Source organism: Heteronotia binoei, chromosome 20 (genome assembly GCF_032191835.1).
Source record: "Heteronotia binoei isolate CCM8104 ecotype False Entrance Well chromosome 20, APGP_CSIRO_Hbin_v1, whole genome shotgun sequence".
Lineage (NCBI taxonomy): Eukaryota > Metazoa > Chordata > Lepidosauria > Squamata > Gekkonidae > Heteronotia > Heteronotia binoei.
Genome location: NC_083242.1, coordinates 13438147 through 13655204, shown reverse-complemented (window position 1 = coordinate 13655204; position 217058 = coordinate 13438147). Strand labels below are relative to the sequence as shown.

General features: G+C 48.2%; 2 protein-coding genes across 6 annotated transcripts; both read right to left on the bottom strand.

The window, feature by feature from the left end:
• Positions 1-13295: 13295 nt before the first annotated feature.
• RAB11FIP3 (RAB11 family interacting protein 3) lies at positions 13296-161483 on the bottom strand. Of its 4 annotated transcripts, none has more exons than XM_060260825.1 (15): positions 160872-161483; positions 101871-101964; positions 83051-83151; positions 58370-58557; positions 48384-48560; positions 41733-41768; positions 38462-38555; positions 32715-32818; positions 29201-29341; positions 25613-25694; positions 23096-23233; positions 20959-21114; positions 19474-19614; positions 16094-16203; positions 13296-14939 (listed from the first exon to the last, which is right to left on the bottom strand). In XM_060260825.1, exons 1-15 carry the CDS (start codon positions 161214-161216, stop codon positions 14936-14938), a joined length of 1911 nt encoding a protein of 636 aa, XP_060116808.1. In that variant the 5' UTR covers positions 161217-161483; the 3' UTR covers positions 13296-14935. The 4 variants fall into 4 exon arrangements, with proteins under 4 accessions (XP_060116808.1, XP_060116807.1, XP_060116806.1 ...); XM_060260823.1 differs by lacking the exon at positions 13296-14939 and adding an exon at positions 43913-44047 and having other exon boundaries at positions 15960-16203; XM_060260824.1 differs by having other exon boundaries at positions 13296-16203.
• Positions 161484-196244: 34761 nt separating this feature from the next.
• On the bottom strand, positions 196245-210357 carry DECR2 (2,4-dienoyl-CoA reductase 2). Of its 2 annotated transcripts, none has more exons than XM_060260571.1 (9): positions 210233-210357; positions 209312-209380; positions 207337-207388; positions 206542-206677; positions 204466-204590; positions 203212-203305; positions 202092-202196; positions 200066-200283; positions 196245-196925 (listed from the first exon to the last, which is right to left on the bottom strand). In XM_060260571.1, exons 1-8 carry the CDS (start codon positions 210340-210342, stop codon positions 200066-200068), a joined length of 909 nt encoding a protein of 302 aa, XP_060116554.1. In that variant the 5' UTR covers positions 210343-210357; the 3' UTR covers positions 196245-196925. The 2 variants fall into 2 exon arrangements, with proteins under 2 accessions (XP_060116554.1, XP_060116555.1); XM_060260572.1 differs by having other exon boundaries at positions 196844-196925; positions 210189-210357.
• Between the last annotated feature and the right edge of the window lie 6701 nt (positions 210358-217058).

The window sequence follows — 217058 nt, the reverse complement described above, 5'->3', positions numbered from 1 at the left end:
GGGAAGAAGGGTGTAACTTCTGGGGTCTCCCCATGCTAAGCAGCACTCTGTTCAAACCCACTCACTTTTGCCAATGAGGTGATTTTGGAGTATTTGGCATTATGCCGCATCTATTTTTTGATCCTGGCCCAAGGCTGTGCTTTGGTGTTTTTGGCCCAGAGGTAATTAAGTCCTTAAAATTAATGAATGCTTCTGGTGGCAGGGGGAGGAATAAAGCAGCCAAAAAAAAAATCAGTAAAAAAAAAAGAAAACCCTGTTTAGCTACTTCTTGAATCTGAAGCACCCTGCATCTCTACCAGGTCCGTTCTGCTACTGCGGACGGCCCTCTGGACTCAGCCACCCACAGTTGTGATCTTGGAACTCAAGGCTATCTCGCAGAAAACAATGGCCACCCCTGCTTCAGATCAACAGGCAAATTGTGAGCCCTTTGCAATCTTCCAAGCAAGTTCTACTCAGCCCTCAGCAGCTCTTCCAAAATTTTAATCACGAAGTGTTCAACATTCTCGCTTACCACCAAATTAAGGAAATAAACCGACAACTCTGTGTGGTTTTCATAAACCTTTTATACGACAGTGTCACCTCGTGCTCTTCTGAGAAAGCAAAGCGCCGCTACCAATTGGCCTCTCAAGGGGCTCCTACAGGAAGCACTTTCAATCCTCGGCTCCCCCCCCCCCCCCGAGCGTCCCTTAATGTAACAGATCAGCTGGCGATGTCTGATCTAATTGCGTCATCCCAGCATGGTCCAGCAGACTCATCTGCAACTCGTCAAGCTCCAGAGATAGCTTGCAGAAGGATCTGAGGTTGTTTTGTAGTTTTACAGCGGTGGATGCCACTCTGTCCCCTGCCTGGAAAGAAACCCCACAGGGTTAGAGCCAGTTTGGTGTATTGGTTAAGTGCATGGACTCTTATCTGGGAGAAACAGGTTTGACTCCCCACTCCTCCACTTGCAGCTGCTGGAATGGCCTTGGGTCAGCCATAGCTCTCACAGAGGTTGTCCTTGAAAGGGCAGCTGCTGCAAGAGCTCTCTCAGCCTCACCTAGCTCACAGGGTATCTGTTGGGGGGGGGGGGGAGATAAAGGAGAATGTGAGCCGCTCTGACACTCTGAGATTCAGAGTATAGGGTGGTATATAAATCTTCTTCAGATAGCAGTGGACCAAAAATCACATTTTGAAGAACAAGCTTCCACTGGGGCCAGGGAGCCGCTGAACCAGACCCGGAGTGGATGTACTTCAGGCCAGAGTCACTGTGGAAAAGCTTCCAAGGAAAAGCTGAACACCAGCAGTGGTTCTGTTGGAAGATGGTGCATAGTGTATACGCATGCACACTGTTTACCACTTCCTCTACATACAATCCCTCATAATAGCAGCAAAATGACTGACAAAGTTCAAGAATTCATAGAATTTCCCACTAAAGTCTTTATATGAAAACAATCCAGTCAGTCTTCTGAAAACCACTCTCTAAAACCAGGCATTGAAAGCTGCTTCCTGAAGATCAAATGTGGAGGGCTTCAGATTAAGACAGTTCCAAGGGGCCTGTATTGAAAAGGCCCCGCTCTATCACCACCCTACAAATGTAATGCCCTTCAACAGAATTTGTCCAAAAGAGGATTAATACACACACTCCGTCAAGGTTTGCAATGTTGCATGGCAGCCATAACTTTTATTCTTTAAACCATTCTCATTTGTCTGCTTGTAATGGAAAGAGGAAGGCTACAGAGGAAAATGCATGCCACACACACTTTGGGCAGCTGGAGGAATATCAAGCAGCTGGGCTGCATGGGAGGGAGAGTCAGAGATGAAAGGGGGAAAATGTGAGCACATTCCACAGCGAAAGCTTTGGTTAAAGGCTATCCTGGATCTGAGAGCTTGGAGGCCACTGACGAAATACCCAGGTGGCTTGCAATTCACAGGAAAAACAAGGTTGGAAAGCTGCCTGTCTAAGTTTCCCTTCATGAAAGGAGTCCCGAGGCTGATAGAAGGTGGCTTTGCAGATCCTGAACGGAAACACGGGGAGTCACTCTCAAAACATCTGTGATGTGGAATGATATGGCCTAGATCCTGCCACCCAGGGCCGGCTCTAGACTGTCTGGCACCCTAGGAAAGGTTAACTTCTGCTGACCCCCCTGCCCTGATAACATCACCGCGTCACATTGGGTGGCCTCCAATTTGGCGCCCCCAGAAGGCCAGCGCCCGAGGCAATCACCTAGTTTGCCTAGTGGCAGGGCCAGCCCTGCTGTCATCCCATACCACCTGATGCACCTTCCTAGCTTCAGCCAAAATATCCCCTGCATCCAGGGAAGCAGAAGAGGCACCACGTCCCAGCATTTCCACAATCCTAGAGATCTGTCTGTTCCTCAGGATAAGCCCGCCTCTTCATACATGAGCTTCATTTCATCACCTTCAGCTCATTTTCCAGATGCACTGGCAAGGCGACCTATGGCCCGGATCCCTCCCACATGGCACGCTCCTCCTAGGCAATGTGAGCGCATCCCTCATTTGCAATCTCTCTCCTTGCCCCACACAAATGCCATTTTCCAGCTCCATACTGACAAAGCCAGCTCATACCGAAGGCAGAATACCAGCGAGGCAGGCTATACAACAAACTTTTACTTTGCTTCCACCACGGAACTGGCATTTCCTCGGCACGCTGCACCAGCCAGCCTCAGAGCACATCATTCCACCCTCACAAGCTCATCTGCGGTTGCCCTTCCTTACTCACCCACATCCGTTGCTTCCTACGGTGGAACAAGAACGTGCAGCAATAAAGCAGATGAGAAGAATAGCAGCGTTTGCCCTCCGCCTTCACTGGCTCTCACCCAGCTGGAACGGTATATTGCCCTTTTGCCACCATTTCCCAGCTGTGTGCTTTCCCATTTGCTGTGTTTTTGTGCTCTTCTGCTTCCGAAGATGGATGTTTGAAGGACCGGCATTTACAGGTCAGGCTGAACAACCGAAAAAATGGCAGCTATAGTTTTGTTGCTCCAGCTGTGGGCAGCATTCAGCACTAGACTCTTAAAGTGGGGCCAGGGGAATAAGGAGACGCTATGTAAGAGGGGGAGGCACTCTCAGTGGGTCTAGCAGATTGCGATAGGGCAGGGGTGGCCAAACTGTGGCTCTTTCACACATATTGTGTGGCTCTCGAAGCCCCCACTGCTCTGCTGGCTGGCTTGGAGAAGACATTTCTCTCTTTAAATCAGTTCACCAAGCCAGCCGACTGCTTGGAGAGTGCATTTAAAGTTAAAGTTGCTTTCTTTCCACTCCTCCCTTCCCCGTCTATTTTCCTCCCTCCCTCCCTGTTTTGCGGCTCTCAAACAATTGGCGTTCATGTCTTGTGGCTCTCAAATCCCTGACGCTTATTCTATGTGGCTCTTACATTAAGCAAGTTTGGCCACCTCCGCAATACGGCATTTGGGAGGAGTAGGGGGTGTCTTGGCACTTAAAGCATTTGAGGCCCAAGCTGTTTGGGGCTTTTAAGCCAAAGCACTTCAAGTGCATGCGTTTCAGAGGAAATCACACTCCCATCCACTCCTTTGGAGTTTCTCGATTTCCATTTGGCAGTCATAATGAATTTTTAAAAGCTTGGCCATTTTGAATCACAAGGGGATTTCCAGATTTGGAGGGAGGGGAGAAAAGAAAGAGCCCTACTCTTTGGGCTGTCAAACTCTGGGGAGAAAAACAGGAGGGCTGCTGGCAGGAGAAGGGGGAGAAAACAAAACCTAGGTGGCAGTGGGAAACCCAGCAGCGTTTGGCAGGCTTATTAAACCTTAAACACACACAGAAACAAAAGTAAATTTTGCAAGATTTCAACACAAATATTTTTTTAAGCGTCACATTCTGACTTCAACATTTGAGTTTGGGACCGCTCATTTGACAGCAACCAGCATGACTGGCTAAACAGATCAATGAGGAAGCTGATCGAACGTCAAGTGCTATTGCATGCTGTCAGATACTACCAAATGCTGATTTCTAAAAAACCTTGCATGTCCAGTAGCCCATGAAGGAGAACTCAATCTTGGGCGGGGGCAGGGGTTTTTTGAGCAGGAATGCACCAGAACACAGTTCCGGCTGGCTTGGTATCAGGGGGTGTGGCCTAATATGGAAATGTGTTCCTGCTGGACATTTTCTTTTTAAAAGCCCTGTGTGAAACAGTGGTGGCATCAGGGGTGTGGCCTGATATGCAAATGAGTTCCTGGTGGGCTTTTTCTACAAAAAAAGCCCTGGGGTGGGGGGTGTATTTCAGCTGTAATCAGAGCAGCTTTTGGGGTCATTTTGTGGCTTTGACCAGCACTCAAAATCAGCATTTTCAGTTTTGCTTAAGTGCTATGCCTTTTAACTAACAGTTAAATTTTAATCCAAGTATTGCCATACTCTCGATATCAGCACCTTTCTTTGCTGATATGCAGAAAAATTGAACAACTTAAAATAGAACAAAGGTACATTTTGTTGGCTGGGAAGTTTGTCTTCCAAGTTGTCTTTTCACTCCCCAGACCCAAAATAGGCTTTAACAAATAAAACCCACAACCAATGCTACCTTAAGTTCTCTGTCCCACTCAATAAAATGGAACCATTAAAATTGATCAGCTGGAACTTCCCCTGATAAATCTCCCGATCCGATGGGTTAAGATTTGTAGCTGTAAAAGCCAATGTGAATAGCCCAGACCTTGCAGAAAATGAGATCTGGCTTCATTTACGATACCTACAGAAAATGCCTCCACCTTTGGCAAGCCCTCTGAAATGCTTGCTTTGTATCCCAAACATTCCACTGCTTTATTCCTCGGGCGCTTTGAGGAGGATGGTAATCATTTTTTGCAGTTAGCATTCTGTGAGAAGTGCTCTGGTCCTGGCCCTTAGCCTGAACCTCTGTTTTGGTGCCAAAATATACGTTCTTTAAAAACAGGTGTATGCAACATTAGCACTGTATTTCTGCTGGTTTCCTAATTGAGTCTCAATGCCAGTGGTACACTGGCTGTCCATGAGCTGCAGATTCTCTCGCAATGGCCATCAACCAAAAGAGCCACATTTACTTCCGTCTCTGGCATGGGGCCTACGGTTTACCCATTCTTCTGGCAGCGGCTATTTCAAGATGAGAACCATCTCCCAGTAGGGTTGCCGATCCCCCAGTATGGAGGCCTTCCTCCCACTTCAGGGTCATCAGAAAATGTGGGGGGGGGGAGGGAAATGTCTGCTTGGCACTCCATTATTCCCTGTGGAGACTGATTCCCATAGGATATAATGGAGAATTGATCTGCAGGTATCTGGGGCTCTGTGGAGTCTGGTTTTTGAAGTAGATTCTATGAGCCCCAAAAGAAGGCACCCCTATACATTATTTCCAATGAAGAGGAGGCATTTAAAATGTGTGTGGTCCCTTTAAATGTGATGGCCAGAACTCCCTTTGGAGTTCAATCGTGCTTCTCACACCCTTGCTCTTGGCTCCACCCCCAAAGTCCCCAGATATTTCTTGAATTGGACCTGACGACCCCATCGGCCAGTCACAAGCCCCTCAGGACAAGGGTCTTGCCCAGTTTCCTGAAACATGGGATGGATGCCCCATTGGGGAATGGTGTTCAGAAGAGCCACTGGGGAATGTCAAAGAACCACACATGGCTCCCAAAACACTGAGTATCACTACTCTGACCCATATACTCACTTTGTAACAAAATATTTCCTCTTTTGCTGAACCAAGCAATTACAGGCAGAGGAGAAGTGTCTGTACACACCACATCGCCTCCGGTGTGGTTGTCCATCTGTCCTGAACATTGATCTGCTGTGGCTATAAGGTATCGATGTGACGTCCTGCAGCAATAATTTTTATGTATAAACTAGGGGAGCAACCTAAGAGCCCAGGCTAGCCTGATCACATCAGAGCTTTGAAATTAAGTAGGGTCAGCCCTGGTTAGTACTTGAATGGGAGATCGCCACAGAAGTTCAGGTTGCTGTGCAGAGGAATGCCTCTTGGCTTGAAAATCCCGTATCCTGGAGTTGCCATGACTTGGTAACACACAATTCTTATTATTAGACATCGTGCGAAAGACAGAGCTAGCAGAGTCTTACCTTATCACAAATCCAGCATGGCGTGGTCTCATTCTAAAAATGCTGCTGCTTTTGACCCACATCCCAAAATTCAAATCGCAGCTTTTTAAAAACAGCCCATTCCAACTGTTAGAATTTGGACCTACGTGAACATTTAACACACTGCATGTTTGGGGGCATAACCGATCTCAAACACTTTAAAGACTGTACACCAACATGGTGTAGAGGTTAAAAGCAGCGAGCTCTAATCTGGAGTCCTTCACATGCTGCCAACTGAGTGACAATGAGCTAGTCACGGTTGTCTCAGAGCTCTCTCAGCTCCACCTACCCCACAAGGTGCCTGTTGTGGGGAGAGGTGATTGAAAGCTGCTTTGAAAGTCCTTAAGGCAGAGAAAAACAGGGTATAAAAACTTGCTCTTTTCTACTCCTCACGTTTCTCATTCTTTACGTTTTCCTGTATTTTCTGTTTTCACACACATTCCTGTGCTGTTTCACACACACACACACAGTGGTTGTTTTGTAGAAAAACAAGTGGTGGAGCTCATCCAGGGATCGTTATGCAGCTGCATCTACTATTCAATAGACAAGTTAGGTAGGTGGGGAACAGGAGGAGAGAGAACCCTAAGAAAGGTTCAGGAGCTGTGTTCCTGTGAGCTCCTGCTGAATTCAAGGCCTGCACAAACACCACTTACAGTTTTTTTTTAATTTTATGGTTCAGTAGAAGCCTATTTGGGTCAGTCAGATCCCTATTAAAGTGAACAGGGAAAATGCTGCCTATCCAATGTACTGGGAATCTACAAAGCATGGTAAAAACTAACACAGTAGTACTTAATACCGATGCAGCAGTAAAGCAAGGAAGTATTAACTATTCACTAATCTCCGAGTCTAAGAAAAGACATTAGGGAGCCAAAGAAGCCCCAGAGGGATCATTAATAACATCCGTGTTTTAAGTATACCCCTTTAATAAGCACAATAATCCTTAATGCATTTCATATTTTATAACTGGAGAAAATGAAACATGACATAATTGGGATCGGTTTGACCCTACTGCCAGATCAGTAGAGAGCTTTTTACAAACAAAGGGAGGTTAAAGCAAGACTTTCAAATTTGGAACCGTATTTACATTGCTACCAAGGCACTGCAGGGCAAATGTTTCAGTGCTGAAACACAAGACCTCCACCTGCATCCTTGGGTTCTTGGTCCAAATGAATTGATGGCGGCAGAAAAGTGGATTCCCAGCATCTAAAGTTCACACAATGAGAAGATACTGCCACACAGCCATGACAAAGAATGAACAGGGAAGTCCCGCCCCCCCTCCCAGATTTCTCCTTGTATTCCACAGATCTATCCAGTCAAGTTATTTCGGAAAATCATCTATGCAACAATTGTTTATTTCTCTGGCAAGGTAATATGTAAATTGCTGACTTTGTACAAGGTAAAGGTAGTCCCCTGTGCAAGCACCGAGTCGTTACCGATCCATGGGGTACCATCACATCACGTTGTTTTTACAGACTTTTTCTTACAGGGTGGTTTGCCATTGCATTCCTCAAGTCGTCTACGCTTTTACCTCCAGCAGGGGGGATGGAAATGTCTGCTGGTTACTCAGTTATTCCCTATGGAGACTGGTTCCCAAAGCATAATGGAGAATTGATCCATAGGTATCTGAGGCTTGAGGGGGGGGGGCCTCTTTTGTCAGATAGAGGCAACAAATTATCAGCATAGCGTTCGGTGCTCCTCCTCAAAACATCCCCCAAGTTTCAAGAAGATTGGACCAGGGGGTCGAATTCTATGAGCCCCCAAAGAAGGTGCCCCTATCCTTCATTATTTCCAATGGAGGGAAGGCATTTAAAAGGTGTGCAGTCCCTTTAAATGTGATGGCCAGAACTCCCTTTGGAGTTCAATCGTGCTTTTCACAGCATTGCTCCTGGCTCCACCCCCAAAGTCCCCAGATATTTCTTGAGTCGGATCTGGCAACCCTAGTTATTTGGCGTCATCATGAGATGCGTCTGTGTGCGCCACAGTTGTGGGGCAGGAGCCAAGCTGCCTCCAGCAGGTAAACAAGGAAGAGGATCTAGCAGAGATACCTTAGAGAGGGTGCCTTGGGCCTGCCTGATGCAGATTCACTGCCAGAAGGGGGACCAAAGCCCAAACTCTCGGAGAGAGGCCTCACCATGACTTGGATGGAGATAGTTCTGCACCCTCCCTGGGCTCAACATTAAGAGGCCTCAGCAAGCAAGGAAAGTCACACACAGCAGGTCTTCTGGGTCAGCAGCTTTTCTCATTCTGCTTCTTCTAGCTGGGGAGAGCCATGTCGGGTACAGCGTGAGCCTCATGAGCTGAGAGCCCTTGTGTTCTCTATGCTTATTCAGACATTAAAATGTTTGGGGCCAAGATTGGCATGTTTCCACATTTAGAAAAAAAGAAATGTAAGTAAAGCGTCGAACATTATTTAGCTCACCTTGTTCTGCGTTCAAGTCGACATGTCCTCATATTCAAAGCGGACCCTGCCTGGTACACAATAGCCTCTTCAAGCTTTACTTCAATTTTCTCTGTAGCATTCCTTAACAACCAGACACCCTTCACCCACGCCGTCTGCAGAGAACTCACCATTGAAGAAGAGGCTTCTCTGAACCAGCAAACAGAGCGGGAAATGACTCTTCAGAAGGTGACGACAATCAGATCCCAAAAGTCAACCATTTTAAGGTCAAAATTTGGGAGAGGCCATCCATTGCATTGGCCTTTTACTGGTTCCAAGATATGGTGGAGCAGCTCAACACAACAGGATGGAAAGGGTGAGCCCATTTTAAAGAAAGGAGCTGGGGTTCGTGTCCATTCAGAATGGATCATGTGGACTCCATGTACTTTGTGACTCTGCCTTGGCACAAGCTAGAAAGAGCCAGGATGGGGCTTTGTAGATCTGTAGAAGAGTGACCCTCAGCAGCTGGACCCACTAGGCCAGGGGTGGCCAAACTTGCTTAAAGCAAGAGGCACACAGAATAAACATCAGATATCTGAGAGCCGCAAGACAGGGAGGGAGGGAAATAGATGGGGAGGAAGAGGTAGAAAGAAAGCAACTTTAACATTAAATGCATTTTCCAAGCTGCCGGCCAGCTGCCTTGGAGAAGTGATATAGAGACAAATGTCTTTTCCAAGCCAGCCTGTGAGGTGATGAGGGATTTGAGAGCCACACAATACATGTGAAAGAGCCACATGTGGCTGCAAAGTCGCAAATTTGGCCACACTTGCACTAGGAGCTGAGGAACAGGCTGGGGCCCCTTCCCTGGCTGGTGGCATCCTTAGATGTACCCCTTTCCTTTTCCCCAAGCCAGGGAGTGGTTGCCATATGGACAGTGGAGTGGCAAGGGCAAAAGCCCCTCAACTCCAAACGCTCACTGGCCCAGCTTTTCCCAAAGCAGTCCTAGCCAAGAATGCAAGGCATACCCCCACCCCCAGCACAGTCAATCAGGACAGGCATTGGGGTAATGTGAGCCAGGAGCCAAATTCCAGCGATCCTTGGCTGCCCCCTAGTGTTGGAACAGGGGAACAGGAACATAAGCCTTACACATTCAGAAGGAGCGACAGCACTCTGGATCAAATCCCCCTGGCCGTCACGGCCTATTTGCAGTCCCTCCCCTCCACCCCGCTGGAGGACTCTTCTGAGACAGGCAGCAGCTCGCCTCCGATCCCTCGCTGATCCTCCTGGAGCAGAGGCCCAGCTGGTATGCCCACGCACTGTGCTTTTGTGACATCTGTTTGTCCATCAAGACAAGCAAGAACGATGGGAGCCCCAAAACCCTCGCTCTTCAGTCAGCTCCCACAGGAGCAGTCTGTGACTCACAGAAGTGCACGCTGAAACAAACAATGTTAAGTCCTTATGGTGCCCCCCTGGATTTGTGTTTTGTTTTGCAAAAACAGACAAGGGCAGCAACCCCTCTGCAATTGTGTGAAGTGGCGGCAGAGCATGCTTAAAAAATCCTCCACTGTCGACGACTTACCACGCCAGCTCACACAAGAAAAAACAGGGAGGTGCGGGTGTGCAGTCACAGCAACCCACAAAGAACTTCTCTCCTTCCTGCTGTCCACGACTGCAGAGCTGGAGAAAAGCGAGTCCTCCGGCAAAGGTTCTCCAGATCCCCAGTTGCTGCTGCCCCTTACTCTCACTTCCTTGTCTCCTGCCTCAGGGCAGGAGTTTCAATAGACATATATGGGACATCAGTTCTCAGTGCCTGTTCTCCCAGGCCTCCCCACCCAAGTGCATCACCTGTACTGCACTGCAGTGCTTAAGGAAAAGAGAACTGAAGAACTGCAGAAACTGACTCCGTTCCATGGGTTGGCCAAAGATGCCTGCAGGGCCGGCCCTGCCCCAAGGCAATTGCCAACCTTCTGGAGGCACCAAATGGGGCGCCCCCCAAATGACTCAGTGGCATTATCAGTGCAGGGGGGGGGGGGGGGTGCCAGACAGTCTAAGGCTAGATGAAGAGGCTGGGGGAGAGGGAAATATATTACACAGCCATGCTCAAAAACCCTTTAAACCTGGGATCTCAGTCACATGGATGCCAATCGTCCTATACAGGCAGCATACCTTTCAACTACCCAGCTGGGAAGAGGAGGGACTGTTACCCTATGCAACCAGCAGCTCGTGGACAAATGCTCCCTCCCTCCCATGCAATTGGCCATTTAAACCTTGCCTGGCCGGTGTCTACTTGCAGCCACCCATTATTATGCAAGCTTGCTTTTTGAAGTGGTCCTAAATTAACACCAAGTGCTTCAGGCTACTGACTGGCAGAGAAAAACCAAACCTGAAGAATAACTGACTTGCCTTCCCTTCCACCCCCACCCCCACCCCGCTTTTGAAGTATTTTTTTAAGTATGAGCTCAGGTTTGCCAGATGCTGACTTCTGTTTCCCATTCTCACCTCAAGTGGCAAGTTAAATGCAAATCACTCGAAGGGCCAGAATGCAAAAAGCCTTTTCGACTCAAGCAAGGGCCTTGTCATTGGAGCCAGCAGAACCTTTTTGAGTAGTCTGCCACAACAGTGTTCACAAAACTGCCCTCATCCTTTAGAAAACACCTCTCCTTGCTCTGACCTGGATAGCCCAGGCAAGCCCAATCTTGGAAGCTAAGCAGGGATGACTCTGGCAAACACTTCGGTGGAAGACCTCCTTGGAATACCAGCAGTTGGGAGGGCAGGGGCAGGCTCTATTCAGCCACCTTTCCTCCAGGAACCCAGAAGGGATCAGTCACCAGAGGTTGCCAAGACTTTCAGGTATATACACACGCATACATATAAAATACAAAAAAAATGGCTGGTGGGGACGGTCAGGGGTCAGGACTGATGCTACGAAGACCCCGAGAGGGAATAGAGCACAACACTTTGGCACAGCTTTTATTTTTCCTGCCAAGAGGACTTTAAGGGCCATGAAAGACTTGGATTCTGACCCTGACCTGGAGAGTCCAGGCAAGCCTGATCTCATCAGCTAAGCAAGGCTGACTCTGGCAAGTACTTGAATGGGAGACCTCCTTGGAATACTAGCAGTCAGGAGGGCAGGGGCAGGCTTTATTCAGCCACCTCTCAGACTATCCTCAGGCCCCCAAGTAGGGGTCTATCACCAGAGGTTGCCAGGACTTCCAGGCACACACATCCTCACACATGCATGCACTCATACATATAAAAATACCAAAATAAAAAAGCAAGTCACCTTACAGCCACCAGGGAGCAGGGATATCATTCAAGGAAAAAACCACAAAGCTAAAGTTCTCTTCAGCATACAGGACCAGCGTCTTTGGATGTTTTGTTCAAGGTTTTATATATGCCTACTAAATGCTTTTCAGGCATCCCAGTTCCTTAACATTCATTGGCTAGAGCCCTTCTGGAAGGCAGAGGCCGATGAGTCAGTCAAAAAACACACCCTGCACAGACAGAGATCAACAGACAGATGTGCATGAGCAGAGACAAGCAGAAGCTCAAGGATTAGGACCACACTGGAGAAGGCGGCTGGAAATCTCTGGCTAGGTCTGCTGGACCGTTTCAGAAGGTCAAAAAAGTGCCCTCTCGTAAGATTAGTAAGTAGCACTGGCAAGCGAGGCTTAACCTTTCCCAGAAGCTGTTTTCAGCTCTCCTTGTGAGCGTTCTGTGACCCAAAAAAGCAGCTTTGGGGAGATGAGCCATTTAAATCAGGAGAACAATATAAGGAGGTGGTGGAAGTATTACATATCTGCATCCACCACTCCCCTCCTAAGCCAGGTGACTGGACCACTTGAAACCAAACCAAACCATGGGTCTCTGGCACCCTAGGAGATCTTTTCGACGAGGCAGAATACCCCCTGGAAGAGCTGTCCTGTTCTTAGCTCAGTTGTAACCCAGTCCTACTCCCAGATGATCCCAGATTTTCTGTCCACTGTGGATACAGTTCCTAACTGCTTTCATCTCTGCCTCAGTCCTCCATCGCTTTCATTCCAGAGTCAATACTAGGGATGGGCACAGAACAAGAAAATGGCAGTTCGTTTTGTGGTTCGTTGGGGTATCCAATTTGGTGGTTCGATTCATTTTTTACAATTTCCCAAACAATTCACGGCTCATTGGTTCATTCAGTTCAAGAAGGCGTGAAACAGTCCCCAAGAGGGCTAGAAAGCACAGGTGTGCTGCGACATGCTCAGTGTGATGACGTTACCCAGAAGAGACGTTATCACGCTGGGCATGTCACTGCAGGGGGTGGAGTTCTGTCTCTTGGGGGGAAACTGATAACCATAGAGTTTTTTCCCAAGTGATAGAGCATCCCCTTAGTGATGCGCCTGGTACTTCTGGTGACGTCATCATACCAGGCACGTTGCAGCGCACAAGGAGGATCCCCCACCGATAAAGACGTAGACAAACTGCCAAAAAAACCATACGGTTTCATTTTTGATTCATGCGCAGCACCATTTGTCGAACTGATTCATAATGAACCATGAAGCGGCCATTTTTAGAACAAGTCACAGTTCATGCTTCGATTCGTGCCCATGCCTAGTCAAGACGCCTGCAGCAGCTGAGGAGTAGAACTCCACATCCGATAGGTGGGACAATTCCCGTTCGCAATGGCTCTGGCAACTGCCCTTCTTCTGCGGTTTCTCCATCAACTGCCGTTCAGGGATACACTGCTTCTGAACATGAAGGTTCCACATACCCATCATCATTCATCACTGCAACTCAACTGCGTTTCCTTGCAATATTTCCTGAGTACAACAAAAAAACTGAAAGCCACGAAAACAAATGAAGCCCAGCCGAGTCTCCTGCAAAGAGACGGTAACAGCTTTTAATCAGACAAGAGTCAGTACACCCGTTAAGACAGACACCGTTTGCCTCTTTTTTTGGGAAATTCCTTCACATACCAGCAGGGAAGAACAGTTTTTCCTCAGGAAATTAAAGCCATGTGCAAGCCAGTGCTTCAGTTTGTTTTTTGTCGTTGTAGATTTTCTCCTGTGATTTATTTACATTACAGTACCTCTTTGTGATCAGCCGGAAGGCGGCGAGGGGAGTGCGTGTGTGTGTGTGTCTTTGTCATGGACAGAACGTGTGCCCAAGTCGAGAAAGGCAGATCTCCTATTTATAGATTTGTACATTATACATACATATATATATATTGTGTGTATACACAGATACATTGCTCTCTTCTTTGAAGTTTTTAAAAAATTGATCAGCCGTCATTCTATAAAAAAATACCTAACTCTACAAGATAGAAAAAGGAAAACAAAATCTTTCCCTCTCCAAGTATACATTGATTTACACCCAAATGGTCCTCCAGAGCTGTGCAGTACGCGGGCCCTTCCTGCAGACTCAAAAAGGGAGCGAGGAGAGAACAGCATGATCAATTCGGGCTTTGAGAACTGTTTGGCGGATGGGAGTGGGGGAGCAGAGAAGCAGCTCTTCACTTCCGTGCCCCTCTTTTCCTCGTCCCCCTCCTCCCCCAAGTGCACACTCACATTTGATCTCCCTGAAACTGCGGCAGCATTCGTTCATTCCCACTTTCTCATTGTTTCAAGCTAGCTATTTTCATGCAAGCCGGCCGACGCGTCGGAAAACCCTCCTGGCGACCTGTCCGGCGCAACGTGACTCCGTGGTGCAAAAGCCAGCGATGCTGGATGGGGTGCGTCCGTGCTCCCTTTGGTGCATTTTCCATTTAATAACAGGGCTGTGCAGCTCCATCACACCCTAAGGCTAAAGGACTCGAACGCCAACCGGTTCTCGAGGAAGTGGGCAGCCACCGCTTGCTCCTGTCTCATGAGGACTAGAAACACAGGGGACTCAGCTCGCCTGGAGCGACCACGCCACACTCTTTGCAATTGGATGCAGTGTGAGTGTTGTATCTGTGCTTTAGAGACAGATGAGGGGAGAGAGGGAGTCTAAGGAGAAGGTGAGACTCACCGTTTCCAGCCTTCACGGTAGAGCCACGTGCTTGGCTGCTGGGCTCTCCTGCCCTGGGGATAGGAGGGGTGATGTTTGCACTAAGCTTCCATGCAAACCTGCCCTCAGAGGATCTGTCATCCACTACGGGCTTCTTTTCCCTACCTGTGCCATTAAAAGGAGGAAGGGCGGGGGAAACAGAAGAGGATTTAAAACCAGCTGCTGAGGCCAGATATAAAAACACCCCCCATTCACCACCAGTCCGTTCAGTGGAAGCAGAGCCCACGCTTTTTTTTTTTTTGCTTCCAAGTGCATCTCTTCCCTGGAGAACGGAGAAGGAAGACTTACAAAACTCTTCCTCATCACTTCCCGGAATATTCAGGCGCCAGCATTTTTTTTTCCTTCTTCTTTAAAAATGGAGCGAAGGGGGGGGAAGCGGTGCGGCAACTTTGGGGGCGAGCTTCTATCATTCTTTCCGAGCGGGGAACAAAACCGATCCGAGGTCAGCGGAACCGGCTCTCGGGTTCAGCTGGAAGGGAAAAGGGGGGGGACATGTCGGCACAAGCCCCCTTCCGAGGCAACCATCCATTGCTCTCCCATGGGGTTTATCCCGGCAGGGGAGCTGCCTTTCAAGCAACCGAATGGGAGGCAGCAGAACTGAGCCGTGCCGGAAGAGAAGGCATGCAGCCAAGGGGGCAAGGAAAGACTGCCGCAGAACCAGGGTGGGGGCACAGCTCTGCCTCCAGTGCTGCAGTATCATCAGCAGAGCATCCCCACCCACGGCCCGTCTTCCAGCAGACCAACAGCTTCACATGCCACGGAGAGCAGCTGCTACCAGGGGCTCTAACTAGGTACTATCAGTCTTCCGTGGCCCCCCACCAGCAGAAGAGCCCCCTTCCTGAGTTCTCTGCCCACCAGCCTTGGTAGGAGAACACCTATGATGGATTTTAAGGCAGCTGGCTAACGGAAAAGGAGCCCAGGAAGAGACTCAGCCATACACCGACAGATGCCAAAGAACTTTTTTGGGGCTGGGTGCAAATAGTCCCTGAAAGCCAGGAAGCGCCAAATGGTTCTTCCCCTTCCAGTGATCAAAGAGGAGAAGGAAGTCAACCGTGTTTCACATCACGCCCCTGAGGCAGAGCTCAGCTCCAAAAAGGGACGAGCTTCCGAGCACCTCGGTGAGCGTTCAGGTGGTGGATGGCAAAAGGCAGAGATGCGCAGGCAAGGAGTCGTGGCGTTTTGAGTTCTGCTTCCCTTCATCTCCCTACCTAAACTCCCCCCTCCCACACACACACAATTATTCCTTACAGTTGCAGAGAGACCCCCAGCTTTGCAAGCTCAAGACAGCAAAAAAGTTTCCGATTGCAGCCTCATGTGCATCCCCCTTACATCCTGCAGCAGGGTGCTGGGAGTGTGTGTGTTCACACCTGCCCCCCCCCCCCCCACTCATGCTGCTTGCGTCCGTGACTTGCCTCCTTTCCGGAAGATTCCCTTTCCGCCTCCCACCCTAAAAACCACCAGAGTCAGCCGTGCTGCCAGGCACGTCCATGGGGTTCCATCACCCAACCGTCCGCCGTGAGGCTTCCTGCGGTTTCTTCGCAAAGCAAAGACCTCCTCCTCCTCCAGAGCAGCCACTCCACTGCACCCAGGGGCCAGCAGGACCAAGACGCCGAGGCCTCTTACTTGACTTCCAAGATGGACGGGTTGGTTTCCATTATGGCCACAATGATCCGGTCGATGTAGTCCTGGAGTCGGAGGTTGATCTCTTTCTGCTTTTGAGTAGCCTCCATTAGCTGCAAGGGAGGGAAGGAAGGCTCAGCACTGGAAGGTTCCTCTGCGACAGCTGATGGGCTGGGACCACCCACCCAAATGCCAGAAACAGCCACTTAGAACCCACACAGCTTATGCTGAAAATCTCCCTCCCATCTATTGTTGAATCCCCTAGTTTTTCCACAGTTTCTCACATCTCCCCAATCCAAAGGATTGATTCCAGTGACTCCCTTCAACTAAAAGAGGAAGATTTCCTTCACCAAAGACAGACTTTTCAAATGCCTTTCTTTGGTGGAGGAATGGTAAGCAGAAGAGAGTTACAGGAATCCAACCCAATAACTGCGTTTTAAGATAGATTCAGGTGGGCAGCCATGTCAGTCTGAAGCAATAGAACGAAATTTGAGCCCAGTGGCATTTTTGAAGACGAACACAATTTTATTCAGGGTATAAGCTTTCATGTGCATGCAAACTTCTTCAGATAGATTCAGATGGGCAGCTGTGCTCACAGGAAGCAAGCAACAGAACAAAGTTTGAGTTCAGCGGCACCTTTAAGACCAACGAAGTTTTATCCAGGGTATAAGCTTTTGTGTGCAAGCTGTGTAATATACAGGCCCTTCCTGTATCTGAGGTAGTGTGCTTATACACAGAAGCCCATACCTTGAATAAAACTATGTGGGCCTTAAAGGTGCCACTGGACTCAAATTTTGTTGTTTTTTAACATGCTTCTCATCAGGGTTTTTTTTTTTTGTAGCAGGAACCCCTTTGCACATTAGGCCATGCCCCTCTTATGTAGACAATCCTTCAAGAATTTACAGGGCTCTTTGTGCAGGGCCTACTTAAACTCCAGGAGGATTGGTTACATCATAGGTGTGTGACCTAATATGTAAAGGAGTTCCTGCTACAAAAAATCGGGCTGGCAGAAGAACTGCAGGGATTGAAATGCCTGCAGGCCATACAAATGCAGTGAAGCACACTCATCCTCCCCTCATCCTCCTGCGAGTGAGGGTCAAGAGATGTAGTTTAGAGTTCTTGGCTGTGTAGAAAGCTAGGTTGGAAAAAGAGGCAAGCATCCAACAGGCATGAACAATTCCATTTTATGTCAGGAAGGAACGAAGGAAGGAAAAATCATGCCATCTTGGATTCTAGGGAGAGAAACTGAAATAGGAAGGAAGGAAGGAAGGAAGGAAGGAAGGAAGGAAGGAAGGAAGGAAGGAAGGAAGGAAGGAAGGAAGGAAGGAAGGAAGGAAGGAAGGAAGGAAGGAAGGAAGGAAGGAAGGAAGGAAGGAATTTGTCCCAGTTATGCTTTTAGTGACAGGCTGATTTGACTGTTTTTTTTAGGCAAAATAACAAACAGCAAGTTAACAGATTAAATATTTCATATATCAAAAAGAAGTCCCATTTCTGTGAGGGCAGGACAGCATCTGTGGATGATGCATAGTTTTTAATGGCCCCAGCCTGGCCACATATTTGACATATGAAGTTGCACCAGATCAAGCTTTACAGGGCTGGGCTGATCAGAAAAGAGATGATCCAAATAATCCTTCCATTCCCATCTTTACCCTCCAAGCAGCTCAAAGCGATGCTGCTACATCCCTCCTCCCACTGTGGCTCTTCCACAGAGAAAACAACATTATTCAAGAGCCTCGTCTTCCTACGCTGCCCCAAATCCACTCCCATCCCCCAACAAAATCCCAACAGTTCTGGTTTTCCTCCTCCATGCATAGCCCCCATCACATCCCTTTCTGGACCCCCCCCCCTTTGGATTTTTTACAACACATAGTAGTAATTAAATATACAGTTGCAGTCAATAAAACCCTGCAATTAACAAGAGGAATAATAAAATTACAGCTGCTATAAAAATCTCCCATAAACACAATAAAAATGCTCAATAATGGTTTCTAATCTTCAAAAACCACCGGAATAAAAAGAGTCTTTGGCGGCTGTCGTCAGCTGGGGGTTTTAGTTATCATTGCTAGTTACCAAGGAGCCGGTTTCTGCAGTGTCCCTCAGTACCAAAATTAAACCCAAACTAGGAAGCTTTGAATGCTGAGACTGCGCTGTCAAAGCAAAATGTCACAACACTTCCTTCTGACTTCTACTCTGGCTGAATGTAACTGGATCTATGGTGCTGAGACAGAAAACTGTAAAAGATGGGTACCAGTCCTAATGGGATCCAATAGCTTGAACACCCAAAGCTGCCTTATAGTGAACCGGACTACTGGTCTATCAAGGTCAGTATTGTCTACTCTGACTGGCAAATTAGCTGAAGTAGACCAGGAGACCGGGATCTTACGCTGATTAACGTAAGAGAGCCAGTTTGGTGTAGTGGTTAAGTGTGCGGACTCTTATCTGAGAGAACCGGGTTTGATTCCCCACTCCTCCACTTGCACCTGCTAGAATGGCCTTGGGTCAGCCATAGCCCTGGCAGAGGTTGTCCGTGAAAGGGCAGCTGCTGTGAGTGCCCTCTCAGCCCCACCCACCTCACAGGGTGTCTGTTGTGGGGAGAGAAGATATAGGAGATTGTGAGCTGCTCTGATTCTCTGATTCAGAGAGAAGGGTGGGGTATAAATCTACAGGCTTCTTCTTAAACGTTTTAGAGTTCCATTTGTAAACTCTGCCATTATTATAGTCATCCATATCTCTGTCAGATTTTCATCTCTTTCTCTTAAGTCTTTTTATATTCATTTAAATCTCTTTCATTTTCTTATCAAATATTTCTGTACTTTTCTTTAACTGTTCCTCTATAGTTTCTCTATTTCTGGATTAAGTGTTGTACAACCTCCAATGATTTCTCAATTAACAACAAGATAAGATCAAGTGAGCACTTGTTTTAGTGTTGCAACTTGCAACACACTTTCTCCTGAAGTCACCTGATTCTAAAAAAACAATGCTGGCGGTTTTTGAAGCCTTAAGCCTCTTAGAATTCTGGCTGCCTTCACATATTAATTTAATGCATATTGAGTCTCATTTTCTTCTGTTGCAATCCCCCCAATAACTTCTTCTGTAGATTTTCTGAATCTCTGTTATCCTTAAACATAACTGGCAGCAGCTCTCCAGGGATTCAGGGTCTTTCACATCACTTACTACCCGGTCCTTTCCACTGGAGATGCTGAGGACTGCAACTTCCGCCTGCCAGGCAGACGGCTCTGTCACCAAACTACAGCCCCTATCCTAGGCAGCTGGATTCTGGGGTAAAGGCAAGCCAATCTGCTTCATCTTCCCGGCTCCCCTTTTTGATTCAGGGAAACACAAGATGACCCCCCCCCAAATCCAAGAGGAGCTTCCGACCTTACCTCATCTCTGGAGACCGAGCTGATTTCTGCCGCCAAAGACTCGGAAAAGGAGGCAGAGAAGAGGTTCTTGGCGCCTTGAATGCTGAGGTTTATGATCTGCCCGTTGAGTTCATCATTCTGTTCCTTCAGGTTTCGGTTATCCTGTTTGCAAAAGGAAGCCCCGGAATGTCAAAGCAGCTGCCTCTCAGTGCATACATAACCATTTATTTAGATTCTTATATCCTGCTTTATACCTTTGGTGCAGTGGTTAAGAGCAGCGGACTCTAGTCTGGCAAACCAGGTTGGATTCTCAAATCCTCCTCCACATGCCACCATTAGGTGACCTTGGGCCAGTCACAGTTCTCCCACTTACCTCCCAGAGTATCTGTTGTGGGAAGAGGAAGGGAAGGAGACCATTAGCTGCTCTGAGACGCCGAGTGACGGGTGGGGTATAAATCCAATCTCTTCTTTTCTTTTCTCCTTAATGGGGGACCCAAAGCAGCTTACAACCAATGTTCCCTCTAAGCTGCAGAGTCTTGTGAGCAAAAATTCTACTTTGTGAGCTACTGGCATTAAAAGTTGTGAGCTACTGCATCAATTATTGTGCTCTGGAGTCATGCTTCCTGAGCTAAGACAAAAATCTGTGAGCTAGCTCACACTAACTCAGTTTAGAGGGAACGCAGCTTACAGCACTGTTTCCCCCCCTTCCTCATTTTCATCTTCGCAACAACCCTGCTGCGTAGATTAGTGTGAGAAAGAGCAACTGATTCAGAGTCATCCACAGCAGAGCAGAGATTCAAACCCAGGTCTCCTGCCCACTATACCACGCTGGCTTTCCAGATATCAGGATCTGAATCTAGAGCCTCCTGTGTGCGTACACAGGTTCTACTGCAGCGCTACAAATCCCTGCATGGCAAAAAGGTCTCCTCTGTCTCTGCTCAGAAGCTTCTGTCGAGATACAAGCAGCAAACTCTGAAGTCACCCCTCAGATATATCTACAGATGTCCAGCACACCAAAAGTGCTCCATGAGTGCAGGCTCTCTATTTCGGCAAAGTCACCTGTAGTTAGGCAGGGTGGAACCACCTGGAGAGTATTAGAGTGAACTGATGCACCTACTGCAAGCCTGGCCAGGAATGAACTGCAGGCCAGGGGTGGCCAAACTTGCTAACGTAAGAGCCACACAGAACAAACATCAGATGTTTGAGGGGAGGGAGGGAAGGAAGGAAAGTGGAGAGGAAGGGAGGGGAGATGGAAAGAAAGCAACTTTAACTTTAAATGCATTCTCCAAGCTGCCAGCTGACTTGGCTTGGCAAAGTGATTTAAAGAAACAAAGGCCTTCTCTAAGCCAGCCGATGGGGCCTCGAGAGCCACAAAGTTTGTGTGAAAGAGCCAGTGTAGGCTCAGACTCAAAGCCAGGAGTGGCCCTCCAAAGCTTTGCTATTGGTACCTTTCCGGCTACCAGCCAGTCCTCGGTCATCTCAGGGACGTGCCCCAGCCCCTGGTACCTGCTTGAGCCGCCTGATCTCTTGCTCCAGCTCCGTCTCCCGCGTCCGACTGTTGTACTCCTGGAGGCCGATGCTGCTGCTCCTGCCCCGTCGCTGCTCCGCCTCAAGCTTGAAGAGCTGCAGGTGTTCCAGTTGCTTCCTGAGGTCTTCGATCAGCTGCAAGGCCACAAGCAGAAAGGTCAGTGAGTGAGGTTTCTTCAAGTCTCTGGCCTGTAGGCCAATTCTGTTTGCCCAGTGACTATTACCATACGCCCAGTTAAATGGGCCCATGTACTAACCAAGTCGGTCAAAGGCACAAAGCCCTTCCACAGCTTGGCAATCCATGCTCCCTTAAAGCTGTGGAGCTTTTTGTGAGCAAAAATTCTACTTCATGAGCTACTGGCATTAAAGTGGTGAATGAGCGATTTGGCAATTGCATAAATTAGTCTGCTCTGGGGCCATCCTTCCTGAGCTAAGGCAAAAATGTGTGAGCCGGAGGCTAAAAAACTGTGAGCTAGCTCACAATACCTCAGCTTAGAGGGAACACTGCTGACAATGCTATTACTAACTAAAGGAGGTACTCTTACTATGTACAATTGTCTTCCCATTCATCATTAAATATATTCAGAAACAGATCTTGAAACACTGCCAAGATGTATTTTTTGAATATACTGATCAAAATTAGGTTAGAAAGCTTTAAAAATTAAAATAAAAATAAAATGATAAAGTCCAGAAGGATTACGTGACAGAACTGAGCAACATACGTTTAAAATGTTTATACTTACAATGACCCAAGATCAGAAATGTTAGAATTGTTAGGAATGAAAATGTAACTGTATATAGACCAGCCCCAAACAAAAGTATAGAAATAATTTATACATAATAAAGTAAGATCTGTTCAGCAACTTTATAGATAGAATATATTAGACCATATGGATGATTATAAATGATGGTTTTTCTCTCATTTTTCTGCTTTTGTCGACCAAAATATGACTGTTTATATATAAATGAAACTCTGGTATTTCTATCTTATCTTACCTTTATCTATGCTTGTATTGTTTATATAGTTATATATATATATTTAAAATAAATAAATACTATTCTGAAACACTGCTAGGAATTTTGTCCCTGCCCATACCTATGAAATCAGATTCAGGTCTCCTCCACATTTCCTCACCATCTACCTGAACCGGAGAAGCGAACAGCACCCCTCGGAAACCCAAAGGCATCCAAGTATAACCCCCCCACTGCCCATCTCTTGAGAGCAAGAGACATTATAACCATTTGACCTAGCTGCCCAGAAGTTTCTAAGGCCGATTCAAGATGCTGATTATTACCTACAATGTATGCAAGGGAATTCTCCTCCAGCCCCAGACACCAACCAAGGAGGCATTGTTCCTGGGCTCTGCCTATATGATCTGCAGCTACTGGCCTTTTCAGTGGTGGTGCAGGCATTCTGGAATACTAGTCCCAAACATCCCAAAATGGCTTTTAAGCGCTAGCTGAAGAGAAATATATATGGTTTGCTAGGGATATATATCTTGCGCTAGGCTTTCTTTTTATAGCTACTGCAGTTCCCCATCCATTGCTTTATTTGCTTTGGAGTTGTTCATCATCAGTGGCCGTTATGAAATGGAAAGACAGGCTTATAAGGTTTTAGATACTGCAGCACTGCCCATGTGTAATCCCCCCGCCCTGTAACTGCAATTTTCAATTGTTGGTCCAAACCAGGGGTGGCCAAATTGCAGCTTGGGAGCCACATGTGGCTCTTCCACACATGTTGTGTGGCTCTTGAAGCCCCCACCACCCAATTGGCTGGCTTGGAAAATACATTTTTTTCTCCCTAAATCACTTCTCCAAGCCAAGCCAATCGGTGGCTTGGCGAGTGCATTTAAAGTAAAAGTTGCTTTATTTCCACCTCTCCCTCCCCACTCTCCCATCTATTTTTCTTTTTTCCTTCCTTCCCCCCCTCCCTCCCTCCCAGCTCTTAAACATCTGACGTTAATGTCCTATGGGTCTCAAACATCTGATATTTATTCTATTTGGCTCTTTGTTAAGCAAGGTTGGCCACACCTGGCTCAAACTCTGGATGATTTCAAGTAGACCCGAATCCCGTTCAGGCCAATATCTTCCTCTTCCTCCTCATCCGCCTACCCACCTCCTGCGTACATTCCTTGTCCTTCTGGAACTGGTGTCTCTCGTGGTTCAGTTTGTCTCCCAGCTTCCGCTTACTTTCCAGCTCCTCATTCAGCTGCACCGTAAGGTCTTCTATCTCATCCAACAGTTTCTGTTTCTCCTGAAAAAGAGCCAAGTGAAATGAAAGCCTCTCTTCTGAGAGGTAAACACACATGTGTTGATTGTAGAAGACCTGTAATGGGAGCTAAGAACATCAGAGAAGCCATGTTGGATCAGGACAATAGCCCAGGGGTGGCCAACGGTAGCTCTCCAGATGCTTTTTGCCTACAAATCCCATCAGCCCCAGCCATTGGCCATGCTGGCTGGGGCTGATGGGAGTTTTAGGCAAAAAAAAACATCTGGAGAGCTACTGCTGGCCACCCCTGCAATAGCCCATCCAGTCCAACACTCTATCTCACAAGGTGGCCAAAACCCAGGGGCCATCAAGAGGTCCACCAGTGTGGCCAGAACTCCAAAAGCCCTCCCAAGCACCAAGAAGATAGAGCATCACTGCACCAAACGGAGTGTGCCATCTATGCCTTCGGCTAATAGCCACTCAGGGGTCTCTGCTCCATATAAGAAAAGAAAGAAGCCATTTGAATCAGGCCAGTGGCCCATCCAGTCCAACTCTTTGTGTCACACAGTGGCCAAAACCCAGGTGCCTTCAGGAGGTTCCTTAAGAGCACTCACAGGAGGAGGAGGAGGAGGAGAAATAAAAGAAGAAGAGATTGGATTTATAGCCCACCCTTCACTTGGAGTCTCAGAGCGACTTACAATCTCCTTTCCCTTCCCCTCCCCCACAATAGACACCCTGTGAGGTCGATGGGGCTGAGAGAGCTCTTTTATTTGCTTTGCTTCAGCAAGTAAAAACTTCCACACATCCTGCCACTAGAGGGCAGAATGGGCATATAGTCAACCTGTAATACCTAGAGAAAAAGCATAACCACTTGATTCAGGTGGGCAGCTGTGTCCATCTGAAGTGACAGAAGAAAGTTTGAATCTCAGTGGCACCTTTAGGACCAGCAAAGTTTAATTCTGGATATAAGCTTTCATGTGCGTGCATCCTTCTTCACAGGGCTTTTTTTGTAGCAGGAACTCCTTTGCATATTAGGCCAATCCTCCAAGAGCTGACAGGGCCTACTGGGAACTCTTGGAGGATTGGCTACACATGTTCCAGATACAGGGACATACCAAGATCAAGGTAAGACTGGTCGACTGCCCTTGTTAACTTCAGCTGCTGCTTGCCGAGAGACCAGAGGTCACCTTGGACTCCCTCCTCTTGGCCTCTCCCGCCATCTCAAACATGAGGCTAACAATCCTGGCCTGCCCCGCAGGGCTGCTGTCTGATAAATGTATGCAAAGCATGTCAAGAACTTGGGAAACGCAGCAGCCCAGCCTGAGGAAAGGTGCTGCGTGAACTGAAAGCTTGCAATCCTGTCTGTAACACAAGAGGGCTGTGCTGCAGACCAGAGCTTAGAAATCAATTTCCAGGACTGAGTCAAACCCTCCTAGCTGTCATCCTTTCCACCCCTGCTCAGTGTTGCCCCCTGACTCGTGTACATGAATGAGACAAGCTGCTGGGTTATTATAACAGCCCAGTGGATCATGCAGGGCACGCCTCAGGAGATTTAAACATACATATTTATACTCACAAGACAGCCCTGGCATGTGCAGAGAAAAACCTGGTATTTGGTTTGGCTGGGGCTGGGGTAGGGCTGCCAAGCCCAATTCTAGAAATATCTGGGGACTTTGGGGGTGGAGCCAGGAGACCTTGGGGGTGGAGCCAGAAGCAAGGTTGTGACAAGCATAACTGAACTCCAAAGGGAGCACTGGCCACCACGTTCAAAGGAACTGTGTGCCTTCTCTCCATTGGAAATAGTGAAGGATAGGGACACCTTCTTTGGGAGCTCATAGACCCCCCTGGTCCAACCTTTTTGAAACTTGGAGGGTCTTCTGAGGAGAGGCAACAGATGCTATGCTGCAGATTTGGTGCCTCTACCTCAAAAACAGATCCCCCACCAAGCCCCAGATACCCACAGATACCCACAGATCAATTTTCCATTATACTCTATGGGAATCGGTCTCCATAGGAAATAATGGAGTGCCCAGCAGACATTCCCCCCCCCGCTTTCTGATGACCTTGAAGCAGGGGAAGGGCCTCCAACCTGGAGGATCCCCTGCCCCCACCTGGAGATTGGCAACCCTAGGGTGGGCGATAGGGAATATCCCAGGCGGTGACTAACACACCCATATGTGAATCCAAAGAAAGCGGGATGGCTTCAGCAAGAGCAGGTCCTGTGCAGCAACCTCTCAAGGGCACTCCTCTAGAGAGAAGGCGCTGAGTCATGGGGGATAACTAACGCCATGTTACCGTGGAGCCACTCAGGGACGTGCACTTGCCACAGTCACAGAGGGAACGCAGAGCTCCTGCTTGACTTTTTACACACAAAGCGAGCACCGCTGAGAAGCACACACACCCCGCACAGAAAAGGTGCCTCACCTCCTCCAGCCGCTCGATATTGGCTCGCAGACACGGGACGCAGGACCGGAGTTCACCATTCTCCTCGTCCAGTTGTTGTAACCTGCAGTTTGCACACAGACACACATGTGGATCAGTCAGGGATGTATTCCTGCACACTTGCAACAGGGGGCACTGCAAGGGATACATCTACTCTGGGCTAAACAAGAAGTCCAGTGGCGCCTTAAAGGCTATCATCGTTTAGTCCAGCTGCAGTCTATTGTGAATCACGCTGAAAGAAAATGTTTAGTCTTTAAGGTGTCACAGGACTTCTGCTTTATTTTGCCGAAACAGACTAACAGGGCTCTCCCTCTGGAATTAAAGGGTACTGGAAGTCTGTTATGAGAAACCTCAATATGGTTAACTTCTATGAAAAACACAGCTTGGGATCACAGTTCATAGTCGAGATACAAACAAACAGTGATATACTGGCCAACATATTTAGTAAAACTTTTGTCAAGAACCTTACAAATCTTTTGTCACATTATAAAGTACAACATTACAATATTACAAAGAAAAGTCCATCCAATGAGCACCCAAATAAGTGTTCAAATTTATATGGAGCAAGCCGGTCCTGAACCTCTTTTCTTAACCAAATGCAAAAACCTTCTGAATTTAGGTGGCAAAATGCTCTCCTTTTTTATCACTTAAGTCAGGGGTGTCAAACATGCAGCCCGTGGGCCAAATCAGGCCCCTGGAGGGCTCCTATCAGGCCCCCAAGCAACTGGCTGTCATCTGTTTCCTTCTCCCTCTCTCCTGCTTCCTTCTGTGTAACAGCTTGCTTTGCCAGGCTCTCTCAATCACACAGCAGAGCTACTGAGCCAAGCCTCCCTTCTATTGGCTGAGGCTCCTCCCCCTCCTGATTCCCTGGGGAAGGAAGGAAAAAGCCAGAGCTTCCTTTGCTCAGTTCCCTGGATCCCATGGGAGAAATACAAAGAAAGCACCTTTAAGACGAAGTGCTTCTTTAAGTATGTTTTAATTGTGTTTCTCTTTGTCCTTTATAAAGTTTATATCTCTGCTACCTAATCTTAAATAGGTACACACATGATCTGGCCTGACCAGACATGGCCCAGCCTGACAAGGTCTCATTTATCTGGCCTCGTAACAAATGAATGTGACACCCCTGACTTAAGTGTTTAATTTAGGAGTAAGCCAGTTCTGAAACTCTTCTTTAACAGATGCAAAAGCCTTCTGAATTTTTCTGGCACTGCTCTCTACAAAAAGCTTGCAAACTAACTCTACTTTTTAAAAAACCCATTCCAGGTAACTCCATGCCGTTTAAAAAAAACAAACATTCCAGGTAACTCTATGCCTGCTTCCTTGTTTACTGGTAGTGGATAGTTCACTACAGTGGCCCAACAACACGGTGACATGCCTGCTACTGGTTTCTTGAAACAAACAGGCAAAAGGCCCATGGGAAGGCAGGGCACAGGGTGCCGACAGCAGGCATGATGGGAAAACACAAAGAACATTTCCATGGGGAGGATCTCTTGCTGCTGCACCCGCTTTTGCATTCACAGCAGCCATGAGAGCGGAACAGGGGACTGTCTCTCTGTGGAAGCGACCAGCCTCAACCCATGGTTAAAAATGCCAGACACAATCCTGACATCTCAACCGCTGAGACTTTGATGTAAAACCCCAGTCCTGGCTCTGGGCCAACCACAGAGGGGGAACAGGGCCCAGACCGACCGCGGCCACCACGCTGAGCAGCTTCATAGGTCAGGAGAATGGAATTTCCCATCGAGTCAATAATTTTGATGGCTTGGCACACAACAGCCACAGTCACCCCCGCCCCTTGTCTGGCCGTCGGGCATGCTGCTTCCGAATGTGGAAGCTCCGTTTTTAGGAGAGCCTCTGCAAAGCGATCTACTCAACCGCTTCCTTAGCCTCAAAGCAGAACATGACTCAAGGCACAGAGCTAACCCAGTTGCGACTCCTCCGCCCATCATTTGAAGAGCCACAGTTTGGCCACGCCTGTACTAGCAGCCTTGCAGTGTAGTTACCAGCTCAAGAGGAGAGAGGAGAGAGGACAGTCCTTTAAAATCATGTGAATCAAGTGTTAACTGCCTTGGGCTGAAGCGCTGGTACACCCCTCCCCAATACAGCATCTATTTATTCTTCTCCAGGGGTCATTTTGTAGGAAAAATAGGTGGTGGAGCTCATTAGCATAACACATTAGCATATGCTGTCCTCCCACCAGCCAACAGCAACCTGATGCAAGAAAGGAGAGCCCCAGGCGAGCGAAGCCTGATTGGACTGGCTAGAGATCCTTGGCCACCCCTCCACGCCACAGTCAAAAGGCTAGCAAGACACCCACCACCTCAAATCACATAAGAAGTGGAGAAAGGGTGGTGTGGACTTCTCCAGGGGTTAATGAGGGCTGCTGGGGGCATGGCAAAGCCCCTGGTGGCTGGCTGACTGCCCGCTCTCCTAATCCAGGGATTGTTATGTAGCTGCACCTACTATTCAATGGACAACGGAGGAGGAGGGGGAACCCTCAGAAAGGTTCAAGAACTGTGCTCCTGTGAGCTCCTGCTGAATCTGAGGCCTGTTCTTCTCAAAACCAGAAGAGACAAAACCTCAGTTCATCCATTCCCAGGTCTTCACTCAGCTCTTCCCTTCAAGGTGTACAGTGAAAAAAAGAAAACACTGCTGTAGACCAGGGGTGGCCAAACTGCGGCTTGGAAGACACATGTGGCTCTTTCACATAAACTGTGCGGCTCTCGAAGCCCCCACCACCCTGTCAGCCACCTTTAAATCTTTCTCTTTAAATCACTGTCCCATGTGAGCCCCTCCTCCCCCCACCCCCCGGGTTCTGAGATCTGCTACTAAAGATCTTCTTGCGGTCCCTGGTCCTAAGGACACTCGGCTGGCTTCAACCAGGGCTAGAGCCTTCTCGGTCTGAGCCCCTACCTGGTGAAATGAGATCCAGGCCCTGAGGGACTTATCAAAGTTTCACAGGGCCTGTAAGATGAAGCTCTTCTGCCAGGCTTTTAATTTATCCGGTGGGTGTTCCCTTGTTACCAGCTGCCTCTCCAGTATTTTTACCATTACTGTGACTGCGCTATGTTGCCAAACATTGGCCTATACATTGTTGTGTAGATATGCCTTCTTGCACTTGTTGGTTAATATGTTGTACTGCCCTCAGATTTTTATTCTGTATGCTTTTATGATGTTTTATATTTTAATATGTAAGTATGTTAAACTTTTACTATAAGCCACCTTGAGCCCACTTGCGGGAAAGGGCGAGATATAAATCTAAAATTTTAAATTAAATTAAATTCTCGAAGACAAGCCTGCTGGCAGCTTGGAGAATGCATTTAAAGTTAAAGTTGCTTTCTTTTCACCTCTCCCTCCCCATCTCTTTTCCTCCCTCCCTGTCTTGCAGCTCTCAAACATCTGACGTTCATTCTATGTGGCTCTTACATTAAGCAAGTTTGGCCATCCCTGCTGTAGACTCTGTCCAACCAATTGGAAGGGGAACCTTTTTTGCTCACTGTATAGTACAGTAGTGCATGGTGCATACAGTCAGAGCAATTATTCTGATCAGGCATGAACAGAAGTGAATACCGGGCCTGCAGGTTCTCAATCGCAATGCTCTTCTCCCGCTCCATCTTGGTCAAGAGCTCCCGCTGCTTCCGGATTTCTTCCATCAGGATCTCATCGGCTCTCAGCTCTTGTTCTTTCAGCTGCTCCTCCAGGGCATTAGCTCTGCAAGCGATGAGAGAGAGAGAGAGATTAGCTCTGATTGGCATTAACTCAAGACATCCTCACTGGAGTTCAGCTATTTTGAGGGCTGGGGTGCTAAAAGCTGGCTTCTCGGGAGTGCACCGTCCATGGACAGGCGTTGTAAAGCCTTGCTTTCCACCTTCTCCCCGTGCACCCTTCTGGCACAGAAGCCTCCACTCAACACGACGGGGACCACGTTTCATTGGGGGAAATGGCCCTCTGCATGGTCCAAGCTTGTCAGACAGGAAGCTAAGCAGGATTGGCCTTGGTCAGTACTTGGATGGGAGACCACCAAGGAGATTCAGGGTGGCTATGCAAAGGCAGGCAACGGCAAACCACCACTGAACATCAGGTGCCTTGAAAACCCTGCAGATGAGGGGTCGAGTTCACAGAATCACAGACCGCCGTCTGTTTGAATTGTATTGCCATTATGAATTTTACTGGGATGTTTATCTTTTAAAATTGTTGTCTAGTGTTTGTGATTTTAGTTTGCTGTGCACCACCTTGAACCCTACTTAGAGAATGGGTGGAAATAAATGGAATATAATAAATAAATGGAACCATAGAGTTGGAAGGGACCTCCAGGGTCATCTAGTCCAACCCCCTGTACAATGCAGGAAATTCACAAATACTTAAGAACATAAGAAAAGCCATGTTGGATCAGGCCAATGGCCCATCCAGTCCAACACTCTGTGTCACACAGTGGCCAAAAAAAATTATACACACACACACACACACACATATATATATACACACTGGTTAATAGCCACTAATGGACCTCTGCTCCATATTTTTACCTAAACCCCTCTTGAAGCTGTCTATGCTTGTAGCCACAACCACCTCCTGTGGCAGTGAATTCCACATGTTAATCACCCTTTGGGTGAAGAAGGACTTCCTTTTATCAGTTCTAACCTGACTGCTCAGCAATCTTATTGAATGCCCACGAGTTCTTGTATTGTGAGAAAGGGAGAAAAGTACTTCTTTCTCTACTTTCTCCATCCCATGCATTATCTTGTAAACCTCTATCAAACCTCTTACAGGCATATACCACATACACCCAGTGACCCCAGCTCTGTGCCTGTAAAGGTAAAGGTAGTCCCCTGTGCAAGCACCAGTCGCTTCCGACTCTGGGGTGATGTCACATCACGATGTTTTCAGGGCAGACTTTTTATAGGGTGGTTTGCCATTGCCTTCCCCAGTCATCAACACTTTACCCCCAGCAAGCTGGGGACTCATTTTACCAGGATAGAAGGCTGAGTCAACCTTGAGCCAGCTACCTGAACCCAGCCTTCTGCCGGGATCGAACTAAAAAAAAAAAATTTGTAATCTTTCATTGAAATCTGCCTCCGTTCCTGGGGACTGGAAGGTAGCAAATGTCACCCCCATCTTTAAAAAGGGTTCCAGAGGAGATCCGGGAAATTACAGGCCAGTCAGTCTGACTTCAATACCGGGAAAGTTGGTAGAAACCATTATCAAGGACAGAATGAGTAGGCACATTGATGAACACGGGTTATTGAGGAAGACTCAGCATGCGTTCTGCAAGGGAAGATCTTGCCTCACTAACCTGTTACATTTCTTTGAGGGGGTGAACAAACATGTGGACAAAGGCGACCCGATAGATGTTGTTTACCTTGACTTTCAGAAAGCTTTTGATAAAGTTCCTCATCAAAGGCTCCTTAGAAAACTTGAGAGTCATGGAGTAAAAGGACAGGTCCTCTTGTGGATCAAAAACTGGCTTAGTAATAGGAAGCAGAGAGTCAGTATAAATGGGCAGTCTTCGCAGTGGGGAACGGTAAGCAGTGGGGTGCCGCAGGGCTCGGTACTGCGTCCCATGCTCTTTAACTTGTTCATAAATGATTTAGAGTTGGGAGTGAGCAGTGAAGTGGCCAAGTTTGCGGATGACACTAAATTGTTCAGGGTGGTGAGAACCAGAGAGGATTGTGAGGAACTCCAAAGGGATCTGTTGAGGCTGGGTGAGTGGGCATCAACGTGGCAGATGCGGTTCAATGTGGCCAAGTGCAAAGTAATGCACATTGGGGCCAAGAATCCCAGCTACAAATACAAGTTGATGGGGTGTGAACTGGCAGAGACTGACCAAGAGAGAGATCTTGGGGTCGTGGTAGATAACTCACTGAAAATGTCAAGACAGTGTGCGTCTGCAATAAAAAAGGCCAACGCCATGCTGGGAATTATTAGGAAGGGAATTGAAAACAAATCAGCCAGTATCATAATGCCCCTGTATAAATCGATGGTGCGGTCTCATTTGGAGTACTGTGTGCAGTTCTGGTCGCCGCACCTCAAAAAGGATATTATAGCATTGGAGAAAGTCCAGAGAAGGGCAACTAGAATGATTAAAGGGCTGGAGCACTTTCCCTATGAAGAAAGGTTGAAACGCTTGGGACTCTTTAGCTTGGAGAAACGTCGACTGCGGGGTGACATGATAGAGGTTTACAAGATAATGCATGGGATGGAGAAAGTAGAGAAAGAAGTACTTTTCTCCCCTTCTCACAATACAAGAACTCGTGGGCATTCGATGAAATTGCTGAGCAGAAAGGTTATAACGGATAAAAGGAAGTACTTCTTCACCCAAAGGGTGATTAACATGTGGAATTCACTGCCACAGGAGGTGGTGGCGGCCACAAGTATAGCCACCTTCAAGAAGGGTTTAGATAAATATATGGAGCACAGGTCCATCAGTGGCTATTAGCCACAGTGTATGTGTGTATATAAAATTTTTTGCCACTGTGTGACACAGAGTGCTGGACTTGATGGGCCGTTGGCCTGATCCAACATGGCTTCTCTTATGTTCTTATGTTCAGGTCATGAGCAGAGAGCTTCGACTGCAGTACTGCAGTTTTACCACTCTGCACCATGGGGCTCCAGGATCCCTGGCCAAACTGGCCTGGAGAGTTGGTTACCACTCAATGGCATGTTATTATTTATTCATTTTGCAGGAGGATATTCCAGAATTTCCAGGCTTGCTATCTAGACGGAGGAAGCAGTCATTGCACTGAGCAGCTCCCCTCTTTCTGGTATGATATGCTAACAGTATGGGAAATAAAGCAACATTGAGAGAGATCTCTTGGATCACTCCCCTCTCTGCTTTTTATGAGCAGATGGACTCTAATGCTCTCCCCACTTTGGTAATTAAGAAGGCACAATCCGGTGGGCAGCTCTCCTACGTGATCCAGTCTGAAAACACATGCAAGTCAGACATGGAAAAATGATTCCCTTCCTGAAGAAATCATGCAACTCAACCACTCGGCCTGCTTGCTGGAATGGCAGAATGGAACTGCTTACTTTTTCTGAACATAGATGGGCTCCTACAGGCCCCCTGCTGTCCCCTCCCCTTTACCTGTGAACCAGTTGGAGGTTTTCCTGCTTCAGTCGACTGTGTTGCTCTCCATTCGCGACCGTATCTTTTTCCAGCTCCGTCACCCTTTTTTCTAGGAAGATCACCTTAAGAGAAAAAAGGAGACAAAAGAAGAGCGATTTAAGCACCACAAGGCCTTTCCTTCCACCATCTGTGAAGAACACAGCCACTCTGCAGCCAAAATTAAGTATTAACTCACACCCTCTTTGTATGAAGCAGAAACAAAAGCTCTAAGTAAGTAAATAACTGCACCTCTCATGCCCTCCAAATTCCATGGCTTTTCATGCGATGTTCTATACCAGGGGTGGCCAAACTGTGGCTCAGGAGCCACATGTGGCCCTTTCACACATATTGTGTGGCTCTCAAAGTCCCCATCGCCCTGTCAGCCAGCTTGGAGAAGGCATTTCTCTCTTTAAATCACTTCTCCATGCCAAGCCAGCTGGCAGCTTGGAGAATGTATCTAAAGTTAAAGTTGCTCTCTTTCCACCTCTCTCTCCCTCCTCCCATCTATTTTCCTTTCTTCGTTAAACATCTGACATTCATTCTAAGAATGTGGCTCTTACGTTCAGCAAGTCTGACCATCCCTATTCTACCCCCTTTGTCACTCTCCAGTCTATGGCACCTAAGCTCCAAACTGGATAGTGGAAAGCTGCAAGCCAATTTATGATGGACCCTGGAGGGTTTCCAAAGCAGAAGTTGAAGTGTCTTGCCTCTGTGTAGCAACTCTGCCCTTCGCTGGCAGACTCCTATCCCAGTGCTTACTGGGGCCAACCCCGCTTAGCTTCTGAGGTTAGGCCAGCCTGGCCTATCCATGTCAGGGTCTCCAGCTCCCACAGATATTGAAGAACAAGCCTTGGCAGCAGTAGTCAGTGTTTATGGGTGGGGGGAGCTTGCCTTTCAATCTCTCCTTTAGCTGTCAGCAAGGGTAGAACAAAATAAGAGTCAAGTTGCACCTTTAGGACCAACAAAGTTTTACTCCGAATGTAAGCTTTCGTATGCATGCATACTTGTGAAGTCCTGCTATGCCCATACATCTTCATAAAGAGAATCTCTCTTACAGCGTGAAGGCTGCTCGCCCCACCCCCCCTCAATCTGAAAGAAAGTAACCAGAAGTTTCCTTTTCCCTTTCAGGTATTCCATTCGGATTCATCAATAGAAGGAAGTGGTCACACCCAGCCTGGATTGCACATTCTACCTTTGCCATGACTTTTGCAACTTTGCATTTACATGGCACTCACTTCCCGCATCCCCTCCTCCCTCCCCTTACCACCTATATATCTCTGGCCAGCTTCTACATACCACCCGCCAGAGCTTTTTTTGTAGCAGGAATTCCTTTGCATATTAGGCCACACCCCCTTGATGTAGCCAATCCTCCTGGAGCTTATAGTTGGCCTTGTAAGCCCTGTAAGATCTTGGAGGATTGGCTACATCAGGGGTGTGTGGCCTAATATGCAAAGGAATTCCTGCTACAAAAAAACAAATCTTGTGGCCTCCGTGCATCTGATGCTACAATAAAATGTGTTAGTCTTAAAGGTGCCAATGGAATCTTTAATATTCTGAAGAAAAGAGGTGACTAAGGGGCGGGGGGAGCATGACAGATGTTTATAAAAATATGCATTGGGTGGAGAGAGAAGACGACTGCAGATTTATACCCGTCCTTCTCTCTGAATCAGAGACTCAGAGCGGCTCACAATCTCCTATATCTTCTCCCCCCACAACAGACACTCTGAGAGGTTGGTGGGGCCGAGAGAGCTCTCCAAGAAAGCTGCCCTTTCAAGGACAACTCCTGTGAGAGCTATAGCTAAACCAAGGCCATTCCAGCAGCTGCAAGTGGAGGAGTGGGGGATCAAACCCGGTTCTCCCAGATAAGAATCCATGCACTTAGTTGACAAAGAGAACTTTTCCCCCCTCTTCCAAAATACTAGAAATTGAGGGCATCCGATGAAACTGATGGGCAGTAGATTCAGGATGGACAAAAGGAAATACTTCTTTACAGAGTGATTAAAATGTGGAATTCACATCACTATATCCTGCCAGAGGATATAGTGATGGCCACGGGCACAGACGTCTTTAAAAGGGAATTAGCTTCATGGAGGATAGGTCTATGTATGGCTATTAGCCACAATGGCTAAAGGGAACCTCCATTTTTAGGGCAGTCAGCCTCTGAATCCCAGTGTCAGGAGGCAGCACCAGAGGAAGGCCTCGGCCTCTATGGCCCCTGTTGCCGCCTCTCCAGAAGAAGAAGAGATGAAGAGACTGGATTTATACTCTGTCCTTCACATGGGTGTCTCAGAGCAGCTTACAATCACCCCACAACAGACACCCTGTGAGGTAGGTGGGGCTGAGAGAGCTCTCCAAGAATTGCTCTTGAGAGAACAGCTCTGAGAGAACTGTGGCTGACCTAAGGTCACCCAGCCAGCTGAATGTGGAGGAGGGGGGAATCAAACCCGGTTCTCCCAGATTAGAGTCTGCTACTCTTAACCACTACACCGAACTGGCTCTCCTGGAAACTGGATGGCCACTATAGGAGACAGGATGCTGGACTAGGTGGACCACTGGGGCGATCCAGCAGGGCTCTTCTGATGTTCTTAAAGCTGCTTTTGAAACTCAAGAAAAAAGGGTCCCCATGTCTGAATGTGGCAAGTCATCCTGCAACACTGAATTCAGCATGCCCATGTTCTGTTTCCATGACGTTATGATACAAGTTTCTCTACTCCTGCCTTATCACTGGCTCCCAGTGGCAGGGGGCAGAGGAACAAATTTTAAGATGTCCCAAAGGCACAGGAGCAACCGGTAGCAATGCTCCCTCTAAGCTGCAGAGTCTTGTGAGCAAAAAATTCTTACTTTGTGAGCTACTGGCATTAAAGTGGTGAGTGAGCCAGTTGGCTGCTGCATAAATTAGTTTGCTCTGGGGCCAAGGCAAAATTGGGTGATCTGGAGGCTAAAAAACCATGAGCTAGCTCTCACTAACTCAACTCAGGGGGAACGCTGGTTATGAGAGGCAGTCCAGACTCCCAGAGAGTCAGTTTGGTGTAGTGGTGAAGTGCGTGGACCCTTATCTGGGAGAACCGGGCTTGATTCCCCACTCCTCCACTTGCAGCTGCTGGAATGGCCTTGGGTCAGCCATTGCTCTTGAAGGAGTTGTCCTTGAAAGGGCAGTTTCTGTGAGAGCTCTCTCAGCTCCACCTACCTCACAGGGTGTTTGTTGTGGGGGAGGAAAGTAAAGGAGATTGTAAGCCACTCTGAGATTCAGAGTGAAGGGTAGGGTATAAAATCCAATATCATCATCTTTTTCTTCCTGATTTCCTCGTAACTGTACTGCAGCACATAAAACACAGTTGGAGAGTACTGTGCATGTAGTTCTTCCCGCCTGGTTCTTTGAAAGGTGCAGCTTTAAAGGTACAGAAGGACACAAGCCCAGCTCCTTTGAAGAAGAGGCAGCGTGCGCCCAAACTCAGAAGCACCAGTCTCTTTATTTGTACTTCAGCTGTTCCAGAGCTGAGCTCTGGCTGTCACAGCTGATTATGAAGATGTGCCCCAGCTTACTTTAAGACCTACAACAATGTCCTACTTGGATCCCTTCCATTCAGGAATCCCAACACACCCCGTACGATGGACGACATGGAACAAGAAGTGGACACGGAACACACAAAGCTACGTTGTACCAAGTAATTCCGATGGGCAGCAGGTCTCCGGGGTCTCAGGCAGAGAAAGTCTCCTGTTACCCAAAATCAGGAGTGGCCAAACTTGCATAACGTAAGAGCCACATAGAATAAATGCCAGATGTTTCGGAGCCAGAAGGAAGGAAGGAAGATGGAGGGGTGGGGGAGTGGTGGAAAGAAAGCAACTTTAACTTTAAATGGGGTAGTGAGGACTTCAAGAGCCACACTATATGTGTGAAAGACCCACAAGTGGCTCCCAGGCCGCAGTTTGTCCATCCCTGCCCCAAATCCTCCCACTGGAGCTGCCAAGGATAGTACCTGGGCCCTTCTTAATGCACTGAGGCACTGCAAGTTTTTGTCGCTCAAGCTGGTGGACTTGATCAAGTGGAACTTGAGACAAGAATCCAGGAGGAGACAGTTTAAACTGGGGCTGAACATTAAGGAGGCATTTGTGCGTCAAGGCCTTTGTGGCTCTCATACGAAACTAACAGGAAGTAACTAAGCAAAAATTCAAGATGTCCTTTTCTTCCAACAATGCTTATGTCTTTAAAATATTTATATCCTGTCTTATCTCCTCAGACTCCAGGCAGCTAACAAAGTGACAAGTTGCAAGCAGTCCATCAAGAAGATAAGCGTGCCGCACTGAAGAAGATGTGCCCCTAACTGGGAGCTTCAGGGTTTGTTCAATTGTTCTCTTTATGCTTTCAACAATGCACAGGGAGGCTGGGGACTATCCGGTATTCAAATTTACTCCCGTTCAATCACAAATGACCAATTAAGTCACCCAACATAATGGGATGGCCCAACCCTGCACAGTCCACCAGAGAAACGTCTTCTCAGGCGGCATCTCCGAAGTTCAGAGGCCTTCTTCGTGAGACCAGCTTACAACAGTCACCCTCCCAAACCGCAGTTCATGCAACAACAGCACCCCCCCCCCCAATGCCACAAGAGAAGAAAACGCTCTCATGAACCTATGAAGCTGCTATGCACAGAGACAAACACTCGCTCTGTCACTATCAGTCTTGCCTCTTAGAGCTGGTAGTGGCTCTCTGGCATAGCTCTTTCCAGGGGTGGAATTCTAGCAGGAGCTCCTTTGCATTTTAGGCCACCCCACCCTGCTGCAGCCAATCCTACAAGAGCTTACAAAAGACGGGAGCACATTCAGCCAGGGCTCCGGGGACTGCACTGGCTGCCGATAACATACCGAGCTCGGTACAAGGTGCTGGTTATGACCTTTAAAGCCCTTTATGGCCTGGGACCTACCTACCTTAGGGACCGTCTCTCCCCACATGTTCCCCAGAGAGTGCTGAGATCGGGGTCTCAGAACCTCCTTATAATCCCTGGGCCAAAGGAGGCCCGTCTGAAAGCGACCAGAGACAGGGCCTTTTCGATTGCAGCCCCCTGTTGGTGGAACCAGCTCCCGGAGGAGGTGAGGGCCCTGCGGAACCTTGAACAGTTCCGCAGGGCATATAAAACAGCCCTCTTCCGGTTGGCATACAATTAATTGATATCGGGATGCCTGAATATTTAAACTTGAACATCAGAATATTGAAAACTGGAATACTTGAAGAATTGATTTAAGGAAAAGGTAGCATAGTGCATATTGATGTGAGTTTTATGTATTTTTATGTATTTTATTGTATAATTATTAATGTATTTTAAACTGATCTTTGTTAGCTTTTTGTATTGTAAGCTGCCCTGAGCCCGCCTTGGTGGGGTAGGGCGGGATATAAATTGAACAAATAAATAAATAAAAGAGCCTTGTAAGCTCTTTGAGGATTGGCTACATCGGGGGGTGTGGGGTGTGGCAGCCTAATATGCAAAGGAGCTGCTGCTAGAATTCCACCCCTGGCTCTTTCACATCACCTCCTTTAACTGGAGATGCTGAGGACAGAACCTGGGACCATCTGCGTGTCCAGAGGATGTTCTGCCGCTGAGCCACAGCGCCTCCCCAGTGACAGCAATTCATTCCTCCAGCCTGCCCTCCATCCCATCAGCCTCTAGTGGGGGCAGGGAAACCCCAACATCTCTCTCTGCATCCCCGCCCTAGCTCAGAGGGGCACGCACCTTGTCGGCGATGTCTTCCTCCAGGCACTCCACGTTGTTCTGGAACGACTCCTCCATCACGTCCACAGTGAGGGTGCCCGTCTGATGCAGGTGCCTGCAAAAGACACACACCAAGGTGGCCCAAAGGAAGAAGGCCATTAGAGAGATCATTGTGTCGGAAGGGAGAAAAACAGGAGAAAATACTAGCAATACGGGGTCGAGCCTCCTGGAATTGTTCATCCCCTTCCCTGCAGGGGGTGCTACCCTCACGCAAAAGGGGGAAGGGCAATTCAAAAAGCTCAGCTTGACCCCAAAGCAAAAAAATCCCCCAAGAGTGGGCGCCTGAATGCAAACCACTGAACGGGGCACGCACTTGGCACTTTTGTGGGGCAGCGACTGGCAGTGGGAAGTCACAGTACAAGCCTCTTCCTTTGCTCTTTGGAATCGAGAATGATAAGATATACTTTCTCTTGCTTGATTTTATTTATTTATTTTTAAATATCGGTGGCAGAAAGACAAAAGTGGCATTTCAGGGCAATAAATGGCCCAGAGGTGGAGACCGCGCTCACGGAACGAGCTGGCTTAATTGCAGCGTTGGCACCTAATGCTTCTGTCGTGGTCCAAAGGACGCCGTTTTTACGACACGGTGTTCCAGGCCAGACGTTTTGATCAGCTGTTGGCAATACATTTTATCAGAGGAGAGGTGTTCAGGGTTCCACGGAAGGACGCAAGAAGGATTCAAGCCATTAAAAGGAAGAGGGGTGACTCATCTGTATGCTGGAAAAGGACACCTTTTCTATATTAACAGATGCCAGCGGTTTCGGGGCAGAGAGGAAAATCAACGGAGGGCACTAGAGAGCCTCACGTCGCTGGCCTCCTAAGGGAAGGGCAAACAGAGTGCCAACTGTACCCAAAGGAGGATGACCAGGGGCCTGGAGACCAAGCCCTAGGAGGAAAGACTGAGGGTCTTGGGAACGCTCAGTCTGGAGAAGAGTAGGTGGAAGAAGAACATGGTTGCTTTCTAGAAGTATCTGAAGGGCTGTCGTGTAAGAGGAGGGCAGGGAGTTGTTCCTGTTGGCAGTGGAAGAGAGGACTCGCAATCGTGGGTCTAAATTAAGGGCAGGAAGTTACCAGCTGGATATTAGGATTTTTTTTGCACAATCAGAGTTCTTCAACAGTGGAAGCAGCTCCCGAGGGAGGTGGTGAGCTCCTCCTCAGTGGCAGTCTTCAAGCAGCAGCTGGACAAACGTCTGACATGAATGCCCTAGGCTGGTCCTGCACTGAGCAGGGGGTTGGACTAGATGCCCTCTATGGCCTCTTCCATTCTATGAAGCAACTGCTTGGGAATCCCCAGTAGCGAGACCAGTGGCAAATGCTGGCTCAGGACTACTGCTGCAGGAAAAAGAAGTCAAGGCCCCTGTCATCAGGTTGCGGGGGGGGACCTTGGCCAGGAAGCCCTTCTCCACCACTGAAGCTACCCACTTGCTCTGTGGGCCAGCAGCCACCAGAATTACCAGCCCCGCCACTGAAGAAAGAAAAGGCAGGCAAGCAAGGAACACTGGCTGATCCTGCCTGCCGCCCTGAGTCTCTCCTCTGCAGAGATCAGAGCTCCAAATGGTGGTGAGGAATCACCCCAAAGGACAGTGGGGCACCCTACCATAACTGCAAGAGGATACCGAGGCCCAACAACAGCCCTGTGGAAGGAAACAATGCACACGTGGCTTGCCTGGTTGGACAGAGTCATCCTGTGCTACACCAGGGTCGCCAACCTCCAGTTAGTGACTGGAGATCACAACAGATCTCCGGGCATCAGTTCACTTGGAGAAAACGGCTGCTTTGGCAGCTAGATGGACTAGATCAGGGGTGTCAAACGTGCAGCCCATGGGCCGGATCGGGCCTCCAGAGGGCTCCTGTCAGGCTCCCAAGCAATTCTGCTTCCTTCTGTCTCTCGCTTCCTTCTGCGTCACAGCCTGCTTTGCTAGGATTTTTCAATCGCACAGGAGCTACAGAGCAAAGCCTCTATTCTCTCCATTGGCTGAGGCTCCTCTCTTGGGGAGGAAGAAGGGGGGATGGAGAGCTTGCTCTGATACTGACCACAATATTGCAAGAGTGCTAATACTTTAAAGCGTGTTTTATCTTACTGTCTTTTTTTTTCAATCTTTACTTGTGTCTGTCTGTGTCCTTTATAAAGTTGATATCTCCACTACCCAGCATTACATTGTATGACACACGTGGCCCAGCAAGGTCTCATTTATGTCAGATTCGGCCAACATAACAAATGAGTTTGACACCCCTGGACTAGATGGCCTGTATGGCCCTTTCCGTCTCTGTTCCATGAAGCAACTGCTTGGGAAGCCCCAGCAGTAAATGCTGGCTCAGGGGTGCTGCTGCAGGCAGTGAAGACAGGGCCCATTGTCATTTTGGGGAAGAGTCCTTCTTATAGCCTCGTACTCCTCTAAAGTTCCTCCCCTCCCCAAACCCCATCCTTCTCAGGCTACACCCCAAAATTCTCCAGCTCCGAGATGGCAGCCCCACCTGCCTCCTATCACAGACCATAAGGGCATCGGTTTAAGATGTAAGGCTCTGCCAGATGCAGGGGGGGGGGGGTGTGTCTCGCAGGAGAACGAATCAGTGGACATTTGAAGGAAAGTGTGATCACCCCAGCAAGGGAGGACTCCTTCTCACCAGGAAATCACGTTTGCCCACATGCTAGCAAACCGCTCTTCTTGCCTCTGTCGTTCCACACCCTTCTGTGCGGGGCAACGCAATCGCACAAACGGCAGAGCGGCAATCTGGGACAATCTGCAGCGGAAGGGGAATCCAACCCAAAAGGCCTGTCTCTGCCGGTGTTTGGATCCCACCCAAGTGTGGTTATTGCTGCACATAGGGAGGGAGTCCTGGGGCACGGGGGGATCTCTGAGATTGTAACCAAATATGCAAGAACAGCCAGTCTCCAAGGCTGATTGGGCATCACCACTTCACGACAGTGTCATTAACGGGTCCAAACCTCCGAATGCAAGGGGAGATTGGAGTCTGAACGAAACGAAATGGAACCCCGGAGATCCCGGTGGAAGAATCCTCCCCATTCCCACGAGGACAAGAGCAAAAGGCGCCAAAAGGAAGCCCCCCCCCCCCCGCCCACAGGTGGTAACCAGCAAGAAAGAGGGTTTTAGTGCTCAGCTTTTTGAAGATGCCATTCCCGAGGCGGAGAAGACATTGCATGGGGGGAGCACCTTTGCAAAGAGGACAGTCAGAGGAAAGGAAAGCGGAGAAAGAAGCCGCACCAGCGTACCTTGCGACCTTCTTGCTCGAGAGTCTCTTATTGGGACTGTGGAATGAACAACAGGAAAAAGAAGTCAGGAAAATTGACACCAGAGAGCTGTGGGGAAACAGGAAGCCGGCGAAGACAGAGCAGCAGGGGCATATCCTTTACAATTCACAGCACAGCACAAAACAGCAGCACATCCACGGGGCATGCACCCGGCGCCTCCCCGGTCCAGACTCGGAGCCTACATTTTGCGCCCATCGGGAAAACATCTGCACCTTGACCCCGCTGAAGTCACCCTCGGAAGTTACTCGGCTCCACCCAAAGGTGCTCTCCTCTCCCCCGCCCCCATCTACCGGCCAGCTCCAGACCTGAAAACGGATCCTCGAGCTAAATAATAGAACCAAGCTTGGAGGGACCTCGGCCCACTTACTAGCGGAAGGCAGCCCACACCAGGTTCAAACCCACCAGGCAGCTTGTGACTTGTGATGAGTGATGGCTTGAAGCCCAGGTTAGCTCTGGGAGCCCACGGGACACAAATCAAAACATACCGCAGATATTTATTTTATTTGTTCCATTCATTAGTGTCCTGCTCCCCCCGCCCCTCAGCGTGGACTCAAAGCAGCTCCCATCGTTCCCCTCTCCTCCATGTTATCCTTACAAAAACCATGGGTGTGCGACTGGCCCAAGGTCACCCCTTGTCCGTGTAGGCCTTGGGGAGATCTGTCAAGCTACCATTACAGCGTCAAGCAGCAAAAGCTGCTACTTGAAAGGGAGGAGCTGGACGATGGTGATGGGAATGGGGAAAACTGGGGCAGCCTGAAGCCCCCCACCCAGGAGAGCTGAAGAAGCCCCTGAAGGCAACCCAAAGGTTTATTTCTTCTGCTGATACCCGATCTCTCTCCCCAATAAGATTACGCCATTCTCCGCTACGTTATCTTCACAACAACCCTGTGAGCTCAGTCAGGCTGGAAGGGGTGACTGGCTCAAAGCCACTCAATGTGGCGGAGCAGGGATTCGAACCTGGGTCTCTCCCGGATCCTGTTCCCACGCTCTAACCACTATACCACAATGCTTCCTCACCGCTGAGCTTCATCCTCTCTCCCTCCAGAGAAGCTCATCTGCTTTCCCCCTCTCTCTGCCATGATACCGTCTTTGGGTATGATGGTGAGGAACAGTCAGTCCTTTTGCTGTCTGCCAAGCCTGGGACCCACTGCTTCTCCTGAATGATATCCCCCGTCCTTCCCTAAGTCTTTAAACTTCCTAGAGAGTCTTGGCTCTTCGGCTTGTCCTTCAGGGAGGTGAGATCTACCAGGAGCAGGGCCTTATCAGTGATAGCCCCAGAGTAGGATAATGGACTTCTCTGAAGGGGGAAAAAAAAACATTCTCTGGTCTCCTTTTGCAAATAGATGGAAGGCTTTTTAAAAAACCCTATCAGGCAACTGGGATTCTTCCAGTGCAGTAATTTTTAAGTTAGTGTAGTGTTTTGTTCTTCAAGTTTTTAAATCAGCATTCTTCTGTTGAAAGGACAGTCAGTAAGTATTATCACTAAGCACACTACGAGCCACTTCCCCCATCTCAAGACTCAGTTTCTGAACGTCCCCACTCCAAGATTGCCTCCTGCCATCACCTGACACTCCCCAACCACCCTCCCCTTCCTCACCCCCCATCCCATTAACCCCGCACGGATCACCCCAGTGAGCCAGAGATCAAGGGGGCTGCAGTCACATCACACCAACAGCAGTTCATGCAGAAAGGGGGGTAGTCGGACAGCAAGCAAGGGAGGACACGAGAAAAGACTCCCACCGGAGACAGTCGGTGCTTCGCCACTGGGGCAATGCCATCATGGGTCTCTCTTGCAAGAACAGCTGAGTTCACCAGATTCTCAAAGGGTTTTCAGCGCGAATTCACTGAGCGCACAGAGACAGCATCAGAGCAACTGGTTCAGAGCCACCTAGTGACTTTCACAATAGACATGAGCCTTGAATCAGTTGCCTGATCAGCAAGCTCAGTTCCTTTGGCTTTTAGGCACAGACGCCTTCCTTTTATACACAAGCCAGGTCCATTTCCACTTGAGCCCAATCAATCACGCAAGCAAAAACGGTGAGAGTCCTTCCTTCCCACGAACGCAGCACCCATCATGCACTTCAGTGTTACTTTTTTGTGTGTGAATAAAGTGAGAAACGGCCATGCACAAACGCGGTTACCTATTCATTTCGAGATCGTTTAGGCGGGCGGAAAGGTCCTCGAGGCGATTGATTTGTTTGTGGCACTGGCTACAGTAAAACTCAAATGCCTCGTCAGTGATAAGGCTGTGCAGTTTGGTGGTGAGGGGGTTGGCGCTGGGAAAGAGCAGAAGTGGCATTCGTTTAGTGCTAACAGGACGCACAGGGGGTGGGGGGGGAGGCAACTCCGGCTGACATGTGGCTTCCAGAAGTTATGTCTCTCAAACAAGCCGGTTTTTATTGGGATGGTTTGGCCCAAAGCAAGGAGTTTTTGACAATAAAAAGGCAGGGACAAGATCGGTACCATGCCAAGAGGCATCAGGCGCACTAAGGAAACAAGATTCCGGTGGGGTAGCCCTGTTGGTCTGAAGCAACAAGGCAAAGTTTGAGTCCAGTGGCACCTTTAAGAAGAAGAAGATTTATACCCCGCCCTTCTCTCTGAATCAGGCTCAGAGCGGCTTACAATCTCCTTTTAACTTCTTCCCCCACAAGAGACACCCTGTGAGGTGGGTGGGGCCGAGAGCTCTCCCAGAAGCTGCCCTTTCAAGGACAACTCTGAACAACACAGAGTTGGCGTTTCCACTTCAGAAACTTGTACAGGATGCTCCCTTTCGTCGAAGGTGAAGCTTCGTCAAGCGGCTCCCTTTCCAAGTCTCCTGACATTCCGACGAGTCACAGAAACTACAGTAAATTTTGTTTTCCCCGGATGACTCAGGGGCAGGCTGTGCTATTCAAAAATCCTCCCTAAGGCAGGGCGGGGTGGGAGAACCTCAAGGGGGCGGAGACAGACGGGTTGGGCAGGTGGAGTCATGAGCCCTGCCACTTTCAGGCAGTTCCATCCAGAAGCTTTCCCACTCTGAACACGCGCTCCTCCTTCAAGATGGATGCAATCAGGCCATGCCTTTTCTTTTCAAGCAGCCTGCTTTCCCCTCCCCTCCAGTATCTTTGCTCCAGGTGGGGCAGGGAACTTACCAACCCTGGGCAGGATCTTCCGCCAGCTTCCAAACTTGGCCCTAAAAAAGCCCTGACCTTCATTCTTCCTGCACTGCCAGCCATTGCTTCAACAACAACAGAGAGGCAAGCGACCGTTTCCAAGAGGGAAAACAAAGTCAAAAGTCAGTCAAGCGGGCCGTGCTGGAAACCCTCCCAGAATTGCTGGAAGCCGGGCAGAGAACAGCCCTGGGCTGACCCTCCCATCAATCACGTCTTTTTTTGGGGGGGGAGAGGCACACCTGGTTTTTCTGTCTTAAATTGTGGCTCAAACTACCACCCTTGCAAGGCAGGCAAGGCCGTGAGAGAGGAACTGGCCCAAAGCCACCCGGCAATGTTCAGGGCGGCATCGGAATTCGAGCTCAGCTCTCCCAAGCCCTAGCCCAACATTCTCACTCACTACGCCATGTAGCACTCAGGACGCAATTCTCTTTGCGGAGCTAAGGCCCTGCCCCATTGAGCAGGAGCAGCACAGAAGGCTAGCTCTACTGAGCCTGCGACAGCAGGAAGGGCGGGATGCGGTGGCGGTTGGTGGTTGATTGTGGTGGTTGTTAATAATAATTCCCCCCTCAGGGCATGCCCTGGACTGTCTGGCACCCTAGGCAAGGCTAACTTCTGGTGCCCCCCACCACTGATAACATCACTGGATCACATGGGGGGTGCCCAATCTGGCACCCCTAGAAGGCTGGCGCCCTAGGCAATTGCCTAGTTTGTTAGTGGCAGGGCCGGCCCTGTCCTCCAGAAGCCTGAAGAAGGGTCTCCACCCCAGCGGCCCCTTTTCTGGCACGCAGATACCGGCAGTGAGATCCTCCCAAGGAAGGTGCGCTTGGCCCCTTCCCTTCCAATCATTAGGAACCAGCTGAAGGCCATTTCACTAAGGATTGTGTTTGGTTATGTTTGCTCACAGTCCTGAACGGCGATTTTACACGTCAGCTTTTATGTTCTTAATGCATTTTATCTTATGTCCGTAAGCCACCCTGAGTTCCCTGAGGACGAAAGGTAAAGGAGCACTTGGTTGAGGGCGGCAGGTGTTATGCAGGCCCTTGAATGGAAGAAACTTCTGGAAGCCACAAGGCTGCATCGGAGAGAGGTTAACAAGTGATAACCGTGACAGGGAGGTTAACACACAACACACACGCACAGGCGCGAGCCAAAAGAAACAAGGTTAAACCTTCCAATGCACCTGGAAAGGAAGCAGTCAGCCAGTTAAATGGCAAAGGCGACACTGTTTGCGGAGCACCCACAGAGAACCACAGATGGGGGGTGACAAACCAGTTTCAAGCTACAGGACGCTGGAATCTTTGGTCTGGCATAGCGCCAACAGAAATTCTGTAACTAACTCCTGGCTCCACGCGAAGCTGCTCGAAAACTGCAAGCTCAGCTCCAATAAAAGTTGGGGGAGGGGGGAGGGCGCAGGAGAGGATTTCCTTTGGCGATTAACTTTTTCAGAGCAGTTTTCCTTCCACCACCAGGGTCCACCGCCAGCCACGGCTGTTGCCGGCACTTCCCAAATGCGAGCGCCGGAGCGAGAAGCGGAGGAGAAGAAACAGAAATTGTCCTTCGGAAGCTGAGATGTTTACAGAACGAGTAACGCTTGAGACATTCTCCGTACTAAAAACAACACACGGAGGGTCAGAAAGGTCAGACTGCCAGTTCTGGGCAAACCTTAAAGAGGACCATGGCTTCCTGAGCTGTAACTACCACTCCACTCCACTTTTGCAACATCTGTTCTAGGGTGCAAGACTGATTCCATGATGCAGTAGCTTGGCGGGGAGAGGAAGGAGGAAGAGAGACCCGGATTCCAACCACCCCTTCCCCCGCACAGAGCATGGAATGAACTTTGCTTTACGAAAGGTGGTGGGATTGCAGGCTACGTGGCAGTCCTGTGCCCAAGGGCCCCTTCCCTTTGACAAAAAGACCAGGAGGGGCTGGGGAGATCTGCATTGGTCTAGAGACCCTTTTCCCTGCCAGAGGCTGTTCCCTTCACCCTTCCCTTATCCATCAACTCTCTTCCATGTTCTGCATGAACAGTTGCAGGAAGCGGGCAGGCTGTCTACCAGGGATGGCCAAACTGTGGCTCGGGAGCCACATGTGGCTCTTTTACACGTACTGTGTGGCTCTCAAAACCCCACTGGCTGGCTTGGAGAAGAAATGTCTCTCTTTAAGTCACTTCTCCAAGCCAAGACAGCCAGCAGCTTGGAGACTGCATTTAAAGTTAAAGTTGCTTTCTTTCCACCTCACACTCCCCCACCTTTTGTGGCTCTCAAGCATCTGACATTCATGCCTTGTGGCTCTCAAACACTTATTCTATGTGGCTCTTACATTAAGTATGTTTGGCCACCCCTGCTGTATACTTCAGCAGTTTGAGGAATCGGTGTGACCAGCAAAGCCAACTGGAGACCCTATAGCAACCTTTGTTGGTATAGAACAGGTATACTTCACCAGGGCCTGGAGGCTCAAGCCCGGGCTGCAAATACAAGAGAACCTTTCTGTCTTTCTCAGCTCATGAGATGGGAGCAGGACGGGGGAGGGGGGGTATGGCGAACACATCAGGCTGCAACAGCTTCGGTGAAAAGAAGGCTCAGGCCCCGCACTTTGTAGCCAACAGCCAAGTCGATTCCCCAAACCATACGGAGGCAAGGCAATGATGTGGGTCCAGCAGAACAGGGCTGTATTTCAAGCTCGTGCCCAAGGGCTGCACGATCCAGCCCACACTTTTAATGGGCCGTTAGAAAGCTGTCAAGAGGGTGTTGGGAAGCATCTCCATGCCAAGAACACTGCAAGTCCCAATCTGGAGCAATCTCGTGACTCCTTGTAGATCCTATTCTCAAGCCTCTCTTGGGGAAGAAGACTGTAGATGTATACCCCACCCTTCTCTCTGAATCAGAATCTCAGAGCGGCTTACAATTTCCTTTATCGTCTTCCCCCACAACAGACACCCTGTGAGGGGGATGGGGCTGATAGAGCTCTCCCAGAAGCTGTCCTTTCAAGGACAACCTCTGCCAGAGCTATGGCTGACCCAAGGCCATTCCAGCAGGTGCAAGTGGAGGAGTGGGGAATCACACCCGGTTCTCCAAGATAAGAGCCCACACACTTAACCACTACACCAAACTGGCTCTCAGTTGGCCTTGAGACTCCTTAGGGGTGATCCGGGTGCAGCCGCTCAATTTGGGGAAACCACGAAGAAATCTCACCCGCACAGAGCTTCTGTGCAGAACTTGTGCTGTCTCTCTCTGGCCCCACTGACCCACCAGCTGCCCTCCCCTTTATGCTATAGACCAGTTTCTCTCTCTCTAGAAGAGGCGGCTTTGAGAACTTATTGTAAGCCTGCACTGAACAGGAAACGCTGTCCCCTTCCCTGGTTCCTGGGCTGCCAGGGCAGCATAAGCAACAAGCCCTGCGTGGGTACGACCCCTACTCAAAGCCCTAGATGCGAAACGAGCCATTGCAGACTCGCCGTTACCTGGGAGAGAGGAAGGATGAACTGGTGTAGCTGCTCTCTCCGTTGCACAAGCTGTCCGAGAAGAGATCCGCCTCGTTCCCTTCCCCGTAATCCTCGAACTGCTCCTCCCCGCTAATGACGGTGACGATGGAGTGACTGTTGATATCCGAGCTCAAGGGGAGGTCGCGGGGATGAGATCTGCCCAAGGAAAAGAAGAGTCAGGGCAAGAAGAGACCAAGGCAAATGGCTGTCCCCCCCCCCCCCACCCCTGGTAGGCGTGCCGCATCCAATGGTGACCTCCGCTTCCTTGTGGAGAATACAGTCCCTCTCAGGCTGCGGCCAGGACTTGTGGGGAACACAAGAAAGTGGGAGGAAGGAGTCCAAAATTGGTAGTGCATACTAGGCTTCTTTTCCTTCAGATGTCTGTACGCTGCGTGTGCGGTACAACCAGAAGCGGGTCTGCCTCATAGGCTGCAGGCTCTGGGTATTCTACCAGCATCTCCTCCTTCTAATTCAGTGATAGCCCCTGCCATCCTGAAGCACCTGCAATTCAGCTTCACGGTGACATGCCACAGGTGCCCAACCGACCCCAGGTAGCATACAAGCGGCACACACTGAGATTGGGGCTATGTCAACAGCCTGGCCACTCACGTAGACATTGCCTAGCAGAAGGTGCTACCACATAGCAACTCCTGAATGATGCAAAACCGCATGTCCATAAAAGCATGGACCAAACCAGGGGTGGCTCTTTCACACATCTTGTGTGGCTCTTGAAGCCCCACTGCCCGCTGACTGGCTTGGAGAAGGCATTTGTCTCTTTAAATCACTTCTCCGAGTCAAGCCAACCAGCAGCTTGGCAAATGCATTTAAAGTTAAAGTTGTTTTCTTTCCACCTCTCGCTCCCTGCCATCTACATACCTACCTTCCTTCCTCCCCTCCCTCCAACATCTGATGTTCATGTCTTGCAGCTCTCAAACATCTCACGTTTATTCTATGTGGCTCTTCCGTTGAGCAAGTTTGGCCACCCCGTTTCAAACTAATTTTGTTGAGCGCAATCTGTGGCATGCCCAAAAGCAAAAGTCTTCTGTTAACCAGCTGGACTGGCAAAGAACAGGGCACAGAGGTGCATCATAAGCGACGGAGCCATGCAGCCCCAGGACCAAGAGCGAGGCCTTCCAAAGTTCAACTGTGACTGCACTCCAGGAATGCTTCATCCTGTTAAGGGTCCCAAAGCAGGCGAAAGTCCTGTAACCCATCAACAACACACATTCCTGGGCAGCTCTTTCTCTTACCCACGTGCACCTCTCTGCCCGTTTCATCGTGTCATATACAAAACAAGGAATCCATGGTTGTAAAGAGCCAATACAATGAAGAAGAAGATGATATTGGATTTATATCCCGCCCTATACTCTGAATCTTAAGAGTGGTTACAATCTCCTTTACCTCCCCCACCCCCCACACAACAGACACCCTGTGAGGTGGGTGGGGCTGAGAGAGCTCTCACAGCAGCTGCCCATTCAAGGACAACTCCTACAAGAGCTATGGCTGACCCCAAGGCCATTCCAGCAGCTGCAAGTGGAGTGGGGATTCAAACCTGGTTTGATAAGAGTCCGCACATTTAATCACTACACCAAACTGGCTCTCAATGAAGACATTCCAACTGTGACACAATGTATTAAAATGTTTTCATCACCTTAATGTACAAGAAGACTGCAGATTTATACCCTGCCCTTCTCTCTGAATCAGAGACTCAGAGCAGTTTACAATCTCCTGTATCTTCTGCCCCCAGAAACCCTGTGAGGTAGGTGGGGCTGAGAGAGCTCTCAGAGCAGCTGCCCTTTCAACGACAACTCCTACAAGAGCTATGGCTAACCCAAGGCCATTCCAGCAGGTGCAAGTGGAGGAGTGGGGAATCAAATCCGGCTCTCCCAGATAAGAGTCCGCACTCTTAACCACTACAACAAACTAGCACAACATTTCTGTGCCACTGGAAAAAATTGACCAGATCTGGGAGCACCATCATACCCTCACATTCAAATTCGGGGAGTGGCTTCACTGCAACTTTTGGTACTATTGGAACTTCTTCCACAAGCAGGGCACTGGAATTTGGCCATTTGGATGTACAAGCTCAACAGATATTCTCTCCTTGTTGATTATTATGCTGTTGTTCCCGGGAGTTATTACGATGTGAATAATGACACAGACCATAAAGTACATGAAGGTGATAGAAACATTTTACTGCAGTGCTACACAGTTGGAATTTCTTCATTGTACTGACATTTCATCGTGTGAAGTGTGATTTCGGCATAAGTAAAGCCGGGAATGCCAGGTTTGGGTGTCCGTTCACATCCTGCCGCAAAGCATCTGCCAACTTTCTACCTGGGCGAAGCCACACAGGCTTCACTGGGAAAAAGGGACACACACACACACACCCAGTCTCACAAACTCATTCTGTGGGCCAGCAAGATAATGCAGGGACACGAAGGGCTGTACTTTCTGAGCTGAGATGGGAACCCTTAGCAGAGAGCCAGTTTGGTGTAGTGGTGAAGTGTGCAGACTCTTATCTGGGAGAACCGGGTTTGATTCCCCACTCCTCCACTTGCACCTGCTGGAACGGCCTTAGGTCAGCCATAGCTCTGGCAGAGGTTGTCCTTGAAAGGGCAGCTGCTGTGAGAGCCCTCTCAGCCCCACCCACCTCACTTGGTGACTGTTGTAGGGGGAGAAGACATAGGAGATTGTAAGCTACTCTGAGTCTCTGACTCAGAGAGAAGGACGGGGTATAAATCTGCAGTCGTCTTCTTCAGAGGCACTGGCTTCATGAGTTTCTCTAGAAGCTGAGAATCCAAATGTGGAACAAAATGGAGGGCTCAAACAGCACCCCGTTTGCCTTGATTCAAAAAGGAATATGCCGAATTATAAATTATAAATATAAATGTGTTATCATTTTTGTGCCTGAAGACAGAATAGCCCCAGTCTACTCCCGGAAACAGGAGTGAGGCTGCATTACCAGCCCCTACCTGATTACCAAGAGGAGGCACTGAAAAGGGCCAAACAGAAAAGAACGTGCGAATCCAGGTCCAAAAGCCAACCAAAGACAGGGAAAGTTGTAACAATTTCCCGAATACAATGTAGAATTCATTGTGCGACTCTGATTTGTGTCTCTGAGCAGGTCCTTCGCACAGCTGCTCTGCAAGGATTTGGTCTTTCATGGCAAAAAAATACGTATTTTTGTTAGGGGTTCTGATTCACAACAACCATGGAACAGCGGGGAGAAAGGTACAAAAGAGAACGACCGGAGGACAAGAGCAGAAATCACAGCAATGTATAATTCAAAGAGGGCCTGACATACTGTGCTCTGAACTGTTTACAATGCACACAGATGACCAGGTTCCAGCCTGTCCACAGGTCTGTAAAAATCATGGCTTTCAACTCCCACTTCTTGGAGTGTATCATCCAGTATATTGTAAAGTGTACAATACGGTGTGGAAAGTTTAGACCAGCAGTGGCCAAACTTGCTTAATGTAAGAGCCATGTAGAATAAACATCAGATGTTTGAAAGCTGCAAGAGGGAGGGAGGGAGGAAGGAAGGAAGATGGGGAGGGAGAACAACTTTAAATGCATTTTCCAAGCCACCAGCTGGCTTGGCTTGGAGAAGCAATCTAAAGAGACAAATGCCTCCTTCCAATGGGGTGATGGGGGCTTCAAGAGCCACACAATGTGTGAAAGAGCCACATGTGTCTCCCAAGCCGCAGTTTGGCCCCCTCTGGTTTAGACAGTTGTTTGTGATCTGGAAAGGCTTTAACTGAGTGAGCAGACAAGCCAGGAGAAAAAGACACCCCCCCCATGAACCCTCGCTCATTCCACAGATGGAGATCAGCAGACGGTATCAAGAGATGGCCTTTCAGCTTCAAGAGGCAGACCTTCTGGCGTGCTACAAAGAAGGAAGGTGAGGTGGTGGACAGGGCTTTTTTTGTAGCATATGACGTAGCCAATCCTCCAAGAGCTTACAAGGCTCTTCTTACAGGGCCTACTGTAAGCTCCATGAAGATTGGCTACGTCAGAGGTGTGCGGCCTAATATGCAAAGTAGCTCCTGCTACAAAAAAAAGCCTTGCTGGTGGGTGGGATAGAGGAAACACCCGAGGAAAGAAAATGCACCACAGGGATGTGCATTCAGGCCCTTCCCAAGCTGCAAATTCCCACCAAGCTAAGAGCCACCGTTGTTGCGAAGGCAGCAGCTGCTGGATCCTTCCAAGTCCGCCCTGTCTGCTGGGAGGGAAATGATAGGTTTCCAGCAGCACAGAGAGGTTTCCTAAACATGCCTCTCAATTAAGGCACAAGTGGGAGAGGGTGACACATTTGCAGGGGACAATGAGTTAAGTCTGTATGATTGTGGTGGTGATGGGGGGGGGGGATACTTAACCCTTACTGTACCATCCCTATTCTCTTCTGCAATTTTCCGCCCTCTTTCTCCTGGTCATTTCTCTCTGCAGATTACAGGTTCTGGCCTCTGGGACCAAGCAGGGAAATGTTTTAAAGGGAGGGGGAGAGAGATGACAACTCCAGCGGAGGGGCATGGGAGAGAATCTGCAAAGCTGAGAAGTAGCAAGTTCCACTCAGAGTCATCCCCATTCAGGGCACCCCATGGTCTCACCAGGCAGCTTATACCCCCATCTTGAGTGAGACAGTCCAAACCAGGGGTGGCCAAACTTGCTTAATGTAAGAGCCACAAGACAGAATAGACATCAGATGTTTGAGAGAGGAAGGAAGGAAGGAAGGAAGGAAGGAAGGAAGGAAGGAAGGAAGGAAGGAAGGAAGGAAGGAAGGAAGGAAGGAAGGAAGGAAGGAAGGAAACTTTAAATGTATTATCCAAGCTGCCAGCTGGCTTGGCGAAGTGGTTTAAAGATAGAAATGCCTTCTCCAAGCTGGCTGATGGGGCAGTGACAGCTTCAAGAGCCAGACAATATGCGTGAAAGAGCCACACATGGCTCCCGAACCACAGTTTGGCCACACCTGGTTCAAACCAACTTGCTGACTTGCTAAAATTCAATCCTCCCATGACCCACAAAACTTCCACTTTTGGGATGGCATCAGGAAACCACAAACCAAAATTCGTCACCAATTTTGCCCTGTTTGTGGTTCGTTGGTTGCGAAACCAAGTTGTTATAAATTGATGAGGGGCCCGCTGACTCCCCCCAACCCCCGGCCACAACCTGCAAACCATTGCCTAGTTACCACATTCGTGGCACGTGCAGGATTATACCGCGGTGTCCTTGGCATCTGCATCCAGGAGAGGTCCTCCTGGCCACAGCAAGCCTGAGACGCAGCCCGAGGCGGCCGTGTCTTCTGCTTGCGCAGAGAAGTGAACCGAAGGTGCTGGAGAACGTGAGCCCATCCACGGCCACCAAGCCCAGCCGCTGCTGCAATAAGCCTCTGCTTATCACTTATTAAGAGCCAGACCCTCTCCTCAGGTAGGGTTTCCAATCCCCAGGTGGGGGCAGGGGACCCCCCAGTTTGGAGGCCCTCCCCTCACTTCAGGGTCATCAGAAAGCAGGGGAGGGAGGGAAATGTCTGCTGGGCACTCCATTCTTCCCTAGGAAGACCAATTTCCATAGGGTATAATGGAGAATTGATCTGTGTGTATCTGCGGCTCTGGGGAGGCCCTGTTTTTTGAGGTAGAGGTGCCAAATTTGCCATATAGCATCCAGTGCCTCACCTCAAAACACCCTCCAAGTTTCAAAAAGATCGGACCAGGGGATCCAATTCTATGAGCCCCAAAAGAAGGTGACCCCATCCTTCATTATTTCCAATGGAGGGAAGGCAATGAAAAGGTATGCAGTCCCTTTCAATGTGATGGCCAGAACTCCCTTTAAAGTTCAATTATGCTTGTCACACCCTTGCTCCTGGCCCCACCCCCAAAGTCTCCTGACTCCACCCCCAAAAGTCCCCAAATATTTCTTGAACTGGACTCGGAAACTCTATAAGGAAGCCTTCTTCCACATGAACCACACACAAGAGAATCTGTTCCCTTTGGGCCTGGGTCTGTGCAGCCAAGAACAGGCAAACCAGCCAAACGGGAAGATCCAGCACTCCTTTGGACACAGGAGCAGAAAATCAACAGGCCAGGCTTTATCCGTCACTGGGTCTGTTGTGAAAAACATCCCTAATCCATCACATTACTCAAATCTTGATGACCGACAGTCATTTCCAAAGCAGCAGTCTACCGTACCAGTGTTCCCTCTAAGCTGAGTTAGTGTGAGCTAGCTCATAGTTTTTTTAGCCTTGGGCTCACACATTTTTGCCTTTGCTCAGGAAGGATAGCCCCTGAGCACACTAATTTATGCTGCAGCTCACAACTTTAATACCAGCAGCTCACAAAGCAGAATTTTTGCTCACAACAGCTTAGAGGGAACACTGATAACTCTCCCTGGCCTTGCACTAAGGGACTCCCAGACCTGTGAGGACAAGCAGCGTGGACTAGTTCCTGCCTTCTCCTACTGAATCTATACGGGGATTCTTGCCAACCTATCTCACTGCCTTAGAACCACGGAGCTGGAAAGGACCTCCAGGGCCATCTGGCCCAGTCCTCTGCACAAGACAGGAAATTCACAACTACCTCCCTCCCACAGTCCCCAGTGACCCCTGCTCCGTGCCCAAAAGATAGGGGGAAAAAAACCCCTCCAGGATCCTTGGCCAAGCTGGTTTGGAGGAAAATTGCTGCCTAGCCCCAAAAGTGGTGATAGGCATTTCCCTGTGAATGTAAGAACGGGCCGCGAGAACTAAGCACTGATACAACCAGTGTTCCCTCTAAGTTGAGTTAGCGTGAGCTAGCTCACAGATTTTTAGCCTCCGGCTCATGCATTTTTGTCTCAGCTCAGGAAGGATGACCCCAAAGCACACTTATTTATGCAGCAGCTCACAACTTTAATGCCAGGAGCTCCCAAAGTAGAATTTTTGACTCTGCAGCTTAGAGGGAACACTGGATACAACCCTTCCTGCCTTCCCTCTCGTGATCTGCCAAAGTTCATGGAATCCGCTTAAAAGCCTTCAAAGAAGGAGAGTCCAACATCTCCTGAGGAAGCCTTCTTCCACATCAACCACACAAGAGAATCTGTCTTCTCTTAGGCAGGGGACCGAGCAGCCAAGAACAAGCAAACCGGCTGAACAGGAAGATCCAGCACTCTTCGGTCACAGTTAAATTCCCCTCTTTATCCCAATGCACGTCTATCGATCCTATTTGGCTCTTAAGAGTCACAAGCCTGGAGTTTCCCTCCCGGTGTTGCCAGAACAATAATGCCACCGGGACTCTCCACTCGCAGCAGCCTCTCCAGGTTCCCGGTCCTTGCTCAGAAGTTACCCAAAGGCCACCTCACCCTCCCTCCCGCCCAGTCGCAGTGGCGACCCCCATCCCCAGAGACACCCCCCATGCAAAAGGCACCTGTACCTACAGGCGGGTGAGCCCCAGGCTTTTCGCCATGTTCCCAGGAGGCCGAGCAGGATGGAGGCGGGCTGGCATGCCTGCCGGTTCTCCCCCTGGAGCAAAAGGTCCTTCTGGCCTCGGAGCTCGGAAGCCGATTAGCAACTGCCAAAGCCTGACGCTTCTTGTCGGCAAAAGAACGCCCCGGCTGGCAGGTTAATCCCATTCCCCGTCTTAAGCCGTGGGGCCTCCAGTGGCAAGCCACCCTTTCAGCCCCAGCTCCGAGCAAGCAAACAAGGGGTGGGGAGGAAGGACCACCAACCAAAGCCAGCTCTGCAGCCTGGTTGCCGTTCTTGCTCTACAACAGGGGTGGCCAAACTTGCTTAACGCTAAGAGCCACATAGAATAAATGTCAGGTGTTTGAGAGCTGCAAGACATGAATGTCAGTATTCCACAGGAGTCCACAGTATTCCAATGTATTTCTCTTTTTTTAATAGTGTATCAGAATAATGTTTTATGTTGACATATTCAAATAAGGGATATTGGCTATTTCTCTCATTACATATACTTAACCCATTTTCATTTTATGTATTCTTGTATGTTTTCTAATGGCAGACTAGAATGATGTTTATAATGTATAGACTGATGTTGATAAGTAAATTAGGTGGACTACAACTAGGAAATACACGTCCTTTTGTGATTCACCTAGATTTACAGAAACACCAATTAGGCAAGGACTTTATTATCTTTTATGGCTATCCAGACCAAATGGCCAAGCTACACTGGTTTGCCATGTGATCAGTCTGCATACTGCAACAAACTGCTTGTATTTCAACCCACAATACCTGATCCCCTTGTCTCATGAAGTGTGCTTAGAGAGCACACAAAAGCTTACATTCTGAATAAAACCTGGTTGGTCTTAAAGGTACAACTTAACTCCTGCTTTGTTGAATGTCAGAGGTTTGAGAGCCACAGGGAGGAAGGGAGGGAGGAAAATATAGGGAGGAGGGAGAGGTGGAAAGAAAGCAACTTTACATGCATTCTCCAAGCTGCTGGCTGGCTTGGTGAAGAGATTTGAAGAGGGAAATGCCTTCTCCAAGCTGGCTAATGAGGCAGTGGGGGTTTCAAGAGCCACACAATATGTATGAAAGAGCCGCATGTGGTTCCCAAGCCACGGTTTGGCCACCGCTGCACTACAATATTATGATCTTAGCTGGTTCTGCATCCAAGACAATGCAAGGAGTCCAAACAGCATTGCCTGCTGGTTCGTTAACACAGGCCGGGGTGGTTTTGTTGTCTTGGCTTGGATATTTATACCAAGGGCGGCCAAACTTGATGAATGTAAGAGCCACACAGAATAAATGTCAAATGCTTGAGTGTCGCAAGACATGACTGTCAGATGTTTGAGAGCTGCAAGGAAGGAAGGCAGGAAAGCAAATACGTGGGGGGAAGGGAGGGAGGGAAATATATGGAGGGAGAGGTGGAAAGAAAGCAACTTTAAATGCATTCTCCAAGCCACCGACTGGCTTTGCTTGGAGAAGTGACAAAGAGAGAAATGCCTTCTCCAAGCCAGCCGACGGAGTGGTGGGGGCCTCAAGAGCCACACTGTGTGTGTGAAAGAGCCACATGTACTCCTGAGCTGCAGTTTGGCCACCCCTGATTTATACCCTACTGCTCTGCCCAGCATGGACACAAAGTGGCTTACAACATCATTCATCCCCCTCCTCTCCGTTTTATCCTGACAACATGCCTCCGAGGTAGGAGGAGCTGAGAGAATGACTAGCCCCAAAGGTTACTCAGGAAGCTTTGATGGCAGAGGGGATCCTGGAGGATATTCAGGGAGGTGGGCTGGACAAAGCCTGCTCCTGCCTCCCGGTTCTGGTATTCCAAGGAGGTCTCCCATCCAAGTAGTTGCCAGAGTTGACCCTGCTTAGCCTCTGAGATCTGACAAGATCAGGTTTTGCCTGGGCTATCCAGGTCAAGGCTATCATTATAATTCTTTATGTTGTTAATGTTTTGATATGCTGCTGTTAATGTTTCGATGTGTTGTTTATAATTAAAAAAATTATAAATTAAAAGAAAATCGGCACATGTAACAGGTCACTTTAGAAACTTCCAATGTGACCAGCGTCCTCACCTTTTAAGCAACTATCCCAAATTTTCCTGCCGGTTAACTTTATAGTTTACTAATCAGTTCACCTCCTGACCTTTTTCCAAGGAGCTCAGGGCTGTCTACACCATTCCTCCCCCACCCCTGCTGATCGCCATAGCCAGTGTTCCCTCTAAGCTGAATTCGTGTGAACCAGCTCACAGTTTTTTAGCCTCTGGCTCACACAATTTTGTCTTAGCTCAGGGAAAATGGCCCCAGAGGGAAACTGATTTGTGCAACAGCTCATGAATTTAATGCCGGCAGCTCACAAAGTAGAATTTTTGCTCATGGCACTCCACAGCTTAGAGGGAACACTGCCCATAACTACCCCGCAAGGTTGGGTGGGAAGGAGACAGACCCCGCCCCCGGCTCTCTGACCAACATCCAGCCCCCTCTGCATTTTGCTCGGCCCGAGTCTGGCTTCGCCAGGGAGAGCCACCTACTCGCTCTCTGGTTCCTCGGTGGGATCCGTGTACTCCGAGTGCACCGTGGAATCGATGGCGCTGTCCGTTTCTACTTCATCATGCATCTCGTGGTGCACCAGGGTGCTGGTGTCCTCGTCCGTGAACGTCTCGCACTCGCTGTAGGTGCTCTCCGAGCCCATGTACGCGCTGTCCGTCACCTCATTTGCCTGATGAAAGAGCAAAAAAAAAAAAGATTACAGGTTTGTTCAAATCTCTTGTGTTTTGTTGAATGCCTTGGGCTCTGAAACACGATTCAGTTTGAAAGATGCGGGCCTAGGAATTGCCTGCCCCGCTAAGTCACAAACTGGAGAGGCAGTTTGGTGTAGTGGTGAAGTGTGTGGACTCTTATCTGGGAGAACCGGGTTTGATTCCCCACGCCTCCACTTGCAGCTGCTGGAATGGCCTTGGGGGTCAGCCATTGCTCTGGCAGAGGTTGTCCTTGAACGGGCAGCTGCTGTGAGAACCCTCTCAGCCCCACCCACCTCACAGGGTGTCTGCTGTGGGGGAGGAAGGTAAAGAAGATTATAAGCTGCTCTGAGACTCTTCGGAGTGGAGGGCGGGATATAAATCCAATATCTTCTTCTTCTTCACATGAGACTCCCCCTACCTCGAGGCAGACCATTGGCCCAAGCTCAGTATCCTCCTGCCTGGCTACAGTGACTCTCCAGGGTCTCAGGAGAAGAAAAAGGCTTTCCTCAGTACTGACTATTGTGGACTCTTTTAACTGTAGATGCTGGAGATTGAACCTGGGACCTTCTGCATACGAGGCAGGTGCCCTGCCCCTGAGCCAGCACCATTCCTTGGCAAATGAGCAGGGGCGGCCAAATTTGCTTAACATAAGAGCCACAAAGAATAAACATCAGATGCTTGAGAGCCACCAAGACATGAATGTTAGATGCTGGAGGGAGGGAGATGATTAGACAGACAGACAGACGGGATAGACAGGCAGGCAGGCGGGATAGACAGATGGGATAGACAGACAGGCAAATGATAGACTCAAACAGATGACAGGGGGGGTGGAAAGAAAGCAACTTTAATTTCAAATACATTCTCCGAGCTGCAGGCTGGCTTGGCTTGGAGAAGTGATTTAAAGAGATAAGTGCCTTCTCCAAGCTACCCGACGGAGCAGTGGGGGCTTTGAGAGCCACACAATATGTGTGAAAGAGCAACATCTGGCTCCCGAGTCACAGTTTGGCCACCCAGGCCAATGAGCACGTGAAACTGCCACACTGTGGATCGGGCTGTTGGTTCATCTGGCTCAGCGCGGCCTCCTCTGACAGGCCACTGCTCTCCAGGGTCTCAGGAAGAGGAAGATCTTTCCTCACATTTGCTACTCAGGATAACCAGAGACGTCCAGAATTGAACCTTGACCCTGCTGATGATCTACGGCCCCTGCTCAAGTCACGCTATATACAAGGAGGAGACCAAATGTTGACCCACACCCCCAACCCTGCAACCCCAAAGTTTTCTGTCCCCTGACCTCTGCACCCTGCCCTCTAGTTTGCAACACATGGATCCATTGCCACGAGCCACACTTGGACACCACGCCTTGACCCACTTCGGAAGGGCAGTGGTCACGTGTCAACAGCGAGGCTTCCTGCTGGGGGGGGGGGAGGCTCGTCCGCTGCCCCGGGACACGTGAAGAATTTGTAGGCGCGGAAGTCGGGCCAGTGCAAGGCTGTTCCCTCCTGCTTGAGGGACTGCAAGTTAATTATTATTCCCATCAAGTCAACCAAGACTTGGCACTCGACACACAACAGAACTCAGGTACAGGCCCTGCCCTTGGGCTTGCCGGCTAAAGACAGACACGAGGCAGCCAAGGGAAAGGGAGCGGAGAGAAAAAGGAGGCGGGCGAGATCCAGTGGAAAACACCGGTGAGACTGGGCGAGGCTTTGCAAGCTATTTAAATGCCCCGTGGAAAAGAGACAGCTGTCGGGAGGCAAATGACTCTGATGCAAGCAGAAAAGGTAAACAAGTCAAGAAACGGAAAGAATACATCAAGAAACGGAAGGAAGAGCCCTGAATTGGATAGCCCTGGCAAGTCCTTGGATGGGAGACCTCCTTGGAATACCAGAGCCAGGAGACAGGGGCAGGATCTATTTAGCCACCTCCCTGAATATATTCTAGGTATCCAGTAGGGGTCAGTCACCAGAACTTGCCATGACTTCCAGGTTCTTCTCTGGCAAGTCCTTGGATGGGAGACCTCTTTGGAATACCAGCAGTCGGGAGGGCAGGGCAGGCTTTATTCAGCCACCTCCCTGAATCTCCTCCAGGTCCCCAGTAGGGGTCAGTCACCAGAGGTTGCCATGGCTTCCGGGTGTGCACACACTCACACGCATGCACACACATACACACAGGGCTTTTCTGTAGAAAAAAGCCCAGCCGGAACTCATTTGCCTATTAGGCCACACCCCCTGATGCCAAACCAGCCGGAGCTGCGTTCCTGCTCAGAAAAGGCCCTGCATACACATAAAATAATAACAATAAAGAACTGGAAGGAAGGACACAGAAGAGTGTGAAAGGGCACGGGTAGAAGGAAGAGCGGATTAAAAAGCGGGAGCAAGAGAAATCAGAAGCAAGAATCAAGAGGGAGGCTAAAGGGACAGCAGGAAAGAGAAGTCCCTCGCGATGCCAGGGATGAGCATAACTGGTTAAACCAACAAAGTTACCAAAGGTCGGCTAAGACAGAAAACGATGGCTGAGCAGATGAGCTGGTGGTGGAAAAGTGCCTTCAAGTTACAGCTGACCTATGGTAACCCCTAGGGTTTTCAAGCTGAGAGACATTCAGAGTCGGTTTGCCCAGGGGTGGAATTCCAGCAGGAACTCCTTTGCATATTAGGCCACACACTCCTGATGTAGTCAGTTCTCCAAGAGCTTACAAAAAAGAGCCTTGTGAGCTCTTGGAGGATTGGCTACATCAGTCGTGTGTGGCCAAATATGCAAAGGAGTTCCTGCTGGAATTCCACCCCTGGGTTTGCCATTGCCTGCCTCTGTGTCCCAGTCTTGGTATTCCTTGGTGGTCTCCCATCCAAATACTCGCCAGGGTTGACCCTGCTTAGCTTCCAAGATCAGGGCAAGAAGAGACACAAAACCGTTACGGCAAGAGGGAACCAAACAAAGATTTAAGCTATAGAAGAAACAAGAAAAACCTGCATCATGCTGTCTGGATTAAGAAAAGTCACTGGCTCTGACTGCATCCAGAACCATAGGTGTCAAGCCCTTCAGTTTCCTTAAGGAGCATAACCCACCCCGGCCCGTAGCCACGGGGCCCCTGGGGGCCCCGGCCCCTCCATTAAACCTCCCTCTCCCTCTGTAGGGCCCCCCCATCCAGTGCAAAGGGAAGGGGTGGGTGGCAGCGGAGGAGGCACAGGCTGCAGTAGCAGGCCAGCGGGTGGCACGATGGGAGGGAGGGCAGGGAAGGGAAGGGAAAGGAGGGTTTGGCAGCAGCCGGCGGGTGGGCAGAGGAGGCAGGGAAACTCATGGAGTTTGCATGGAGGGCTCCTCAAGAGAAGCCCTCCATGCAAACGGGGCCATCTGGCCCTGCAGCCCCCCCACCAGAATTCCTCCCTCGGGGGGCCCTCCACCCAAAATTTTCTGGCTACGGGCCTGAACCCCCCCCCCAATGACATTTGCCTAAATTGCATGTTTCTTCATAATCCACATGTAAGAACAGCCCACGGGAGACAAAATCCTTGTTCTATTCCACACTAAAGTCAGGGAGGGCTGAAAGCGTTCAAAAGACAACTGAAGGGCACCTTGGACAAAAACGTGCACTCCTGAGAAAACCAAACACAGAGTCTTATCAAGTTCTAAGAAAAGAATATTTCAAAACAGTACAAGGAGACTGGCTTTGTAAAGAGGTGGGTGAAAAGAGGCTAGGCCATACACTGACTCCTTAAGCAGCAAATTTTGATTAATTTCTTCGCATGTGTGAAAGAAAAAGGCACCTAGGTGACAGACAGAACTGAAGACCACCTTCTCTTTATTTAAACTTCCAGTCCCCGTTTCTGAAATTTCAACGTGGGTAGCAGAGAGATAAAAATCTCATCAATGCGAGAGAAATTCAAGCCCTGACCTGGATTCCCAGTCTCGTCAGATCTCAGAAGCTAAGCAGAGTTGACTCTGGCAGGTACTTGGATGGGAGACCTCCTTGGAATACCAGCAGTCGGGAGGTGAGGGCAAGCTTTATTCTGAATATTGGCAAGACTTCCAGGCGCAGACACACACACTTTTTTAAATACAAAAAAAAAGCCAAAAAAGAAGAGAGGGGGAAGTTCACAAGCGGTTTGCAATGCTTCAAATAAGCTATGCTGCTCTGCTCACTTGACCATCGATTGAACCCTACAGAACAGGGGTGGTCAAACTTCCTTAAAGTATGAGCCACATAGAATAAATGTCAGATGTTTGAGAGCTGCAGGAGGGAGGGAGGCAGGAAGGAAGGCAAACAGATGGGGAGAGAGGGGTGGAAAGAAAGCAGCTTTAACTTTAAACACATTCTCCAAGTCACTGGCTGGCTTGGCGTGGAGGTGTGGTTTTAAAAGACAAATGCCTTCTCCAAGCTGGCCAATGGGGCAGTGGGAGCTTTGAGAGCCACACAGTATGTGTGAAAGAGGCACATGTGGCTCCCAAGCTGTAGTTCGGCCACCCCTGCTCTAGAAAGATGCTGTGATCTTGGGGAGCCCCCAGGAGACAAAAAGGACGCTGAAGAATGGCCGCCTCAACCAGCTCTTTGCACTTCCTTCCAAACAGATGTTATTGTTAAGCCGGACCCCTGCAGTTGATCTCAAACGCTGCACAGACGCTGAACTCTGAAGCATCTGCAGCTACTCGCACAGGTGGATGTGTTTAAATGGAGTTTGAGGGATAATTCTTGTTGTCGTTGTTCTTCCTTGAATTCTTCTTGCTTTGTGATCCAGAACATGGGCACTCAAAACAGGTATTACAGCTCCTGCATTATTGGCCTCTTGTACCGTATAGTTTTGCAAGAAGAAAAGAAAGGCCCGGGTCCATCGCCTGGGACCTCTCTCGCACACAGAACGCGTCCCTAGCCACCCAGCTACAGTCTCCTATCAAAAGGTTTTTTAAAAGGCAAGGAATACTGTTTGAATCCACAGAACCTGTTTGAGGTTGCCGGCCTCCAGGTGGGGCCTGGAGATCTCCTGCTTTAACAACTGATCCCCAGCTGGCAGAGATCAGCTCCCCTGGAGGAAACGGCTGCTTCGAAGGGTGGGCTCTAGGGCATCATCCTATGCTGAGGCCCCTCCCCTCCCCAAACCCCGCCCTCTCCCGGATCCACCCCTGAAATCCCCAGGTATTTTCCAACACAGACCTGGTGACCCTATTCAGAGGCAAGACGCTCCGGTTTCGACAGCACACCGAGCTCCCCAGAAGTTTTTCCGTTCCATTGTCCAGATTAAATGTTAGACCCCCCCAAAGACTAGACCAGCTAGGGAGACGGGCTCCTGTTCCTAACCTAGAGACCCGTTTACCAAAAAGCAGAGCCCCCCCTCCCCTCCAACTTGTTACATACAATCACACACACACACCAGCAAAACCACCTCCTTCCATCTTGGCATCATCCCAATCAGCTTGCATCGAGGAGGACAGCTTGTCGCCATTTAAAGCCCTTTGCAGGATTCCTCCACTAAGGAAGTTTGCTTTTGTACGGCCAACAGACCTGACCTCAGCACATTCCCACCCGTCCATCCTTCCCCACCGATAAATCCTTTCTTTGACCTGCCATGTGACGCTGGACAATAACTGGTTTCTTTTTGCAGGGGGAGGGGGAGAATCCAGAGGGACTGCCAAATCTACTACTCCCATACAGGAAGAGACATCTTGTAAAACATGCACAAAATCTTTCTGTCGCCTTTTTTTTTTTTTAAACATTTTGCCTTGTGAGATAATGCCAAACAGTGACTCCTGCACTCTCAGGGGTGTTGAACTCATTCATTATGAGGGCCAGATCTGACATAAATGTGACCTTGTCGGCCAGGCTGTTTGTGTCATAAAAATGTAATGCCAGGTAAGGGAGATATAAACGTTATAAAGGACACAGACAAACACACAGTCAGCCTAATCCACCTCACTGACTTGTTGAGCCTCAGTCAACAGAAGGAAAAGAGGCTTGTTTCAGTAGCTCTGCTGTGTGATTGAGAGAGCCTGGCAAAGCTAACTCTCCTTCCCCCACTTCCTCCCCAAGGGTTTTTTAAAAAGACAAGAAACTCTGTTTGAACACACCTAGAGTTGCCAGCCTCCAGGCAGGGCCTGGGAATCTCCCTCTTTTACCATTGATCTCCAGCTGGAAGATCAGCTCCCTTGAAGAATATGGCTGTTTTGAGGGGTGGACTCCAGGTGTTAAATAATGGGTTCGATGCATGAGGAGACTTAGTTGCAGTTGATCACAGCTCTTTATTAGTGATTTACAGCACTAATTTATTACAGTGATTTACTAAACTGGGCCTTTGCTCTGTTGCTCCTGTGTGATTGAGCAAGCCTGGCAAAGCAAGTTGTGATGCAGAAGGAAGCAGGAGAGGGAGAAGGAAGCAGACAACAGTGAGTTGCTCACAGGCCTGATAGGAGCCCTCCGGGGCCTGATTTGGCCCCTGGCTGCATGTTTGACACCCCTGCTCTAGGAAATACTTCCTGAAGCTGGTCTAGAATCCTAGCATCCAAAGAACAAGAAGAGGTGGTTTTATACCCCAACTCTTCACTACCTAAAGGAGTCTTGGAGTGGCTTACAATCTGTCCTCGCCCCACCACAGACACCCAGTCAAGCAGGTGAGGCTGAGAGAGCTCTGGGAGAACTGTGACTGACCCAGCTGGTTGCATGTGGAGAAGGAGCGGGGAATCAAACCCGGCCCTACAGATTAGAGTCCACCACTCTTAGCCACTACACCATGCTGGCTCTCTACGCAACCAAGGCACCACTGCACCCAACTCTCATCCACCCAAAGTCACCCAGTTTGTTCTGAGATGTCCCAAAAATAACCTTAGGAAATCCAGACGAGCTACGCCCCATGGAGCAAGGGTGCATCAACACTATTTAAAGCATTCAGCTAAGAAGATAAGCTACAAGTGTTTTAAAAATTTAGACGTGGAACATGCAATAGCAATCAAAGACAATAAAAATTCAACCTTCCTCCCACTACAAACGCTCACCTGCTTGTTGACTTCACCCAATGCCTGAAAGTTAAGTACCATCTTTACTAATCCTGTACAGATAGCCTTCCCTCCCCCCCCCCTTTTTTTTTTTGAGAACTGTAGTTTCAAGGGCATCTCTGCGAGGAAACAAGAGGGTCACATCCAGGTGATTTCCCATCAGTTCCTATTTTGAAAGATCCTAGCAATGATGTCATGGCATGGTCTTCCTGGTGCGGGGTTTTTATAGAAAAAAAGGCGGTGGAGCTCATTAGCATTAGCATTTGACACCACCACCACAGCCAAAAGCAACTCGACACAAGAAAGGAGAGCTCTGGGTGAGCGAGGCCTGCTTGGGCTGGCTAGAGATCCAGCCAGCCCAAACATGGCTCGCTTACCTGGGGTCTCCTGGGCCTAGGGTTGCCAAGTCTAATTCATGAAATATCTGGGGACTTTGGGGGTGGAGCCAGGAGACTTTGGGGGTGGAGCCAGGAGACATTGGGGTGGAGCCAGGAGCAAGAGTGTGACAAGCATAAATTGAACTCCAAAGAGAGTTCTGGCCATCACATTTCAAAGGACAGCACACCTTTTAAATGCCTTCCTTCCATAGGAAATAATGAAGGATAGGGGCACCTTCTTTGGGGGCTCATAGAATTGGACCCCCTGGTCCAATCTTTTTGAAACTTAGGGAGTACATTGGGGAGAGTCACTGGATGCTATACTGAAAATCTGGTGCCTCTACCTCAAAAAACAGGGCCCCAGAGCCCCAGATACCCGCAGATCAATTCTCCATTATTTTCTATGGGAATAAGCTTCCTTAGGGAATCATGAGTTCCCAGCAGACATTTCCCTCCCCTTCCCCCTGCTTTCTGATTACCCTGAAGCGGGGGAAGGGTCTCCAAACTGGGGGATCCCCTGCCCCCACCTGGGGATTGGCAACCCTACCTGGGCCACACCCCTCCCCCAGTCAAAAGGCCAGCAAGCCACCCAAAATCACATAAGAAGTGGAGAAAGGGTGGTGTGGGCTTCTCCAGGGGTTAATGAGGGCTGCTGGTGGTGTGGCAAAGCCCCTGGTGGCTGGCTGGCTGCCTGCTCTAATCCAGGGATTGTTATGCAGCTGCACCTACTATTCAATGGACAAGTTTGGTGGGGAGGAGGAGGGGAAACCCTCAGAAAGGTTCTGGAGCTGAGCTCCTGCTGAATTCAAGGCCTGGTTACAGCTAAAGATTTGCCATCAGGACGACTGCGGGCAATCCCTAACTGGGAAGCCAAGCTGAACCCTGTGCTTTCTTGGCCACCCTGGCTCAGAGAGCAGAACTGGAAGACTCCGATGGAGCATCCGGAATGCATTCCATACTCCCCATGAACCAAAATCGGTGAGATAAAGGCTAGCATTGGGGTAGAAAGGCCACAGCTTTCATTGGGCAGGATTTCTCCATAAGGACCTGGGCGACACTGGTGCTACATACACATTGGGGTAGATTAGGGGTGATCACACTTGCTTAATGTAAGAGCCACATAGAATAAACGTCAGATGTTTGAGAGCCGGGAGGCAGGCAGGCAGGCAAATAGAAGGCAAAGAGCACCACCGACACTCTTTGATTGGCCAGAGTAGTCCAAGAGCCAGCTGTTGTGTGAAAGGCACACTGCCTACCATTTGCATGCTCAAAAGAATCTATACACAATCAATAGTATGTACACCAGGGATCGACATTCTGCAATGGGATCTTGTAGATCAGGGGTAGCCAAACTGTGGCACCACCCCATCAGCAAGCTTGGAGAAGGCATTTGTCTCTTTAAATCACTTCTCCAAGCCAAACAGCAGCTTAGGGAATGCATTTACGGTTAAAGTTGCTTTCTTACCACCACTTCCTCCCTCCTTCTATTTGCCTGCCTGCCTCCCTCCCTCCCTCCTGGCTCTCAAACATCTGACGTTTATTCTATGTGGCTCTTACGTTAAGCAAGTTTGGTCACCCCTAATCTACATCAATGTGTGTGTAGCGCCAGTGTCGCCCAGGTCCTTATGGAGAAATAATCAGTCCCTGCCCCAAGATGCCAAGACCATGCATTGTCTACAGAGGTACAAATTACTTTAACACACAGGTGGCTTGTACAGCCAAGTATGAGCATTTCAACAGCAGGCTGGTCTGTTCCATTACTGCTCTAGAACAGGAGTGGCCAACGGTAGCTCTTCAGATGTTTTTTGCCTACAACTCCCATTAGCCTCAGCCAGCATGGCCAATGGCTGGGGCTGATGGGAGTTGTAGAGCTACCGTTGGCCACCCCTGCTCTATAACCATAGCTGCTCTCCATCCAGATGTGTTTTTCCCACTTCCCCCCCACACACCTTCAACTCGAGAAACTCCGAAGCTCTGCCTTTCAAGCATGCTGGCTCTCCTCCAGCCTATCACCTGGGACGTTCCCCTGGAAAAAGCTGGAGAGCTACCAGTTTGGTGCAGACATTAAGAGCCATGGACTATGATCTGGAGAAACGGGTTTGATTCCCCACTCCTCCTCCCCACTCCCATGCAGCCAGCAGGGTAACCTTGGGTCAATCACAGTTCTCACAGAGCTGTTCTCTAAATAGCAGTTCTCTCAGAGCTCTCTCAGCCGCAGTTTCCTCACAGGGTGTCTGTTGTGGGGAGGGGAAGAGAAGGGAAGGCGATTGTCAGTCGCTCTGAGATGCCAAGTGAAGGATGGGGTATAAATTCAATCTCTTCTTCTTCCTTTCCAAATGACCCTGGGGGAGTCCCAGTTCTCTCAGAGCTCTCTCAGGCCCATCTACCTCACAGGGTGTCTGTTGTGGGGAGGGGAACGGCAGGAGATTGTAAGCCACTCTGAGACTCAGAGTGAAGGGCGGGGCATACATCCAAATCTCCCCTTCTCTTCTTCTTGATCACAGCAGCAGCAACTGTTAAGGGATTTAGTGGTAGGGGAAACAACAAAATCCAAGGGGTTCCTGAGCGCAAAATGAAAAATCCCAGTGCAGCCATCCAGTGCCACCTACAGTAAACATGTCTTGGCAAAGAGGAAGGGATACAAGCAGTGTTCCCTCTAAGCTGAGTTAGTGTGAGCTAGCCCACTATTTTTTTAGTCTCCAGCTCACACATTTTTGTCTCAGCTCAGGAAGGATGACCCCAGAGCACAATAATTTATGCAGTAACTCACAACTTCAATTGCCAGTAGCTCACAATGTAGAATTTTTGACCCCACAGCTTAGAGTGAGTATTGGACACAAGCGTCAAGCCAAACAGGTCACCTATTGCATGTGCCAGGGACAGGATCTTGAATTTTCTGAAAGTACAAGCGGCAACGCTGGCTCAAACGAAGACACTCCGCAATACAACATTGTGTTTCACACAGCGGACCGCCAGATAAACCTGGGAACTCGCCCAAGTCAGGCACTACAGTCAAAGGCTCCCCCAGCTGCTGCCCCTGGTCCTAAGAGAGTCACTGGCTCTGAACATGGAGATCCCCTTTCACCCTTAACAGACTGGTCCTGCGTGACCATGCCTATGTGAGCAAAACCATCCCCTTGGACAACATCACAGTCAAGTGATTTATTCCACTGAGTCCGCTGTAGGGAAAGTCTGCTGTCAAGAAGGTTCCCTGCTTTACCTGTCAGCGGAGGAGTTCAACCGGCAATATTTTTTTTAAAGCCCGCTTTACTTCCGTGAATTGCAATCAGGTGTATATCAGCCGCCAAGCTGAATTTTTCTTCAACAACTGCACAAAAGTAGAGAGCGGCGGGATTACCGAACCTGGCCAAATCCACAGTGCAGTGAATCACCAGCTAGCTGAACTTTCGGTAACTGCTTGCACCGAAGCCCGTTTGCTACAGGAATCGTTTCACCGTCACGCAGCCCGACCCGGCTTCTTCCTGGAATAGTTCCGCACACTCCAAACTATCATCAAGATACACTCTTCTGACCCAAGGGGGTGGAGAACCCTTTGGGGACGAACCGCTTCCAGAAAACGCTTCCCAAAGCTAGCCTCCTACCTCTACCGGCGGCGCAAGGTGGGATGGGCACCCTGCCCCTGCCAACTCGGGACTGAACTTCCTTGAGGTGGGGTTTCCAGCACTCTCCCTTGCCGGGCTGGAGTATTCCAGACCGAATCACAATCTGGATCGCAGTGACCAACCTGTCTGGCTGTGGTCTGAGGCTGTGTCGTAGCTGAAGGCGCCCGAAGCGCTTGCTCGGAAAGGGAAAAGTCCACCTCCAGCTACGCTCCGTTTAGAAGAGGAGAAAGAAAGGGGGGGGGGGGACACTCCCAGATTACTGCCCAGGGCGAGGAGGAGGAGGAGGAAAAGTAGAATCAGGAAGTGTACCGGGCTAGTAACCTCAGGTCTCTTAACAGAGTTCCTTTTGTTCCCAAACTCCCCAGATAACCTATGTGAGCTAATCCAACTCTTCCCCCCCACCACCACCCCAAATTTTTTTTCAGCAGGATGGCTCGACTCACACTGAATGCAAAGCTCTCTTTGCTTTTGAGAGAGGAGGGAGAGAGCTGGCAAAACACGGTTTAAACCCCAGCTTGGCTCACGGGCTCCCCCACCCTGCCCTTTCATGTAGAACACTGGAGGGGGGAAAAACACACAAAAGTTTGGCAGGAGGCTGAGGACTGACAGACAGAAAGGTCTCTTCAATGACGAAACACGGGCAGGGAATTTGCTATCCTGAGATACAGGTTGCAAGCTTAAAGAGCTTTACAGAGAAGAGACAAATTCATGCCTAGACATACTCAAAAAGCCACGCCAGCTCAATGGAGCCTCCAGGATCAAGGGTAGTATACCTCTTAACAGTCGCTGCTGCAAGGTGAAGAAGGAAGGGGGCTGCTAGCTTCAAATCTGGTACATTTTTGTCCCGCTCTTCGGAAAAAAAAAAGTTTCCAAATGATGCTTGTGAAGAATTAGTAGACCCCCTGAAAGTACTGGCTCACTGCAGGGCAGGAAGAGCTGACCCAGCCCTCAGCCCCTGAGGCCGTTTCTTACACGCCCCCAGGGTAATGCCGATCACTGCTTTGGGGTCGGGAAGGAATTTTCCTTTAGGCCAGATTGGCTCCAGGATCCTGGAGGGTTTTTTTGCCTTCCTCTGGATGGAAGGGGAGGGGGGGGGTCATCATTCACAGTCCTAACCAATGCAAACCAGGTAAATTACCTGGGTAATGTAAAAAAGCCAACAACACTGGACGCTGGGGAAAGAGATCGGTGGCTACAGATTTCTCTCTTGTGGCAGAAGGCACTCAGCTGTTGCAATCCCAGGCTTGAGCTAATGAATGTGTATTTTAAGTGCTGTATACATCTACAGTCTTCTTCTTCCTAATGCACAGGAACCCCAAAAGCCACCCAACTCCCAGTTACACACCAATCCGCCTCTTGACGCCCAGTCCAAATGTAAGAGGTCAACAGGTTAAGGGCAGCCTCGGCTGCCTGACATTCCTCACGTCCTCTGAGCCCACGGGCAGAGTCTTCAAGTAATCATTTGCAGATGCTGAACGGCAATGAGTGATTCTGCGCTCCCTGCCCCCCCAGCACAAACACACACACACACACACATACACAGAGGCCTCATTCTTTATTCTGCTTGAACTGCACTAGTCCTAAGAGCAGGTGTGGTCTGACATGATCGGATAGTCTTCCAACTAAAAAACCCAATGACCCTGCATGCTGAACACCAAGCACACTGGCCAGAAAGCTAAGCTTAGACAAACTAGCAGAGAGGAGAATTCTGTACACTGGGTTTGGGGGCAGGAAGAAGAAGATATTGGATTTATATCCTGCCCTCCACTCTGAAGAGTCTCAGAGCGGCTCACAGTCTCCTTTACCTTCCTCCCCCACAACAGACACCCTGTGAGGTGGGTGGGGCTGAGAGGGCTCTCACAGCAGCTGCCCTTTCAAGGACAACTCCTACAAGAGTTGACCCAAGGCCATTCCAGCAGCTGCAAGTGGAGGAGTGGGGAATCAAACCCAGTTCTCCCAGGTAAGAGTCCGCACACTTAACCACTACACCAAACTTGCTCTCCAAACTGGAAGGAGGAGGAGGAGAAGGAGAAAGAGAAGAAGACGATCGTCAATTTATATCCCTCCCTTCTATCTGAATGAGAGTCTCAGAGCGGCTCACAATCTTCTTTATCTTCTTCCCCCACAACAGACACCCTGTGAGGTGGGTAGGGCTGAGAGCTCTCCCAGAAGTTGCCCTTTCAAGGACAGCTCCATGAGAGCTATGGCTGACCCAAGGCCATTCCAGCAGCTGCAAGTGGAGGAGTGGGGAATCAAACCCAGTTCTCCCAGATAAGAGTCTGCACACTTCACCACTACACTAAACTGGCTTTCTTTAAGGAAGAATGTAACAGTATTTACTCAAAGAAAACAGGGACATCTTACATTCACAGACAAAATGAGTTCAGTATAGTAAATTGAATAAAACAAAAGTTTATCCAATGTATTGTATGATTGATAAGGCCGGACAAAATGAAAATGTATTATGAGAAAATGGTAAAATGTTTCAAGTAGCCTGTGGTTTCCTACACTACCATGTCATACTTTTCTCCCCCTCTTTATACTTTTAAATCAAGGATTGTCCTTAACATCTGTAAAACTTCCCTCTGCATTGTGTTCTTATAATTTTATTTTTCTCTCTCTTGCCCTCACCCCTTTTCTTTATTCTGTATCCCACACGGCTTTTTTGTAGAAAAAGCCCAACAGGAACTAATTTGCATATTAGGCCACATCTTCCGTCATCACCATTGTTTCACACAGGGCTTTTTTTGTGGGAAAAGCCTAGCAGGGGCTCATTTGCATATTAGGCCACACCCCCTGATGCCAAGCCAGCTGGAACTGCGTTCATGTGCGTTCCTGCTCAAAAAAGCCGAGTGTGTGTGTATAATTTTTTTTTAGAAGTTTATTCAATAACAAATAAACTTTTTGGTCTTAAAAGTGCCACTGGACTCAGACTTTGTTCTGCTTCAGACCAACACAGCTGCCCGCCTGGATCTCTATTCCAGATAAGTTACAAGTTCGGTCATTTATTTATATTTTGTGTACAACGTTTTTAAAAGAGGCTGCCTCACATTCCAGGGCCATCCTCCTTTTGAGTAAATCCGGTAGTCTCGTGACTGGAACCCACCTGCAGTCTGACGGCTACCAGTTTACCAGCTGTAAAAGAAAGCCAAGCCGGGTCATGCAAGCTTCCCCTCCAAAACAAACTCGGCAGTTTCCCTGAGACTCCAGAGTGCCGGCTCTAACCGAGCCACGCCTGATGTGTCTTCTTTATGGACCTATAAAAATCAATTCCAAGAGCAACTAAGGGCAGCACTATATAGTTTCCCATGTGTTACTTTCCACATGGGAAAACACACACCATTAATGTATGGGATAGTTCTGTTTTTACCATCTCGAGATCTCCCCGGCTGATGCATATCAGAAGCAACAAACATGCACACACAGGTCAGTTTCGCTGCTATGAAATGCAATTCCGCTGATCTTTTAGAATCACTGAGCTGGAAAGGGCCATAAAGGCCATCAAGTCCAACCCCCTGCTCAATGGACTGAAATTAAATCAAAAGAGTTTCCAGCTCAACATTAGGAAGAACTTCCTGACCGTTAGAACAATTCCTCAGTGGAACAAGCTTCCTCGGGAGGTGATGGGTTCTCCTTCCTTGGAGGTTTTTCAACAGAGCCTAGATGGCCATCTGACAGCAATGAAGATCCTGTGAATTTAGGGAGAAGTGTTTGTGAGTTTCCTGCATTGTGCAGGAGGTTGGACTAGATGACCCTGGAGGTCCCTTCCAACTCTATGATTCTATTATTCTGATTCTAATGCAGGATCGGCCTAGAACAGGGGTGGCCAAACTATGGCTCAGGAGCCACTTGTGACTCTTCCACACACATTGTGTGGCTCTCAAAGTCCCCACCACCCCACTGGCCAGCTTAGAGAAGACATCTGTCTCTTTAAATCACACCTCCAAGCCAAGCCAGATAGCAGCTTGGAGAATTCAGTTAAAGTTGCTTTCTTTCCACCTCTCCCTCCTCATCTATTTTCCTGCCTGCCTGCCTGTCCTCAAACATCTGATGTTCATGTCTTGCAGCCAGGGCCAGCCTGATGCCCTGGGGCACCCTAGGCAGACTTGCTGCCTGGCGCCCCCCCCCAAGCGCCTCCCGCGGCTCCTTCCCTGCCGCTCCGCGCCCCCTCCCTCCCTTCCCCACATGTCAATTGCGATGCTGGAACCGGCTCTAATGCTGCGTTCCGGTAATCTAAAGCCCCCCCTCTGCCAGCAATGACTCACTCGGCGGGTAAAAACAAACTGCGGGGCTTTGCTTGCACTCTGTCTGGCGGACCGGCATCCTGAACAGGCGTCCTTGCTGTCGTTGACTCCTCCCCTTCCCACTTCTTGGATGGGTTTTACACACCGAGTGAGTCATCGCCGGTGGCGGGGGGAGGGGGGGCTTTAGATCGCCGGAACGTGACGTTAGAGCTGGTTCCGGCATTGCGATTGACATGTGGGGAAGGGGAGGAGGAGGAGGAGGTGCAGCGGGGGGGGGAGGCATGGTGCAGAGGCTAAGGGAAGGGAGGGGCAGTGGCAGGCGGGGAGGCAGGCAAACTAGGTGCTTGCTTGGGGCACCAGGAGGAGGTGGGGAGCCGAATTTTCCGCCCCCAACCTCCCAGCGCCCTAGGCAACTGCCTACTTTGCCTAGTGCGAGAACCGGCCCTGCTTGCAGCTCTCAGACATCTGATGTTTATTCTATGTGGTTCTTATGATAAGCAAGTTTGGTCACCCCTGGTCTAGAGCATCCTTGACCAGTATTTGTCCAGCCACTATTTGAAGACTACTAGTAAGGGAGAGTTCACCACCTCCCTAGGCACCTGAACCTATTGTAAAGCACTGTAAAACACACACACACACTTTCCCCCCTAATATCCAGCCAGTAGCTTCCCACTTGTAATTTAAACCCAAATTTGCCTAGCTGAGTAGGCATGCAGAACACCATAGCGGGGCTGGGAAGTGGGTACGAGGGGGCAAAACCGGGGCAGGGATTGGAAATCACTCCAGAGGCCACCTCAAGCCCTCCGATTTCCAAGGCAGAACCACACCAGCACCCAGGGCCCAGAGCAACCAAGTTTGGGCTGGCAGAAGACAACCGTGCAAGACCTTCAACTGCTCAGCAAGACCATTTTCACTCCACGATTAAAGCTCATTTACTCACTTCCTTGGCTAATCTCCAGTTAAATACATACGTGAGATGATGCCCACGCTGCCAACCCTAGCCAAGTACATCCAGATTGTCTTACCGAATCAGTTTATACCAAGGGTGGTCAAACGTGCTTAACGCAAGAGCCACACAGAATAAACATCAGGTGTTTGAGAGCTGCAAGACATGAACGTCAGATGCTTCAGAACCGCAAGATGGGGAGGGAGGCAAACAGATGGGGAGGGAGGGAGAGGTGGAAAGAAAGCAACTTTAACTTTAAATGCATTCTCCAAGCTTCTGGGTGGCTTGGCTTGGAGAAGTGATCTAAAGACACAAATACCTTCTCCAAGCCAGCTACGGGGCGACTTCAAGAGCAGCACAATACGTGTGAAAGAGCCACATGTGGCTTCCGACCCACAGTTTGGCCACCCCTGATTTATACAGTCCAGCATTCTGTTTCCAGAGGTACATCTCCTCAAGACATCAAGTAAGAAAAGTGGGATATAGATTTTTTTTTTTTAAATAAAAAGGCACGGCCCTCAGATATACTGCCCCGAACATGGAAGCTTCACTTAGCTACTGTGGCTAACAGCAGTTGACGGAGCCAGCCTTTGCAAACCTCTCTGTGTGAAAAGCTCCTGGGAGCAGAACTGTACCAAAAACTCGAATCTGGATCAGCCGTCGATCTCCTTTCAACCTGCAGCTCCGTATTGCTGGGGAATAAATACATAGACGCTCCAGTAAAATGCTTTGCTATTGTGGATTAATACCACATGCTAAAATCTATGTTTTCCTCAGTTCTGGAAGAGGGGATAAATGAGACACAGGAGAACCCTTAGCTATTCTAGCTGCCAGCGCTAGAGGTAAAGGCAGCCCTCTGTGCAAGCACCGAGTCGTTACCAACCCATGGGGTGATGTCACATCACAATGTTTTCACAGCAGACTTTTTGTCATAGGGTGGTTTGCCATTGCCTTCCCTGGACATCTACACTTTACCCTCAGCAAGCTGGGTGCTCCTTTTACCAACCTCAGAAGGATGGAAGGCTGAGTCAACCGGGTTTGATTCCCCACTCCTCCACATGCACCTGCTGGAATGGCCTTGGGTCAGCCATAGCTCTTGCAGGAGTTGTCCTTGAAAGGGCAGCTGCTATGAGAGCCCTCTCAGCCCCACCCACCTCACAGGGTGTCTGTTGTGGGGAAGGAAGATAGAGGATATTGTGAGCCACTCTGAAATTCAGAGTGGAGGGCAGGATATAAATCCAATGTCATCTTCTTCTAGTGCTAAAGGTACCAGGGAGTTCAGGATCAGTGAATTGGACGTGATCTTTATAATGCCATGAGCTTTCCGCTCTCTGCCCCTTCCACAGCAGAGCGGGATCTCATCAGTACCTAAATACAACCCATCTCAAAACTGTTCGCCTTCCTCCAAACCAGCCCTCCTGTCTTCATGCGTTCCCATCGCTAATTTTCCTGCACGCTGGTTCAAACACTCATCTGTTGAATTTCAGACTGGCGTCCAAGTCTCAGCACTGCTGTCCCAAGGAGGAAAGACATTTTGCCAGTCCATCTCTGGGCCCTTCCTAAACCGCTTCATCTGACAGGTAGAGAGCAGATCAGCTGGTCCGCAGAGGGTGGTGACAGCAATGCAAAAAGACCCCTGGTTTATTGCTCTTGAGCAGAGAAGGCGAAGTCTAGTCCAAAAGACAGAAGGAGAGGGCACGGAGGGCCCCAAAGGTGCCTTATTAACAGGCACATTACTTGTAAGAATGGAAGAAGAAGAAGATATTGGCTTTATATCCCGCCTTATACTCTGAATCTCAGAGCGGCTTATAATCTTACAAAGTGGAGAATCAAACCCTGTTCTCCCAGATGAGAGTCCGCACACTTAACCACTACCCCAAACTGGTAGCCGGCTCAAGGTTGACTCAGCCTTCCCCTACGCACAACAAACACCCTTCCCTTCCCCCACACAGACACTCTGTGAGGTGGGTGGGGCTGAGAGAGGTCTCACAACAGCTGCCCTTTCAAGGACAACTCCTACAAGAACTACGGCTGACCCAAGGCCATTCCAGCAGCTGCAGGTGGAGGAGTGGGGAATCAAACCCGGTTCTCCCAAATAAGAGTCTGCGCACTTCACCACTACACCAAACTGGCTCTCTGGAAGCATTCATGTCACGAGGACTAGCTCACCTGCATGTATTTTAATCCACAAACACTGGGGGCTACCATCATTCCTAATATGCATCCAAAGGGCAAGGGGACGAAGGAGGAGGATATTGGTTTTATACCCTGCCCTTCACTACCCGAAGGAGTCTCAGAGCGGCTTACAATCTCTTTTCCCTTCCCCTCCCCACAACATTGTTAAGTAGGTTGGGCTGAGAGAGCTCTGAGAGAACTGCTCTTGAGCAGAACAGCTCTGAGAGAATTATGACTGACCCAAGGCCATTCCAGCAGGTGCATGTGGAGGCGTGGGGAATCAAACTCGGTTCTCCCAGGTAAGAGTCCACGTACTTAACCACTACACCAAACTGGCTCAGTGAGACAACCTGAAGGAGGCAGTAGATTTTGCTGTCGTGCTCAATATGAGTCCAGCGGCACCTTTAAGACCAACACATTTTTATTCAAGGTATGAGCTTTCATGTGCACAAAGACTTCCTCGCATGCAATGAAATTTACCAGTCCTTACATACAGGCAAAGGGTGGGCAGTAAATTAGGATGCAACATAATAAAGATATTTTATCAGATTCAGGATAAGAACAATAAGCTGAGTCTACATGGTCACTATTTGTTTAGATTTATTCCGGGAAGGCGGGGGGGCTGGGCACAGAGAAGCAAATATTCTTGTTTGGTCTTGACATCTGTTAAAACATCTTCATATTGTTAACTGGTATCCATAAACTAAGCTTGCTATTCCTGAATCTGAAAAATATCTTCATTATATCGCAGGCTAAATTATTGCCAACCTCCGCCTTATATGTATGGACAAGCGAATTCCATTCCAGCGTATCCGAGGAAACGTGCATGCACACGAAAGCTCATACACTGAATAAAACTTTGTCTTAAGATTCAAACTTTGTTCTGCTAATTCAGACCAACGCCTGAATCTATGCCAGGGGTGGTTGAACTTGCTTAACGTAAGAGCCACACAGAACAACCATCAGATGTTTGAGAGTCGTAAGACATGAACATTGATGTTTGAAAGCCTCAGGAAGGAAGGAAGGAAGGAAGGGAGGGAGGGAGGGGAAGGCGGGAGATGTGGAAAGAAAGCAACTTTAACTTTAAAAGTACTCTTCAAGCTGCTGGCCAGCTTGGCTTGGAGAAGTGATTTAAAGAGATGGATGCCTTCTCTAAGCCAGCTGATGCAGCAGTGGGGGCTTCAAGAGCCAAACAGTATGTGTGAAAGAGCCGCATGTGGTTCCCAAGCTGCAGTTTGGCCACCCCTGGTCTATACTCCATAGGCTTTCAATGGGCAATTGTATTCTCTTTTCCCCATCATTGGGGAAAGGGGGATTTGGATTCTCTTCTTCCAAAACTTCCGCCTGGAGACTGGCAGCAAAAGCAACAGGAAGGTCTCTGCTAGGAGGCTAATCTTAAGGAGAGGAAGGGAGGTGTAAAAATAGCCCTCTGGGGTAGAGGGCAGGCAAGCGAGGGCCAGGCTTTTCACTTGCAAAGCAATATTGACTTAGGCACCTGGGGAAACAACCGCATTCTGACCTTCAGCAAAGACACAGGCGCAACAGTTTGATTAGTGGGAGAAAGAACATTCAGTAATGTTCGCACACCCCAGACCAGAAGCCCACACCATCTCTTCCAACATCTAGACTAGGGGTGTCAATCAGGCCTCTGAGGCCGAAGAGCTCCTATCAGGCCCCTGAGCAAGTGGCTGCCAACTGCTTCCTTCTCCCTATATCTTGCTTCCTTCTGCATAATAGTTTGCTTTGCCAGGCTCTCTCAATTGCACAGCAGAGCTACTGAGCCAAGCCTCTCTTCCTTCTATTGGCTGAGCTCCTCCCTCTCCTGGTCCCCTGGGGAGGGAGAGAAAGAGCCAGAGCTTCCTTTGCCCAGTTCCCTGGATCCCATGGGAAAAATACAAAGAAAGCACCTTTCAGACCAGCAAGCGCTAACATTTTAAGCATGTTTTAAGTTTTTTTTAATTTATATATTTAATGGTGTTTGTGTCCTTTATAAAGTTTATATCTCTGCTACCTAATCTTAAATAGGTACACATATAGCCCGGCCCAACAAGGTCTCATTTATGTCAGATCCAGCCCTCATAACACATGAGTTTGACACACCTGAAAATGTGGTTTCTCCCACCATCCCAAAACGGACACCTCTTAATCTGCACAATTTTTATATATGTATATTTGTATATTTATACCTCATCTCTCTCCAGTGAGGAGCCAGACAGGCTGGCTAGATCTTTTCCCCTCCTCCATTTTATCTTCCCTGTAGCTTAGGCAAGAGAGGGGCTGGCCCCAGGTCACCTGGGGAGTTTCCACAGCAGAGAGAGGATTTGAACCCGAGCCTGCCAGATTCTAGTCCAGGGTAGCCACACTTGCTTAACATAAGAAGAGAAGAGATCAGATTTATACACGCCCTTCACTACCCAAAGAAGTCTCAGAGCAACTTACAATCTCCTTTCCCTTCCCCTCCCCTCTCCACAACAGACACCCTCTGAGGTAGGTGGGGCTGAGAGAGCTCTGACAGAAACTCTTGAGAAGAACAGCTCTATGAGAACTTGTGGCTGACTCAAGGTCACATCAGCAGGTACATATGGAGAGGAGTGGGGAATCAAACCCGGTTTTCCCAGATAAGAGCCCATGCACTTAACCACTACACCAAACTAGCTCTCAGTGGCTGCCACTGGTGTTGGACAGTTCTTAGCAGCCACATAGAATAACCATCAGATGTTTGAGAGCAGGCAGGCAGGCAGACAGTAAGGAAGGCAGGCAGGGGAGGAGGGAGATAGAGGTAGAAAGAAAGCAACTTTAACTTTAAATGCATTCTCCAAGCTGCTGGTTGGTTTGGCTTGGAGAAGCGATTTAAAGAGATAGATGCCTTCTCCAAGCCAGCCAATGGGGGGGGGGGCTTTGAGAACCACACAATATGTGTGAAAGAACCACATGTGGCTCCCAAGCTGCAATTTGGCCACCGCCATTCTAGACCAACATTAACTACTACACCCCACAAGCTCCCACCCAAGTTCTTCTTCATGAACATATGAATCAGGCTACTTCAACAGGCTGACAGCTTGCCAGAAGAGAGACATGAAGTCACCAAAGGACATTCCAGCAAACTTCAAATTTTCGCCCTGGCCTTCACCCTTGCAAGCCACAAATAAGGTGGATAGAATCCTTACAGGTGCTAGAAAGGGCTGCACCACAAGCAAGGCGATACCATCTTTAAAAGCACCCTATAAGAACAAAGTTCCCGCAAGAAGAAAACTAGCCCATCAAGATTCTATCTTATTTAGGGGGTTTTGGGGGGAGGAGCAGGGGGTAACACTGATGCTCATCTTAGGGGCTGCCAGTGGTGTTAAGATCGTAGAGGCCTGCTCCTTCCCACTCAAAGCTGAAGGAAGGTGCCCTGACCTGGATAGCCCAGGAAAGCCCGATCTTGGAAGGCTGACCATGGCATGTATTTGGATAGGTGACCTCCAAGGAATACCAGGGGTGAGAGGCAGGGGCAGGCTGTATCAAGCTACTTCTCTTTAATGTCCTCCATGCCCAGTAGGGGTCGCCGGAAGTCACCATGAAGATAAGAGAGAAGAGAAGAGATTGTATTTATACCCTGCCCTTCACTACCCAAAGGAGTCTCAGAGCGGCTTAACAACCTCCTTTCCCTCCCTCTCCCCACAACAGACACCCTGTGAGGTAGGTGGGGCTGAGAGAGCTCTGACAGAAACTGTTCTTGAGAGGAACAGCTCTGCGAGAACTGACTCAAGGTCACACTAGCAGCCACGTGTGGAGGAGGAGTGGGGAATCAAACCCGGTTCTCCCAGACAGGAGTCCCGGTATGTAACTTCTACACCGAACTGACTCTCAGGCAAGCACACACACACAAAAATACAAAAAATATTCCCAAAAAAGTTGGAGGAAGGTTGCAGGCTGGGCTGGGGCTGACAAGAGTTAGGTGGCAGTGACGTTGCCATCGAGTCCCAGCCAACTGATGGTGACCCTGTAGGGTTTTCAAGGTGAAATGAACAAAGGTGGCTTGCTGCTGCCTGCTTCTGTGTAGTGGCCCCTGCCTGCCTTTCTGCAGTGGCCCTGGCCTTCCTTGGCAGTCTCCCATCTGGATCCTAACTGGGGCCAACCCTGCTTAGCTTCTGCAATCAGGCTAGCCTAGGCCAGCCAGGCCAGGGGTACAAGCCTTGCCGGTTTTTGGTGGAATCGTTTCACTTCTCTGTTCCCATGGCCTCACTGCAGGGGTGGCCAAACTGCGGCTCAGGAGTCCCACGTGGGTCTTTCACACATATTGTGTGGCTCTCAAAGCCCCCAGTGTCCTGTCAGCCGGCTTGGAAAAGGCATTTCTCTCTTTAAATCGCTTCTCCAAGCCAAGAAAGCCAGCAGCTTGGAGAATGCATTTAAAGTTAAAAGCTGCTTTCTTTCCACCTCTCCTTCCCTCCTCCTGCCCCCCCCATCTATTCGCCTTCCTTCCTTCCCTCCCTCCAGCTCTCAAAGATCTGACGTTCATGTTTTGCAGCTCTCAAGCATCTGACGTTTATTCTATGTGGCTCATATGTTAAGCAAGTTTGGCCACCCCTGCCTTGCTGCACTGTGAACGATGCCGTGCACCTTCCTGCTGCCTAAAAACCGATTATGTAAAACTTCCACCTCCTCGCACGATGTTTCAACTGTAGCTGTGTCTCTAATGCCCCTACACCACAACCGCTTATGTGGAGAAGCCATCTGGCCCCAGGGTTAGATCACGTGGCTCTAGAGCAGGGGTGGCCAACAGTAGCTCTCCAGACGTTTTTTGCCTACAACTCCCATCAGCCCCAGCCAGCATGGCCAATGGCTGGGGCTGATGGGAGTTGTAGGCAAAAAACATCTGGAGAGCTACCGTTGGCCACCCCTGCTCTAGAGTCATCATCACAGCACTAATAACTTGAACTCAAGTCCCTCAAAACCAGGTCCAGCATTCTCATCCCACATCACGCTGCCTCGGTCAGGGCACCCTCAACTCACACCAAAAGACAGACAAGGTTCAAACCACGAGCGAAGGGGGGGGCACGCATTTGTTTCCAACTGGGGATGCTGTCGAATTCTGCAGCCCCACTGTTTTGACCGGGACAGCCCCCCCCCCTCCAAATTCCATTTCTCTTCTCCATTGCACAAATCACAGCCCTACAAGTTGGACAAACAGGAAGAACGGCCAGGAAGCCACCTTCTACTGAATCAAACCCTTGGTCCATCGAGGACGGTTTTGTCTACTCAGACTGGCAGCGGCTCTCCAGGATTCCAGGTAAAGATCGCTCACGTCCTTTTTCACTGGAGATGCCGGGGATTGATCCTGTGACCTTCTGCATGCAAAGCAGAGGCTCTTCCTCTGATCGATGGACCTCACAAGCACACTTGAACAGAAGAACATAAGAGAAGCCATGTTGGATCAGGCCAGTGGCCCATCCAGTCCAACACTCTGTGTCACACAGTGACCAAAAAATCCCAAGTGCCATCAGGAGGTCCACCGGTGGGGCCAGGACACTAGAAGACCTCCCACTGTGACCCCCCAAGCACCAAGAATACAGAACATCACTGCCCCAGAGAGAAAGTTCCAACAATACACTGCGGCTAATAGCCACTGGTAGACCTCTGCTTCATATGCTTATCCAATCCCCTCTTGAAGCTGTCTATGCTTGTAGCCGCCACCACCTCCTGTGGCAGTGAATTTCACATGTTAATCACCCTTTGGGTGAAGAAGTACTTCCTTTTATCAGTTCTAACTGAATCAAACTATTGGTCCATCAACGTCAGTAATTGTCTACACTAAATGGCAGAACCTCTCCACGGTTTTCTGTGGGTCTTTCGCATCGCCTATTGCCAGATCTGTTTAGCTGGAGACCCTGGCACGATCTACATGCCAAGCAGAAGCTCTACCAGTAATCCGTGGCTCCTCCCCAAATTCTTCTCTTGCAGCGTTTCTCCCCCCTCCCTTCAGGTCACACAGCGTTATATCTTTGCATCAACTGCATATCAGGCATCAAGGGCATAAAAAACAGTGAAGAACACGCACGGAGGGAAAAGGCTCACAAACAGGAATGTATGCAAACAAGCAGATGCACACACACACAAAAGAAGCAGAAGAGGGAGTCTTTGCGTCTCCCTACCTCAAAGGTGACAAAGTCATCGAATTCGTCGGGACAGGCGGACGGCGACTCCTCCTCCTCCGGCATGTAGCCCATGGTGCACAGCTGGCTGTCGGGGTCCGCTGCAAGAAAAGAGGAAGAGGAGAAGAACACAGCTGCGTTACAGGAGAGGAAGGCCTTCCGGATCATTTGTGCATTGGAGCTAGTCTCCTCTGGTAACCCCCAAGCAAGGTAATGGAAAGCGAGTCGTCGAGAAGCATAAGGGGAGGGGAGGATGGGAAAGAGTTCTGCCTGCTCCAAAAAGGCTTCCCACCGATTCTCTCTCCCTTGAATGGATCTGCAGCTCTGCCTGGCCTCCTTCCAGGAAGCCTCTGCCGGGGACGGAGAACCCTGCCGCATCCCTGCGTCAGAAGGGAACTGGAGCACTCCACACGCTCCTGACATCCAGAAAAACTACCCGGCTCAGAGGGCATACCCACGACAGCAACACTCAGGAAGACCTGAGGCTTACGTACCCCTAAAGGCTCCATTCAGATGTCACGCTTTGCACAGTTGACAGGCGTGAACTGTGATCAGCCTGCTGTCCTCATGCTTCCTCCCTCTCCCAAAGCACCAAGCACAAATGAAAAGCATCCCGGTTCTGGTGTAGCCGGATTCGCTGCAATGCCCAAATGCAAGGAACCTGGGCGGCTGTCACTGCTGCATATAATCAGGGTCTAAACGGAACTGAAAGCAACCCCAAGCTGTCTGGGGCGGCTGGACGAGCCACTTTCTCTTACTAGCATTTCTACCATCCCACTCCACCAGCAAAATCTTGCTATGAAATTTTAAAAGAAACATTATTATTTTTTTAAATGTAAGTTTATTTTAAAAATTCCAAGTTATACAGAACTTTGTTGGATGAAGTAGTACCAAATAGATTAATCCCACATATAACAAAATTCTACTATGCATAAAGTACTATGGCATATATAATATTGGAGAACATCTTATTTAGCATCTAAGATAACGTCCAGTTCGCCAATCAATCAATCAATAAATAAATATCCTATTAAGGATGAATTAACTGACAATTGGGCTAGAATTTTTGACTCCTAAGCTAAGAGTATTATTGTTGACCAGTGCTATTAACTACCCCCCTCCCAGTGTTGCCTCTAAGCTGAGTTAGTGTGAGATAGCTCACAGATTTTTAGCCTCCAACTCACAGATTTTTCTTTTAGTTCAGGAAGGATGACCCCAGTGCATACTAACGTATGCAACTTTCATGCCAGTAGCTCACAAATGTAGAATTTTTGCTCACAAGACTCTGCAGTTTAGAGGGAACATTGCCCCACACACACATCTAGGGTTGCCAGGTCTTACCTGGCTGCAGGTGGGAGATGTTTTCACACATGCACAGTGTGCCTGGCACAATGACATCACCTGAAAGTGACATCATCGTGCCAGGTACGTTGTACAGGGGACACTCTAGTGTTTGGGTAAAAATTCAATGGCACCATAGAGTTTTATACCCAAATGCTAGGGTGTCCCCAGCACAATGTGCCGCGTGCAATGACATCACTTCCAGGTGATGTCATCGTGCCGGGCACATCAGGCAGCAATGGAGCTCTTTGGAGGGCAGGGGTGGGGGAATGGTAACACTATCGACACCTAATAGCCAGCAACAGGCACCACTGAAAAAATGGGGAAAGTCATTTGGATTTTTGCAAGCAAGCTCCATCTCAAAGAATTTGCTAAAGCGTTTCTGTTCCCCCTGCCTGTCAAATTTATTTATGGGCTGCCCACTGCTATTTTCCCCTCACTTGAGCAACAAATCTCTTCAATAGTCAATTGGGTTTCCGCACCAAGGAGAGACAGGGGATAATTCCAGGAAAGCCAATTTTGCTCTTTTCACTCATGTCATTTTCCCCCGGCAGAGGGGAAAACCCATCCTATCAGGATCGGCTCTCTACGGGTGAAGCCTAGCACATGGCAGTCTGACAAATGGGGCGTCTTCTCACCAGGATGCATGACTGCCAACAGCTCTCTCGTAAGCGATGCTGAAAACAAGCTCTAATTCAGTAGCACAGCACTGCAAGCTCTGCTGCAAAAATGCATTCATTTAAACACACAAGCGGGACTCTGGCAGGCAATTTAAAGCTGCTGATCTTACGTCTCACCGCTAAGTGCCTTTTGCTCTGGGTTCTTTAGGCCAGGGGTCCCCAACCCCCGGTCTGTGGACCAGTACCGGTCCCTGGTCTGTTAGCAACCGGGCCGTGAGTTGTAGAATTATTTCATTATATATTACAATGCAGTAATAATAATAAGACATTGGATTTATATCCTGCCCTCCACTCCAATCTCTCACAATCTCTTTTATTTTCCTCCCCCACAACAGACACCCTGTGCTCTGCAAGAGAGCTATGGCTGACCCAAGGCCATTCCAGCAGCTGCAAGTGGAAGAGTGGGGAATCAACCCCAGTTCTCTCAGATAAGAGGCCTCACACTTAACCACCACACCAAAATAAAGTGCACAATTGTATCATCCCAAAGCCATCATCGTTCCCCCCTCCCTGGTCTGTAGAAAAATTGTCTTCCACAAAACCGGTCCCTGGTGCCAAAAAGGTTGGGGACCACTGCTTTAGACAGATGTGAAATCCTGACTGAGAACAGCAGAGTTCAAAAAGCAGTGGGCGAATGAGCCTCAGGTACATCCCCCACCCCACCCCTTTGCAGGCAAACCCGAGACCAAACTCAAGTTTGTACTTTCCCCCTACAAACAAGGAAGACGACGACGACTGCAGATTTATATCCCGCCCTTCTCTCTGAATCAGAGACTCAGAGCCACTTACAGTCTCCTATATCTTCTCCCCCCACAGCAGACACCCTGTGAGGTGGGTGGGGCTGAGAGGGCTCTCCCAGCAGCTGCCCTTTCAAGGACAACCTCTGCCAGAGCTATGACTGACCCAAGGCCATTCCAGCAGCTGCAAGTGGAAGAGTGGGGAATCAAACCCGGTTCTCCCAGATAAGAGTCTGCACACTTCACCACTACACCAAACACCATGCTGTGATTTTTTTTTCTGGCTTTAGGGCAAACGCAGCAATTCAGGTGCAGCAATGAGCCGCATGACTGGGTGCAAAAATTAGCATTCTTCATTCAAATGCTCTGCACAAGAGGAGGCCGGTGGGAGCCCCGTCAGTTTACAGCTCACTTCTGGCACTCCTGTAGGGTTTACAAGCAATGTTCCCCCTAAGCCGTGGAGTCTTGCGAGCAAAAATTCCACTTTGTGAGCTACTGGCATTAAAAGTTGTGAGCTGCTGCATCAATTCATTTGCCCTGGAGCCATTTTTCCTTAGCTCAGACAAAAATCTGTGGGTTGGAGACCAAAAATCTGTGAGCTAGCTCACGCTACCTCAGAGGAACACTGTTTATGAGGCAAGAAAGGAACAGAGGTGGCTTGCCATTGCCTGCCTCAGTGCCATGACCCTGGTATTCTCTGGGAGCCTGCCATACAAGTACTAACCAGGGCTGACCCTGCTTAGCTTCCAAGATTTGATGAGATCGGGCTAGCCTGGGCTACCCACGTCAGGGTACCCATGCCAGCCCACGATACGATGGGGTAACACTAACAGTCATTGTTTCCCTTTCCCTTTTTTCTCAGGCATTAAGAAGCATGTATGGGGGCAGTCCGAGCTCTCTGCTCACGACCTGAGTTTGATCCCGGCGGAAGCTGGGTTCAGATAGCCAACTCACGGTTGACTCAGCCTTCCATCCTTCTGAGGTCAGTAAAATGAGTCCCCAGCTTGCTGGGGGGAAAGTGTAGATGACTGGGGAAGGCAATGGCAAACCACACTGTAAAAAGTCTGCCATGAAAACGTCGTGATGCAACATCACCCCAGAGTCGGAAACGACCGGGGCTTGCACAGGGGACTACCTTTACTTTTATGGGGGTGAGGGGAGGAAGTCCACCTGTTCTATTTAGTATTAGGTGGTACAGATTCCCAGGAAGAGCCAGATAGAGGCTTGCTGATATCCGCTCCATCCTGGGAATCAAACAAGCATTGCATTCTTTTGAAGCTTAAAGCAGTTTATTCAAACTTTACTGGATCAGCACAAGCGCTTTTTGCTCTAAGGAGTTGGAAAGTGTTGTTACTCGTCACATCAAGAAGAAAAAGGTACATAATAGGCACTCGACTGAGTAGAAGCTATTAATCGTATTTCTCCTGTGCCTTTGAGAAGTGTACGATTGTGAATTATTATATACACGGCTCCTTAAACAGACAATACAGTCGATTAGTTATTCATATTCACGACTTTTTGCTTATGCTTGTGTCTTTTAAAAAGCGGGCTGGGCAAAGGTTTAACGAGACGCCTTGCTCTGGTACGACAATCAAATCAGATTTGCCCTCCCTATACAAGTCAGACTCTCTTTAAAAAGTCGGAAGAGAAGACGAATTGCAGATTTATACCCCGCCCTTCTCTCTGAATCAGAGACTCAGAGCAGCTTACAATCTCATTTAGCTTCTCCCCCCACAACAGACACCCTGTGAGGTGGGTGGGGCTGGAGAGGGCTCTCACAGCAGCTGCCCTTCCAAGGACATCCTCTGCCAGAGCGATGGCTAACCCAAGGCCATTCCAGCAGCTGCAAGTGGAGCAGCGGGGAATCAAACCCAGTTCTCCCAGATAAGAGTCCAGGCACTTAACCACTATACCAAACTGGCATTCCTTGTTACTGCAGCCCTTGATAACTTTTCAGTGGCAAAACAACTGTGCAAATGTAAGCTAACGTATGCAGGCCTACTTCTTCAGATGAGGGGAGTATGCCTGCAGACGAAAGCTTACGTTCCGAATAAAACTTTGTTGGTCTTAAAGGTGCAACCTGACTCCTACTTTGTTTTAAAGAAGACGACTTGCTTTAAAACTGACATTTGCAGGACTTACAGCAAAACACGAGTTTTTCTTCCAGCTAAGATATGGATAATTCTCATTCATATAATGTAATATAGGTTATTTCGTTCATTAACTGCTACACAGTTTGTCTTGTTTTGTATCCAACCCTGAGACAGCAGCACACCCCAAAACTCAAGTGCCACAACCCTTGGCCTTGCCCAAAAGGCGGCTCCATTCACCAGCACGGATGCCCTGCCTGCCCCAAGGCCTTCCAGCTGGGTACAGCCGTGCCACCTAGGGCAGGATTTCCTCAAAGGGGGCTCAGCGGAGGCTGCTGGGGCCCACGGGCCGCGGCTCTTTAAAAGCGAGCCAGCGCCGTCAGCTCCCAGATGTAATTCGAGTTGACACTTTTGATCTTTCCAGTGCTTTACAACTCTGAGCAGCCCAATGAGGTCTGCCAGCTCTCCCAATTTAGGACTCCGCGCTCTATTGTTCATTGCACTTCTGTCTACTGAATTTATAATCCGTCAGACAAAAACGGCCGTTGCAGAACTCGCCTTCTGTGTTTGCGTGTCGCATCGTTCGCCTTTTGTGCGTGCGTGTCGCATCCGTAAAGAGAGACACTTTTACAAAGGAGAAAAGCCTGTTATGCAAATTAAGCCATTCAGCAGATGTCAACGGCCACCAAATCCAACTCATAAGAGGGGGGGAGGCGAGGTAACGGGCTGGGTCTCGGCCAGGATCCATTAGCTGCTCTAGCCGGCACAAATTGTCCTCACGGACAAAGAACTACACATTGTACTGGGTAACTGGGTCTCATGATGTTTAGACTGGTGCATCCTCATTGCTGCTAACAGATGCTGCTACGGTTGACACTTTCAGAAGATAACCGCATTGGCCTGCACTAGAATAGTTAGGTTAGATTTAAGAGTGAGATAAGACTCCTACGTCCCTATTCAGCCCTGGAGGGTCTATTGTTCTGAACTTGTGAATTAACATAATTCAACTTGTGGAGTTCATTCATGAATTCAGAACAATGGACGCTTCTCTCCAATAGCAACACGGGATCCTTCTCTCTCTACAGATGTCAATTTTCTGCCGAAACTTATTTCCCCTCTGCTCTAATCAAGCTGATTTCAATGAACATTGTATCCTTTTTAAAAAGAGCCCGGTGGCGCAGAGCGTTAAAAAGGGCCCGGTGGCGCAGAGCGTTAAAGCTGCAGTACTGCAATCCTAAACTCTGCTCACGACCTGAGTTCAATCCCCAGTGGAAGCTGGGTTTTCAGGTAGCCAGCACGAGGTTGACTCAGCCTTTCATCCTTCCAAGGTCGGTAAAATGAGTGCCCAGCTTGTTGGGGGAAAGTGTAGATGACTGGGGAAGGCAATGGCAAACCGCCCGTAAAAAGTCTTCCATTAAAACATTGTGAAAGCAATGTCACCCCAGAGTCAGAAATGACTGGTGCTTGCACAGGGGACCTTGTCTTTCCTTTCCTGTATCCTTTACAAGCGTTCTTCAGAACAAAATTTGAATTCAGTGGCACCTTTAAAACCAACGAAGTTTTATATCTGAAGAAATGCATTTGCATATGAAAGCTTATACACTAAATAAAACTTTTTCAGTCTTAAAGGTGCCGCTGGACTCAAACTTTATTCTATGGCTTCAGACCAACACAGCTGGACCCTGGATTCTTTACAACACCCTTTCCATCTTCTGTCCAGGACAGGGGTGTCAAACATGCTGCCTGAGGACTGAATCAGGCCCCCAGAAGGCCCCTATTAGACCCATGAGCAACTGGCTGTCATCTGCTTCCTTCTCCCTCTCTCTCTTGCTTCCTTCTGCATCACAGCTTGTTTTGCATGGCTTACTCAATCACATAGCAGAGCTACTAAGCCAAGCCTCTCTTCCTTCTATTGGCTGAGGATCCTCCCTTGGGGAGGAAATGGGGAGGGATAGCTTGCTTTTTCAGGCTCTCCCAATTGCACAGCAGAGCTACTGTGTCAAGCTTCTCCTCCACCTAATGGCTGAGGCTCCTCCCCCTCCTAGTCCCCTGGGGAAGGAAGGAAAGAGCCAGCGCTTCCTTTGCCCAGTTCCCTGGATCATATGGGAGAGATACAAAGAAAGCACTTTTAAGACCAATCTGATGTTCATGTCTCGCAGCACTCAAACAGCTGCTGTTTATGTGGCTCTTAAATTAAGCAAGTTTGGCCACCCCTGCAATAGGTCATTCCTATTCCATCCCAACTACCACCCTTGTTAGTTAAGCCAAGCTGAGAGATTCTGGCTAGTCGTATGTCAACTCTTATGAATGAGCAGGGATTTAATATCAAGGAAGCCTTGTCAGATGCACCACCTATCAAAAATAAGATATCTAATGCAATACCCAAAACCCCCCAAAAATGTGCAACAGAATTATCTTAAGAGAAATTCCATGAGTTGACACATACCCATGTTAAGACTCCTTTATACCAGCTCAGGATTCCCTATCATATCCTGAAAGATTCCCCCACTATTGCCACAGCCCAAATATTTCAGCCTGGTATGGAGTTCTGCGGAACTCAAACGGTTGCTATTTGATAATGCCTGGGCTGACCCAGATAAAGAGGCACACCACAACAGCAGCTTGGGGAATTGTTCCGTGCATGAACATGGCAATCTTGGACCAAAGTCTCGGTTCCTTCCAGTTTTCATCTATAATCATTCTACCAACACCTTGTTGAACATTTCCTACCAACCTTCTCTCCGGGGTGTTTTCCTACCTGCAGTCAGGGCCCAACGGTTCATATAAACCAAATAAATGAAGTATAAACAAGAGCTATTCCTTTGGACACAGCTACAGTAAATAAGTACTTTGATTCAATACTCACCACCTCTCCCCAAGAACCTGGAGTTCCGAAGGGCTAGCATTTGTAACGATTCTCTGGGGGAGAATTCCCTGGGTGAGGTCCCGACATTGGAACTACCAGGCCTTGGATTCAGCAGGTGCTCACAGAAGCACAGCTCCTGAACCTTTCTGAGGGTTCCCCCTCCTCCTCCCCACCTTGTCCACTGAATAGTAGGTGCAGCTGCAAAATAATCCCTGGATGAACTCCACCACCTATTTTCCCACAAAGCGACCCCTGGGAACTACCATAAAAGTCAATATGTGTGTGTGGGGGGGGGGGAATGTTGTAATCTCCTCTCCCTCTGTTCACTTTTAACATCGACATGGGAGGCTGACTGAAAGAGGGGAGAGCCAGGTTCAAATCCTAACTTGTGATGAACCGTTCTGGTTGGGTCAGCCTCACCCACCTCACAGGGATGAAATGGAGGAAGAGAGCAGCAGGCGGCCACCCCAAGGAAGGAAAGGATTTTAAACATATATATATAACAACAACAAAACCCCCAACAGACACCCACCACCAGTGTTTCCCTCTAAACTGAGTTAGCATGAGCTAGCTCACAGGTTTTTAGCCTCAAGCTCACACATTTTTGTCTTGGCTTAGGATGACCCCAGAGCACCGTAACTGATGCAGCAGCTCACAACTTTAATGTGAGCAGCTCACCAAATAGAATTTTTGCTCACAAGACTCTGCAGCATAGAGGGAATATTGCCTGCCACTACAGAACAGGTGGCCTTTGGTTAAGCTGAAAACAAAGTTTTCCTTTGATAATTTATCATCATGTAGTTACACTGAAAGTGTATAATAATATAAAATACGTACCCAGATTGTTACAACACGTGTGCAGACCAACTGTGCAATCCCCCTAAATACGAGGAGACTGCAGATTTATACCCCCTCCTCTCTGAATCAGAGAGAGCGGCTTACAATCTCCTATATCTTCTACCCCCACAACAGACACCCTGTGAGGAGGGTGGGGCTGAGAGGGCTCTCACAGCAGCTGCCCTTTCAAGGACAACTCCTGCGATAGCTAAGGCCATTCCAGCAGCTGCAAGTGGAGGAGAGGGGAATCAAACCCAGTTCTCCCTAGGGTTGCCAAGTCGTCTTCATCCCCTGGCAGGGGACATTCGCAAGTGCAATGCACATGCACATGACGAAATGACGTTACCCGAAAGTGACATCATCAAAATGGTGACACCCGTGCAGGGCTGCTCTAGGCGTTTCTGGGGAAACTCTATAGTTTTCCCGGACGCTTTAGCCGTTTGGGAGGTTAAAACTCTATGGTACCTATTGTACCATAGAGTTTTACATCCCAAATGGCTAGAGTGCCCGGGAAAACCATAGAGTTTTCCTGGAAACGCCTAGAGCGGCATTTTGATGACATCACTTCCGGGTGACGTCATTGCGCCAGCGACACAGGGGAGGTTCCCCCCGCCGGACCAATGTGGGCCAGCGGGTTGAGAACTTCCCTGGTGGGAGATTCCCTGCCCGGACCAGGGGCTTGGCAGTCCTAGTTCTCCCAGATAAGAGTCCACACACTTAACCACTACACCAAACTGGCTCTCAGTCGCAGCTGGGGAAAGTTCAAAGAGCTCCATCACATCTCCCTGGAAAGCACAATGCTCCCATTTCCGTGAAGGATGGGAAATAATTTGGTGGGCTGTGCCACAATCGCAATCGGGGCCTGGTATTTTGTCCCATTTAAATGACGGGTCTGCATAGCTCCCAAAGCCTGCTTATATTCTATCAGCCATCAGCCATACTTTATATGGCAAGTCAAATCCAGATGACCTTTTGTTGGTAATAATCAAATTATAGGTATCGGTGGAACTGATTGCACCCATGTTCACAACCATTCATTCCCTAGGTCAAAACGGATACCATCGGTTCCAACTGGGGTTGCCAGGTCCCCACCCCCACCACCAGCAGGGAAAGGGGGGATAAAGTCGCCAGGTTTGGGTTGGGAAATTCCAAGAGATTTGGGGATGGAGCCTGAGAAGGAAGGCACTTCAGTGAAGCCCACCCTCTGAAGCATCCATTTTCTCCAGGGGAACTGATCTCTGCAGTCTGGAAATGAGCCGTAATTCCAGGGGGGCCCCAGGTCCCACCAGGAGGCTAGTATCCCTAATTCCCACCCAATATTCATAAACTGATAATATACTGTAGTCAGCGACTCAAGCTTCAAACTGGAACCAGCGAGACCCGGATTCAAATCACATATTTCTGTCTGGACAGCCTTGGACTCAACCTCACCGGGTGCTGTAGTTATATGGATTTGGGATGCCAAAACTAACAGAAGAGGAAAGTTAGGTTCAAGAAGCCAGCCCAAATTCTCTACCCAATTCATTTATTCCCTCAGGGAGGCTCTTTATTTCCCTCCCAACGCACAGGGCCTATTGTGTACACCAGCGGTTGCTATGGAGACCGGGCCTGCCTCTGCCTCCAACACAATAGGCGACATTAAGCTCTCTGAATTCCTGTCCAAACAAGCATTTTTCTTTGAACGCTCCACAGATACACAGAGAGAAACCCTCATTAGGGACAGCAAACCTGGCGTCTTCACCTCACTAGCTCTTCCAAACCACACGTGCAGATGCACACTCAGAAAAGAAACCCATTCACCTTATTTTGGGCAGGAGCTCACGTGAGCGGAGCTTCAAAACTTCTGAATTTTATTGTGCGCTTTCTTTCTTTCTCTCTCCCCCCCCCCCCAAATACTTGCTTCTGGGGTCCATTGTTCAAACCCCCTGTGAGAATTTCTTTCGCACACATCCTCCTCGCGTACCACAGAGACTGCGCGCCAGCTAGGCGCCCTCCCCACCCACCCTCTGACAATCAGAGTCATCAGGGAACAGGTAGGGAGGGCGCCTGGCCAGCGCGCAGTCTCTGTCGTGTTCTCTGAGTGTCTTTTGCCCAAAAGCGGAGGATGCTCAGAGAACACTACAGACTGTGAGGGGCGGGAGAGGGCAGAGTTTGCCAATTCCATTCCTGCAATTGGGAAACTCCTGGGATGTGGGGGAACCTAGGGACAGGGCCGGCCCTCCCACTAGGCAAATTAGGCTTTTGCTTAGGGTGCCGGGCTGGGGAGGGCACCAAATTGGGCCCTCTGGGCCTGGTGCCATAAGCAAATGCCAAAATTTTGTCGCCTGCACTGGCCTGGCACCCTCCCCGTCTGTTCTCTGATGACTCCGATCATCAGAGAGTGAACAGGAAGATTGTAAGCCACTCTGAGACTCTGATTCAAAGAGAAGGGCGGGGTATAAATCCATGGTCTTTTCCTTTTCCTCTTCATAAAACCAGATCTGCACTGACAGTTTTATGTCTACCACCCACAATGATTTTTGAAAAAACAGTTTTAAGGCATATGGGGGCCCACATCCAGATTGGTAGTACAGTGCACAGGACTTTAGCCTCCCCCTCTGCACAGTTTTCCAAACCTGAAGCATCCCCAGCAATCACTGAGAGGGAAAATTAAGGCTACATGGGTACTAATGGACAAACTGATGTGTAACCCTAATTAAAACTTTTACTGGGAACCAAAAAGCTATCTTGGTAGTTGTCACGGCAAGAGGGAGCCATAGGAATTCTCATAGAGATTTCCACTCAGCATATGCAGATTAAAAAAAAAAAAATTTTCAAAGCTACAAGAGGAAAAAGACATCTCCAAGGCTACCAGAGAAAGCTTCACCAGCAGCTTCTCTGTCACCCCCATTTTGGCTTGGCAGCAATAGAAGCAAACTGGCATTATTGTTACGAACTTCACAGCCGTTTCTCTTATAACTAGGTCAACGTGTCGGATCGTCTTCCAAGCCAGTTTGGGGCCTCCCGGTACAGCTCAGCTAAGATGGAAGAGGCGGCCAAGAACTGAGATGGCTGGAGAAAATAAAAAACTCACTGGAATATCAGTAGATCTGGAAATTCGCGTTATGCAATGCAATGTGTGAACATCAGCGTAACATTTAGCAGTGAAAGGTGTTGGTGCATTCATCTGATGAACGGCAGTGTAGACTGGATACTCCCAAATGGGGCATGAATACTTCTAAAAGGAGCTCCTACAACCTGTCTGTGCATCTGAGAAGCTTTGTAGCAGGGGTGGCCAAACTGCAGCTCAGAAGCCACATGTGGCTCTTTCACACATATCGTGGCTCTCAAAGCCCTACCCGCCCCATCAGCCACCTTGGAGAAGGCATTTCTCTTTTTAAATCACGTCTCCAAGCCCAGCCAACCGGTGGCTTGGGAAACACATTTTAAGTTGCTTTCTTTCCACCTCTCCCTCCCTCCTCCATCTATCTTCCTTCTTGCTGGCCTTCCTTCATCTTGCGTCTCTCAAACCTCTGATGTTCAGGTCTTGCGGCTCTCAGACATTTGACATTTATGCTGTGTGGCTCTTACATTAAGCAACTTTGGCCGCCTCTGCTCTGTAAAGACTGCAAGGCGACCAAAGCAACATCTCAGGAGACACTGAGTGGCATTTTGGGATGCCTCCACAACCCACTGAATCACCAATGCTTTCCACTCCTTCAAGCAGAGATTTTGCCATTCCAATCCGCATTCTCGCGCCAGGACCAGACAATAAAAGCAATGGCAGCCGCTCAGCAGAGGATGCTGCAATTAATAAAGTTGTGCCCCAATATGCCACCGGCAGCTGCACACCTCAACAGCTATCACGTTGCCATGGCAGCCCGAAAATGGCCCAAGTCGTCTCTGAGGCCATCTCCCGTTTTTTTGAGTTGCTGTAGCAACACCCTTCTCGGAGATCAAACCTTCCATACGGAGACTGAATGTGGCAAGGGGTGCTTTAGAATCAGAGGAGGGAAGAAGAAGAGGACGGAAGGGAACGTTAAAAGAGAAGAGGGAGGGGAGAAAAGGGGCGTCTTGCAGGGAGCAGGAAAAGAAGGAGAAGCTGGGAAGGAATGTGGAAACCCAAAAAAGGAATACAGGAAAGCGAGAAGAGCAGAGGAAAAAACTGGAAGCTCTGGGTAAAAGGATCATGGGAAGGAGAAATGGACAGAAAATCTGGAAAGTTCTGCCAGAGGCGCTACCATAAAGGATGGGGAGAATAGGGGGAAGTGGGGCCAATAAAGTGATGTTGGGGGGAAAGCAGAATTTAAATTAATTTTACTTTGCCAATTCCCTGCTTTTCTCCCCAAAAGACCCAAAGCAGTTGACACCATTCTCCTTGCCTCCATTTTATCCCCTAACCATTGAGGAAGGTTAAGCTGGATGCGTGTGTGGCTAAGACCATGGTCGCCCAGCGGACTTCCATGACAGAGCGGGGATTCAAACTCAGATCCTAGCCTAACATGCTCACCATTACACTGCACCGGGGGGCGGGGGGGAGAGAAATTTAGAAGGGGAGTTAAGAGGAAAACCAGTCTAAATGTTAAGTGGGAAAGGACATCTTACTACCCATTAACAATATAATGGGTGTTTTTCCCTGCAGTTATGTAGAACATAAACATTGCGAGCAAGCAAAAAAAAGAAAAAGTGCAATATTTTGTTACAGGCCCTTATTTGTTTACCACTATAACCACAGGCACATATGGAGAAAAGACATTTTTTAAAAACCCAAATGCGAATTGTAACTCATCCTTGATGTCCACTTTATACAGCTTGCTACTTCCTGCATTCCCAGTGGCAGGTGAGTAAACAAAATCCAGCCACTGCTGGTTTGAGTTTGGTTGGGTTGGCAGCGGGGAACAAAAATATTATGTTCCTAGCTAGCAGAAATGACAGTAATTTGTGGGACGCCAAGGAAATCCTCAGGACAAAATCCTCGCTGAGCCAACAATAAATAAAAACAAAACAGAGGCAGTAAAATATTAGATTTCTGCATCTTCTGGCTTATCATGCATTTCTTCTACCAATTCTTCAGCAGCACCTCTAACCATAAAGAAAGCAGCACCTCTAAGCAACCTTCCCAGGTGCTTTTCATGCATCCCAAAAGCCAAGCGAGACCTATGAAGCTTTTTTTTTTTTTTAACTGCAAATAGTGCCTTGTGGAAAAGAACATTTGGAGCAGGGTGGGTAAAGGCAAGAGGAAGATAGAAGAGGGGGGGGGCTCTTCTCTCCTAAACTTCTGAAATATCCATCTCTGACTCCCCCTCCATCCAAGCAGCTTGGAGCCCCAGAAAGGAATGTATACTTCTCCGCCCGAAGGCTGTCTTTCTCCCCTACATATATAGAATGATGTTAAAAAGTAAATTAGGTGGATAAGAGAACAAAGTAGGAATCAAGTTACACCTGTGAGCTGCCCTATGCCTGCTTCAGCGGGGAAGGCAGGATATAAATAAAATGAAATAAATAAAATAAAAATAAAGAAGGCCAACAAAGTTTTAAAGGTACAGCTTGACTCCTACTTTGTTCTACTGCTTCAGACCAGCACGGCTGCCCACTTGAATCTATTTAGGTGGACAAGAACATCCCTAGGAAATACATGGCCTTTTGTTTTACCCTTTTATTGCTATCCAGACCAAATGGCCTTCCAACTTATTACACTATTTTGCCATTTGATCCTAACTTTGTATCCGTTTACACTCTTAACCCAACAACTACATGTATTTTCAGCCCACTGTACCCTATCCCCTCGCCTGAAAAAGTCTGCATGCATACAAAAGCTTACATTCTGAATAAAACTTTGTTGGTCTTAAAGGTGAAACTGGACTCCTACTTTGTTCTACTGCTTCAGACCAACACAGCTGCCCACTTGGATTCTTTCTTCCATACAGGAAAGGAGGAAGGGAAATGAAACAGCCAATACAGCATGGGGTAGGGTGGGGTGGGGTGGGGGGACAGAAGGGTTAGAAGACCTCCCACTGGAGCCCCAACCCATAACCTCTTTCTCCCCTGCCCTGGCAGCTTACAGAGTACCAAAGAAATGCAAAAAACCCCTCATGCTCAAAACATAAACATGCCACCATTCAAGTACTGGAGCCTGATGCCTCTTAGGGAACTGCTCTGGGCCCTGAGTAATTGGTTTTGGAGACAATTTCTACAGCAAGACTGAAAATCTCGTCCGCCGCTAAGGTGCCACTGGACTCCAGCCTTGCTCATTTCAGAGAGCCTCTCTGAAGTTCTGTTGCCTCTGAGAGGGGGCACTGTGGCTGTTGATACCACTCCCCTTCACCAGCCTCCAATTTTTACACATACAGTGATGCTCAGAATAGCTGGCATCAGCAAGCAGAAAGCTAGCACATCAGCCTCCTGCAAGCAGAAAGCTAGCACATCAGGAAAAAGAACAAGGGTAAGAACCTTTTGTAAAGCCAGTTTGGTGTAGTGGTGAAGAAGAAGAAGAAAGAAGAAGACTGCAGTTTTATACCCTGCCCTTCTCTCTGAATCAGACTCAGAACAGCTTACAATCTCCTATACCTTCTTCCCCCACAACAGACACCCTGTGAGGTGGGTGGGGCCGAGAGGGCTCTCACAGCAACTCCATTTTCAAGGACAACCTCTGCGATAGCTACAGCTAACCCAGTTCTCCCAGATAAGAGTCCGCACACTTCTGCACCAAACTGGCTTAAAAGCAGCAGACTCTAATCTACAGAATCGGGTTTGATTCCCTAATTTTCCACATGCAGCCAGTTGGTTGACCTTGGGCCAGTCACAGTTCTCTCAGAGTTCTCGCAGCTCCACCGACCTCACAAGGTGCCTGTTGTGGAAGGTGATCGTAAGCCCTTCTGAGACTCCTTCAGGTAGTGAAGTGCGGGGTATAAAACCAACTCTTCTTCTTCTTCCTCATTCCCCTGTGGGCTAGTTCCCTAGATCGGTGGTTCTCATCCTTTCTGGTACAGTGAGCCACAAAGTCCACATTTACTCGGTACAGTGACCCACTTTTTAAAAGAACAGAATGTGCACCAATCGGTAACATGATAGAAACCCGGAACCGATTTTCACAGGTTTTGCAACCTGCTTTGGAATTGGAGGGGACCTACAGGTTGGGAAACACTACCCTAGATTTTTCTTTACTTGAGAAAAACCATTCAAAAATGCAATTATCCCATGTATGTTTTGAAATAGCTACGTTCTAGCAGCTCAGGGCTCTCCCACCTCATTCTGCACTCCGGAGTCGGCAGCTGAGCTGAAATTTGAATCAGGACTTCAATAAACAAAAACACAGAGAACATGGTCTCAGATCTAGCTCAAGCTCTTAGCCACACGCCCTTGCATTTTTTTAGTTACTACATTTTCATCCCATTCTTCTGCCGAGGAGCTTAGGTTGAGGTATCTCATTCTCCCCTCCTCAGTTTATCACAACAACCCTGTACGGTCAGTTAGGCTGAGAGATTATGACTGCGCAAAGCTACACAGCAAGTGGGGAGATTTGAACTTTTGTTGTTCAGTTGCACAGTTGAGTCAGACTCTTTGCGACCCCATGGACCAAGTCACACCAGGCCCTCCTGTCTTCCACCATCCTCCAAAGACTGCTCAAATTCATGTTACTTCCATCAGAAACGCTATCCAGACATCTCATCTTGGTTTTAACACTAATTTTACATCTTCAGTGTCAGAGTCTTAAAGTCTGTATTCGTATTTTATGTATATTTTAGGTGGTATCATATTTTAATGTACAATAATTATTGTATATTTAAATCACCTTTTATTGGTTATGAATTGGACTTTTATGAATTGTTTCTGCTCTATGTTATAAATAAATAAAAATTCTGCATCTCATCTTTTGCCGTCCCCTTCTTCTTTTGCCTTCTGTCCTTCCCAGCATCAGGGTCTTCTCCAGGGAGTGCTCCCTTCTCATTTGGTGACCAAAGTATTTGAGCTTCAGTTTCAGCATCTGACCTTCCAGGGAACAGTCAGGGTTGATTTCCCTTAGGACTGACTGGTTTGATCTTCTTGCAGTCCACGGAACTTTCAAGAGTATTCTCCAGCACCACAGCTCGAAAGTATCTATTCTTCTGCGCTCGGCCTTCCTTATGATCCAACTCTCACAAGCATACATTACTACTGGGAATACCATCGCTTTGACAATACGGACTTTTGCTGGCAGGGTGATGTCTCTACTTTCTCCCAAATCCTGGCCTGACACTCTAACTGCTAGCCCACTCCCCCACACACAAAGAAAACGTGGCCCTGCGCTGCCCAACACAGGTTGCAACCTTAACCGTGCGAAAGAACTTCTATAAAACCACAATCAAGGCAAATCCAGATTAGGACTTTCGGCCCGTTTGTCTGATGTAGCAGGTTCCTGTCTTCCTTGAGAGGACAGAACGTAACCTGCAATGCAGATCCAGCAAAGGGTGTGTATGTGTGTGAAAAATTCAGTATTTCTGTCACCAAAACAGTAGAAAAGGGGAGGCATTAAAGATCTGTGCTTCTGGGTGTGATGATAAGTCAGCAAAACCTGCCTGCTCGGTCTTGAAGCATCATTGCAGATCGGTTTTTATTGCTGTGTTGAAGGAGCAATAAACACGGGGGGGGGGGGGCGGGGGCGGGAATGGAAGAAGGGCTAAGATTCTCAAGAACCAAGCTGTCTGAACTTGAGCATCTCTCAGTTCCCATTAAGGTAGATAAAGGTAAAGGGTAGTCCCCTGTGCAAGCACCACTCGTTTCCAACTCTGGGGTAACGTCGTTTTCATGGCAGACTTTTTATGGGGTGGTTTTGCCATTGCCTTCCCCAGTCATCTACCCTTTCCCCCCCAGCAAGCTGTGTCCTCATTTTACTGACCTCAAAAGGAAGGAAAAATAAGTCAACCTTGAGCCGGCTACCAGAACCCAGCTTCCGCCGGGATCAAACTAAGGTCGTGAGCGGAGCTTGGACTGAAGTACTGCAGCTTTACCGCTCTATGCTGGCTGGCAAATCCCAGGCACCAAGATTGTGTCCAAGTGCTGCCAGGGGGACTCCCAGCCACAAGAGAAAGCAAAACTTGGGTAGGTCACGTCTGCCTACCAACACCACTCCTGGGCCAGTGGAAAAAAACTAGAATACAGGCCGCCTACAAAGCCATTTATTCTTAACCAACACTAAACAAATAAGGGCCCAAATCAGAAGGGGATGATGCGTATTAGGAAGGACAACCTCCCCCTCCCATAAAGAGATGCATAAAAATATGGGCACTGCAAAAGCAACAAGGACTGGCATCGATTTGGAACGGAGGGGGAGAAAGTCCAGTTACACCTCCTCCTCCCCCCTTCCCAACTCTTTTCTTGCAGCCATCTAACCACACTTAAAGAGATCTCCAGCACAAGTGAATCCAGCGCAGATCTGACATAAATGTCACTTTGTCAGGCCGGGCTACATGTGCCATAAAATGTTACGCCAGATACCAGAGATATAAACGTTATAAAGGACACAGGCAAACCCCCCATTAACAATATTTTTTAAAAAAATTAAAAGCAATTGATTTCTAGCAGTGAAAGCAATTGATTTACTGTGTAACCTACAAATGCCCCAATAAATGTATTTAATCTTATGCAAGGCTAAGTTTTTCCCCCCCCGAGGGATACCATAAATAGGGGAGTACCTTATATTTCCATACATACCAGTTGCTTGTGGGATGGGTAAGAGCCCTGGGTGGGCCAGTTCCAGCCCCCGGGCCTTATATTTGACACCCCTGCTAGACCTTTTAAAAAAAAATTAAGTGAAACTGAAGTTTCATGGAAGGTCTTGGAAGATCCCCAAGTCAACAAGTGCAGAGGAGATGCAGGGAGGATTCCCTCCCCATCTTGGAATCCATTTTTAACTCTCTGCAACCGTTCTGTCCTACCATTTCTCCAAGGAAGTCAGAGTAGTCCATTTTATTTTTACAGCTTCCCTGCAAGGTGAGCTGGGTGGAGAGAAGATGGTTTCTAGTTCACCTACTGAAGTTCATGGTTGAGTGGGGAACTGAGGCCCAGATCCTCCCAGACCTAGTCAGATGCTCTAATCAGGGGTGGCCAACAGTAGCTCTCCAGATGTTTTTTTGCCTACTACTCCCATCAGCCCCAGCCAGCATGGCCAATGGCTGGGGCTGATGGGAGTTGTAGGCAAAAAAACATCTGGAGAACTACCGTTGGCCACCCCTGCTCTAATCATACCTGTTCCATCTCATTCACACACACACGCACACAGAGACAGAGAGACAGAGACAACAGCAAACCAACCTCCATTTCTGATCGCTGTGATTCCTCGATAGAAGTCTTCAAAGCTGATCACTCCGAGGCCAGCAGGGTCCAAAAACTTGGTCAAGTCTTTCACCTGCAATCACAGACACCATAAGAAAGCATTAGCATTGCTGGAGCTGGAGAGACCCTGCCTTTGACATCAGACTTTCCAGTTATAAAGGCCACTTTTGTCAAAAACAGATTTATCCTGATTTCTTTCACCCATTTCCATCACCTCGAGGCTGCAGTCCAAACTCTCCATTAGCTTTTCTCAGGACTCAGTCGGCTCGGGTTTCCTGAGCAGGCCAGAAACCAGTCGCTTAAAAAAAAAAGGCTCGCATTCAAGGTCAGAGGGAGAAAGAGCACTTAATTAAATAAGCAAAAGCGTTGCCTTTTAAAAATAAACTGACAAGCAGGATCCAGAAAGGCACAGCAGACTAAGGTTGTAATGGAACGCGCATGCACGTGGGAGTAAATCTCATTTAGAGTAAGCACGACTTATTTTGGAGTAAAGCTGCATCTCTTGGTTTGAAAATTCCCGTCCACTCCACCATCAACCCATGAGGTGCTTCAAATTTTGAGCCCTGTTGAACCTTTAAGACCAACAAAAGTTTATTCAAGGTATGAGCTTTCTTGTTTCGCCACACTTCCTCAGATACTTTTATTACGAATTACTACATTTTTATGCCACTCCTCTAGTTTCAGTCTCTCCTCTTCCGTTCTGCCTTCACAACCACCCTGCAAGGTAGACGCGATGCCGCTTCTCCATTCGCTCAGACTGCGGAGGGAGGGCAGGAGAAAGGAAAGTAGATGGGAGGAGGGACAGAGAGTTGGAGAGAAAGCAACACAATTCTGTAGGATTTGTATGACCTGCCTGAATTGTATGATTTGTACGATTTTATAGACATTTTAGACTTATTTTATACTTTCTGATTAAGGTTTGAGGGTTTTTATGATCAAATATACTTCTTGGAATATTTTGGGGGTTTTAATAAGGACGTATTAGGGTTAATGGCCTGTGGCTTGTAAATAATGGTCTTTGTAAATAAATATTCATTCATTCATTCATAACTTCTGGAGTTCAATCGTGCTTGCCACATCCTTGCTCCTGGCTCCACCCCCAAAGTCCCCAGATATTTCTTGAGTCAGACTTGGCAACCTTAGGAATAGGATAGCACTTTGGGTCCGTATTTACAATTGCGAAATTTCAAGGCGCAAAGCTGGCAAGAGAGGTATCCCGGAGCCTCTATTCAGTACCAAACGTTTTCAATGACAGTTATTTTAGCAGCAGCCATTTAGCAGCAACCACTTCCTTTATGTGGTACTCAAAACAGGTAGAGTTCTACCCATCCGGCCTTCTTAAACAGCAATTTTGAAGGCCTGGAAAACTTTAACAAACAGGCAAATGCAGCTGAGCTCTCTCCATTACTTGTGGAAACTTTTGCTATAAGAAAAATGCAACTTGGGGTGGGAAACCCCAGAAAAACAGGAAGTTGCTTAGGGGCATGTGTGGGTGTCCAGATCAAGACACACAAATAGGCCCTGTAACCGCATGAAATTAAAACCAAAAGCATTAGTAACGCAACCATCAATGACGTTATTGCTGAACTAAGGTTCACTTAATGAGATAGTTAACCAGGTGAGTGTCTGAGCGAATGCAAAGAAAAAAAATAATCTTTTTTGCAAGATGAAGTGAATTGCCTCTATTACATTTCTAATCCCACCCTTCCTCCAGCGGTTTATGTGGGCGCTTTCACACACACTAAACAATACACTTTCAATCCACTTTGCAAATCGATTTTACTGTGTGAAACAGCAAAATCAAGTTGCAAACAGTCGCCGAAGTGGATTGAAACTGCGCGATTTAGCATGCGTGAAAGCAAATGTGGTCTCCCCTCCCTGAATTTATCTTCAGGATGCCCCTGTGGGGTAGGAAAGGCTGAGAATATGGCTGCCAGGTCCCCCCGCCGATGGCTTGGGGTGAGGAGGTAGGGTTTCCAAATCCAGGTTGGGAAAATCCTGGAGATTTCGGGGTGGAGCCTGGGGAGGACAGGGAAGTACAATGCCACAGAGCCCATCCTCCAAAGCAGCCATTTCCTCTGGGAGAACTGATCTCTGTAATCTGGGGATCAAGTGTGGTTCCGGGGATCCCCAAGTCCCATCTGGAGGCTGGCACCCCTAGCTGAGAGAAAGTGACTGGCCCAAAACCACCCGGTAGACTTCCCATGGCCAAGGTGGGATTTGAACTTGGCACAACCTCCCAGATCCTGCCCCGACACCCTAGCCCAGAGGTGGCCAAACTGCGCACACGGGGCTCTTTCACACATATTGTGCGGCTCTCAAAGCCGCCACCAGCCACCGCCCTGTCACTCAGCTTGAGGAAGGCATTTACAATCTCTTTAAATGCATTCTCCAAGCCACACCAGCCGGCAGCTTGGAGAATGCATTTAAAGTTAGTGGTTTCTTTCCACCTCCGCCTCCCCCCCATCTATTCTCTTTCTTTCCTTCCTCCCTTCAAGGCTCTCAAACATCTGACATTCATGTCTTGCAGCTCTCAAACATCTGACATTTATTCTATGCGGCTCTTGCGCTTGCAAGTTTGGCCACCCCTGCTCCAGCTGCTACACCAAACTCGCTCCTGCTCACAGTAAGGTAGAGGTGAGTCCAGTTGCACCTTATGGACCAACAAGAGTTCCAGTGTATAATCTTTTGAAAAGCCGACAGCTCTTCTAAGATGGCTTCCAGGCGGCGTGTGTGTTTTTAATAAGCACCAGCGTTGAACGCGTTCTTTTCTTCCCGCCTCCAACGACCGATTCATCAGAATCAATTTTTTATCTTGGGAGGTTCTTGGGTCAACAATGGAACCAACCAAAGCACCCGCAACGAATTGCGAAATTATTTGGGTTACGAAGGGGCAAAGCAATTTGCCGCACCACCGGCTACAAATAATCCAATTAAAAACACTAAAAAGAAAGAATTGATGTGGTTTTCACCCGTAAATGGTGGCCAACCACAGAAACAATGAGGTGGAAAGCTGAAATGTGGAATACCTCTGCCCTACATACTGTTTCTTTGTGAGCGGCCCAGTCTCGGCCTACACGAAGTGGGCTGCACAGATTCTGCTCCAGAGAGACATTCTCAGATGGTTACAAATTCAAGGGCCAGAGGACACGGTCCGTCTCCCAGAAAGGCAAAAGGCAGCATTAAATGCACTTCTGCACGAGGTATTTGGAGAGGAAAGACTGAATCAACGTTCCTTGAAATTCCTGCCCTGATTCTGGATTGCTCAACTCCTAAAAAAGAAGCAGTGAAGAGTCTGCTCTATATTGCCCAAACCTTTTTTGTAATCTGGATTTAAACTGGAAGGTATTTTTTTATTTTCAATTAGTGTTATTATATTTAAATATTCATTTTTTTTAGAATTTATTACTTTTCATCAACTGTTGCAATGCAATGTTTATTTGTATGTTTGTATTTTCAGGTACATATTTGCAATATTATTCTTTGCTGTATATGTAACTGCTGCTGACCCGAGACCAGATATTGGGGAGGGACGGTGACTCAGTGGTAGAGCATCTGCTTGGTAAGCAGAAGGTCCCAGGTTCAATCCCTGGCATCTCCAAAAAAGGGTCCAGGCAAATAGGTGTGAAAAACCTCAGCTTGAGACCCTGGAGAGCTGCTGCCAGTCTGAGAAGACAATACTGACTTTGATGGACCAAGGGTCTGATTCAGTATAAGGCAGCTTCATATGTTCATATTTGTGGCCTTCCAAATATTGTGTCTTTCATTTCCATATTGGAAGTAAGCAGGGCTTTTTTTGTAGGAGCTCCTTTGCATATTAGGCTACGCCCCCCTGATGTAGCCAATCCTCCAAGAGCTTTTAGGGCTCTTAGTGCAAGGCCTACTGTAAGCTCCAGGAAGATTGGCTACATCAGGGATGTGTGGCCTAATATGCAAAGGAGTTCTTGCTACAAAAAAAGCCCTGGAAGTAAGTCTATTGGATGAGGCGAGAGTAACACATGCATCATCAATATTTGATAGGATTTTCCAACTGGGTAGCATGATATAATCAACAGTGATATATGTTTTCTTCCTCTCTCTATACAGCCTTCTATTTTGGGTCCTATATTGTTTCTTGATTTATAACTGGGACTTTGTTGTGCTTGATCTCTGAAGAAGGCCTCCGCAGGCCAAAATTTATTTATTTATTTATTACTTTTTATTTATATCCCGCCCTCTCCGCAAGCGGACTCAGGGCGGCTTACAACATTATAAAAACAATTAATCCAATAAAACATATAAAACCATAATTTACATATCAACTTTAAAACCATTCTATAGCGCTATTTCAGTCCAGTATAGGCGGTATTGACTTCTTAACTATGATCAGACCAATGTCCGGTGGCAGCCCTTTTTAAGTTAGACCACAAAAGCCTGTTTAAACAGTTCGGTCTTACAGGCCCTGCGGAACGCAGACAAATCCCGCAGGGCCCTTATAGCTTCTGGGAGGGTGTTCCAGAGTTCTGGTGCTGCCACCGAAAAAGCCCTGGATCTCGTTACACATAGTCTGGCTTCTCTTGGGCCAGGGGCAGACAACAGATTTTTTGTCCCTGATCGCAGTGCTCTCTGGGGGATATATGGGGAAAGGCAGTCCCGTAGATAGGCAGGTCCCTGACCATAGAGGGCTTTAAAGGTTAATACCAACACCTTGAAGCGAACTCGGAATACAACAGGCAACCAGTGCAGCTCTCTCAGCATTGGCTGAATGTGCTCCCGTCGCGGCAGCCCCATTAGCAGCCGTGCCGCAGCGTTCTGCACTAGTTGTAGTCTCCGGGTTAGCGTCAAGGGTAGCCCCATGTAGAGAGCATTACAGTGATCTATTCTTGAGGTGACCGTGGCATGGATTACCGTCGCTAAGTCGTTGCGCTTCAGGTAAGGGGCCAGCTGCCGCGCTTGCCGAAGATGAAAGAAGGCAGATCTAACAGTGGCTGCCACCTGAGCCTCCGTTGTAAGGGAGGACTCAAGAAGCACGCCTAGGCTCTTGACATTAGGGACCCGTATCAGTGGTACCCCGTCAAGGGCCGGCAGCTGGATCTCTCTCCCCGGACCGCCCCAACCCAGGTAGAGAATCTCCGTCTTCGTCGGATTCAATTTCAGCCACTCAGTCTGAGCCAAGAGGCCACAGCTTGTAACGCCAGGTCTAGATTTTCCAGGGTACAGTCAGACTGGCCACCCATCAATAGATAGAGCTGGGTGTCATCCGCATATTGATGGCAGCTCAGTCTGTATCTCCTGACAGTCTGGGCAAGGGGGCGCATATAGATATTAAATAGCATCAGGGATAGGACCGCTCCCTGCGGCACCCCACAGCTAAGAGAGTGCCTCTGGGATGCTTCCTCCCCTATCACCACCCTTTGTCCCCGATCTTGGAGAAAGGAGGTCAGCCACTGTAAGGCCGATCCCTGAATCCCCACATTGGCAAGGCGGCTAGTCAGTAACTGATGGTCAACCGTGTCAAAAGCGGCTGACAGATCTAATAACAACAGCACTGCGGAACCGCCGTGGTCCAGATGTCGCATAAGGTCATCTATGAAGGCGACCAGAACTGTCTCCGTCCCGTGACCTGGCCGGAAGCCGGACTGGAATGGATCCAGTGCGGAAGTGTCTTCCAGGAATCCCTGCAGCTAAATCGCTACCGCCTGCTCTATCAGGTCATCTACGTATCTTTCATAGGGTTGCCAGGTCTGACTCAAGAAATATCTGGGGACTTTGGGGGTGGAGCCAGGAGCAAGGGTGTCACGAGCACAACTGAAACTCCAAAGGGAGTTCTGGCCATCACATTTCAAGGCACTGCACATCTTTTAAATGCCTTCCCTCCATTAGGAAATAATGGATAGGGGCACCTTCTTCTGGGGCTCATAGAATTGGAGTCCGTGGTCCAATATTTTTGAAACTTGGAGAGTGTTTTGAGGAGAGGCATTGGATGTTATGCTGAAAATTCAGTGCCTCTACCTCAAAAAGCAGCCCTCCCATGCCCAGATACTTGTGGATCAATTCTCCATTACACCCTATAGGGTGGCCATAATGTCTGAAGGCCAGCCAGGGACACCTTGGGGGGGGGGAAGGCAGGAGTGCGCGCGCGCGAAGTGCGCGCGCCGCCGGAAACAGGAAGTGACGTCACTTCCGGCGACGTCACTTCCGGCGACGTCATACCACCGCCGGAAACAGGAAGTGACATCACTTCCTGTGACATCATTCCCCCCGCGCCACCTGCCGGAAGCAGGAAGTGACATCACTTCCTGTGACATCATTTCCCCCAAATGGCATCATTTCCCCCAAATGCCACTGCCGGAAACAGGAAGTGACTTCACAGCACTTCCTGTGACGTCCCCAAAAATCCCCCAAATATCACCGCCGGAAACAATTTTGTTCTCAAATCCTGTATATACTTCATCAGTATATGGGATAAGGCACTTTCTCAACTGTGCTGCATAATGCAGCCTATTTATTTTGTCCTGTTGGCTCTGTTGGCTCTATCTGCGCCACCTTCATCACTTTCGGGGTGTGGATCCCCCAGTGGAGTGGTCTCCCGACTCCCTCCGCCGGCTGTTTCTGATAGCCCTGCGCCCCCTCTTTCATTTGATATGTGTCCCGTGCGGGTGCCACCCTCCTGCCGGGAGATGCCGCAAAATGAGCCCCCTTGAGGCTTATGGCGGCAGGGCTCGGGGGAAGCAAGCTAGACTGCTGTTCTTTTGAGGGGTTATAGAGTGTTTCGAGCCCCTCCCTGTGGCATCGGTCCCATCGTCGTGGGACCCAGGGGGCTGGCGCAGCAGCCTGCCGAAGCAGCCTGTCACTAATAACACAGGTCGAGATGCGGAAGTGACTGACAGGCTGCTTCAGCGGGCCGCTGCGCCGGCCCCCTGGGTCCCACAACGATGGGACCGATGCCACAGGGAGGGGCTCGAAACACTCTATAACCCCTCAAAAGAACAGCAGTCTAGCTTGCTTCCCCCGAGCCCTGCCGCCATAAGCCTCAAGGGGGCTCATTTTGCGGCATCTCCCGGCAGGAGGGTGGCACCCGCACGGGACACATATCAAATGAAAGAGGGGGCGCAGGGCTATCAGAAACAGCCGGCGGAGGGAGTCGGGAGCCCACCCCACTGGGGGATCCACACCCCGAAAGTGATGAAGGTGGCGCAGATAGAGCCAACAGAGCCAACAGGACAAAATAAATAGGCTGCATTATGCAGCACAGTTGAGAAAGTGCCTTATCCCATATACTGATGAAGTAAATACAGGATCTGAGAACAAAATTGCACCAGAAGACACAAACACAAAGCTCCCTTACACTGAATCAGTGCTTGGGTCCACCAAAGTCAGTATTGTCCACTCCAGTCAAACACAAAGCTCCCTTACACTGAATCAGTGCTTGGGTCCACCAAAGTCAGTATTGTCACATAAGAACATAACAGAAGCCCTGTTGGATCAGGCCAGTGGCCCATCCAGTCCAACACTCTGCGTCACATAAGAACATAACAGAAGCCCTGTTGGATCAGGCCAGTGGCCCATCCAGTCCAACACTCTGCGTCACATAAGAACATAACAGAAGCCCTGTTGGATCAGGCCAGTGGCCCATCCAGTCCAACACTCTGCGTCACATAAGAACATAACAGAAGCCCTGTTGGATCAGGCCAGTGGCCCATCCAGTCCAACACTCTGCGTCACATAAGAACATAACAGAAGCCCTGTTGGATCAGGCCAGTGGCCCATCCAGTCCAACACTCTGCGTCACATAAGAACATAACAGAAGCCCTGTTGGATCAGGCCAGTGGCCCATCCAGTCCAACACTCTGCGTCACATAAGAACATAACAGAAGCCCTGTTGGATCAGGCCAGTGGCCCATCCAGTCCAACACTCTGCGTCACATAAGAACATAACAGAAGCCCTGTTGGATCAGGCCAGTGGCCCATCCAGTCCAACACTCTGCGTCACATAAGAACATAACAGAAGCCCTGTTGGATCAGGCCAGTGGCCCATCCAGTCCAACACTCTGCGTCACATAAGAACATAACAGAAGCCCTGTTGGATCAGGCCAGTGGCCCATCCAGTCCAACACTCTGCGTCACATAAGAACATAACAGAAGCCCTGTTGGATCAGGCCAGTGGCCCATCCAGTCCAACACTCTGCGTCACATAAGAACATAACAGAAGCCCTGTTGGATCAGGCCAGTGGCCCATCCAGTCCAACACTCTGCGTCACATAAGAACATAACAGAAGCCCTGTTGGATCAGGCCAGTGGCCCATCCAGTCCAACACTCTGCGTCACATAAGAACATAACAGAAGCCCTGTTGGATCAGGCCAGTGGCCCATCCAGTCCAACACTCTGCGTCACATAAGAACATAACAGAAGCCCTGTTGGATCAGGCCAGTGGCCCATCCAGTCCAACACTCTGCGTCACATAAGAACATAACAGAAGCCCTGTTGGATCAGGCCAGTGGCCCATCCAGTCCAACACTCTGCGTCACATAAGAACATAACAGAAGCCCTGTTGGATCAGGCCAGTGGCCCATCCAGTCCAACACTCTGTGTCACATAAGAGAAGCCCTGTTGCATCAGGCCAGTGGCCCCTCCAGTCCAACACTCTGCGCCACATAAGAACATAAGGAGGGAAGGAAGGGAGGAGGGAAGGGAGGAGGGAATGGAAGGGAAGGGAAGGGAAGGGAAGGGAAGGGAGGAAGGGAGGAAGGGAGGAAGGGAGGAAGGGAGGAAGGAAGGAAGGAAGGAAGGAAGGAAGGAAGGAAGGAAGGAAGGAAGGAAGGAAGGAAGGAAGGAAGGAAGGGAGGGAGGGAAGGGAGGGAAGGAAGAAAGAAAGAAAGGAAGGAAGGGAGGAGGGAGGGGAGGAGGGAGGGAAGGAAGGGAGGAGGGAAGGGAGGAGGGAAGGGAAGGGAGGAGGGAAGGGAAGGGAAGGGAGGAAGGGAGGAAGGAAGGAAGGAAGGAAGGAAGGAAGGAAGGAAGGAAGGGAGGGAGGGAAGGGAGGGAAGGAAGAAAGGAAGGAAGGAAGGGAGGAGGGAGGGAGGGAAGGAAGGAAGGAAGGGAAGGGAGGGAGGGAAGGAAGGGAGGGAGGGAAGGAAGGGAGGAAGAAAGGAAAGAAGGGAAGAGGGAGGGAAGAAAGGAAGGCCGCCCCCCCCCCCGCTTTCGGCCCCCTTACCTGCGGTGGCGGTCGGCGGCGAGTCGGGCGGCGGCGGGTCGGGCGGCGGTGGGTCGGGCGGCGGCGGCGAGTCCAGCGGCGGCGGCGAGGCCAGGGAGGCGTCGGAGAGGCCTTCCTTGGCCGGCGCTGGCCCGGGAAGGCCTTCCAGAGGCTCTGGAAGGCCTTTCCGGACCAGCGCCGGGTGCTCCGCGGCCTCCCCGCGGCCTCCGCTGGTCGCTGGGGGCCTTCCAGACACTCTGGAAGGCCCCCAGCGACCAGCGGAGGCCGCGGGGAGGCCTTCGCTGGCCGGCGCTGGTCCGGGAAGGCCTTCCAGAGGCTCTGGAAGGCCTTCCCGGACCAGCGCCGGGTGCTCCGCGGCCTCCCCGCGGCCTCCGCTGGTCGCTGGGGGCCTTCCAGACACTCTGGAAGGCCCCCAGCGACCAGCGGAGGCCGCGGGGAGGCCTTCGCTGGCCGGCGCTGGCCCGGGAAGGCCTTCCAGAGGCTCTGGAAGGCCTTCCCGGACCAGCGCCGGGTGCTCCGCGGCCTCCCCGCGGCCTCCGCTGGTCGCTGGGGGCCTTCCAGACACTCTGGAAGGCCCCCAGCGACCAGCGGAGGCCGCGGGGAGGCCTTCGCTGGCCGGCGCTGGTCCGGGAAGGCCTTCCAGAGGCTCTGGAAGGCCTTCCCGGACCAGCGCCGGGTGCTCCGCGGCCTCCCCGCGGCCTCCGCTGGTCGCTGGGGGCCTTCCAGACACTCTGGAAGGCCCCCAGCGACCAGCGGAGGCCGCGGAGAGGCCTCCCCCACCGCTGCCGGCCCCCGCGCGCGGGCGGGGAAGGCGGGGAGTGAGTGAGGGAGCGTCCCTGCGCGTGCGCAGGGGCCCTGCGCAGGCGCAGGGACGCTCCCTCCCTCACTCCCCGCCTTCCCCGCCGGCGCCCGCGGCCCACCGGCTCCGGGGCTGGCTAAACCGGGACCTTTAATGGTCCCGGTATAGGCAGCCCGGGAGCCGGGATTGGGTGGCCAGAACCGGGAATGTCCCGGGAGACCGGGACGGTCTGGCCACCCTACCTATGGAAATCGGTCTCCATAAGGTATAATGGAGCACCCAGCAGACATTTCCCTCCCCCCCCCCCTGCTTTTTGGTAACCTAAAGCAGGGTGAGGGCCTCCAAACCAGAGGATCCCCTGTCCTCATCTAGGGATTGGCAACCCTAGCTGGAAAATAAATCATGTGAACACCCTAATCTTTCACATGCATTTGTTACTTCAATGAATCTATGAGGCTTCATTTGAGCCCTTACAAGGTTTGTATGCATTTTTGTAATAAACATGTGTACTTTTGTCTACAACTATTGATGTTTTTAACCTTCGGCCCTTTAGTACTCCAAACTTCCTATGGAGGTTTTTGACCTGCATCAGTGTGCCTGTCTCTCTTTCTGCAACCAAGAACACAGTAGTGTTTCATATGCATCCAACCTTCAAATATCTGTTCTCTCTGAAGATATATTCAACTGTCAAAATGTTTCGTTGTGTAGATATTCCACGAAGAGCAACGTCTTAAAGCTGGGAGGTGGGATCACTGCCTGTATTCATTTGACCTTCCAGCCAAGGCTGCAGCTTCGTAAGGTTAAAAGCCTACATGGCTTGGGATGGGGTTAACTTCCCACAATTAGAAAAGATTCTCTTACGCAGGTATCTCCTATTTTGACATATTTATTGCTTTAACTGTTGTTCCCTCTTAACTGGATCCATACAGCTGCTGACCCTGTACACTTGGCTTGTCGTTCCCGTTTTGTCTCAAAATGTCTTCATCAGGTTATATGCCAATTTGCTGTTCAGCCCTGTCTATAAGTCTGAATGGTTTTCTTCCATTTCATTGTATTTGAAGAAGTGTGCTTGCTTGCACATGAAAGCTCATACCTTGAAGAAAACTCGGTCTCAAAGGTGCCACTGGACTCTAACTTTATTCTATCACTTCAGACCAACATGGCTGCCCACCTGGATCTATTGTCCTCTATGTTCCTGCCTGGGAATTAACATCACAGGAAAGGCCCTCCAGACTGCCCCATTAAAGAATTTCATCTGGGGGTACATGAGAAAGGGCCTTTTCAGTGACAGCCCCATGATTACTGAACGACCTCCCCAGGGAGGTGTGCCTGGCCTCCTCACATCTGATCTTTAAAGAGACAGCTGAAGGCTGTTATTTAGGACCACATTTGATTAAAGCGAACTGGGATTTGCAAAAAGCATTTTAAAAATTGTAATCTTTACAACAGTGCTGTAGTGTAAGCCAGTGAACTGATATACTGCACATACCCACTCACTAAGAAAGCCACACCCTTAGGAAGAAAACAAATCCATTTGCAGCTATTTGTTTTTCTCTGCCAGATTTCAAAATGAGATTCCATGGATATAATGCACTTATGCGCTCAAGTCAATAAACAAATAAAGCAGGCCAATTGTTCCCTCTTCCTCTCTCGCAGGTATGCAAACAGCTCCCATATGGCAGTGCCAAGCGTAATCGGATATCGTTCGGCTTTAAACCGCTGTTTTCCCTTGGGAAGAAAAATTATTCTCCGGCATAGAAGCCATTGGCCTATAAGCCTCAAAAGGAAGACAGGAAGCAGCTCATGACACGGGGAGGAAGGACAGACAGGAAGCAGCCATCTCAAGGGGAAAAATTTCTCCAGCAATAAGTGTCAAGGGGAAGACAGGAAGCAGCTCATGACAACAGGGAGCAAGGACAGACAGAAAGGAGCCGTCCCAAGGGGGAAAAATTCTCCTGCATAGAAGCCACTGGCCCATAAGTGGCAAAGGGAAGACAGGAAGCAGCTCATGACAACAGGAAGCAAGGACAGACAGGAAGCAGCCGTCTCAAAAGCTCCTCGCATCAAGGACAGACCTACCCCACATTTGGCTCATTTCTTAAAACTAATCCAGGCTATTCTGTTACAAAGAACCACTCTCACCACAAAATAACAAAAACAATCTCCCACACGGGGCCCACAAAGTGCTTCCAGGTAGCCACCTCTTTCTCTCTCCACCCCTGACACAAAGAACCAATCCCCTTCATTCACACAGAAATTGCTTCCGAAGAGCTCCGCCCACAGCCCTATGTCAGAATTCCACAGGTAAAATTGGGGGGGGGGGGGGACGGTGCTATCCTAGACTCTTTCATTGCTGCATGGCTATGGCATTTTAGTTTTGTGCAAGACGAGAGATCGCTGCTCCAGTTAAACAACCATCACTGAATCCAACATAGCATCCTCAAGGAGCAGGTGAGCAAACTCAATGCTTCTGTGCTACAACTGCTGGAAATAGGGTTGCCAAGTCCAACTCAAGAAATATCTGGAGACTCTGGGGGTGAAAAGCCAGGAGACTTTGGGGGTGGAGCCAGGAGCAAGGGTGTGACAAGCACGACTGAGCTCCAAAAGGAGTTCTGGCCATCACATTTCAAGGGACCGTGCTCCTGTTAAATGCCTTCTTTCCATGGGAAATAATGGAGGACAGCGGCACATTCTTTGGGGGCTCATGGAATTGGACCCCCTGGTCCAATCCTTTTGGAACTTAGGGGTGTGTTTTGAGGAGAGACAGTGGATGCTATGCTGAAAGTTTGGTGCCTCTATCTTAAAAAACAGCCTCCCCCCGGAGTCCCAGATACCTGTGGCAGCAATTCCCCCCCCCCCCCCGCTTTCTGATGACCCTGAAGCGGGGGGGGGGGGCTCCAAACCAGAGGATCCCCTGCCCCTACCTGGGGCCTAGCTGAAAAATCAATCATGTGAACATTCATTATTGGCTTCCAGGAAGTGAAGGGTTTTATTTATTGAGAGGGGTTGGGTTTTTTTTACAAAAATAGTAATGTTGAGAACAAGCTCTTGTTTCTTGGATCATTAAGAAACTGAGAACTCAGACTACTTAAAAGACTAAAAAAAAATCTTTTAGCACACTGTGTTGATTTCCTAAAGGAAATTACCTGCCTGAATAGAGAATGACTTTGCCTTTATTTCCTTTGCTCCCCTGAGGGTAAGCTCAAAATTAACTTCTGCTTCTCCTTCGATCCAAAAAGCTTTCCCTCTTATTGAAGGACCTGGAGGTTCACACACACAGACACACACACACGGAGTCTTTTCATTTGGAAGATGATAAATAAAACCCAATTAAACACAAAGTGGGGAAAGAGCAAAACAGTATGCACACTAAGTTGCCACTGAAATTATGTTCTTAGAAAAGCTTCCCCAACTTCTCTTCTGTGAACAATGTAGGACAGAAAAACGAGAAGCCAGGCTGTGCAAGTCTTTAATGAAGGGGCTTTTGTCCCAGGTAGTGTGGCACAGTGCCTCTGTAAACTTTACAGGATGCCAAACAGGCAGTCAGGAATTAGGCGGATCCTAATTCCTGACTGCCACACAAAAGGCCATTGCCTTTGTTCCCAGCATGGGCTGTCAAACTACTAATCTGATCGACTTCTGTGGGTTTCACACGAAACTACCTTCTACCAAGCCAGACCATTCAGCCTGTCTCTCAGACCGCTAGCTGTTCTCCCATAGTCACACGAGAAGGCCTTTCACATTCTCTCCTACCTGATTCTTTCAACGGGAGATGCTGAGGATCAAACCCAAGGCTTCAGCACGCCACGGAGATGCTATGCCACAGAGCTGCAGCCCTTTGTCCCACAGTATGCAGATTTTCCCTTCTCCAAGGCCTAGGGCAGGGGTGGCCAAACTTGCGTAATGTAAGAGCCATACAGAATAAATGTCAGATGTTTGAGAGCCACGAGATGTGAACGTCAATTGAGATCCTAGACTGCCTGATTTACTGGTTGGACTCATGCCACTGTGAAATTGTATTCATGATGTTGATTTGAAGAAGGGAGAGCCTCTTGAAACACACTGGGGAGATAGGGCATCACATATCTCAAGCCAAGAGCTCAGAGGAAGGCTACTGGAAATTGACCAGCATTTTGGACATTGACTAGAAACTTCTACGTGGACTTTTTTTGCATTCTAGATGTGAATTATGAATCTGGAAATGTAACTTTGTACTGCTGACAAAGTGCGTGAATAACAATTATAATACTCTAATTTAAATAAGATACACTGTTTTGTGGTTGCTCAACCTGTACACTGTAGTTTCGTCTCTTGCTAAGCCTCCAGGTGGGGCCTGGAGATCTCCCACTTTTATAACTGACCTCCAGCTGGCGGAGATCAGCTCCCCTGGAGAAAATGTGCTGCTACTTGAAGGGCACTTGGTGTAATTAGTCAACTGATCAAAGCCACCAAGTCTTTCAGTTTGCAAAAATATATTATAAGGATTGTGTACAACACACAAAAGACAATACAATAATAATAGAAGCCGGCGGTGCTAGGGCCTTTTAAAGTAACAGAAAACCCCAAGGGGGTTTTGTATATTTTTATAATATATATTTTGCAAACTGAAAGACGGTGTAATACTTGGTGGCTTTGATCAGTTCCCCTGGAGAAAATGGCTGCTTGGAAGGGTGGACTCTAGGGCATTGGACCATGCTGAGGGCCCTTCCTCTCCCCAAACCCCGCCCACCCTTGGCTCCACCCCCAAAGTCTCCAGGTATTTCCCAACACAGACCTGGCAACCCTAACCCAGCACCTGCAGTTCTGTCAGCGTTCCCTGTCAACAGCATCAAGCTTGGGACACATATCCCAAATTCCTAAGACCAAAGAGCAAGAGTATGGTATGCAGGGGAGCTAATCCTCTCCCTCTAGGTGAATGTTTTCAAATATTACTCTCGTCTGGAAAAGCCTTGTGCAAAGCAGTGCAGTAGAATCTGCAATCTCCCTTCCAAGGGGGTGGAGGGAGCTCACAGGAATGGAACAAAGTGCATTTCAGAGTCAGGAGGAACCAGAATACAGACAGCCTCTCTCTTAACCTGGGGGCTCTGCCGCATGGATTTGGCAGGGAAAGCAAGAATATGGTTTCCAGCCCAGCCCAAGACTGTCAGCAGGAAGGAAAGGGTGGCAATGTGAGCAAGCCGAGGCGCCCCTCCACATTAACTCACCGAAACAGAAAACGTTAATGCCAAGAAATTATGGCTTGTGTTTAGCTATGTCGTTTTTATGAAACACTGTATCTTAACAGAAACCAAGCAAAGGATGTAAGAGAAACCACCAGAAAAATCAACCAGCATGAACAGGGGTCGTTTTGTAGAAAAATAGGTGGCGGAACTCATTAGCATATGTGCCCCCACCCCAGCCAAAAGCAACCTGATGGAAGAAAGGAGAGCCCCAGGCGAGCAAGGCCTGATTGGGCTGGCTAGAGATCCAGCCAGCCCAAGGAGGCCTCACTCGCCTGGGGCTCTCCTGGGCTTCCCCCCTCCCAGTCAAAAGGCCTGCAAGCCACCCGCTGCCCAAAATCACATAAGAAGTGGAGAAAGGGTGCCATGGGCTTCTCCAGAGGTTAATGAGGGCTACTGGGGGTGTGGCAAAGTCCCTGGTGGCTGGCTGGCTGGCTGCCCGCTCTCCTAATCCAGGGATTGTTATGCAGCTGCACCTACTATTCAATGGACAAGGTAGGTGGGGAGGAAGAGGGGAAACCGTCAGAAATTTTCAGGAGCTGCGCTTCTGTGAGCTCCTGATGAATCTGAGGCCTGGGCATGAAGCTGCCTTATACTGAATCAGACTCAGCGCATCAAAGTGTGTGCTGTCTACTCAGACTGGCAGCAGCTCTCCAGAGCCTTACACAGAGGGGTCTTTCATGTCACCTGCTGCCACATCCTTTAACTGGAGATGCTGAGGATTGAACCTGGGACCTTCTGCATGCCAGGCAAGATACTTTTACCACTGAGTTATACCACAGGGCTAATGCCACCCTTTTGAAAGTCTGGGGAGCAGAAGGATTAGCCTGGCACCAAATGGTTAAGTGGATGGTGCCAAGCAAAGAGTAAAGCAGAGGGGCTGTCCGTAAGAAAGGGGCCACCAAAAAAAGGCCCTGTCTTCTGTAAACATCTGAAGGGATGGGGCATGAAGAAAGACCAATGCCCTTCACACGGCCTCCATGTATCCTTCGACTTCAATTCGACCCTTTCATTTAAAAAAAAGTAAAGGTAGTCCCCTGTGAAAGCACCAGTCGTTTCCGACTCTGGGGTGACGTTGCATCACGATGTTTTCATGGCAGACTTTTTACAGGGTGGTTTGCCATTGCCTTCCCCAGTCCTCTACACTTTCCCCCCAGGAAACTGAGAACTCGTTCTACTGACCTCGGGAAGATGGAAGTCTGAGTCAACCTTGAGCCAGCTACCTGAACCCAGCTTCTGCCGGGATTGAACTCAGGTCGTGAGCAGAGAGCTCAGACTGCAGTACTGCAGCTTTACCACTCTGCGCCACGGGGCTGCTGTCTTTCCTTCATACTGGAAGCTTAAATAATAAGCTGGAGTAAAGATATTGACTACTCTTGTGTAGAGTCAGCACGCCAACACACAACACACAGTGCAGAAACAAAGAGCAACCACTGGACAAGTGCAAGCCGAGGAAAGAGAAACGCAACAATGCGTTGATTTGGATATTTCTTTAGCAATTGTAAATTAGCAATACCCCAATTTGTATCTGTCTTCTGCAGATCTGGCCTGCTGTTGTAATTGGAGTCAAGCACGGTTTAGCACAGGGGCGGCCAAACTTGCTTAACGTAATAGTCACATAGAATAAACGTCAGATTGTAGGTAGGTAGGTAGGTAGGTAGGAAGGAAGGAAGGAAGGAAGGAAGGAAGGAAGGAAGGAAGGAAGGAAGGAAGGAAGGAAGGAAGGGAGGGAGGGAGGGAGGGAGGGAGAGGGGAAGAGAGGGGGGAGGGGGAAGAGGTGGAAAGAAAGCACCTTTAACTTTAACTGCATTCTCCAAGCTGCTGGCTGGCTTGGCTGGGCAAAGTGATTTAAAGAGAAAAAGAACTTGCATTCTCCAAGCTGGTCAATGGGATGGTGGGGGCTTCAAGAGCCATACATGTGCAAAAGAGCCACATGTAGCTCCTGAGCCACAGTTTGGCCACCACTGGTTTAGCATTTAATGCCAAGCAAAGATCCTAGAGGGCAAACACAGGAAGACACCTGTGAGACAGTGCAAGCAGAAAAGGTAACGCTATAACCAGGGTCTTCTCCATGCACATGGAATTCACGGTCCACCACAGTGAAGGCCAATGAAGGTACGTAAACGCTCCTCAACACCATGGGTTCACAAGCCCCTTTGTGGTAACTCCTTGAGAAGACTGACCAAGACATACATGCCCAATGCTTACCCATGCTTAAGGATAGCAATCCAACTCTGAGTTTAGTGTAGTGGTTTGAACAGTGGACTTGGGAAACGGGAGTTCAAATCCTTACTTGGCCTTAGGCTAATCAGATTCTCAGCCTGACCAAACCAAGGTGTTTGCTATAACAACGGGAGGAATGATGGAGTGCCACACACATCATCCTGCACTCTTGGGAGAAGCCTGCTTATATTTATATACAGAGCTTTTTTGGTAGAAAAAGCCCAGCAGGGACTCATTTGCATATTAGGCCACACACCCATGACACCAAGCCAGCCGGAACTGTGTTCCGGTGCATTCCTGCTCAAAGTAAAGCCCTATTTATATTTTAAATTTGTGAAACCACCAAATCCCTGAGTGCACAGGGCTTCGGTTAATGCGCAAGTTAAAAAGCATCAATATAACATTACTAAAATTAATAAAGCAATCTTTCCTATATTATTAAATAGGCTCAATAACTTAATCTTGATCCCACTCTGGACGGCGGTGACGACGATGATGATGTATATCCCGCCCTCCACTCAGGGTCTCAGAGCGGCTCACAATCTCCTTTATCTTCCTCCCCGACAAAAGACACCCTGTGAGGCGGGTGAGGCTGAGAGAGCTCTTACAGCAGCTGCTCTTTTAAAGACAGCTCAATGAGAGCTCTGGCTGACCCAAGGCCATTCCAGCAGGTGCAAATGGAGAAGTGGGGAATCAAACCCGGTTCCTCCCAGATAGGAGTCCGCACACTTAACCACTACACCAAACTGGCTCTCTGATGCCGATTTGCAGACAGGGAGAGGAGGAGGCCGAAGCAAAAAAGATGGAGGAAAAGAGGAGGGTGCCAGCCATGATGGAAACCATTGCTGTCCTCCACTAAAAGCCTAATAGAACATCCCGGCCTTACAGGCCCTGTGAAATTGCATTACGTCTCACAGAGCCCTGGTGGTATTCGGCAGAGAGTTCCACCAGGTCGGAGTCAGGGTAGAAAAAGCCCCGGCTCTTGTTGAAGACAGTTGGATATCTTTGGGGCCAGGGATCACCAGTAAGCCAGTTTGGTGTAGTGGTTAAGAGCACAGACTCTTATCTGATTCCCCGCTCCTTCACGTGCACCAGCTGAGGTGACCTTGGATCAAGCCACAAGCTCTCTCAAAGCTATTCCTCTCTCAAGAGCAGCTTCTTCAAAGCTCTCTCAGCCCCACCTGCCTCACAGGGTGTTTGCTGTGGGGAGGGGAAGGGAAAGGAGATTGTAAGCCGCTCTGAGACTCCTTCAGGTAATGAAGGGTGGGGTATAAATCCAATCTCTTCTCTTCTAGGTTGTTCCTGGTGGAGTTTAATGCTCTCCTGGGGACATTCGGTGGTCGCGAAAGTATGCAGGTTCCAGACTGCACCTGTTATTTATTTATTTATTTATTTCATTTGCTTTATATCCCGCCCTACCCCACCGAAGCGGGCTCAGAGCGGCTCACAACACAAAGTTCTAACAATAAATCAATTTAAAATACATTAATAATTTATACAATAAAACAGAGTAAAAACACAATTATCAGTATGCCATGCTAAGTCTTCCTTAAAAATTCAGCTATTCAGATATTCTGATGTTCAAATATTCTGATGTTCAGATATCGGTCAGTTGTATGCCAACCGGAAGAGAGCCAGTTTGGTGTTGTGGTTAAGTACACAAACTCGTATCTGGGAGAACCGGGTTTGATTCCCCACTCCTCCACTTGCAGCTGCTGGAATGGCCTTGGGTTAGCCATAGCTCTGGCAGAGGTTGTCCTTGAAAGGACAGCTGCTGTGAGAGCCCTCTCAGCCCCACCTACCTCACTGGGTGTCTGTTGTGGGGGGAGAAGACATAGGAGATTGTAAGCTGCTCTGAGTCTCTGATTCAGAGAGAAGGGGGAGTATAAATCTGCAATTATTATTATTATATATACCAATGATTTCTAGGCCTGAAATAGAAATGTCTCCAGCAAAGAGGTACTGTTCCTTCTCCAAACTTTTTTTTTTTTTAAAGAAAGAACTTGCAGAACAAAGAGGTCCTGTTGGATCACTAAGGAGGCTGTGCAAGAGGAAACCAATCCCTTCTAGCTGGGATTGGATTTCAGCTACACAATGGCCACCCTACTCAGAAACGTTCAGTCCTGGGCCAAGATCGATACCATCTGAGAGCTACCTTCAGAACGCCTTTACTGTAGCTCTGGTTACAGGGGCCAACCTACGAGGTATTGCCTTACGCTTCCACTGAGTTCCCTTTAAAGAAACCACCAAAATTATTTCACTGGAGCCGGGAAAGAGGAAAGACAGGGGGAGAGCAACCCTCAAAGGACTGACTGAACACTAGGCCTTAAAAACGACACGGGCAGAGAGGAAATAGTAATCCTGCTGAGTCGAGAAAATATTCGCGATTCCTTAACCGCAAAGCCTCAAACACCAAAACAGGGAGCGCCAAGCGGGTGTGCCCCAATTCAGAAAAATCTATTAATCTTTCTCAACTTGGAAAGAAGTTCAGCCTGGAATTGCCGCACTTCCTTTTCATAGCAGCCTTCTGCAAAGAAGGAAGAGGGCAGTATAAATAGTCCAACAGCTATTTGGACCGGGCAGCACAGCGGCTCCATCTATGAACGGGCTCTATGGTGTCTGAAGGGATGTCAGGATTTTACTCCAAGCAACAAGGTCTCACCTGCGGCCCATTCGCAGTCAAGTCATCCCTGAATACTACCAAGTTGTGTGAAGTAACTCTTTTAGGGAAGAAAATGCATAGATTGGGAGCGTTGAACTCATTTGTTATGAGGGTCGAATCTGACATAAATGAGACTTTGTCGGGCTGGGAAATGTACTCCACCCTAGGCCCTCATGGGGGAATGGGCCGAATATAAATAAACTACTACTACTAATAATAATAATAATAATAATAATAATATACCTATTTAAGATTAGGTAGCAAAGATATAAACTTTATAAACACAATTAGACACAAACACAATTAGATTAAAAAAAAAACTTTTAAAATATGCTTAAAACATTAGCACTCTTAAAGGTGCTTCCTTTGTATTTCTCCCATGAGATCCAGGGAATTGGGCAAAGGAAGCTCCGGCTCTTTCCTTCCTTACTTCCTTCCCCAGGGGACCAGGAGGGGGAGGAGCCTCAGCCAACAGAAGGAAGAGAGGCTTGGCTCAGTAGCTCTTCTGTGCAATTCTGATAGCCAGGCAAAGCAAGCTCTTCCTTCCTCCCCAAGGGAGGAGCCTCAGCCAATGAAGAAAATAGCGGTTTTGTTCTGTAACTCCTGTGCAAGCCTTGCAAAGCAAGCTGTTACACAGAAGGAAGCAAGAGAGGGAGAAGGAAGCAGATGACAGCCAGTTGCTCAGAAGCCTGATAGGAGCCCTTTGGGGGTCTGATTTGGCCCCCAGGCCAGATGCTTGACACCCCTGGTATAGATAACATCAGTGACTTCCCCTAGCTCCAATCCAGAATGAAACTGCACAAAGCATAAGTATTTGAGGAGGGAGAGTTTGCCAAAGGAGTAAGAATGAGTTTTTCCCAGTATATTAACATTCTGTCATGAGTCAGCCAGGACTCAGCTATAGGAGTCCTGTATAACCAGCCTTGAGTTAACAGAAGCTGACCAGCAGGAAAATGAGCTGCAAGCTTGTCCGGATGCACAGCCAACAGCCGGTGAAGAGCCACCAACACCCTCCAACCCTGATTCGGCAGGTAAACCTCAGTTGGCTGTTCCCAGCCCACCAGTATCACCCACACCCTTAGTGCACTGTAGACACAGGCTGAGGACAGAACTACAGACAAGATGGCAAAGTGCACACCTCCTGGCTCAATGCCAGCTGCTTGCCAATAACAAAGACGCATAACTGCATGATCGCTTCTGAGCAGCTGGCTGCAAGCATGAACCTTAGGCATGGGGCAATAAAAACCAGCCAAGAGAGGCAATTAGGAGTGGATGCAACACGTATGATAGATGCTAAGTCCTCGATAATGCCTTGCTTGACTTTTGGACTCCTGATTTTGGACTGAACAACTCTGCTTTGCTTGATGTCTGGCACCTGAGACTTCGAGTCTGCAAGCCAGTACATGTTCCTTTAGTCAGACTCCTCAGCAGTTACCTTGGCTGGGCACTTCCCTGGAACCACTGAAGTCTCTGCCACCATCTTTGTTTGGTCTTCTGGCTTAGATGTGTATTCTCAACAAAAATAGCAGCATTTGGGAACAAAGGGGGCCAACACCCACTCTCACATCTAGGAGGGACTCTCTACCATGGACAGGGTTGCCAACTCCTGTTTTGGAAATTCCGGGACCTTTGGGAGTGGAGCCTAGTGAAGGGGCAGGGTATAATGCCAATACAGTCCACCCTCCAAAGCTGTTGTTTTCTCCAGAGGAACTGATCTGTCATCTGGAGAGCAGCTGTAATCCGGAGTGATCACCAGGTGAGACATGAAGGTCGGCAACCCCCAACCAAAGGGCAGGTGGATCTATGACAGGAAAGCAAATCAGCCACACCCACAAAGAGGGTTAAAGAAATTCCCCTACCCTTTGACCTGTTATGTTTTTATCCTGTGCAAAGCCCTATGAAGAAAGGTTAAAACGCTTGGGGCTCTTTAGCTTGGACGTCGACTAAGGGATGACATGATGCAGGTTACAAGATTATGTATAGGATAGAGAAGGTAGAGAAAGAAGGACTTTTCTCCTTTTCTCACAATACAAGAACTCGTGGGCATTCAATGAAATTACTGAGCAGTCGGGTTAGAACAGATAAAAGGAAGTCCTTCTTCACCCCAAGGGTGATTAACACGTGGAATTCACTGCCACAGGAGGTGGCGGCAGCTACAAGCATAGACAGCTTCAAGAGGGGTTTGGATAAGCATATGGAGCAGAGGTTCATCAGTGGCTATTAGCCACAGCTTATCGTTGGATCTCTGTCTGGGGCAGTGATGCTCTGTATTCTTGGTGCTTGGGGGAGGGCAAAGTGGGAGGGCTTCTAGTGTCCTGGTCCCACTAGTGGACCTCCTGATGGCACTTGGGGGTTTTTTGGCCACTGTGTGACACAGAGTGTTGGACTGGATGGGCCATTGGCCTGATCCAACATGGCTTCTCTGATGTTCTTAGGGCCACTGTGTGACACAGAGTGTTGGACGGGATGGGCAATTGGCCTGATCCAACATGGCTTCTCTGATGTTCTTAGGGCCACTGTGTGACACACAGTGCTGGACTGGGTGGGCCACTGGCCTGATCCAACATGGCTTCGCTTATGTTCTTAAAGCTCTTGCCATCTTTTTCCACAACAACCTACCGAGGTAGGGTTAGGCTAAGAGAAGCAGCTCGGGCTTCACAGCTGAGCCAAGGATTTGAATAGCTGGTGTGGATTTTCTGGGGAAATGCAGATTGGGAACCTTAAATAAGTTCAAATATTGAGCAAGGCTTAAGCAAAATTTGCATAAGAAGCACTACAGATTTCTTGACATGGCTCTTCTCATAATAATTATTTTGTTTCCAAGGGTACCTTTGAAAAATGCACTTGGATATTCGGAACCTGCTGGGCAAAGATTCCCTGAGAGCCAGCTTGGTGTTGTGGTTAAGAGCAGAGGACTCTAACCCGGAGAACCAGGTTTAATTCCCCACTCCTTCTCATGCAGCCAACTGGGTGAACTTGGGCGGGTCACAGTTCTCTCCGAGCTCTCAGACCCATCTAACTCACAGGGTGTCTGTTGTGGGGAGAGGAAGGGAAGGAGACTGTAAACCGCTCTGAGACTCCGAGTAAAGGGCAGGGTATAAATCCAGTATCTTCTTCTCCCCTCTCCAGGGTGTCATGGACTCTGTGCAGAGCCGGATTGACGATTAGGCCAAGTAGGCACTGACCTATGGGCCCCATGCCTTTAGGGGCCCCAGGTTGGCTTCTCCCCCCGCTTGCAACCCTCCCAGCCTGCACGCGCAGCCAGCAACTGAGCTGCTCTTTGCCCGACTTGCCTGGTGTGCCTTCTGCTGGCATTGTTGCCAACTTTGCCTCTCTCTGCCTCTCCCCCACAGCTTTGTCAAAGGGGCTTTTAAGAAAGTGCTTGCAGGCTGCAGTCGGCCTATAGGCAGTGGGGCAGGCACTCAGACTCTGAGATTATTTACAAGGGGGCCCCCAAGATTTCAACTGCCTAGGGGCCTCCACACAAGGTTGAACCCGGCACTGACTTTGTAGGTAAGAACAGGGAATGAAAACACAAGCTTCTTCAGAACTCCTGGAGGCAGCAAGGAGTTGCATTCCACTACAGGTTGATATAGCTTGTTTGTTTTAACCAGCTTAAGCACCTGGCCGAGGTCCACCAAACAGACCTTGAGCTCTGTCTACACACATGCACACAATAAAGGTCCTGCATTGTAACACAAAACTAAGGGAGAACCCACCGGTCTCCAGTTGCCGGCGATAGTTTCTCTGCTGGGAGCAGCAGAAAGCCATCTTACTTCTGTTTCTATAAGCCGTCAAGATCGGCGCAGGACCAAGACTCCACGCACAGAAGGAAGTTTGGGGAGGGGTGAGATCTGGAAAGATTCCAGCAGACAAGAGTGTCTCTTCAAAAACATGTCTTAGAATTGCAAAGGTTTAAGTTATATAGCAGGGCCAACAGTAGCTCTCCAGATTTTTTTTGCCTACAACTCCCATCAGCCCCAGTCAGCATGGCCAATGGCTGGGGCTGATGGGAGTTGTAGGCAAAAAACACCTGGAGAGCTACTGTTGGCCACCCCTGTTATATAGGACTGGGACAGCCGTGCTCAGGCCTTGAATTCAGCAGGAGCGCAGCTCCTGAACCTTTCTGAGGGTTCCCCCTCCTCCTCCCCACCTACCTTGTCCACTGAATAATAGGTGCAGCTGCATAACAATCCCCGGATTAGGAGAGCGGGAGCCAGCCAGTCACCAGGGGCTTTGCCACACCCCCAGCAGCCCTCATTAACCCCTGGAGAAGCCTGCACCACCCTTTCTCCACTTCTTATGTGATTTCGGGGGATGGGTGGCTTGCTGGCCTTTTCCATGGGGGGGGGGGGCAAGGAGAGCCCCAGATGTGCAAAGCCTGCTTGGGCTGGCTCAATCTCCAGCCAGCCCAAGCAGGCTCACTCGCCTGGGGTTCTCCTTTCTTGCATCTGGTTGCTTTTGACTGGTGGGAGGCGGAATAGGCTTCTTATGGAAGTTAGCCCAGCAGGGTATGTAACCACCTGTCTAGGAGGAGGACGCCAGAATAGCTCACTCGGTGCACCAGGCCAGTTTTCTGGCTAGGCAACTGAGGCCAACCGCTGAGGAACCACCAGTGTGGGAGAAGGCAACAGGCCTGTGTTCTGTCTGTTGTTGCTCAAGAAGGCATTGGATAAACATATGGAACGGAGATCCAACTTTAGCTATTAGCCACAAGGTATATCAGGAACGCTACACCTGGGGCAGTGATGCTCTCTGTTCTTGGTGCTTGGGGGGCAACAGTGGGAGAATTTCTGGTCCCGCTGGTGGATCTCCTGATAGCACCTGGGTTTTGGCCACTGTGTGACACAGAGTGTTGGAATGGACGGGCCATTGGTCTGATCCAACATGGCTTCTCTTGGCAGACTTTTACAGGGTGGTTTGCCATTGCCTTCCCCAGTCACCTACACTTTTCCCCCAGCAAGCGGGGTACTCGTTTTACTGACCTTGGAAGGATGGAAAGGCTGAGTCAACCTTGAGCCGACTACCTAAACCCAGCTTCCGCAGGGATCAAACTGAGGTCGTGAGCAGAGATTAGACTGCAGTACTGCAGCTTTACCCCTCTGCGCCACGGGGTTCCTTTGGAAATCTATAAATCCGACACAAACCCCATCTCGTGTGCAGGTGAGCATCTCAATAAACACGGTGACCCTGGCAAGCCCTGTTTTGGCCTCAAGACAGAAATCACAGTACACTGTGTCCCATAGGACACATACAGTGCCGCGTGACCCTCCTTTATTTCCCAGAAGAACTTCCTGGTGGATCGCACCCCATGGATCACCTCTGCCTTCATCCCACTTTGCCACCCAGTTCCCACTGCCCCAGGGGACAGCTCCAGGAGCCAAGCAGGAATCCGACAGGTTTTCCGTTTCCAGTCAAAAACAAAGGGGGGGGGGGAGAACCAGCTGTGATACAGATGTTCCGACGCTGCCAAGAGAAGCTATTTTCGTTCCCGTTTAAGGCTGGGGTGAGACTCCGCTCGGCTACAGAGATGGAAATCTTCTGGCACATGTTGAGGGAGAGCTGATGAAAGCATTAATGCACGCTGCTGCTCCCGGGGGAGACGGTCTGAAGCTCAGTGAACAAGCCTCGGCGGCCCAAGACAGACAGTAGCAAGCTATCAAATGGCCCCAGGTCCCTCGAAAGAACGTGGGTGGGTGGGAAAAAGGAATATTCTGTTCACATCCAAAGGTTGGCTGCACAGTGTTATGGAAACGCTTGGCTCAAAAAGCCTCAGTGAGTCAAAAGAACATCACCATTTACTCCCCTGCTCCCCCGCGCACATGATCCATCCTTCCCACGCTGGTACAGCAAGGAGCATACTAAATCAAGCCAGACTTCCAAGTCAGGGGAGGGAAATTAAGGGAAGCCCCAAGTTAACAGAATTCTTTTCCCATCCCAGAACTCGGCTATTATGCAGAGTCACTCCTAGCAGCCAAATGCCGATCCACCCGTTCTTTACCGTCGCAAAAGCTGCAAGACCAAGGCAAAAGATTCTCCATTATCTCCCTAGAAATGCGGGGGGGGGAATAAGACTTTAAAGTTAAACCCAGGGCTTTTTTTCGAGCGGGAACGCAGTTCTGGCTGGCTTCGTATCAGGGATGCGTGGCCTAATATGCAAAAAAGTCCCTGCTGTACTTTTTCCTTTAAAAAGCCCTATGCAAAACAATGGCGACATCAGGGGGTGTTGCCTAATATGCAAATGAGTTCCTGCTGGACTTTTCCTACCCAAAAAGCCCTGGTTAAACCTACCCACCCAACAGAACTGGCTTGAGATGGACTGAGGAGGCTTCCAGAGGGCAGCAGCGTTAGGAAGAGCTGAGAGTCAGTTAAAGGGAAAAGCAGAAAGAAATTACACTGGCCAAGCTCCAGAGAACTGACATGATTCAAGAGGATGAGACTTTAAGTACTGAGGTTTCAGACATGTACAACCCTCTTGTGACTGCTGGGGAAGCAGGTTGTATTATACACGGTGGAAAGTGCTGCTAAGTCACAGAGAGTTTGGACTTTCATGATCACACCAAAAATGAAGTAAAATCAATATAAGCACACGCCAGTCTCCAACACCACTACAACCAGTAGAGTAAAAACATGATACAAACAGTAACTTTCCTCCCTAATGGGGACTTAGAGCAACTTAACAGCATTCTCCCCTGCCCCCTTCGTTTTATCCTAACAGCCACCCTGCAAGGTAGGTTAGGCTGCAAGAAAGTGGCAGGCCTGAGGTCACTCAGCGAGCTTCTATGGCAGGGGGAGATTCGAATCTGGGCCTCGCAGATCCTAGCGTGACGGCCCAATCACCACACCATGCGCAGTATACCTATCGTATATGTTTCGCTTAATTGTTTAAAACACTTTGGCTGCGATCATGCACACTAAATAATACACTTTCAATCCACTTTCAATGCACTTCCCAACTGGATTTTGTCAGTTCACACAGTAAAATCCAGTTGGAAAGTGGATTGGAAGTGAATTATTTAGTGTGTGTGATCACAGCCTCCATGTCTTTATTTGTACTTTAAACTGTGTTAAATGTTTGAAATCTTCTCCACCTCAGGGGGTAAAATAGGGCCAATGCCGATGGTGCAAAAATCAAGTAAAACTATACTATCTTTTAAAACTCTTTCTGCAAGTTGAACGGATTCCCCTGACGTAGCCTATTGGCAAAAGGTATAAGGAATTTTTGAGATTTGAGTAATATCAGGGGTGGCCAACAGTAGCTCTCCAGATGCTTTTTGCCTACAACTCCCATCAGCCCCAGCCAGAATGGCCAATGGCTGGGGCTGATGGGAGTTGTAGGCAAAAAACATCTGGAGAGTCACTGTTGGCCACCCCTAATATGTTTTTACCAGATTTTGCACCATCGACATTAGCCCTTATTTTTTACCTCCTGTGACTGGTACGGCTCTTTATTGTATTCATGCCAGCCATAACATTTCAGTTGGAACTGATCTTCTATTCCAATGCTCCCCTGTGATCCCTCTTGTAAAGGAGAGGGGCATGTAACAAACTCTAGCCAAGGGGTTAGGAACTCACCATGCACCAGAAGTGGCCAAACTTGCTTAATGTAAGAGCCACATAGAATAAACATCAGATTTACAGCCACAGGGCGGGGAAGGGAGGGAGGGAGGGAGGGAGGGCGGGGAAGGGAGGGAGGGAGGGAGGGAGGGAGGGAGGGAGGGAGGAAGGAAGGAAGGAAGGAAGGAAGGAAGGAAGGAAGGAAGGAAGGAAGGAAGGAAGGAAGGAAGGAAGGAAGGAAGGAAGGAAGGAAGGAAGGAAGGAAGGAAGGGAGGGAGGGAGGGAGGGAAGGAAAATGTGATGAGGAAGAAAGGTAGAAAGAAAGCAACTTTAACTTTAAATGCCACCAGCTGGCTTGGCGAAGTGATTTAAAGAGAGAAATGCCTTCTCCAAGCCAGCTGATGGAGTGGTCAGGACTTCAAGAGCCACATAATACATGTGAAAGAGTCACATGTGGTCCTGAGCCACAGTTTGGCCAACCCTGCCATACATAAAGCATAGGGGAGGGAGGAAAAAAAGGATCACAGATCCAGGTAACCAGCTTAGGAAATTCCAAGTGAACACACCTTGCTCACTTCCTGCCTGGTCAGTGATTCTCCAGCAGTCCAGGGCTGGGAGAGGGGGGCCACCCCTGTTCAAGTTTGGCCACCCCTGTTCAAGACCAACAAAGTTTTATTGCAGGTATAAGCTTTCCTGTACAAGCACACTTCTGGAGAATGGGGGATTCTTCTGACAAGACACCTAGATAGAAAGCCTGAAGCAGCAAGGAAGGATACAATCCTACAGCAGGATCCTACAGCAGGCAGGAGGCCAATGGCATTTCCCTCAAGGCAGAAATTGCGTAGCACTGAAGCTGCAAACACGCCTACAGTTACCTGCACAGAGGCAGGGAAGGTATGGGAACATCACACCAACTGTTAAGCAGCTTGTGAGCCAGGTGTGTTCCCCCCTGGGCACTATCTGCCCACTTCCACCGTTTCATGGAATTACCCCATGCTCTGGTTTCATCACCTTGCCCCACTCTTAAAAGGGTTAGTAAGGAATGAGGAGATGGGCAGGGATGCCAACAGAGAGGCAAGCAGGACTACAGATGTTACAAAGAGGATGTTAAAAATCAGTATCCTGAGGCTGCCATTTTCAGCTGCAGCCCTTCACTCACGCCTAAGAGGGTTACTCACCGACAACCGAACTCCGATACTCTGGCCCTTACTGCGGAAGGTAGAGAAAGAAGTTCCTTTCTCCTTTTCTCGCAATACAAGAACTCGTGGGCACTCAATGAAATTGCTGAGCAGTCAGGTTAGAATGGATAAAAGGAAGTCCTTCTTCGCCCAAAAGGTGATTAACACATGGAATTCACTGCCACAGGAGGTGGTGGCAGCTGCAAGCATAGACAGCTTCAAGAGGGGATTGGATAAACATATGGAGCAGAAATCCATCAGTAGCTATTAGCCACAGGAAATACATGTAACTCTCTGTCTGAGGCAAGTGATACTCTGTATTCTTGATGCTTGGGGGGGGGCAACAGTGGGAGGGCTTCTAGTGTCTGTGCCCCATTGGTGGACCTCCTGATGGCACCTGGTTTCTTTGGCCACTGTGTGACACAGAGTGTTGGACTGGATGGGCCACTGGCCTGATCCAACATGGCTTCTCTTATGTTCTTATGTTACAACACATGTCCTATGACAAACCCACTGAAATCATTCACGCAAGGCACAGACTCCTGGGCCATGTTTCTACCTGTTGTTCAAGGTGCCATTTTCTAGTTCATTCTATTTTTAAAAACGTACAGGCCAAGGATGTCAACTGTGTGGCCCACAGGCCGTTTCCGTCCCCTGCAGGGTGGTATCTGCCTGGGAACATCTCCTGCATCCTTCTCCTGGCTGCCACTGCGGCTGTGTGGAAAAGCCTCTTTGAGGGGGAAAGATAAAGAGAGCGCACACATGTGCACCAGAGAAAAGCTCCCCCACTCCCTTCCTCCTCTGGGGCTTCAGCTTTGCAAATTCGTCTTCCCTCGTTTGGGGAAGAAGCACGGTGAAAGGAAAAAGAGAGCCCATGTTGTGCAACAGAGAAAAGCTCCCCCCCACACACACACTCTCTTCTTGCTTCTTCCACTGGGGCTTCTCCTGCTTTGCCAAGCTTGTCTTAGAGGGAGGGAGGAAAGTGGAAGGAAAGACAAGAACAGGGAGTTCCATGGCACTTTCAAGACCAAGGGTGACAAAACTGTGCCTCGGGAGCCACATATGGCTCTTTCACACATATTGTGTGGTTCTCAAAGCCCTCAGCCAGCTTGGAGAAGGCATTTGTCTCTTCAAATCACTCCTTCAAGCCAAGCCAGCTGATGGTTTGAAGAATGAAAAAGTTGCTTGCTTTCCACCACTCCCTCCCCATCTATTTCCCTTCCTTCCTTCCTGTCTTGCAGCTCTCAAATATCTGAAATTCATGTCTTGCGGTTCTCAAACAGCTCATGCTTATTCTGTGTGGCTCTTGCATTAAGCAAGTTTGGCAACCCCTGTTCAAAACCAACGAAGTTTCATTCCAGGTATAAACTTTCCTGTACAAGTACACTTCTGGAGAATGGGGGATTCTTCTGACAAGCCCTACTCTGATGTTTTCTTTGAGTCCTGATTACACATAAAGGTAAAGCTAGTCCCCTGTGCAAGCACCAGTCGTTTTTGACTCTGGGGTGACGTTGCTTTCACGTTTTCACGGCAGACTTTTTACGGGGTGGTTTGCCATTGCCTTCCCCAGTCATCTACACTTTCCCCTCAGCATCTGGGTACTCATTTTACCGACCTCAGAAGGCTAAGTCAACCTGGAGCCGGCTACCTGAACCAGCTTCCACTGGGATTGAACTCAGGTCGTGAGCAGAGGGCTCTGACTGCAGTACTGCAGCTTTACCACTCTGCACCCCAGGCATGATTACACATGCACACACATTAAAAATGGGGAGGGGGGGCTGGAAACAGATGTATCTGGGATAAGAGGAAATAAAAGGAAATCATTTTGGTTTATTCTGAAAAGATTTTTTTAAAGATTGGATTTCTATGTGCATAGCTGGGATTTTATTTTCTTGCAAAGAGACCCTGTTTAGGAATTACAACACTTGGATTGGATTCCATGGTTTAACGACTGGAAGTAGATGGCTAGGTATTTTTTTAAAAATACATTTTTAATTCCATATATTCCAGTTCAACACGCCGTTTCCCACTCTTCTCTCCCACGTCACTGGCTGCCTTTCTTCACATTAACCACCCCCCTTGCCTTTTAAACTTTTTATTATCGTCACTAGCTATGAGTGGGTTTTGTCCAGTCTGAAAGCAACAGATTATTTCACTTGGAGAGATCCCCCTTTCCAGTTTTTACAGATAAAAATAATAATAAAAGAAACCTAACTGCACAGCTTGCAATCTTTGTTAGTGGAAGGGAGCAAGAGTCCAGTAGGACCCTGAAGACACAAAAAAATTGTGGCAGGGCATGACTTTTGTGAGACACTGCTCACTTCTTCAGACTTATGCCCATTTATTATTTGCATCCTCCTGGACCAAACTGAGACGTAGGTTTCCTGTCTCATTATCAATTATTACATATCCATATCTACTATCCATCTGCATATCAGACCTAATCCAATCAAGCCTACTGCCATTTGGTATCGGAAATCGTCTTTATAAAATTTATATCTCTAATACTTTGTGTTACATTTTATGGCATACATGGTCCGGCTCAACAAACTGACATTTATGTGAGATCCGGCCCTCATAACAAATGAATTTGACACCTCTGGGTAGACCTTAACCCACTATTATTTTAAGGTAACTAATAGACACACTTTCCCAGTAAAAGACATCCTCTTTAGGTCCTTTTTTACTTTCTATGTTTACTATTATGTTTACTACTATGTTTTTTTAGTTTCTACATTTACTACTAACACTGGCCTTTAAATAAGGAGTGGACTGCACATATGCAGTTTTGTAAGCTGCCTCAAGGAAAGGTGGTAAGTATCTTAATAGATAGATTAAAATAGCAAAAATCAGGTCTCGCTTTCATGTAACTGGATTGTGTATTTACTGGGGGTCCATGAAGCACCGTGGCAGATTTCCTGCTCTCTCTCTGGCACCACTAAGTTTTTGGCTTCACTTTTTAGGATTGGCCAGTCCTGAACTCATACAGGTGACCACCAGGGCTTTTTTTGTAGCAGGAATTCCTCTGCAGATCAGGCCTCACGCCCCTGATGTAGCCAATCCTCCTGGAGCTTACAGTAGGCACTGTAAACCAGTGGTGTCAAACATGTGGCCTGGGGCTGAATCAGGCCCCTGGAGAGTTCCTCTAAGGCCTCCGAGTAACTGGTTGTTCTCCCTCTCTCTTGCTTCCTTCTGCAGCACATTTTGCTTTGCAAGGCTTGCTTAATTGCACAGGAGCTACAGAGCAAAACCTCTATTTTCTCCATTAGCTGAGGCTCCTCCCTTGGGGAGGAAGGGGGGAGAGGCAGACTTTGCTTTGCCAGGCTCTCTCAGTTGCACAGCAGTTACTGAGCCACACCTCTGTCCCACCTGTTGGCTGAGGATCCTTCCCCTCTTGGTCCCCTGGGGAAGGAAGGAGAGAGCCAGAACTTCCTTAGCCCAGTTCCCTGCATCTCATGGGAGAAATACAAAGAAAGCACCTTTAAAAACAACAAGTGCTGATGTTTTAAGCATGTTTTAAGGGGTTTTTTTTTTAAAAAAAATCTTTAATTGTGTTCACGTCCTTTATAAAGTTTATATCTCCGCTACCTAATCTTAAATAAGTACACACATGGCCAGGCCCAACATGACCCAACAAGGTCTCATTTATGTCAGATCCGGCCCTCATAACAAATGAGTTTGACACCCCAAGGATTGGCTACAACAGGGGTGTGCGGCCTCATATGCAAAAGAGTTCCTGCTACAAAATAGTCCCGGTGACCACCAACCCCCCTCTAACTCCCGTCCCTTGAATCACTAAACGCACATGTTCAAGGTGCCACAAGATCTAGTTGCACAATTTAGCTAGGCTCACAGCATTTCAATCCCATCTTTTAAAGGAAAAGCAAAAGCAGACAGCAAAAGAGGGAAAAAACCAAACTAGGAACATCAGGAGCTGCAGTGCTGGCCACGCAAAACAGTCACGCTGTTCCGTTGCATAAGCCCCACGCCTTGCCAGAAGCTGCCACCTCTCCTAGCCCAGTTTCTCATCAGTCACCAGCACCTTCCACTTCCCACTCCGCCCCCATCCCGAAACTTTACTCGGATTACACACACCCGAGGGGGAAAATGCACAATAGCCAAGGCAGCTAAAGATAGTATCTGCTTCATTTAGTGTAAGATCAGAGATAAAAGCACGTGAGCATACCCTGCAGTGCAGACTCCAATAATACCAGGTTTTTCAGGCAGCAATCTGTAAGCAGTGTCGCTTTCCATATACTTGTCAGCGTTTTCCAAAACTCACACACCCAAAGTCAAGCTCTGAGTTCCATTGGTTGCCCAGTCCTTACAGGAAAGCATAGGTTGCATCAGTGGTGGAATTCCACAAGTACAGCCATGTAACAATTACCACTGCAAGATGACACGGTGGGGTGAATCCTGGCAAATGCAGCTGCAAAGGTTCAGACTGCTTGCAGAACGGTACCAAGGGAAAAAGAGCCCCATTGCACTGCAGTCCAAGCTCTGCTCATGACCTGAGTTTGATCCCGGTGGAAGCTGGGTTCAGGTAGCCGGCTCAAGGTTGACTCAGACTTCCATCCTTCCGAGGTCGGTAAAACGAGGACCCAGCTTGCTGGGGGTAGAGTGTAGATGGCTGTGGAATGGCAAACCACCCCGTAAAAAGTCTGCCAAGAAAATGTCACAATGTGACATCACTCCATGGGTCGGTAACGACTTTGTGCTTGCAGAGGGGACCACCTTTACCTTTTTACCAAGGGGAAGGCAGGATGCTATTTAAAAAAAAAATTAAGCAAAGCGACAGAAATCAGGTGTCCATGAGAGATGGACATAATCTGTCTTGGAACTGAGCTTTGGTCTTTAACTCCCAAGGTGTGGAGGTAAACTGTAGTTGGTCTGCAGAGAGTGGAAAAGCCAAAAAAAAAAAAAGAGAGAATGTTCTCACTATTACTTCAAGTGTCTAGCCAGAGAAGAAGGAAGGAGGGACTATGGCTTAGTGGCCAAAGCCTCTGTTTGGCATGCAGAAGGTCCCAGGTTCAATCCCCGGCATCTCCAGTTTAAAAGGATCTGGATGAGAATTATGTGAAAGACCTCAGCTCGAGACTCTGAAGAGCAACTGCTGGTCTGGGTATACAATACTGACCTAGATAGACCGGTGCTACTTCACGTGTGTCCACATGACCAGTGCAGATCAGGTGTGGTTTGCTCCATGGTCACCAGCCCTAGCAAGCAATACTTTTCAACTGGATTTGGTAGCACATACTTAAGTGTTCCAAGCTCACTGAGCACAAGAGCTGATTACCATTTCAACAACATGTAAGAAGAAGAAAAAGAAGGGGGGGCTGGATTTATATCCCACCCTTCACTCGGAGTCTCAAGAGTAGCTTTCAAGCTCCTTTTCCTTCCCCTCCCCACAACAGACACCCTGTGAGGCCAGTGGGGTTGAGAGAGCTCTGACAAAAACTGCTCTTAAACAGAACAGCTCTGAGAGTGTTCGATGGACCCAAAGTCACCCCAGCAGTTGCAAATGGAGGGGTAGGGAATCAAACCTGGTTCTCCCAGATAAAGAGTTTGCACACTTAACCACTAAACCAGACTGGCCTAATGTAAAGGTGAAGGTAGTCCCCTGTGCAAGCACAGAGTTGTTTCCAACTCTTGAGGTGACGTCGCATCACAATGTTTTCATGGCAGACTTTTTGTTACGGGGTGGTTTGCCATTGCCTTCCCCAGTCATCTACACTTCACCCCTAGCAAGCTGGGTACTCATTTCACCAACCTTGGAAGAATGGAAGGCTGAGTCAACTTTGAGCCAGCTACTTGAACCCAGCTTCCGCCAGGATCGAACTCAGGTCATGAGCAGAGTTTGGACTGCAGTACTGCAGCTTACCGCTCTGTGCCACAGAGCTCTGGCCTAAGGTCTCCTTACACCAAACAGCCGGGGCTGAGGTTAGCAAAAGAGATGTTTACCCAGCAAGTCTATGGCAGAGTCTAGACTGGAACCAGACAACAGTTCCCAAGGAGAAAGATTCAGGAGATCAAAGGTTTGCAGAAGGCTATTGGCAGGGAGAGAGGGGGCACAGTGGTCTCCGCATCTGGACCCATGAATAATGCTATGCTACAGCAAGCTCGTTATGTCTTCATGGTACCACTACACTGCTGCTTCTGCCACGACCAGTTGGGCACATCTGCTCCATCATTATCCTGACCTGCATGGCCCAGGCTAGCCCTATCTTGGCAGCTAAGCAGGGGCACCCCTGGTTCACATTTGGATGGGAGACCACCAAGGAAGTCCAAGGCCATGACACAGAGGCAGGCAACAGCAAGCCGCCTCTGAAGGTCTCTAGCCTTGAACACCCAAAGGGTCTCCCTAAGTCGGATACGACTTGACGGTCCTTTTCCCACTAATGCCTACTTTGTACTCTCGCAGAATGCTGTGCTTTGCTTTGCCACACTGTCTTCACCCCTAAACCACATGACACACCTCAGCTAAACAAGTCAGCGGAGGCAAGCAGTTCAAGAGAAGGGCCCCCAACGTGCTTAGGGATACCCCCATAGGATCCTAGAGTACACCTTTCATCCCACTTCATCTGCATTCCTACAGGCCAGGGGTGTGGCCAAACTGTGGCTTGGGAACCACATGTGGCTCTTTTAGACATATTGTGTGGCTCTTGAAACCCCCACTGCCTCATTGGCCAGCTTGGAGAAGGCGTTTCTCTCTTTAAATCACTTCTCCACGCATCTTGGAGAATGCATGTGAAGTTAAAGCTGCTTTCTTTCCACCTCCCTCCCCCATCTATTTTCCTTCCTACTTTCCTGCTCTCAAACATCCAACGTTCATGTCCTGTGGCTCTCAAACATCTGATGTTTACTCTATGTGGCTCTTACGTTACGCAAGTTTGGCCACCCCTGCTGCAGACAATGGCAACCCAAGAAACTGCCTGGTTCAATCAGACATCTGAGCCAGCACAGAACAGAAGTCTCATCGTGAACAAGCTACACCAGAGAGTTTGTTCTCCGTTGCCCTTCCCATAAGAAACGGATAGCTACGAGCCACACAATGCTGGTGTTGACTTTAGGGAGAAAGAAAAGCAGAGGAGGAAATCGGCTTCCTATAGCCAGGACCAAGTCTGGGCAACCTACTGTTCTGGCAGAAACTGCAGCCGCAAATATGAGGAGCCTCAAACCAGTTTCCCTTCTCCCTCGGACTGCGGAGCGAGCTCTGTTTTCAATAAGGTATTCCCCTTCCCTCCGACAACTTTGTTCTAAGTTTTGGGAATGCAATGTACCTTGAAATAAGCCTGATGAACTTCAAGCAGATCCTTGGGGGGGCAGGGGGGAGGTTGGCATTTCAAGCTCTGCCTTTTCTCCATTCGCTGGGAAAGTCCGCACGCATCCTGTCCCCAAACAGTGTGACCTAGGCCTAATTCAACATTATGAGAGTGCACAGACTGTCGCTGTACCAGGAAAAAACAACTAGGCGCAAGAATTACTTTCTCAAAACCTCCCCCTATAGGGAGCAGAATAAGAGCCATGCTATGAGGACAAAGAGACCCATTCATGTTGCTCGCGTGTAGGAGGACCTGATACTTTTCAAATTATCAGAACTTGACGCACAGGACTGAGGGGGAAATGAACCCTGTTCTCTTACCCACACTTCCCTATATTAAAAATTTCTGTTCCTCCTGGCCTGTTTACTTCAGTCATCACAGCCAGTGTGAGAGAAAAATGCTTCCAACATTGGGGTAGAGAGGAACAAAGATGGGGAAGGTTATTGTGTTTCTCAGCAGACAGCTACGTTGGTACACTGGAAGAAATCGAACACGTGGCAGCGAGTGACTGTGTGAAAACCGCCAAGGAAGGAGAGCCCAGCACCTCCCAAGGAAGCCTATTCCACGGAGGAACTGCTCTGTCAGAAAGTAAAAGGTAAAGGTAGTCCCCTGTGCAAGCACCAGTCATTTTTTACTCTGGGGTGACGTTGCTTTCACAACGTTTTCACAGCAGACTTTTTACCGGGTGGTTTGCCATTGCTTTCCCCAGTCATCTACACTTTCCCCCCAGCAAGCTGGGGACTCATTTTACCAACCTCGGAAGGATGGAAGGCTGAGTCAACCTTGGGCCGGCTACCTGAACCAGCTTTCACTGGGATAGAACTCAGGTCATGAGCAGAGGGCTCCAACTGCAGTACTGCAGCTTTACCACTCTGAGCCACGGGACTCTTTCTGACAGAAAGTCCTTCCTAATATTTAGCCAAAAACTCTTTTGATTTAATTTCAATCCGTTGGTTCTGGTACGACCTTCTGGGGCCACAGAAAACAACCCTGCACCATCCTCTATAGGACAGCCCTTCAAGTATACAGGATGACCTTGACAGGATGGAAAACTGGGCTAAAACCAATAAAATGAATTTTGACAGGGATAAATGTAAAGTTATGCATTTAGGTAGGAAAAATCCAATGCATGGTTATAGGATGGGGGAGCCTTGTCTTAGCAGCAGTATGTGCGAAAAGGATCTAGGGGTCTTAGTGGGTCATATGCTGAACATGAGTTGACAGTGTGATGTGGTGGCTTAAAAGGCAAATGCAATTTTGGGCTGTATCAACAGAAGTATAGTGTCCAGATCACATGGAGCGATGGTATTGCTTTACTCTGCTCTGGTAAGACCTCACCTGGGTCCAGAGGAGGGCGACGAAGATGGTGAGGGGTCTGGAGACCAAGTCCTGTGAGAAAAGGTTGAAGGAGCTGGGCATGTTTAGCCTGGAGAGGCAGTGGCTGAGAGGTGATATGATCACCATCTTCAAGTACTTGAAGAGCTGTCATATAGAGAACAGGGTGGAATTGTTTTCTGTGGCCCCAGAAAGTAGAACTGGAACCGATGGGTTGAAATTAAATCAAAAGAGTTTCTGGCTTAACATTAGGAAGAACTTCCTGACCATTAGAGCGGTTCCTCAGTGAAACAGGCTTCCTCGGGAGAGGGTGTGCAGGGGGTTGGACTAGATAACCCTGGAGGTCTCTTCCAGCTCTATGATTCGATGATTCTAACAGTGTGGTCCACTCAGACACAATGCTTCCTAAGCGACACTGGAGCAATCACCCTTTCTCAGCCTGACCTACCTCGCAAGGTCGATGTTAATGCAAGGTCAAGGACAGGAAAACCACAAACACTGCTTTGAGCAACTTTACAGGAAGGGTGAAACAAAAAGCCCCAAGTGATAGAACACTTTAAATCAACATGAAACATTGATTTAGCTGCCACCAATATGTCAAATCCCTGTGGAGAGGTATGGATGCAATTTTGTTCCAAAGAATAGCATTTGTTTGCTTCTGTCTGTCCTACTCTTAAAGCGACTGAAATTTCTTTCACCCCTTGCATGGGCTTACCTAATATTATTAGAGAGCATTTTGCCAGCAAAATCCAGAATGCTTTTGCATCTGGTTAAGAGAAGATGTTGAGGGCTGGCTTAAGCTCCATATAAATATAAACCCTTAAGTGGTACTGAGAGATAAGTTCTGAATAACAGTTAACAATATATTAAATATTATTCATTTAAGAATTTAAGAATTATCCACTTCCATTCAGCTTTGCGTTGCATCTCCTTGTAATTAGCATGGGTTTTTTTCCAGGATGAGAGATCTTGAAGAAAATAAAGACGTTGCAGAGAGCATCAACATTGAATTGTACCGAGAGGCTGATAATCCTGAAGAACAGATAAAAGGAAGTACTTCTTCACCCAAAGGGTGATTAACACACGGAATTCACTGCCACAGGAGGTGGTGGCTGCTACAAGCATAGGCAGCTTCAAGAGGGGATTGGATAACATATGGAGCAAAGGTCCATCAGTGGCTATTAGTCACAGTGTATTGTTGGAACTCTCTGTCAGGGGCAGTGATGCTCTGTATTCTGGGTGCTTGGGGGAGCACAGTGGGAGGGCTTCTAGTGTCCTGGCCCCACTGGTGGACCTCCTGATGGCACCTGGGGTTTTTGGTCACTGTGTGGCAGAGTGTTGGCCTGATCCAACATGGCTTCTCTTATGTTCTTATGAAATAGGAATACTCTTGTAGAAGTTTCTTGACGAAATGAGCCTATTTGCAAGTGCTCAATGGATGGACCTTTCTTGTAATATTGTAATGCACAAAAAGCTTATCTGAAGGTTATCTAAATGTTTTTAGCCAGTACATCACAGTGGGTTTTTTTGTACTGCCTGTAATATGAACTGTGATCCCAGGTTGGTGGTTTTATCCTGCTCTTAAAGCAAGTATCTCCTGTGCATCGTTGGCAGGCAATGCGGGTGGGAAGGGGGGGGGTGTTCCATCATACCCTGAAAAAACATTTCCCTTTCATGACAGCTATCTGAAAGAGAATTCTGCAGGACTTGAAAAGCCAGCACATTAGGCTCCTGTTGATCTTAGTCAAAGATGCCTACCAGCCGCAAGTTTTCTCACCCTACCCTTCCGAGGAAGGCAAAACAGGGTACATAGTTCTTCCTTTCCTCATGTTACTCTCACCACAACCCTGTGAGATAGGTTAGGCCAGGGGTGTCAAACATGCGACCTGTGGGCCGAATCAGGCCCCCAAGCAACTGGCTGTCGTCTGCTTCCTTCTCCCTCTCTCTTGCTTCCTTCTGCATCACAGCTTGCTTTGCCAGGCTTGCTCAATCGTACAGGAGCTACAGAGCAAAACCTCTATTTTCTCCATCGGTTGAGGCTCCTCCCCCTCCTGGTCCCCTGGGGAAAGAGGGAAAGAGGCAGAGTTTCCTTTGCCCAGTTCCCCGGATCCCATGGGAGAAATACAAAGAAATCATCTTTAAGACCAGCGAGTGCTAATGCATACTTTATTTTACTTTTAAAAAACCCTTTAATTGTATTTGTCTGTATCCATTATAATAATAATAATAATATTTAATTTGTATCCCGCCCTCCCTGCCGGAGCAGGCTCAGGGCGGCTCACATAGTATAACATAATATAGAACATTACAATAGTTAAAAACAAACTGTTTACACAGCATATTACAACTCACTTATATATACTATTGTCATACATTAAAACCATCTAATTAAAACCATCAAATTTAGTTCCATCAAATTAGTTTGGTGCTACAGTCTTGATGTTACCCATCTTACAATTTTTCTGTGATGACGGTACAATTGATTCCACATTAAGAAAAAGCCAGCTGAAAGAGGGTAGTCTTGCAGGCCCTTGCAGGCACTGGGCAAGGCTCCCCAAGGCCCGCACCTCCTCTGGTAATTGATTCCATCATTATAAAGTTTATATCTCTGCTACCTAATCTTGAATAGGTACACACACAGCCCGACCCAACAAGGTCTCATTTATGTTAGATTCAGCCCTCATAACAAATGAATTTGACACCCCTGGGTTAGGCCAACAGCCAATCCACTGAGTTCCAGGTAGGGGCGGGGGATTCAAACCTATTTCTTCATCACCCTTGCCCGCCATCTTAACCCACACCAGTGCTGCTCACCCTTGTTTATCACGTCCAATGCCGCTTATTTCCACTAAATTGTCCCAAAAGGCATTCTTATTAAGGGAATAAGTCATACCCCCTGTGAAATTTGGGGGGTTATTCTCCCCCTGACCTGGATAGCCCAGGCAAATTGGATCTCGTCAGATCTCAGAAGCTAAGCAGGGCCGACCCTGGGAAGTACTTGGATGGGAGACCTCCTTGGAATACCAGGGGCGGGAGGCAGGGGCAGGCTGTATCAAGCCACTTCTGAGCGTCCTCCATAACCCTGTAGGGGTTGCCAGAGGTCACCATGATTTCCAGGCACACACGAGTACACGCACACACACAAAATACAAAATAAAAGTTGAAGGTTATTCCCACTGCTTTGTTCCTGTATTGTTGTCGTTCAGTCGCACAGTCAAGTCCAACTCTTTGCGACCCCATGGACAAAGTCGTGCCAGGCCCTCCTGTCTTCCACCATCCTCCGAAGTCTGCTCAAATCTGTGTTTGTTACATCAGTAACGCTGTCCAGCCATCTCATCTTTTGCCCTCCCCTTCTTTTTTTGCCTTCTGACTTTCGCAGCATCAGGATCTTCTCCAGTGAGTGTTCCCTGTATACGCCATATCATGGCTGCGTTTCTCTAACTATGCACTCTAGTTCCATCGACTTGTATGGTTCTGCTCTGCATAGATCATATTTAATTATGCAAACTGCTCCAAGCTTCAGTGAAAAAGGTGGGTGAGAAAAGTGGGTGAGAAATGAAGTAAATAAATTCATACTCAGGAAGAAATTCAATGCAAATTGTGCGTGTGTTTTTAAAAGAAAACGTGTGTTCCATATATAACACATGGTGATAAAAATGGACTAGGGAAATACAAAGGAAAGACAAGCTGCTAGGAAGAATTCTTCAGAGATGACGGTGATTCAAGACAGGATGAAAGAACTGGTCAAGGAACAGAAAAACACCACACTGCGTAGAGTGCCGGCTACTAATCCAAAGGCAGAGGTGGTTACAGCAGTCCATAAATATTGGAAAGATCCCCTCCCCTGGGCAGAACAACGAGAATCTTATGCAACATGATAGCTGAGCCCAGAGGAGGTGAAATTTAAGGAGATGAATCCAAGAGCGGCATCAATAACTACAAGAAATCCAGGTGGGATTTGGTTGGCAATGCAGGCTCATGACCACTTGAGTACCCGAGTGCCCACCTGAGAACCCCCTCCATTAAGCCAATTGTATCCGAGAGAAATTTGACCTTCCTTGCCCAAATTGTAAGGTTCCAGGCAAAAACAAAGCGACTCAGACGCTCACACAGCCCTTTCAACATGCACAGTCCGGCGTTAATAATTGATTTAACTTCTCAGCACTCAAAAGCGCATTGTTCTCACTGCAACTTTTCAAGCTATCCTCTAAGGGAGGTCAGCACAGTGTTAAAACAGGGAGGGAGGGGGCTGGGGGGGCGAGTGGAATCCAGGACTTTGGAAGCTCAACAGCTCATGTGATGTTTGTTCTTACGCCAACCCTATCAGGTAGGCCAGTGTCGTTCGACAGAGGGATGGTACACAGGGTGATTAGAGTTCTGGATCAGGAGCAGAGAGACTCAGCAGTTCACATCACCGCTTTGGCGTGAAGCTCTCTGGCTGTCTTAGGGTCAGCTGCTCCCTCTCAGCCGAGCCCAACCCCACAAGGGTGTTTAAGGATAACAGTCATTAAAACTCTGGGGAAAGGTCAGGATAAAAACGAACTAAAATAAATTATCCTGTGAAGAGGAACATTAGAGAAGATTGAGGCAGGGGGGAAACTATAGCGTGGCGCACAAAGGTTAACCTTGCCAACCCCGTGCAGCTTTGGTAATCGAAACAGAGCTTTACAGACACATTCCTGGTTGAGACTGAAGTTTTATTTCAGGGCAACACTTGGATGTTTGGGGGTTCCTCAAAGGCATCAGGGTAGCCACCAAAGGGAATCATGGAAGGGGCCATAGAGGCCATCCATTCCAACCCCCTGCTCAATACAGGATCAGCTTAAAGCAGGGGTGGCCAAACTGTGGCTCTTTCACACACATTATGTGGCTCTCGAGACCTCCACCACCCCATCGGCTGGCTTGGAGAAGGCATTTGTCTCTTTAAATCACTTCCTCAAGCCAAGCCAGCTGGCAGTTCCAATAATGCATTTAAAGTTATAGTTGCTTTCTTTCCACCTCTCCCTCCCTCCTTCCTCCCCCATCTATTTTCCTTCCATCCTTCCTTCCTTCTGGCTCTCAGACATCTGATGTTCATATCTTGCTGCTCTCAAACATCTGATGTTAATTCTATGTGGCTCTTATGTTAAGCACATTTGGTCATCCCTCACGTACAGCATCCCTGACTAGTATTCAGGGAGAGCCTCCTGACTAGTATTCAGGAGAGCCAGTTTGGTGTAGTGGTTAAGTGTGCAGACTCTTATCTGGGAGAACCAGGTTTGATTCCCCAGTCCTCCATTTGCACCTGCTAGCATGGCCTTGGGTCAGCCATAGCTCTGGCAGAGGTTGTCCTTGAAAGGGCAGCTGCTGTGAGAGCCCTCTCCAGCCCCACCCACCTCACAGGGTGTCTGTTGTGGGGGAGGAAGGGAAAGGAGATTGTGAGCCGCTCTGAGACTCTTCAGAGTGGAGGGCGGGATATAAATCCAATATCTTCTTCTTCAACATCATCCAGCCGCTGCTTTAAGACTGCCACAGTGAGGGGGAGCTCACCACCTCCCTTGGAAGCTGAATCCATTGCTGAACAACACAGACTGCAAAAAACGGTTTTTTCCTAATATCCAGCCAGTACCTTCCCTTAATTTAAATCCATGATTGTGAGTCCTCTCCTCTGCCGCCAACAGGAACAGTTCCCTGTCCTAAGTGACAGCCCTTCAAATACTTAAAAGAGAGCAATCACGTTCCCCTCTTCTCCAGACTGAACATTTCCAAATTCCTCAGCCTTTTCTCTTAGGTCTTGGTCTCCAGACACTACGAATAGAACACTCATCCAGAGGCACCAACCCAGCAAGGCAATCTTTTTACATTCTTCCATCCTGTCAGCTTCGCTGCTGTAAAGTCAGCATAGTGTACAGGCGAAAGCGCAGACTAGGAACAACACCTGGATTCATGTCCCCCCATCTGGTCATGAACCTCACTGACAACTCCGAGACTGTTGCACGCTCTCTCTTAACCTGACCTATTTCAAAGGGTTCTTGCAAAGACAAAATTGGAGAGGGGGAGGGGGGTCCACATACACAGACTAGAGCTCCTAGAAGGAAGGAAGAAGTTAGACAAATTGTAAGCATTATGTAGGCTTTTGAGGAGAAGATGAAAGAAAAGATGCATGTCAACGTTACCCCAGGAAATCTGCTATGGTTCAAAAATAATTCAACCTCCACTCTTTCCACGTTCCACTACCCTTTGTGAATATCCTGCTGCAAGGGCCTTTTTTTCCTACCAATAACAGTGATAATCCTCAGTTTTGACTTTGCATAGGAGGACTGAGAAAGGCTGCAGACAAAAGTTTCAGATGCCAGGTCAAAAAGGCTCAACACAACAAAAAATGCAAGCTAGTGACCAATCTACTAAACATGTTATTTGCACCATTAGGGTGCACAAGAAGCCACATACTGAGCTGTAGCCGAGGTGAAATTGATGCTGGAGATGCTCTGCGTCCCTCTTTTTTGAAAATTGTGTAAAAATCCATATAATTGAATCAATATGTAAGTATGATATACGTTTTCACTGGAAGAAGGTTGGTGTCTGAATGTCCTTCTAATATTGTTGTATAATATTTTCTTTTGTTAGCGGTCCCAGGTCTGATGAAGACTGGAATGAAACAAGTATTTAATCCATTGGCTTGTCACCACACTACTTTGGGACTTGAATATACATGTTTTGGACATTTGGACTGATTTCTATATACTTCTTAGTAAACTGGTCACTAGCTTGCATTTTTTGTTGTGTTATCCATTATAGTGACCTCTCTCAGATTGTACTCCAGGTCAAAAAGGCTTGGCAGGGCCCTGACCTGGTTAGCCCAGGCAAGCCCGAACTCATCAGATCTTGGAAGCTAAGCAGGATCGATTCTGGCAAGTACTTGGAAGGGAGACCTCCTTGGAATACCAGAGCCGGGGGGCAGGGGCAGGCTCTATTCAGCCACCTCTCTGAACATCTTCCAGGCCCCCGGTAGGGGTCGGTCACTAGAGGTTGCCATGACTTCCAGATGCAGACACACATAAATATACAAAATATCCCAAAAAAAAGTTTGGCAGGTTTTTGAACAATAAAATCAGAGGCCTGCCAAACCTCTTTAGCAGAGGGGGGAAAAACCAGTATGATCGAGTGTGTAATGAGCTCTCTTTTCAACTGAACTTCAACTGAGGATGATAAGTGTCACCAAGTTTCAGCTTACAATGTCTCATTTTGCCCTTTCCTGCCTCTGCACAGCAACCCTGGGCTTCCCTTGGTGGTTTCCCATTCAAATGCTAACCAGGGCTGACCTTCCCCCTAGCTTCTGAGATCTGATGAGAACGGTATTGCCAGGGCCATGAAGGTCAGGATGAACTTCAACCACCAGAGGGAAAAAAATTCAGCACTGACCCAAAGCAGGGATGTCAAACATGCAGTTTGGGGGCCAAATCAGGCCCCCAGAGGGCTCCTATCAGGCCCCCGAGCAACTGGCTATCCTCTGCTTCCTTCTCCCTATATCTTGCTTCCTTCTGCATCACAGCTTGCTTTGCCAGGCTTGCTCAATCACACAGGAGCTACAGAGCAAAACCTCTATTTTCCCCATTGGCTGAGGCTCCTCCATTGGGGAGGAAGAGCTTGCTTTGCCAGGCTCTCTCAATTGCACAGTGGCGCTACAGAGCCAAGCCTCTCTTTCTTCTATTGGCTGAGGCTCCCCCCCCCCAGTCCCCTGGGGGAGGAAGGAAAGAGCCAGAGCTTCCTTTGGCCAGATCCCTGGATCCCACAGGAGAAATACAAAGAAAACATCTTTAAGACCAATGAGTGCTAATGTTTTAAGTTTTAAAAAAATATATATATTTGTTTTTGTCCGTTTACTTTACAAAATATGTATCTCTGTTAACTAATCTTAAATAGGTACACACATGGCCCGGCCCAACATGGCTTGGCCCAACAAGGTCTCATTCATGTCAGATCCGTCCCTCATTATAAATGAGTTCGACACCCCAACCCAAAGCTGTAGAAGAATTCTATTACGGTTTGGTAAAGAGGGGTTTTTAACTGCATTACTTGATCCTGCTTGGCAAAACACGGTAGCCAGGACTTAACAGAGGACCTCACTGTTCCAAAAGGCAATCGCTTCATGTGCCGCCGTTTCCAGATCTATAGAAACCCCTTTTTAATGCACCTGTAATAGCCAGGTCATGGTGGATTTACACAGCAGGGAAGAACGAAAAGTCTGCAGTCTCCAAGATACTTTTTGGAGGGCTGGCAAGAAAATAATCCCTCGCCTTTCACGCCTGGAAATTGAGAGGCACAAGCGAGAACAGCGGAGGGCTTGAACATTACACACCCCGTAACACACCCTCATGCAAGGGTCTGTTGCCAGCTTGAAGTACAGTCAAGCCAATAGACTGGCCAGTCTTTCAAACTGAAGGGAGCAGCCAACCATCTACTGGCTTAAGTAGCTAAATTGCAAAAGGGAACAAGCGACTCTAAACGCCTCGTTACCTAAAGTAAGCTCCTCTGCTCAGATCCGAAAGGGCAGATCTTCCCATACTGTATCGCATGGTCCAGCCCTCCTTCTTCACCCATTCCACTTCAAAATACAAGCATCTCTTTCACTTTTTTTCTAATGGCAAACCAGAATGTATGTTACATGTTAAAAAGTAAATTAGGTAGACAACAGCGCCTCTGGGAAAGACATGTCCTCAGTTTAACCCAGACTTGCAAGCAGCAGAGCAATTAACAGACTCCATTTATTGCCTTATGACACTCTCACAATCATTCTCCCATTCTGACATGTTACTGTTTTATTGGTTTCCCCCGCAAATGCCATCTAGACCAAATTTCTGTTATTTCACTATTTTGCCATTGAATTCTAACTTTGCATTCTTAACCACTGCCCACCAGCTATATGTAGCTCTGCTCACTGTACCCCATTCCCTCGTCTGAAGAAATCTGCATGCATACAAAAGTTTACATTCTGAATAAAACTTCTGTTGGTCTTAAAGCTGCTACTGGACTCCTACTTTGTTCTATTGCTTCAGACCAACACGGCTGCCCATCTGAGTCTGCCCAGACTTATGTGATTAAAACATGTGCATTTACAACCCGGGATGCATGTAGTTTATTATTTTTCAATGAAAGGCTGAACAGACTACCTGTCATCAAAACTGGTATCCTGTTTTGTAAATCCTTGTAGATTTGAATTGAAAAAATTGTGAATTGAAAAAAAAAGAATTATTGGTTTAACAGCTTTGGACTTGGAATTATATTCCTTTTGCAAGTAATGGACTGTATGTGAAAGAATGTAATACTTGATATTGTTCATATTATAAATCTGTCAAATGTTGTACACAGTGTGTTGTTGTTGACTCTGCCCAGATTGCCAGACTGTGGGCAGACAGCCAATACTTCAAAAGCAGACTAGAAACCATTCTGTGACAGACAAGTTTTCCACAGGTAGGGCATTTGTGGGTAAACTGGTTTCAACTTTAAGTGTAACACAGGTCCAGCAACTGTTTGTTCCCCACCTACTTTCATAAACACAAATTAATTTTGAACACCAGTGATTTATTACATTTTCAAGTTATCACAAGTCCTTCTACACAGGCATAAACAGGCACTAATGAGGACTAATTTGGGTGGGATAGGACTTCAGTTCCCCAGTTAATTTTCTAGCAGCCAACATTTATTAAAGCCAGGGCTGTTCAGCAAATAAGCTTGTGAGCTCCAATCCCTAGTTATCTCACCCCAGCCCTAATTTTGCAGTGTGATGTCAGGTGGGCCACTACGCTCAAGTTCCCCTTCACAATTAGTGCTGGAGCACTAATTAAATCTGAGTGATCAAATGTTGCCTGGCGACAACAAATATAATTATTTTAAATTTATTCCTTCAACACAATGAATCTCCCCATCCTGACGGATGCGAGGCTCTGGGCAACATACAGGGCTTTCTTTGTAGAAAAAGCCCAGCAGGAACTCATTTGCTTATTAGGCCACACCCCCTGACACCAAGGCAGCCAGAACTGTGTTCCTGCTCAAAAAAAGACCTGGCGATATACAAAATTAATAAATGCAAACATTTAAACCCAGTAAAATTGATTAAAATAACAATTTTAAACCCTGATGGTGTCCTATTGAAATTCTTACCCAGATTTCTGGACGCAGCATCGAGGGGGGTACCCCCGAGAGGCAGGAGGAAAAGGTTTTTACAACCCGGGATGCATGTAATTGGTGTCCTATTGAAATTCTTATCCAGATTTCTGGACGCAGCATCGAGGGGGGTACCCCCGAGAGGCAGGAGGAAAAGGTTCCAGCCTAGCAATCCTCGCAGTCCTTAAATGAAAGCCTGGCAGAACATCTCTGCCTTACAGGCCCTGCAGAACTGTAAAAGATCTTGCAGGGCTCTGATGTTCTCTGGCAGTGTTCCACCAGGTTGGGGCCAGGACTGAAAAGGTCCTGGCCCTCATTGAGGACTGCTGGACCTCTTTAGGGCCAGGGATGACCAACAAGTTTTGACCAGTAGAGCGTATATAGCAGAGGAGGCAGTCCCAGACCACTCAAGGCCTTAAAGGCCCTAAAAGGTCAAGTATTTCACAAAGGCAACGATTGCTGCTACGTAGGCAACAACAAAAGAGGAGAGACGAATGGTCAGGGCTGATGTTCCCTCTAAGCTAAGTTAGCGTGAGCTAGCTCACAGTTTTTTTAGCCTCCGGCTCACACATTTTTGTCCTTGCTCAGGAAAAATGGCCCCCCAGCACGCGAACTGATGCAGTAGCTCACAACTTTCATGCCAGTAGCTCACAAAGCAGAGTTTTTGCTCACAAGCCTCTACAGCTTAAAGGGAGCATTGGTCAGGGCATGTTCATAGAAATCTTCCTTCCCCAACATTGTTAAAATCAATTCCATGGGGGGCAGGGCGGGGCATCCCTGAGTAACGGCGGACGTGTTTCAGTGAAGCTCCTAAGCCTTCCCCGCTAAAACTGGGTGCTTCGACCACGTCGCAGACTCCGAAACTGGTCCCAGATGGGAAAATCTTTCAAAACGAAAGCCAAAACAAAAACCAGAGCTAAATCTAAAGCGAAAGCCTCTACAGAGACCTCACCATCGGTAAGAGACCTTTTTCTTCGGGCTCTTCCCCTGCACAACCCAGTCGCTGTCCTTCTACGGGCCCTAACATGGCGTCCGGGCAGAACGCTTCTGATAACTCACTACTTGATACTGATGATGCTCCAATCTGCAGGAGAGATTTGAACTCACTGAGGGAAGACATACATGTCTATTTTAAAGAATCTGTAGGGGTTTTATTAGCACCGGTCAATAAGCGGGTGGAGGAAGTCGCAAATAATCTAGAAATAACGGCTAAAATGGCAGAACGTACAGCTGAAATATCACTGTCCCTGCAAGCAGAGCTAAAACAAACGTAGACGTATCAATAATTTGTTTTATAAAGAACGGGCTAACGTATTTTTTACAGAAAACCCACCAAAAAACCAAACTTACACAATTTCTGAAATCCTCTTGGTTCACCCAAACATTCCAAGCCAAAGGCACATCTAAGTGAAGAGGTGTTGCGATACTAATTTCGAAGAATACACCATTTCATTGTCAACAAACAAGAGCAGATCTCTCTGGATGATATCTGTTTGTTCAAGGTGAGCTAAATGGTTCCCCAATCACCCTGGCATCAATATATGCCCCCAATTCGGCTCAGATTGACTTTATTAAAGCTACGTTAGAAGATCTAAACACATTCAAAAAAGGGGAAGTAATCATTGGAGGAGATTTTAACTTAATCTCAGACCCATTTTACAATAAAACATACAAGCAAGGGAATCCAACTCGCTCTCTATTAAAACCAACTGTTTTGCAAAATACTGTGGATAGTTACAACATGGTAGATGTTTGGCGAATGCTAAATCCCGGCTCCAGTGAATATACTTTTTTTTCTCAGGTACATGAGACATATTCTAGGATTGATTTCATACTTGCTTCAAAATCTTATCTGAACAATTTTTCTAATGCTTCCATTGGGTCGCGAAACATTTCTGACCATGCATGGGTCTCTTGTGACTTATTCTTACATTATTCAGACGATAAAGGGCCTAAATGGACTCTAAACGAACTACTACTAACAAATTCAGTAATTTCTGAGGAAACAGAACAGCAAATTAAAGAATACTTTTCCTTTAATGCTAACTGTGGCGTGTCCCAGGATTGTGTCTGGGATGCTTTTAAAGCAGTTTTAAGGGGGAAACTGATCTCTATTGCCTCCAAGTGTAAAAAAGAAAGACAGCAAAATATACTTAATTTACAGTCGAAAATCTCTTTATTAGAGAAAAGGCAAGAAGTTTGGAGGCAAGAAGACTCTCAGTAAATTAAATCTTGAAAGGAAAAAATTAGAGCTAGTGGAAACTTCTGCTATTCAAAAAGATATGTTATATTTAAGACAAAAATATATCACTAGATCTTGCAGGTCTCTCAAACTTTTGAAAAATAGGGTCTCACGTCGGAAAACAAGCTCTTTGATTCATGCTATTAAAACACCTTCTGGTCAGATTGTGTCTGACTAAAAGGATATTGCTGCTTCCTTTTTTAATTTTTATAAGAACTTGTATGCCACATCTAAACCTAATCCTAATGCAATATCTGAGTACTTGAAATCTATTAAGTTTCATAAAGTCTTATCACAGGATCATTCTTCCTTTTTAGACAGGTCAATTAATTTGACAGAACTGAAATCAGCCTTGACTAAAATAAAAAACAATAAAGGTATTGGGAGAGACGGCTTCCCAATAGAATTTTATAAGCATTTTAAAGACCAAATTGCGGAATACCTCCTAAACACCTGTAACAATATAATGACTTCCGATAAATTACCCAACTCTTGGAAGGAGGCTAGGGTTGTTTTACATAAGGCAGGGAAGGATAAGCTGAGCCCCTCATCATACCGCCCGATATCTATTTTGAACCATGATTTAAAAAAATTTTCTACTATTCTTGCAGAAAGATTGAATAAAATTACAGCACACTATATTAATAATGATCAATCTGGTTTCATACCGGGCCGTTCTATAACTGACAACATCTGTAGAATACTTAATGTAATACATTACTGTAGAATAACAAACATCCCCTCTTTGATATTCTCCTTAGATGCTGAAAAAGCGTTTGACAAATTGGAAATTCCCTTTTTAAAGTCTGTCTTAACTTTCATGCAATTTGGTCCTAACTTTGTATGTTCTATAGATGCTATTTATGACTCACCAAACACTCAAATTGCAATCAATTTCATTCTGATACTTTAACTTTAAGCGGAGGCACTCATCAGGGATGCCCGCTGTCCCCGATTTTATTTGCATTGTCTCTTGAATCTTTAGTTTACGCAATTTTATTTGTCCCCGATTTTATTTGCATTGTCTCTTGAATCTTTAGTTTAGGGAAGACCCAGAAATAGAGGGCATCTCGTTGAATGATAAATCTCATAAGGTCAGCCTATTTGCTGATGATACCTTATTCTATCTTAACCCTTTAAATTCATTACAAAAATTAAAACAAGTCATTGATTTATTTATTTAGTGTACATTCTGGTTTCACAGTTAATTTTTTAAAATCGGAAATCTACCCTATGGTGATGACACCCATTTTGAAACATGACATACTGAACAATTTCGCCTATAAATGAGTAGAAAAATCTTGGAGATATTTGGGGATCAACATCCCGGTGAACCTTATTTTAGGCTAATTACTCCCCTATTTTTCTTTCAGTTAAAAGGTCATTAGCAGAATGGTCAAAATGTAACTTCTCAATCACTGAAAAGGTTGATCTTTTAAAATCTTTTTTATTACCAACATTTCTTTCTTTATTTCAAAATCTGCCTATTCCAGTCAGTAAGCAGGACTTAAGATGGCAAAATGCATTTTTAGATTTCTTATGGAACTCAAGACATTATAGAATTTAATCTGCTCTAATCTCAAAACTGCCAGCGCTTGGAAGCTTGGGAGTTCCGCTTCTCAAAAGATATTGCTTAGCATCCCAGTTAAAAAAATATTCTCATCTATGCTCTACCAGAATGCAAAACCTCTAGGCTTAGTATAGAAAAGGTTGCCTTAAAAGATATTTTATTACTGAGAGTATTTGGCTTGGGAAATCTGAAAGACCAAAATTAATTTTGGACAACCCATTTTTAGAACACACGCTTAAAATTTGGGTCAAATATACGGAGGTTATAACACTGGCAATGTCGCTTTTCATGTCTTTTCTTGGACAACCTTGGTTTCAACCAGGTAAAGCATTATGTGACTATAAAATCTGGTGAGACAAAAACATTTTTTGGCTGATTGATATTACAACCAATGGTAAACTTAGTACTAAACCACAACTAGAAGCAAAATACAAAATAACAATTCCTTGGATGCAGTACTATCAGCTATTTGATGCTTTACACAAGGTAATACCACTTACATGTGTAAATAGAGCACCAAATTCCTTTGAATCTTGTTTAAAATCTGGATCTTCTTCTGTTAGAGGTGCAATTTCATGTATCTGTCAATTACTAAATAGGAAAGATTGGGACCAATGTACCTCACAACAGAATCAATGGCATAAAGACTGTGAAAAAGTATTTTCAGAGGAGCAATGGAAAACCTTATGGAAAAGTTCTTTATTTAAATCAAGATCTACATATATTAGAATACAAAACTTTAAGGTATGGTCTCAATGGTATTTTACGCCATATAAATTGTTCCATAGCAACTTGACCCCAACTCCATATTGTTGGAAAGGATGTGGAGGAACAAATACTCTGAAACATTGTTGGTGGGACTGTCCAAAAATTAAGGAATTTTGGAAATCAGTGATTAAGGTAGCCAGGGAAGTAGTAGATTTTGACATTCCTTTTTTACCAGAATCCGTTCTGCTTAATATTTGGCATAAAAAACCCTGTTCTAATCTGAAACTAGAACTTCCTTCATTATTGTTACTACCAGCCAAAATTATTATAGCTTTATGTTGGAAATCTGATAGATGCCCCACTATTCATCAATGGTATGATAAAGTCTGGGATTTGATGATCCAAGATAAACTGTCTTCAAGTATTTTAAGATATGAAAATCCATTGTTAGCTGACAATTTTGTCGAAAAATGGTTTACTTTTCTCTCATATATCAATGAAAAACCCTCAACCAGTCTATCGGTTCCAACGAAGTATCTTGACTTTATTCTGTATTAAGTATTTGACTCTACCTTGTCAGCGCTCAAAGTTATGTGGTGTATTTTTTTTTGTAAGAATTATTTTGTTCCTAGTTTGCAATATATAACTTATATTTTTGTGTTAAATGGTAGATGTCATTTTGTTTACATGTTAATGGTTGGTTATTTTGTATTGGTTTGTTAAAAATAAAAAATGTGAGTTATAAAAAAAAAAATCAATTCCAATTTTCTTCCACCGGGCGCCCCAACAGTTGAGCCAATTCCATTGAGCCAGTAGCGTAAACTTCAATCCTGTTGATAATGGAAGTAATTTCTTTATTATGACAAAATTAAGGCTTTGGTGTTTAGGGCGGTTTTTAAAATTGTTTTGACCAAGGTTTCTGCCACCCATACCTAACCCTGGGATGATAATGCTGGTTTCTTTGACGAGGCTATTGCCAAGATTACAAACAGACGACCCCGTCAGAACACTTTGTAATTCACCAAGCGTTCCTAAGTGAAATTGCTTATGATGGGATGCTGAACAAAGCAACGCTGAGAGGGGAGAGAAAGAGACCTACAAAAGATTTTCACTCCCCTGAAGCCAACCGATCACCACATTCAGACTGAATGACCCCGCTTGATGCACGTAGTATATCTATACGTACAGGGGTCGTTTTGTAGAAAAATAGGTGGTGGAGCTCATCAGCATAACTCATTAGCGTATGCTGCCCCCCCCCCAACCAAAAGCAACCCGATGCAAGAAAGGAGAGCCCCAGGCGAGCGAAGCCTGCTTGGGTTGGCTAGAGATCCAGCCAGCCCAAGCAGGCCTCGCTCACCTGGGGCTTTCCTGGGCTGCCCCCGCTGTCAAAAAGCCAGCAAGCCACCTGTCGCCCAAAATCACATGGCAAGTGGGAAAAGGGTGGTATGGGCTTCTCCAGCCGTTAATGAGGGCTGCTGGGGGTGTGGCAAAGCCCCTGCTGGATGGCTGCTCTCCTAATCCAGGGATTGTTATGCAGTTGCACCTACTATGCAATGGACAAGGTAGTTGGGAAGGAAGAGGGGGAACCCTCAGAAAGATTTAAGAGTTGTGCTCCTGTGAGCTCCTGCTGAATCTAAGACCTGTACATGTACATCCACACCAGTCTCAAAAGCCAAAAAGCCTGTGACATTTCCCTTTCAGGACAGCACTGGATCACTCCCATACAACACACACACCCCTCTGACCAGACTGACTCAGAACTCCAGTGAGAACACGACATGTCTAAGCAAACCACAGATTGATACACATCTCTGCAGATTTGCAGGTAGCATCAAATTCAGGTTTTAAAGAGACATCAGCCACACAGGGAAATCAGTTTCCTAAACACAAATGCACTGCCGGCACACACACTGCACAAAAGGAATCTGCCACACAACTTTCATTTGCGGATAAAAGCTTTTTGCAAACTCCACATTTGGATTCCGGAATAAGCTTTGATTTCTTTGCTATGTTGTTGGTTATTTTGGTATTTATACTTTGCTTCTTTCCTCAACAGGGAAAGCTGCTTGCAACATCTTTTTCCCCTCCTCCACTTTAACCTCGTAACAACCACCTTGCACAGTAGGCAAGACTGAAAGAGTGACAAGCCCAAGGATAGCTGGTGGGTTTCCAAAGTGGAGCAGGGCTTTGAACCTGGGTTTCCCACATCTAAGGCCAGCATTCAGCCACTACTCCATGCTGAAATGCCTGGGCTCCCAGATGACTAGGAGAAACGTCGGCTGGCATTTATTTATTGAAGTCATTCCTGGCAGGGCCCTACCCAAGTGCAAGGAGACTGTACTTCTGCAGACTTCCCTTTCATTCATTCCCCATTCATTTCTTCCACAACTGGGTGACGCACCACAACGGGTTCAGCCCCCAACAAGGTGATGCTCTGAAAACACACCCAGACATTTCTTTATTATGATAAAATTAAGGCTTTGGTGTTTAAGGTGGTTTTTAAAATTGTCTTGACCAAGTTTTCTGCCACCGGTACCTAACCCTGGCATAATATTGCTGGTTTCTTTGATAAGGAGAATGCCAAGATTACAAACAGACGACCCCTCGGAACATTTTGTAATTCACGAAGCGTTTCTAAGTGAAATAGAGAGCCCGTTTGGTGTAGTGGTTAAGTGTGGGGACTCTTATCTGTGAGAACCAGATTTGATTCCCCACTCCTCCACTTGCAGCTGCTAGAATGGCTTTGGATCGGTCATAGCTCTCGTAGTTGTTGTCCTTGAAAGGGCAGCTGCTGTGAGAGCCCTCTCAGCCCCACTCACCTTGCAGGGTGTCTGTTGTGGGGGAGGAAGGTAAAGGAGATTGTGACCGCTCTGAGACTCTGAGATTCAGAGTATAGGGCAGGATATAAATGCAATATCTTCTTCTTCGATGCAACAGAAGCACAAGTTCTCTTCCAACCATTAAACAAGTTCTCTTCCTCCCAAAAAAAGACACCTCTAACAACCTCAACAAGCACCAACATGCAAAGGACAAACAGCTTACCCATTCACATTTATCATTTCCATATTTCCTCCTGGAAATCATGTGTGGCTCCACTCTCGAGACCATGCTGCCGGTTTTTGTCCCACGGACGCACATACAAGCCCAGTTTGCCCCCCAGGAGGTCAAGAAAGCTGTTCCGCTTCTCTGCTTTTCTAATATGGAAAGACCCAGAATGCTATAACCGGAGGAAGCAAATGAGAAAGACGACTGAGCGTGTGATTCCACCTCCATGGTTTCCTGTGATTCCACCCCCATGGTTTCCCAAGATAACCAGGACCGGGAGTCAGGGGAATGTCAATACATGGAAGATACATTAAGCAGAACAAAACCTGCCAATTCTTTTCAGTAATTCCCTATCCCTTTCTCCTAACGCAGGTAATTTTTGGCTTGAAAACCTAACTCGAGTTAAAAACCACAACATTCTAAAAGAGCTTTCTGTTTTTCTCCTCCCTAGCTACAGATGTCCCCGACATCCCACGAGAAATGGAAACCATCACCATGAGAGGTTTCCAAGCCAAGTTGGTCATCAACTACTACAGCAACCTGACCACAAAACAGAACAACACCGTTTAGGCCAAGCTGCACTCCTGCTAGTCCTAGAACTACACAAACAGAGAGGAATTCTTACTGCAGGCTGAAAAAGGAGATGCACAAAGGGTGTACAAGCCAACCTAGAGTAAGCACTCCAGTAACCCCAAAGAATAACTACTACAAGCACAGAACTGCAGAATCAAGGGTCTAGCTATGAAACTGGAATGCTGGTTATTGAATGAAGGAGGCCCCTTTGGAGCAGATGGGTCCATTTGGATGGTGTCCAGTTTCAAGAGGGGGGACTGTCAGGTAAAAACATTTCCCCAGCCTGCACCCCCACCACCACCACGCACACACACAGTGGAAGTGAGAAAGTTGGAAGAACATAAGAGACGCCATGTTGGATCAGACCAATCGCCCATCCAGTCCAACACTCTGTCACACAGTGGCCAAAAACCCAGGTGCCACCAGGAGGTCCACCAGTGGGGCCAGGACACTAGAAGCCCTCCTACTGTGGCCCCCCCAAGCACCAACAATACAGAACATCACTGCCCCAGACAGAGAGTTCCATCCATATGCTGTGGCTAATAGCCATTGATGGACCTCTGCTCCATATGTTTATCCAATCCCCTCTTGAAGCTGGCTACGCTGGCATCCATCACCACCTCCTGTGGCAGTGAATTCCATGTGTTATTCACCCTTTGGGTGAAGAAGGACTTCCTTTTATCAGTTCTAATGTGACTGCCCAGCAATTTCATTGAATGTCCACAAGTTCTTGTATTGTGAGAATGGGAGGAAAGTCCTTCTTTCTCTGCCTTCTCTATCCCATGCATAATCTTGTAAACCTTTATCATGTCATAGAATCAGAGTTGGAATGGACCTCTATGGTCATCTAGTCCAACCCCCTGCACAATACAGGAAACTCACAAACACTTCCCCCTAAATTCACAGGATCTTCATTGCTGTCAGATGGCCATCTAGCCTCTGTTTAAAAACCTCCAAGGAAGGAGAGCCCACCACCTCCCGAGGAAGCCTGTTCCACTGAGGAACCGCTCTAACAGTCAGAAAGTTCTTCCTAATGTTCAGCCAGAAACTCTTTTGATTTAATTTCAACCCATTAGTTCTGGTCCTACCTTCCAGGGCCACAGAAAACAATTCCACACCATCTTCCATATGACAGCCCTTCAAGGACTTGAAGATGGTGATCATATCACCTCTCAGCCGCCTCCTCTCCAGGCTAAACATTCCCAGCTCCTTCAACCTTTCCTCACAGGACTTGGTCTCCAGACCTCTCACCATCTTCGTCACCCTCCTCTGGACCCGTTCCAGCTTGTCTACATCCTTCTTAAAATGTCACCCCACAGTCGACGTTTCTCCAAGCTAAAGAGCCCCAAGCCCTTTAACCTTTCTTCATAGAGAAAGGGTTACAACCCTTTAATCCAGGGGTATCGAAATCGTTTGTTATGAGGGCCAGATCTGATATGAATGAGACCTTGTTGGGCCAGGGCATGTCAGGTTGGGTTGAACCATGTCAGGCCAGGCCATGTGTATACCTCTTTAAGATTAGGTAGCAGAGATATAAATTTATAAAGGACACAGACAAACACAATTAAAGATTTTTATTTTACAAAATCCTTAAAACATGCTTAAAATGTTAGCACTCATTGGTCTTAAAGGTGCTTAAAGGTGGGATCCAGGGAATGGGGCAAAGGAAGCTGGAGCGCTCTCCTTCCTTTCCCAGAGGACTGGGGGGGAGCCTCAGCCAATAGAAGAAAGACAGATTTGGCTCAGTAGCTTTGCTGTGCAGTTGAGAGAGCCTGGAAAAAATAAGCTCTGCCTTCCCTGCTTCCTCCCCAAGGGAGGAGCCTCAGCCAATTGAGAAAATAGAGATTTTGCTCTGTAGCTCCTATGTGATTGAGCAAGCCTTGCAAAGCAAGCTGTTATGCAGAAGGAAGCAAGAGATAGGGAGAAGGAAGCAGATGACAGCCAATTGCTTGGGGGCCTGATAGGAGCCCTCTGGGGGCCTGATTTGGCCCCCAGTCTGCATGTTTGACACCCCTGCTTTAATCGTTCGAGTTGCCCTTTTCTGCACTTTTTCCAATGCTATAATATCTTTTTTGAGGTGTGGAGATCAGAACTGTGCACAGTACTCTAAATGAGGCCGCAACATCGATTTATACAGGGGCATTACGATACTGGCTGATTTGTTTTCACTTCCCAGGCGTGTACCCACTGCACATGGATACTGAGCCAGTGGTGGCGGCTTTTTCTCACCTTGGAAATCCTCGTCTTGTTGACACCTTGACCCTGTGTGGAACCAGGTGGCAGCTACCCAGGTCATTAGCTCAGGGGGACTTTTCCTGGCGGCTCTAATGGTTTCTCGCCACACTAAGCTCCTTAGCTTTCTCAGTCATGGAAGACACCGGTTAGAAACCACAGATTCATAGGCTAAGCCTCAAAGGGCCAAACTTTTACAATAACCCTTCAGCTGAACAGAATCCGCCCACTGTTGCCAGTGAAACAGACGTGCCAAAACTAGTGAAGTCATCATATTTGACCAGATTTCATTAAGGGCAAGCAACAACACACAAGCTTCGACTGGAATAAACTGTGGCTTTTAAAGATACCACCAGACTCCTGTTTTAATTGCAATACATGAATTGCCCAGCAAAATGTGAGATAGTCTTTCTGGGCTGGACCACTTCCAACTGCTGGGGACAGGGGTTGAGTTCAGGATGCTGCAATACCAAGGTCCACAAAGAGGCACACGCTCTTCCTTGGATACAGCAAGCTAGTTTGCCAAATATGCTTCTACCTAGTTTTCTTGCTCGTGAAGAACACTGAAAGCACGCTAGGCCTAGCATCCTGAAATACATCCAGGGTAAACAGTTCCATTAAAAGCTGCAAAATGCCTAAACCAGGCCTTAAGCTACACTTATCAACGAGTAAGCCTCACTGACCTCAATGTGACTTACATCCAAGCAGGCAAGGAAAGGGTCAAGTCCAAGCAGAACACTCAAAGGTTTCAACTGTGGCCATTCAACTACTCCCACGACAAATATGTTTCCCGAAAACATCAAGTAGCCACAAAAAAATGGTCTTTATATGAGAAGCAAGGTCACGCCTTTCACTCAGTGTCGGAATGGAAAAAGACGTAACTGAATTACGATATTTTTTTTAAATTACCTGCAGAAATACAAGAGTAGGTACCCATTTCAGCACATTTGAAAGGCACATGGGTTCGGGGTTCAAAATTACCTGCTCGGCTCCATACATGGTGGCGAACTGGATAAACTCCTCTATCCGCACAAAGCCATCTCCATCTCCATCCAGGGCATCAAAGACGGCTCGGAGCCGGGAAGCATCTTCTGTAGAACTTGGAGGCTCCTCACCTGGATGATGCTCGGACTCCCCAAATTCAAGGTGGGGGCTGAGGTCACCTGGGGAACAAAAAGCTGGGAAAAGGTCCACTCCCCCCATGGGGGCCAGGTCTAAGGGTCTCAACAAAGGGCTCCCCGGGCAGCTCTGGGCCTGATAGCTTTCCCCCTTGGGAGCCCAGAACAGGAGTCCATCGAAGGGGGCCTCCTCCCGAAGAGACTCCATAGCGATGAACGAGTCCCTTTCCGCCGGCAGAACCACCGAGGCTTCAGGCACCGGTTCTCCTGGGTCCGATCCTTCTGCAATCAGGTGTAAATCCGGAGCAGCCGCAGGCCCAGCCTGCTCCTCGGAGGAGGAAGCCAATGCAACCCCTTCCCCTCCCTCAAGGTCCCCCAAGGCGTCCCGCACCGGAACCAGGTTCAAATCCAACCCGTACCCGGGGCAATCCGGATCAGCAGCGCCACCTGCACCGCTTCCGCGGCCGCTGATTGGCTCCGGCTCCACCAGTAGGCTCACCTCCGCTTTTCCCAGGGGGTAGAGATAGCCTTCCATGGGGCCGTCGGAGCAAAGGGGCCGCTGGTCCCTTTCGGAGGGGAGCTTCAGGCCGTTGCAAACGCGCTCCAGGATCTTCTCGCCGGCGCCGGGGGGCATGATCCGGAGCGGAGGCGGTTTCCCCTGGGGGCTCTCCCGGGAGAGGAGGACGAAATCCGGATCGGGTCCTTCTTTCGGGCGGTAGGGGCCGTTGTGCTCGGCCAAGAGCTGCCCCAGCGCCAGCAGCGTCGCCTCACGATCCGGTTTGGCCCCCGGATCGTTGGCAAGAGTCCTTAGCAAATCCGGATCCATTTTCATCAGAGAAGGCGGAGGGGGGCTTGCAAGAAGGGATCCGCTTTCCCGGCTTCTCCAGCGGCGATGTCAAGAGGAGAAGGTCCCGGAGGCCGTTCGGCGTCGCCTTAGCGGCCGCCCCCCCATCACGCGGTGGGGCTGGGGGCGCCGCGGAGCCGCCGAGGGACCGAGCCGGGATGCCGCCTCCTCCTGGCTTCCATCGAAGAGCAACCCAAGGCCCGGGGAGGAAGAGCGGAGGGGGAAGCAAAGGCAGATTAAAAAAAAAAAAAATGAAGGGTGGGGGAGATTCGATTGCAATGCAAAAAAATAACAATCCCGGGGGGAAATTGCTGCAATGCAAACGGGCGCCGCTTGCAAAGGACGGCCCTGCCCGGGAAGGGGGGGGGGGTTGCAAATAAAAAGGGGGTGCAAAAAGAAAAAAACCAGAGATCGGGGCTCTCCGCACCGCTTAACGTGCCATCTTTCCGACCCCCACCCAGTTCTTAGCTTGGAGCCGTGAACAACTGCCTCGCTTTCTTTCCCCGCAAGCCGGCTACAGAGGGCGGGCGGCTTCGCCTCTGTCTGCCCGGCGGCAGCCCGAGCAAGCTCCGCCCATTCGGGGCGGAGAGGAGGTGGGCTTTGTGGCTCTCCCCATCAGGCTCCGCCCGCCGCCTGGCCCAGGCGAAGTCATCGGCCGCTCTTGTTCCTGGCGAAGAAAGGCGACACTCGTGGAGCATCCGTCGCGCAAGCTGGCCGCGGCCTTGTTTGCATGATAGGGTTGTCAGTCCCCAGGTGGGAGCAGGGGATCCCCCGGTTTGGAGGCCCTCCCCCGCTTCAGGGTTATCAGAAACGACTGGTGTTTGCACAGGGGGACTACCTTTACCTTGTAGTTGGAGCCCCAGTGGAAAAGGTGGACTATAAATAAAAACAAAAATTTAACAAGGAAGAGGTGCCTTGTTGAATTAGATCCATCTGTCCAAGGTGTCCAGCATCCAGGCTCACACGGTGGCCAACTAGTTGCCCTGGAAGGCCAGGAGACAAGGCGGGGTCCATGCACTTGCACCCTGGGATTCAGAGGGTGATTGCCTCTGGAAGTGGAGGTTCCCTTTCGGTGGGAGGTGCCAACCAACCAAATTTTCAGAGTCCCCCAGTTTATTATATTCGAGGTCAGAGGTCATTCCATAGAAAAAGAGGTGCAGGAGCTCATTAGCACAACTTATTTGCTTGCACCCCCCTGACTTCACCGGAAGGTGGGCTAAATTATATCAGCTCAGCATCTACCTTGAAAATGTTTCTTGAATTAGAATTGTCATAAGAACATAAGAGAAGCCATGTTGGATCAGGCCAATGGCCCATCCAGTCCAACACTCTGTCACACAGGGGCCAAAAAAGAAAGGCGGTTCACAAGTGGGGCTAAAAGCCCTTCCACTTTGCCCCCCCCCCAAGCACCAAGAATGCAGAGTATCACTTCCCCAGACAGTTCCAATAATATGCTATGGCTAATAGCCACTGATGGACCTCTGCTCCATATTTTTATCCAAACCCCTCTTGAAGCTGGCAATGCTTCCCATCATACTTTGTAAATGACTTTCTCTTCTGCGGCCACAGTGGCATGAGGAAGATTTCCATCTGTCTGTTTGATATGTTTTGGTGATTTCCCCCCTTTTTTGTGCAGAAAAATATTAGAAAGTTTGTCAGCTCTTAGAGTTCAGCAAAATTTTCACAGGGGGTTTGAACAATGGAGCCCTAAAGCAAGTATTGGTGTGGGGGTAGTTTAAGAAAGAAAGCACAATAAAATTTAGAGGTTCTGGAGTTCTGCTCCTGTGAGCTCCTACCCAAAATGAGACCTGTTTGAGATATTAATACCCTGCTTTCCTCCCCAGTGGGGACTTAAGTTAACACAAAGTCACATCCCCCCCCCCTTCCTATATCTGGAAACCTTCCAAATGTAGCCTGCATGGCACATGGGGGGGGGGCTTTGTAGTGCTGATCCAGTGTTAAGGGGGGGGGGGGTACATGAACTCTGGTTGCCAACTTCTGGTTGGGAGTTGGAACATTCCTGGAGATTTGAGGGTGGAGTCTGCAGAGACCTCATCAGGGTATAATCCCAAAGAGTCTACCCTCCAAAGCGGCCATTTTCTTCAGAAGAACTGATTTCTAGTCTGGAAATCAGTTGTGATTCCTGGGGATCTCCAGGCTGCACCTGCTGGTTGGCAACACAGCTGTGTACATAATAGCACTTAAAAAAAATCACTACATGCATCTCAGGGTTGATTCCTGGTGTTGAATCTTAATTCTGCATGAGACCGGGTTTGAGGGTTGCAAAGTTCAATTCAAGAAATATCTGGGGACTTTGGGGGTGGAGCCAGGAGACTTTGGGGTTGGAGCCAGGAGTGAGATTGTGGCAAGCATAACTGAACTCCAAAGGGAGTTCTGGACATCACATTTACAGAGACCGTACAACTTTTAAATGCCTTCCCTCCATTGGAAACCATGAAGGATAGGGACACCTTTGGGGGCTCATGGAATTGGACCCCCCCTCCCCCGTCCAATCTTTTTGAAACTTGGAGGGTATTTTGAGGAGAGGCACTGGATGCTATGCTAAAAATCTGGTCATCTACCTCAAAAAACAGCCTCCCTCCAGAACCCCAGATACCCGTGGATCAATTCTCCATTATACCCTATGGGAATCAGTCTCCATAGGGAACAATGGAGTGCCCAGCAGATATTTTCCTCTCCACACCGCCACTTTCTGATGACCCTGAAGCGGGGGGAGGGCCTCCAAACTGGGAGATCCCCTGCCGCCACCTGGAGATTGGCAACCCTGCAGGGGGGTTTTCAATATAATTCAAATCTTCCACAAGCGAAGCGGGCGGTTTCTTCAAGTACATCAATCGCCCACGCTTGTTTTGGCCGGAAAAACTAGCTGTGAACCGCAAAACTTATTGCCCTTTCTTGGCTCCAACCGCCGCCGCAGCGGTTTGAAGGATGACGTCACACAGCAACGGCCTCAAGACGTTGGCAACCTTGCCCACAGCCGAGCCTGCCGCGCATGCGTCAAGATAGGCCGGCATTAAAGGGCCAGCCGGGCTCTTTAAACCCATTCGATTTGCGATCTTTGTGCCAGCGCGGTTGAAAGCGCAGCCAACTGGCAATTGCTGGAGACCTATTTCCAACATATATATTTTTTTAAACTTGCTATTTACTTCTGCGGATTTTCACGTGCTGTGAAGGGAATGCACCGCAAACTCTGGTGTGTATTTTAAAGCCAAAGCATTAAAGTATAAGCTGGATTTTTTTGTATTACTTTTCAATCAAAGCAATGGCTTGCATCCCTTTGAAATCGGAGACTGACACCTGGTTTTCCCTGGACCACATGCCTTGTTGGTCAGAAACAGCAGAACACAGTTTTAAGTCCAATTGGGGCACCTTTAAGACCAATAACGTCTAATTCTGGGGATAAGCTTTTGTGTGCATTAGGGTTGCCAGGTCTGGGTTGGAAAATACCTGGAGACTTCGGGGGTGGATCCAGGAGAGGGCGGGGTTTGGGGAGGGGAGGGGCCTCAGAAGGGTACAATGCCCTAGAGCAGGGGTGGACAAACTTGCTTAACATAAGAGCCACGTAGAATAAATGTCAGAGTCTCAGACATGTTTGAGAGTTGCAGGATGTTAACATCAGATGTTTGAGAGCCACAAGACAGGGAGGGAGGGAAGGAGGAAGGAAAGCAAACAGACTGGGGAGGGAGAGGTGGAAAGAAAGCAACTTTAAATAAATTCTCCAAGCCACTAGCTCACTTGGCTTGGAGATGTGATTTAAAGAGAGAAATGCCTTTTCCAAGTCAGCTGATGGGGGGTTTTGAGAGCCACACAATATGCATGAAAGAGCTGCACGTGGCTCTCGAGCCGCAGTTCGGCTACCCCTGTGCTAGAGTCCACTCTTCAAAGCAGCCATTTCCCCAGGGGAGCTGATCTCTGCCAGCAGAAGATCAATTGTAAGAGCGGAAGCTCTCCAGGCCCCACCTGGAGGCTGGCAACCCTAGCTGTGCATGCACACTTAGCATGAACATATGAAGCTGCCTTATACTGAATCAGACCCTCGGTCCATCAAAGTCAGTATTGTCAACTCAGGCGGGCGGCTGCTCTCCAGGGTCTCAAGCTGAGGGTTTTCACACCTATTTACCTGGACCTGGGGGGTTTTGGGGGGTGGGCTCCCTCTGGGAATCCTACCCCCCCAGGGAAAGTGCATGCGCAATACATAGCCTCTCCTCTCCTGGTGTAGTGAACGCCGCGTGGTCACTGTCTGGCTATGCCTGGCAGATGGTCACTGCAATGGCCTCTCCTGCATTACTGCATCCGTAGCAACACCTTCTCGCTGGTCCCCCCCGTTTTCACAGAGTTTGCTACGTCATGGTGCGACCGAATTGTCCGGCGGTATAACCGGATGGGCAGGCTGGGCCCACCAACTTCGTCAGCCTAAGAGAAGGAAAACTCTAACATCAAACCCGGGCAGATAGAGCTCGTTAATGTAACACCTACCACCTGGAGGACTCACTGCCGGCGTCCCGGCTTACTGGGCCATGGCAGATGACCCCCAGGTGAAAGGGTGGAGCCAGTACCGCGCACACTGCGCTTCACCTAAAAAATTCCTCTGCGCAGGCCTGAAGGGCATATCCACACACACAACCCACAACGCATCAAGTCCTGCAGCGATAGGCAAGGGGCGAAACGGCAGGTGGAAGGTGCCACTGGAAGCCGCAGTCCCGATCCTGCATGTAGGCGGTTCAGGATATTGGTCGCCTGATGCTAACCCGGAGACGAAAGCATCTTTCGGCAGCACCCTGAACGACCAAGCAGCCTTATCTAGGGACAGCACTGCTTGCTCCACACGGAGAGGGGCCTAGAAAAGGTGGCTTAAACAAAGCTCGTCTCCCCCACCCCAGTTGGCTAGCCGCGGTCAACGGGCATCCTTACTTGCGGTCGAAAAATAACAACAAAGAAAAGGCATGCACCTGCCTCACAAAGTGTGCAAAGACTAAAGCTTGCGTGTTGGAACATCAGAACCATGCTTGACACAGTAGGCAGTGGTCGCCCTGAACGACGCTCTGCTCTCATTGCCCACGAACTTCTCAGGTTGAATATCGACATAGCAGCTCTCAGTGAGGTCCGTTTCCCTGAGGAAGGTAGTCTTCAAGAACACGGTGCTGGCTATACCCTCTACTGGTCAGGTAAGTCAAAGGCTGAGAGCCGCCTTTCTGGCGTTGGCTTCATGGTCAGGAACTCCATTGCCTCCAAACTCGAAAACCTTCCAACAGGTCACTCAGATCGCATCATGTCCATGCGCCTCCCACTTCAAAACAAGCAGCATGCAACACTCTTCAGTGTGTATGCCCCAACCCTTCAAGCAGATCCTGCCGAAAAGAACAAGTTCTATGCTGATCTACGCAACCTCGTACGGAAGACCCCTACAGAGGACAAGGTGATCATCCTTGGCGACTTCAATGCCAGAGTAGGTAAAGACTCGGAAGCCTGGAAAGGAGTACTTGGCAAACACGGCATTGGCAACTGCAATGACAACGGGCGCCTCCTGCTAGAATTCTGCAAGGAGCACCAGCTCACCATCACCAACACTATCTTCCAGCAGAAGAACAGTCTGAAGACAACCTGGATGCACCCACGGTCCAAGCATTGGCACCTTATCGACTACATTCTGGTGCGCCAGAGAGACCTTCGGGATGTCTTACACACCCGAGTAATGCCCAGCGCAGAATGTCATACGGATCATCGTCTTGTACGCTGCAATCTCCGTCTTCACTTTAAACCCACACCCAGGAGAGGAGGTATCCCTCGGAGGAAGTTTCAGGTTGGCAGCCTCCAGTCAGCCGAAGTTAAATCTGCCTTCCAGGCAAAACTCCAGTCAAGAATTGAGGACCTCAGTTGCCCCACAGACCCTTCTCCAGAAGCACTCTGGGAACACCTAAAAACTACCGTCCTGCAGATCTCTGAAGAAGTCCTCGGGTTCTCCACAAGGAAGAACAAGGACTGGTTTGATGAGAACAATCAAGAGATCCAAGAATTACTGGCAAAAAAGAGATCTGCCTACCAAGCACATCTTGCTCAGCCCTCCTGTCCTGGGAAAAAAGCAACCTTTCGCGCTGCATGTAGCAACTTCCAGCGCAAGCTTCGAGACATTCAGAACGAGTGGTGGACCAAGCTTGCAGAGAGAACCCAGCTGTGGGCAGACACTGGTGATTTAAGAGGGTTCTACGAAGCCCTGAAGGCAGTATATGGTCCATCATATCAGGCTCAGAGTCCCTTGCATAGTGCAGACGGCCAAGTGCTCCTCACAGACAAGGCATCCATACTGAACCGGTGGTCGGAGTATTTTCAGGTTCTCTTCAGTGCCACCCGCGTTGTTCAAGATTCAGCAATCCACCTCAACCCACTTCAACCGGTGAAAACAGAGTTGGATGAGATCCCCACCCTAGAAGAGACTGTTAAAGCCATCAAGCAACTGAAAAGTGGCAAGGCAGCAGGAGTTGATGGAATTCCACCAGAGATCTGGAAGCATGGGGGCACAGTACTACATAGCTCACTTCACAAAGTACTTGTCACCTGCTGGGAACAAGGCAAATTACCACAGGACTTTCGCGATGCAATCATCATCACCCTATACAAGAACAAAGGGGAAAAGTCAGACTGCTCCAACTACCGGGGGATAACCCTGCTCTCCATCGCAGGCAAAATCCTTGCCAGAATACTCCTGAACAGACTGGTGCCCACCATTGCAGAAGAACTCCTCCCAGAGAGCCAGTGCGGCTTCAGAGCTAACAGGAGCACCACCGACATGGTATTTGTTCTCAGGCAGCTCCAAGAGAAATGCAGGGAACAGAACAAGGGTCTGTATGTGACTTTTGTCGACCTTACCAAAGCTTTCGATACCGTTAGCAGGAAAGGCCTGTGGCAAATCTTGGAACGTTTAGGATGTCCCCCAAGGTTCCTCAGCATGATCATCCAGCTACACGAAGACCAGCGAGGCCAAGTCAGACACTGCAACGACCTCTCGGAGTCCTTCCCAATAGGCACAGGTGTAAAGCAAGGCTGCGTTCTTGCGCCAACTCTCTTTACGATCTTCTTTAGCATGATGCTTCAAAGAGCCGCAGTAGATCTAGATGAGGACGATGGTGTCTACATCCGCTATCGCACCGATGGCAGCCTGTTCAACCTGAGGCGACTAAAGGCACACTCCAAGACAATGGAAAAACTCATCCGAGAGCTACTGTTTGCTGATGATGCTGCACTCGTCTCCCACTCGGTATCAGCTCTGCAGCATATGACGTCCTGCTTTGCAGAGGCTGCCAAGCTATTCGGCCTAGAAGTTAGTCTGAAGAAGACAGAAGTTCTCCACCAGCCTGCACCCCAGGAAGATTATCACCCTCCCTGCATCACTGTGGGTGAATCAGTTCTGAAGACAGTCCAGCAGTCCAGCTACCTGGGGTGCATCATCTCCTCAGATGCCAAGATCGACAAGGAGATTGACAACAGGCTGGCAAAGGCAAACCGTGCATTTGGCCGACTGCACAAAAGAGTGTGGAGCAACAAGCATCTGAAAAAAGGCACAAAGATCAATGTTTACAAAGCTGTTGTGATGACAACCCTCATCTATGGCTCCGAATCGTGGGTTTTATACCGTCATCACCTGCGACTCCTTGAGCGCTTTCATCAGCGCTGCCTTCGCACCATCCTCAACATCCACTGGAGTGACTTTGTGACCAACACTGAAGTCCTCAAGCGGGCAGAGGTTACCAGCATCGAGGCACTGCTGTTGAAGACGCAGCTGCGCTGGGCAGGGCATATTTCTAGGATGGAAAACCACCGCCTTCCCAAGATTGCCCTGTATGGCGAACTCTCCACCGGCCATCGAAATAGAGGGGCACCAAAGAAGAGGTACAAGGACTCCTTGAAGAAATCCCTTAGCACCTGTCACATCAACCATCACCAGTGGTCTGACCTAGCCTCAGATCGCAAAGCATGGAGGCACACCATCCACCAGGCTGTCTCTTCCTTTGAGAACGCACGCATAGCTGGTCTTGAGGACAAAAGGAGATTGAGGAAGAATCACACTGCTACAGCACCAACCCCAAATCAGACTTTTCCCTGCAGCTACTGTGGCCGGACCTGCCTGTCCCGCATTGGTCTTGTCAGCCACCAGCGAGCCTGCAGCAAACGTGGACTATTGCACCCTTCTTAAATCTTCGTTCGCGAAGCCAAGCCGAGAGACCTGGACCCTTATTAGTTGGAGATGCCAGGGACTGAACATGGGGCCTTCTGCTTACCAAACAGATGCTCTACTACTGAGCCACCATCTCTCCCAATGAGCCACTGTCCCTCCCAGCCTCATACCCTGAATAGAACTTGGTTTGTCTCCAAAGTGCCACTGGACTTTAAGTTGATTCTGCCCACCTGAATCTATCTGAAGAAGCGTACATTGCACACAAAACCTTATACCCAGAAATAAACATGGCTTCTCTTAAGTCACCAGCCATTACATAGAGGTCTGGGCGGGGGGGGGGGGGAGGGTGTTGCCAGGAAGGGCTTATTAGAGTCAAGATGCATAAGTAACTGAGCAGTAAAGACAGCTGAAACTGGATGGAGACAAATAGCAGCAAATCAGCATACAGCATAACAAAAGAATCTACAAACAGATGGAAAACCTGAATCTATCCTGAGCAAATGACATTCCAAACCAGGGGTGGCCAAACGGTGTCTTGGAAACCACGTGGCTCTTTCGCACATATTGCATGGCTCTTGAAGTTCCCAGCAGCCCATCAGATGGCCTGGAGACAGCATTTGTCTCTTTAAACCACTTCTTCAAGCCAAGCCAGCCGGCAGCTTCAATAATGCATTTAAAGTTAAAGTTGCTTTCTTTCCACCTTTCTGCCTCCCTCCCCCACATCTATTTTCCTTCCTTCCTTCCTTCCTTCCTTCCTTCCTTCCTTCCTTCCTTCCTTCCTTCCTTCCTTCCTTCCTTCCTTCCTTCCTTCCTTCCTTCCTTCCTTCCTCCTATCCACCCACCCATCCATCTTGTGGCTTTCTGACATTCATATCTTGTGGTTTTCAAAAATCTGCCATTTATTCTATGTGGCTCTTAACGTTCAGCAAGTTTGGCCAACTCTGTTTCAAACCCAGCCAAGAGTCAACTGGCAACTGAGGGACCATTTATGGTGCAAGCTTTTTGAAATGAAATGGAAATCCAGGTGGGCAGCTGTGTTGGTATGAAACAACAGAACAAAGTTAAGAGTCCAGGCTGGACTCTCGAGTCCAGACTACGCAGCAGCACCTTTAAGATCAACAGAGTTTTGTTAAAAGTATGAGCTTTCGAATGCACGCACACTTCCACACAAAAGCTCATACCCTGAGTAAAACTTCGTTGGTTTAAAGGTGTCACCAGACTCTTAGCTTTGTCCCATTTTATAGAGGTGACACACAGAGGACTTGTGTTTCTGGACCTCCAGGTGATCTGGGCAGGGAACTCAAAATCCATGCAAAGCTGAAAACATTCCATGAATCGATTTAAGGGAAGCTCCAAAGAGAGCTGCCCTCCCCAGGCTCCACCCCCAAATCTCCAGGAGTTTCCCAGCCTGGATTTGGAAACCCGACTTTCCCATCCCCTGCAGGTGGCCAGGGGGGAGCTGGCCCATACTAAAGAGAGGCCAGGAGCATGGGGTTTTTTTTCTGGTCAGAGCTCCTTTGCATATTAGGCCACTCCCCCGTGATGTAGCCAATCCTCCAAGAGCTTACAGGGCTCTTCGTACAGGGTCTACTGTAAGCTCCAGGAGGATTGGCTGCATCTTGGGGGTTTGGCCTAATATGCAAACAGAGCCCTGGTATTCACCAACCATCTTGAAGGAGACTAGCAAAAGTCAACATGGCCTCCACAGTCTCCTCCACGGACGCTTTCGCTTGGCCAAGGAGGAAATCTCAAGGATGCATAATCAATTCTGATCGGCATAAATCTTTGCAAGCCATCTTTTCATAGAATCATAGAGTTGGAAGGGACCCCCAAGGTCATCTAGTCCATTCCCCTGCACAATGAAGGAAACTCACAAATACATCCCCCTAAATTCACAGGATCTTCATTGCTGTCAGCCATCTGTTGTTGTTCAGTCGCACAGTCAAGTCCAACTCTTTGAGAACCCATGGACAAACTCATGCCAGGCCCTCCTGCCTTCCACCATCCTCCAAAGTCTGCTCAAATTCATGTTTGTTACATCAGTAACACTGTCCAGCCATCTCATCTTTTGCTGTCCCCTTCTTCTTTTGCCTTCTGTCCTTCCCAGCATCAGGGTCTTCTCCAGTGAGTGCTCCCTTCTCATTTGGTGGTCAAAGTATTTGAGCTTCAGCTTCAGCATCTGACCTTCCAGGGAACAGTCTGGGTTGATTTCCCTTAGGACTGACTGATTGGATCTTCTTGCAGTCCAAGGGACTCTCAAGATTCTTCTCCAGCACCGCAGCTCAAAAGCATCTATTCTTCTGTGCTTGGCCTTCCTTATGGTCCAACTCTCACAGCCATACATTACTACTGGGAATACCATTGCTTTGACTATACGGACTTTTGTTGGCAGGGTGATATCTCTACTTTTTATTATACTGCCCAGGTTCGCCATAGCTGTCCTCCCAAGGAGCAAATATCTTTTAATTTCATGGCTACAGTCACCAACTGCAGTGATCTTGGATCCCAGAAATGTGATAGCCATCTAGCCTCTGTTTAAAAACTTCCAAGGAAGGAGAGCCTACCACCTCCTGAGGAAGCCTGTTCCACTGAGGAACCGCTGGGTTTTTTTGAATGGGGGACATCTTTGAAGGGGTGGAAAGGGAAGGGAGAGATTCAGGGCTGACTTGTTTTATTTTTGGTTTTAACTGAAAACATTTTTTAGCTACAATGGTGAGCTGCCTTGAATCGCAAGGAAAGGTGGGATTATAAATGTTTTCATAACTAATTGTATCAAAAACACCTTTTAAAATGTCACTTGTTCGACAGGAAGGAATCTCTTGGGTGCTCATTATTGCGTTGATCCTTGTTGCCCGGGTAACAGTGACGCATCGTCTTTTGTGACATCACCCTCGATGATCGGCCGTTGGTCAGTTAGGGTCAAGAATGTCGATCGGTTGGCTTCGTTGAAGAGCTTCTCTGGTTTTCTTTGAACAGCTGTGTTTTGTTTGAATTTCTTTGAAGTTTCATCAGAAAAGAGAGAGAGATTTATTATTCCTGGGGAGGCGCCATGGCTCAGAGGCAGAGCCTCTGTTTTGTACGCAGAAGGTCCCAGGTTCAAACCCGAGAATCTCCAGTTAAAAGGACTGGGCAGCAGGTGTTGGGAAAGACCTCTGCCCCCTGGAAAGCTGCTGCCAGTCATTGTAGACAAGACTAACCCTGATGGACGAAGAAGGGTCTGATTCAGTAGAAGGAAGCGTCACGTGTATTTATGTATATTTGTAGCTTTGGTTTTTTTACAGTTTCATCCATATAATTTTTAATTGGTCTTACAGCTTCATGGAAGATACAGGACTATTTGCGATTTTTACGCTTTAAGACTAGGTGTTGTCTTAATTTTCTTCAGTCTGAAAAACCCTAGAGTGTTTTTTTAAGCTGTTATAGTTAGCAAAAAGAGCCCCATGGCGCAGAGTGGTAAAGCTGCAGTACTGCAGTCCAAGCTCTGCTCACGACCTGAGTTCGATCCTGGCAGAAGCTGGGTTCAGGTAGCCAGGTCGAGGTTGACTCAGCCTTCCATCCTTCCGAAGTTGGTAAAAAGAGTACCCAGCTTGCTGTGGGGAAAGGGTAGATGATTGGGGAAGCCAATGGCAAACTACCCCGTAAAAAGTCTGCCATGAGAACGTTGTGAAAGCAACATCACCCCAGACCATCCCAGAAACAACTGGTGCTTGCACAAGGGACTACCTTTACCTTTTAAAAAAGTTAGCAATGGTTAATAATGCTAGAGAAAAGTGGCAGAAAAAGAGGAAGACCCAACACAAAATGGATAGACTCAACAAAAGAAGCCGCAGGCCTCTGTTTGCAAATTCAGCCGGAACGCCTCCAAGAAGTACCCAAGGAGATAATATAAATGAAATTCGCTCTGATCTGCATGGAGATCTCCTCTGTGACAACGAGGAGCTAAGGGAACTCATCCAGATTAGGCTCAGGGTAACCAGGGTTTTTTTCATAGAAAAAGCCCAGCATGAACTCATTTGCATATCAGGCCACACCCCCTGACATCACCAGGAGGAGCTCATTTGCATATCAGGCCACACACCCTGCCACCAAGCCAGCCAGAAATGTGTTCCTGTGCATTCCTGCCCAAAAAAAGCAGTGGTGACTAATAACAGCTTTACATTGGGTAATTCTTTATTACCATCAGATGTCCATCTGTTGATGGAAGGTGACACACAACAGTCTCTGGAAGTTCATATTCATCAGTTTGCCTTCTTTTGAAGAAGAACACCCTCCCCCCATTACCTCCTGACTTCCCACCCATATCAAACAGAGCAGTAATATCCCCTGCTAAGGTGTCTGAAGCCCGGTTGGAGAATACAGCTTTAGAAGGTGATATTGGATTTATATCCCGCCCTCCACGCCGAACCTCAGAGTCTTGGAGTGACTCACAATCTCCTTTATCTTCCTCCCCCACAACAGACACCCTGCGAGGTGGATGGGGCTGAGAGGGCTCCCATAGCTGCTGCCCTTTCAAGGACAACCTCTGCCAGAGCTATGGTTGACCCAAGGCCATTCCCGCAAGTGCAAGTGGAGGAGTGGGGAATCAAACCCGGTTCTCCCAGATAAGAGCCTGCACACTTAACCACTACACCAAACTGGCTCTTAAATTCGCAGTACCTTCAGGAAAGTCACCATTTGATGGAGAGAGGACAGTGAAGACAGAAACCAATCCCACTTTCCAGAGGACAGGTTCTAAACCTAGTCATTATTGACACTTGCGTTCAGAAAAGTCTCTTCTTCGGTTGCTCTCTTGGAACATATAAGGGGCGCTCAGCAAAATTAACATTCGTTGACAATAGCCACTATCTTTGAGGAGATCTTAGAGACTCAGCCTTGAGAGGAGCTGGTTTTGCTGCATGCTGGTTTGAAGCAACTCCTTGTGTCAAATGTAGTCGGGGAAAGGACCACCCATCTCAACCCTGCGTGTAACCAGGCCAGGTCAGCAAGGTCGGGGGGGGCATTCATCCTAAATTCTGAGGGTAGCCTGGTCTGGTTGGCAGGGGGAGGGGGTCACCCATCTTAAGCCTGAGGGAAGCCAGGCCTGGTCTGCAAAAGGAGGAGCTGATCTTTCCGAGCATAAAAGCAGATCTCCAGGCCCAATCTGGAGGCTGGCAAATCTAGAGTAACTTCTTATCTACTACTGCCATCCGTGGACTTTCGCTACACTCCAACAAGGAGACTTGATTCATTATTGCCAGAAACAGACTTGGAACCAGGATTTTTTTTGTAGCAGGAACGCCTTTGCATATTAGGCTACACCTCCCTGATGTAGGCAATCCTCCAAGAGCTTGCAGGGCTCTTCGTACAAGGCCTACTGTAACCTCCAAGAGGACTGGCTCCATCAAGGGGTCGTGGCCTAATATGCAAAGGAGTTCCTGCTACAAAAAAAGCCCTGCTCGGAGCGAATATTGTTAGTTTCCTACTTCAGTTATATGTTTGTACTGCATTAAGAACCTTTCGCTTACGTTTTTTGTTATTGTGTCCACGGTTTTTTTTTCATACTTGTTTTTGTCTTTGTTTTCTCTCGCCACTGGGACAGGACCAGGTTTCGAGACCAGCGATGAAACCAGAGGAGCGGGGGCAGGAGCCAGATGTCAACAGCTGTTTCCCGGGAACATCTTCCTTGGCCCATCGCCCTTCCAGTCGACAAGATTCTGCCGGTGGCTCCAATGGAGATGAGAGGCTGAGGTCTGGGCCATATCACCTGGAGGACGTCCATCCCGATCCTGTGTTTCTTTGTCTTTCTCTTTGTTTTTCTCTCGCTTTTGTCTTTGTTTTGTCTCGCAGGTGTGACGGGACCACCGATGGAGTCAGAGGAGCAAGGCAGGAAAAAGATGGCAACAGCTACTTCCCATGAGTGGCCAAGGCCTTCACTGGTTCAGCTAGGGGCGGGGGCACCTTCCAACCAAGCACAGCTAGCCTTGAATAACTGTTGATTGTGGATCTTCCAATGGAGTGTTACTAGCCTTGAGTGGCTATTGAGAGAGCACCTCCAAATTGAGCAATGCTAGCCATGTGTGGCTACAGAGTGTACACCTCCACATTGAGCAATCCTAGCCTTGTGTGGCTACAGAGTGTACACCTCCACACTGAGCAATGCTAGCCCTCTGAGGCTACAGAGCGTGCATCTCCACATTGAGCAATGGTAGCCTTGTGTGGCTACAAAAAGTGCACCTCCACAATGAGCAATGCTAGCCTACTGAGAGGACAGCTATGGCAAACCTAGGCAGCATTATAAAAAAGTAGAGACATCACACTGCCGACAAAAGTCTGTTTAGTCAAAGCAGAGGTATTCCCAGAAGTACTGTATGGCTGTGAGAGTTGGACTATAAGGAAGGCCGAGCACTGAAGAATAAATGTTTTCAAACTGTGGTGCTGGAGAGTTCTCTTGAGAGTCTCTTGGAGGGCAAAGAGATCTAGTCAGTCAGTCCTAAAGGAAATCAACGCAGACTGTTCCCTGGAAGGTCAGATGCTGAAGCTGAAGCTCAAAGACTCTGGCCACCAAAGGAGAAGGGAGCGCTCACTGGAGAAGACCCTGGGATGCTGGGAAAGTCAGAAGGCAAAAGAAGAAGTGGACAGCAAAGGATGAGATGGTTAGACAGTGTGGTTGATTCAACGAACATGAATTTGAGTGAACTTAGGAGGATGGCGGAAGATGGAAGGGCCTGGTGATCACAAAGAGTCGCTTGACTGTGTGACTGAACAACAAAAACCTTGAGTGGTTATTTAGAGACTTCCTCCAAATTTAGCGTTGCTAGCCTTGAGTGGCAACTGAGGGTACACCTCCAAATCGAGCATTGCTAACCTTGAGAGGCAATTGAGGGCACACCTCCAAATCGAGCATTCCTAGCCCTGCGTGGCAACTGAGGGCACACCTCCAAATCGAGCATCGCTAGCCTTGAGTGGCAATTGAGTGCACACCTCCAAATCGAGCACAGTTAGCCTTGAGTGGCAATTGAGGGCATACTTCTAAACTGAGCAATGCTAGCCTTGAATGGCAACTGAGGGAGCACCTTCAAACTAAGCATTGCTAGCCTTCAGTGGCTTCAGAGAGTGCCCCTCCCAATTGAGCATAGCTAGCTGTGTGTGGCTGTGGAAGGTGCCCTCCCAACTGAGCATTCCTAGGGATTCTTTCCCCATGCTTAACCTGGGGAAGCCTTGTGACATTAATGGACTTTTGATACACTCCAACAAGGACACTTGTTTCATTATTGCTGTAAAAAGGCTTGGAACAAACATTGTTATTTTACTTTAGTGCAGGGCTTTTTTTGTAAGGAACCCCCCCCAGCAGGAACTCATTTGCATATTAGGCCACACCCCTGATGTCACCATTGTTTCGCATGGGGCTTTTCTGTGGGGAAAGCCCAGCAGGAACTCATTTGCATATCAGGCCACACCTGGTGATCCCAAGCCAACCAGAACAGCGTTCCTGTGCATTCCTGCTCAAAAGAAGCCTTGCTACTTCATGTTTGTACACTGTATTGTACCACTTCATGCATGAAGGGCCTTCCACTTATCTTTTTCGTTATTATGTCCATGTTTTTTTGTCTTGTTTTTGTTGTTGTTCTCTTTGTTTTTCTCTGTCTCTCTCGTTTTTGTCTTTGTTTTGTCTCGCAGCTGTGACAGGACCAGGTTTCGAGACCGGTGATGGAGCCAGAGGAGGAGTAAGATGTCAACAGCTACTTCCCAGGACCATCTTCCTTGGGCCATCTCCCTTCCCGTTGACGAGATTTTGCTGGTGGCTCTGATGGAGACGGGAGGCTGAGGTCTGGGCCACATTGTCTGGAGGACACCCATCCCCACCCTTAAGAACATAAGAACGTAAGAGAAGCCATGTTAGATCAGGTCAATGGCCCATCCAGTCCAACACTCTGTGTCACACAGTGGCAAAAAAAAATTTATATATATATAAATATATATATATATATATATATATATATATATATACATACACACACACACACACACACACACACTGTGGCTAATAGCCACTGATGGACCTCTGCTCCATATTTTTATCTAACACCCTCTTGAAGGTGGCTATGCTTGTGGCTGCCACCACCTCCTGTGGCAGCGAATTCCACATGTTAATCACCCTTTGGGTGAAGAAGTACTTCCTTTTATCCGTTTTAACCTGTCTGCTCAGCAATTTCATCGAATGCCCACGAGTTCTTATATTGTGAGAAAGAGAGAAAAGTACTTCTTTCTCTACTTTCTCCATCCCATGCATTATCTTGTAAACCTCTATCATGTCACCCCGCAGTTGACGTTTCTCCAAGCTAAAGAGTCCCAAGCGTTTCAACCTTTCTTCATAGGGAAAGTGTCATGGGCTGGGGCCGGGTCAGGCAAAGTCCAGGGGCAGTCCAAGGTCTGTAGCTGGTGAGCAAAGAGGGTCCAAGGCGCCAAAACCGAATCACAGTCCAGGTATCACAGGTCAGAGGTTCAGAAGCCAAAGTCAGGGGGTCCAGAAGTCAAAGCCAAAGTCAGGGGGTCCAGAAGCCAAAGTCAAAAGCCGAAGAGGATGCTAGAACATCAGGTAAGTGACTAGTTGCTTCCACAAAGCCTCCTCCCAAAGCCCACAGCTATATAGCCCTCTGCTGTCTGTTGCCCATTTGGGCTAATTGCTGGCTCAGAGAGGCAGCCAGGATCCTGCTGAGACTCAAGCATCCTCACTCCTAGAAGGGCCAGAATCCTTTCAAAACTCAGGGCTCAGGGAGCGTCTTGCTCGTGAGCGTGCCACCCTCCCCCGATCCCTGAGGTCCTGACGAAGGCGGTCACGCACACGAGCCACCCGAGAGGGCGAGGCAGGGGGGCTTGGATCTTCTCCAGCAGGTGGCAGGGGCACTGGTGCAGGTGGCAGCGGCACAGTTTCTTCTGCAGGCTCAGCTTCTTCTGCAGGGTCCCCAGTACCCATGACAGAAAGTGTTCCAGCCCTTTAATCATTCTAGTTGCCCTTTTCTGGACTTTCTCCAATGCTATATCCTTTTTGAGGTGCGATATCCTTTTTGAGATATCCTCATTTCTTTGTTTTGTCTTTGTTCTTCCTCTTTGTTTTGTCTCGCAGATGTGACAGGACCAGGTTTTGAGACCGGTGATGGAGTGAGAGAAGCAAGGGAGAAGCAAGTTGGAAACAGCTGCTTCTCAGGAGTCTAACTTGCGCCATCTCCTTTTCCGTTGACAAGATTCTGCTGATGGCTCTGATGGAGATGAGAGGTGAAGGCCTACGCTGGTTCAGCTGGGAGAAGGGGCCACCTCCCAACCAAGCATAACCAGCCTTGAGTGGCTATTGATCATGGACCTTCTAACAGAGTGGCTATCAAGAGAGCACTTCCAAATTGAGCAATGCTAGCCTCGTGTGGGTACAGAGAGTGCACCTCCACTTTGAGCAACACTAGCCATGTGGCTATTGAGAAAGCACCTCCACTTTGAGCAACACTAGCCTCGTGTGGCTACAGAGAGTGCACCTCCACTTTGAGCCATGCTAGCACCATGTGGCTACAGAGAGTGTACCTCCAAATAGAGCAATGCTAGCCATGTGGCTATTGAGAGAGCACCTCCACATTGAGCAATGCTAGCCTTGAGAGGCAATTGAGGGCACACCTCCAAACTGAGCATTGCTAGCCTTGAGTGGCAATTGAGGGCACACCTCCAAATTGAGCATTGCGAGGACTTCTATCCCCATGCTGAAGCAGGGTTTCTTATCTACTTGTGACATTAATGGACTTTCGATAGGCTCCAACAAGGAGACTTGATTCATTATTACCAGAAACAGACTTGGAACCAGGATTTTTTTGGTAGCAGGAACGCCTTTGCATATTAGGCTACACCTCCCTGATGTAGGCAATCCTCCAAGAGCTTGCAGGGCTCTTCGTACAAGGCCTACTGTAATCTCCAGGAGGATTGGCTCCATCAAGGGGTCGTGGCCTAATATGCAAAGGAGTTCCTGCTACAAAAAAAGCCCTGCTCGGAACGAATATCGTTAGTTTGCTACTTCAGTTATATGTTTGTACTGCATTAAGAACCTTTCGCTTACGTTTTTTGTTATTGTGTCCACGTTTGTTGTTTTCATGTTTGTTTTTGTCTTTGTTTTCTCTCGCCACTGGGACAGGACAGGTTTCGAGACCATCACCCTCGATGATCGGCCGTTGGTCAGTTAGGGTCAAGAATGTCGATCAGTTGGCTTCGTTGAAGAGCTTCTCTGGTTTTCTTTGAACAGCTGTGTTTTGTTTGAATTTCTTTGAAGTTTCATCAGAAAAGAGAGAGAGATTTATTATTCCCGGGGAGGCGCCATGGCTCAGAGGCAGAGCCTCTGTTTTGTACGCAGAAGGTCCCAGGTTCAAACCCGAGAATCTCCAGTTAAAAGGACTGGGCAGCAGGTGTTGGGAAAGACCTCTGCCCCCTGGAAAGCTGCTGCCAGTCGTTGTAGACAAGACTAACCCTGATGGACGAAGAAGGGTCTGATTCAGTAGAAGGAAGCGTCACGTGTATTTATGTATATTTGTAGCTTTGGTTTTTTTACAGTTTCATCCATATAATTTTTAATTGGACTTACAGCTTCATGGAAGATACAGGACTATTTGCGATTTTTACGCTTTACGACTAGGTGTTGTCTTAATTTTCTTCAGTCTGAAAAGCACTAGAGTGTTTTTTTAAGCGTATAGTTAGCAAAAAGAGCCCCGTGGCGCAGAGTGGTAAAGCTGCAGTACTGCAGTCCAAGCTCTGCTCACGACCTGAGTTCGATCCTGGCAGAAGCTGGGTTCAGGTAGCCAGGTCGAGGTTGACTCAGCCTTCCATCCTTCTGAAGTTGGTAAAAAGAGTACCCAGCTTGCTGTGGGGAAAGGGTAGATGATTGGGGAAGCCAATGGCAAACTACCCCGTAAAAAGTCTGCCATGAGAACGTTGTGAAAGCAACATCACCCCAGACCATCCCAGAAACAACTGGTGCTTGCACAAGGGACTACCTTTACCTTTTAAAAAAGTTAGCAATGGTTAATAATGCTAGAGAAAAGTGGCAGAAAAAGAGGAAGACCCAACACAAAATGGATAGACTCAACAAAAGAAGCCGCAGGCCTCTGTTTGCAAATTCAGCCGGAACGCCTCCAAGAAGTACCCAAGGAGATAATATAATTGAAATATGCTCTGATCTACATGGAGATCTCCTCTGTGACAACGAGGAGCTAAGGGAACTCATCCAGATTAGTCTCAGGGTGACCAGGGTTTTTTTCATAGAAAAAGCCCAGCAGGAACTCATTTGCATATTAGGCCACACACCCCGACATCACCAGGAGGAGCTCATTTGCATATCAGGCCACACACCCTGCCACCAAGCCAGCCAGAAATGTGTTCCTGTGCATTCCTGCCCAAAAAAAGCAGTGGTGACTAATAACAGCTTTACATTGGGTAATTCTTTATTACCATCAGATGTCCATCTGTTGATGGAAGGTGACACACAACAGTCTCTGGAAGTTCATATTCATCAGTTTGCCTTCTTTTGAAGAAGAACACCCTCCCCCCATTACCTCCTGACTTCCCACCCATATCAAACAGAGCAGTAATATCCCCTGCTAAGGTGTCTGAAGCCCGGTTGGAGAATACAGCTTTAGAAGGTGATATTGGATTTATATCCCTCCTTCCACGCCGAGTCTTGGAGTGGCTCACAATCTCCTTTATCTTCCTCCCCCACAACAGACACCCTGCGAGGTGGATGGGGCTGAGAGGGCTCTCATGGCTGCTGCCCTTTCAAGGGCAACCTCTGCCAGAGCTATGACTGACCCAAGGCCATTCCAGCAGGCGCAAGTGGAGGAGTGGGGAATCAAACCCGGATCTCCCAGATAAGAGTCTGCACACTTAACCACTACACCAAACTGGCTCTTAGATTCGCAACACCTTCAGGAAAGTCACCATTTGATGGAGAGAGGACAGTGAAGACAGAAACCAATCCCACTTTCCAGAGGACAGGTTCTAAACCTAGTAATTATTGACACTTGCGTTCAGAAAAGTCTCTTCTTCAAGTGCTCTCTTGGAACATCTAAGGGGCGCTCAACAAAATTAACATTCGTTGACAATAGCCACTATCTTTGAGGAGATCTTAGAGACTCAGCCTTGAGAGGAGCTGGTTTCGCTGCATGCTGGTTTGAAGCAACTCCTTGTGTCAAATGTAGTCGGGGAAAGGACCACCCATCTCAACCCTGCGTGTAACCAGGCCAGGTCAGCAAGGTCGGGGGGGGCATTCATCCCAAATTCTGAGGGTAGCCTGGTCTGGTTGGCAGGGGGAGGGGGGTCACCCATCTTAAGCCTGAGGGAAGCCAGGCCTGGTCTGCAGAAGGAGGAGCTGATCTTTCCCAGCATAAAAGCAGATCTCCAGGCCCAATCTGGAGGCTGGCAAATCTAGAGTAACTTCTTATCTACTACTGCCATCCATGGACTTTCGCTACACTCCAACAAGGAGACTTGATTCATTGTTGCCAGAAACAGACTTGGAACCAGGAGTTTTTTTTATAGCAGGAACACCTTTGCATATTAGGCTACACCTCCCTGATGTAGGCAATCCTCCAAGAGCTTGCAGGGCTCTTCGTACAAGGCCTACTGTAACCTCCAAGAGGATTGGCTCCATCAAGGGGTCGTGTCCTAATATGCAAAGGAGTTCCTGCTACAAAAAAAGCCCTGCTCGGAACGAATATTGTTAGTTTCCTACTTCAGTTATATGTTTGTACTGCATTAAGAACCTTTCGCTTAGTTTTTTGTTATTGTGTCCACGTTTTTTTTTTTCATACTTGTTTTTGTCTTTGTTTTCTCTCGCCACTGGGACAGGACCAGGTTTCGAGACCAGCGATGAAACCAGAGGAGCGGGGGCAGGAGCCAGATGTCAACAGCTGTTTCCCGGGAACATCTTCCTTGGCCCATCGCCCTTCCAGTCGACAAGATTCTGCCGGTGGCTCCAATGGAGATGAGAGGCTGAGGTCTGGGCCATATCACCTGGAGGACGTCCATCCCGATCCTGTGTTTCTTTGTCTTTCTCTTTGTTTTTCTCTCGCTTTTGTCTTTGTTTTGTCTCGCAGGTGTGACGGGACCACCGATGGAGTCAGAGGAGCAAGGCAGGAAAAAGATGGCAACAGCTACTTCCCATGAGTGGCCAAGGCCTTCACTGGTTCAGCTAGGGGCGGGGGCACCTTCCAACCAAGCACAGCTAGCCTTGAATAACTGTTGATTGTGGATCTTCCAATGGAGTGTTACTAGCCTTGAGTGGCTATTGAGAGAGCACCTCCAAATTGAGCAATGCTAGCCATGTGTGGCTACAGAGTGTACACCTCCACATTGAGCAATCCTAGCCTTGTGTGGCTACAGAGTGTACACCTCCACACTGAGCAATGCTAGCCCTCTGAGGCTACAGAGCGTGCATCTCCACATTGAGCAATGGTAGCCTTGTGTGGCTACAAAAAGTGCACCTCCACAATGAGCAATGCTAGCCTACTGAGAGGACAGCTATGGCCAACCTAGGCAGCATAATAAAAAAGTAGAGACATCACACTGCCGACAAAAGTCTGTTTAGTCAAAGCAGAGGTATTCCCAGTAGTACTGTATGGCTGTGAGAGTTGGACTATAAGGAAGGCCGAGCACTGAAGAATAAATGTTTTCAAACTGTGGTGCTGGAGAGTTCTCTTGAGAGTCTCTTGGAGGGCAAAGAGATCTAGTCAGTCAGTCCTAAAGGAAATCAACGCAGAGTGTTCCCTGGAAGGTCAGATGCTGAAGCTGAAGCTCAAATACTCTGGCCACCAAAGGAGAAGGGAGCGCTCACTGGAGAAGACCCTGATGCTGGGAAAGTCAGAAGGCAAAAGAAGAAGTGGACAGCAAAGGATGAGATGGTTAGACAGTGTGGTTGATTCAACGAACATGAATTTGAGTGAACTTAGGAGGATGACGGAAGATGGAAGGGCCTGGTGATCACAAAGAGTCGCTTGACTGTGTGACTGAACAACAAAAACCTTGAGTGGTTATTTAGAGACTTCCTCCAAATTTAGCGTTGCTAGCCTTGAGTGGCAACTGAGGGTACACCTCCAAATCGAGCATTGCTAACCTTGAGAGGCAATTGAGGGCACACCTCCAAATCGAGCATTCCTAGCCCTGTGTGGCAACTGAGGGCACACCTCCAAATCGAGCATCGCTAGCCTTGAGTGGCATTTGAGTGCACACCTCCAAATCGAGCACAGTTAGCCTTGAGTGGCAATTGAGGGCATACTTCTAAACTGAGCAATGCTAGCCTTGAATGGCAACTGAGGGAGCACCTTCAAACTAAGCATTGCTAGCCTTCAGTGGCTACAGAGAGTGCCCCTCCCAATTGAGCATAGCTAGCTGTGTGTGGCTGTGGAAGGTGCCCTTCCAACCGAGCATTCCCCATGCTTAACCTGGACTTTTGATCTACTTGTGACATTAATGGACTTTTGATACACTCCAACAAGGACACTTGTTTAATTATTGCTGGAAACGGGCTTGGAACAAACATTTTTATTTTATTTTAGTGCAGGGCTTTTTTTGTAAGGAAAACCTCCAGCAGGAACTCATTTGCATATTAGGCCACACCCCCTGATGTCGCCATTAAGAACATAAGAGAAGCTATGTTGGATCAGGCCAATGGCCCATCCAGTCCAACACTCTGTGTCACACAGTGGCAAAAAAATTTATACATACACACACACTGTGGTTAATAGCCACTGATGGACCTCTGCTCCATATTTTTATATTTGTTTCACATAGGGCTTTTCTGTGGGGAAAGCCCAGCAGGAACTCATTTGCATATCAGGCCACACCTGGTGATGCCAAGCCAGCCAGAACAGCGTTCCTGCTCAAAAGAAGCCCTGCTACTTCATGTTTGTACACTGTATTGTACTATCAAAGATTTCAGGTTTTCACGGCTGGTAACATCATTAGGGTTTGTAGAATCTTTCGGGATCAAGTGCCGTGTTCTACTGGAGAAAGTTTTCCTTCCAGACGTTTCGTTCTCAGCTGCGGAGAACATCCTCAGTGGCGTTGCAGCCGGAGCAGGCGCTCAGACCTTCAATGCACAGCAGCCAAGAAGGTCTGAGCGCCTGCTCCGGCTGCAACGCCACTGAGGATGTTCTCCGCAGCTGAGAACGAAACGTCTGGAAGGAAAACTTTCTCCAGTAGAACACGGCACTTGAGCCCGGAAGATTCTACAAACCCTAATGTATTGTACCACTTCATGCATGAAGTGCCTTCCACTTATCTTTTTTGTTATTATGTCCATGTTTTTTTGTCTTGTTTTTGTTGTTGTTCTCTTTGTTTTTCTCTCTCTCTCTCGTTTTTGTCTTTGTTTTGTCTCGCAGCTGTGACAGGACCAGGTTTCGAGACCGGTGATGGAGCCAGAGGAGGAGTAAGATGTCAACAGCTACTTCCCGGGACCATCTTCCTTGGGCCATCTCCCTTCCCGTTGACGAGATTTTGCTGTGGCTCCGATGGAGACGGGAGGCTGAGGTCTGGGCCACATTGTCTGGAGGACACCCATCCCCACTCTTTGTTTCTTTGTCTTTGTTTTTCTCTATGTTTCATCTTGTTTTCTCTTTGTTTTGTCTCGCAGCTGTGATGGGACCAGGTATCAAGACTGGTGATGGAACCAGAGAAGCAAGACAGGAGCAAGATGGCAAAAGGTATGTCCCAGGAACCTTTCTTGGGCCATCTCCCATCCCATTTATGAGATTCCGCTGGTGGCTCCAATGGAGATGAGAGGTCAAGGCCTACACTGGTTCAGCTGGGGACAGGGGGCACCTCTGAACCAAACGTTGCTAGCCTGTTGTGTGGTTATTGATCACGGACCTTCTAACCAAGTGTTGCTAGCCATGAGTGGCTACTGGGGATGCACTTTCAAATTGAGCAATGCTACTATGCTAGCTTTCTGTGTTAAACATGAGTGGCTGTTGAGGGAGCACCTCCCAACTGAGCATTGCTAGCGAGTGGCAACTGAGGGCACACCTCCAAATTGAGCATTGCTAGCCTTGAGGGGCAATTGAGAGCGTACCTTCAAACTGAGCACTGCTAGCCTTGAGGGGCAATTGAGGGTGCACCTCCAAACTGAGCATTGCTAGCCTTGAGTATCAACTGAGGCCACACTTCCAAAATGTGTATTGCTAGCCTTGAGTGGCAATTGAGGGCGCACCTCCAAACTGAGCACTGCTAGCCTTGAGTGGCAATTGAGGGCGCACCTCAAACTGAGCACTGCTAGCCTTGAGTGGCAATTGAGGGCGCACCTCCAAACTGAGCACTGCTAGCCTTGAGTGGCAATTGAGGGCGCACCTCCAAACTGAGCACTGCTAGCCTTGAGTGGCAATTGAGGGCGCACCTCCAAACTGAGCACTGCTAGCCTTGAGTGGCAATTGAGGGCGCATCTCCAAACTGAGCACTGCTAGTCTTGAGTGGCTACTGAGAGAGCATCTCCCAGTCAAGCACTGCTAGCCTTGTATGGCTATGGATGGTGCCCTCCCAACAGAGTCTTGCTAGGACTTCTTTCCCCATGCTGAACCAGGGCAGTGCCTGACACCATCCGCTCTTCTAGGGACAACTGCCACAGCCAGGACTGGAATCAACATGCAGCCAATTCTGGAAAGGGTTTTTTTTTTTTTTTTGCATTGTTTATTATTGAGCACTTCGTTGTTCCACTTTGGATACTGTTATATTTTTCCCCACAAATATGTGGTATGAATTCCCAGCTCTTGAAGAAGAAAAATATTTTCAGCACAATCGGGCTTAAACTTAATTGATTCTGCACCTTTCTGCTTTGGAGCTGCTTTGGAGGAGACTGACTTCTTATCTTCTCCTGACATTAATGGACTCTCGATACACTCCAACAAGGACACTTGATTCATTATTGTTGGAAATGGGCTTGGAACAAACATTGTTATTTTGCTACTTCTACAGGGCTTTTTTTTGTAGGAAAAAACCAGCAGGAACTCCTTTGCATATTAGACCACACACCCTGCATGTAGCCAACGGGGTCTGACACCACAGACAAGGCTAATTTCTGATGACCTTCCCCCTCTCCCCGCACTGATAATGTCACCCTGGGCTGTTTTTGTAGAAAAAGCACAGCAGGAACTCACCTGCATATTAGGCCACACCCCCTGACACCAAGCCAGCCAGAACTGTGTTCCTGTTAAAAAAAAAAGCCCTACTTTGCCTAATGGCAGGTTTTGAGCCCAGTAGACAATCCTCCAAGAGTCCTGTAATAAGAGCCCTGTAAGCTCTTGAAGGATTGGCTACATATGCAAAGGAGTTCCAGTTTGGTGTGGAGAGCCAGTTCGGTGTAGTGGTTAAGTGTGCGGACCCTTATCTGGGAAAACCGGGTTTGATTCCCCACTCCTCCACTTGCACCTGCTGGAATGGCCTTGGGTCAGCCATAGCTCTGGCAGAGGTTGTCCTTGAAAGGGCAGCTGCTGTGAGAGCCCTCTCAGCCCCACCCACCTCACAGGGTATCTGTTGTGGGGGGAGGAGATTGTAAGCCACTCTGAGTCTCTGATTCAGAGAGAAGGGTGTGGTATAAATCTGCAGTCTCCTTCTTCTTCCTGCTACAACCCCCCCTCCGCATATTAGGCCACACCCCTGATGTCAGCATTGTTTCTACAAAAAGCCCAGCAGGAACTCATTTGCATATAAGGCCACACCCCCGACACCACAACTGCATTCCTGCTCAAAGAAAGCCCTGCTACTTCATGTTTGTACACTGTATTGTACGACTTCATGTTCGTACACTGCGTGAAGAACCTTCCACTCATATTTTTTCCTTACTGTATCCAGTTTCTTTGTCTCATCCTTCTTGTTCTCTTTGTTTTTTTCCTCTCGTTTTTGTCTTTGTTTTGTCTCGCAGCTGGGACAGGATGAGGTTTCGAGACCGACAATGGAGCCAGAGGAGCGGGGCAGGAGCGAGATGCCAACGGCTGCTTTCCAGGACCATCATCTTTGGGCCGTCTCCCTTCCAGCCGATGAGATTCTGCCAGTGGCTCCAATGGAGATGAGAGGCCGAGGTCTGGGCCACATCATCTGGAGGACACGCAGCTCATCCTTCATCATATCTACATCAGCTCAGTTGGCGGCAGGAAGCACCACCCAACAGTGTCGCTAGCCTTGTTTGGCTATTGATATATGAACATATATGAAGCTGCCTTCTTCTGAATCAGACCCTCTTTAGTCCATCAAAGTCAGTATTGTCTACTCAGACTGGCAGTGGCTCTGCAGGGTCTCAAGCTGAGGTTTTCCACACCTACTCGCCTGGACCCTTTTTAGTTGGTGATGCCGGGGATTGAACCTGGGACCTTCTGTTTACCAAGCAGATGCTCTACTACTGAGCCATCCCTAATGGTGGACCTTCCAACCCATCGTTGCTAGCCTTGCATGGCTCTGCAGTGTGACTGCAGCGCAGAGGACAAGAAGGCAGAGAAAGGGAGACTCTTTCCTGCCATTCCCTCTGTGCAGCTCCCCACCCTCCCTCGCTGTGGCAACCGTGTGGGATTAGCCAGTCGCTTTGGGGCCAAGCAGGGATTTGGGGGGTCCCTATCTGATTGGCCGGAATCGGGACCTTTTTTTTTGCCTGCTTCACATTTGTTGCTGTAGGGTTGGAGGATAGAAAGAAACCAGATCTGGACAGATCAGCAGCTTTTGGGCAAGTGAGGGGTTTGTGGTTTCATATGATGCACAAGCACACTCCAGCATCCATGGATGCAGCACCCAAGCCAGGAGGAGGAGGAGGAGGAGGAGGAGGAAGAGGAGGAGGAGGAAGAGGAGGAAGAGGAAGAAGAGGAAGAGGAAGAAGAGGAAGAAGAAGAGGAAGAAGAAGAGGAAGAAGAAGAAGAAGAGGAAGAGGAAGATGATGATGATGATGATGATGATGATGATGATGATGATGATGATGATGATGATGATGATGATGATATTGGATTTATACCCCGCCCTCCACTCCGAATCTCAGAGTGGCTCACAACAGACACCCTGTGAGGTGGGTGGGGCTGGAGAGGGCTCTCACAGCAGCTGCCCTTTCAAGGACAACTCTGCGAGAGCTAGGGCTGACCCAAGGCCATTCCAGCAGTTGCAAGTGGAGGAGTGGGGAATCAAACCTGGCTCTCCCAGATAAGAGTCCGTACACTTAACCACTACAACCAAACTGGCACTAGTGGCTTCTCAGTCCCCAAGGGCTGGCAAAGGTTAACCCCTCAGCGCTGGACATTGACGTGTGAGGAGATTGTCCAAACGCTGGCAAACTCAAGGGTCAGCCTCTTCAAAAGTCCTCCCCATGTGGGGAGTCCATTGAATGCCCAGCAAATTCAGACTGCAGTTAATAAATCCTAGCAAAACCTGTGCGTTTTCGTCTGGTGCCTTTCCTGCAGGGTATGGGGAGCAAGTGATTTTGAGCGTCAGTTGTCTGGAAATTAGAGCCAAGAAAAGAAGCTGTGATCCAATGAACGAGAAGGGAGCAGAGGATGTACCAGAAGTTTTAGGGATGAGACTGAGAGTAGATCTGGAGATTGTGGAGGGAAGGAAAGCTTACTTAACAAAACGGCATAGATTCTGCATTACGGGCTTCCAATTCAACTTACTTTGCTGTGGGTCCTTCCTGTTCCTTAAATCAGTCAATTTTATCGGTTGATAAATCTCCAGACATTTTTGTGCCTGTGCATATTAAGTACTGTGAGACCACATGGGTGCCTAGGGTTGCCAAGTCAGTATCGGAAAATACCTGGAGATTTTGGGGGTGCATCAGGGAGAGGGTGGGGTTTGGGGAGGGGAGGGGAGGGGCCTCAGCATGGTGCAATGCTATAGAGACCACCTTTTAAAGCCACCATTTTCTCCAAGGGGAGCTGATCTCTGCCAGCAGGAGATCAGTTGTAAAGGCAGATCTCCAGGCCCCACCGGGAGGCTGGCAACCTTACGGATGCCGCTTCCTAATATGTCCGCCACCCCCAACAGATTATGACTGTATGCAAAATCCCATACCAACTTCCCTTAGAACATGTGCCGCAAAGGATTTTTTAATCCGTGACATTGTTTTCTTGTGCGTTGGCCTCTTTTTCTTATTTTAGACATTCTGCATTGTCGAAATAAAGCCACTGAGTAAAACAATTAAGACAAAAAAAGAAAGCCATTTCCAGCACGGCATCACACGGTGTTTTCTAGAATAATACAACACCCCAGAAGGTATCCGTTATGCACCAGGGATAATTATTGTACCTTTAATTAGCTTGGGGAGGGGGGGGGACACTCATCTAGGTCCAAATATGGCAAGCAAAGTCTGTTACACCAAGTAAATATAGAGGAGGACCTAAATGAGTAACACCAAGGTGGTGGAGGGAACATTCTCCACCAACACAGAACAGATGCAGTACCTTTGAGAACAATGCAATTCTGGGCCAAATTACAAAATATACTGCTGCCTCTCTGTATTTCCCCCACCAGGTTCTCTTTTTATAACCTAAAGAGACTGCAGATTTCAGTGAAGGGATGAAATATCTGTCTATCATGACTGTGCAGTTTTTCACCTTGGCGGGTAAGACAGGGATGCAAGCCTCCAGATAGGACCTGGAGATTCCCTGGTAATATAGTTCCTCTCCAGAATACAGAGATCAGTTCCCCTGGAGAAAAAGGAGGCTTTGGAGGAAGGACTCTGTGCCACTGCACCCCACTGAAGTCCCTGTCCTCCCCAGGCTCCATCTCTAAATCTCCAGGAGTCTCTCAGCCTAGATCTTATGCCCCCATCCCCTGCCAGTGACCAGGGGGACCTGGCAACCCAAGGAAACGATGCCACTGAGGGCCACTGTGGGGCCATAGTTAGCTTGTTGGGGAGCCGAATTCAAGGCAGCCATAAGAACATAAGAGAAGCCATGATGGATCAGGCCAATGGCCCATCCAGTTCAACACTCCATGTCACACAGTGGCCAAAAAACCCCAAGTGCCATCAGGAGATCCACCAGCTGGACTAAAAGCCGTCCCACTGTGCCCCGCCCACCCCAGCACCAAGAATACAGAGCATCACTGCCCCAGACAGACAGTTCCAACAATAAGCTGTGGCTAATAGCCCCTGATGGACCTCTGCTCCGTATGCTTATCCAATCCCCTCTTGAAGCTGTCTATGCTTGTAGCCACCATCACCACTCTGTGGTTGAAGAAGGACTTTTATCAGTTCTAACCCGACTGCTCAGCAATTTCATCGAATGTCCACGAGTTCTCGTATTGTGAGAAAGGGAGAAAAGTCCTCCTTTCTCAGCTTTCTCTATCCCATGCATAACCTTGTAAACCTCTATCATGTCACCCTCAGTCGACGTTTCTCCAAAAATGAAGTTGGGTCAGGGTTGCTAGGCTAAAATACGAGAAACACAGAACAATTTATGCTGCTCTGATAGGGTTGCCAGCTCTGGGCTTGGAAATACTGGGAGATTTTGAGGGCGGAGCCAGGGGGAGGCGGGTTTGTGGAGGAGAGGGAGTTCAGCAGGGTGCAATGCCATAGACTCCACCCTCCAAAGCAGTCATTTTCCCCAAGGGAACCAATCTCTGTTGTAAGAAGAACACCACAGATTTATACCCCTCTCTTCCCTCTGAATCAGAGTCTCAGAGCTGCTTACAATCTCCTATATCTTCTCCCCCCACAACGGACACCCTGTGAGGTGGGTGGGGCTGAGAGAGCTCTCCCAGCAGCTGCCCTTTCAAGGACAACTCCTGTGAGAGCTATGGCTAAGGCCATTCCAGCAGCTGCAAGTGGAGGAGTGGGGAATCAAACCCGGTTCTCCCAGATAAGAGTCCGCGCACTTAAACACTACGCCAAACTGGCTCTCTATTCGATGGGGTTGTCTGGAGATCAACTGCAATACCAGATCCCCAGGCCCTTTCTGGCTTTACAGATTTCTTAAAATTGCCTTTTCAGAGCCACTGGAGGAAAGACGGTCACCCTAACATGGCCTACTTTCGCCTCCATCCTAACTCAGGTTGTCTTAGAGGCACTGATGCTCAGCTGCTGGTTGCCATAGCTACCAGAGTAAAGGCTCGTGAGAAGGACTGCAGGGCTGCAGCATTCAAAGCCCCATTGGCTACCCAGAGACAGGCAGGCTGAGTTGCCTAGCAACGAGCTTGCTAGACAACGAAGAAACTTAGGAAGGAGAAAGCCAGCACCACCTACAAACAAGCAGCACTGAAACCTGAGGGGCAAAGCAAGATTTCCCAAGCAAGCCCCTCCTCTTCTTTTTTTTACAACAAGCGAGGCCTGGCAAATAGGGTTGCCAGGTCCAACTCAGGAAATATCTGGGGACTTTGGGGGTGGAGCTAGGAGACTTTGGGGGGTGGAGCCACTTGCATGCCATGCAATTTGTGAAAAGCTCATGCTAGTATTGCAGACTAACCATACAGTGACTGGATTACCACCTCACTCAGCCAGTTTGCTTCCTCAAAAATAATCTGGGAAATTTCTAGTATGACCCTTTCCCCTTGGTTCCTCTGAGTAGAACCATCTCCATTTTCAAAGTTTAGTCACCGAGCATGTTTCTTTGCCTGAATACATAGCCACTTTGGTGTAGTGGTTAAGTGTGCAGACTCTTATCTGGGATAACTGTGTTTGATTCCCCACTCCTCCACTTGCACCTGCTGGAATGGCCTTGGGTCAGCAATATATCTCGCAGGAGTTGTCCTTGAAAGGGCAGCTTCTGAGAGAGTTCTCTCAGCCCCACCTACTTCACTGGCAGTGTTCCCTCTAAGCTGAGTTAGCGTGAGCTACCTCACAGTTTTTTTTAACTTCCAGCTCACACATTTTTGTCCTAGCTAGGGAAGGATGACCGCAGAGCATTATAACTTACGGCGGTTGCTCACAACTTTAATGCCAGTAGCTCACAACTTTAGTATCACTAGGTCACAAAGAATTTTTGCTTACAAGACTCTGCAGCTTAGAGGGAACATCGCTCACAGGATGTCTGTTGTGGGGAGGGGAAGGGAAAGGAGATTTGTAAGCCGCTCTGAGACTCCTTTAGCTAGCGAAGGGTGGGGTATAAATCCAATCTCTTCTTCTTCTCCACCCCCCAAAAAAACTTACACATGGGAAGGGTCCATAACTGCCTTCCACTCAAAGCCAGGGCCAGCCCTAGACTGTCTGGCACCCTAGGCAAGACTAATCTTGCACCCCCTCCCCTGCACTGATAACATCACCAAGTCACATGGAGGGCACCCAATTTGGTGCCTCCAAAAGGCCGGCACCCTACGCAATCACCTAGGTCGCCTAGCGGCAGAGATGGCCCTGCTCAAAGCTTCAGATCTAACCATTCACAGCCATCTGCTGGCAACATGCAGCATACGACAGCTCTCGTATCACCAACGCACAGATGCTACTCAACACTTAAAAGTGGCAAGGGCACGAGACAGGAAAGCGCACCGCAGAAAGCAACTTCTTTTACAGCCAGCCGAGGGAAATGCAATTAAAACGTTCACCACTGCAGACAGCACTAAAAAAGAGCTATGGGGGGAGGGAATCAAAGGAAGGCGTCTCGAAGACGATGGGGCAGAAAGGTCACGATGCAAGGGGGAAAAAATCTATTTTTAGGACTGCTTCTGTCTGGTGCAGGTGTTACATAAAAGGTGATGCAGAGGCTGAGAAAAAGTGACTTCATGCAGATGAGCCGTTGTATAATTAACGAGGCTCTGATACCACAGGAGCGGAGAGAAAGCACAGCTGGTGGACCCTGGGCTTGCGGCTCAGGGGCTTTCCAATGCCTGAACTTTCATTAAAATAAAAAAGCAAGTCTCTAGTCCTTATGATATGAAGATGTGTGGAAGTTTGTCATCAACACCTATTTAAGTTTCTAAAGACAAGAAGGATAGCTAGCACATTCAGAAGCAGTATATGTAGGAGGGGGCAGCTTTAATTACCTGTGTAGCTCCTTACTCCTGACATCCCGTTCCTCTTCATTAGCCAAATGACAATTATCCAGTTGACAAAACAACAGAACTCACCCAAAATGATGCAAATTTGCACATATCATAGAACAGGGGTGGCCAAACTGCGGTTCAGGAGCAATGTTCCCTCTAAGCTGCAGAGTTTTGTGAGAAAAAATTCGATTTTGTGAGCTGCTGGCATTGAAGTTGTGAGCTACTGCATCAATTAGCTTGCTCTGGGGCCATTTTTCCTGAGGTAAAACAAAAACGTGTGAGCCAGAGGCTAAAAAACGGTGAGTTGGCTCACACTAACTCACCTTAGAAGGAAACACTGCTTGGGAGCCACTTGTGGGGTGGTGGAGCCCGAAAAAGGTGAGGTTTGGGGAAGGGAAGGACTTCCATAGGATATAACGCTAGGGTCCCCTTGCAAAGCCACCATTTTCTCTAGATGAACAGAGCTCACCGGAGATTAGTTATCATCCTGAGAGATCTCCAGCAGTTACCTTGAGGTTAAACCAAACCTATGATGGGATCTGTGTTAGTTCAAGGCAATGAAAAGACCACTGTTTAGAATAATTAACAAATTTCAGACACAAAAAGGAGAGCCCGATGATTTGACTGTGAAAGCTAAGAACTGTTATGTCCAGTACTTCACCCCGCCCCCCCCCCATAGGAGTCCAGTATGGAGCCTGGAGTCAGCTTGTAGCTTGTTGCGCCGTTTCCGATCTCTTTATCAAAGAGGGGTGGGTCTGAAGTCCTTTCCAACCTTCACATCATAAGAGTATACGATAGCTCACACAAGCACACAGATTCTTCTAAGGGCATGACACTTTACTATACAAGCACTTTCTCTGCACTAAGCGCTTTGAGGATGGAATCAGTTTCTGTAAAATATTGTACGTGTGCTTAGATGCATTTAGTTATAAAATGTTACTGATTATCTCACCCAGTTGAAATAGTATATGAATGTAGTGTGTGGAAACCACATTATTTAGAAAAAGTTTTGTATTCAATAATTTTTTGGATTTGAGTTATATTATTTTCGTTATTGTATCACGGTTTTTTTTCCTGTTTTCAACCTTTCTGTGATTCTCCTTATCAGTATTGAACTTCAGAAATCCAAGCAGTACTCAAACTACAGGACCGACCAACAAAGTATTTCAAAAGGGATTTATTAGGCAGAAAATAGAGAATCTACACAAGGACAACTTTTTGCTCCCTTCCAGCTGCTGCATTGCTAGTGGGGGGGGGGGGGGGAGAGCAGGGGAGAAAGTGCAAAAATGTTTAACATAGACCCACAAAGACGAGAAGCAAAGAAAATCCAGGCTCGGTGGGTAGATAGTCAACACGTGTGCATGCCTTTCTTTGAGAAAGGTCCAACTGGAGAACTTGCGAGACAAGCACAAGAATTTGCAAATATTTAAAAGCCCAGCTTAACTGTGCTTCTAGGAATTACAGTCTAGAGCAGGGATGGTAAAACTTGCTTAACGTAAGGGCTGCATAGAATAAACGTCAGAAGTTTGAGAGCTGCAAGACATCAACATCATAGGAAGGAAGGAAGATGGGGAGGGAGAGGTAGAAAGAAAGCGACTTTAACTTTAAATGCATTGTCCAAGCTGCCAGCTGGCTTGGCTTGGAGAAGTGATTTAAAGAGAGAAATGCCTTCTCCAAGCCAGCCGATGAGGCAGCGGGGGCTCTGAGAGCCATACCATATGTGTAAAAGAGCCACATGTGGCTCCCGAGCCACGGTTTGGCCACTCCTGGTCTAGAGCGAGCCACAAATGTTCATCTGGATACCATGCCAGATAGCTTCTGACAATCTCAAACTGGATAAAGATTGTGAATAAGAACATAAAATCCCCCATAACCTAGTTCCTTTATCCGTCACCTGCTCTCCCACAACTCTAAGGTTTCAACCCACCTTACAATTTCTTCTGTAATTATTTACAATGCAGCTTCTGGAATTGCTTTCTCAAGGAGATGAACAGCATGGGCGGGGGGGGGGGGGTTAATCGTCACCTACCCTGCGTTTTTTTCTTACTGAAGAAAAAGCAGTTCGATCGGGAATTTGATGTATGTAGATAGGAATAGTCCAATTAATCCAAACAAGCCAAATCGTCTAGTGCAGAAGATAATTTGGTCCTTCAAAACACAATTAAAAAATTAAAACAACAGAGCAGTTGAATGAATCTGTTTATCCATCACCACTCTGCGTCTTGGCATACTCAAGAAGGAAGCAGTCGATTAAGTAAATGATGTTTGCGGTTAAACCAACTTACTATATGGCTCTGAAATTTTATTCTATGCAGATGCACTGGTGGCTCTTTCCCTGTGTGTCAATCTCAACTGATCTTTGATTGCAACAAATAAAGATGGATTGATTTGGGAGGGGGACTCAACAACCATGGGACACTGCCTGGGTTTTCGGGGCCCCAAGCGGAAGTCTTTCACAGCACTTATTTTGCAATCATTTATGCGAAGATGTGAGGAATTGAATCCAGGACCTTCTGCATGCAAAACAGTGAGAACCAGGCCAGTTCCCAAGCTGTTTTCACCTCTGCCGGAGAACACGTACAACTACCCACATTTCTTTCTCCAGCTGGGAGAAAGGTGATCAGGAATAACCGATTTCTTTTTCCAGCCAGAAAACGGCAGGCAGAGAATTCTCCTTGTGAGACAAAGTGACCGGCAGGTTGTAGCTGTGAAATTAAGAATGAAGAAATCCTAAAGACGTGGCTGAGGTCTAAGTGGCATTCCCTTAAACGCTGCCAGTTCCACGGCTGTGTCTAAGACCACCCCGCTGTCAGAGAAAGGCCGAGGCCGCCCACAGCGAAACCGCGTAGATGTTTCTGGGAAAAGCATCTCAACGGAAGCGTGTTGTCGGCAAAAGTCCTGAAGTCCAGTTCATTTGCCTTTCTTTCCATCCGTGGCCCAGACAGCTGTAAGAAAGAAGAGGGATGTTGGATGAGGCCGATGAGATACGGGCAGAAGCAGAAAAAATGGTTCCCATTTATGGAGTCTATTTCAGCTTGTGATATCCTGCCAGGCAACCTAACTTAGAGATGAATTCTCTCTCTTTAAATCTTTAAATCATATATGTATATGTCAGTCCCACTTGTATCTTGCTTAGTTACTTGTTTTTTAAAAAATATATATTATTAATTTTATTGGATTTGGGATGATATCAGACAGTACTTTCATGTCATGATTGAATAATGTTTTGAATATCAAACCTTGGTCACAGGAAATGGATATTTACTCTTGAAGTCATTGCCATACTGAGTTTTCTAGTTGTATAGTATAAGGTTTATTGCGCTTAAATATTGCTTAAATGATTCCTCAGGGCATGTATCATTAGTAAAGTTTGCAATAAAAAAAGTTAAGAGAGAGAGAGAGAGAGACGGGCAGAAACAAGATCTGAAAGCACTCAGGTAGCAAGACCTTCCGCTAGACAGATAAGGCAATCTTATTTTCGGAACTTCCGGATCGCTCAACAACTTCGCAGCTCGGCTCAGAATAAAACTGCACGACGTGCGTAAACAACACATAAAGAAAAGGACGTGTCACTTAAGGACGCTGTATTTCTTTCTCCCCGCCCGTACATACAAAAGAGAACCCTGAAAGCCAGTTGTTCATGCATTTTAGTTATAAAAGGGCAGATACATAAACCCTTCACGTGCACGGTTAGAACGCTGATGCAAGCAGAGTCTCAAAGCTTCCTGAGAAATTCACAACGCAAGACGGTAACATCACAACAAAAGAAGCTGAGGCGAAGAGATCGAGATGCAAATTCAGATGTGACTTGTGTGAATGTCACCTGGCCGGCAAATTCATGACGTGTCCCTTCTGCAAATCACTCTCAGACCTGGACTCCCGCCTTCTACCTGCAATTTGGAGATCAACCTGACCTACCTTACACAGAAGGTTTTTGACACTTCAAATGTATTATCAGGGCATTTTTGTGTAGCAGGGACTCCTTTGCATATTAGGCCGCATACCCCTGATGTAGTCAGTTCTCCTGGAGCTTACAATAGGCCCTGTACTAAAAGCCCTGTCAGCTCTTGGAGGATTGGCTATAGCAGAAGAAGACGACGACTGCAGATTTATATCCCGCCCTTCTCTCTGAATCAGAGCCTCAGAGTGGTTTACCATCTCCCGTATCTTCTCCCCCTACAACAGACACACTGTGAGGTGGGTGGGGCTGAGAGGGCTCTCACACCAGCTGCCCTTTCAAGGACAACTCCTGCAAGAGCTGTGGCTGACCCAAGGCCATTCCAGCAGCTGCAAGTGGAGGAATGGGGAATAAAACCCCGTTCTCCCAGATAAGAGTCCGCACACACCAGGGGCATGTGGCCTAATATGCAAAGGAGTCCCTGCTACAAAAAAAGCCCTGTGTGTTATCCCTGTGTGTTATCATGTAATTATTGATCATCCTGGAACAGTATAGGCAGAGCTTTGGGCTAGGATCTGGGAGAGACCCAGGTTTGAATCCCAGCTCTGCCAAGGAAACTCAGCTAGGTGGTCCCGGGCCAGTCACTTTCTCTCAGCCTGACCTGCCTCACAGGGTTGTTGAGAAGATAAAATGATAAAACATATGTCACCCTGAAGTAAAAATGGATAAACTATATATGGGGGGTGGGGGGGCAGGAAACTCTGCTGTCTGTATTTGGAGAATACAACAAAAAATGCAAGCTAGTGACCAATTTATTAAGAAGTATATAGAAACCAGTCCACATGTCCAAAACATGTACATTCAAGTCCCAAAGTAGTGTGGTGACAAGCCAAGAAGCCTCATATTGAGCTGTAGCCAATGTGAAATTGCTGCTGGAGACGCTCCGCGTCCCTCTTTTTTGAAAATTGTGTAAAGAATCTATATAATTGAATCAATACTAGTCCCAGGTCTGATGAAGACTGGAAAGAAACAAGTACTTAATCGATTGGCTTGTCACCACGCTACTTTGGGACTTGAATGTACATTTCATTTGCATTTTTGTTGTATTATCCATTATAGTGACCTCTCTCGGATTGTATTCTAGTCTGTATTTGGAGGGCAGAAGAGCCTATTTGTGACTTTAAACTAACACCTGGATTTGAATTTGAGGATACTCAAGTGCCTCTGTACTTAAGACTCTTTGAATAAGGAGTGCAAGCAGGTCTTATACTGCATGCTTCCAGGCAGCTTGTTTGGGATGCAGAATGATGCAGTAACCTGCTCTCATCAGGCCTTGGAACGAAACAGGGTCAGTACTTGGAAGGGTGACCACCACCAAGCAAGACTCTGCAGAGGAAGGCAGAGGCAAACCACCTCTGCTTCTCCCTTGCCTTAAAAGCCCCTTGCTTGAAAGACGCAATTAGATCCCAGTAGGCAGCCGTGTTGGTCTGAAGCAATAGAACAAAGCAGTAGACAAGTGCACCTTTAAGACCAACTACGTTTTATTCAGAATGTAAACTCTTAAGCAGACTTCATACGAAAGCTTACATTCTGAATAAAACTTAGTTGGTCTTAAAGGTGAACTTGTCTACTGCTTTGTTTTAAAGATGCAAGTCTTTCACCTCCCAATGCATTTTGGATGCCAGTCTGAGTTAGGCAGGGCTTTTTTTTTTCGTAGCAGGTCCTCTTTTGCGTATTAGGCCACTCCTCCCCGACGTAGCCAATCCTCCTGGAGCTTCCAGGGCTCTTAGTTCAGGGCCTACTGTAAGCTCCAGGAGGACTGGCTACATCAGGGGTGTGTGGCCTAATACGCAAAGGAGTTCCTGCTACAAAAAAAAAAAGCCCTGGAGTCAGGAATAAACTCTCCAAGACGGGACAGTCGATGCATCCCATTTCTCCAGCCGTAGCCGTGCCAGAAGGTACCTATTAACCTCCGGGCACGAGCGTTCCCTTGGAAGATAAAGCAAAGAGCCCGATGTTCACCCTCTGCAGCTGCCATGCACAGCTCAGGCACCGAGACGTTCCAGCGGCAAGACACCCCGCCCCCGAGGAATACAACGCGACACAAACTCTCACCCCACTCTGCTTCCGACACGGGGCCCTCGCTTAGCTCTCTAAATCCCCCAGAGAGCGGGAAAGGAACGTCACCTAGAGCTTAGAAGAGTGTGAGGCAATACCCAACAGAGAGGGGAAGTCGTTCGGGGTGGTCAGCCAGCTGCCCCCGTCCACCACCAGGGTCGTGCCGGTCACATAAGAGGCCAAAGGGCTTGCCAAGTACAGCACGCTGTGGGCGATCTCCGTCTTGTTGCCCATGCGCAGGAGAGGGATGGTTTGGTAGAGGCCGCTCGACTCGGCGTGACGCCCGCCTGAGAGGGGGAGAAAGGGATCAGAAGACGGAGTGGCTGCGGAGGATCAGCATGGCTGATATCATATCAGCGCACACGCACACATATAAAATATATGACATGGTAACTTAATAAACCACTATAACAACCTACTCAACTTATTCTACTCTTGGGTCATAATATATTTTCATTTTTATCCCGTCTTATCAATAATAAAATCAAACCTGAATAGCCTCTTTGTGTATAATTTTAACATAACAGTTTGTTGTGATAAAAATCATACAAAAGATAATATTCTTAATATTTCCTATAAGAACTGTCATGTAATAGAAACCATTCAAATAGATAGCTACAAAGATTAGTAAGCAGGGCTTTTTTTGTAGCAGGAACGCCTTTGCATATTAGTCCACACACCCCTGATGTAGTCAATCTTCCAACAGCTTACTGTGCTCTTCTTGCAGGGCCTACTGTAAGCTCTAGGATGATTGGCTGCATCAGGGGTGTGCGGCCTAATATGTAAAAGAGTTCCTGCTACCAAAAAAAGGCCTGAATAAGCATAAAAAGCTCCCCAGTTGTTTTCAGATGTATCTTTTGGCCTTCAATTAATGTGATGTGTCAGTTTTGCCATAGTTACCCATTCTTGCATTTTGCTGTTCATCTTTATGATAGTTTGGTGCAGTGGTTAAGCGTGTGGACTCTTATCTGGGAGAACCAGGTTTGATTTCCCACTACTCCACTTGCACCTGCTGGAATGGCCTTGGGTCAGCCAGAGCTCTGGCAGAGGTTGTCCTTGAAAGGGCAGCTGCTGTGAGAGCCCTCTCAGCCCCACCCACCTCACAGGGTGTCTGTTGTGGGGGGAGAAGATATAGGAGATTGTAAGCCGCTCTGAGTCTCTGATTCAGAGAGAAGGGCGGGGTATAAATCTGCCATTCTTCTTCTTCTAGTTCCGCTCTGGTGGTGGGCACAAGGTCACTCAGCAAGATTCCATGGTGGAAGTGGGAATTCAAACCTAGGCCTCCAGGATCCCAGTTCAACACTTTATACTAGGGGTGGACAAACTGTGATTTGGGAGCCACATGTGGCTCTTTCACACATATTGTGTGGCTCTCGAAGCCCCTACTGCCCCACTGGCCAACTTGGAGAAGGCATTTCTCTCTTTAAACCACTTCTCCAAGCCAAGCCAGCCAGCAGCTTAGAGAATGCATTAAAGTTGCTTTCTTTCCACCTCCCCCATCTATTTGCTTCCTTCCTTCTTGTCTTGCAGCTCTCAAACATCTGACATTCATATCTTGTGGCTCTCAAACATCTGACATTTATTCTATGTGGCTCCTACATTAAGCAAGTTTGGCCACCTCTGCTCTATACACTAGGCCAGGGGTATCAAACACAAGGCCCGGAGGTCAAAACCCAGCCCACGTGCAACTGGTATATATGGAAATGTAAGGTACTCTCCCTTTTATGGTATCCCTTGGGGAAAACACTTAGTCTTGCATATAGTGAAATACATTTATTGGGTTTCCCAGTAAATCAGTTGCTTTCATTGCTAGGAATCAATTGTTTTTGTTTGTATTTTGAGTAAAAAAATAATAATATTGTTAATGGGGTTTGCCTGTATCTTTATAAAGTTTATATCTCCAGTACTTAATGTACATTTCACAGTGCACATGGCCCGGTCTGGCCCAACAAAGTGACTCATATTCAGATCCAGCCCTCATAACGAATGAGTTTGACACCTCTACACGAGGCCATTCTGGCTCACTCATCCAATAATAATTTTTTAAAAACCCAGAAAGCTCAATATCTACTACTCAACGCCTCCAACTACTTACCCAAACGCCGGAAGCCCTCTGTGCCTGTAATGGGGCCCGGGGCCAGGCTGTTCACTCGGATTCTGTTGGGTCCCCATTCGACAGCCAGATGTTTGGTCATTGCATCTGCAGGGAAAGAGGCAGACAGATTTGGGAGGAGGAGCTAAAAAGGACTGAGCCGGATAGGACCGGAACCCCAGTGCTCCCAAACTCATAACAACATCTGCTTCACCAAATAACAATTATTATTGTTTGGCACTTCATTGTATCTAAGGAAAAAGAAGACAACTGTAGATTTATACCCCATCCTTCTCTCTGAATCAGAGTCTCAGAGTGGCTTACAATCTCCTTTATCTTCTTCCCCCACAACAGACACCCTGTGAGGTGGGTGAATCTGAGAGAGCTCTCCCAGAAGCTGCCCTTTCACGAACAACCTCTGCCAGAGCTATGGCTGACCCAAGACCATTTCAGCAGGTACATTAAAGTTGTGAGCTAGTGCCATAAGTTACAGTGCTCTGCGGTCATCCTTTCTGAGCTAGGACAAAAATGTGTGAGGTGGAGGCTAAAAAATCTGTGAGCTAGCTCACACTAACTCGGCTTAGAGGGAACACTGCCTGTGAGGTAGGTGGGGCTGAGAGAGCTCTCCCAGAAGCTTCCCTTTCAAGAACAACCTCTGCGAGAGCTATGGCTGACCCAAAGCCATTCCAGCAGGTGCAAGTGGAATAGTGGGGAATCAAACCCGGTTCTCCCAGATAGGAGTCCGCACACTTAACCACTCCACCAAACTGGAAGCGTGCCTGCACACAAAAGTGCATACCTACAATAAACTTTTGTTGGTCTTATAGGTACCGCTGGACTCAATATTTAGTATCAGTTTTGACAGCTGATGCTTCCGTAACTATCAATAACCAATGAAATGGAAAAAAAGAGCATGAAAAAGCCTTTCCTAAATCAGAAAGGCAGACTTCAGCAAATAAATGCGGTATCCACAATAAGAAGTGTCCCTGCTCCTGCTCACTATTAAGAGGCTAAAAGGCTCTGCTGAAACATGGCCACGTGCAAAGGGAAGTAGCAACAGTCAGCACCCACGAGGCTGCAGAAGGCCCAAAGAGAGAGCAGTTTTTGCAAGCATTCATCATACCTACAGCGGCCTTAGCCGTCCCAGCATGCACCTGGAGAGCCTGGCCTCTGTAGCTGAGTGTTGCTGTGATATTCACAATGACTCCACCATGGTCCTAAATCAGTACAAAAAAGAGAGTCAATTTGAGCAACTAACCTGGAGGAATTAACAACAAATCGAGAGGAGTCCAGAAGCAAAACCACAGTTCCGTGTCCCAGAAGACCACGTGATCCATAGGTTTGCCTGCTGAACATCCTATGAAAGAAAGGGAATAATCCAGGAACAATTGCCATAAAATTGCCATAAAAAGGAGGAGGAAGAAGAAGAATTCGGTTTATATCTCGCCCTTCACTCAGAGTCCCAGAGAGCTTATGATCTCCTTTCCTTCCTCTCCCTACAACAGACACCCCAGGAGGTAGGTGGGGCTGAGAGAGCTCTGAGAGAACTGGGACTGCACCAAGGTCACCCAGACAGGAAGAAGAGATTAGATCTATACTCCACCTTTCACTTGGAGTCTCAGAGCAGCTTACAATCTCCTTCCCTCCCTCTCCCCACAACAGACACCCTGTGAGCTAAGTGGGGCTAAGAGAGCTCTCTGAGAACAGCTCTGAAAAAACTTGTGACTGACCCAAGGTCACCCAGCTGGCTGCATGTGGAGGAGTGGGGAAATCAAACCCGGTTCTCCAGATCAGAGTCTGCTACTCTTCACCACTACACCACACTGGCTCTACACTACACCAAAGAGACAGATACCTTCAGGGAACACTCAACCACAAGCCTAGATGTTCTATGGCCCTATTTTTCCACCCAGAATGTGTAAAGCAGAGGATATTTTTATAAAGTGAAAATGGCTATAGTCAGTGTCTTCAGAATCAAACTAAGCAGGGTCAGCCATGGTCAGTACTGGGATGGGAGACCACCAAGGAATACCAGGGCAGGGATGCAGAGGCAGGAAATGGCAAACCACCTCTGATCATCTCTTGCCTTGGAAGCCCCTTGAGGGGTTGTCATAAGTCAGCTGAGAGTCAACGGCACTTAATTGTTCATATTAATACAAAGTCACACTGCCTTGGTCCCAATTGTCTTTGTTCCAGCTTTACTGCCTGTACTTTCCATGTAATGCATTCTCATTTTGTATACAATATGTATTATGCTGGTCTAACTGCACTGTTTTTCACTGTAATCCACCTTGGGTCTTGTCTAGAAAGGTGGACTACAAAGGAAGGGAGGGAGGATTCAGTTGATCCCCTGCTTGGGCAGGGAAGGGTTGCTTACCCGGAGCCACTTATCATACAAGACTTTAGAGACGTTGAACGTGCCCAAAGTGTCTATATCAATCACTGTTTTGTAGGCGTTGAAGGACAGTGAGCTAGCTGGACAGAGGAAGTTACCTGCAGCATCTGGGGAAGAAAACCAGAGATGGAGTCAGGGCTGTTGAGGCCACTAGACAGGTTGCCCTTTGCATCTGCAACAGCTTATCTGCCCTACTATATGAACAAGAAAGCAAGTGGTATGGTGGCAGAACATCCACTTTGCACACAGGTCCCCAGTTCCATATCTTCACTTATCTGCCCTTTTAGAATCTCAGCAGCAGCTGGGAAAAACCCCTCTTGGCTCGACCCCAGAGAGCTACCAGCAATTGATAGAGACACTGCTAGAGACACAATTGCTAGAGACACTGGCAAACTAGGCCCCACTGGTGGACCTCCTGATGGCACTTGAGTTTTCTGTCCACTGTGTGACACAGAGTGTTGGACTGGATGGGCCATTGGCCTGATCCAACATGGTTTCTCTTATGTTCTTATGCTCCCGTTCCTGGAGCACGACGACTTAGCAATGGTGATCCATGCTACGGTCACCTCAAGAATAGATCACTGTAACACTCTCTACATGGGGCTACCCTTGACGCTAACCCGGAGACTACAGCTAGTGCAGAACGCTGCGGCGCGGCTGTTAATGAGACTCCCTTGATGGGAGCACATTCAGCCGGTGCTGAAAGAGATGCACCGGCTTCCTGTTGTGTTCCGAGTTCGTTTCAAGGTGTTGACCTTTAAAGCCCTTTATGGTCAGGGACCTGTCTATCTGAGGGACTGCCTTTCTCCGCATATTCCCCAGAGAGCACTGCATTCAGGGACGAAAAATCTATTGTCCATCCCTGGACCAAAAGAAGCCAGGTTGTGTATGACACGAGCCAGGGCCTTCTCGGTGGCAGCGCCAGAACTCTGGAATGCTCTCCCGGAGGCCATAAGGGCCCTGAGGGATTTGTCTACATTCCGCAGGGCCTGTAAGACCAAATTGTTCCGACAGGCCTTCGACATTTAACCGAGAGAGAGCTGCCACTGGACATCATATAGAGCTCCATGCAGAGTACCGATGGTCACCATCGAACTTTCAGAACCGCTATACTGTACTGTATTAATACAGCACCATGAAATGTTTTAAAGAATTTAAATATGTAATTATGTTTTATATGTTTTATTGGTTTTTAATGCAAGTAATGTGATGTTGTGAGCCGCCCTGAGTCCGCTTGCGGAGAGGGCGGGATATAAGCTTAACGTAATAAATAAATAAATATGTGACACAGAGTGTTGGACTGGATGGGCCATTGGCCTGATCTAACATGGCTTTTCTTATGTTCTTATGTGACTCAGAGTGTTGGACTGGAGGGGCCACTGGCCTGATCCAACATGGCTTCTCTTATGTTCTTATGTGACACAGAGTGTTGGACTGGATGGGCCATTGGCCTGATCCAACATGGCTTCTCTTATGTTCTTATGTGACTCAGAGTGTTGTACTGGATGGGCCATTGGCCTGATCCAACATGGCTTCTCTTATTATGTGACTCAGAGTGTTGGACTGGATGGGCCATTGGCCTGATCCAACATGGCTTCTCTTATGTTCTTATGTGACACAGAGTGTTGGACTGGATGGGCCATTGGCCTGATCTAACATGGCTTCTCTTATGTTCTTATGTGACTCAGAGTGTTGGACTGGATGGGCCACTGGCCTGATCCAACATGGCTTCTCTTATGTGACACAGAGTGTTGGACTGGATGGGCCATTGGCCTGATCCAACATGGCTTCTCTTCTGTTCTTATGTGACACAGAGTGTTGGACTGGATGGGCCATTGGCCTGATCCAACATGGCTTCTCTTATGTTCTCATGAGAACCAACTCAGTCTATGAACAGCATCACACATAGTCCTCCTTGCACTCGCAGAGGCCTTCGCTGTCTGAGAACTCGCAGGGACCCTGTTTTCTGAGCACACATCAGTATCCGTTTTTTCCCCCGGACTTGCTGGTGGCTGCCCAGGACCCCAAATGACAGCCCCTGCCCTCAACCCAACTCACTGTTAACAAGGATATCAATCCTCGAAAACTCTTTCAGGGCCTCATCCACAGCCGACACGATTGCCTGGGGTTGCCTGACGTCGAGGGAGAGGGGTAAGCATCGCTGGCCGGTGGCTGCTGACAGTTTTTGGGAAGCCTGTAAAAGGAAAGAAGGGTTTGACGTGAAAGAATAACACATGCCCCTCCAGCCTTCCCGCCATAAAGATGCCAGACAAGGTGGAAAACATTTTGGGAGTGTTGTTGTTGTTGATATTGGATTTCTATCCCACTCTATACTCTGAATCTCAGAGTGGTCACACTCTCCTTTACCTTCCCCCCACCCAACAGACACTCTGTGAGGTGGGTGAGGCTGAGAGGGAGCTCCTGCGAGAGCTATGGCTGACCCGAGGCCATTCCAGCAGCTGCAAGTGGAGAAGAGGGGAATCAAGCCCGGTCCTCCCAGATATGAGTCCACACACTTAACCACTACACCAAACTGGCTGTTAAAGGATAAGGGAGAATTTCAACACGGTGGCTGTATCCAGAGGAGCCCTTCTTATTTTTACTTCATCATTTGATAGATATACGTTGAAAAACTCCACAGAGGTTTCATTTCCTTTTATTCCTGATTGTCAGCAGCATCAATCACAGATTTTCAGTTTTACCTTGGTTACTTATACGGACTGTAGATCTTAAGACACATTACTCAAAACGTTCTACCCATTGTTTATCAGCTGCTGTGCATCGTTTGGAACTTGCCCAACCCTGTTTTAAAAAAATCTTTATAAACCTTACTGCAACGTCTCACCCACTCACTTCCGTCAGTTTCTGCAGGTTCCTGCTTGCAATGATGGTTTGGCAGCCGTGTCTGCAAAGGAAAACCACCCCAAAATTAGGAACACGTGGATCCTGCATCACACACAAAATGAGGAACACATAGGACCCGCATCACACACAAACCTTCCACCTAAAGGGGAAACCCATTTGCTACTTAAGAGGGGTCATTTTGTAGAAAAATAGGTGGCAGAGCTCATTAACATACCTCATCAGCATACGCACCCCCCCCAGCCAAAAGCAACCTCATGCAAGAAAGGAGAGCCCTGGGCAAGCGAGGCCTGCTTGGGCTGGTGAGAGATCCAGCCAGCCCAAGCAGGCCTCACTCACCTGGGGCTCTCCTGGGCCGCCCCCCACAGTCAAAAGGCCAGCAAGCCACTTGCCGCCCCAAATCACATAAAAATTGGAGAAAGGGTGGCTTGGGCTTCTCCAGGGGTTAATGAGGGCTGCTGGGAGAGTGGCAAAGCCCCTGGTGGCTGGCTGGCTGCCTGCTCTCCTAATCCAGGGATTGTTATGCAGCTGCACCTAATATTCAATGGACAAGGGAGGTGGGGAGGAGGAGGGGGAACCCTCGAAAAGGTTGCGTTGCACTCCTGTGAGCTCCTGCTGAATCTGAGGCCTGCTACTTAAGCTATGGAAACCATCTTTGTCAGACATCTGAAATCTGCTACTTGGAAAAAAGGAAAATTGCTCAAGTAACACAATAATCCAAAACCAGGGATTTCTTAGTACCAGAAAAATTAAGCCAATTTCTCTTCTAGCATATGCATTTCTGGACCAGAACTCAATTCATCATGGTGCTGACCAAGCAGCCTCCATTTCACCAAAGTGTACGTTAGAACAGGAGTGTCAAATGCACAGCCCGTGGGCCTGCCAGTCTGCTGCTTTCTCCCTCTCTCTTGCTTCTTTCCTGTGCCACAGCTTGCTTTATCAGGATTCCTCAATTGCACAGAAGCTACAGAACAAGCCTCTATTTTCCCCATTGGTCGAGGCAGGGCTTTTTTTTGTAACAGGAACACTTTTGCATATTAGATGTATGCAACCTGGTGGAATCAGCTCCCTGTGGAGGTGTGGGCCCTACCGGATTTGTTGCCATTCCAGAGGTTCTGCAAGACGGAGCTCTTCCGCCAGGCCTATGGCCGAGGCAGGCGGACGTCCTTATCGGGTTACACCATCTAACTGGCCTCCCAGCACGGATTGCTGACGATGGGGCCGATATGGCTGACATCTTTTGGACACCTAAGCTGTGACAAGTATGTCTTAATTGATGTGTCCACGTCATCCATGCTGCCTAAATTAAGAAGCCTCATACTGAGCTGCAGCTAATGTAAAATTGCTGTTGGAGATGCTCTGCGCCCCCTTTTTAAAAAATTATGTAAAGAATCTAATATAATTGTATCAATATTGGTTTCAGGTCTGATGAAGACTGGAAAGAAACAAGTACTTAATCGATTGGCTTGTCACCACACTGCTTTGGGACTTGAATGTACATGTTTTGGACATGTGGACTGGTTTCTAGATATTTCTTAGTAAATTGGTCACTAGCTTGCATTTTTTGTTGTGTTATCCATTCTAGTGACCTCTCTCGGCTTGTATTCTAAATTAAATTCTGAGCAAATGGTCTAATTCAGGGGTGGCCAAAGGTAGCTCTCCAGATGTTTTTTGCCTACAACTCCCATCAGCCCCAGCCAGCATGACCAATGGCTGGGGCTGATGGGAGTTGTAGGCAAAAAAACATCTGGAGAGCTACTGTTGGCCACCCCTGGTCTAATTGTTTTAACTCCAAATCTGTTTTAACTGTTCGATTGTTCTATTATTTATCTGTTTGATTGTTTTACTGTTGGTTTTTAATTGTTTTACTATGTTGGAATCTGCCTTGAGCCCATGATGGGAAAGGGCGGACTATAAATTGACAGAAATAAATGTAGCCAATCCTCCTGGAGGAAATTAATCGCACCTCATCAGGACCTCTGCAATGCGGAATCCAATCCCAGAGCCCCCTCCAGTGATGAATGCGACCTTGCCCCTGGAAAAAGAGGAGGAAGGATATTTTCACACAACAGAATCTGCCTGTGACTTTTTGCCATGTACATTCAAAAATGACATTAAGACATCAAGGAAGGAATGGCCAGTCTGCTCCGGCAAATCTTGCACCACCTGCGAGAGGATCAAAGGGTCCCGGTAGCTGCAGGTGAAACCCGCCAACCACTCTGTCGTCTCAGGCAAAGGAGGAGGAGGAGAACTGGATTTATACCCCACCCTTCACTCGGCATCTCAGAGCGGCTTACAATCTCCTTTCCTCCTCCTCTCTGCACAACAGACATTTATTCTTTAAGTTTCCACGAGATTCCAGTCCGTTCTCTGGGAGGTCGGTAGGGCTGAGAGAGTTCTGAGATCTGTCTCAGACCTTTAGAAAAATGTCCTTGGGGGAAAAATTGGAAGAAGATGATATTGAATTTATATCCCGCCTTATACTCTGAATCTCAGAGTCTCAGAGCAGTCACAATCTCCTGTACCTCCCCCACTACCCAGAACAGACACCCTGTGAGGTAGGTGGGGCTGAGAGAGCTCCGACAGAAGCTGCCCTTTCAAGGACAACCTCTGCCAGAGCTATGGCTGACCCAAGGCCATTCCAGCAGGTGCAAGTGGAGGAGTGGGGAATCAAACCCGTTTCTCCCAGATAAGAGTCCGCACACTTAACCACTACACCAAACTTCCTCTGGAGAGGAAAGGTCCCCCCTCCAACAGTTTTACTAGATTTCCACACCTCTAGTGCTGGAACAAGTTTAACTTAAAAGGTTAAATGAAGGGTATTATCCCTATAATAGATTCACAACAGGTTTTTGGCCAGCACAAGAGCGATCTTGGCCACACTCACTTAAGGATGTCCGGGCTGAAGAGGTAGCAATACTCCTGGAGACAGTCGTCCGTGTCCACATCGGGAGGTGGCTCGCACGCAGAGCCTTGCTGGGGCATGGCGGGCTCCATGGAGGGGTCTGCAGAAAAGAAGCCCAACATGGAAAAACAGCCACCTCTTTCAGCCTGTGGCTCCCAAACACCACCAAGGCCATGATGCAGCTGGACTCGCATGCAGCCAGAACAGCTTGAGAAGAGACATCGTCACACGCAGTTGCTTTATACTGAATAAGACCTTCGGTCCATCAAGGTAAGTATTGTCTACTCCAGGGGTGGCCAAACTTGCTTAATGTAAAAACCACATAGAATAAACATCAGATGTTTGAAAGCCACAAAACAGGAAGGAAGGAAGGGAGGGAGGGAGGGAGGGAGGGAGGGGAGGAAAGAAAGCAACTTTAACTTCAAATGCATTCTCTAAGCTGCTGGCTGGCTTGGTTTGAAGTGATTTAAGGAGACAAATGCCTTCTCCAGGCTGGCCGATGGGTAGTGGGGGATTCAAGAGCCATACAATATGTGTGAAAGAGCCACAAGTAGCTCCCGAGCCACAGTTTGGCCACCTCTGGTCTACTCAGGCAGGCAGCGGTTCTCCAAGGTCTCAGTCTTCCCCATCACCTCCTGCCTGATCCTTGTAAGTGGAGATGCTGGGGATTGAACCTGGGACGTTCTGCATGCCAAGCAGATGCTCTGCCACAGAGCCACAGTCCCTCCCCAGCACAGGACACAAAGAAAATTGTTTTATAGCTGAAACAGAACATGAGCTGGAAAATCCTTTGATATCCCTTTAAAATCACCCCCACCCTGCTCCACCTAGTGTAAGTCGGTGTGATATACTGGTTGAACTAGGATCTGGGAGACCCAGGTTCGAATTCTCACTCTGCCATGGAAGCTTGCAGAGTGTCCTTGGGCCTGTCATATGCTCTTGGCTTAACCTACCTGAAAGTGTCATTATGAGAATAAAAGGGAATGTTGCAAACTACCAGGTCACTATTGGGGGAGGGGAGTGGGGGAAGTAAATAAATAGTTTCCCACACCAAACAAAACCAGGGAAAAATTCATCAGGGCAGGGCTTTTTCTGTAGTAGGAACTCCTTTGCATATTAGGCCACACACTCCTGATGTAGCCAATCCTACAAGAGCTTACAGGGCTCTTATTCCAGGGCCTACTGTAAGTTCCAGGAGGACTGGCTACATCAGGGGGTGTGTGGCCTAATATGCAAAGGAGCCCCTGCTACAAAAAGCCCTGATATTAGGCCACACACCCCTGATGTAGCCAATCCTCTTAAGAGTTTACAGGGCTCTTCATACAGGATCTACTGTAAGCTCCAGGAGGATTGGCTACATCAGGGTGTGTGTGGCCTAGTATGCAAAGAAGTTCTTGCTACAAAAAAGGCCCTGCATGTGGCTGGGGTGGGGTGGGGGGAGTCAATTACTTGGTATTTGTGTGTGCGCTTGTGTACTCGCATCTTGGAAGTCATGTTGACTTCTGGTGGCTCCAGCGGGGTTAGGACATTTCAGAGCGGTGGCTTGTATCACTGCCTCTGTGCCCCGGCTGGGGTATTCCAAAGAGGTCTTCCCTTCCAAGTACTTGCCAGGGTCATCCTTGCTTAGCTTCCAAGATCTGACGAGATCGGGCTCACCTGGGCAATCCAGGTCACAGCTAACAAGTGTCAAAATGTTATGAACTTTTCACACAAAACACTAGGAAGGAAACTCAACAGTAGCCTGCATACACGACACATGATTTAGTAGTTCACATCTCAGAAACAATCCAGCGCTTCTGAACTTTGTTGGGGTGGGGGTTGTTGATAAGACAGGTGGAGACGTTTCGCAACCCGCTTTTCTGCATCCCAGGCCACAGCTGCACGTGACATCAGCAAAAAAGATTTTTCTTAACGTGCAGGAACAGGCTGCAGTGTTGGCAAGGCAAAGCCTTCGGAAGGAATCAGCAGATCTTTTTAAAAGGCCAAAGGGGTGGAAATCTGTCAAGGTTCTCTGGGAAACGTGTTGGAATTCTGTCAATAAGTATCTTGCCAGGAGTACAGAGGGAAAAGTGCCCTCCAGGGTCCAATCTGGCAGAGAAGGGCATCTCTCGCGCACTTTTCCCTGCCATTCTTTGTACAGCAAGGTTAAGGAGAAATGGTAGAGAGAGTTGCAAAAGAGAGGGTCTAATGAAGTGCTTTCTCCCTTCAGCAAAACTCAAGCAAGGCAAGGTGGAAAACAAACAAAGAGGGAGCAGAGTTCAGGTGTGCAGAGGTGACTCCCGCCCATCTCATCTCTGGGAGGAGAAATTTCTCAGCGATCTGGCCACTGCAGTTTCATAGCAGTCTTGCCAACCTCCAAGTGGGGCCTGGAGTTCACCCAAAATTTCAACTGATTCCCAGACCACAAGAATCCGTTCCCCTGGAGAAAACAGCTCACCTGGAGGGTGGACTCTATGGCTTTATACCCTGCTGAGGTCCTCAGGCTCCACCCCCACATATCCAGGAAGTTCCCAACCTGGAGTTGGCAACCGTCTTTCACAGCCATGTCCCTCAGCCACTTCACCTCCCCCAACGCGAGGAAAGACAGAAAGGGCCATCTCTTTTCCAACCTATTTAAATGCTCTGGTGAATCTATTGCATTGAGCCTATTTAACACGACATCTTCATGCCTTAATACTACGTTGATTTCCTATTTGTTTGAGCCTGCTCTCTCTGGAAGAAGCGACCCCCCTTCACAGTTTCACGACCTTTCCTAAAAGAGATTCTAACCCATTTCTAAAAACACGTGTCGCTGAGCTGACTCGCATTCATCCCCCTCCCCCGTTGCCTCTTCCATTGCTTACAACCTGTAAGCTCCTCGGGAGCAGAAAACTGCCCTTGGTCCATCCCAGGTACAAAGTAGACCTACATTTGGGAGCTTAGGAGGTGGGTGCCGCTAAAAGAGTCCTTCCAACTTGGAAAACTCTTCCACCCCACATTTTGGGGTGCTCGCAAAGCTGATCTACCCCCTTCTTGCGATCCAGCATCCTACCCGGTCAGAAGCGCCCTAAATCCAGCTTTTCGAACTCCCCGCAGGTAAACCTCCACTCACCTGGCCAGCGCAAGACTTTGCTCTGAGCACCCTGCGCTTGCGCACATGGCTCGCTCCAAAGCATGCTGGGGATCCTAGTTTGCCACCGTTCGACCGCCCGCGGAGCATTCTGGGACGTGTAGGCTTTTTTATTTTGTTCCCTGAACCATCGCTGATTTTATTATTATTTTATTGATTAATTTCGTCTACGCGCGTTTATAATTAATAATTACATTGATGTAAATTATATTTATATAAATAAAGTGTGTAGGTGTGTGTGTGTATATGTGTTTCCTGCATTGTGCAGTGGGTTGGACTAGATGACCCTAGAGGTCCTTTCCAACTGTATGATTCTATGTGTATGTGTATATATGTGTGTGTATACACACACACACCTGTATTTGCCAACCTCCAGGGTAGGGTTGCCAAGCCCAATTCAAGAAATATGGGGACTTTGGGGGTGGAGCCAGGAGACATTGGGGGTGGAGCCAGAAGCAAGGGTGTGACAAGCATGATTGAACTCCAAAGGGAGGCCTGGCCATCACATTTAAAGAGACCGCACACCTTTTAAATGCCTTCCCTTCATTGGAAATAATGGATAGGGGCACTTTCTTTGGGGGCTCACAAAATTGGACCCCCTCGTCCAATCTTTTTGAAACTTGGGGGGGGGGTGTTTTGAGAGATGCACCCGATGCTATGCTGAAAATCTGGTGCCTCTACCTCAAAAAACACCCCCTCCCAGATACCCATGGATTGATTTTCGATTATACCCTACGGGAATTGGTCTCCACAAGACATAATGGAGTGCCCAGCAGACATATCCCTCCCTCTGCCCTGCTTTCTGATGACCCTGAGGGCCTCCAAACCAGGGGATCCCCTACCCCCACCTGGGGATTGGCAACCCTGCTCCAAGTTGAACCTAGGGATGCCAGGTTCGATTTAGGAAATATCTGGGGATTTTGGGGATGGAACCAGGAGCAAGGCTGGGACAAGCACGATTGAACCCCGAAGGGAGTTATGGCCGACATATTTAGATGGACTGTGCTCCTTCTAAATGCCTTCCCTTCATTGGAAATCATGGAGGATGGGAACACCTTCTTTTGGGGCTTGTAGAATTGGACCCTATAATCCAATCTTTAGAAACTTGGTGAGGGGAGGGGTGTTGAGGAGAGGCTATGCTGAAAATTTGGTGCCTCTGCTCCAAAAAGGTCCCTCTAGCACCCCAGATATCCCCCCTCCGCTTTCTGCTAACCCTGAGGTGGGGGGAGGACCTCCAAATCAGAGGATCCCCTGCTCCCAACTGAATTTGAAACTTTGGATCAGCTAGAAGTGTATTGACATGTATTAAAGCTTGGATAGCCTGTGCAGAGAATATTGGAAATTATTGCACATTGAAGAACCTTCTTTCAGACTGGAGCATTTTTTCCTGCCTCCTGAAGTCCATCTTAATATCTACTCTAAGTGGGAAAAGTGAGCAGTCAACCTAGAAAGAAAAGGAATTGGACTTACCTGTTGAATGGTGAACTGTATGAGAATTAACTGTTGCTTTCCCTTAAAAATGTACTGTTCTGTTGGTATTTTTGTATGGACGCATATTGTGATTTAATAATAGGTATTTAAGATTTCTCTGTTTCTGTTGCTTGATTAAGAAATTCTTATTAGTAGTATCTAGACAGTATACATGGAAGCTTAGCTTCTCTCCTTGCCACTTCTATCCGTGGATCTCACTCTGGTTGCCAACCCAACTGGGGACTGGCAAGCCTAGAAGCTGGTGAGGAGAATGCACTGTTGCCAACTTCCAGGTGAGGCCTGATGATCTGGGGATTACAACTGATTTCTAGATGGCATAGATCAGTTCCCCTGGAGAAAATGGGTCCTTCTGAGTGTGAACTCTATAATATTATACCCCACTGAGGTATTACCAGATGGCATCTCTCTCTCTCCCCCCATCCACTCTGGCTTTGGTAGTGTCCCATACCATACCATAGACCTTTATTGGCATTGATATAAGAATACAGTATACTTTAAAACCAACAGTAGCACTATAGAGTATAATAAAACCTTTAAAAAGCCAGCAAAAGTTAAATGACATAAAATAGCTGTGGGCTATGCATGAGTAAAAGCCTCTCTGATTTGGATCGCAACCTGTAAAAAGCCAGCAACGTGAGTAGTGACAAAGTTGTGTTTCCTGTGGAGTAAAAAGCGAACCTTGGCATTGTCAGAAAGGCCTTGATGGTCAAAGAGCAGAGCATCTAGGTATCTTGCTCGTGGACTGCTATAGAACGGGCAGTCCAGAAGAACATGAGGGACCGTTTCGATGACTTCTTGGCTACAAGGGCATCGTCTAAGATTGCGGGGGATTCTGTGGTATCTTCCGGAGAGGATGGCCGATGGTAATACATTAAATCTAGCCAGCATGAGTGCTCTTCTTTGGTGAAGATCAGTTAAAAAGAGGAAATAGGGAGCTAAAAGCCCAGGAGTCTGGGATAAACCCAGATAGCTTGGGGAGCAAGTTTTCCGAGCTGCCTCAGTTAGACGTTGCAACTGGATATCTAGTAGTCTGCGTTTGATGGATTGAAATACCGCAGAAGCAGAGGATAGATAAAATGCATCCAAGGAAATTCCTATGGATGTGATTTTCTTTTGGATCAGGGTCAACCATTTGGATGCATGATGGTCCATCAGCATCAAAAAGGTGAAAGAATTCTGATCAGAGTTAAATAAAAGGCGCAGCCGTCTTACTGTCATGTTCCCAAATTGGATTGAGGCGTCTATTATACCAAGTTATGACCTATCTCAATAACGAGTTAACCCTGAATTATGGGAAAACAAAGATTTTAGTTTTCTCTAAATCTTGGAAGCAACTATTATGGTCAGTCCAGGGAAACCCTATTGAACAGGTCAAAACTACCAAACATCTGGGGATTAATTTTTCCTACAATGGGAGCTGAGCAACCCATCGCAAGTGCGCTCTAACAGTGGCAAGAACTAGTGCCTTGGTTATTGCCCGTTTTTTTTATCTGAAAGGGAACCGATATGTCCCTATGGCCCTAAGAGCTTTCAATGCGAAATCTAGCCCCCAACTCTTATATGGTGCCCCCAATGGATCAGTGCCTTTGACTGCACCACTGAAGGCCTACAATCCTTCTTTTTGAGGAAAATACTGGGATTACTCAACTGTGTTCCTTATGCTGCAATTTGCATGGAAACTGGACTGTTGCTGCTGGTAGTGTCCTTTGCTGATCCTCCCTTGAGCAGGGGGTTGGACTAGGTGGCCTCTATGGACCCTTCCAACTCTATGATTCTGTGAAAAGGAAATAAAGCTGTTTTCGCACAAAGCCTGGCTTGTAAGGAGAAGAAATCCTGTCCCATCCATCTTGGTGTCATCATTTCTCTGTGATCATGAGGACTAGAAACACCCTTTTTTAAAAGAAGTGAAGAATCAAAGTTTTCATGCTATCGTGAAGCTGACATCTTCTGTGTTGCACAAAACAGCTTCTGCTGTGCCACAACGATAAGGGGGGGGGGGCGGGAAGATTCAGTGGTGCAGACGGGTTCTCGCTGCATCCAAAAGAGGCCGTCTGCATTTGGATAGGGACAGTCAAACTTGCTTAATATAAGAGTCACATAGAATAAACATCAGATGTTTGAGAGCCACAAGACAAGGAAGGAAGGAAGGAAGGAAGGAAGGAAGGAAGGAAGGAAGGAAGGAAGGAAGGAAGGAAGGAAGGAAGGAAG

Coding starts and splice junctions, on each gene's coding strand:
- DECR2 (XM_060260571.1), bottom strand. CDS start 210,342: ATGGAGCCCGCCATGCCCCAGCAAGGCTCTGCGTGCGAGCCACCTCCC. Junction 207,389..209,311: donor ATTGCAGAGGTCCTGATGAG/GTGCGATTAATT, acceptor TTTCCTTTGCAG/ACACGGCTGCCAAACCATCA. Junction 206,678..207,336: donor ACCTGCAGAAACTGACGGAA/GTGAGTGGGTGA, acceptor TTCCTTTTACAG/GCTTCCCAAAAACTGTCAGC.
- RAB11FIP3 (XM_060260823.1), bottom strand. CDS start 161,216: ATGGAGTCTCTTCGGGAGGAGGCCCCCTTCGATGGACTCCTGTTCTGG. Junction 44,048..48,383: donor TCATCCTTCCTCTCTCCCAG/GTAACGGCGAGT, acceptor GCTCTTTCCCAG/CGCCAACCCCCTCACCACCA. Junction 25,695..29,200: donor ATTGAGAACCTGCAGGCCCG/GTATTCACTTCT, acceptor TGCAAACTGCAG/GTTACAACAACTGGACGAGG.